This window comes from Somniosus microcephalus, unplaced genomic scaffold (assembly GCF_052327205.1).
Source record: "Somniosus microcephalus isolate GS21.2 unplaced genomic scaffold, FLI_Smic_1.0 unresolved_chr1, whole genome shotgun sequence".
Lineage (NCBI taxonomy): Eukaryota > Metazoa > Chordata > Chondrichthyes > Squaliformes > Somniosidae > Somniosus > Somniosus microcephalus.
This window is the reverse complement of record NW_028225179.1, coordinates 17272148-17560505: the sequence shown is the minus strand read 5'-3', so window position 1 is coordinate 17560505 and position 288358 is coordinate 17272148. Positions and strand designations below refer to the sequence as shown.

The 288358-nt window shown below is 47.2% G+C and overlaps 2 protein-coding genes, 1 long non-coding RNA gene and 10 other non-coding genes across 15 annotated transcripts; 6 read left to right on the top strand and 7 right to left on the bottom strand.

The window, feature by feature from the left end:
• Positions 1-37975: 37975 nt before the first annotated feature.
• On the top strand, positions 37976-38071 carry trnai-uau (transfer RNA isoleucine (anticodon UAU)). The gene is made up of 2 exons: positions 37976-38013; positions 38036-38071. It is a non-coding gene; the product is annotated as a tRNA-Ile (tRNA).
• Positions 38072-50665: 12594 nt separating this feature from the next.
• On the bottom strand, positions 50666-50748 carry trnas-uga (transfer RNA serine (anticodon UGA)). Its single transcript has one exon. It is a non-coding gene; the product is annotated as a tRNA-Ser (tRNA).
• A 41679-nt stretch (positions 50749-92427) lies between these two features.
• On the top strand, positions 92428-92509 carry trnan-auu (transfer RNA asparagine (anticodon AUU)). Its single transcript has one exon. It is a non-coding gene; the product is annotated as a tRNA-Asn (tRNA).
• A 949-nt stretch (positions 92510-93458) lies between these two features.
• trnap-ugg (transfer RNA proline (anticodon UGG)) lies at positions 93459-93546 on the bottom strand. Its single transcript is given in 2 exon segments — positions 93459-93494; positions 93511-93546. It is a non-coding gene; the product is annotated as a tRNA-Pro (tRNA).
• Positions 93547-95068: 1522 nt separating this feature from the next.
• On the bottom strand, positions 95069-95156 carry trnap-ugg (transfer RNA proline (anticodon UGG)). Its single transcript is given in 2 exon segments — positions 95069-95104; positions 95121-95156. It is a non-coding gene; the product is annotated as a tRNA-Pro (tRNA).
• A 1526-nt stretch (positions 95157-96682) lies between these two features.
• trnap-ugg (transfer RNA proline (anticodon UGG)) lies at positions 96683-96770 on the bottom strand. Its single transcript is given in 2 exon segments — positions 96683-96718; positions 96735-96770. It is a non-coding gene; the product is annotated as a tRNA-Pro (tRNA).
• A 509-nt stretch (positions 96771-97279) lies between these two features.
• On the top strand, positions 97280-97361 carry trnas-gcu (transfer RNA serine (anticodon GCU)). The gene has a single exon. It is a non-coding gene; the product is annotated as a tRNA-Ser (tRNA).
• Positions 97362-98449: 1088 nt separating this feature from the next.
• Positions 98450-98540, top strand: trnar-ucg (transfer RNA arginine (anticodon UCG)). The gene is given in 2 exon segments: positions 98450-98486; positions 98505-98540. It is a non-coding gene; the product is annotated as a tRNA-Arg (tRNA).
• A 1526-nt stretch (positions 98541-100066) lies between these two features.
• Positions 100067-100157, top strand: trnar-ucg (transfer RNA arginine (anticodon UCG)). The gene is given in 2 exon segments: positions 100067-100103; positions 100122-100157. It is a non-coding gene; the product is annotated as a tRNA-Arg (tRNA).
• A 26458-nt stretch (positions 100158-126615) lies between these two features.
• On the bottom strand, positions 126616-126699 carry trnal-uaa (transfer RNA leucine (anticodon UAA)). The gene has a single exon. It is a non-coding gene; the product is annotated as a tRNA-Leu (tRNA).
• An 11406-nt stretch (positions 126700-138105) lies between these two features.
• On the top strand, positions 138106-145276 carry LOC147093713 (putative G protein-coupled receptor 139). The gene is made up of 2 exons (XM_085973913.1): positions 138106-138223; positions 144145-145276. Exons 1-2 carry the CDS (start codon positions 138124-138126, stop codon positions 145074-145076), a joined length of 1032 nt encoding a protein of 343 aa, XP_085830039.1. The 5' UTR covers positions 138106-138123; the 3' UTR covers positions 145077-145276.
• Positions 145277-150052: 4776 nt separating this feature from the next.
• Positions 150053-258534, bottom strand: LOC147093712 (uncharacterized). Of its 3 annotated transcripts, none has more exons than XR_015074724.1 (6): positions 258371-258534; positions 257780-257962; positions 253972-254300; positions 223031-223175; positions 188189-188328; positions 150053-152177 (listed from the first exon to the last, which is right to left on the bottom strand). It is a non-coding gene; the product is annotated as an uncharacterized LOC147093712 (long non-coding RNA). The 3 variants fall into 3 exon arrangements; XR_015074726.1 differs by lacking the exon at positions 150053-152177 and adding an exon at positions 185803-185891; XR_015074725.1 differs by lacking the exons at positions 150053-152177; positions 188189-188328 and adding an exon at positions 218252-218913 and having other exon boundaries at positions 258371-258532.
• Positions 258535-284094: 25560 nt separating this feature from the next.
• Positions 284095-287304, bottom strand: LOC147093711 (uncharacterized). Its single transcript, XM_085974352.1, has one exon. It carries the CDS (start codon positions 287005-287007, stop codon positions 286117-286119), a length of 891 nt encoding a protein of 296 aa, XP_085830478.1. The 5' UTR covers positions 287008-287304; the 3' UTR covers positions 284095-286116.
• Positions 287305-288358: the final 1054 nt, after the last annotated feature.

Below are 288358 nucleotides of genomic sequence, written 5' to 3'. Positions count from 1 at the left end.
CTCTCTAATTTTATTTGTCCTAGCCAAATTCGCTCGTGGCTCAGGTAATAATCCATTATTACCCTTGAGGTTCTGTTTTTTAATTTGACCCCTAGCTGCTCATACTCCTTTAACAGAACCGGCTTCCTAGTCCTATCTACGTCATTTGTACCAACATGGACCACGACAACTGGATCCACCCCCTCCCACTGCAAGTTTCTTTCCAGCCCAGAGGAGATGTCCTTAACCCTGGCACCGGGTAGGCAACACAGCCTTCGGGACTCTCGCTCTCGGCTGCAGAGAAATCTATCTATCCCCCTAATAATACTATCCCCTACCACTTCAGCATTTCTATTTACTCCCCCCTCTTGAATGGACCCCGTTCCACGGTGCTGTGGCCAGGTTGCTCATCCTCCCTGCAGTCCCTGCTCCTGTCCCCACAGGGAGTAAGAACCTCGAACCTGTTGGACAAGAGCAAGGGCTGCTGCTCCTCCAGCTCTACCTCCTGGATCCCCGTACCTGCCTCACTCATAGTCACACCGTCCTGTCCCTGACCATGGGCTACTTCTGAATTAATTAACTTCATAGGTGTGACCACCTCCTGATACACAGTGTCCAGGTACTTCTCCCCCTCCCTGATGTGTCGCTGTGTCTGAAGCTCAGACTCCAGCTCATCAACACGGAGCTGGAGTTCCTTTAGCAGCAGACACTTGATAGCGCCTGTACTCCTGACCGGTACCCGATCCCGCATATTCAGGATTTCTCGGCCCATTTGGTGGGAAAATCCATCTTTTCAAATGTCGACCTCGTCCGTGGGTATCACCAGGTTCCCGTGCACCCGCAAGACATCCCGAAAACCGCAGTCATCACCCTGTTCGGCCTTTTTGAGTTCCTGCGGATGCCGTTTTGCTTGAAGAATGCAGCACAGGCTTTCCAGCGCTTGATGGACTCCGTGCTCCGAGACCTAAACTCCATCTTTGTCTACCTCGACGACATCCTCATCGACAGGGCTAGCAAGGAAGAGCACATCTGCCATTTGCGTACCAATTTTACATGCCTCAGTCAGCACGGTTTGGTCATCAATGTGGCCAAGTGCCAGTTTGGCCTGCAGCGGATCGATTTCTTGGGACACTGCATCACATCAGACAGCGCCATCCGCTTCCGACAAAGGTGGAGGCTGTTACCTCTTTCCCGCACCCACCAACCATCAAGGCCCTGCAAGAGTTCTTCGGGATGGTCAATTTCTATCACCGATTCGTCCCTAAGGTGGCTCTGCTTATGCAGCCTTTGTACGAGGCCCTCAAGGGCAAGTCCGGTAAGGATCCAATCAGCTGGAAGGCCGAGGTGGACCAGGCGTTCGTCAACACCAAGAGTGCCTTGGCCAACACAACCATGCTGGCGCACCCGCTTCCGGGTGCCACCATTGCCCTTACCACTGACGCATCAGACTACGCCATCGGTGCACTGCAGGAGCAGTGGGTGAACGGCACGTGGCAACCGCTGGCATTTTTCAGCCATCAACTACGGAGAAATGAAAGAAAGTACAGCACTTTCGATCGGGAGTTGCTGGCCCTTTTTCTAGCCATCCGCCATTTCCTGTTCTTATTAGAAGGACGTCCCTTCACGGCTTTTGTCGACCACAAGCCACTAACGTTCGCCATGGCCAAGACTGCCGAACCGTGTTCAGCAGGTCAACAACGTCACATGACGTTTATTTCTGAATTCACCACGGGCATTCAACATGTGTCTCGTAAAGACAACCTGGTAGCGGATTGCCTCTCCCACACGATGGTCCATGCGGTTCACCTTGGGATTGACTACGCCCTCATGGCTGTGGACCAGGCCTCGGACCCAGAGGTCCAATCATACAGAACCGTCCCCTCTAATTTCCAAGCGGCTGACGTCAGTTTCCAGACCGCAGGCACCACGCTCCTTTGCGATGTCTCCATGGGCGTTCCCCAACCTATCGTGCCAGCCGCATGACGCCGGAAAGTGTTTGATGCCATACATGGGTTGTTGCACCTTGGTATGAAGGCTTCACAATGGCAAATGTCGGCGAAATTCGTCTGGAAGGGTATGCACCTGGATATCTGTGACTGGGCCAACACCTGTGTGGTCTGCCAGAAGGCCAAGGTCCAGCGTCATGTAAAAGCTCCAGTGGCTACGTTCGCTGTTCCGGAGCGTCATTTCGACCACATGCATGTGGACCTTGTGCGGCCACTTCCGCCTTCCCATGGTTATACGCATCTGCTCACCATTGTGGACCGCACCACTAGGTGGCCAGAGGCAATTCCATTGGTTTCCACCACTTCGTCGGACGTCACTAGAGCTTTCATCTCCTGTTGGGTTGCTCGTTTCGGGGTACTGGCGGACATCTCTTCCGATCGTGGGCCACAATTTTCCTCGGAGCTCTGGGATGCTGTAGTTCAGGGGCTCGGCACCATAATTCATCGCACCACTGCCTATCATCCACAGGCAAACGGCCTGTGTGAGCAATTCCACAGTTCACTTAAAGCCGCCCTACGGGCCAGTCTTCAAGGTGCGGGATGGGTGGACAGACTCCCATGGGTCCTTTTGGGTCTTCATACGGCGCCCAAAGAAGACCTGCAATCGTCATCGGCGGAACTCGTTTATGGCCAGCCCCTCCAAGTACCAGGGGATTTCCTCCCTTCTCCCACAGAGCCATGGTCCGCCTCCCAGCAACTCATCCTCCACCAGAAAGCGGCCAGATGCTTTGCTCTGGTGCCTACCTTGTATCAGTGCCTACAGAGCTCCCACGTGCTGGCTGAGCTTAAGAGCGCCGAGTAAGTATTTAACCACCACGACGCTCACCAGGGTCCACTCAAGCCCCCTTACGCTGGTCCTTTCCGCGTCATCGAATCAGGAGACAAATCCTTTTTGGTCAACATCGGAGGAAAGCTGGATCACATTTCGGTGGACCGGTTGAAGCCGGCTCATTGGACCTGGACCACCCAGTCGTCATCGCTCAACCGCCGAAACATGGCCGACCACCCGCAGCCACCATGCCAGATCAACCACAGCCACCCGCCAGCTCGGCCACACCCACCGCACCAGCTCAACCACAGCCGCCCGCCAGCTCGACCACCGTTCATCAGCTTCCTCTGCAGGGTTAGCGAAGTCGCTCGGGCAGACTTGTCAGTCCTATGCGACACCTCACTTTTGCTATTAAAGACAATTCTGGGGGGGCGCATGTGGCGGAGCCACCAAAGGACTCAGATCGTTTGTATATAATTCCTTAACAACATGCTCGCTACAGCCTGAGTCTGTTTCTTCATTTATGCTGTTGAACTGTACAGAGCGTGGTTACTTTAACAGGGTGGTTAAAATGTGGTGACAACACGCCATTCATCACGTGATCCCTCACTGGCGGGAAAACGTGATGACGTCATGACGTCAGCCACAGGACGCCCGAGCAGTCCTCATGGAGCCTCCGAAGAGAGCAGGCCTACATTCAATGTTAACCTGCAGTTTCTTGTTAAAATCTGTTTGTTTCATTAAAGTTCGTTTTGTTTGATCGCCTGAGTAGAACTCTGTCTTTTAGTTAGGAACACACGTTCCTACAAAGGTATGATTAAGAAGTTTGCTGATGATACTCAAATCAGCTGTGTGGTTGATACTGAAGAAGGAAGCTGTAGACTGCAGGATGGTATCAATACATTGGTCAGGTGGGCAGGACAGTGGCAAATGGAATTCAATCTGGAGAAGTGTGAGTTAATGCATTTGGGGAGGGCTAACAAGCAAAGGGAATGCACATTAAATGGTAGGACACTGAGTAGCATAGAGGAACAAAGGGACCTTGGAGTGCATGTCCACAGATCCCTGAAGGTAGCAGGCCAGGTGGATAAGGTGGTTAAGAAAACATAGGGAATGCATGCCTTTATTAGCCGTGGCATGGAATACAAGAGCAGGGGGGCTTATGATTCAACGGTATAAAATACTAGTTAGGCCTCACAGATGTGAACGGATTGGGCCGCCTTATGGGCCCGTCGAATGATTTTCCTTCCGACTCCCGTGTCCGATTATGGTCGGGGATGGCGCGTTGGAAAGCCCCGGCGCCGGTGCACAGTATATTGCTGCAGGCGTTCCACTGGACAAGCGAAGCTGAGGAAAAAAATGTCCGAAATCGGCCGAAAAAAAAATGTTCTGGATGCCGGCTGAGCTGGCGTTCGTCTGGGCAGGCGAAGCCGAGTCTAACGCTGTGGAAACCGCTTCGCTCCGACACGTGAGTGCGGAGATATGTGCTTTCAAAATTGTGCTGGTAGTCCGACCTCAGTGGGCCAGGAGAAATTAGGTCTGAAATCGGCTGAAAAAAGGAATTTTTTTGGACGGGGGCCGAGGTGGCGTTCGACTGGGCAAGCCAAGCCGAGTCTAACACTGTAAAAACTGTTTCGCTCTGACGCATGAGTGCGGAGATATGGGCTTTCATCATGCGAGCTCAGCGGGCCGGGGAAAAAAATATCCGAAATCGGCTGAAATAAAAAAAACTTTTGTATGCCGGCGGAGGTGGCGGTCGACTGGGCTAGTGAAGCTGACTCTTACGGTGTGTAAACCGCTTCGCTCCGACATGTGACTGCGGAGATATGGGCATTCAAATTTGTGCCGGAAGTCCTATGGGAACGGATTCGGCTGCCTTACCCGGCCGTCGAACGCGTTTTGTTCTGGACTCCTATCTCTGATTATGGTCGGGGGTGGCTTGTTGGAAAGCCCAGGCGCTGGCGCACACAATAGGTTGAGAAAGTGGGAGAATTTTACCAAACAGGAAGAGAAAATATTGGCACAGAAATTGGTGTCGGGGGCTTCCCGCGGGTGCAAGCCTCCGATCTACACTTACATAGCGCGCCGACAGTTGAAGCCTGGCCCTGTGTGGATTTCCTGTCAGTGGCCCGGTTCAGCTCCCGACGCGCTGTGTTTGCGTGTCCAGCGGCGTAGTTAGTGCGATGAGCCGGCTGGGATCACGTGAGCACTGGGCAACCAATCGGAGGTTGCAAAAGTTCATTCATGAGTTTGATAGGAAGAACTGTCAAACTCATGAAAACTCCGGGTGCCCCAAACAGGACTTAAACTTCAAATAAAAGTTTTTAAAAATCCCACTAATTAAATGAACTATTAATAACTGTAAAAAATTAATTTAAACAATTCTTCAAATTTTTGAAAAAAATAAGTTTTTAACAAATCGGGCCTAAAAATACACTTACCTTACTGTAAAGTCTTAAAAATTAATAAACCTGTGGAAAAAAAATTCTAACTGTCATTGATAGACCACTTACCTTTTAAAACTAAGTACTTACGTTTGCTTTTTTCTCACGTAAAAACTGGAGGCCTTATCGCACGGGCAACCCTGTAAAAAAAAAAGGAATTTCAGCGCGCACGCGCAGACTCCTGCGTGCACGTGTTCTACCTCTGAACCCCTTGGTTCAGAAGAAAGAAAATGCCGGTTTTCCACACATGCGCTGTGATTGCTGAAAACAGGCACTTCCATCGGGCCCACGCGTGAGTACACGGTGCTTACTCACGCGTTGGGACCCGAATTACTGGGCCATTGTCTAACTTGGGGACTGTAACATTTTCAGGCTACATATCTTCCAACTGGATTAACAGTCCTGAGACTTTAACCACTCGCTAACCTCGATCTAACATTATTATCCAATGGAGTCATCCAAAATTCCCTTTTATTTCAGTATTTTTGTTTCCAAACCGTAGAAACAACCTGTAATAAAGTCCCTTTACCACATGCCAAGCCCGTGCTCCCAGATTGACAATGAGGAAAATGTGGAGCAGGCTTCTGGAAGCAAATGGGTTTACATATTGACCTCACAGCTTCGGCACTTCTGGGACTGAATTCCTGCTTAAAAGAATAAAATTTCCGGCAGTTATTATTTGAAGACTTGTGGAATGTCTCCAGACTGAGGGAACTGGTTCTATTAAAATGTTAGAGCGCGTCGGGGATTTGAACCCGGTACCTCTTGCATGATAATTGATGCGAATTCCCAAAAAATGAATCACAACCCTCGAGCAAAGATACGCTAACATTACAGACAGTGTTTAATCTTGGTAATGATAATTTCACAGGCATAAAGCAGATATTTTAGATCAGAGGTAGCGTTAAATCTCATATATTGCTCAAATGCATCTATGTGTGAATATGACATTAAATGTGTTTCAATACAGTGGCGGATTTAAAGCAGATTCGTGGCCAGTGAGTCCCAAGGTTGTCTTACCTGTGGTTGTCTTGCCTCTCTCTCCCATTCCTCCCACACGCTGCCGGTTTATAAAACTTGTTTTAAATCTGCTGCTCTGCTGGGCCAGTGCATTCCACAGTCTCACAACCCTTTCTACAAATACCAGTTCACTGCTTGACTTCTCTGTTTATTAATTATTAGCTGGAGTGCCCCGCGGTGCCGAGGCTTTTTCGGGGCATGTTGTTGTTGGAAGAGAGAAAGCGACTGGGGGGGAAGAGGGAGAGTGAATTGGGGGGAAGAGAGAGAGCGACTGGGGGGGAAGAGAGAGAGTGACTGGGGGGAAGAGAGGGAGTGACTGCGGGGGAAGAGAGAGAGTGACTGGGGGGGAAGACAGAGAGCGACTGGGGGGAAGAGAGAGAGCGACTGGGGGGGAAGAGAGAGAGCGACAAGGGGAAGAGAGAGACCGACTGGGGGGGAAGAGAGAGAGCGACTGGAGGGGAAGAGAGAGAGTGACTGGGGGGGAAGAGAGAGAGCGAATGGGGGGGAAGAGAGAGAGCGATGGGGGGAAGAGAGAGAATGACTGGGGGGGAAGAGAGAGAGCGACGGGGGAAAAAGAGAGAGAGAGCGCGTGACTGGGGGGAAGAGAGAGAGAGTGACTGGGGGGAGAGAGAGAGCAAGCGACTGGGGGGAGAGAGAGAGAGCGAGCGACTGGGGGGAAGAGAGAGAGCGAAGGGGGGAAGAGAGAGAGCAACTGGGGGGAAGAGTGTCAGCGACTGGGGGAAGATAGAGAGCGACTGGGGGTAGGGGGGAGAGAGGGGGGAGAGGGGAGGGAAGAGGGGGGAAGGGGAGGGGGGAAGAGGGGGGGAAGGGGAGGGGGGAAGGGGAGGGGGAAGAGGGGGGAAGGGGAGGGGAGGAGGCGAGGGGAGGGGGGAGTGGCGGCGCGGGGAGGGGGGAGGGGTGGGGGGGAGGATGGGTGGAGTGGGGGGGGAGGGGAGGGGGCGAGGGGGGATGAGGGGGTGGAGGGGGAGAGGGGGGAGGGATGTGTCTCCGAGCCCCGCCCTCCCGAGGCCCGATCTCATGAGGCCAGATTTCCCGAGCCCCGCGCCCCACCCCCCGATCTCCCGAGCGCCGATCTCCCAAGTGCCGATCTCCCGAGCCCCGCCCCCCCGATCTCCCAAGGCTCGCCCCCCCTCCCGATCTCCGGAGGCCCGATCTCCCGAGCCCCGCCCGAGCCGGCTTCAAGAGCAGAGAGAGAGACGCCGCCGCGTAACCTACCGCGTGAGGACCGGCCGGACTCAAGTTGCGCGCACTGACTCCTGCCCCACCCGCCTTTACTAACATGGCGGCCGTGGCGACGCTCGGCTCAGGCCCGCCCCCTCCAGCCTTCACAAAAATGGCGGAGATTGTGAGCCGCTTGTTCAGTGTGACGGGAGGTGCCTAGCTCAGGTGTGGCTGGGCAACAGAGGCCCAGGCTGAGAGGCCTGGAAATACGGTTAAAGGTAGGAAAATTCTAGATGTAACAGGAAAGATTTACAAATTAATTAACATTTTTTAAAAACAACTTTTTTTTTGATGGAAATGTAAATTTGAAAAGAAACACGCAGAAAGTGGGAAAAAGGAATGAAAAGTTTGGAATCAAGATGGCGGTGACTCACCTCGGTTCAGAACGATAAGGCCCGCCCACACACGCACCGATTGGTCGACCGTCAGGTCACCGAAGCGTAGAATTGGTCAATCGTCCCGTCACTCGAATCTAGGAGGGCTTGCCCGCAAGTGCCAGGAACCCGCCCCCACCACACATCGATTGGTCGACCATCGGGTCACTTAACCATACGATTGGTCGACCTCAACGTCTCTCAATGCTAATGAGCGGAATGTTGAACGTTTTTTGGATACCACCGGCGCAACTTTTGTCTGGCCGAAACGTAAATACGCTTATGACGGTTCTGGAATTCTAAGCTTTCTTTCGATGTAACAAACGTGAAGGTACGCTCTATAACTTTCGATTTTATTCAATACAGACAGACAGACGGAATGACAGACAGACAGAAGAACCGCTTTATATATATAGACTAGCTGGAGTGCCCGGCGGTGCCGAGGCTTTTTCGAAGGCATGTTGTTATTGGAAGAGAGAGAGAGAGCGACTGGGGGAAGAGAGAGCACGACTGGGGGGAAGAGAGAGCAACTGGGGGAAGAGAGAGAGCGACTGGGGGGAAGAGAGAGAGCGACTGGGGGGAAGAGAGAGAGCGACTGGGGGAAGAGAGAGAGTGACTGGGGGGAGGGGGGGAAGGAGGGGTGAAAGGGGGGGAGGGGGGAGGGGAGGAGGGGGACGGGAGAGGGGGGGAGGTGGCGGAGAGGGGGAGGGGAGGGGAGGGGGAGGGGGTGGGAGGAGGTGGGGGAGGATGGGGAGGGGGGAGGAGGCGGGGAAGGGAGGGGAGGGAGTGGAGGGGGGAGGGGAGGGGGGGAGAGGTGAGGGGGAGGGGGGGTGAGGGGGCGGAGGGGAGGGGGAGGGAGGGTGGGGAAGGGGGCGGGATGGGGGAGGTGGGAGGAGGGGGAGAGTGGGGGAGGGGGTAGTCCCCGAGCCCCTCCCCCCGATGTCCCGAGCCCCGCCCTCCCGAGGCCCGATCTCACGAGGCCCAATCTCCCGAGCCCGGCCACCAGATCTCCCGAGCGCCGATCTCCCGAGGCCCGATCTCCCGAGCCCCGCCCCCTCCCCCGATCTCCAAAGGCTGACCCCCCCCCGATCTCTGGAGGCCCGATCTCACGAGCCCCGCCCCCTGCCAGAGCTGGCTTCAAGAGCAGAGAGAGAGACGCCGCCGCGCAACCTACCGCGTGAGGCCCGGCTGGACTCAAGTCACGCGCGCTGACTCCTGCCCCACCCGGCTTTACTAACATGGCAGCGGTGGCAACGCTTGGCTCAGGCCCACCCCCTCCAGCCTTCACAAAGCTGGAGGAGGTCGTGAGCCGCTTGTTCAGCACAACGGGAGGTGCCAAGCTCGGGCGTGGCTGGGCAACAGAGGCCATGGCTTAGAGGCCTGGAAAAACGGTTAAAGGTAGGAAAATTGTAGATGTTACAGAAAAGATTTACAAATTAATTAACTTTCTTTTGAAACAATTTGTGTTTTAAAAGTATCTTTTTTTTTGCTGGAAATATATAGATTTGAAAAGAAACATGCAGAAAGCGGGAAAAAGAAATGAAAAGTTTGGAACAAGATGGCAGCGACTCACCTCGGTTCAGAACGATAAGGCCCGCCCACACACGCACCGATTGGTCGAACGTCAGGTCACCGAAGCGTAGAATTGGTCACTCGTCCCGTCACTCGACTCTAGGAGGGCTCGCCCGCAAGCGCCAGGAACCCGCCCCCGCCACGCAGTGATTGGTCGACCGTCGGGTCGCTCGACCGTATGATTGGTCGACCTCGACGTCACTCGATGCTAATGAACGGATAATGAGCAGAATGTTGAAAGTTTTTTGGATACCGCTGGCGCAATTTTTGTCTGGCCGAAACGTAAATACGCTTATGGCGGTTCTGGAATCTTAAGCTTTCTTTCGATGTAGGAATGCTCTATAACTTTCATGTTTATTCAATACAGACAGACAGGTGGAATGACAGACAGACAGAACAACCGCTATATATAGACTAGCGGGAGTGTCCGGCGGTGCCGAGGCTTTTTCGAGGGCATGTTGTTATTGGAAGAGAGAGAGAGAGCGACTGGGAGGAAGAGAGAGCACGCCTGGGGGGAAGAGAGAGAGCGACTGGAGGGACGAGAGAGAGCGACTGGGGGGAAGAGAGAGAGCGACTGGGGGGAAGTGAGAGAGCGACTGGGGGGAAGAGAGAGAGCGACTTGGGGGGAGAGGGGGGAAGGGGGAGAGGGGGGGAGATAGGGGGAAGGGAGGAGGGGAGTGGTGGAAGGGGAGGGGAGGAGGGGAGGGGGAGGGGAGGAGGAGAGGGGGGCGGGGAGTGGAGGGGGAGGGGAGGGGGAGGGAGGGGATGGGCAGGGGATGGGGGTAGGGGAGGGGGGAGGGGAGGGGGGAGGGGAGGAGGGGGGAGAGGGGAGGGGGGAGGGGGTGGGGGGAGGAGTGGGAGGGGGAGGGAGGGGAGGGGAAGGGGGCGGGAGTGGGAGGGGGAGGGGGGAAGTGGGGGGGGGAGGGGGTGAGGGAGGGGAGGGGGGAACGAGGGGAGGGGAAGAGGGCAGGAGCTGGGAGGCGGCGGGGGGTGAGGGGGGTGGAGGGGGAGGGGGAGGAGGGGGGAGGGGGTGAGGGGTGAGGGGAAGGGGGCGGGAGGTGGGGGAGGGGGAGGGGGAGGAGGAGGGGGAGTAGGGGGGGAGGAGGGGGGAGGGGGAGGAGGAGGGGAGCAGGGAGGGGGAGGGGGAAGGGGGAAGGGGGAGGGGAAGGGGGAGGAGGGGGGAAGGATGAGGGGAGGGGGAGGGGGGGAAGGGGGAGAGGGGAGGGGGAGTGGAGGGAGAGGGTGGTAGGGGTGGGGAGGGGAGAGGGGGGAGGAGGGGGAGAGGTGGGAGGGGAGGGGATGAGGAGGGGGAGGGGAGGGGGGGAGGGGTGGAATGGGGAGGGGAGGGGGGAGTGGAGGGGGAGGGGGGTAGGGGAGGGGGAGGGGGAGGGAGGGGGGAGGGTAGGGGAGAGGGGGGAGGGGGGGAGTCCCCGAGCCCCGCCCCCCGATGTCCCGAGCCGCGCCCTCCGATGTCCCGAGCCCCGCCCTCCCGAGGCCCGATCTCACGAGGCCCGATCTTCCGAGCGCCGTGCCCCGCCCCCCAATCCCCTGAGCGCTGATCTCCCGAGTGCCGATCTCCCGAGGCCCGATCTCCCGAGCCCCGCCCCCCCCCCGATCACCCAAGGCTCGCTCCCCCCGATCTCCAGAGGCCCGATCTATCGAGCCCCGCCCCCCGTCCGAGCCAGCTTCAAGAGCAGAGAGTGAGACGCCGCCGCGCATCCTACCACGTGAGGCCTGGCCAGACTCAAGTCGCGCGTGCTGACTCGTGCCCCACCCGCATTTACTAACATGGCGGCGGTGGTGACGCTCGGCTCAGGTCCGCCCCCTCCAGCCTTCACAAAGATGGCGGCGATCGTGAGCCGCTTGTTCAGCGTGATGGGAGGTGCCTAGCTCGGGCGTGCCTGGGCAACAGAGGCCAGGAAAAATGGTTAAAGGTCAGAAAGTTCTAGGTGTTACAGGAAAGATTTACAAATTAATTAACTTTTTTTTAAAACAATTTGTGTTTTAAATTCAACTTTTTTTTTGCTGGAAATGTAGATTTGAAAAGAAACACGCAGAAAGCGGGAAAAAGAAATGAAAAGTTTGGAATCAAGATGGCGGCGACTCACCTCGGTTCAGAACGATAAGGCCCGCCCACACATGCACCGATTGGTCGACTGTCTGGTCACCGAAGCGTAGGATTGGTCAATCGTCCCGTCACTCGACTCTAGGAGGGCTCGCCCGCAAGCACCAGGAACCCGCCCCCACCACGCAGTGATTGGTTGACCGTCGGGTCGCTCAACCGTACGATTGGCCAACCTCGACGTCACTTGATGCTAATGAACGGATAATGAGCGGAATGCTGAACATTTTTTGGATACCGCGGGCACAATTTTTGTCTCGCCGAAACGTAAATGTGCTTATGACGGTTCTGGAATCGTAAGCTTTCTTTTGATGTAACACACATGTACGTACGCTCTATAACTTTCGAGTTTATTCAATACAGACAGACAGACAGACGGAATGACAGACAGACCGATCGACCGCTTTATATATATAGATGAATCACCTTGAGGTGCAATGGTGCCTTTGTGACGTCAATTTAAAAGGCGGCCTATTGGAAACACGTTGCGATCACAGTTTCTTTTTGCACAGAATTGACCCTAAATCATTCAATATGGAATTATATTTGCTGCATCACAATAAACAATATCTTGTTATAACTGTTGGCTTATTCGTTCCCCAGTGCCAGAGGAAGAATTGTCTGATCCCCTCCTTTATTTCATATAAGACACAAACACAGGATAATCATTCAGAATCACCTCACAGATTGGCACTGAGATAAATTAAGCGGGAGGTACAGACAGCAATGGTGGAATAGACAAGAGAGCTGGAGAAATACAAAACGGCCTGAGATCCAGAAAACAGTGACCGGTAGCTGATAGACATCAGTGAGTGGAGGCAAGAAATTGTGTCGGGATTCGGCCCCGTGGTTTAGCTGGTCGATGCATCTGTTTAGTAAACAAGATATTCTGGATTCGACTCCCAGTGGGGACTTTTGTTAATGAATCTCTAGGGGTGAGTTTCTTCTCGTGTGAAAAGGCTGAAATTATTTTAAATGTAACTGCGGCTGCACTAGTTCCCATTCTGGATGAAGGTTCCAGTCGCTGCGGGGCCTGGGTCGAATTTCACCGCTTCTGAATTTCTGGCGGTGCTGATTTTGGACTCTTCACCAAAAGTCCATCTTACCTAAGCAGTGCCGTGTGTTACTTTGTTGTGGTCAGAGCAGAGCTCCAGTTGTTGATGTGTGGTGCCATGCTCGTATAGTTCTCAGTACTCTGCGTTCTGGCCGCAACAACTTCGGTTTGAATCCGAGACTCTGCACAGATTTTTCTTCCTTCCACAATCAATAGCCCTCCTTTACTTTCCCCCTTCAATTCCATGGTAACTTTCCTGAGGTATTACCTTAATCTAACATTCACTTTCAGCCACTTAAACCGCTAAGTGGGCTCTGCTACCACTGCTGTTCCTGGGGCACATGTTCCAATCGCCCCAATCTGAGTTGGTGCTTTGAAACCAGTCGATACATTTAGACCAGCGGGACCACTCGACAGACAAGCTCTGCGAAAGCAGGGCCGGCATTTGGAACCAAAGTAGCCCGATTGTACAAGAAAATTCCTTGGCAAATGAAGCTTTAAACTTTTGAAACAAATCGTTTTATTAACATTATAAAACAAGTTTCACAGAGAGAGACATGTACAACCTCAGTGGTACAACTCAAAACTCAGAATGGTATGCCAATCTGGACAAAAAAGATCCACTGACAGAAAACAAAAAATCAATAAAGAAAAGTACAGGAAGGTACAAATGATGACGGACAATAGCTCCGAAGACCAGAATAGCGATAGCGACTCCGGAAACAAGAGACTAAGCTGTCTCAAATTACATAATGTACTTCCCAAAGAGGATTACCAAACCATTTGGGTTACCCTCACAATAGCAGGGTCCCCAGTTAAAATGGAGCTAGATACAGGATCAGCTCTAACCGTAATAAATCGATGAGATTACGAGAGGCTATTTTTGCATATACCTCTAAAAGACACATCCATTATCTTAAAAACATATATGGGGCAGAAAGTCTACCCCAAAGGAAAAATTAGGGTGCCTGTGGTATACAACGGCAAAGAAATACAAAAGTTGTATTTATACATTCTACAAGATGGTGGTCCACCGTTGTTGGGACGTGAATGGATAAGGAAGCTACGTTTAGACTGGCACTCCATTCAGGCACTGACGGTGACCAGTAAGGAAAAAAACAATGATGACATCATACCTGAACGATTAAAAGACATCTTGGCCAACGCCAAAGAAGTGTTTCAAGAGAAACTAGGAACCTTGAAAGGCATCACCGCCTCAATAAAAGTGGAAGATACAGCAATTCCAAAATTTTATAAGGCAAGACCGGTGCCATATGCAATACGTCCGGCAGTCGAGGCAGAGCTGAAGAATTTGGAAAAGGCAGGCGTATTATCCAAAATAGATTGGAGCGAATGGGCAACACCCATCGTTCCAGTCATGAGAAAAACATTGAAAAATAACTCTGAGGAACAGAAAAAAATTCGCATCTGTGGGGACTTTAAGGTGACTGTAAACCCGGTCCTTCACACCGTACAGTATCCTCTTCCGAGGATCGAAGATATTTTCGCCTCACTATCCGGAGGGAAACGTTTCACAAAAATTGACTTGGCACAGGCATATCTACAGATGGAGGTTGAGGAGACCTCTAAAAAATATCTCACAATAAACACACACAAAGGCCTGTACCAGTACAATCGACTGGTTTTTGGAATAGCATCAGCTCCAGCTATCTGGCAAAGAGCTATGGAGCAAGTCCTGCAAGGGATTCCGGGGACTCAATGCTACCTAGACGACATCCTTATAACAGGAGAAAACGACAACGAGCACCTTGCCAATTTGGAGCAGGTGCTCACTAGGCTGAAAGAACGGGGCCTACGAGCAAATCGCCCCAAGTGCGAATTTTTCCAAAATCAGATATCATATTGTGGCCACATAATTAATAAGGAAGGGTTGCATAAGTCACCTGAAAAAATTGAAGCAGTTATAAAAGCCCCAGCACCTGAAAATGTTTCACAATTAAGGTCATTCCTGGGATTAATAAATTACTATCATAAATTTTTACCGAGCTTATCAACTATTCTATACCCTCTTAATGATCTTCTACAGACAGGAGTGATTTGGAAATGGAACGAAGACTGTAAACGTGCCTTCCATAAATGTAAAGACTTAATCACATTCGAGAAAATTTTGGCTCATTACAACACATCACTACCAATCAGACTGGCGTGCGATGCATCCCCTTACGGCACAGGAGCGGTATTGTCCCATCGATTCCCTGATGGCTCGGAACGGCCGATAGCTTTTGCGTCACGCTCATTGAACTCAGCTGAGCGTAACTATGCCCAGATAGACAGGGAAGCACTCAGCCTGGTATGGGGAGTGAAGAAATTCAACCATTACCTACACGGACAAAAATTTACCTTGCTGACTGACCATCAACCCCTCATCTCCATATTCAACCCTAAAAAAGGTGTCCCCATTATGACGGCACAAAGACTAAAGAGGTGGTCCCTTTTCTAGGGGCACACCAATACAACATTGAATACAAAGGGTCAAAACAGCATGGGAATGCTGACGGTTTATCACGCCTACCGTTGCCAACGATAGAAGAGGCACCTACAGTAGACCCAGTAGAGATATTCCACTCTACCATCGTGGAATGTCTACCGGTGACAAATTCTGCCATTGAAAGGGAGACAAGAAATGACCCTACTCTCTCACGGGTCTACGATTTATCAGTGAAGGGATGGCCAGCACATGGCGAACCACTGTTGCCAGCATTCTCGCAAAGAAGAGAACAGCTGTCAGTGTGCCGAGGAACCTTGATGTGTGGATCCAGAGTGGTGATTCCACCCAAACTCCAGGATAAAGCGCTAAACGAGCTTCACGAGGGGCATCTGGGTGGAGACAAAATGAAGAACCTATCTAGGGCGTTTGTATGGTGGCCAGGTATCGATGGAGACATCGAAGACATGGCCAAGAGCTGCCTAGGATGCCAGAAGGTCCAAAATGCTCTGCCACAGGCCCCTCTACATCCATGGGAGTGGCCCTCATCTCCCTGGCAAAGGGTGCACATCGACTTTGCTGGTCCATTTATGGACTCAATGTTCTTAATCGCAGTTGATGCACACTCCAAGTGGCCGGAGGTAATAAAGATGTCCTCCACCACCACGGAAAAAACCATCACAGTATTAAGGACCATATTTGCCAGGAATGGGCTGCCGGAGCAGATTTGTTCTGATAATGGACCGCAATTTGTGTCCGAAGAATTCAGAAAGTCTTAAAGAACAATGGGGTAAAGCACTACACGTCCGCCCCATACCATCCCGCCACCAATGGATTGGCTGAAAGGTTTGTCCAGACCTTCAACAAGGCCATCAAGGCCATGGGTAATGAAGACATAAAACTTCAGCACAAGGTGGATAACTTCTTATTTGCATATAGGAATGCAACGCATATGGTTACTAACCAAACTCCCGCCATGATGTTCCACAATAGAAACCTAAGATGCCGGCTGGATTTGGTCAAGCCCAACATCCGAAGGGACGTGGAGAACCGGCAGTTTCAGGGCATGAATGAAAGGCCAACTAGGGCCTTCCAGATAGGCTAACCGGTTTTGGCCCGGGACAACCGTACCGAGAAATGGCAGCCTGGAACTATCTGCACACGATTAGGACCACTGATGTATACCGTGGACATCGGAGGCAGCATAATAAGGCGCCATGCTGACCAAATCATCAACTCATCCGAAAAGGGACAACCTACACCACCACTCTATACATCTAACGATGAAGTAGAGATACCCATATCTACCTCCGATCAGGTGATACTGGAGCCCGATACTGGCCTTCAAGCCGAATCAGCCTTGCCAGAAGAACCTACGACACCACCAGAAACTACTACACCCCCGAGGCATTATCCGGACCGAGTCAGGAAGCCTCCTGAGAGACTAACTTATAATTAATTAATACAGCAATGTATATTATTTTGCATATAACATGTAATTAATAATTACTTAAAATATGATGTGCTAGTTAGCTAGAAGGGGAGGAATTGTGGTGTATGTGCCTTTAAGAGCAATTATGGTGTATGTGCTTCTAAGAGCCCCAGCTGTGCCTAATGCCAGTAATTGCCACTTGGGCTATATAAGCCTGTGTATTGTGTATATCCTTTAGCACCCCTCCCCCCCAAGACTTGCTTAGTAAGTACCTATGTACCAACTCCTGTCTTCTGTGTCTTTATCTACACACGGACACTGCAGCCCCGGAGCATTCCGTTTTTTTTGAAGAAGAGCGATTTCAGTTTTCATGACCAAGGTGTTGAGTTTAACTAAATGCGGCGGGGCTCGTCTGAGGATTTGAACCCGGGACCTCTCGCATTTTAAACCACAGAAATTTTCTAAGCGAGAATCATACCCCTAGACCAACGAGCCGCCAATGCTTTGCTACAAGTTGCATTGCGATTCCCTGCGCTGGTACAAACCCAGCTCACAGAAGTCCTGTTCATTCAGTTAAAATGTTTATCTTTTCCTCAATCCGCTTCTTTTTGCGAGCAGTTTCCTTGAATCTGCTCACAATTCTCCCCATAAAAAAAGGCTCAACAGTATCGGCGGCCGCGTGGCCTAATGGATAAGGCGTCTGGCTTCGGTTGCGAGTTTTTCAGTTATCAGAAGATTGCAGGTTCGACTTCTGCCGCGGTCGTTTAATTAACTGGGCGGCACTTTTTCTGTTCCGAATCCAGCTTCAATCCGACCGTTTTTGACAGTCCCTCAACTGAAGCAGCGGAAGGCCTTTTGCTTACATTAAGCTGATTGTACATTTTCAACATTGTAGATCTGTGTGCACGGGCAGGATAAGCGGTGAAGTGGACTTTCTTTCAGGGTATTTCTGCTTCGATGCAAAAAGCAGGAAATGGCATGGCTGAGAGCAGTGTATGGTGGAGACGAGGTGGCCGACAGGCTAAGGCGATGGACTGTTTGCCCATTTGCCGATCTGTACGTGAGGGTTCGGATCCCATCCTCGTCGTTATTACGTTTGATGCTGGTACACTTTCCGAGCTTTTAACTGAAACTTGCCTCAATTAAGCTTTCAAATGCAATTTCGTCAGAATCGCCCTGGTGCTCCTGGGCTGTGCCCCATGCATTACTCATATCTTGTTAAAATTAAAAGAGACCACTGCAATTCTTCAAATTCTTGAATGAAGGTGGAGCAGTGATCGCGATTCAGAGATTGTCGAACTCCTCCTTTCTTCTGTTGAGATTGTCACAGAATGAAAGAGTAGCGGGACCAGAGGCAAATGATTAGGGAGCAGAAACATAAATTTCTCCTTTAGGAGGCAATGTATTTTCAAAAATATTGAGCAACCCTAATGAAGAGATTTTCTGTTTTAGTGTCTTTGGTTGAGAGATAAATAATGGGCGAGACATCCTCGTTCTTTTCGGCATACTCTCATGGGATCGCAGGGCCCGGTTTAACGTCTTATTAGAAAGACGGAGGCACCAACAGTGCAGCACTACCTCAGTAGCGCACTGGAGTGTCAGCCTGGATTATGTGCTCAAGTCTCGGGAGTGGTGCTTGACTTTGCTGCCGCTGAGCCACGGCTGACACCTGCACTCAGTTCATTTGGCTGGAGAGAAATGACGGAGATAAAGGGAAAAATTATAATGGAGTAAACCTTCAATTTGTCGTCCAACAGAAAAGCGGGCATTGTAATCGGCCGCCTGTTATAGAAACAGTCCGATTTATGTTGCCATCAATTACATAAGCATTGAAAATCAGGCCTGTCTAGAATGGAATGGGTCGTGGTCAGTTGTTAATCACTCTGGGTCTGTTTAAACCGGGAGTGCTCACAGTCCCGGATCATTCTGTGTCTGTTTAAAATGGCAGAGCTCACAGGCCCGGATCATTCAGTTTTTTTAAAAGTAGAGCGATTTCAGCTTTCATGACCAATGTGTTGAGTTTAACTGAATGCGGCGGGGCTCGTCCGGGATTTGAACCCGGCACCTCTTTCATTTTAAGCCACAAAATTACCCTAAGCGAAAATCATACCCCTACACCAACAAGCCGCCAATGTTCTGTTTCATGTTGCATTGCGATTCCCTGCGCTGGTGCAAACCCAGCTCGCAGAAGTCCTGTTCATTCAGTTAAAATGTTTATCTTCTCCTCAATCCGCTTCTTTTTCAGAACAGTTTCCTTGAATCTGCTCACAATTCTCCCCATAAAAAGAGGCTCAGCAATACCAGTGGCCGCGTGGCCTAATGGATAAGGCGTCTGACTTCGTGTTGCGAGTTTTTCAGTTATCAGAAGATTGTAGGTCCGAGTCTTGCCGCGGTCGTTTAATTAACTGGGCGGCAATTTTTATGTTTTGAATCTAGCTTCAATCCGACCGTTTTGGACAGTCCCTCAACTGAAGCAGCGGAAGGCCTTTTGCTTTCCAAGCATTAACACTGAATCTTCCGTGAAATGCAATTTCGTGAAAACTGCACTGGTGTTGCTGGTCTGTGCCCCTGCATTGCTCATATCTAGTTAAAATTGAAACATTCCACTAGAATTCCTCAACTACCTTGAACGAAGGTGGAGCAGAGACCGCGAATCGGAGAATGAGAACCCTCCCTTCCTTCTTCTGAGATTGGCACCGAATGAAAGACTAGCGGCAACAGAGGCAAATGATTAGGGAGCAGAAACATAAATATCTCCTTTGGGGGCAATTTAATTTCAAAAATATTTATCAAACTTAATGACGAGATTTTCTGTTTTACTCTCTTTGGTTGAGATATAAATAATGCGAGAGAAATCCTCATTCTTTTCAGCATTCTCTCATGGGATCTGAAGCCCCAGTTTAACGTCTTCCTAGAAAGACGACACTGCAGCACTACCTCAGTACTGCACTGGAGTGTCAGCCTGGATTATGTGCTCAAGTCTCTGGAGTGAGGCTTGAGTATGCTACCGCTGAGCCACGGCTGACACCTAAACTCAGTTCATTTGGCTTGAGTAAAATGACGGAGATAAAGGGAAAAATGATAATGGAGTAAACTTTCAACTTGGCGTCCAAGAATAAACCTGACATTGCTTTAGAAACAGCGAGATTAATGTTGACATCGATTTCATAAGCATTGCAAATCAGGCCTGTCAAAAATGAGCGGGGTCGTTAACAGTTGCGAATCATTCTAGGTCTGTTTAAACCGGGAGTGCTCACAGTCCCGGATCATTCTGTGTCTGTTTGAAATGGCAGAGCTCACAATCTCGGATCATGCCTTTTTTTTAAGAAGTAGAGCGATTTCAGCTTTGATGACCGAGTTGTTGAGTTTAACTAAATGCGCCAGGGCTCGTTCGGGATTTGAACCCAGAACCACTCGCATTTCAAATCGTCAAATGCCCAAAGCGAGAATCATACACCTAGACCAACGAGCCACCGATGGATATTTCTACTTAGATGCAAAAAGCAGGAAATTGATGTCTGAGAACAATGCGTCGGCGAGACGAGGTGGCCGAGAGGTTAAGGCGATGGACTGCTAATCCGTTGCGTGCTACACGTGTGGGTTTGAATCCCATCATCGTCATTACTGTGTTACATGTTTGTTGCTGATGCACTTTGCTGATGCACTTTGCTGATGCAGTGCATCTTGCAGATGGTACACACTGCAGCCACAGTGCACCGGTGGTGGAGGGATTGAATGTTGAAGGTGGTGGATGGAGTGCCAATCAAGCGGGCTGCTTTATCCTGCATGGTGTCGAGCTTCTTGAGTGTTGTAGGAGCTGCACTCATCCAGGCAACTGGAGAGTATTCCATCACACTCCTGACTTGTGCCTTGTAGATGGTGGAAAGGCTTTGGGGAGTCAGGAGGTGAGACACTCGCCACAGAATTCCCAGCCTCTGGCCTGCTCTTGTAGCCACAGTATTTATATGGCTGGTCCAGTTCAGTTTCTGATCAATGGTAACCCCCAGGATGTTCATAGTAGGGGATTCAGCGATGGTAATGCCATTGAATGTCAAGGGGAGATGGTTAGAGTCTCGCTTGTTGGAGATGGTCATTGCCTGGCACTTGTGTTGTGCGAATGTTACTTGCCACTTGTCAGCCCAAGTCTGAATGTTGTCCAGGTCTTGCTGCATATGGACACGGACTGCGTCAGTATCTGACGAGTCTCGAATGGTGCTGAACAGTGTGCAATCATCAGCGAACATCCCCACTTCTGACCTTATGATGGAGGGAAGGTCAATGATGAAGCAGCTGAAGATGGTTAGGCCTAGGACACTGCCCTGAGGAACTCCTGCAGTGATGTCATGTGATTGAGATGAATGACCTCCAACAACCACAGCCAACTTCCTTTGTGCTAGGTATGATTCAAACCAATGGGGAGTTTTCCCCTTGATTCCCATTGACTACAGTTTTGCTAGGGCTCCTTGATGCCACTCTCGATCAAATGCTGCCTTGATGTCAAGGACAGTCACTCTCACCTCACCTCTTGAGTTTAGCTCTTTTGTCCATGTTTGGACCAAGGCTGTAATGAGGTCAGGAGCCGAGTGGCCCTGGTGGAACCCAAACTGGGCGTCAGTCAGCAGGGTATTGCTGAGTAAGTGCCGCTTGATAGCACTGTCGACGACACCTTCCATCACTTTGCTGATGATTGAGAGTAGACTGATGGGACGGTAATTGGCCGGGTCAGATTTGTCCTGCTTTTTGCAGACAGGACATACTTGGACAATTTTCCACATTGCCGGGTAGATACCAGTGTTGTAGCTGTACTGGAACAGCTTGGCTCGGGGTGCAGCTAATTCTGGAGCACAAGTCTTCCGTACTATTGCCGGAATGTTGTCAGGGCCCATAGCCTTTGCAGTATCCAGTATCTTCAGCCGTTTCTTGACATCACGTGGAGTGAATTGAATGGGCTGAAGACTGGCATCTGTGATGCTGAGGCCCTCAGGAGGAGGCCGAGATGGATCATCCACTCGGCACTTCTGGCTGAAGTTAGTTGCAAATGCTACAGCCTTGACTTTTGCACTCACGTGCTGGGCTCCACCATCATTGAGGATGGGGATATTTTTGCAGCCTCCTCCTCCTGTTAACTGTTTGATGCTGATGCACTTTCCAAGCATTTCACTGAATCTTACTTAAAATGCAATTTTGTGAAAGCTGCACTGGTGTTGCTGGTCTGTGCCCCTGCATTGCTCATGTCTTGTTAAGATTAAAACATTCCACTGGAATTCCTCAACCACCTTGAATGAAGGTGGAGCAGAGATTGCAAATCGGAGATTGAGAACCCTCTCTTCCTTCTTCTGAGATTGGCATCGAATGAAAGACTAGCGGCAACAGAGGCAAATGATTAGGGAGCAGAAAAATAAATTTCTCCTTTGGGGGCAATTCAATTTCAAAAATATTTATCAAACTTAATGACGCGATTTTCTGTTTTACTGTCTTTGGTTGAGAGATAAATAATGCGCGAGAAATCCTCGTTCTTTTCAGCATTCTCTCATGGGATCTGAAGCCCCAGTTTAATGTCTTAATAGAAAGACGGCACTGCTGACAGTGCAGCACTCCCTCGGTACTGCACTGGAGTGTCAGCCTGGATTATGTGCTCAAGTTCTGGAGTGGGGCTTGAGTTTGCTGCCGCTGAGCCACGGCTGTCAACTAAACTCAGTTAATTTGGCTGCAGTAAAATGACGGAGATAAAGGGAAAAATGATAATGGAGTAAACTTTCAACTTGGCATCCAAGAATAAACCGGGTATCGTTATAGAAACAGCACGATTTATGGTGCCATCAATTTCATAAGCATTGCAAATCAGGCCTGTCTATAATGGGCGGGGTCGCGATCAGTTGCGAATCATTCTGGGTATGTTTAAACCGGGAGTGCTCACAGTCCCGGATCATGCCGTTTTTTTTTAGAAGTAGAGCGATTTCAGCTTTGATGACCGAGTTTTTGAGTTTAACAAAATGTGTCAGGGCTCGTTCAGAATTTGAACCCGGGACCTCTCGCATTTTAAATCGTCAAAAGCCCAAAGCGACAATCATACCCCTAGACCAATGAGCCGCCGATGTCATCCTCTCATTTGCATTGAGTTTCACTGCGCTGGTACGAATCCAGTTCGCAGAGGACCTGTTTATTCAGTTGAAATATTATTATCTTTTCCTCAATCCACTTATTTTTTCGAGCAGTTGCCTTGAACCTGCTCACAATTCACCCCATATAAAGAGATTCAGCAGCATCAGCGGCCGCATAGACTAATCGATAATGCTTCTGACTTCGGTTGCGAATATTTCAGTTATCAGAAAAGTGCAGGTTCGCGTCCTGCCACGGTTGTTTAATTATCTGGGCGACACTTTTTCTGTTCTGAATCTGGCTTCAAACTGACCATTATTGACAGTCCATCACCTGAAGCAACGGAAGGCCTTTTGCTTACATTAAGCTAATTGTACATTTTCAGCATTGCAGATCTGTGTGCACGGGCAGGATAAGCGGTGAAGTTGACTTTCTTTCAGGGTATCCTACTTAGATGCAAAAAGCAGGAAATGGAATGTCTGAGAGCAGTGCATCGGTGAGACGAGGTGGCCGAGAGGCTAAGGCGACGGACTGCTAATCCATTGCGTGCTGCACGCGTGGGTTGGGATGCCATCCTTCTCGTTACTGTGTTAAATGTTTAAAAAAAAAAAATTAAATCATTGATGGGATGTGGACGTCGGTGGCTGGCTAGGCCTGCATTTAGAGCCCATCCCTAATTGCCCTTGAGGAGATGGTGGTGACCGTCTTCTTGAACCGCTGCAGTTCATGTGGTGTAGGTACACCCACAATGCTGTTAGGAAGGGAGTTTCAGGATTTTGGCCCAGCGACAGTGAAGGAACGGCGATACAGTTCCAAGTCGGTATGGTGTGTGGCTTGGAGGGGAACTTGTAGGTGGTGATGTTCCCATGCGTCTGCTGCCCTTGTCCTTCTAAGTGGTAGAGGTCGCGGGTTTGGAAGGAGCTGTTGAAGGAGCTTTGGCGAGTTGCTGCAGTGCACCTTGTAGATGGTACACACTGCAGCCACAGTGCGCCAGTGGTGGAGGGAGTGAATGTTGAAGGTGGTGGATGGAGTGCCAATCAAGCAGGCTGCTTTATCCTGAATGGTGTTCAGCTTCTTGAGTGTTGTTGGAGCTGCACTCATCCAGGCAAGTGGAGAGTATTCCATCACACTCCTGACTTGTGCCTTGTAGATGGTGGAAAGGCTTTGCGGAGTCAGGAGGTGACACACTCGCCACAGAATTGCCAGCCTCTGGCCTGCTCTTGTAGCCACAGTATTTATATGGCTGGTCCAATTCAGTTTCTGATCAATGGTAACCTCCAGGATGTTGATAGTGGGGGATTAAGCGATGGTAATGCCATTGAATGTCAAGGGGAGATGGTTAGAGTCTCGCTTGTTGGAGATGGTCATTGTCTGGCACTTGTGTGGTGCGAATGTTACTTGCCACTTGTCAGCCCAAGTCTGAATGTTGTCCAGGTCTTGCTGCATATGGACACAGACTGCATCAGCATCTGACGAGTCTCGAATGGTGCTGAACAGTGTGCAGTCATCCCCACTTCTGACCTTATGATGGAGGGAAGGTCATTGATGAAACCGCTGAAGATATTTTGGCCTAGGACACTGCCCTGAGGAACTCCTGCAGTGATGTCATGTGATTGAGATGAATGACCTCCAACAACCACAGTCAACTTCCTTTGTGCTAGGTATGATCCCAACCAATGGAGTGTTTTCCCCTTGGTTCCCATTGACTTCAGTTTTGCAGGTTTCTCTAGTTGTGTTTATCTTTCCTTCTTCATCTATGAGCTGTTTCTAAATCCGTGAGTTTGTGCTGCTTTGTGGGTGCGTGGCAGACATGTAGATATGTGCTGTTCGCTCTCCCAGATTGAGAATGTGGAAAATGTGGAGCAGTCTTCTGTAAACAAGCGGATTTACATATTTACCTCACAGTTTCCACACATCTGGAACTGAATTCCCGCTTTTAATTATAAAATCGCGGAATTTTTGACAGTTATTGTTTTAAATCTTCTGCAATGTCGCCAAACTGAGGGAATTGGGGATTTTAGATTAAAGAGCGGGGGCTCATCCGGGATTTGGGTCCTCGCCTCTCGCTTTTAAATCAATGGATTTTTCTGTGCGAGAATCATACCGCTAGACGCTATCTTTCAATGTCTCACGTCTCTGTGTCTTGTCTCTCTGTGTTTTCCACTGATGGACGTCTCAGGCTTCCTTCAACTGCCAAGTCTGATCTAACCTGCCGCACCAGCAGGAAAGGGTAAAGAAAGAAACAATGACTGAGACGGCAGGGGATGCCTTTAAAAAGTGAAATTCGAATTTTCAGACCGAAACCGGTGAAGTAAGGAAGATATTGTTGACTTGAAATATTTCGGGTACCACTTGATATTGCTGTACATTATATAGGAACTCGAGATTGGAAGGACAGAAGCAGTCTGAAAGAAATCATACACCTTCGTTTACCAGCGGCTTGTTTGTCTCGGAGTTTGAACCTCGTTCGAGGGGTTTCATTGGTTTCTATGGGAGAGGTTCCCAGGTTCAAATGATGTCTTTGTGCAGTTGCAGAATGTGCGCAGATTGAAGCTGACATGATAATTGTTTACAACTCAACTGACCTCATTGGCGATTCTCAGTCCTTGAAAGACATCAATGTGGTTTTGCTTTAAAAGTTCATCACCAAAACCTGACTGAACAGCGACTCTGGCGGGACTCAAACCCTCAAATTTTAAATGACCTTTCACAACCATTACACTAGAAGTCAAATGCGCTACCCATTGTGCAACAGAGCCGTTTACAGCTAGTGATTCTGAATCGGTGAGATTGAGCTTCTTTGTGGGCGACCAGGAGACTTGAAGATATGTTCAGATGATTTCCCTGTTAATAATTTCCAGCTCCGTCTTTTCCCAAAGTTTATACAAACGAATTAATGAGAGGATCAGATGCATCGCTCGGGGAAAATCGTCCACTAAACATTGAAAGCTGACAGTATTTATTGTGAGCGGTTTAGATTTATACTGGTATAAAAGTTGCCGCGATCTGGGCGTGATTCGAGCAGGCAGTCTTATGATCTGGAGTCAGCCGGGTTACCGAAATTCGGATTTCCAGCATCTGCAGTATTTTGCAATCGTCCCGAAATCCTGTTGCGTCTCAAATGTACACTCTCGGGAGCCGCAAGCCTACATTTCGTTGTACTGCACTTGTGCACTAACAATGACAATAAAAGTTGATTTGATTTTGATTTGATTTGATTGATATAGGGTGGTATTTTAAGATACAACGTCATCAATTCTAATTGTGTGACACATGAAGGCTTTCAAACCCCCGCCAGCTCCCGCGGGTTGTGAGACAGCCTTGAGAAGCAGCATTCCCTATCAGCACCCGTATCCCACTTGCTTCTGCCGCCTGCTGCCAGGAATCTGCAACAAATCCAATTGCAGAGACAGGGCGCAAAGAATCATCAGGGAAATAGGCATGAACTCCAAATCCAAATTGGCGGGACACGATCAGAGGGACAGTTAATGTTCTGGGGTGTGAACTTCGGTCAGAGCTGCAAACAAATAGGTGTAAGAGAGAGCGAATCTATTTCCTCTGTTGGGAGGGTCCAGCACAATGGGGCATAACCGTAAAATTAGAGCAACCCCGTTCTGTGATGATGTAAGGAAGCGCTTCTTCACACAGAGGGCAGTGGGAATCTGGAACTCTATTCCCGAAACAGCTGTTCAGGCTGGGGGTCAATTGATAATTTCAAAATGAAATCGGTAGGTTTGTGTTCGGCGAGGATGTGAAGGTTTATGGAATCATCGCAGGTAGATGGAGTTCAGATACTGATCTACCATGATCTGATTCAATAGCGGAGCATGCTCGAGGGCCTGAATGGCCTCCTGCTGATTCTATGTTCCTATAACAGTAACAGGACAAAAACATCAACAGCTGCAAACATACGGCGCATTTCATTCATATTTAACAGCAAAAATATCCGTGTCGTGCGCAACTATGCTGTGGTCAGAAAAAATACGTGAAGCCGACGTGTGGCGCTGTGATGGTATCATGGTTAGTGCCCTGCATTCTGGCCGCAGTAACCTCGGTTCAAACTTAAATCACGTCACAGCTCGCTTTGCATCTTCTGTCCTCTGCGGCACCTGCTAATGGAACAGACTGCAAAATCAATCTTTATGACATGAAAAATGATGTTTTGTTGGCGGTGAAAACCTATTTACTCCTTTTAAACCCGCGCTCTCACATGCCTGACCTTGATGCTCCATAATTGAAACCCGCCTCTTCTCCCAGCTTTTCCTTCTTCAACAATCAGTAGCCGTTCTTTATTTGCTTCCTTACATTTCATTGTCACTTGCCTGTGGTATTACCTGAATCTAATATTCACTTTCATGTGGTTACGTGGTTAAGTTCTCTCTGCTACCACCGCGGTTCATGGGGGCACATGTCCCATTTGCACCAGTGTACAACCAGTCGATACACTTAGATCTGTGTGACCACTTGACAGATAAGTGCTGCGAAAGTAGGACTGGACTTTAGAAGGACAGCGGCCGGACTGTTCACGAAATTTCCTTAGAGAATCTTGTGATATCTTGTTCACTGAAGAAGTGGGTTTTGTTTTGATGCTGGCTGGCGCTTTTCCCAAAACTTTTGCAGTGCGTGAGCGACAGGCAGCGCTACCTAGCTGCCAACGGGGGTTTAAGTATAAGCTATTGGCCTGCTGTTATGTTGCAGTTAGATCGGAAGTGTTCCGTCTTAATCTTAACAAGTCTTTTGAAGTGTGTAATTGAAATAAATAGAGGATAAATGGAAAGATCGCTAGAGGGTGAAAGCAGCGATTACAGGAGGTTGGCCATAATTGAAATGTTTTTGAATGCCCGTGGCACGGGACCCTGTGTTCTTTATGAAGAGTGGGAGTAGGGATAAAGATTAACAGAAATAAAATGTACTGACTTGTTGCGAATCAGAAAACTGCACTGGTCTGTTATCGGTAAATGTTTGAAATTAAATTCATTTCCAAAGGATAAAGTTAACCCTTTCTTCCAGCTCCCTCATCATTTGCTTTTTCCGTTAATCTTTCAAGGGGTGTAAGAACATAAGAAGGTAAGAAATAGGAACAGGAGTAGGCCATTCGGCCCTTCGAGCCTGCCCTGCCATTCATTGAGATCTTGGCTGATTTCTGCCTCAAATCCATTCACCGGCCCTATCGGCATATCGCTTAATGCCCTTACTAGTCAGAAAACTATCGAATTCTATTTTGAATATACCCAATGAAAGAGCCTCCACATCCAACTGGGCTAGAGAATTCCAAATATCCACCACCCTCTGTGTGAAGAAATGTCTTCTCATCTCATTCCTAAATGGCCTACCCGTTATCCTGAGACTGTGGCCCCTGGTTCTAGACTCCCCAGCCTTGGGAAATATTCTCCCAGCATCCACCCTATAATAATATTGCATGCTCCAATGAGATCCCCTCTCATTGTTCTGAATTCAAGAGAATATAGGCCTAGTTTACTCAATCTCTTCTCATAGGATGGTCCTGCCATCTGAGGAATCAATTTCATGAATCTTCGATGCAGCCCCTCGATGGCAAGTATATGCTTCCATAGGAAAGGAGATCAAAATTGTAAACAGTACTCCAGGTGTGGCCTCATCAATGCCCTATATATTTGGAGTAAGACTTCTTCACTCCTGTACCCAAACCGTCTTGTAATGAAGGCCCGCATATCAATTGCCTTCCTAATGACTTGCTGCACCTGCACATTCACTTTCAGTGACTGATATACAAGGACACCCACGTCCCTTTGATCATCTGCATTCCCCAATTGTTCACCTTTCTGTTTTTTCGAACAAAGTGGATACCCTCACATTTATCCACATTATCTTCCATCTGCCATGTTCTAGCCCACTCACTGAGCCTGTATAGATCCCCTTGAAGCCTCCTCACTTCCTTTTCACAATCGACCCTGTCACCTAGCTTTGTATCACCAGCAAATTTGGAAATGTTACATATAGTCCCCTCATCCAAATCATTGATATAGATGGTGAATAGCTGGGGCCGAAGCACCGATCCTTGTGGTACCCGACTAGTCAATGCCTGCCATCCTCAAAACGACCCGTTTATCCCTGGTCTTTGATTTATGTCTGTTAACCAGTGTAAAGCCCGTGTAGATTGGAGTTCGCTCTCAGATTTTCCCATCAACGTGAAAATGAAAAACGAGGAGGCGAGGATTGCCCCGAACAGCAGAGCTGGGCACTGACTCTATTTCGATTGGTGCAGGAGTTGTTCTGTTCCTCTAATATTTCCTTCACCTTGAAAAAGCCTGTTATAACTCACAGGCATTAATGGGCGGTTTTATTAAATGTTGGAGAGTTTCCATCAAATAGACTGGAATAAATCTGCAAAAAGACGAGGTTAGGACTGGAACTGATAAGATGTCGATCACAGAGTTAAAATCAAATTCAGCCTCATTGTCCAATGAGGCAGGAAGCCACGAACAAGGAGGAAGGGAATGAAGCAAGGAGGGAAGGAAGGGAGGAAGGAGGAAGGCGCTCTCGATTCCATCTTCTTTCCATTAGAGCTGGGTGAAATATTAGGTTGAGAAATTGGGAGAATTTTAGCAAAGGGAGAGAAAATATTGTTTAACTTGGGGACTGTAACATTTTCAGGCCACGTATCTTCCAACTGGATTAACAGTCCTGAGACTTTAACCTCTCACCAACCTCGAACTAACATTATTATCCAAAAGGAGTCATCCAAAAGTCCCTTTTATTTCAGTATTTCTGTTTCCAAACGGTAGAAACAACCGTTAATAAAGGCCCTGTACAGCACGCATGCCCTGCCCGTCCTCCCAGATTGACAATGTGGAAAATGTGGAGCAGGCTTCTGGAAACAAATGGATTTACATATTTACCTCACAGTTTCGGTACTTCTGGGACTGAATTCCTGCTTTAAATAATAAAATTGCCGTTTTCTTGTGACGTACTGAACACACGCTGATTTTCAGGCAGTTATTATTTGAAGACTTGTTGAAAATCTCCTGGCCGAGGAAAGTGCTTCTATTAAAGTATTGGGGCGCGTCCGGGATTCGAACCCAGTACCACTTGCACTTTAATTGATGTGAAGTCCCAAAACGTAAAACACACTTCCAAAGCAAAGAGCCACTAATCCTGCACAGAATGGTTAATCTCAGCAATGATAATTTCACAAACATAAAGCAGATATTGTAGATCAGAGACAGCGTTAAGGGAAATTAGAGAAGCGTGCAATAAGGGCACAGCAGTCATCATGGGTGACTTTAATCTACATATAGATTGGGCTAACCAAATTAGTAACAATGCTGTGGAGGAGGAATTCCTGGAGTGTTTACGGGATGGTTTCCTGCACCAATATGTCGAGGAACCAACCAGAGATCAGGCCATCTTAGACTGGGTATTATGTAACGAGAAAGGATTAATTAGCAATCTTGTTGTACGAGGCCCCTTGGGTCGGAGCGATCATAATATGATAGTCTGAGGTGCGAGTTGGGTAGGATTGATTGGAGAATGTCACTCAAATGTTGACGGTGGATATGCAATGGCAAACATTCATAGATGAACTACAGAATTTGTTCGTCCCAGTTTGGCATAAAAATAAAACAGAAAGGTGACTCAACTATGGCTAACAAGGGAAGTTAGGGATAGCATAAGATCCAAGGAGAGGACATATTTATTTGGCCAGAAAAAGCAGTAAACCTGTGGATTGGGAGCAGTTTAGGATTCAACAAAGGGGGACAAAGGGATTAATTAAGAAGGGGAAAATAGAATATGAGAGTAAGCTTTCAGGGAACATAAAAACTGACCGTAAAAGCTTTTATAGATATGTGAAGAGAAAAAGATTGGTGAAGTCAAGCGTAGGTCCCTTGCAGTCAGAATCAGGGGAATTTATAATGGGGAACAAAGAAACGGCTGACCAATTAAATACATATTTTGATTCTTTCTTCACAAAGGAGGAAACAATAACATCCCAGAGATGTCGGGGAACAGAGGGTCTGACGAAAGGGAGGAACTGAAAGAAAGCAGCATTTGTAGGGAAATGGTGTTAGGGAAATTGATGAGATTGAAGGCCGATAATTCCCCAGGACCTGATAATCTACATCCTAGGGTACTTAATGAACTCGCCCGAGAAATAGTAGATGCATTGCTGATCATCTTCCAACATTTGATGGAATCTGGAACAGTACCCATGGATTGGATGGTAGCTAATGTTACCCCACTATTCAAAAAAGGTGGTAGAGAGAAAACGGGGAAGCCTGAAATCGGTAGTGGGGAAAACGCTAGAGTCCATTATAAAAGATGTAATAGCATGGCACTTGGAAAACAGTGGCAGGATCGGACAAAGTCAACATGGATTTACAAAAGGTAAATCCTGCTTGACTAATCTACTGGAATTTTTTGAGGATGTAACTGGTAAAATTGATCAGGGAGAACCAGCGGATGTGGTGTATTTGGACTTTCAGAAGGCTTTCAATAAGGTCCCGCATAAGAGATTAGCGTGTAAAGTTAATGCGCATGGGATTGGGGGCAAGGTATTGACTTGGATAGAGAACTGGTTGGCAGACAGAAAGCAAATAGTTGGAATAAACGGGTCTTTTTCCGAGTGGCAGGCAGTGTCTAGTGGGGTACCGAAGGGATCAGTCCTTGGACCCCAGCTATTCACAATATATATCACTGAGCTAGAAAAGGGAATTTGATGTAATATCTCCAAATTTGCAGATGACACAAAGCTGGGTGTGCGTGTGTGCTGTGAGGAGGATGCCGAGTAACTCTAGGATGATTTGGACAGGTCGGGTGATTGGCCAGAAGCATGGCAGATGCATTATATCGTGGATAAATGCGAGGTTATCCACTTTGGTGGCAAAAACAGGAAGGCAGATTGTTATCTGAATGACAATAGATTGGGAGAAGGGGAAGTGCAACGAAACCTGGGTGTCCTCGTGCATCAGTCGCTGAAGGTACGCATGCAGGTGCAGCAGGCAGTTAAGAAGGCAAATTGTATGTTGGCCTTCGTAGCGAGAGGGTGTGGCTACAGGAACAAGGATGTCTTGCTCTAGTTGTACAGGGCCTTGGTGAGGCCACATCTTGAGTATTGTGTGCAGTTTTTGTCACCTTGTCTGAGAAAGGATGTTCTTGCCATGGAAGGAGTTCAGCGAAGATTCACCAGGCTGATACCTGGGATGGCAGGAATGACGTATGAGGAGAGATTGGGTCGATTGGGCTTATACTCGCTGGAGTTTAGAAGAATGAGAGGGGATCTCATTGAAACTTATAAAATTCTGACAGGACTGGACAGACTAAAGGCAGGAAGGATGTCCCCGGTGATCGGGGAGTGCCGAACCAGGGGTCACAGTCTAAGGATAAGGGGTGAGCCATTTAGGACAGAAATGAGGAGGAATTTCATCACCCAGAGATTGGTGAGCCTATGGAATTCTCTACCACAGAAGGCAGTAGAGGCCAATTCAATAAATATATTCAAGAAGGAGTTGGATATATTTCTTAAGGCAAAAAGGATCAAGGGGTATGGGCAGAAAGCAGGGACCGGGTACTGAATTTGGATGATCAGCCATGATTGCATTGAATGGTGGAGCAGGCTCGAGGGGCGGAATGGCCTACTCCTGCTCCTATCTTCTATGTTTCTATGTTAAATCTCAAATATTGCTCAAATGCTTCAAAATGTGAATATGACATTAAATGTGTTTAAATACAGTGGGGGATTTAAATCAGATTCGGTGCCATTGGATTCCAAGGTGATCTTCCCTGTACGATAACAACTTCTCTTTTGACTCCACTCATTTCCTCCAAATCAAAGGTGTTGCTATGGGTACCCGCATGTGACCTAGCTATGCCTGCCTTTTCGTGGGATATGTGGAACACTCCTTGTTCCAGTCCTACTCGAATCTCCTCCCTCACCACTTTTTCCGGTACATTGATGACTGTATTGGTGCTGTTTCTTGCTCTCGCCCAGAACTAGACATTTTCATTCATTTTGCCTCCAATTTCCATCCTTCCCTCACCTTCACATGGTCCATCTCCGAATCTTCCCTTCCCTTCCTCGACTTCTCGGTCTCCATCTCTGGGGATAGGTTGTTGACCAAAATTCACGACAAGACCATTGACTGCCACAGCTACCTGGACTACAATTCCTCCTCACCATTCCTCCTGTAAGGACTCTATTCCATTCTCCCAGTTTCTACCATCTCCGCCGCATCTGCTCCGATGATGCCACCTTCCACCCCAGTACTTCCGACATGTCTTCCTTTTTCCAAAACCGAGAAATCCCCTCTACCGTGGTTGACACGGCCCTCGACCGTGTCCATTCTATCTCCCACGCTTCTGCCCTCACCCCTGCCCCTCCATCCCGGAACCATGATAGGGTTCCCCTTGTCCTCACCTTTCACCCCACCAGCCTCCACATTCAATGGATCATCCTCCACCACTTCCGCCATCTCCAACGTGATCCCACCACCAAACACATCTTCCAGTCACCTCCCCTTTCAGCATTCCCTAGGGACCACTCCCTCCGTGATACCCTAGTCCAGTCCTCCTTCACCCCCAACAACCCTTCCCCTTCACCCGGCACCTTCCCGTGCAAGCGCAGGAGATTCAATACCTGCCCTTATACCTCCCTCCTTCCCACTGTCCAGGGCTCCAAACACCCCTTCCAGGTTAACAGCGATTTACTTGTACTTCTTGCAATCTAGTATACTGTATTCGCTGCTCACGATGTGGCCTCCTCTACATTGGGGAGACCAGATGCAGATTGGGTGACTGCTGTGCGGAACACCTCTGTTCCATCCATAAGGATGACCCCGAACTTCCAGTCGCCTGTCATTATAATTCACCGCTCCATTCCCACTCAGACCTCACCATCCTCGGCCTCTTGCATTGTTCCATGGAAGCTTAGCATAAGATCGAGGAACAGCACTTCATCTTCCGATTAGGCACTTTACAGCCTTCCAGACTCAACATAGAGTTAAAACATTTCAGATTATAACCTCGGCCCCATTAGATTTTTACTTATATTTTTTATCCACACCTTTATTTTTGCCCTCCCCCCTTTTTTTCTCTTCCACATGGCAGCTGTCTCCCATTCTGCCAGCGCATTTCACACCTAATCTAGAGCCATCTTTTGTCTCCACTACTCCTATCACCATCTCGTCTCGATTTTTATATCTCCTAATGTCTCTTCACTTCTCCTTTGTTCTCTCCCAACCTGGCATTTTAATCTGTTTCATTTCCTGTGCTTTTCAGTCTTGGCAAAGTGTTTCGACCTGAAACGTTGACAATAATTCTCTCTCCACGGATGTTGCCTGGCCTGCTGAGTTTTTCCAGCATTTTCTGTTGAGATCTTCTGTGGTTGTCTTGCCTCCCTCTCCCCTTCCTCCCACACGCAGCTGGTTTTTAAACCTTGTTTTAAATCTGCTGCTCTGCTGGGCCAGTGCATTCCACAGTCTCACAACCCTTTCTACAAATACACTTTCACTGCATGACTTCTCTGTTTCTTAGATATTAATCACCTTGAGGTGCAATGGTGACGTTTGTGACGTCAAATTAAAAGGCGGCCAATTGCAAGCACGTTGGGGGTCAAAGTTTCTTTTGCACAGAATTGAACCTGAATCCTTCAAATGGAATATTGTATTTGCTGCATCACAAATAATAATATCTTGTTATAAATTTTGGCTCATTAGTTCACCAGTGTTAGAGGAAGAATTTTCTGATCCCCTCATTTATTTCATATAAGACACAAACATAGGGTAATCATTCAGAATCACCTCACAGATTGACACTGAGTTAAATTAAGTGGGAGATACAGACAGCATCGGGACCAGTGGAGGAATAGACAAGAGAGCGGGAGAAATAAAAAACGGCCTGAGAGTCCAGAAGATAGTGACTGGTAACTGGTAGATATCAATGAGTAGAGATGAGAAATTGTTTTGGGATTCGGCCCCGTGGCTTAGCTGGCCAAAGACGATCTTGGGTTCGACTCCCAGCGGGGCCATTTTTTTAATGAATTTCTAGGGGAGAGCTTCTCGTCTGAAAAGGCTAAAATTCTTTTAAATGTAACTGCGGCTGCACTAGTTGCCATTCTGGATGAAGGCTCCAGTCGCTGCGGGGCCTGGGTCGAATTTCACCACTTCCTAATTTCTGGCGGTGCTGATTTGTAACTCTTCACCTATCCTCCATCTTTTCTAAGCAGTGCCGTGTGTTACTTTGTGATGGTCAGAGCAGAGCTCCAGTAGTTGATGTGTGGCGCCGTGATCGTATACCGGTTAGTACTCTGCGCTGTGGCCGCAGCAACCTCGGTCCGAATCCGAGTCATGGCACAGATTTCTCTTCCTTGCACAATCCATGGCCCTCCTTTACTTTCCTCCTTCAATTTCATCGTAACTTTCCTGCTAACATTCACTGTCACCTACTTAAACCGCTAAATGTGCTTTGCTCCCACCGCTGTTCCTGGGGCACATGTCCCATTCGCCCCAACCTGAGTTGGTGCATTGAAACCAGTCGATAGATTTAGACCTGCGGGACCGCTCGACAGACAAGCTCTGCGAAAGCAGGGCCGGCCTTTGGAACCAAAGCAGCCCAATTGTAAAAGAACATTCCTTGGGAAATGAAGTGCACTGGGGAGGCTAACTGAAGAATTGGGTTTGTTCACCTGGTAGTTGATGCTTTTCCCTAAACAGTTGATGAGCGTGAGCGACGGGAAGTGCTACATAGCTGCGGGTGAGGGGTAAAATATGCAATTTTGGCAAACTGGTTATCAAAAAGGAAAATGGATGCTCAGGATTTATCAAGGAGAGTAAGGGACGCTCTGGACGTAATAGACAGGGGAAGGGACGGTCCGGATATACCAAACTGTTTAAGGGACGCTCCGGATTTAGCAGACAGTGAAATGGACGCTTCTGTTTTACTAGACAGGGTTAGGGACACTCCGGATGTAACAGACAGTGTAAGGGACGCTCCGGATGTACCAGACAGTTTCAGGGACGCTCCGAATTTGCCATACATGGTAAGGGACGCTCCTGTTTTACCATACAGGGTAATTGACGCTCCGAATATACCAGACAGTTTAAGGCACGGTCTAGCTGTACCAAACAGGGTAAGGGACGCTCCGGATATATCTCACAGGGTAAGGGACGCTCCGGATGTATCAGACAGGGTAAGGGACGCTCCGGATGCATCAGATAGGGTAAAAGACGCTCCGCATGTACCAGACTGGATAATGTACGCTCCCGATGTACCAGACAGTGTAAGGGACACTCTGGATGTTTCAGATAGGGTGAGCGACGCTCCCGATGTACCAGACAGGGTAAAGGACCCTCCGGATGTGCTAGACAGGGTAAGGGATACTCAAGACGTTCTGGAGCAGGTAAGGGACGGTCAGGGACTATCAGACGGAGTACGGGACGCTCAGGGGGTATCAGAGAGGCTGATGGATGCAGGGTTATTACTTTCTAAATCTCACATTTTCTGAGTATAAATAAAAGCAAACGTTGAATCCGAATGTAACAGATGGTCTGCCGTGTCCCACGTGGGGGCAATGAGAAGGTAGAATGGGGCCGGACTGGACATTTGAAGCGCTCAGAAATACATGTATAACTGACACAGATTCCCCCACCGAATAGAAAAATAAATAATGCAGAAACATCTAAATATATTTGTAACGAACAGAAGTGCAAATGCATTTACATCTAACACAACAGCAACTCACAAATACGTTCGTATCTAATATGGACACACACAAATATACTTACAACCATCACCTGTGATTGTTTGATAAAACAATACTTTAATTGTTTGTCTTTAAAGCCATGATATTTGCATGACATTTGCATTGACCTTCCTCCTAAGCCGCTGGAGATTAATGGAGAATGATTTGTGTCCTGAACGATAATTTCTTAGGTGGATTAGAACAAGTTTTGAGTGCAAGTCCAATATTAGAAGTCGACGTTAAAAAGAAGCTCACGTGGGACCTTTCGCAAATTTCAATCTACAATCCACAAAGCGAGATTCATAACCCTAGACTTAAGAGTCACTCTGTCTAGAATACAGGCCCAATCAACTGGTTATCAAACGTAAAATCAAATAGATTTGTCATGTATTGTCCATTGCATTTTGACTGAGACGTGTGCCCGCTGTTCCATTCCGGTTCCAAGCCCTCTTTTTAATGTCGATGACTTGCCTGGAATGTGCTTGGAGAAGTATTAGATTCGCAGTACAGCCCTTCCCACTGTCGCTTCCTCTAAATCTCCATCCAGGATTCTCACCAGTGCAAGGTTCATCAACCTGAGCTACTGTTTAATTTGTTCTCGGCATTAACTGTGCTGATCCTTTAACTTGTCCCACTACACAGCAGCTCCAAATTTGTCGATTGCACCTCGAGGGCACTTTTCATACGTAAAGCTGCAACATCTGCTGGAGAGAGATTCAATTTCAGCGGTTCCAACAACAACGAGTCGATCGAAATCAAACTTTACATCCTCACCTGCACGCTGCAGATGCAAATCTATGCGCTCCTCTGCTTCAGTGATTTCTTGTTTCACAGCAATGGGCAGTTTTTGCTCTCTGAGGCTGCAATCGCTGCTTTCCACCGGCAGCGGGCGCTTGGTGAAAGCGGGACCGGACACACGGCCTGAACTTCGCTGCTGTCGAGGCCACACTCACTCATGGTTTTGTTGCCGCTTCTGAAATGCGGCTCCGAACTGTTGCTATTAACAAAGGCAGCGCTGCAGGGTCCTGTAATGATCTCTCACACAATCGGTATATCTGTAGATTTTGAGTATGTACAGAACTGTATAGAGAAAAGGAGAATTCTGCGTGGCCCTTAATGTATTTTATTAATCTCTACCTGCAAAACATGATTGAACCAGGGACCTGTTGTACTTTAGACGGAAGTGATAACCTTCGGAAACTGCTGCTCATTAAATAATTAGAGAAACAGCTCAGAACAACAATTGTAATCTATAAATACTCTTACCCTGCGATACCGATTCCATTCCATGTCGAGGAGTTAACTTTAAGAAAACTGTTTATTTATTATATACATCTCATTAGACTGTGTGAGAAGTTTGTTGTTATCGTCATTAATCAACCAGTAACCCACATGGTTAACGAATCATGGGCAAAATTTTAAAACGTTTTTTTTTTTGCTTGTGATGAATTTTCATCGGTTCTCATTTTGCAGACTGTATTTTAGGAGTTGGGTAAAAATGTTCAGTGTTTATGACACCAGGATCTGCTGCAGCCTTTGGTAAATTGACCAGCTCGCTAACACATGAGAGTAACTCCTGCTTCACAATTTCATATAAACCCAGCCAATGCACCTCAATTAAACAACATTGCACCCCCGCACGATTAGACAACCTTAAATGTGCAAGTAAATGAGCACGGATAACTAACCCATATAAAACACAGCTCTAGTGGCGCAATCGGTTAGCGCGCAGTACTTATATAACAGTATCAGGCTTGGCGAAATGCTGCGGTTGTGAGTTCGAGCCTCACCTAGAGCAGCTAATATTTTTGTGGTGTGATACTTCGACCGGAGCAGAAGGTACAATGGTATTTCCGCAAACCATCTACTTATTAGCTGTTCCACGTGGGCACTTAGGTTCCTCAGGCCCACCGTGTTCCAATAAGGGATTTGAGTATTAAAGGAGCCCTTCAGTATTACTTATTGACAGGAGGGAAGGTGGGGCCAGTTTTAACTGTTAAACCAGCAACTATCAGGCGAAGAATAATGTGCAGGAAATAGATTCGATTTCAAAGCAGTGACTAAGTCTTTGGCACAAGCGAGAAGATGTGTAAACTCAGGAGTTATCTGCACATGTTTCCGACATCATGTTGAACACAAACAACGATTCACCTGAACATGATGTTGAGAATTACTAGGACAGAAGTTACGTACAGACAATCGCCCAAACACCATATCCACAATTAGGTTGTCACCGACCTTCTTGTTATGGGGAGAATAGTGAGCAGATTGAGGAAAACTGCTCATATAAAGAAGTCGATTTAGGAAAAGATAAACATATTTCAAATTAATGAACTCGACCTCTGCGAACTGGGTTAGAAGAGAACTATTAGAGAAACCTAATGCAACTTCAGACAAAATCGACGGCAACTTGGTCTTGGGGCATGATTTTCGCTTAGGGATATTTTGCAAATTAAAATGCGAGAGCTTTTGGGTTCACATCCCAGATGAGCCCCGCCGCATTTAGATAAAACTCCCCAACTCGGTCATCGCAACTGGAATCGCTTTTCTTTAAAATAGACGAACGCACTAACTGATCCGGGATTGTGAGCGCACCTGGTTTAAACAGACACAGAGTGATCTTTGACTGACGACGACCCCGCCCATTAGAGACAGGCCTGATTATCATTGCTTATGAAATCGATGGAAACATAACTCCGGCGGTTTTTATAAAGGGCGGCCGATTACGATGCGCGATTTTTCTAGGGCGCCAAGTTGAAGTTTGACTCCATTATCATTTTTCCCTTTATCTCCATCATTTCACTCCAGCCGAATGAACTGAGTTTAGGTGTCAGCCGTGGCTCAGCGGCAGCAAACTCAAGCCCCACTCCAGAGACTTGAGCACATAATACAGGCTGACACTCCAGTGCAGTACTGAGGTAGTGCTGCACTGTCGGTGGTGCCGTCTTTCCAGGAAGACGTTCAACCGAGGCCTCAGATCCCATGAGAGTATGCCGAACAGAATGCGGATTTCTCCCCATTGCCCTGCCCATTATTTATCTCTCAACCAACGACACTAAAACAGAAAATCTCCTCATTAAGTTTGATAAATATTTTTGAAATTACATTTTCTCCTAAACGATAAAGTTATGTTTATGCTCCCTAATCATTCGGCTTTGTTCCCACTAGTTTTTCATTTGGTGCCAATCACAGAGGAAGGAAGAGAGGTAGAGATGGTTCTCAATCTCCGATTCCCGGTCTACCTTCATTCGAGAACTCCAGTGGTCTGTTTTAATTTGAACAAGATATGAAGAGTGCAGGGGCACAGACCAGAATCACCAGTGTGACTTTGACGAGATTGCGATTACAAAGCCTATTTTATGCAAAATTCAGTAAAATGCTCGGGATGTTTATCAGCAGCAAACGTATAATGGAATAACGACGAGAACAGGATTCAAACCCACGTGTGCAGATCACAATGGATTACACTGCGCTCAACACTTGGCAGGGACATGGGGAGAAAGCAAGGACATGGTACTGAAATTGGATGATCAGCCATGATCTCATTAAATGGCAGAACAGGCTCGAGAGGCCGAATGGCCTACTCCTGCTGCTATCTCCTAATTTCTATTTCCTGCTATTTGCTTCGAAGCAGGAATACTCTGAAAGAAAGTCCCCTTCACCGCTTGTCCTGCCCGTGCACACAGACCTACAATGTTGAAAATGTACAAGCAGCTCATATAAGCAAATGGCCTTCCGTTATCTTCAGGTGAGGGGCTGTCAGAAATGGTCGGTCTGAAGGCAGATTCAGTAAGAGGGAAGAAAAGGTTTCACCCAGTTACTTAAACGACCGGGAGAGGACTCGATTCTGCAATAATCTGGCTAACTGGAAGATTCGCACCAAAGTCAAACCCCAGAGGTCTGATTCTCTCTCAGAGAATTTCGCTGATTAAATAAATGCGAGAGATCCCGGGTTCAAATCCCGGGTTCAAGTCACGGCCTGAACCCCGCCAACCTTAACAACAGAGTTGTAGTGTCCGTGTGTAGATAAAGACACTGAAGACAGGAGTTGGTTCATAGGTATTTACTAAGCAAGTCAGGGGGGGTTTCTAAAGGATATACACAATACACCGGCTTATATAGCCCAAGTGGCAATTACCGGCATTACGCACACCTGGGGCTCTTAAAGGCACATACACCACAATTACTCTTAAAGGCACATACACCACAATTCCTCCCATTCTAGCTAACTAGTACATCATATTTTAAGTAATTATTAATTACATGTTATATGCAAAATAATATACATTGCTGTATTAATTAATTATAAGTTAGTCTCTCTGGAGGCTTCCTGACTCGGTCCGGATAACGCCTCGGGGGTGTAGTAGTTTCTGGTGGTGTAGTAGGTTCTTCTGGCAAGGCTGATTTGGCTTGAATGCCAGTGTCGGGTTCATCGGGTTCCAGTCTCACCGGATCGGAGGTAGATATGGGTATCTCTACTTCATCGTTAGATGTATAGAGTGGTGGTGTAGGTTGTCCCTTTTCGGATGACTTGATGATTTGGTCAGCATGGCGCCTTATTATGCTGTCTCCGATGTCCACGGTATACATCAGTGATCCTAGTCATGTGCAGATAGTTCCAGGCTGCCATTTCTCGGTATGGTAGTCCCGGGCCAAAACCGGTTGGCCTATCTGGAAGGCCCTATTTGGCCTTTCATTCATACCATGAAACTGTCGGTTCTCCACGTCCCTTCGGATGTTGGGCTTGACCAAATCCAGCCGGCATCTTAGGTTTCTATTGTAGAACATCATGGCGGGAGTTTGGTTGGTAACCATATGTGTTGCATTCCTATATGCAAATAAGAAGTTATCCACCTTGTGCTGAAGTTTTATGTCTTCATTACCCATGGCCTTTATGGCCTTCTTGAAGGTCTGGACAAACCTTTCAGCCAATCCATTGGTGGCGGGATGGTATGGGGCGGACGTGTAGTGCTTTACCCCATTGTTCTTTAAGAACTTTCTGAATTCTTCGGACACAAATTGCGGTCCATTATCAGAACATATCTGTTCCGGCAGCCCATTCCTGGCAAATATGGTCCTTAATACTGTGATGGTTTTTTCCGTGGTGGTGGAGGACATCTTTATTACCTCCAGCCACTTGGAGTGTGCATCAACTGCGATTAAGAACATTGAGTCCATAAATGGACCAACAAAGTCGATGTGCACCCTTTGCCAGGGAGATGAGGGCCACTCCCATGGATGTAGAGGGGCCTGTGGCGGAGCATTTTGGACCTTCTGGCATCCTAGGCAGCTCTTGGTCATGTCTTCGATGTCTCCATCGATACCTGGCCACCATACAAACGCCCTAGCTAGGTTCTCCATTTTCACTCCACCCAGATGCCCCTCGTGAAGCTCTTTTAGCACTTTATCCTGGAGTTTGGGTGGAATCACCACTCTGGATCCACACATCAAGGTTCCTCGGCACACTGACAGCTGTTCTCTTCTTTGCGAGAATGCTGGCAACAGTGGTTCGCCATGTGCTGGCCATCCCTTCACTGTTAAATCGTAGACCCGTGAGAGAGTAGGGTCATTTCTTGTCTCCCTTTCAATGGCAGAATTTGTCACCGGTAGACATTCCACTATGGTAGAGTGGAATATCTCTACTGGGTCCACTGTAGGTGCCTCTTCCATCGTTGGCAACGGTAGGCACGATAAACCGTCAGCATTCCCATGCTGTTTTGATCCTTTGTATTCAATGTTGTATTGGTGTGCCCCTAGAAAAAGGGACCACCTCTGTAGTCTTTGTGCCGTCATAATGGGGACACCTTTTTTAGGGTTGAATATGGAGATGAGGGGTTGATGGTCAGTCAGCAAGGTAAATTTTTGTCCATGTAGGTAATGGTTGAATTTTTTCACTCCTCATACCAGGCTGAGTGCTTCCCTGTCTATTTGGGCATAGTTACGCTCAGCTGAGTTTAATGAGCGTGACGCAAATGCTATCGGCCGTTCTGAGCCATCAGGGAATTTATGGGATACTACTGCTCCTATGCCGTAAGGGGATGCATCGCACGCCAGTCTGATTGGTAGTGATGGGTTGTAATGAGCCAAAACTTTCTCGGATGTGATTAAGTCTTTACATTTATGGAAGGCACGTTTACAGTCTTCGTTCCATTTCCAAATCACTCCTGTCTGTAGAAGATCATTAAGAGGGTGTAGAATAGTTGATAAGCTCGTAAAAATTCATGATAGTAATTTATTAATCCCAGGAATTACCTTAATTGTGAAACATTTCAGGTGCTGGGGCTTTTATAACTGCTTCAATTTTTTCAGGTGACTTATGCAACCCTTCCTTATTAATTATGTGACCACAATATGATATCTGATTTTGGAAAAATTCGCACTTGGGGCGATTTGCTCGTAGGCCCCGTTCTTTCAGCCTAGTGAGCACCTGCTCCAAATTGGCAAGGTGCTCGTTGTCGTTTTCTCCTGTTATAAGGATGTCGTCTAGGTAGCATTGAGTCCCCGGAATCCCTTGCAGGACTTGCTCCATAGCTCTTTGCCAGATAGCTGGAGCTGATGCTACTCCAAAAATCAGTCGATTGTACTGGTACAGGCCTTTGTGTGTGTTTATTGTGAGATACTTTTTAGAGGTCTCCGCAACCTCCATCTGTAGATATGCCTGTGCCAAGTCAATTTTTGTGAAACGTTTCCCTCCGGATAGTGAGGCGAAAATATCTTCTATCCTCGGAAGAGGATACTGTACCGTGTGAAGGACCGGGTTTACAGTCACCTTAAAGTCCCCACAGATGCGAATTTTTCTCTGTTCCTCAGAGTTATTTTTCAATGCTTTTTTCATGACTGGAACGATGGGTGTTGCCCATTCGCTCCAATCTATTTTGGATAATACGCCTGCCTTTTCCAAATTCTCCAGCTCTGCCTCGACTGCCGGACGTATTGTGTATGGCACCGGTCTTGCCTTAAAAAATTTGGGAATTGCTGCATCGTCCACTTTTATTGAGGCGGTGATGCCTTTCAAGGTTCCTAGTTTCTCTTGAAACACTTCTTTGGCGTTGGCCAAGATGTCTTTTAATCGTTCAGGTATGATGTCATCATTGTTTTTTTCCTTACTGGTCACCGTCAGTGCCTGAATGGAGTGCCAGTCTAAACGTTTCTTCCTTACCCATTCACGTCCCAACAACGGTGGACCACCATCTTGTAGAATGTATAAATACAACTTTTGTATTTCTTTGCCGCTGTATACCACAGGCACACTTATTTTTCCTTTGGGGTAGACTTTCTGCCCCATATATGTTTTTAAGATAATGGATGTGTCTTTTAGAGGTATATGCGAAAATAGCCTCTCGTAATCTCGTCGATTTATTACGGTTAGAGCTGATCCTGTATCTAGCTCCATTTTAACTGGGGAGCCTGCTATTGTGAGGGTAACCCAAATGGTTTGGTAATCCTCTTTGGCAAGTACATTATCTAATTTGAGACAGCTTAGTCTCTTGTTTCCGGAGTCGATATCACTATTCTGGTCTTCGGGGCTATTGTCCGTCATCATTTGTACCTTCCTATACTTTTCTTTATTGATTCTTTGTTTTCTGTCAGTGGATTTATTTTGTCCAGATTGGCATACCCGTGCAATGTGTCCAATCTTACCGCGTTGCCTGCATGCTTTGCCCTTGAACCAGCAGTCCCTCTGGTTATGGGTGGATCTGCCGCAGCGATAACATCTTCCGAACTCCTGTGTCATTTCATGGGTGCCGAAGTATTGTGTCTCTCGTTGTATCTCTGCAGCTCCTTTTGCTGCTGCTTCGTATGATACAGCCATACTGAAAGCTTTGTCCAATGTTAAATCTTTTTCAGAAAGCAGTCTTTTTTGTGTTCCTTCACTTAAGAGACCGCAAACAAATTTGTCTCGAAGATAATCCGATAGTCCTGCTCCGAATTGGCAGTACTTTGATAGCTTTCTTAATTCGGTTAGGTAATCAGCGTTACTTTCATTCTTGTGTTGATTTCTCTTGAAGAACTTGAATCGTTCCGCTATCAGCAGCGGTGTTGGGTTTTAATGCTCCTGCAGGGTATCAACAATTTCTTTAATATTCTTGTCCTTTGGTATGGCTGGAGTGATTAAGTTTCGTAACAGCCCGTATGTCTTCGCGCCCATTAAGTTCAGAAGTTCTGAAGCTTTTTTTTCATCTGCTATTCCATTTGCAGTGCAATAAACCTCTACTCTTTCCACGTATGTGGTCCAATCTTCTATTTCGCCATCAAAAGCCTCAATATTACCAGATTTAGGCATTTCAAAAAAAAGATATGGTGCTTCCCGCGCTTTTTTTTTCTCTGTAGCAACGATATGGCGCTTCCCGCGCTTTCCCGCCGCTGCTACCGATAACAACGCTGTTTTACTGTGGTTTCCGTTTATTCACTGTTGGAGACTCGTTCCCGATGGAGGTCTAAATGCTGACCTGCTTGCCGCGCCGGCCGTCTCCCGAGTGCACCCTCCCAGTCGGTTATTGCTTGCCTCCGATTTCGCTGCCTGTCTCAGCTGTAGAGCCCGCCGCTGGAGCTCCAGCCTGATGCCCAGGAAGGATTAGCACAGTACCTGCCACCAGCTTGGCCAGCTGGTGAAACCACAGTTTCTTTTACTTCCTTGAGTCTTCTGGATGCTGGAGGAATCGATGTCCTTGAGGTGCTGCCGAATTGCAGGTAAGTCCGTTTCCACTTCATCGCCACTGTAGTGTCCGTGTGTAGATAAAGACACTGAAGACAGGAGTTGGTTCATAGGTATTTACTAAGCAAGTCTGGGGGGGGTTCTAAAGGATATACACAATACACAGGCTTATATAGCCGAAGTGGCAATTACCGGTATTACGCACACCTGGGACTCTTATAGGCACATACACCACAATTACTCTTAAAGGCACATACACCACAAGAGTCATCACAGCTAAATTCGCATTCCTGTTAAAAAGACTTATACAATTGATGATCCGTGACTGTGCACTCACCCGATTTAATCATAGGGTCATAATCGCACAGACGGAGGTAATTCGGCCCATCGAGCCAGTGCCGGTTCTCTGTAGTGCAATCAAGTCAGTACCATTCCCTCGCACTATCGCCATATTTCTGCAAGTTTATTTCCCTCAAATGCCTATCCAGTCTCCCCTTGAAAATATTCAGTGTCTCTGATTCCACCACTTCCAACGGCAGTGAATTGCAGGTGATCACCAGTGCGTAATTTTGCTTCTTCACACTCCCTTGTATCTCTTGCCTATACTCTTAAGTCCCCTAGTCCTTGTACCATTAACTAGAGGGAAAAGACGTTCCCGGTCTCGCCTATCGAAACCCGTCATTATCTTGTACACCTCTATCAAATCACTCGTCAACCTCCTTTGCTCTAATGAAAACAAATCCAGCTTCTCCAACCTGTCCTTGTAGCTAAGATTCCCCCATCCCCGGAACCATTCTGGTAAATCTCCTTCGCACCCTCTCAAGGGCCTTCACATCCTTCTTAAAGTGTGGTGACCAGATGAGACGCAATACTCCAGTTGTGGCCTAGCCAGCGCTCCATAAAGACTCAGCATAACTTCTCTACTTTTGTACTCAATACCTCTATATATGAAGCCCAAGATCACAAATGCTTTGTTAACCACTCTCTCAATATGCCCTGCCACCTTCAGGGACCTATGCACATTAACTCCCAGGTCCCTCTGTCCCTGCACACTATTTAAAACTGTGCCTTTAAGTGTATATTCCCTCTCCCTGTTCGTTCTGCCAAATAATAATAATAATAATTCAACTTTATTGCCATTGTACAATGCACAAGTACATGAACAACGAAATGTGATCTTGCAAGCTCCCATGAGTCCAGTACAAATAACATTAACATTAAACATAAATAGCACCATCCTGGGAGAAGCAAAGCCACTGCGTCTGTGCGCGCCGCCATTCCATTTCCACTATTCCTCCTGTCCGACAATCTTCAGCCCAACGCCTGGACCTGCTCACCAGCTGCCTCTCCCGGGGCTCCTTCCATGACCTTCTCACCAACCGCCCCTCCTTGGGGCTCCTTCCGTGACCTTCTGCACCTGGTTTTCCCTGACGGTCACTCTTCCAGGTACTTCAACCAGGCCTGGCTCTGCTTAGCTTCCAAAACCTTGCCAGTGACCCTGTCCCCATTCCCATCTGCAACTTGTCTGTCCGTTCTGTTAGCCTTTTTATGTCCTGTTGTAGTCGATTGGCATCATCATCACTGTTTGCCACACCCCCAAGTTTGGTGTCATCTGCGAATTTAGAAAGTCGACTCTGTATTCCAATATACAGGTCATTTATATATATAAAAAAAGGCAGTGGCCCCAGCACTGACCCTTGGGGAACACCACTGTCTACCATCCTCCAATCTGAAATACAGCCAATTGACACAACTCTCTGTTTTCTGTCCTTAAGCCAATTCATTATCCAAGCTGCCACTGACCCACCTATTCCATGAGCCTCAATTTTGTTAACCAGCCTTTTATGTGGTACTTTGTCAAACGCCTTCCGAAAACCCATGTAGACAACATCCATTGCATTCCCTTCATCAATCCTCTCTGTTACTTCATCAAAACATTCAATTAGATTAGTCAAGCATGTTCTGCATTTTACACATCTGTGTTGGCGCTACTTAATCAGCTTAAACTTCTCCAAGTGCCCGTCAAGTTTTTTCCTTGATTATTGTTTCTAAATCTTTACCCACCGCTGATGTTAAACTGACCGGCTAGTAGTTATTGGATCATCCTTAAACCCTTTCTTGAAAAATGGTGTCCCAATTGCCACTTTCAAGTCCTCAAGCACCTCCCCCGCATCTATGGAAGATTGGAAAATTATGGCAAGCCTTCCTTGTCTCTAATAGGCCGCACCCCACCTCTTACTACCCGCTTACTGTTTACATGCCAGTAGTAGATTTTTGGGTTCCATTTTATGTTTCACGCCATTCTACTCTCATACTCCCTTTGCCATTCTTATTTGTATCTTCACATCCCCTCTCAACTTAGTATATTTGGTATGATTTTGCCTTGAATAATTCGCCTGATATGCACCATACTACATCTTTTCTTGTTTAAACAGAAAGGAGGTTGTATGATGCATTTAAAGTAAACATCCCCTTTAAACAGATAAAGAATGATATAGGAATGCCAGCACATCCCTTTTAAACAGACACAGAATGATCCTGGCCTGACAGAACATCACTTTTAAGCAGAGACAGAATGATCCTGGCCTGACAGCACATCACTTTTAAACAGACACAGAATAACCCGGGACTGGCAGCACATCCCTTTTAAACAGATACAGAATGATCCGGTACTGACAGCTCATCCCATTTAAACAGGTACAGAATGATCCGGGACTGACAGCGCACCCTTCTAAACAGACACAGAATGATCCGGTACTGACAGCACATCCCTTTTAAACAGACACAGAATGATGCGGGACTGGCAGCACATCCCTTTTAAACAGACACAGAATGATGCGGGAATGGCAGCACATCCCTTTTAAACAGACACAGAACAACCCGGGACTGGCAGCACATCCCTTTTAAACAGATACAGAATGATCCGGTACTGACAGCACATCCCTTTTAAACAGACACAGAATGATCCGGGACTGACAGCACATCCCTTCTAAACAGACACAGAATGATCCGGTACTGACAGCCCATCCCTTTTAAACAGACACAGAATGATGCGGGACTGGCAGCACATCCCTTTAAAACAGACACAGAATGATCCGGGACTCACAGCACATCGCTTTTAAACAGAAACAGAATGATCTGAGAGTGACAGCACATCCCTTTTAAACAGAGACAGTATGATCAAGGACTGACTGCACAACTCTTTTAAACGGACTCTGAGTGATCCGGGACTGACAGCACATCCCTTTTAAACAGACAAAGAATGATCCGGGAATGACAGCACATCCCTTTCAAAAAGACACAGAATGATCCGGGACTGGCAGCACATCCCTTTTAAACAGACACAGAATGATCCGGGACTGACAGCACATCCCTTTTAAACAGATACAGAATGATCCGGGGATGACAGCACATCCCTTTTAAACAGACAGAGAATGATCCGGGACTGACAGCCCATCCCTTTTAAACAGACACAGAATGATCCGGGACTGACAGCCCATCCCTTTTAAACAGACATAGAATGATCCGGGTCTGATAGCACATCCCTTTTAAACAGCCACAGAATGATCCGGGACTGACAGCACATCACTTTTAAACAGACACAGAATGATCCGGGACTGACAGCCCATCCCTTTTAAACAGACATAGAATGATCCGGGTCTGATAGCACATCCCTTTTAAACAGCCACAGAATGATCCGGGACTGACAGCACATCCCTTTTAAACAGACACAGAATGATCTGGGACTGACAGCACATTCCTTTTAAACAGACACAGAATGATCCGGTACTGACAGCACATCCCTTTAAAACAGACACAGAATGATCCGGGACTGACAGCACATCCGTTTTAAACAGATACAAAATGATCCGGGACTGACAGCGCAACTCTTTTAAACAGACACAGAATGATCCGGGACTGACAGCACATCCCTTTTAAACAGACACAGAATGATCCGGTACTGACAGCACATCCCTTTTAAACAGACACAGAATGATCTGGGACTGACAACACGTCCCTTTTAAACAGACACAGAATGATCCGGTACTGACAGCACGTCCCTTTTAAACAGACACAGAATGATCCCGGACTGACAGCACAACCCTTTTAAACAGGCACAGAATGATCCGGTACTGACAGCACAACCCTTTAAAACAGACACAGAATGATCCGGGACTGACAGCACATCCCTTTTAAACAGACACAGAATGATCCGGGACTGACAGCACATCCCTTTTAAACAGGTACACAATGATGCGGTTTATTCTTGGGCCCCAAGTTGAAGATTTAATCCACTGCCATTTTTTTGTCTTCGCCATTTCACTCGAGCCGAATGAACTGAGTTTAGGCGTCAGCCGTGGATCAGCGGCAGCAACTCAAGCCCCACTCCAGAGACTTGAGCACATAATCCAGGCTGACACTCCAGTGCAGTACTGTGGGAGTGCTGCACTGTCAACCGTACCGTCTTTCTTAAAAGACGTAACACCGAGGCCTCAGATACCAGGGCACTATTTCGAAAAGAATGAGGATTTCTCCCCAGTGCACTGCCCATTATTTATCTCTCAACGCAAGAAAAAAAAAACCCAGATAATCTGGTCATTAATGTTGATAAATTCTTTTGAAATTGCATTTGTTCCTAAACGTTAAAATTATGTTTCTGCTCTCTAATCATTTGTTTTCCTGCTAGTCTTTCATTTGGTTTCAATCTCAGAGGAAGGAAGAGAGAGGAAAAGGTGTATCTGTGATTCGCGATTTCTGTTCTATGTTTATGCAATGAGTCCGTGTTTATTTTAGTATTCGCATGAACAGCGCAGAGGCACAGATTGAAAAGGCCAGTGTGGCCAGCAATGATGAGAATGGGATTCGTCCCCACGAGTCCAGAGCACAATGGATTAGTCCGAATGGCCATCGGTTTCAATGGTCGGCTTTAAGCTGGATTCAGAGCAGAGAAGAACAAGTTCCGCCCAGTTAGTTAACAGATCGCGCCCCACTCCGCTGCTCTGCCCCATAGTCCGACAAGATATTCCATTCCGCCTATATATTAGTAATTTAAGCCTTGTGATGAGCAAAATGTAGCATGCTTGGGAGGAAAATGTGCATCTGGACAGCAGGATCTGTAGGGTTTTTATTTTAGCTCTCTTCACTCTTTAGGGAAATCAACCAAAGGTTTAAACTTTTCATACAAATCGTTTTATGAACATAATAATACAAGTTTTACAGAGAGAGATTTCTACAACCTTTAACTCAGTGGTGCAACTCAAAACTCAGAATGGTCAATTCTTCTGCTTCGGGAGAGGGAGAGATGAATTATGTGTTGGTGTCCTCCTTGTTGTTTTTCTGGTCAGTCTTCCAGATCTCCACTCCGTTTGTCTGTCTCCTGCTTTTCACTTTAGAATGGCTGCTCTTGTACCATTGCTGCTGATAGAAACAAGCCTTCCAATGACTTTCCATTCTCTCTCTCCCATGGTTACACAGACTGATGCTACCAGGACAGCACCGAGTGTATGCGAAGGTTCCTCAGAGATTATCGAGGCCTCCTTATCTGGAGCTTCCAGACAATCTGCAGCACACTTTTGGAATTCGGTCAGCAAAGCTTCTGGAAGTAAGTGATCCAGGTCTCTCGGCAATCCTTTAGTTTCCTTAAAACCGGCATTGCAAATTCCAAAATCCTCCCAGAGGGAGCAGATTGAAGGAAATAAATTTTTTGAAGTAATTAATTACAATGATGAGAGAACCCGCTGACGAGCAGGGCTCGAACCTGCGCACGGAAACCCCATTGGATTTCAAGTCCAACGCCTTAACCACTCAGCCATCGCAGCTGCAAAAATGCCACTTCCAACAATTTAAATTCTCAAATCGCGGACCCTCTTTATTATTGGTGATGACGGTTTCGTGATATTTAATTTGCTGCAAGTTCAGCAAGACCAGAAAAATCGCAGTTATCATTACAATAAAACAAAACTTCCGATATTTAACGGTAATGTAAGATGTTGAGAACAGTATGGAATATTCTGCAGGATAATGACAATAAACAGCTGGAACATTGTGTTCTGCTTCCACAAGACACAGATCAGCCTCAGCCTCTGCTCCCTGCCCGCCGGCTGCAGGAACCTTGTCTCCAGATTATAAACTGATTCTACGTTGCAGATAAATATTCAGGATAGAGACTAAACACAGCGGGTGGGATCAAATATATAAAGCAGTTATTTTACACCAGAGACAGCGATAGATGTCCTATATTGCTCAAATGAATCAATATGTGAATATGACATTAAATGTGTTTAAATACAGTGGGGGACTTAAAGTAGATTCGGGGTCAGTAATTTCCAAGGTGATCTTTCCTGTGTCTCTCTTGCCTCTCTCCCTCCTTCCTCCGTTGGGATCACAGGTGTTTTTGCACAGAATTGAACCTAAATCATTCATGTTCGAATATTGTAATTGTTGCATCACAATAATCAAAATCTTGTTAGAAATGTTGGCTCATTAGTTCCCCAGTGTCAGAGCAAGAATAGTCTGACCCCTCATTTATTTCATGTAAGACACAAACACAGGTATTCATTCAGAATCAAGCCACAGATTGAAACTGAGACAAACACAGTGAGATACAGACAACATCGGGATACATGGCGGAATAGACAGGAGAGGTGAATCAATAAAAAACGGCCTCAGCCTCAAACAGACAGTGACAGGTAGGTGATAGATATCAGTGAGAGGAGGCGATAGAATGGAGGTGGGATTTGGCTTCGTGGCTTAGCTGGTTAAAATGCCTCTTTAATAAATAGGTAGATCCTGGGTTCGACTCCCACCCAGGCCTTTTTCTTTGTCCGAATGACTCTCCAGGGGTGAGTTTCTTCTCGTGTGAAAGGGATACAATCCTTTTAACTGTAGCTGCGGCTGCACTAGTTCCCATTATGGATTAAGGCTCCATTCGCTGCGGGTCGTGGGTCGAATTTCACTGGTGTCAAAATTTCTGGCAGTGCTGATTTTGGGGTCTTCACCAAAAATCGATCTTTTCTAAGCAGTGCCGTGCGTGAGTTGGCTGTGGTTAGAGCAGAGCTGGCGCAGCTGATGTGTGATGCCAGGATCGTTTAATGCTCAGTGCTCTGCGTTGTGGCCACAGCAACCTTACTTCGAATCTAAATCAATGTATAGCTCGCTTTATATCCTCTGTTCGCTGCGGCACCTGCTGAAAGAAGACAGCAAGGAATCAATCTTCTCTACATCAAACAGCATTTTTTTTATTGATGGTGAAAACTTATTTACTCCTTCAAACCGTGCGCTCTCACATGCCTGAGCTTGATGCTCCATAATTCAAACCCGCCTCTTCTCCGAGCTTTTTCTTCCGTCCACAATCTATAACCCTCCTTTACTTTCCTCCTTCCGTTTCTTTGTCACTTTCCTGCGGCATTACCTTAATCTAACATTCACTTTCACTACTTAAACCGTTAAGTTTGCTCTGCTACCACCGCTGTTCCTGGCGGCACATGTCCCATTCACAGCAATCTGAATTGATGCTTTGAAACCAGTCGATACATTTAGAACTGCGGGACCGCATGTCAGACATGCATTTAGAAAGCAGGGCTGGCTTTTGGAAGCAAAACAACCGGATTGCACAAGAAATGTTCTTGGCCTAATGGAAAAAGCATCTGACGGTAATTGCTAACTGTAATTGGGATTGCTGTCAGTAGCGGATCATTCTATGTCTGTTCAAAACGGGTTTGCTCACATTCTTGCTTTGGTGTTTCATAGCTGCGAGAAGTCCCGGGTTGAAATCCCGGAACAGCCCCGCTCGCTTTTAGTCAAAACTCAGCTTCTTACAGCTGATCGACATTTCAGAAAACATAAATACTTTCCATTAAAAACATGAGATTTCGTGTCATTTTTCCCATATATTTCGAAATCACAGAGCTTCATTTAAGCAACTGAAAACCAACCAACTGAGAAAAGTTAAAGGCTCCCAGGTGTATTCTGCTCGGTGTCTCGTTGGAGTTATTGCATCCGTGTTCGATTCCGGCCAATGTAGGACCTTTACATTTTGCTTTCTGCACCCATGAGCTCGACTGAATTGGGATAAACTTACATTCAGCGTCAATCTACTTGAAACACCCTCTGCCCTGAATATTAGTCAGTCCTGCTTCCTCTAGCGCTGAAAGGGTGTGAGAAGCTTGCTTGTGAATTGGTCCTATGGGTGCCAAATTCAAACCGTACAGGGTTCTGTACTGGCCGGGAATCAAACCATGTGTCCAGCCTGCCTGGCCTGATTAAAAGTGGTGTGCACCTCATCTTTCGATCAGGCACATTACTGCCTTCCTGAATTAATGGAATGCCTTTTGCTTACAGAAGCTGATTCTACATTTTCAGCCTTGTCGATCTGGGTGCATGGGCAGGACAAGCGGTAAAGGGGACTTTCTTGCGGAATATTTCTGTTTGGATGCAAAAAGCAGGAAATGGAATGGCTGTGTTGTCGTAGACGGGAGACGAGAGGTTAAGAGGATGGAATGTTAATCCATTGGGCTTATTTATTGTGTTGAATGTTTGATGCTGATAAACCTTCCCAGCATTTGACGGAATCTTACATAAAATTAGCTTTAAATTCTAATCGCGTCCAAACCACTGGTCTTGGCCGCTTCATTGTTCATACCTTGTTTAAATTAACACGGAGCATTGGAATTCTTCACCTTCTCCAATGAAGGTGAAACAGAGATCGCGAATCGGAGATCTTTATTCCTTCTTCCTTCAGTTCGTTCGGCTGGAGTGAAATGACGGAGGTAAAAAAAGATGACATCCAAACAGAAACAATTTGCACGAAAGTCCTCTTCACTGCAAGTCCTGCCCGGATCCACAGCATTGAAAATGTACAGTCAGCTTCTCTGAACAAATGGAATTTAGACATTTCCGTTACATGAGGTCAGTGATTGTTAGAAATGGTCCGGTGTAAAACAGGTCCGATCCAGGTTGGAACCCGGTGTACAAACCGACCGTGGCAGACTGGAAACTACAATTTTCTGATAACTTTATAATACACATCAAACTTAAACACCTTATCCATTATGTGATGCGGTTTTTATTTTCTGATTTCTTATTTTTCTTGAAATTCCACTGAATTAACTGAGGGCGGAATAGCGTTCACTCCACGTGATTGGCTCGGCTCATCCTTGGGCCGAGAGGCGAGTGGTGAAAACAAATTCTGCAACTGAATCATTAATATTCTTCAAGGAAGGGAAACTGCCCCCTACAAGTCCGGTCACACAAGTGGCCGCAGTCCCATTCCACTTTCATGATGCTTAATCCCCTCTGAGCTGGACCGACGAACCATTGTCAAGAAGGAGGCTCATCGTCTGCTCAGCAGAAAAGTCAATCTGCTGGAGGTCCAGCTCTGCCGGACTGCATGTTCTTTCAGACAGCTTTCCAACTGGACACAGGCATCCAACTGCCGTGCGGGCATTGCTGACTAGTTCAAGTCAACAATATCAGACTCTCTTTACAAGACTAGTTTTGAATCTACTACCTGTATTATCAAATAAGATATTGCAAAATGAATAGCTCATCTTTGTCGTCTGTCTCCGCATCCTCTTATAATACACTCTAGAATAGTCAACTGTACTGAAAATATTGCGTTATTTTACTGTGACAGCGAAAAATCATTTGAGTGAAGACATTGGCCACGAGGTTTCACCATTTCTTGTCCTATATACGTGGCTGGAGAGATGGTGCAGGAGGGAGGGCTTTAGATTCCTGAAGCATTGGGACCATTTCTGGGGAAGGTGGGACCTGTACAAGCTGAACGGGTTACACCTCAAGAGAGCCAGAACCAACATTCTCGTGGGGAGGTTTGCTAGTGCTGTTGGGCAGTGTTTAATCCAGCTTGGCAGGGGGATGTGCACCAGAATATAGGAGCAGAAAAGAGGAATAAGGTGCATAAAAGAGTGAGTGTGTTGGATAGTACTAGAGAAGAAAGTAGTACCAGAGTCGGAAGTAGTACAATATTAGATAGGAGCAGTCTAAGAAAGACTACAAAAAATAAAAAAATGGGTTTAGAATGCATGTACATAAACGCACAAAGTGTGGTGAATAAGGTTGCTGAGCTACAAGCACAATTTCCTTGACCAGTATGTTCTTGGCCCAAGTAGGAAGGAGGCTTTGTTGGATCTGATGCTGGAGAATAACGTGTGCCCGGTCGACCAAGTGCCTGTGGGAGAACGCTTGCGTACGAGTGATCATTGTATCATAAGATTTAGATTAGCAATGGAGAGGAGCAAGGAACAATCTAGAGTGGAACTTCTAAACTGGAATAGGGCTAACTTCAATGGGAAGCGAAAGGATCCAGCCAGATTAAAATGGAACCAAAGGATGATAGGAAAAACTGTAAAGGAGCAATGGGTGATTTTTAAGGAGGAGATGTTCCAAGTACAGGCTAGATACATGCAAACAAGAGGGAAGGGTAAGGGAACTAAGGGCAAGGGTTCCTTGGATGACGAGGGAGATAGAGAAGATGATGAAACCAAACAAGAGGCTGTATGATGAATGTCAGGTGCATTCCTCAACGGTGAATCATGGATTTATGGAAGACGATTGACAAAGTACCACATAGAAGGCTAGTTGATAAAATTGAGACTCATGAAGTAGGTAGTTCAGTGGCAGCTTGGATAAGAAATTGGCTTAAGGACAGAAAAGATCTGCAGTTCTCTTCCATTTTTCTTTTTTCCCTCCATATAACTTGATTCCCTTACCAAACAACACCGTGTAGGGCTCAGTTTGGAATCTACAATTGACCTCCAGCATCCAAAACCTTTTCAGATAGAGAGTTCTGGATTTCTACAAACCTTTGGGAGAAAAGTTGCTTTCGAATTTAATTTCTAAATGGCCCGGCTCTAATTTTGAGGTTATGACCGTTGTCTTTGATTCCCCAACCAGTGGAACTAGTTGAACTTTATCTACACTAATAATCCATTTATCATGTTCAACCGATCACCCCTCAATCTTTTAAACTCAAGTGAACAGAAAGCAACTTTATACAATCAATCCTCATAATTGAACGCTGTAAGTCTTGGTGTTAATCTGGTAAATCTGCACTGCACAACTCCAAGGCCAATATGCCCTTCCTGCGTGCCGTGCCCAGAACAGAACACAATACTCCAGATTTGGCCCAACTAGAACTTTGTAAACTGGAGAATATCTTCCTCCTCTTTAGTATTTCAGCCCTCTTGAGGTAAAGGCCAACCTGCTTTGGAAAGGGTGCAGAGGAGAACCACAAGACTAATTCCCAGTATAAAACAGCTTAGTTGTCAAGATCGGCTGAACGAGTTGCGTATCGACACTTTACAGAAGCTTCGACTGAGGGTTGATATGATCGAAGTTTATAAGATGATGAAGAGTAGGTTTTGTTCCAGATCACAATTTGTTCCAATTAAATATTTGAGAGAGGAGCAGGGGTGACTCTTTTAAGTTGTATAAGGCCAGATTTTGATCAGATGTCTGGAGGTAGTTCTTCTCCCAGAGAATAGTGGAACTCTGGAACAATCTCCAGGCTCGAGCAGTGGACACCGATTCGCTGAATTTCTTCATGTGAGAGCTGGACCTGTTTCTGGCTGGGGCAGATTCGCCTCGTACAACAGCTCTGTACCGCGAGGAATACAGGGCCAGAGTGATTTCCTCGACTAATTCCGCTCACCTAGATGCATCAGAGGAATTTCCCCGAATAGAAACTGAGATGGAATGGACACAAGCTGTCTGAAATGGTGGCAGATAAATTCTACACAGGCTGAATGGCTACTTTGCCAGCGGCTCGTTGTTTTGGTGGTGTGGTTCTCGCTAAAGGGTTTCACTGATTGATATGTGAGAGGTCTCATGTACAAATCCCGGAAAAGAGCAATATTTTCCCAATTTGTAGTGCAACACCATCAGTTTATGGCGCAGCGCAACCCATCTCGCCTCGTGCTTGCTGCAACATTTACATATTAAAAATGATGCACGCCTTTAATGCATCATTATTATGATTCGCGTTCCCAGTAATGTTAGGCTCCATAATGATAATTGATCATACGCTGCCATTCAGCGATTCTGGTTTGTCTAAAGTTAGACAGAAAATGAAAAAGTCCTCGTTGGCTCCGGGTTTCAATAGCCTGCCACGTGCCTATAATATCAGAGTCGCCCAGTTATTCACACAGAAATTGTTGCCCTGCCAATCCAGGTCAGTAAGCACAGGGTTAATGGCTGGACGGGACTAGTGCGAGTAAGGACTCGGGCAGGCAGGATTACCTCAGTTCTCTGAAGGATAGAACGTAGGAGGTCGGCCAGGCGTGCATTGGAACAGTCAAGTCTGTTGTGTTCTGTTCTAAGCAATGCACGCAGGAAGGATATATTGCCCTTGGAGTGGTGCAGTGCAGATTTACCAGGTTAATACCGAGGTTTACAGGGTTATGTTTAAAGGATTAATTGTATAAACTTGGCTTCTGTTGTCTTTAATTTAGTAGATTGATTGGTGAGCTGATCATGGTGTTTAAAGTGTTAAAAGGTGTAATAGTGTAAATAGATTTAAACTAGTTCCTCCGACTAGGGAATCAAGTACAAGGGGGAAAAAATTTAAACTACAGCCGCTCCATTCAAAAGTCAAATCAGAAAGCATCTTTACACATAAAGGTTTGTAGGAATCTGAAACTCTCTTCCCGATAAGTCCATGGGGGTCAATTGTTGCTTCCAAGACTGAGATTGACACGTTGTTGTTAGGTAAGGGGATCAAGTTATATGGAGCAACGGCAGAAAAATGTAGTTGAGTTGAAGACCAGCCTTGGTCTAATGTAATGTCGGAGCAGGTACAAGGTTGAAAAGACTACTCACGCTCTAGGTTTGTGAATTCTGTTCTCTTCCTTCTCAGATAACTTTACCCTACATTAGCTGTCAGCAGACTGGATCAAGAAATCGTCTTTTCACTCCTTCTACTCTTTAAGGTCGCATCCCCACCCTTCGTTCTCCTCTTCCAGTTCTGGCAGAGCTCGAAGCAGAGGAGGTCGAAGTTGCACTAGGTTCAACCGTACACAGCAGTACTGCGCAGCAGCCAGCAGAGGGAGCAGGTACTGCAATACTGAACAGCGGCCAGTGGAGGGAGCAGCAGTATCATGTGGTGTAATACTGCACAGCGGCCATAGGAGGGAGCAGCAGTACCAGGTGGTGCAATACTGCACAGCAGCCAGAGGAGGGAGCAGCAGTACCAGGTGGTGCAGTACTGCACAGCGGCCAGAGGAGGGAGCAGCGGTACCAAACACACCTCGATCCTTTAGAACAAACATACACGGGGGGAGGGATTTTACCCCTACCCGCTGGATCGAAATTTTTAGCCTAGAACGGAGGCATGTGCGACATGGTAATGCAGAGATCTACAAGAAAGTAACTCGTGTGGAATACCAGATTTGATTGTGGGAGAAATAACAAGAAGAAACAGCCTCAAAAGTAAAACTAAGCTCATTAGGACAATGATCAACACGTAGAATGGACTCCAGGAAGAGCGGTGGCGGTGAAAACCCCGGAATGATTTAGGAAAAAACTGGATTAAACAATGAGGTGAAGACTACGAATGCTCTGGAGGGCTGTATTAGAATGGGCTGAATGGCCTTTCTCACGGGTAAGGATCTTGTGATCATTGTGGGTAGGTGTGAAAACTGTGTCCTTCCCAGTGTCAATCATTGTTTATCTTAATGACTGTCTGTATACTGAATAAAGCTGGGACATCAATCATTCTGGCCAATTTTTATACCTCAGTCAACATAACAAAAAATACCAGATGATCTGGTCATTATCACATTGCTGTTTGTGGGAGCTTGCTGTGCACAAATAGGCTGCCGCATTTTCTACATTACAACAGCGATGTACAACAGTACTTCATTGGCTGTAAAGTTCTTTGCGACGTCCGGATGTGGTAAAAGGCGCCCAATAAATGCAAGTCTTTCGTTCATTTATCTACTTCAGTGAGATGAAAATCCAGAACTCGTTGAGTATCGCATTCAACTTCCAGAAAAAACTCGTTGATAGAAAGTGTAGACCGTAGAGATTGCCTTTGATCTGAAATATTTGCCCTGACCTCTTCCCAAAACACTTGCGATTCACGTGGATTGATTTAGGAAACTTCTCTTTTATCTTTCACAAATGTTACAAAGGGAATTCAAGTTCAAAAGTCGCAAGCAAAGTGAGGCCTCGTCCCGGATTTGAACGCGGGCCCTCCCGCAAACTTTATACTCAGTCACAGCTAAAGCAAGAATCATACCACAAGACCAATGAGCTGCTGGTACGCGTATGCATACTTAAAGCCTTTCCATAATCAAGCCATGTGTTGGCCGTTCTTGATAAGCAGAGCACTTGAGACCGAGACAGCTCTGACATTGCCTTCTCTACCTGTCTTCTAAAGTGCCACACTGCTCCACTCAGTCAGTTAATGAGCTGTTAGGACGGTAATGTATCCAGGCAGCAGCTGCCCATCACGAGAGCAGCAGCATGTTTCTGCATTAGTTTGGCGCGAGGCCTCAGATTTGGGCAATGTTTCAGCAAAGGCAGTGAGAAGACATGCAGGCAGCGAGTGACGATACAATCGCCCCGGAAGTGACCATTCGTTTCTGTGACTGTGGCAAGTTTTGTTTGGGCAGGGGGTTCAGTTCATAGCCCCACCCATCTCCTCCCCCACCCATCGTGATTTCTGCCACATTTGCACATTCAGGACCGGGCCCGGGCAGATTCATCCATGTCTCACCCCGGGGCGCTGAGGCTCCTACCGCCCCTGATTATCAATTAACCCATCTGTAAATTAAAACCTAAAAAACTGCTTTACAAAGCACAGGTGCGGACGGAGACGCTGTGATCTTCTGACAAAATCTCAGCCCCATCAGACAGATTTTTTTGTCTATAAAGATCAAAGCAGTTCCTATGTGTCCCAGACAGCTTCGATTCAGACCAATAAGCTTACTCAGACCTAGACTGTACCTACCCTGACATAGGGAGCATCATCACAGGCGCATACTTTCCTAGACGGGACCAGGCAGCTCCTACCCTGACACAGGGAGCACCATCACAGGCAGAGATTTTCCTAGACGGACCCAGGCAGCTCCTACCCTGATACAGGGAGCACCATCACAAGCACAGACATTCATACACAGTCCCAGGGAGCTCCTTCCTTGACTAAGGGGGCACCATCACAGGCACAGACTTTCCTACACAGACCCACGGAGCTCCTACCCTGACACAGGGAGTACCACTACAGACACAGACTGTCCTACACAGACCCACTCAGCACCTACCCTGATCCAGGGAGCACCACCACAGGCATAGACTTTCATACACAGACCCAGTCAGCACCTACCCTGATCCAGGAAGCACCATCACAGGAACCGACTTAACTACACTGACCCAGGGAGTTCCTACACTGACACAGGGAGCACCGACACAGGCATAGACTTCCCCACACAGAACCAGATAGCTCCTACCCTGATCCGGGGAGCACCTGTACAGACCAAATAACTCCTGCACTGACCCATTCGCTCCTACATAGAAAAAACAATTCCTACAATGACACAGCCAGCACCAATACATGAGTCCCTACAATGATATGGACACTTCCTGCACGGGCACGGTCAGTTCCAAGAAAGGCACAGAATGTTCCTACACGGACCCAGACATTCATATGCAGACCCAGACTGCTCCTACACAGACCCAGACATTCCTACGCAGACCCAGACAGCTCCTACACAGACCCAGGCATTCCTACACAGACCCAGACAGCTCCTACACAGACCCACACATTCATACACAAATCCAGACAGCTCCTGCACAGACCCAGACAGTCCTACACAGACCCAGATATTCATACACAAATCCAGACAGCTCCTGCACAGAACCAGGCATTCCTACACAGACCCAGACATCTTCTTAATAGAAACCAAAGCAAAATGCTGCTGTTGCTGGAACTCTGAAATATAAGCAGGAAATGCTGGATATACTGAGCAGGTCTGTCAGCATCTGTGGAGAGAGAAACAGTAGATATTGCTGGTTGATTGCCTTTCGTCAGCTTCTTCATATACCCTGGTTACTCCTACAAAAACCTAGAAAGAACCTACACTGACTCAGATATAACATACAGAGCCAAACCATTCCTACCCTGACACAGACAACTCGTACACAGATTCAGATATAACATACAGACTCAGACAGCTCCTATCCTGACACAGACAGCCCTTACATAGACCCATATATAATATACAGACCAGACAGCTCGTACACTGACACAGGCAGCTCTTACACAGACCCAGATATACATACAGAACCAGGCAGCTCCTACCCTGACACAGCCAGATCTTACACAGACACAGATATAACATACAGACCCAGACAGCTCCTACCCTGACACAGACCGCTCTTACACAGACCCAGATATAACATACGGAACCAGATAGCTCCTACGCTGACTCAGACAGCTTTTACACTGACCCAGATATAACATACAGAGCCAGATAGCTCCTTCCCTGACACAGACAGTTCGTACACTGACCCAGATATAACATACAGGCTCAGACAGCTCCTACCCTGACACATACAGCACTTACACAGACCCAGTAGCTCCAACACAGACCCAATAAGTTCTTACACAGACCCAGGAAGCTTCTACAAAGACCTGAACAACTCCTGCGCAGACCATGACCTACTACTCGGACAGTTGCTACAAGGACCCAGATATGCCGAACAAAGGCCCAGACAGCAGGTGAGATCAGAGAATTCAGCTTAGCCCAGAGATGAAGCCTGGACCTTTCCTGTTCTTTAGGCTCAGTAACTCGCCAAATAAGATCAGCGAACACACCACAAGCCGCGGAATGATCCTGGGCCCAACCTGCTCTGTATGGGGCTCAGTACCACACCGGGTGATATCTGCTAACTCAATACAAACCGGGGATGAATACAGAGAGTTTACTGATTGTATGGCTCAGTAGCACACATCTTGCGATGATCTAACACACCACAGGCCGGTGATGAAGCCTGGGCCCATCGTGCTTTGTGCAGCTCAGTATCATGCCGGGTGAGATCAGCTGATGAAGCACAGGCCAGTGTAGGAACCTCGGCCCTTCCTACTTTCTGTGGAGCCCGGCAGCACACTGGGTGAGATAATCGATCTCAGTGCAGGCAGAAATGAAGCCTGGGACTTTCCATCGCGCCTGTGCTGCCTCTTTGTTAATACTCTCCATTAGTTCCAATACCCTGATGTTTTTCTATTGCCATGTAAAGATTTCCCTTCCAGTATTAATCCAATTCCCTTTTGAAAGTTATTATTGAATCTGCTCCCACCATCATTTCAGGCAGTGCATTCCAGATCACAACAACTCCCCGTATGAAACAATGGTCCCTTCTGTCGCCTCTGGTTCTATTGCCAATCAGATTCAATTAGTGGTTTCTGGTTACCTGCCCTTCTGCCGCTGGAAAGAGTTTCTCCTTATTTACGATGTCAAAACCGTTCATGATTTTGAACACCTCAGTCAAATCTCCTCTTAGCCGTCTCTGCTGTAAACAACCCCATCTTCTCCAGTCTCTCCACTTAACTGAAGGCCCTCATCCCTGGTACCATTCCAGTACATCTCCTCTGTTCATGTCTTCCCTCTCATAAATAATCACAATGAAATGTTTACAAAGAAAAGCACGAACATAATAAAAAGGAAAGCGAAATAAATACTGAGCAAAATGGATGTGAAAGTTCAGAAGGTGAAAAGAGCAGAACATCTGAGTTTTACTATCGATCAGTGAGAGGAATCCATCGCTCTCTTGTGCTTGTGTGTGTCGGTTTACTGACAAAGCCTGTGATTGAGAAGAAGAAGAAGTTTGGTTTGCAGAACAAGACGGGCCCCTGGGGTGGAGCCAACAGCTGTTGCTCTGCAATAACAGACAGAGAGTGCGCGGTGCGGTAGGTCCCGTTAGCTCAGTCGGTAGATCATAAAACTCTTAATTTCAGCGTCGTAGGTTCGAGCCCCACCTTAAGCAGTTGTATTATTTTATTTTAAGTCTTATTTCACAGGCGGTCCCCAGCTCTGAATTCCTGCAGTGCTTCAGTGAGTGTTTGATATAAATGTAATTCAACAGCGGTTTCAGGAAATCTCTCCCTGATTCGGGACTCTTATCTCTCCAGCATCTCGCTGCTGAACATTGAACTTCTTATAATTTCCCCTGCAGCTCGGGGTTAGTGTGCTCTGTAAATGTTACAACAAAAACCTTCAGTATATTTCGCTCCGTGTCCAAACCAATGAGGTCTCCCCTGGTGGGTCAGCTTTCTGTGTTTATAAACACTTCAACAGATCATTAACATAACCTGAGCTCCGAGATCTGGTCGGGTCCCATTCCCACGGAGTGAGGAATGAGCGGAGTCCACCCGGGGTTAGATTTTCTTCCAAAAGAGAGACACGAAGCATCATTAACGGGAGGCCAGAATAGCTCAGTTGGGAGAGCGCTCGACTGAAGATCGGAAGGTCCCTGGTTTCGGCCGTTTTAAGTTATTTTGTGTCTCTTTCTTTGGTCCGATTCTCGAACAGAACGATGTACACTGAAGTTATTTATCCGTCACTGAATTATTGGGTTGGAATCGAGAGAAATCAAGGATAGGAAATATTTATATTTTCTGTATTTAGATTTGTTTCCCTATCTCCTTCTACACTTTTCTCTGTTTTTCCTTTCTGTCTCTCGGGTGAACATTTGATTTGATGCATTTGTCCTAAACTGATGCTATAGAGCTATAAAGTGGTGATATTGGGGGGATTTAATTACCCAAATATCGATTGGGATAATGCTAGTGCAAAGGGAAACGAGGGGGAGGAATTTCTGAAATGTGATCAGGAGGATTTTCATGACCAATATGTTCTTGGCTCAACTAGGAAGGAAGTGTTTCTGAATCTGGTGCTGGGGAATGAGTTGGGGCAGTTCGACCAGGTGTCTGTGGGAGATCACTTGGGTATGAGTGATCATCGTATCATAAGATTTAGATTAGCAATGGAGAGGAGCAAGGAACAATCTAGAGTGGAGCATCTAAAGTGGAATGGGGCTAAATTCAAGGGGATACGAAAGGATCCAGCCAGGATATAATGGTGCCAAACACATACAGGAGAAACAGTAACAGAACAATGGGTGATCTTTAAGGAGGAGATGTTGCAAGTACAGGCTAGATACATTCTAGCAAGTGGGAAAATTAATGGAACCAAAGCAAGGGCTCCAGGGATGATGAGGCAGATAGAGAAGATGATGAAACAAAAAGGTTAATGATGAATGACAGGTGAATACTTCAAGGGAGAACCAGAACAAATACAATAAGTTGAGAGGGGAAGTGAAGATGAAAATAAGATTGGCACAGAGAATATAAGAGTAGAATTGTGGTTAACATAAAAGGGAACTCAAAAATCTTCCACCAGCATGTAAACAGTAAGCGGGTTGTAAGTGGCGGGGTGGGGCCTGTTAGGGGAAAATAAGGTGATATATGCTTCGAGGTGCAGGGCAAGGCTAGAATACTCAGTGAGCACTTTGTATCGGTGTTTACTAAGGAGGTGGATACTGACAACATGTTGGTAGAAGCGGAAAACTTTTATACACAGCGAGTGGTGATGGCCTGGAATTCACTTCCGATGCAAGTGGTGGAAGCGGAGACACTCAATGTTTTCAAGGTGAGACTGGATAGGCACTTGAAGGGAAATAAACTTGCAGGGCTACGTAGATAGAGAGGGGGAATGGGACAGACTGGATTGCTCTACACAGAGAGCCGGCATCAACTCGATGGGCCGAATGGCCTCCTGCTGTGCCGTTGTCCTAGGGGAAGTGTTTGCTCGTGCTGTTGGGGATGGTTTAAATTAAAAATGTAGAGGGTTGGAACCTGTGCAGGGAGGCAGAGGAAAGGGAAGCAAGGATAGAAGCAAAAGACAGGAAGGAGAAAAGCAAAAGTGGCAGGCAGAGAAATCAAGGGTTTAAATCAATCATGGCACAGTAAGCAATAATTCTAAAATGTCTAAGAGTGTTAAAAAAATAAGCCTGAAAGCTTTGTGTCTTAATGCGAGGAGCATTCGCAGTAAGCTGAATGATTAAGCTGTGCAAATAGATGCAAACGGATATGATATAATTGGGATTACGGAGATATGGCTCCAGGGTGACCAAGCCTAGGAATTCAACATCCAGGGGCATTCAATATTCAGGAAAGACAGGCAAAAAGGAAATGGAGGTGGGGTAGCATTGCTGGTTAAAGTGGAGATGAACGCAATAGTAAGGAAGGATATTAGCTCTGATGATGTGGAATCTGTATGGGTAGAGCTGAGAAATGCCAAGGGGCAGAAACCATGAGTGGGAGTTGTATACAGACCTTCAAATCAGTAATGGTGACATTGGGGATGGCATTAAACGGGAAATTAGAGTTGCGTGCAATAAGGGCACAGCAGGAATCATGGGTGACTATAATCTACATATATATTGGGCTAATCAAATTAGTAACAATACTGTGGAGGAGGAATTCCTGGAGTGTATACGGGATGGTTTACTGGACCAGTAAGTCGAGGAACCAACTAGAGATCAGGCAATTTTAGACTGGGTATTGTTAAGGAGAATTTCAGTATTAAGGACTTTGCAAAGACTGTCGGGATACTTGACATTAAAACTGGCTAACAAGGGGCCCCCGAGCTTGCACGTAGGCAGGGGTGAGGTAATTGTCAGCTGCAGTTTTATTACTGAACATTTGTGGTCACCTTGCAACGATGAACAGTCTGGAACCATTGTTTACTTCTGCTTGTCTCGTCTGTGGCCAGAGGTCCCAAAAGGTTTTAACCTATGGCCATCGCTTGCTTAAGAATAGATAACCGTTTGCTCAAGAATAGATAACCGTTTTAGATGTCACGGCGGATCGCTGTGATTATGTAATCAACCGTCTAAGTTGTTTTGACTCCTGTATAAAGGTAGGAGCCTTGTGTGTGTAAAACGAGAGACTTGGTGATCACACAAGGCGTGTGTAACGGTTTCTCCCAGAGCTCTGCAATAAAGCATTCTTTTACTTTGCTATCCAACTCGTAGTCGGAGTTTTATTGACTCTAAAAAGCTTCTGTTGGGTATCGCGTCGACCTCGAATATCACCTGGCCCGCTGAGCCCCAAATTAGCTACAACAAATTGGCGCTGCGAGCAGGGTCACCGCGTGACTGGCCGCCCTAATCAAGCGGACACACGCTCGAGTGATTCAAAAAGAACAAGAGAGAGGTGAGATGGCATATGTAAAATTGTGCTAGGATACTAACAACTGTGAGACTGCATTAATTTATGTGATTCCAGGGAACCTAGGTATAGCCTAGGAGGAGAACTGGAGGAGAAGTAAAGGAGCCGGACCAACCTTTACATTACACGTGACGGGACCCCGAGAGAAAGGTATTTGTGTTCTCAGATTTACGGGGACCGGAGATAGTGACCAAGGGACATAATGTCGAGTAAGGATCTGAAGCGGGGGCCCCCGAGCTCCCTTATCGATACTTATGTGACAGATAGATGTTCCCTAATTGAGAAAATGCAGAAAGACGGGTGGGATGTATCAAAAAGTTTGGACCAACAGCGGTCATGGTGGGGCACACAGAAAAAGGAAAGGACTAAGAAAGCAGGTGTACTGTTGGTTCATCAATTGGCAGGATTGAGAGAACAGGCAGAAAAGGTGGCGGTAAGCCTTAAGGGAAAACAATTCCAGATAGATAACCTCCGGACGGAGTGTGAGGGATGTAAGTGGGAAAACCCAAGGGGGACGAATATATGTGTCTGCACTAATAGGGGGCCGACAGTGTGAGATGTTAGTGGACACTGGAGCAGCAATATCTATAACCGACCTCCCCCTTCCCACCACAAAGAAAAGTACAGTAATAATAGGGGTAGGCGGTGAAAACTTCACCGCCTTACATAGTATTCCACAAATTGTAGAAATAAATGGACGATATATTCCCATGAGATTTTATGTATGTAAGAACAATGAAGGTCAGCCCCAAAAAGGCACAGATAGGAAAAACCCAGGTCTTATATTTATTTAGGGCACCTTATCTCACAAGGGGTAAAAGAGATGCCCGCAGATAGAAAAGGGGCAATACAAACTATGCCAAGACCTGTAACAGTAAGAGGAGTACGGAAAGTACTGGGGCTTTTTAATTACAGCCAAAACTTCATCCCGGGGTTCGCTAAAACAGCGGAACCCATACAGCGATTGGTAAAAGGGGTAAGCCCGCCCTGCAACACATCGGATGGGGTCCTGAGCAGGAACACGCTTATACCCAACTTAAATGAGATCTGATTTCAGCCCCAGGACTAGGACACCCGGATATGAATAAACCCTTCCACATACACTGTGATAATGAGGAAGGATTTTATTCAGCCGTAGTCACCCAGGAGCATGGAGATAAATGTAGACCCAAAGCATACTATTCCACTGCAGAAGGGCCAGTAGTATCGGGACTCTCACGCTGCATAGCCGCTCTAGATTGTGCAGCTTGGGCCGTAAAAATTAGCGAGCCCGTTGTAATGACAGGAGATATCGTTCTCCACACAAAGCATACTCTAGTAGAAATGGTAAACACTAGAAAATTGCGATCAGTCTCACACTTGAGACGAGCGAAATGGAAGGCTGTTCTCCTCCCTCCCAGTAAAGCAGTAACAATAGTCAGAGACGCAGGGGAAAACCCAGCTGAAGGAGTACTGGGCTCGGGAGTGTCCCATGATTGTGGAGATGTAGATGCTGGCTTAGAGGGAGACAAAATAAAAGACACTCCGTTACCAGGGGCTGAAGAGACACTGTACATGGTTGGGTCCCGAAAATATATAGACGGACAGCCTCGTATGGGCTGGGCTGTGGGAAATTATCAGATGAGGACTGTACGATCAGGGAGGCTTGAAGGAGGCTTGTCAGCCCAAGTGGCAGAACTAGTGGCACTGACAGTAGCACTAGAAGAGTCCGAGAATAAAATGGTAAATATATATACGGACAGCCGATATGCGTTCGGAGTAGTCCATGACTACATGACTGCATGGGGCAGATGGGGATTTGTAACTACTGGGGGAACCCCCATAAGACATCAGGAAAGAATCGAAGCCCTCCTGGAAGCTAGTAATAAGCCTAAACAGGTCGCAGTAATAAAGATTAAAGAGCACCAAAAAGAACCAGCCAGAGACAGCCCGGAATGGAAGGGTTATATGGGCAACCAGGCAGCTGACAGGGCAGCTCAGGCAGCCCTGGTCTTGGAACGGAAAGAAGCAAACCTGGAACGGAAGGAGGGAAAGCAGATAGCGAAACAATCCGCGGAGTTAGCCTTAGAATGGGAACCCGAGGAACCTGTAGCCAGTGTAGTTAGCCTTAGAATGGGAACCCGAGGAACCTGTAGCCAGTGTAGATAGGCCAGGAAATGAAATTAGTATTGCCGAGCTACATGAGGATATATTACCTAGTGAAAGGCAGAGATGGAAAGCACAAGGAGCCAGACCAAAAGCTGACGGAGTATGGCGAGTAAATAATAAGGTAATGGCCCCCGAGTGTATACAGAATACCCTACTCGAATTACACCATGGATTAAGCCACTCTGGAAAGGAGGCGATGCAACAGACTTTAGGTAAGGAGTGGTGGTGGAAGGGTATAGGACGGGATATTGCTAAGCATTGTCAACGATGCATCGTGTGCGCTCAGCATAATCCAGGAAGACCAGTTAAAATTAGACTAGGGCACCAATCCAGGCCTCGAGGGCCATTGGAGCACTTGCAAATTGATTTTACGGGGCCCCTACCCATGTCAAAGGGTAAGACGTATTGCTTGGTAATTATTGACCAGTTTGCAAGATGGGTGGAGGCATTTCCCACCAGTAATTGTACTGCTACTACTGTCGCTAGAATCTTGGCAGAAGAGGTATTCCCCCGTTTGGGAATGCCACTTCAGATAGATTCCGATCAAGGGACCCACTTTACAGGAGGTGTGGGCAAACATATGTGCCAGTTAATGGGAATTAAGCAAAAGTTTCATATACCCTACCATCCCCAGAGCTCGGGAATGGTAGAAAGAATGAACCGAACATTAAAAAATGCGTTGGCTAAGGCCATGCAGGAATCGGGAAAAACATGGGTGGAAGTGTTACCTATCATTCTGATGAAATTACGAGCCACCTGTAATCGCACTACAGGCCTTGCCCCTATGAACTTATGACAGGACGAGCAATGCAATTGCCAGAAGGCATAATTACGGGAGGGGTGGATGTAGGCCCCTTAAAGGACAAGCTACGGTGATATGTCCAAGAAATGAGTAAACAATTAAAAGAAATGCGGAAGCAAGTAAGGTACCACCAGAAGGAACAGGACGAGAAGGAACTCCCCTTCCCGTTACAAGAAGTCCCTACAGCGGGAACTAGGGTAATGCTAAAGGTATTACCAATCAAATCAGGCTTTGCTCCCAGATGGACCGGGCCTTATGAAGTTATTATTAGTGGAGATACTTGCGCCTGTCTAGACATACGGGGAAAGGGAGTGAGGAAACATTGGACACAGCTAAAGATATATGAGCCCAAGTCATCCCTGGAGCCCCCTGAGAAGGAGACTACCGGGGAGAGTGTAACCACGAAAGAAAAGACTGACTAAATGAATGTAACCAGCATAAAATTAAGATTAAAGTTGTTAAGTTATTGTGTTAAGGACTCAATCTGTAGGGGCGTAAAACGCAGATTGAGAATTGATAATGTTTAGTTAAAGCATAAGGATTACGTCTCGAGGTCACAGAACTCGTGCTCGGCCTTGGAAAGGTGACTGCAGTTTTACGAGGTCTGGTATGGTGTTTGGATTGTTCTGGCCTGCTGAAATCCTACACCCATTGTACTCTCAGCCTGTGCTGGCCTTGAGTCTGCTAAATTTTTAAGTTTTAAGTTTAATCTAGTGTGAGGAAAAACAAACAAATAAACCTCAAAAAGGGTGTGCATAGAAGTTACTAATGATACACCCCTTGTATTATTTTCCAGGTCAACATCAGCTGATTAATGCCTGATACTTTGATCTGTTTGCCTGTGGGCATTTGTTTTGTGGCTTATTGCATCGGTTGTGCTTATATGCTTTTATCTTAAGGCGTTAGTACAAGAGTGGTATCGGAAGGGCCAGAGAAAGAATAAGCCAGCTTCAGACAGGCAGTACCTACTTAAAATTGAAGATGAAGACCGTAATATGTTTAGTTGCAATAATATGCATTGTTACGGTAACCCGGGGCAGGCCGCGATGTAAGCGTGATTTACACGTAAATACCTTTGTTTACAGAGTATGCTAAGTAAAGGGGGCAGTCCAGCTGTTGGGTCTGTAGCCACATCCCGATACATAGTAGGGGTGGAATACCTATTCGTCCGGTGGCCTTTAATGTGACTCAAATGCTAACATGGATTCACCACCAGAACCAGACTAACGTATCGTGTGAGGAGGCAGTTGGGAACAGTACTGCCACCAGGGGTGCGATCCGTCAGAACCCTTTTGCTGGAATGAATTGTTCCGCCCTCAGGACGGCGGGTTATGAAATGACCGAGTTTGAGGGATGGTACTTTCCATCCTATAATAACAGTGTAAACCCCCCTTATCTGGTACTAACCAATACCAGTGGAATGGGAAACTCAAAGACGGGAATATGTATTATGCATAACATAAAGAAAGGTGGTGTCCCGGTAGGAAACAGTAGCTGCTATAAGATCATTAACTGTAGCGCCGGGCCCAATGGGACGAACCAAGCGAACAGGATTCTGATTCCCCCCCCCCGACCAGGGTACCAGGAATCCGTTATCGTAACGGGACCAGGCACATACAATTGGGAGCAGGATCCTGGTAACCCAAACCCTGGGTTAGATAATTTAAAGGCATACAACGGCACATACTTTGTATGTGGCCACAAAGCCTACCCGTGGCTGCCCCGGTCTTGGACCGGGTCTTGCTATTTGGGGTACGCGTGCTCACATATGTCTACCATCTGTCCTCCCTAAATGGACCACCATCAATACCGAGCCAAGCATGACATTACAGAGACCGAGAGGTATTTCGCCATTTTATTCCCTGGTTATGGGGTAGGCAGAGTCATAAAGGAAATCCAGCTTGTGGCGTCATTATTAGAGTCAGTAACAAATGACACCGAGGAGGCATTCACATTTATAAGTGATGAGATGACAGCCATACGAACCGTTGCCTTACAGAACCGAATGGCAGTGGATTACTTGCTAGCAGAGAGGGGTGGTACATGTGCCCTGATAGGGCAGGAGTGTTGTACTTACATCCCAGATAGTTCAGAGAATATCACAAACATGGTAAACCATATGAGGGAGGAAGTGAAGAAACTCAATACTGATCCTGGAATAGGATGGTTGGAATGGCTAGGACTAACAGGATGGGGTCCATGGATAATGCATACAATGGTAATTATAGTCGTGATATGCGTTGCTATATGCTGCCTGTTAACCATTGTAAACGACGCTTGTTGCAAAATGGCAATGACTGAACTATCGCTTATGGAAGAGGACAAGGCAGATGAACCTGAGCCGCCTGACATCCCCGGGATGAGGCAGTGGTTGTAAGAACAACACTGTGAAGAAAGAAGATTGATGGTCAGCTGGAACAAGAAGATCGTGATCCAGGAACAAAAGGAGGGATTGTTAAGGAGAATTTCAGTATTAAGGACTTTGCAAAGACTGTCGGGATACTTGACATTAAAACTGGCTAACAAGGGGCCCCCGAGCTCGCACGTGGGCAGGGGTGAGGTAATTGTCAGCTGCAGTTTTATTACTGAACATTTGTGGTCACCTTGCAACGATGAACAGTCTGGGACCATTGTTTACTTCTGCTTATCTCGCCTGCGGCCAGAGGTCCCAAAAGGTTTTAACCTATGGCCATCGCTTGCTTAAGAATAGATAACCGTTTGCTCAAGAATAGATAACCGTTTTAGATGTCACGGGGGATCGCTGTGATTATGTAATCAACCGTCTAAGTTGTTTTGACTCCTGTATAAAGGTAGGAACCTTGTGTGTGTAAAACGAGAGACTTGGTGATCACAAAGGCGTGTGTAACGGTTTCTCCCAGAGCTCTGCAATAAAGCATTCTTTTACTTTGCCATCCAACTCGTAGTCGGAGTTTTATTGACTCTAAAAAGCTTCTGTTGGGTATCGCGTCGACCTCGAATATCACCTGGCCCGCTTAGCCCCAAATTAGCTACAACAGTATTATGTAATGAGAAAGGATTAATTAGCAATCTTGTTGTGCGAGGTCCCTTGGGGCGGAGTGATCATAATATGATAGATTTCTTCAGTAAGATGGAGAGTGAAGTATTTGACTCAGAGACTAGGGTTCTGAATTTAAATAAATGAAACTACGATGGTATGAAGTGCGAGTTGGCTAGGATGGATTGGGGAATGTTACTTAAAGGGTCGACGGTGGATAGGCAATGGCAAACATTTAAACATCGCATGGATGAACTACAGAATTTGTTAATCATGTTTGGCAAACAAATAAAACAAAAAAGGTGACTCAACCATGGCTAACTAGGGAAATTAGGGATAGCATAATATCCAAGCAGGGGACATATAAACTGGCCAGAAAAGGCAGCAAACCTGAGGATTGGGATCTCTTTAGGATTCAGCAAAGGAGGACAAAGGGGTTAATTAAGAGGGGGGAAATAGAGTATGAGAGTAAGCTTCAGGGAACATTATAACTGACTTTAAAAGCTTCTATAGATATGTGAAGAGAATAAGATTGCTGAAGTCAAGCGTAGGTTCCTTGCAGTCAGAATCAGCGGAATTTAAAATGGGGAGCAAAGAAATTGCAGACCATTTAAATACATACTTTGATTCTGTCTTCACAAAGGAGGCCACAGATAACCTCCCAGAGATGTCGGGGAACATAGGCTCTAATGAGAGGGAGGAACTGAATGAAATCAGTATTTGTAGGGAGATGGTGTTAGGAAAAATGACGTGATTGAAGGCCGATAAATCCCCAAGGCCTGATAATCTACATCCGAGGGTACTTAAGGGAGTGGCCCTAGAAATAGTAGATGCATTGCTGATCACCTTGCAAAATTATTTATAGACGCTGGAACAATTTCCATGGATTGGAGTGTATCTAATATAAACCCACTATTTAAAAACGGTGCTAGAGAGAAAACGGCGAACTTTAGACCAATGAGCCTGACATCGGTAATGGGGAAAATGCTGGAGTCCATTATAAAAGATGTAATAGCAGAGCACGTGGAAAACAGTGACAGGATCGGACAAACTCATCATGGATTTACAAAAGGTAAATCGTGCATGACTAATCCACTGGAATATTTTGAGGATGCAACTGGTAGAATACATAAGGGAGAAACAGTGGGTGTGGTGTATTTGGCCCTTCAGAAGGCTTTCGATAAGGTCCCGCATAAGAGATTATTGTGTAAAGTTAAAGCACATGGGATTGGGGGTAAGGTACTGAATTGGATAGATAACAGGTTGACAGACAGGAAGCAAAGTGTTGGATTAAACGTGTCTTTTTCTGTGTGGCAGGCAGTGACAAGTGGGCTACCGCAGGGATCAGTCCTAGGACCCCAGCCAATCACAATATATATTAATGATCTAGACAAGGGAACTTGATGTAGTATCTCCAAGTTTGCAGACGACACAAAGCTGGGTGGGCGGGTGTGCTGTGAGGAGGATGCAGAGCAACTCCAGGTTGATTTGGACAGGTTGGGTGATTGGTCAGTAGCATGGCAGATGCACATTAACGTGGATAAATGCGAGGTTATCCACTTTGGTGTCAAAAACAGGAAGGCAGATTATTATCTGAATGGCAATAGACTGGGAGAAGGGGAAGTGCAGCGAGACCTGGGTTTCAGTGTGCACCAGTCGCTGAAGGTATGCAAGCAGGTGCAGCAGGTGGTTAAGAAGGCAAATGGTATGTTGGCCTTCGTAGCGAGAGGGTTTGAGTAGAGGAACAAGAATTTGTTGCTGCAGTTGTACAGGGCCTTGGTGAGACCTCATCTTGTGTATTGTGTGCAGTTTTGGTCGCCTTATCTGAGGAAGGATGTCATTGCCATGGAGGGAGTTCAGCGAAGATTCAACAGGCTGATACCTGGGATGGCAGGAATGACGTAAGAGGAGAGATTGGGTCGATTGGGCTTATACTCGCTGGAGTTTAGAAGAATTAGAGGGGATCTCATTGAAACTTATAAAATTCTGACAGGACTGGACAGACTAGATGCAGGAAGGATGTTCCCGATGGTCGGGGAGTCCATAACCAGGGGTCACAGTCTAAGGATAAGGGGTAAGCCATTTAGGACAGAAATGCAGAGGAATTTCTTCACCCAGAGAGTGGTGAACCTTTGAAATTCTCTTCCACAGAAGGCAGTGGATGCCAATTAATTAAATATATTCAAGAAGGAGTTGGATATATTTCTTAAGCCTAAAGGCATCAAGTAATATGGTGAGAAAGCAGTGATAGGGTACTGAATTTGGATGATCAGCCATGATCGCATTGAATGGCGGAGCAGACTCGACGGGCCGAATGGCCTATTCCTATCTTCTATGTTTCGATGTAAAGATCTGTTCCATTTCCTGCTTTTTTCCAGTTCTCACAAAAGATCAGTGACCTGAAATTTTAACTCTGTTTCTCTGTTCACAGATGCTGCCTGACCTGTTGAGTATTTCCAGCATTTTCTGTTTTTATTCCTGCAACATTATCCAGTGATTTCCTCACTGAGGCAAGTAAAACGTTTCATTTCATTCGGTCCTCGCCAACTGTTGCTGGAAGGACGAGTGACCTGGATTCAATCTCCACGGATTTTACTGTCGCTGTGCTCGGTGTATGAGGAGGCTTCGCCGGGCCATATTGTATCTTGCTTCCTAAGGATGGAGAGTAATGCGCTGCATTCACTGCACTGGGGTCCCCCAGGTGTGGGTATTGTCACCATCGCTTGTCATCATTTTATATAACTGACCTGGACTTGGGGATTGGGATTAAATTCCAAAGTGTGCTGATGGTTTGGCAACGTCGTAAATATTGAGCAGGACAGTATTCAGCTTCGGGATCTTTGATTTTATTAATAGGGAAATAGAGTACACAAGCAAGGGATCTACGCTCAAACTTCATAAAACACCATTTAGGCACAAGCTGGTGTATTTAAAACAGAAATACACAGTTTCCTAGAAGTAAAGGGAATTAGGGGTTATGGGGAGCGGGCAGTGAATTGGACATGAGTCTAGGTTCAGATCGGTCATGGCATTGTGGGTAGTGGAGCGGGCCCAGGGGCCGTGTAGCCTGGTCCTGCTCCTACTTCTTGTGTTCTAATTCTGTGTTAGATTTCAGGAGTTGGTTCTATTCACAGGGATTAGTGGAGACCTCGGGAACAGGCTGCCAGCTAGGAGTCCTTCAAGAGTAAATTGGGCCTTATCCTGGCTGGAGTGGAGATCACCTTTTACAGAAGGTAAGTACTAAGAACATAAGAACATAAGAAATAGGAGCAGGAGTAGGCCAATCGGCCCCTCGAGCCTGCTCCGCCATTCAATAAGATCATGGCTGATCTGATCCTAACCGCCAATCCACTATCACAGAACCATCTCCTGAATCTAACAGAATTAGACACACGAAATAGGAGCAGGATCAGGCTACACGGCCCTGGGCCCGCTCCGCTACCCACAGGGCCATGACCGATCCGAACCTAGACTCATGTCCAAATTCCTGCCCGCTCCCCGTAACCCTTAATTCCCTTTACTTCTAGGAAACTGTCTATTTCTGTTTTAAATTTATGTAATGATGTAGCTTCTACAGCTTTTTGGGGCAGCATATTCCATGGACCTACCACCATCTGAGTGAAGAAGTTCCTCCTCATCTCAGTTTTGAAAGAGCAGTCCCTTATTCTAAGACTATGCCCCCTAGTTCGAGTTGCACCCAGCATCGGGAACATCTTCCCCACATCCACCCGATCCAACCCCTTCACAATTTTATATGTTTCAATATGATCGCCTCTCATTCTTCTGAACTCCAATGAGTAGAGTCCCAATCTACTCAACCTCTCCTCATATGTCCATCCCCTCATCCCCGGGATTAGCCGAGTGAACCTTCTTTGTACTGACTCGAGAGCAAGTATGTCCTTTCTTAAGTATGGACACCAAAACTGTACGCAATATTCCAGGTGCGGTCTCCCCAATACCTTGTACAACTGAAGCAATACCTCCCTATTTTTATATTCTATCCCCCTAGCAATGAAATCCAACATTCCATTGGCCTTCTTAATCACTTGCTGCACCTGCATACTAACCTTTTGAGTTTCGTGCACCAGGACCCCCAGATCCCTTTGTACTTCAGTACTTTAAAGTTTCTTGCAATTAAGATAAAAACTTACTCTGCGATTTTTCCTGCCAAAGTGCATAACCTGACACTTTCCAGTATTGTATTCCATCTGCCAAATCTCTGCCCACTTACTTAGCCTGTCGATGTCCCCTTGCAAGTTTTTTATGTCCTCCTCACTCACTACATTCCCTCCCATCTTAGTATCATCTGCAAACTTTGATATGTTACACTCGGCCCCCTCGCCCAAATCGTTAATATAGATTGTAAAGAGTTGGGGACCCAGCACTGACCCCTGTGGAACACCACTAGTTACTGTTTGCCAGTCTGAGAATGAACCATTTATCCCAACTCTCTGCCTTCTGTTAGATAGCCAATCCTCTATCCATGCCTGAATATTACCCCCAATCCGGTGATATTTTATCTTAAGCAATAATCTTTTGTGTGGCCCCTTGTCAAATGCCTTTTGGAAGTCTAAATATACTACGTCCACTGGTTCCCCTTTATCCACCCTATACGTTACTTCCTCAAAAAACTCCAGCAAATCTGTCAAACATGACATCCCCTTCATAAAACCATGCTGACTTTGTCCTATTAAATTATGATTATCCAAATGTCCTGTTACTGTCTCCTTAATAATGGACTCCAAACTTTTACCTACCACAGATGTTAGGCTAACCGGTCTATAGTTTCTAGCCTTCTGTCTACTGCCCTTTTTAAATAAGGGTGTTACATTAGCAGTTTTCCAGTCTGCCGGGATCTTTGCTGAGTCCAGGGAGTTTTGGAGAATTATTACCAATGCATCCACAATCCCTACCGCCACTTCCCTCAAGACCCTAGGATGTAAGCCATCAGGTCCAGGTGATTTATCCACCTTGATTCCCATTATTTTACCGAGTACCACTTCCTTAGTGATTTTGATCGTGTTAGCTCCTCCCCCCCTTTAGCCCCCTGTTTGTCCAGTGTTGGGATATTCTTAGTGTCTTTTACTGTAAAGACTGATGTAAAGTATTCATTCAGTGTTTTTGCCATCTCCATATTTCCCACCATTAATTTCCCGGTCTCATCCTCTAAGGGACGAAAATTTACTTTAGCCACCCTTTATCTTTTTATATAACTATAAAAACTCTTACTATCTGTTTTTATATTTTTTGCTAATTTACTTTCATAATCCATCTTCCCTTTCTTAATCAATCTTTTTGTTATTTTTTGCTGCCTTTTAAAGTTTTCCCAATCCTCTATCCTCCCACTAGATTTGGCTACCTTATATGCCCTTGTTTTTAGTCGAATAATATCCTTAATTTCTTTACTTAGCCACGGATGGCTGTCTTTTCTTTTACACCCTTTTCTTCTCAGTGGAATATATATTTTTTGGAAGTTGTAAAATAACTCCTTAAATGTACACCACTGATCATGTATCGTCTTACCCTTTAATCTATTTTCCCAACCCACTCTACTCAATTCCGCTCTCATACCTTCATAGTCTCCTTTATTCAAACTTAGCACGCTTGTTTGAGATCCAACCTTCTCACCCTCTAATTGAATATGGAATTCAACCATGTTATGGTCACTCATTCCAAGGGGATCCTTTACTAGGACATTTTTAATTAATCCCATCTCGTTGCACAGGACCAGATCTGAGGTTGCTTTCCCCCTGGTCGGTTCAGTTACATACTGCTCAAGAAACCCATCCCTAATAAACTCAATGAACTCATCCTCAAGGCTGCCCTGCCCAATTTGATTTGTCCAATTAATATGATAGTTAAAATCCCCCATAATTATAGATGTTCCCTTATTACAAGCCTCAACTAATTCCTGATTGATACTCCGTCCAACAGAGTTGCCACTGTTCGGAGGCCTATAGACTACGCCCACTAGTGTTTTTTTCGCCTTATTATTCCTTACCTCCACCCAAACTGTTTCATTATACTGATCTTTTGACCCAATATCATTTCTCTGTATTACAGTGATTCCTTCCTTTATTAACATAGCCACCCCACCTCCCCTTCCATCCTGCCTGTCCTTCCTGATCGTTAAATAACCTGGTATGTTTAATTCCCAGGCATTGTCACCCTGCAGCCATGTTTCTGTAATGGCCACAAGATCATACCCATATGTAGTTATTTGTGCCATTAACTCATCTATTTTGTTACGAATGCTACGTGCATTCAGATAGAGAACTTTCAAATATGTTTTGTGACACTTAGTTCCTGCTTTTGCCCTTTTGATTACTTTACCTTTTACTCCATACCTTCTGCCCCTTCCTGACACGCTCTGGTTTTTAATTTCCCCACTGCTACCTATGTCTATGACCTTCTCTGTTGTCATTTTTATTATTTGCCCTCCAGGAACCTCCCCCCCTCCACTAGTTAGTTTAAAGCCCTCTCTACAGCCCTAGTTATATGATCCGCCAGGACTCTAGTCCCAGCACTGGCCGAGTGTAGCCCGTCCCAACGGAACAGCTCCCTCCTGCCCCAGTACTGGTGCCATTGTCCCAGGAAGCAAAACCCATTACTCCCACACCAGTCTTTGAGCCATGCATTTAACTCACTAATTTTATTTGTCCTAGCCAAATTCGCTCGTGGCTCAGGTAATAATCCAGAGATTATTACCCTTGTGGTTCTGCTTTTTAATTTGGCCCCTAGCTGCTCAAACTCCCGCAGCAGAACCTCCTTCCTTGTCCTATCAATGTCGTTGGTACCAACATGGACCACGACAACTGGATCCTCCCCCTGCCACTCCAAGTTTCTCTCCAGTCCAGAGGAGATGTCCTTAACCCTGGCACCGGGCATGCAACACAGCCTTCGGGACTCTTGCTCTCGGCTGCAAAGTATTCTATCTATCCCCCTAATGATACTATCCCCTACCACTACAACATTTCTTTTAACTACCCCAACTTGAATGGCCCCCTGCTCCACGGTACTGTGGCCAGGTTACTCATCCTCCCTGCAGTCCCTGCTCCTGTCCCCACAGGGAGTAAGAGCCTCGAACCTGTTGGACAAGTGTAAGGGCTGCGGCTCCTCCAACACTACCTCCTGGATCCCCGTACCTGCCTCAATTCTAGTCACACCATCCTGACCCTGGCCACGGACTACATCTGAATTAATTAATCTAATTGGTGTGACTACCTCGTGATACATAGAGTCCAGGTAACTCTCCCACTCGATCTGTTCAGTACTTTATTTAAACAGATACTCGGAGCTCTGCTTCACAGGGTGCCGACTGTTTAAGTCATTCTCAGTCCCACTACTCCTATTAATAACACTTTTGCTGTTAACTGCTGCTTGATACAAACTGACCCGGAAATAGGGAATTTCTCCTCGGTGCTGGGGATCCGACTTGGATTCGGCTGTACCCGATAAATCCACAAAGTTATTGTCACTGCCGCTGCACTGGATTAAAGGAAGGGACCGGACCAGAAATGATTTTAAATTATTACTGACAAATCAGGGTAAAAAGGGAAAGGATACAACCTGCTTCTCTGTGGGGTTGACTCACAGCCAGCTCCAGTCTCTGTCTCTCACTTTGTCTCCCGCTTTATCCGTCTGATTGAGAGTCTGTCTTATTCCCCAGCCCTTCACTTGCTGAGTGCAGACCTTCCGACCCGCCTGACTGACTAACTACTGTGAATCAGGGTCAGCCTATTTATGGGCCTGAATGGCCACATTTGTGAGTTGCTGCCATCGCTCTGTGTCACGGGGCTGTCGCTGTCTCTCAGGATGTCAATACACCCACACCCTCGACACACCGCCTTTGATGGTCGGACGCAGGTTTGGTCAGTTTGTACTCGCAACTCCCTCGGCAGTTTAATGAGGACTTTTTCCCTGTGTGACTTGTGTAGTTTTGATCAGTGAAATGTTTGTGAAAGGGGTCGGAGGAGAAGGATTGAGATTTTCAGTGTGGGACACAAGTGATGGTGTTTAATGGAGAAGTAACACAATCTCTGTCAGTGCAGAGAGAGGCGACTCAGCGATTCACCTTTTCCCTGAACACGTCCTCTGACTTGCGGTTATTAAACCGGGCAGGGCTTTCCGTGGTGTAGTGGTTATCACGTTCACCACACACCAGAAATGTCCCTCGTTCAATCCCGGGCGTGAAACATTATCTGGGACTTGCTCTCGATGAATTTCCAGCAGCGAAGAATGAAGCATTTGATTTCATCCCCACCACGAACTCTGTTCCTTAACACTAATTCCATCCCTCTCCCTAACATTTTTTGAGGCTGAACCACACTTTTCGCAACCTTTGTGTCATACTTGACCCTGAAATGAGCTGCCGACCACATATCCGCTGCATAACAGCGACTGCCTACTTCCACCTCCGTAACATTGCCCGTCTCCACCCTTGCCTCGGCTCATCTACTGCATGAAACCCTCATCCATGACTTTGTTACCTCTGGACATGTCTATGTCAATGCACTCCTGGCTGGCCTCCCACATTCCACCCTATGACACTTGAGGACATCCAAAACTAGGCTGTCCGTGTTCTAATTCGCACCAAGTCCCGTTCGCCCATCAACCCTTTGCTCGCTGACCTACATTGGCTCCCGGTTAAACAGCGCCTCGATTTCAAAAGTCTCATCCTCGTTTTCAAATCCCACCATGACATCGCCTCTTCCTATCTCTGTAATCACCTCCAGCCCCATAAATCCCCGCAATATCTGCGTTCCTCTAATTCTGCCCTCTTGAGTATCCCTGATCATAATCGCTCTGCCTTTAGTGGCCGTGCCTTCTGTTGCCTAGGCCCTAAGTGATGGAATTCCCTGTCTGACCCTGTTCACCTCGGTACCTCTCTTTCCCACTTGAAGACGGTCCTTAAAACCTATCGCTTTGTGCATTCTTTGGGGCATGTGAACTAATTTACCCTTATGTGGATCGGTGTCAAATGTTTTGACTTAAAATACTCCTGTGCAGCGCCTTGGGACATTTAACTACGTCAAAGGCGCTGTATAAATACAAGTTGTTGTTGTTATTGTTGTTGAGAGCCACCGGGACCCGGATGTACTCTCCAGATAACGAAGCCCCTCGGTCCTGCTCCGAAATTTAGCTGATATTTTGTTGGAAGTTTGACGACAAGAATATGTGTGATACTGTCCATCAGGGCAATAGTAATTGAACATCCTTTATGGAAGATCTCACTCCTGCAGTGTTGAAGTTCGGCGGTTATATTATTCTATATCTTTGTGTGCTCGGTCAGGATTTGGTCAGTGTGCCAATTTCTGTGCGATCAGTAAGGTTTTGGTCAATGGATCAGTTTCGTTGTGTTCGGTCAGGTTGTGGTCAGTGGGTCAGTTTCAGCGTGTTCAGTCAGTTTGTGGTCAGTGGACCTGTTTCTATAATTGTGGATATGATTGTCTGTACGTAATTCCCAACAACGTGTTCAGGTGCTTCCTTGTTTGTGTTCAATAATGTAGGAAGCATGTGAGATTACACATCTTCTCGTTTGTGCCAAAGGCTTAGTCACTGCCTTGAAATCGAATCTATTTCCTGCACATTATTCTTTGCCTGATAGTTGCTGGTTTAACAGTTAAAACTGGACCCAACATCCCTCCCCTCAATAAGTAATACTGTAAAGGCTCTTTTAAAACTCTCACCTGTTCTTGCAACACGATGGCCCTGAGTGCCCACAGGTAACAGCTATTTAGAAGAAAACACCAATTATACCTTCTGCTTCGGTCGAAATATCACACTGCAAAGGCATTGGCTGTTTTAGGGGAGGTTGGAACTCACAACCTCGGCATTTCTCAAGCCTGCACTGTCATATAAGTACCTCATACTGACCGATTGCGCCACTGGAGTCGCACAAGTGCTCATTTACTTGCACATCTCCAGTTGTTTAATAGTGCGGGGGGCAGGAGCCCTGGTTAATGTTATTTATTGGAGGAGCATTGGCTGGGGTTATATGATAGCGTGCAGCAGAAGTTACTCGCATGCATTCGCGAGCTTGTGAACTTACCAAAGGCTGCACCAGATTTCTGGCGCCATAAGCACAGAACATTTTTACCCAACTTCTGAAATACAGTCGGTAAAATGAGAACCGATGAAAATTTATCACATGCAAAACACAAAAAGCTTTTTAAAGATTTGCCTGTGACTCGGAATATTTCGGTCAGTCCGAAACAGAAAGTTATCTCTTCATTAATGGCGATTACAACAAACTATTGCACGGTTTAATGAGCTTTGCGTATTTAATAGAATAAACAGTGTTCTAAAAGTTAATGGAACCAATGTCGCACGAATAAGAACATTTATAGATGACAGTTCTCTTCTGAGCTGTTTCTCTCCTTATTTAGAGAGCAACGGTTTCCGAAGTGAAGCGGTTATCACTTCCGTCTAAAGTACATCAGGTCCCCGGTTCAATCATTTCTTGCAGGCAGAGATCAATAAAATATATTAACAGCCGCGCGGTATTCTCCTTTTCTCTATACAGTTCTGTCCACACTCAAACCTTACAGAGACACCGAGAGTGTGAGAGATCATTGCAGGATCCTGCAGCGCTACCTCTGTTAATAGCAACAGTTTGGAGCCTCATTTCAGACGCGGCCACAATCCCATGATTTTGTTTGCTGTTCCCCAACTGCCGGAGTGACTGAGGCCGCGACAGCAGCGAAGTTCAGGCCGCCTGTCCGGCCCCGCTCTCACCCAGCGCCCGCTGCCAGCGAAAAGCAGCGATTGCAGCCTCAGAGAGCATAAACTGCCCATCGCTGCGAAACAAGATATCACTGAAGCAGAGGAGAGCAGAGATTTGCATCTGTAGCGTGTCGGTGAGGATGGTCGAGGTTGATATCGATCGACTCATTGGCCCAGAAATTCGGGTCAGGGGCTTCCCGCGGGTGTAAGCCCCCGACCTGCACTTACCTTGCACGCCGGCCGTGAAGCTGTGGGCCCCCGTGGAATTCCGATCCGGGGCCTGCTCCAGCTTCCGGCGCGCAGTGCTTGTGTATCCCATGGGCGCAGTTAGTTCGAAGCATCCCCTGGGATCACGTGGGCCATGGGGAGCAAATGGGAGCAGGGAATGCTCCATTCATAAGATTGACAGGAAGACCTGTCAAAAGTTATAAATACTACGGCCCCAAAACAGCACTAAATCGTCAAATAAATTTGAAAAATCTTCACATTTTTTAAATAAACTATAATTTACATGAAATAACTATTTTATACACTAATTTAAATTTTTGAAAAAAATAATTTCATTTTCTAACGGGGCTAAAAATAAACTTACCTTGCTTTAAAGTATTTAAAAAATAATAAACCTGTGGAAAATATGTTTCAATTTTAATTAGTTCACCACTTACCTTGTAAAAAGCAGGCCTTGTGACTGCTTTTTAAATATCTAACTTCTGCAGGCTTCCCCTCCCGGGAAAACCTGCAAAAAAACGTAACTTCGCTGCGCACGCGCAGCCGCTCCTGCGCACGCGTTCGACCACTGAACCTCTTCGTTCAGGGGAACGGAAGTGCCGGTTTCCCGGGCATGCAGGAAACCGGCACTTCCATTGGGCTTACAGGTGAGTGCCCCGTGCATACTCACCCGTGGAGACCCGAATTTCTGGGCCACTGTTGTTGGAACCGATGAAATTGAATCTCTTTCTCCGGCAGTTGTTGCAGGTTTACGTATGCAAAGTGCCCTCGAGGTGCAATCGACAAATTTGAAGGTGCCGTGTAGGGCAACAAGTTGAAGCATCAGCACAGTAAATGCCGAGAACAAATTAAACAGTAGCTCAAGCTGATGAGCCTTCCACTGACGGAAATCCTGGACGGAGATTTAGAGGAAGCGACAGTATGAAGGGCTGTACTGCGATTCTAACACTTCTCCAAACACATTCCGGCAAGTCATCGACAGTCAAAAGAGGGCTTGGAACGGGAATGGAACTGCGGCCACACGTGACAGAGCATTGGGAATGTAAAACTGCTGTCTCCAATCGTCTGTTTACCTGAATCAGACAAAATGTAATGGACAATACATGACAAATCCATTTGAATTTATGTTTGATAACCAGTTGATTGGATCTGTATTCTAGACAGAGTGACACTTAAGTCTACGGGTATGAATCTCGCTTTGGGGATTGTAGATGGAAATTTGCGCAAGGTCCCGCGTGAGCCCCTTTTTAACGTCGCCTTCTAATATTTGACTTGTGCCCAAAACTTGTTCTAATCCGCCTAAGAAATAATCGGTCAGGACACAAATCATTCTCCAACAATCTCCAGCGTCTTTGGTGGAAGTACAATGCAAGCTGCCATGGAAATATCATGGCTTTAAAGACAATCAATTAAAGTATTTTTTAGCAAACAATCACCTGTGATGGTTGTAGGTATATTGGTGTGTAATGATATTAGATACCAATGTATTTGTGAGTTTATATTGTGTTAGATGTAAATGGTTTTGCACCTCTGTTCGTTATAAATATATTTAGATGTATCTGTATTATTTATTAATGTATTGGGTGGGGGAATCTGTGTCAGTTATGAATTTATTTTTGAGCGCTGCAAATGTCCCGTCCGGCCCCATTCTACCTTCTCATTGCCCCAAGTGGGACACGGCAGAACATCTGTTAGATTCGGATTAAACTTTTCATTTTATTGATACTTAGAAAATTTGAGGTTTTGAAAGTAATAACTCTGCATCCATCAGCCTCTCGGATACCTCTGGAGCGTCCTTTATTCTGTCTGACAGGCCCTGAGTATCCCTAAACCGCTCTAGAAACTCCTAAGCATCCCTTACACTGTCTGTTACTTCCGGAGTGTCCCTTACCCTGCCTGGTACTTCCGGAGCGTCCCTTCACCTATCTGATATATCCGGAACGTCCATTAAACTCTCTGGTACTACTGGAGCGTACCTTACCCTGTCTGGTACATCCGGAGTGTTGCTTAGATATCTGATACATCCGGAGCCTCCCTTACCCTGTCTGGTACAACAGGAGAGTCCGTTACCCTCTCTGGTAAATCCGGAGTGTCCCTTAAACTGTCTGGTACATCCGGAGCGTCGCTTAGATATCTGATACACCCGGAGCGTCCCTTAGCCTGTCTGGTACAACTGCAGCGTCCCTTACCCTGTCTGGTGATTCCGGAGCGTCCCTTAAACTGTCTGTTATATTCAGAGTCCCCCTTACCCTGTCTGTTACATCCGGAGCGTCCCTTACTCTCCTTCATAACTCCTGAGTTTCCATTATCCTTTTTGATAACTAGTTTGAAAACATTGCATATTTCACCCTTCATCCGCAGCTATGTAATGCTTCCCGTCGCTCATGCTCCTCAACTGTTTAGGGAAAAGCGCCGACTACCAGGTAAACAACCCGAGTTCTTCAGATAGCCTCCCCAGTGCACTTCATTTCCTTAGGAATTTTCTTGTATAATCGGGCTGCGTTGAATCCAAAGGCAGGCCCTGCTTTCGCAGAGCTTGACTGTCGAGCGGTCCCGCGGGTCTAAATGTATCGACTGGCTTCAAGGCACCAACTCAGGTTGGGGCGAATGGAACATGTGCCCCCTGGAACAGCGGTGGCAGCAGAGCACACTTGGCAGTGTAAGTTGGTGAAAGTGAATGTTAGATGCAGGTAATACCGCAGGAAACTTTCAATGAAATTGAAGGAGGAAAGTAAAGGAGAGGCTATTGATTGAGGAAGGAAGAAAAATCTGTGCCGTGTCTAGCAATCGAGCTGAAGTTGCTGCGGCCACAACGCAGAGTACTAACCCACTAAACGATCATGGCGCCACACATCAACTACTGCAACTCTGACCACAACAATGTAATGCACGGCACTGCTGAAAAAAGATGGATTGTTGGTGAAGGCCAAAATCAGCACCACCAGAAATTAGGACAGCGGTGAAATTCGACCCAGGCCCCGCAGCGACTGGAGCCTTCATCCAGATGGGAACTAGTGCAGACGCAGTGGCATTTAAAAGGATTTTAGCTTTTTCACACGAGCGTCTTAAATAAAACAAAGGCCCCGTTGGGAGTCGAACCCAGGATTTCCTGTTTATTAGACAGACGCTATGACCAGCTAAGCCACGTGACCGAATCCCGAGACCATGTCTCGCCTCCACTCACTGATGTTAATCAGCTACCGGTCACTGTCTTCTGGAGTCTCAGGCCGTTTTTGTATTTCACCAGCTCTCTTGTCTATTTGCCATGTCTCCCGATGCTGTCTGTATCTCCCGCTTTGTTTATCTCAGTGTCAATCTGTGAATTGATTCTGAATGAATACCTATAAATGAGGGCATCAGTCAATTCCTCCTCTTACACTGGGGAACTAATGAGCCAACATTTATAACATGATATTGCTTATTGTGATGCAGCAAATAGAATATTCCAACGTGAAAGATTCAGGTTCAATTCTGTGCAAAAAGAAACTTTGACCCCAACGTGTTTGCAAAAGGCCGCCTTTTAATTTGACGTCACAAACGCCACCATTGCACCTCAAGGTGATTCATAACTAATAAACAGAGAAGTCAAGCAGTGAAACGGTATTTGTAAACAGGGTTGTGAGACTGTGGAAAGCACTGGCTCAGAGCAGCAGTTTTAAAACAAGGTTTAAAAACCGGCAGCGTGTGGGCGGAAGGGGAGAGAGAGGCAAGAGAGCCACAAGTGTGATCACCTTGGAAACCATTGGCCCCGAATCTGCTTTAAATCCCCCCTCTGGATTTAAACACATTTAATGTCATATTCACAAATTGATGCATTTGAACAATATATGAGATTTAACACTGTCTCTGATGTAAAATAACTGCTTTATGCATGTGAAACTATCATTGCCGAGATTAAACACTCAGTGCAGGGTTAGCGGCTCTTTGTTCTGGGGTGAGATTCTTGTTTTGGGAATTTACAAAAATTTTAAATGCAGAAGATCCCGGGTTCCAATCCCGGGCAGCGCCCTAACATTTTAATAGAACCAGTTCCCCCGGCCTGGAAACATTCCACAAGTCTTCAAATAATACCGGCCAGAAAATCAGCCTGTGTTCAGTACATCACAAGAAAACGGCAATATTATTCTTTAAAGCAGGAATTCAGTCCCAGAAGTGCCGAAACTGTGAGGTAAATATGTAAATCCGTTTATTTACAGAAGCCTAATCCGCATTTTCCACATTGTCAATCTGGGAGCTCGGCAGGACGTGCGGTAAAGGGGATTTTATTCAAGATTGGTTCTGCCGTTTGCAAACAGAAATACTGAAATAAAAGGGATTTTTGGATGACTCCTTTTGGATAATAATGTTAGATCGAGGTTGGTGAGTGGTTATATTCGCAGAACTGTTAATCTGTTTGGAAGATACGTGGCCTGAAAATATTACTTTCCCCAAATAAAAATCTTTTCTCTCCCTGTTTGTTAAAATTCCCCCACTTTCTCAAACTAATATATCACCCAGCTCTAATGGAACAAAGATCGAATCGAGTGCTAATTCCTCCTTCCTCCCTTCCTTCCCTCTGTCCTTCATTCCCTTCCTCCTTGTTCGCGGTTTCCTGCCTCATTGGAAAATGAGCCTGACTTTGATGTTAACTCTGTGATCTATATCTTATCATGGTGTGGAGATGCTGGAGTTGGACTGGGGTGGACAAACGTAAGAAGTCACACAACACCAGGTTATAGTCCAACAGCTTTATTTGAAGTCACAAGCTTTCAGAGCGCTGCTCCTTCGTCAGGTGAAGTGGAGAGATGCATAAAGACACAGCTTATATAGTCAGAGAATAATGTCAGATGTTTACAGGTAATCTTTCTAACTGCCATTTATCACAAGGTGATCACCAGCAGCAGCAACCAAGCCACCCCCGGTACCACGGTTGAAACCACAGGGAAGTCCATCGTCAACCTATCCGACCTCACCCTTCAACCAGACGAAATTGAAGCTCTCAGCCGAGGGCTCAATTTCTGCCCCACCACCAAAATGGACTCTCACTTCCTCCTTCTAAGATTGGAACCGAATGCGGGAACAGGGGCAAATGATTAGGGAGCAGAAACATAAATTTCTCCTTTAGGAGACAATGCAATTTCAAAAATATTTATCAACCTTAATGACGAGATTTTCTCTTTTAGTTTCTTTGGTTGAGAGGTAAATTATGGGCAAGAAGTCCTCGTTCTTTTCGGCATACTCTCATGGGATCTGAGAACCCGGTTTAACATCTTACTAGAAAGACGGCACTACCTCAGTACTGCACTGGAGTGTCAGCCTGGATTATGTGCTCAATTCTCTGGAGAGGGGCTTGAGTTTGCTACCGCTGAGCGAGGGCTGACACCTACACTCAGTTCATTTGGCTGGAGTGAAATGTCGGAGATAAAGGGAATAACTATAATGGAGTAAACCTTCAACTTGGCGTCCAGGAAAAACCGGGCATCGTAATCGGCCGCTCGGTAAAGAAACAGCCCGACTTATGTTGCCATCGATTTCATAAGCATTGAAAATCAGGCCTGTCTATAATGGGCGGGGTCGTGGTCAGTTGCGAATCATTCTGGGTCTGTTCGAACCGGGAGTACTCACAGTCCCGGATCATTCTGTGTCTGTTAAAAACGGCAGAGCTCCCAGCCCCGGATCATTCCGGTTTTTTTTAAAGAAGAGCGATTTCAGCTTTGATGACCGAGTTGTTGAGTTTAACAAAATGTGCGAATCCAGCTCACAGAGGACCTGTTTATTCAGTTGAAATATTTTTATCTTTTACTCAACCCACTTCTTTTTTCGAGCAGTTTCCTTGAACCTGCTCACAATTCGCCCCGTAAAAAGAGTTACACCGGCATCAGCGGACGCACAGATTAATGGATAAGACGTTTGACTTCCGTTCCAAATGCTTTAGTTGTCAGAAGATTGAAGGTTCGAGTCCTACCACGGTCGTTTAGTTATCTGGGTGACACTTTTTATATTCTGAATCTGGCGTTAAACCGACCATTTTTGACAGTCCCTCACCTGAAGTTGAATTTCTTTCAGGGTAGTTCTACTTAGATGCAAAAAGCAAGAAATGGAATGTCTGAGAGCAGTGTATCGGTGAGAAAAGGTGGCCGAGAGGTTAAGGCGAAGGACTGCTGATCCATTGTGCTTTACAAGCGTGGGTTAGAATCCAATCCTCGTCGCTGTTATATTACACGTTTGATGCTGATGCACTTTCTAAACATTTTACTGAATCTTACTTGAAATACAATTTCCTGAAAATTGCACTGGTGTTGCTGGTCTGTGCCTTTGCATTGCTCATATCTTGTTAAAATTAAAATATTCCAAAAAATTTCTCAACCCACCATGAATGAAAGTGGAGATGAGATCGCGAATCGGAGACTGAGAACCCTCTCTTCCTTCTTCCGTCCTCTGCGATTGGCACCGAAGGAAAGACTAGCGGCAACACAGGCAAATGATTAGGGAGCAGAAACATAAATTTCTCCTTTGCGGGCAATTTAATTTCAAAAATATTTATCAAACTTAATGACGAGATTTTCTGTTTTTGGGACTTTGGTTGAGAGATAAATAATGCGCGAGAAATCCTCGTTCTTTTCAGCGTTCTCTCATGGGATCTGAAGCCCCAGTTTAACATCTTACGAGAAAGACGGCACTCATCGACAGTGCAGCACTACCTCAGCACTGCCCTGGAGTGGCAGCCTGGATTATGTGCTCAAGTCTCTGGAGTGCGGCTTGAGTTTGCAACCGCTGAGCCACGGCTGACACCTAAACTCAGTTCATTTGGCTGGAGTAAAATGACGGAGCTAAGTGGAAAAATGATAATGGAGTAAACTTTCAACTTGGCGTCCAAGATTAAACCGGGCATCGTTTTAGAAACAGCCCGATTTATGTTGCCATAGATTTCATAAGCTTTGAAAATCAGGCCTGTCTATAATGGGCGTGGTCGCGGTCAGTTGCGAATCATTCTGGGTCTGTTTAAACCGGGAAAGCTCACAGTCCCGGATCATTCTGTGTCTGTTTGAAATGACAGAGCTCACAATCTCGGATCAATCCGTTTTTTTAGAAGCAGAGCGATTTCAGCTTTGATGACCGAGTTGTTGAGTTTAACAACATGTGTCAGGGCTTAGTCTGGGATTGGAACCCGGGATCGCTCGCATTTAAATCGTGAAATGCCCAAAGCGAGAATCATACCCCTAGACCAACGAGCCGCCGATGTCATTTCCCATTTGCATTGAGTTTCACTGCGCTGGTGGGAATCCAGCTCACAGAAGACCTGTTAATTCAGTTGAAATATTTTTATCTTTTCCTCAAACCACTTCTTTTTTCGAGCAGTTTCCTTGAACCTGCTCACAATTCGCCCCATAAAAAGAGATTTAGCGGCATCAGCGGCCGCATAGACTAATGGATTAGGCATCTTACTTCTGTTGCAAATTCTTCAGTTATCAGAAGATTGAAGGTTCAAGTCTTACAAAGGTCCTTTAATTATCTGGGCGACACTTTTTATATTCTGAATCTGGCGTGAAACCGGCCATTTTTGACAGTCCCTCATCTGAAGTAACGGAAGGCCTGTTGCTTACATTAAGCTGATTGTACATTATCAACATTGTAGATCTTTGTGCACGGGCAGGATAAGCGGTGAACTTGAATTTCTTTCAGGGTAGTTCTTATTAGATGCAAAGAGCAAGAAATGGAATGTCTGAGAACATTGCATCGGTGAGACGAGGTGGCTGAGAGGTTAAGGCGATGGACTGCTAATCCATTGTGCTCTGCACGCGTGGGTTTGCATCCCATCCTCGTCGTTACTGTATTACACGTTTGATGCTGATGCACTTTCCAAGCATTTCACTGAACCTTACTTGAAATACATTTTCGTGGAAATTGCACTGGTGTTGCTGGTCTGTGCCCCTGCGTTGCTCATATCTTGTTAAAATTAAAATATTCCAAGAAATTTCTCAACCCACCTTGAATGAAAGTGGAGATGAGATCGCGAATCGGAGACAGCGAACCCTCTCTTCCTTCTTCCTTCCTCTGAGATTGGCACCGAATGAAAGACTAGCGGCAACAGAGGCAAATGATAAGGGAGCAGGAACATTAATTTCTCCTTTGGAATTTCAAAAATATTTATCAAACTTAAAGACGAGATTTTCTGTTTTTGGGTCTTTGGTTGAGAGATAAATAATGCGCGAGAAATCCTCGTTCTTTTCAGCATTCTTTCATGGGATCTGAAGGCCCAGTTTAACATCTTACTAGAAAGACGGCACTGCCGACAGCGCAGCACTACCTCAGTACTGCCCTGGAGTGTCAGCCTGGATTATGCACTCAATTCTCTGGAGTGAGGCTTACGTATGCTACCGCTGAGCCACGGCTGACACCTAAACTCAGTTCATTTGGCTGGAGTAAAATGACGGAGATAAAAGGAAAAATGATAATGGAGTAAACTTTCAACTTGGCGTCCAAGATTAAACCGGGCATCGTTTTAGAAACAGCCCGATTTATGTTGCCATAGATTTCATAAGCTTTGAAAATCAGGCCTGTCTATAATGGGCGTGGTCGTGGTCAGTTGCGAATCAATCTGGGTCTGTTTGAACCAGGAGTGCTCACAGCCCCGGATCATTCTGTGTCTGTTTGAAATGGCAGAGCTCACAATCTCGGATCATGCCGTTTTTTTAGAAGCAGAGCGATTTCAGCTTTGATGACCGAGTTGTTGAGTTTAAAAAAATGAGTCAGGGCTCGTCCGAGATTTGAACCCGGGACTTCTCGCATTTTAATCGTGATATGCCCAAAGCGAGAATCATACTCCTAGACCAACGAGCCGCCGATGTCGTTTCCCATTTGCATTGAGTTTCACTGCGCTGGTGCGAATCCAGCTCACAGAGGACCTGTTAATTCAGTTGAAATATTTTTATCTTTTCCTCAATCCACTTCTTTTTTCGAGCAGTTTCCTTGAACCTGCTCACAATTCGCCCCATAAAAAGAGATTCAGCGGCATCAGCGGCCGCATAGACTAATGGATTAAGCATCTGACTTCTGTTGCACATTCTTCAGTTATCAGAAGATTGAAGGTTCAAGTCCTACAAAGGTCTTTTAATTGTCTGGGCGACGCTTTTTACATTCTGAATCTGGCGTGAAACCGGCCATTTTTGACAGTCCCTCATCTGAAGTAACGGAAGGCCTGTTGCTTTCATTAAGCTGATTGTACATTTTCAACATTGTAGATCTGTGTGCACGGGCAGGATAAGCGGTGAAGTTGAATTTCTTTCAGGGTAGTTCTAATTAGATGTAAAAAGCAAGAAATTGAATGTCTGAAAGCAGTATATTGGTGAGACGAGGTGGCCGAGTGGTTAAGGCGATGGACTATTAATCCGTTGTGCTCTGCACGCGTGGGTTCGAGTCCCATCCTCGTCGTTACTGTTTTACACGTTTGATGCTGATGCACTTTCCAAGCATTTCACTGAATCTTACTTGAAATACAATTTCGTGAAAATTGCACTGGTGTTGCTGGTCTGTGCCCCTGCATTGCTGGTCTGTGCCCCTGCATTGCACATATCTTGTTAAAATTAAAATATTCCAAGAAATTTCTCAACCCACCTTGAATGAAAGTGGAGATGAGATCGTGAATCGGAGATTGAGAACCCTCTCTTCCTTCTTCCTTCCTTTGAGATTGGCACCGAATGAAAAGACTAGCGGCAACAGAGGCAAATGATTAGGGAACAGGAACATAAATTTCTCCTTTGGAATTTCAAAAATATTTATCAAACTTAAAGATGAGATTTTCTCTTTTTGGCTCATTGGTTGAGAAATAAATAATGCGCGAGAAATCCTCGTTCTTTTCAGCATTCTCTCATGGGATCTGAAGCCCCAGTTTAACATCTTACTAGAAAGACGGCACTGCCGACAGTGCAGCACTACCTCAGTACTGCCCTGGAGTGTCAGCCTGGATTATGCACTCAAGTCTCTGGAGTGAGGCTTCAGTGTGCTACCGCTGAGCCACGGCTGACACCTAAACTCAGTTCATTTGGCTGGAGTAAAATGACGGAGATAATGGGAAAAATGATAATGGAGTAAACTTTCAACTTGGCGTCCAAGATTAAACCGGGCATCGATTTAGAAACAGCCCGATTGATGTTGCCATGGATTTCATAAGCTTTGAAAAACAGGCCTGTCTATAATGGGCGTGGTCGTGGTCAGTTGCGAATCAATCTGGGTCTGTTTGAACCAGGAGTGCTCACAGTCCCGGATCATTCTGTGTCTGCTTGAAATGGCAGAGCTCACAATCTCGGATCATGCCGTTTTTTTAGAAGCAGAGCGATTTCAGCTTTGATGACCAAGTTGTTGAGTTTAAGAAAATGTGTCAGGGCTCGTCCGGGATTTGAACCCGGGACCTCTCGCATTTTAATCGTGAAATACCCAAAGCGAGAATCATACCCCTAGACCAACGAGCCGCCGATGTCATTTCCCATTTGCATTGAGTTTCACTGCGCTGCTGCGAATCCAGCTCACAGAGGACCTGTTAATACAGTTGCTATATTTTTATCTTTTCCTCAATCCACTTCTTTTTTCGAGCAGTTTCCTTGAACCTGCTCACAATTCGCCCCATAAAAAGAAATTCAGCGGCATCAGCGGCCGCATAGCCTGATGGATTAGGCATCTGACTTCTGTTGCAAATTCTTCAGTTATCAGAAGATTGAAGGTTCAAGTCCTACAAAGGTCTTTTAATTATCTGGGCGACACTTTTTATATTCTGAATCTGGCGTGAAACCGGCCATTTTTGACAGTCCCTCATCTGAAGTAACGGAAGGCCTGTTGCTTACATTAAGCTGATTGTACATTTTCAACATTGTAGATCTGTGTGCACGGGCAGGATAAGCGGTGAAGTTGAATTTCTTTCAGGGTAGTTCTAATTAGATGTAAAAAGCAAGAAATGGAATATCTGAAAGCAGTATATTGGTGAGACGAGGTGGCCGAGAGGTTAAGGCGATGGACTGCTAATCCATTGTGCTTTGCACGCGTGGGTTCGAATTCCATCTTCGTCGTTACTGTATTACACGTTTGATGCTGATGCACTTTCCAAGCATTTCACTGAATCTTACTTGAAATACAATTTCGTGAAAATTGTACTGGTGTTGCTGGTCTCTGCCCCTGCATTGCTCATATCTTGTTAAAATTAAAATATTCCAAGAAATTTCTCAACCCACCTTGAATGAAAGTGGAGAATGAGATCGCGAATCGGAGACTGAGAACCCTCTCTTCCTTTCTTCCTTCCTTTGAGATTGGCACCGAATGAAAAGACTAGCGGCAAGAGAGGCAAATGATTAGAGAACTGGAACATAAATTTCTCCTTTGGAATTTCAAAAATATTTATCAAACTTAAAGACGAGATTTTCTGTTTTTGGGTCTTTGGTTGAGAGATAAATAATGCGCGAGTAATCCTCGTTCTTTTCAGCATTCTCTCATTGGATCTGAAGCCCCAGTTTAACATCTTACTAGAAAGACGGCACTGCCGACAGTGCAGCACTACCTCAGTACTGCCCTGGAGTGTCAGACCTGGATTATGCACTCAAGCCTCTGAAGTGAGGCTTGAGTATGCTACCGCTGAGCCTCGGCTGACACCTAAACTCAGTTCATTTGGCTGGAGTAAAATGACGGAGATAATGGGAAAAATGATAATGGAGTAAACTTTCAACTTGGCGTCCAAGATTAAACCGGGCATCGATTTAGAAACAGCCCGATTGATGTTGCCATGGATTTCATAAGCTTTGAAAAACAGGCCTGTCTATAATGGGCGTGGTCGTGGTCAGTTGCGAATCAATCTGGGTCTGTTTGAACCAGGAGTGCTCACAGTCCCGGATCATTCTGTGTCTGTTTGAAATGGCAGAGCTCACAATCTCGGATCATGCCGTTTTTTTAGAAGCAGAGCGATTTCAGCTTTGATGACCAAGTTGTTGAGTTTAAGAAAATGTGTGAGGGCTCGTCCGGGATTTGAACCCGGGACCTCTCGCATTTTAATCGTGAAATGCCCAAAGCGAGAATCATACCCCTAGACCAACGAGCCGCCGATGTCATTTCCCATTTGCATTGAGTTTCACTGCGCTGGTGCCAATCCAGCTCACAGAGGACCTGTTAATACAGTTGAAATATTTTTATCTTTTCCTCAATCCACTTCTTTTTTCGAGCAGTTTCCTTGAACCTGCTCACAATTCGCCCCATAAAAAGAGATCCAGCGGCATCAGCGGCCGCATAGCCTGATGGATTAGGCATCTGACTTCTGTTGCAAATTCTTCAGTTATCAGAAGATTGAAGGTTTGAAGGTTCAAGTCCTACAAAGGTCTTTTAATTATCTGGGCGACACTTTTTATATTCTGAATCTGGCGTGAAACCGGCCATTTTTGACAGTCCCTCATCTGAAGTAACGGAAGGCCTGTTGCTTACATTAGCTGATTGTACATTTTCAACATTGTAGATCTGTGTGCACGGGCAGGATAAGCGGTGAAGTTGAATTTCTTTCAGGGTAGTTCTAATTAGATGTAAAAAGCAAGAAATGGAATATCTGAAAGCAGTATATTGGTGAGACGAGGTGGCCGAGAGGTTAAGGCGATGGACTGCTAATCCATTGTGCTTTGCACGCGTGGGTTCGAATTCCATCTTCGTCGTTACTGTATTACACGTTTGATGCTGATGCACTTTCCAAGCATTTCACTGAATCTTACTTGAAATACAATTTCGTGAAAATTGTACTGGTGTTGCTGGTCTCTACCCCTGCATTGCTCATATCTTGTTAAAATTAAAATATTCCAAGAAATTTCTCAACCCACCTTGAATGAAAGTGGAGATGAGATCGCGAATCGGAGACTGAGAACCCTCTCTTCCTTCTTCCTTCCTTTGAGATTGGCACCGAATGAAAAGACTAGCGGCAAGCGAGGCAAATGATTAGGGAACAGGAACATAAATTTCTCCTTTGGAATTTCAATAATATTTATCAAACTTAAAGACGAGATTTTCTGTTTTGGGGTCTTTGGTTGAGAGATAAATAATGCGCGAGTAATCCTCGTTCTTTTCAGCATTCTCTCATTGGATCTGAAGCCCCAGTTTAACATCTTACTAGAAAGACGGCACTGCCGACAGTGCAGCACTACCTCAGTACTGCCCTGGAGTGTCAGCCTGGATTATGCACTCAAGTCTCTGGAGTGAGGCTTGAGTGTGCTACCGCTGAGCCTCGGCTGACACCTAAACTCAGTTCATTTGGCTGGAGTAAAATGACGGAGATAATGGGAAAAATGATAATGGAGTAAACTTTCAACTTGGCGTCCAAGATTAAACCGGGCATCGATTTAGAAACAGCCCGATTGATGTTGCCATGGATTTCATAAGCTTTGAAAAACAGGCCTGTCTATAATGGGCGTGGTCGTGGTCAGTTGCGAATCAATCTGGGTCTGTTTGAACCAGGAGTGCTAACAGTCCCGGATCATTCTGTGTCTGTTTGAAATGGCAGAGCTCACAATCTCGGATCATGCCGTTTTTGTAGAAGCAGAGCGATTTCAGCTTTGATGACCAAGTTGTTGAGTTTAAGAAAATGTGTCAGGGCTCGTCCGGGATTTGAACCCGGGACCTCTCGCATTTTAATCGTGAAATACCCAAAGCGAGAATCATACCCCTAGACCAACGAGCCGCCGATGTCATTTCCCATTTGCATTGAGTTTCACTGCGCTGCTGCGAATCCAGCTCACAGAGGACCTGTTAATACAGTTGCTATATTTTTATCTTTTCCTCAATCCACTTCTTTTTTCGAGCAGTTTCCTTGAACCTGCTCACAATTCGCCCCATAAAAAGAAATTCAGCGGCATCAGCGGCCGCATAGCCTGATGGATTAGGCATCTGACTTCTGTTGCAAATTCTTCAGTTATCAGAAGATTGAAGGTTCAAGTCCTACAAAGGTCTTTTAATTATCTGGGCGACACTTTTTATATTCTGAATCTGGCGTGAAACCGGCCATTTTTGACAGTCCCTCATCTGAAGTAACGGAAGGCCTGTTGCTTACATTAAGCTGATTGTACATTTTCAACATTGTAGATCTGTGTGCACGGGCAGGATAAGCGGTGAAGTTGAATTTCTTTCAGGGTAGTTCTAATTAGATGTAAAAAGCAAGAAATGCGATGTCTGAAAGCAATGTATTGGTGAGACGAGGTGGCCGAGAGGTTAAGGCGATGGACTGCTAATCCATTGTGCTCTGCACGCGTGGGTTCGAATCCCATCCTCGTCATTACTGTTTTACACGTTTGATGCTGATGCACTTTCCAAGCATTTCTGCTTAGATGCAAAAACCAGGAAATGGAATGGCTGAGAGCAGTGCATGGTTGAGACGAGGTGGCCGAGAGGTTAAGGCGATGGACTGTTAATCGAGAAGGCGGATCCCATCCTCGTCGTTATTACGTTTGATACTGGTCCCCTTTCAAAAATATTTATCAACCTTAATGAAGAGATTTTCTGTTTTAGTGTCTTTGGTTGAGAGCTAAATAATGGGCGAGAAATCCTCGTTCTTTTCGGCATACTCTCATGGGATCGGAGGGCCCGGTTTAACGTCTTACCAGCAAGACGGGGGCACCAACAGTGCAGCACTACCTCAGTACTGCACGGGAGTGTCAGCCTGGATTATGTGCTCAAGTCTCTGGAGTGCTGCTTGACTTTGCCCCCGCTGAGCCACGGCTGACAGCTACACTCAATTCATTTGGCTGGAGAGAAATGACGGAGATAAATGTAAAAATTATAATGGAGTAAACCTTCAATTTGTCGTCCAGCAGAAGAGCGGGCATTGTAATCGGCCGCCTATTATAGAAACAGTCCGATTTATGTTGCCATCGATTTCATAAGCATTGAAAATCAGGCCTGACTTTAATGGAATGGGTCGTGGTCAGTTGTTAATCACTCTGGGTCTGTTTACACCGGGAGTGCTCACAGTCCCGGATCATTCTGTGTCTGTTTAAAATGGCAGAGCTCACAGTCCCGGATCATTCCGTTTATTTTAACGTAGAGCGATTTCAGCTTTCATCACTGAGGTGTTGAGTTTAACTAAATGTGTCGGGGCTCTGTCCGGGATTTGAACTCGGGACCTCTTGCATTTTAAGCCACAGAAATTCCCTAAGCGAGAACATACCCCTAGACCAACGAGCCGCCGATGTTATGTTTCAAGTTGCATTGCGATTCCCTGCGCTGGTGCAAACCCAGCTCGCAGCAGTCCTGTTCATTCAGTTAAAATATGTTTATCTTTTCCTCAATCCGCTTCTTTTTGCGAGCATTTTAATTGAATCTGCTCACAATTCTCCCCATAAAAAGAAGTACAGCTGCATCAGTGGCCGCGTGGCCTAATGGATAAGGCGTCTGACTTCGGTTGCGAGGTTTTTCAGTTATCAGACGATTGCAGGTTCGAGTCCTGCCGCGGTCGTTCAATTTAACTCGGCGACACTTTTTCTGTTCTGAATCTGGCTTCAAACCGACCATTTTTGACAGTCCCTCAACTGAAGCAGCGGAAGGCCTTTTGCTTACATTAAGCTGATTGTACATTTTCAACATTGTAGATCTGTGTGCATGGGCAGGATAAGAGGTGAAGTGGACTTTCTCTCAGGGTTTTTCTGCTTAGATGCAAAACCCAGGAAATGGAATGGCTGAGAGCAGTGCATGGTTGAGACGAGGTGGCCGAGAGGTTGAGGCGATGGACTGTTAATCGAGAAGGCGGATCCCATCCTCGTCGTTATTACGTTTGATACTGGTCCCCTTCCCGAGCTTTTAACTGAAACTTGCCTAAAATAAACTTTCAAATGCAATTTCGTCAGAATCGCCCTGGTGCCCCTGGTCTGTGCCCCATGCATTACTCATATCTTGTTAAAAATAAAAGAGACCACTGCAATTCTTCAACATCTTGAATGAATGTGGAGCAGTGATCGTGATTCGGAGATTGTCGAACTCCTCCTTTCTTCTGCTGAGATTATCACCGAATGAAAGAGTAGCGGGACCAGAGGCAAATGTTTAGGGAGCAGAAACATACATTTCTCCTTTAGGAGGCAATGTAATTTCAAAAATATTTATCAACCTTAATGAAGAGATTTCTGTTTTAGTGTCTTTGGTTGAGAGCTAAATAATGGGCGAGAAATCCTCGCTCTTTTCGGCATACTCTCATGGGATCGGAGGGCCCGGTTTAACGTCTCACCAGCAAGACGGGGGCACCAACAGTGCAGCACTACCTCAGTACTGCACTGGAGTGTCAGCCTGGATTATGTGCTCAAGTCTCTGGAGTGCTGCTTGACTTTGCTGCCGCTGAGCCACGGCTGACACCTACACTCAGTTCATTTGGCTGCAGAGAAATGACGGAGATAAATGGAAAAATTATAATGGAGTAAACCTTCAATTTGTCGTCCAGCAGAAGAGCGGGCATTGTAATCGGCCGCCTATTATAGAAACAGTCCGATTTATGTTGCCATCGATTTCATAAGCATTGAAAATCAGGCCTGTCTTTAATGGAATAGGTCGTGGTCAGTTGTTAATCACTCTGGGTCTGTTTACAGCGGGAGTGCTCACAGTCCCGGATCATTCCGTGTCTGTTTAAAATGGCAGAGCTCACAGTCCCGGATCATTCCGTTTTTTTTAACGTCGAGCGATTTCAGCTTTCATCACTGAGGTGTTGAGTTTAACTAAATGTGTCGGGGCTCGTCCGGGATTTGAACCCGGGACCTCTCGCATTTTAAGCCACAGAAATTCCCTAAGCGTGAATCATACCCCTAGACCAACGAACCGCCGATGTTATGTTTCAAGTTGCATTGCGATTCCCTGCGCTGGTGCAAACCCAGCTCGCAGAAGTCCTGTTCATTCAGTTAAAATATGTTTATCTTTTCCTCAATCCGTTTCTTTTTGGCGAGCATTTTAATTGAATCTGCTCACAATTCTCCACATAAAAAGAAGTACAGCCGCATCAGTGGCCGCGTGGCCTAATGGATAAGGCGTCTGACTTCGGTTGCTAGGGTTTTCAGTTATCAGACGATTGCAGGTTCGAGTCCTGCCGCGGTCGTTCAATTAACTCGGCGACACTTTTTCTGTTCTGAATCTGGCTTCAGACCGACCATTTTTGACAGTCCCTCAACTGAAGCAGCGGAAGGCCTTTTGCTTACATTAAGCTGATTGTACATTTTCAACATTGTAGATCTGTGTGCATGGGCAGGATAAGAGGTGAAGTGGACTTTCTTACAGGGTATTTCTGCTTAGATGCAAAAACCAGGAAATGGAATGGCTGAGAGCAATGTATGGTGGGGACAAGGTGGCCGAGAGATTAAGGCGATGGACTGTTAATCTATTGGGCTCCATACGCGAGGGTTCCGATCCCATCCTCGTCGTTATTTCGTTTGATATTGGTACACTTTCCGAGCATTTAACTGAATCTTGCCTAAAATAAGCTTTCAACTTCAATTTCGTCAGAACCGCCCTGGTGCTCCTGGTCTGTGCCCCATGCATTACTCATATCCTGTTAAAATTAAAAGAGACCACTGCAATTCTTCAACTGCTTGAATGAATGTGGAGCAGTGATCGCGATTCGGAGATTGTCGAACTCCTCCTTTCTTCTGCTGAGGTTGTCAACGAATGAAAGAGTAGCGGGAACAGAGGCAAATGATTAGGGAGCAGAAACATAAATTTCTCCTTTAGGATGCAACGTAACTTCAAAAATACTTTTCAACCTTAATGACGAGATTTTCTGTTTTAGTGTCTTTGGTTGAGAGCTAAATAATGGGCGAGAAATCCTCGTTCTTTTCGGCATACTCTCATGGGATCGGAGGGCCCGGTTTAACGTCTTACTAGCAAGACGGGGGCACCAACAGTGCAGCACTACCTCAGTACTGCACTGGAGTGTCAGCCTGGATTATGTGCTCAAGTCTCTGGAGTGCTGCTTGACTTTGCTGCCGCTGAGTCACGGCTGACACCTACACTCAGTTCATTTGGCTGGAGAGAAATGACGGAGATAAATGGAAAATTATAATGGAGTAAACCTTCAATTTGTCGCCCAACAGTAGAGCGGGCATTGTAATCGGCCGCCTATTTTCGAAACAGTCCGATTTATGTTGCCATCGATTTCATAAGCATTGGAAATCAGGACTATCTTTCATGGAATGGGTCGTGGTCAGTTGTTAATCACACTGGGTCTGTTTAAACCGGGAGTGCTCACAGTCCCGGATCATTCTGTGTCTGTTTAAAATGCCAGAGTTCACAGTCCCGGATCATTCCGTTTTTTTTAAAGTAGAGCGATTTCAGCTTTCATGACTGAGGTGTTGAGTTTAACTAAATGTGACTGGGCTCGCCCGGGATTTGAACCCGGAGACCTCTCGCATGCATCAGCCACAGAAATTCCCGAAGCGAGAATCATACCCCTAGACCAACGAGCCGCCGATGTTATGTTTCAAGTTGCATAGCGATTCCCTGCGCTGGTGCAAACCCAGCTCGCAGAAGTCCTGTTCATTCAGTTAAAATGTGTTTATCTTTTCCTCAATCCGCTTGTTTTTGCGAGCAGTTTCCTTGAATCTGCTCACAATTCTCCCCATAAAAAGAGGCTCAGCAGCTTCAGCGGCCGCGTGGCCTAATGGATGAGGCGTCTGACTTCGGTTGCGAGTTTTTCAGTTATCGAAAGATTGCAGGTTGGAGTCCTGCCGCGGTCGTTTAATTAACTGGGAGACGCTTTTTCTTTTCTGAATCTGGCTGCAAACCGACCATTTTTGACAGTCCCTCAACTGAAGCAGCGGAAGGCCTTTTGCTTACATTAAGCTGATTGTACATTTTCAACAATGTAGATCTGTGTGCACGGGCAGAATAAGCGGTGAAGTGAACTTTCTTTCAGGGTATTTCTGCTTAAATGCAAAAAGCAGGAAATGGAATGGCTGAGAGCAGTGTATGGTGGAGACGAGGTGGCCGAGAGATTAAGGCGATGGACTGTTAATCTATTGGGCTCTGTACGCGTGGGTTCTGGATCCCATCCTCGTCGTTATTACGTTTGATAGGGATTGCCAGCGAGGCCCACGTTCCAGGAAGGAATAAAAAGAACAGTTTTTTCGCGCATGATGTTGCTTAATGAAGGGATTGTTGATGAAGTGCCTGTCTCACTAGATGCTACTTGACCTGATCAACGTTCGCTCCATCATATATTTTTTATTTTTAACTTTGCAGCGAGCATTTCTTCGGGCAAAAACAAAATCAATACAATTTTATGACAGGAGTGGGTTTCGAATCCACGCCCCCGAAAAAATGGAGTTTTAATCCAGTGCCTTCGACTGCTCGGCCACGCTACCACACCCGTGTGATTTTATTTCTGATACTGGTGACTGATAATTGAAAGCCGGCATTGAGTCAAGGGCTTTGCATTGAGAAAGAAGGAAACAAAGAGCTTTCTGAGCTCTGTTTATGGAGCGAGGTGGTTGAGGGGTTAAGGCGGTGGGTCGCTAATCATCTGTGCTCTGCACGCATTGTTTGAATTCTACCGTTATTGTATTTAAGACTAGATCTTTTTCAACGCATCCAAGACTCCTGAGTCCTTTCCTTGCCCAATCCGCAGTGGGAAGTTTTGTTTTGCTGCCTCACTCTATTTGCACAAATCAGCAAAGTCCTCGTTTCAGCCCAAACTGTTTCTTGCACGGAGGTGTTGAAATTGTAAGCTATAAGTTACGTGAAGTGTAATTGAAAGTGGACAGTGACGTCTGGTAAAAGGAAAATTTCTCTTCAGATGCTGCCTGATCTATTGAATATTTCCAATATGTTCTGTTTTAATTTTGTGCTTTCACTGTAGCAGTTTACCCGACAACACAAAACTTGCCTCAAGGGCGCAGTTTCAGGCAAAACGTTTCTGCGCTCTTCTCACATACAAGATCTACTTACCTTTCCCCACACACGATGTAAAGGCAGCTGTTTCTGCCCACTTTCTCCTGCACCGCAACATTCCAAACACACGTTGCTCCTGGCATCAGGGAGTCTCAGAGTTTCTCAGAGGGGATTGCCAGAGCAATGGGGAGCTCAGAAGCTGTGAGGGAATTGAAGGGTTTCTGAGATAGTATCACGTGGGTATGAGGGCTCTAAATGGATACCAGAGAGAGTAACGGACACTCAGAAGGTATTATAGAGGGAAAGGGAACTCAGGAGGTATCAGAGAGGTTTAATGAGCGCTCGGGAGGTATGAGAGTGTGTAAGGGGCGCTCAGAATGTATCGAAGAGGGTACGGGACGCTGAGGAGCTATCAGTGAGAGTAAGCAATACTCTGGAGATATCAGAGTGAGAAATGAACACTCAGGTTTTATCAGAAAGATTGAGGAACGCTTAGGTGGTAGCAGTGAGTCTGGTGGAACATGAGTTTTTATCGTGTAAACTTCACATTGTCTAAATATCAACATGGTTAATGAAAGCAAAGTTGAATCCGAATGTAACAGCTGGTCTGCCGTGTCCTAAGTGGGGACTGTAACGATCAATAACATGTCATTCTATAGTGGACACTAGGTGGAGCCGTAGAGCTGTGTAGAGCTGTATATAAGACTGCACTACCCAGCTGTATATATATTAAGACTACATTACCCATGAGGCACTAGGCTACCCACAAGGAAGCAGTCAAGATGGAAGCCTCTACAGATACTTTACCAGTCCACATGTGCTCAACAACGTAACTAACAAAAGCTAGCTGTGTTCATAATAAGAATGTCTATTTATTAATGAACATAACATGGTACCAGGATGGTGAAGATCTGCTGAAAATTGTGAAAAGCGACATGGAGAATTTGAAGCCACCAGAGCGTTTGAATCTCACAGAAAAAATCGACTACAATTGGTAGACTTTTAAACAGTAATTCGAACTCTACATTGCAGCCATCGGATTCGGTACGAAGCCAGACGCAAGGAAGATAGAGTTGCTCCTTACGGTTGCAGGCCCACAGGTGATAGAGGTATTTAATACATTTGTATTTAATCCAGTGGAGAACAGAGAAAAATTAGGAGATGTGCTAAATAAATTTGATGCACTTTGCGCTCCCAAAAAGAATGAGATGTATGAAAGATACATCTTCCATTCTCGGACACAGCAACAAAATGAGACTTTTGCTAGGTTTATAACTGATCTGAAACTGAAAGCACAGACATGTAATTTCTCTGAGCTCAAAGCATCCATGATTCGTGACCAGATTGTGTTTGGTATTCATGATAAAAAAGTCAGGGAACGCCTCGGGCGACTGTCTGTGTGGAGTTTGCACATTCTCCCCGTGTTTGCGTGGGTTTACTCCGGGTGCTCCGGTTTCCTCCCACAGTCCAAAGATGTGCAGGTTAGGTTGATTGGCTATGATAAATTGACCCTTAGTGTTAGGGGGATTAAATACGTGGGGTTACGGGGATAGGGTGGGATATGTGTTGGTGTAGGGGTTACGGGGACCGGGTGGGATATGTGTTGGTGCAGGCTCGATGGGCCGAAATGACTTCTATCTGCACTGTGGGGTTTCTGTGATTCTGTGATTCTGTGAAACCAAACTAAATTTGGAACATGCGGTGAAAATATGCCAAGCCAGCGAGCTAGCTCGAAAGCACACGAAGACTTTCAGTGAAATCAATAATGATGCGATTGCAATGAGTGATAATGCTGCTGTCGGTGCTGTGTACTATAAGGGGAAGAAACGTGGGCAGAACAGAGATGAAAAGCAATCGGAGGATGAAATTTTTAATTGTAAACGCTGTGGTTACAAACACCAGTTAAGACAATGCCCAGCGTTTGGAAAAATGTGCACAAAGTGTAATGGAAAGAATCACTTTGCCAAGCAATGCTTTTCAAAAGTAAAAACAACGAAAGGGCAACAAGTTAATGTGACTGAGGACATTGATGCTCAAAGTGATCACATTTGCAGTAAGTGTTGGCTGCTCGAGGAACTCCGGCTCCGTGTTGAAGAGCTGGTGTCCGAGCTTCAAACACTGAGACACATCAGGGAGGGGGAGAGTTACCTGGACTCTGTGTATCACGAGGTAGTCACACCAATTAGATTAATTAATTCAGATGTAGTCCGTGGCCAGGGTCAGGATGGTGTGACTAGAAGTGAGGCAGGTGCGGGGACCAAGGAGGTAGTGTTGGAGGAGCCGCAGCCCTTGCACTTGTCCAACAGGTTCGGGGCTCTTACTCCCTGTGGGGACAGGAGCAGGAACTGCAGGGAGGATGAGCAACCTGGCCACAGCACCGTGGACAGGGGGCCATTCAATTGTGGGGAGTTAAAATAAATGTTGTAGTGGTAGGGGATAGTATCGTTCGGGGGATAGATAGAGTTCTTTGCAGCCGAGAGCGAGAGTCCCGAAGGCTGTGTTGCCTGCCCGGTGCCAGGGTTAAGGACATCGCCTCTGGACTGGAGAGAAACTTGGAGTGGGAGGGGGAGGATCCAGTTGTCGTGGTCCATGTTGGTACCAACGACATAGATAGGACAAGGAAGGAGGTACTGCTGAGGGAGTTTGAGCAGCTAGGGGTCAAATTAAAAAGCAGAACCACATGTGTAATAATCTCTGGATTATTACCTGAGCCACGAGCGAATTTGGCTAGGACAAATAAAATTAGAGAGTTAAATGCGTGGCTCAAAGACTGGTGTGGGAGAAATGGGTTTTGCTTCCTGGGGCACTGGCACCAGTACTGGGGCAGGAGGGAGCTGTTCCATTGGGATGGGCTTCACTTGGCCAGTGCTGGGACTAGAGTCCTGGCGGATCATATAACTAGGGTTGTAGAGAGGGCTTTAAACTAACTAGTGGGGGGGAGATTCCTAGAGAGCAAATAATAAAAATGACAACAGAGAAGGTCATAGACTTAGGTTGCAAGTGGGGAAATTAAAAATCAGAGCGTGTCAGGAAGGGGCAGAAGGTATGCAGTAAAAGGTAAAGTACTAAAAAGTGGAAAAGCAGGAACTAAGTGTTACAAAACATCTTTGAAAGTTCTCTATCTGAATGCACGTAGCATTTGTAACAAAATAGACGAGTTAATGGCACAAATAACTACATATGGGTATGATCTTGTGGCCATTACAGAAACATGGCTGCAGGGTGACAATGCCTGGGAATTAAACATACCAGGTTATTTAACGATCAGGAAGGACAGGCAGGAAGGAAGGGGAGGTGGGGTGGCTATGATAATAAAGGAAGGAATCACTGTAATAGAGAGAAATGATATTGGGTCAAAAGATCAGGATAATGAAACAGTTTGGGTGGAGGTAAGGAATAATAAGGGGAGAAAAACACTAGTGGGCGTAGTCTATAGGCCTCCAAACAGTGGCAACTCTGTTGGGCGGAGTATCAATCAGGAAATAGTTGAGGCTTACAATAAGGGAACATCTATAATTATGGGGGATTTTAACTATCATATTAATTGGACAAATCAAATTGGGCAGGGCTGCCTTGAGGATGAGTTCATTGAGTGTATTAGGGATGGGTTTCTTGAGCAGTATGTAACTGAACCGACCAGGGGGCAAGCAACCTTAGATTTGGTCCTGTGTAACGAGATGGGATTAATTAAAAATGTCTTAGTAAAGGATCCCCTTGGCATGAGTGACCATAACATGGTTGAATTCCATATTCAATTAAAGGGTGAGAAGGTTGGATCTCAAACAAGCGTGCTACGCTTGAATAAAGGAGACTATGAAGGTATGAGAGCGGATTGAGTAGAGTGGATTGGGACAATAGATTAAAGGGTAAGACGATACATGATCAGTGGTGTACATTTAAGGAGTTTTTTTACAAGTTCCAAAAAGTATATATTCCACTTAGAAGAAAAGAGTGTAAAAGAAAAGACAGCCATCCGTGGCTAAGTAAAGAAATTAAGGAAAGTATTCAACTAAAAACAAGGGCATATAAGGTAGCCAAATCTATTGGGAGGATAGAGGATTGGGAAAACTTTAAAAGACAGCAAAAAATAACAAAAAGATTGATTAAGAAAGGGAAGAGAGATTATGAAAGTAAATTAGCATAAAATATAAAAACAGATAGTAATAGTTTTTATAGTTATATAAAAAGAAAAAGGGTGGCTAAAGTAAATGTTGGTCCCTTAGAGGATGAGACCGGGAAATTAATGGTGGGAAATATGGAGATGGCAAAAACACTGAATGAATATTTTACATCAGTCTTTACAGTAGAAGACACAAAGAATATCCCAACACTGGAAAAACAGGGGGCTAAAGGGGGGGATGAGCTGAACACGATCAAAATCACTAAGGAAGTGGTACTCAGTAAAATAATGGGACTCAAGGCGGATAAATCATCTGGACCTGATGGCTTACATCCTAGGGTCTTGAAGGAAGTGGCGGTAGGGATTGTGGATGCATTGGTAATAATTTTCCAGAACTCCCTGGACTCGGCAAAGGTCCCGGCAGACTGGAAAACTGCTAATGTAACACCCTTATTTATAATGGGCAGTAGACAGAAGGCTGGAAACTATAGACCGGTTAGCCTAACATCTGTGGTAGGTAAAATTTTGCAGTCCATTATTAAGGAGACAGTAACAGGACATTTAGAATATCATAATTTAATAGGACAAAGTCAGCATGGTTATATGAAGGGGAAGTCATGTTTGACAAATTGGCTGGAGTTCTTTGAGGAAGTAACATATAGGGTGGATAAAGGGGAACCAGTGGACGTAGTGTATTTAGACTTCCAAAAGGCATTTGACAAGGTGCCACACAAAAGATTATTGCTTAAGATAAAAAATCAAGGGATTGAGGGTAATATTCTGGCATGGATAGAGGATTGGCTATCGAACAGAAGGCAGAGAGTTGGGATAAATGGTTCATTCTCAGACTGGCAATCAGTATCTAGTGGTGTTCCGCAGGGGTCAGTGCTGGGGCCCCAGCTCTTTACAATCTATATTAACGATTTGGAGGAGGGGACCGAGTGTAACATATCAAAGTTTGCAGATGATACTAAGATGGGAGGGAAAGTAGTGAGTGAGGAGGACATAAATAACCTGCAAGGGGACATCGACAGGCTAAGTAAGTGGGCAGAGATTTGGCAGATGGAATAAAATACTGGAAATTGTGAGGTTATGCACTTTGGCAGGAAAAATCGTAGAGCAAGTTATTATCTTAATGGCAAGAAACTGGAAAGTACTGAAGTACAAAGGGATCTGGGGGTCCTGATGCACGAAACTCAAAAGGTTAGTATGCAGGTGCAGCAAGGGATTAAGAAGGCCAATGGAGTGTTGGCTTTCATTGCTAGGGAAATAGAATATAAAAATAGGGATGTATTTCTTCAGTTGTACAAGGTATTGGTGAGACCGCACCTGGAATACTGCGTACAGTTTTGGTGTCCATACTTAAGAAAGGACATACTTGCTCTCGAGTCAGTACAAAGAAAGTTCACTCGGTTAATCCCAGGGATGAGCGGATGGACATATGAGGAGAGGTTGAGTAGATTGGGACTCTACTCATTGGAGTTCAGAAGAATGAGAGGCGATCTTATTGAAACATATAAGATTGTGAAGGGGTTGGATCGGGTGGATGCGGGGAAGATGTTGCCGATGATGGGTGAAACTAGAACTAGGGGGCATAGTCTTAGAATAAGGGGCTGCTCTTTCAAAACTGAGATGAGGAGTAACTACTTCACTCAGACGGTGGTAGGTCCATGGAATATGCTGCCCCAAAAAGCTGTAGAAGCTACATCATTACATAAATTTAAAACAGAAATAGACAGTTTCCTAGAAGTAAAGGGAATTAAGGGTTACGGGGAGCGGGCAGAAATTTGGACATGAGTCTAGGTTCGGATCGGTCATGGCCCTGTGGGTAGCGGAGCGGGCCCAGGGGCCGTGTAGCCTGATACTGCTCCTATTTCGTGTGTCTAATTCTGTTAGATTCAGTAGATGGTTCTGTGATAGTGGATTGGCGGTTAGGATCAGATCAGCCATTACTTATTGAATGGCGGAGCAGGCTCGAGGGGCCGATTGGCCTACTCCTGCTCCTATTTCTTATGTTCTTATGTTCTTATGATTTAAGTGAGACATTTTTTGTAGGAATGGTGTCATGTGACGATATCAAAAAAAGTACAGAAAATGTGCAGCCCTCAGAAATGGACAATGCTGAACATAAAGTCAATGCAGTAAAAGTGGACAAATGGATGATCCCACTGCAGATAAATGGAGCATTAGTTACATTGATACTGGACACTGGGGCAAAAGCAAACTTAATCAGTATGAGTGACATAAAAAATATTAAAGAAAAGCCGAAAATACAGAAAAAGTCAGTACTACTGAAGAGCTATAATGGACAGAACATAGATAGCTTAGGTGTATGCAGACTTAAAGTGACAGTCAAAGACAAAGTGCATCATCTCTTGTTTTCTGTTGTGGCTGAACGACTTGATTCGATACTAGGTGACAAACCTTGTGAAGACTTAGAACTGGTCAAGAGGGTCTACCGTATAAACTGTACCATAAGCAGACCAGATGACTCAGGTGATGAAGCAGAGAGCCCATCAAGGATGAAAAGGCGAAAGGTATCCATGTCTTCAAAAAGCCTAGTTTCTCCAAGAAGAAGGAAAAATACTTTAAGGTCAAAGAGAAGCCAAAGGAAGAAAAGCACAAAGAGGAAAACACAAGGAGAAAAAGTCCAAAGATATAACCGCAGCAGATGTTGTTAAGCAGTGGAAAGAGAAAAAGAAAAAGAAGAAGCCTGCACCAGAGCAGGAAGCAGTTCCGGAGGATACTCATTCTTCCCTCAGGCCAATCATTGGTGTTCCATTAGCCGAGGCTGCTGAGAGGACTATGCTGTATGATGGGATCCAGCTGCCAGCAGTTTTTCGAGAGTGCATTGACTACATTGAGAGTTATGGCATGAAGAGTGAACGAAACACTGAAACCCTCTCCAAGCAAAGATTGCAAGGAGACCTCGATCTATTCAAGACCAGATTGATGAGAATGCCGCAACTGCATCTTGTCATTCACCTCCAGAACAATCTCATGAAGACACATCAGACTTACCCGTGTTGAGAAGATCCACACGTGAAGTAAAAGAGCCTGATAGACTTAATCTTTGAGTACAATGTAAAGCTTTGAATAGGGCTGACTGTTTTGAAAATGTTTATGTTTATAGAGCACTAACAAAAGTGTTACTGATATTATCTTTATTGTTTTCTTGAAACTTGATTGATATTGATTTTGTTAAACCTCAAAGAAAGGGGGATGTAACGATCAATAACATGTCATTCTATAGTGGACACTAGGTGGAGCCGTAGAGCTGTGTAGAGCTGTATATAAGACTACACTACTCAGCTGTATATATATTAAGACTACATTACCCATGAGGCACTAGGCTACCCACAAGGCAGCAGTCAAGATGGAAGCCTCTACAGATACTGTACCAGTCCACATGAGCTCAATAAAGTAACTAGCAAAAGCTAGCTGTGTTCATAATAAGAATGTCTATTTATTAATGAACATAACAGGGACAATGGGAAGATAGAATGGTGTCGGACTGGACATTTGCAGCGCTCAGATATACATTTATTACATTTATTACTGACACAGATCCCCCACCCAATACAAAAATAATAATACAGACACATCTAACTATATTAGTAAATAACAGAGGCGCAAAATCCTTTACATTCAACACATTAGCAACTCGGAAATACACGTGTATCTAACATGGGCACACCTAAATATATTTAAAAGGATCACAGGTTATTGATTGCTAACAAAAGACTTTAATTGAGTGTCTTTAAGTCCTGAAGTAAATATGCTAGTTTACATTAGCCTTCTTCCAAAGCCACTGGAGATTGCTGTGGAATGATATGGGCCCTATCTGATAATTGATGATGTGGAACTGCAAGTTTGAAGCACAATGGATTGATTCCACTGGCCCTGTTCTGCTTGACTGCCAACACAATACATACTTACAACCAATGAAACAAACCTGCCTTGGATGGAAGTGGGCTTCGTTTTCTGGAAGGAATAAATCAACTGGGCCGAAAAATTACCTCCAAAAAATCTAGATAAAATCGTTCTGTATAAGTAAAGGACAAATTGTCCGAAGTGGAATTCGAACACTCGCCTCTAGAGGAAATTACAACCTAAACAAAGCGCCTTAGACCATTCGGTCATTCTGACCTCCTGATTCAAAACCTAATGACCCTGCAGTTACACACTGAGGTAAACAAAACGCGAACTGTTGCTGGAAGGCCCTGGGATTTCACTGTCAATGTGTTCTGTGTATGAGGAGGCCTCGCTGGGCCATGTGGTATCTTGCTTCACTGGCAGTAATGCGCTGCTTTCGCTGCAGTGGGTCACCCAGCGATGGGTATTAAGATTATTTCTTTTCTTGTTATATATAAATGACCTGGAGTTGGGTATAGCGAGTCAAATTTCAAAGTTTGTGGATGTGTTGGCAACGTAATAAGTGGTGAGTATGCTATTGGCAGATTTCAGGAGGACATAGACAGACCGGCGAAATGGTCATGGCAGATGAAATTTGACAAATTAATTAAGTTTGGTAGGAAGTATAAGGAGAGTCAAAATAAACCACGTGTTTCATTTAAAGTGGGTGCAGGAACAGAGCGATCTCGGGGTGTACGTTCACATGTATTTGCAGGTGGTGGGACAAGTTGAGAAGGCTGTAAGGAGGGCATTCGCGGTCCATGACTTTATAAATCGAGGAATTGAGGAAAAAGCAAGGAATTTATGTTCAAACTTCATAAAAATACTAATTCGGCACAAGCTGGAGTATTGTGGCCAATTCTGGGCTCCACAGTGAGGAATCATGTCAAGCCCTCAGAGAGTGTGCAGTGGAGATTTACTGGAATGGTACAAGAGATGAAAGACTTCAGCTAGGTGCAGAGCTGATTCAATACTAACATTTAAAAGGTAATTAGATAAACACTTGGAAATAAAAAAAATATGCTGGACTATGGGGAACCCGCAGGGGAGTGGGATTAATTGGTTCACTCTTACAAAGGCTCGATGGGCCGAATGCCCCCTACTGTGCTGTAATATTCTATGATTCTATGTTATCGATCTCCATGGTGTCACCTATAGGCGAGAGATGCAAAGCTCTGCAGAACTCTGCTTCAGTGGTATCTTGTTCCCCAGAAATGGGCTGTAATGCGCTGTCTGAGGCCACATTCGCTGCTATTTGCCAGCAGCGGGTTATTGAAGAGAGCTGCTTTCGCGGCCTCACTCATTCCAGGCTCTAGAAAACAGCAACAAAACGATAGATTTGTTGCCGTGTCTGAAATGTAGCTTAAAACAGTTGTTATTAACCGAGGCAGCCCTGCAGGATCTTATAATGATCTCTCACAAATCAACTGAAGCCAGTGAGGATGAGAATATCATTTTGCTTTTCTAAAATAAACGGTGTGACTTTCATTGTGGAAACAGGGAGAGAGTCTGGTGTGGCTCACTGCGGAAATATCCATGTCACAGTGAACCAGCTCTCCTGCAACCAGTGCAGCCTCCCATCCGTCCTTTCGGGGCCTAGTCTGCTAAGATGAATTCTGATTTCCGTGAAGCCAGTCTCAGGCTTTTATATATTTTTGATGTGCTTGCTATCCGACCGCAGGGTAAATGTTGGGAATATCAGCCGGGCCCAGCTGGCAATGTTTGCAGCACATTTGTGTTCATTCGTTGAAACCTGAAACAGTGAGACAATAAGGTAAAGATTACTCGATCGTTAATGGAACCATCAATTATTTGAGCTGACAGCTGACCTTGTCAACCGATTGTGTCACAGAGACCCAACCCTTTCCAAACTGAAACACCGAGCTACAACCTCAGATTACAGCGACCAGTATGGATCGATGATGTATTACAAATTACTTTCAGTCTGATGCAGATAAGTGGAGCATTGGAGACTGCATTTTATACATTCCGAATTCCAATGCCCTGTCAGCTCAGCCCGCTGATCTATTCCCATTCCCAGCCCTTTTTCAAATTTCGATGACGTCCATCCTATAACCAAGTTTGCTGATGGCATTAAGTTAGGCGGCAAAGTAAGTAGTGTAGGTGGGAGCAGAAAGTTCCAAAGAAACATTGATAGATTAAATGAGTGGGCACAACTGTGGCCGATGGAGTTCAAAGTGGAGAACCGTGAGATCATCCACTTTAGACCTGAGAAATATAGATCAGAGTATATTCAAAAAGGTGAGAAGTTAGGAACTCTGGAGGAGCAGAAAGTGTTAAAAGTCTACGTACATTAATTACTTCAAACTGCTGGACAGGTACAAAAGAAGATGAAAGGTTCATGGAATTGTAGCCTTCATCTCAAGTTGGCAGTAATACAGAGTGGTGGAAGGTCTGCTGGACGTCTACAGGAAAGATAGGGAAATGGTACAGGGGGAGTAGTAGTCTTCGTGACTAAGCGTGAAATCACTTCAATCATAAGAGAGACTATAATGAGAGACAAGCAGGCAATGGAGACTTTATGGTTAGAATTAAGAGCTAGGAAAAATTTAAGACTGCAGTGGGAGTTGAGTAGAGGCCCTCTGATCGCAGCTGTGAAGTGCTAGATTTTATAAAGAACATAAGAACATAAGAAATAGGAGCAGGAGTAGGCCAATCGGCCCCTCGAGCCTGCTCCACCATTCAATAAGATCATGGCTGATCTGATCCTAACCTCAAATCTTCTATCACTCTGCATCCACCCGAACCCATGTGAGGCGAAAAACCAGATAAAGACCCAATGGCCAATTTGGGAGAAAAAAATCTGGGAAATTCCTCTCCGACCCATCTAGGCGATCGAAATTCTTCCAGGAGATCACTCTGTCCCTATATTTTCTACAGTACTTACCTTCTGTAAAGGTGATCTCCACCCCAGCCAGGAACAGGAATAAAACCATCTCCTGAAATTTAACACAGAATTAGAACACAGTTGGTGCAGAACAAGGCTACACGGCCCCTGGGCCCACTCCACTACCCACAGGGCCATGACCATTCCGAACCAAAACTCATGTCCAATTTCATGCCCGCTCCCCGTAACCCTTAATTCCCTTTACTTCTAGGAAACTATCTATTTCTGTTTTAAATTTATTTAATGATGTAGCTTCCACAGCTTTCTGGGGCAGCAAATTCCACAAACCTACCACCCTCTGAGTGAAGAAGTTTCTCCTCATCTCAGATTTGAATGAGCAGCCCATTATTTTAAGATTATGCCCCCTAGTTCTAGTAAAAGCAGAAATTAGACAAGCCTGTAGGAAAAGCAGAGTGGTTTTAATGGAGGATGTAAATTTTCATATAGATAGGGATAAGCAGACTAGAACCTATCAGAAAGTTAATTTATTGAGTGCATCCGGAATAGTTTTCGACAACAATATGCCTTAGAAACAACACAAGGGCAGGCCATATTTGATTTAGGAATGAGTAATGAGTCAGATTTATTCAACAGACTAAAGGTGCATGAACATTTATTTAATAGTGATCATAACATGATCGAGTTCAACGTAGTGTTTGAAAGGGAGAAACGCGACACAACTGCTAAGATTCTAGATTTGAGTGGGGCCGACTTCAACGGGATGAGGCAGAGACTGTCCACATTAAACTGGGCAAATCTGTTAATAGGTAAAATGACAGAAGATCAGTGGGAGGTGTTCAAAATAAATTTAACATGGTACGGAATCAGTTTATACCCCTGAGGGGCAAGAACTCTACTGGACAAAAAAACAGGCATGGACGACTAAAGAGGTAAGAGACAGACAGCGTTAAAATAAAATAAAAAGCACACAAAAATGCTAAACATAGCACAGATCCTGGCGAATGGGAAAGATACAAAGAACAGAGAGTAAGAGCAGATAGTAATAGCTACAAAGAGGGAGTATGAACAGAAAGAGACTGGTGAAATGGGCAGACACATGGCAGATGAAAGTTAACGCAGAGAAGTGCAAAGTGATATATTTTGGTCGGAAGAATGAGGAGAGGCAATGTAAACTAAATGGTACTAATTTAATGGGGTCGATTATTTCCTTTTATCGGCTCCCTCTGGAGATCACTGGCCCCGAAACTGCTCACAATGCTCTCCACTGCAATTTATTAACCAGCTCTAAATGGTTCAATTTTAAAGAGGGTGCAGGAACAGGGAGACATTGGGTGTGTGCACACAAACCTTTGAAGGTGGGAGGACAAGGTGAGAAGGATGTTAAAAATGATTAGGGTTCCTTTCTTTTATTAATAGACGAATAGAGCATAAAAGCAAGGAAATTATGCTAAACATTTATAAAGCACTAGTGTATTGCGTTCAATTCTGGGCACCACATATTAGGAAAGTAGTCAATGCCTTGGAGAGAGTGCAGACTAGAGTTACTGGAATGGTACCAGGGATGGGGGACCTCATTTATGGGAAGAGACTGGAGAAGCTGGGATTTTTCTTCTTAGAGCAGTGAATGTCAAGAGGAGAGTTGATAGAAATATTCAAAATTATGAATGGTTTTGATAGAGATAAAAAAGGAGAAACCTTAAAAATGTAAAAGAAAATATGATAAAATCCACCCAGGCGCAGTTGGGGGTTGAACCCATGATATTCGGCTTATGTGACAGATGGCCTTACCACCTGGCCACCACGCCGTACATCAGCCTTTGCTGTGAGGTTGAGGGAAGGCAGAACAGACACTTGTATACAGGAATAAAATGAGATGGTGGAGCCAGCAAATAACCGCCTCATTTAGATGAATCTTTTCATAAAGCCTTTCAGAGAATCACAGAATCCTACATCACAGAAGGAGGCCATTTGCCCCGTCGTGCTCTTGGAAGAGCAATCCAATTATTCCCAGTTCGTTCCCCATACCCCTGCAAAATTTTCCAATTCAAGTATTTATCCAATTCCCTTTTGAAAGTTACTATTGAATCTGCTTCCTCCACCATTTCAGGCAGAGCATTAAGATGATAATAACTTGTAATGTAAAAAAGAAAATCTCCTCATCTCCCCTCTGGATCTTTTCCAATTCGATGTCGTCTGTTGTCGTCTGGGTGTTGCCAGGAGTGGAGGATTTTGATTCTGAGGAAAGATTGGAGAGGCTGGAGTTGCTTTCTTTGGAACAGAGGAGGCGGAGGGGAGGCTTAATTGAAGTGTATAAAATTATGAGCGGCCGAACTATAGTGGATAGGAAGCATCCATTTTAGTTAGCAGAGAGGCCAATAACAAGGAGGAATAGATTTAAAGTAATTGGTAGAAGAATTAGAAGGAAGTTGAGGAGAACTTTTATCACCCAAAGGGTGGTGGGGTCTGTAACTCACTACCTGAAATGGTGGTAGAGGCAGAAACCCTCATCATATTTGAGAAGTACTTGGATATGTACTTGATGTGCCGTAAACTGCAAGGCTATGGACCAATAGCTTGAAAGTGGGATTAGGCTGGATAGCTCTTTCGACCAGAGCCGATGACCCTCCTTCTGTGCTGCAAATTTCAAAGATTCTTTGATTCTAACAGGTACTGATTTTCCTAGGTGTCCTGGGCATAGCTGTGTCCGACAGCCAACATCAATTTAATTTCAATTATATTCGTCACGTAACCAAATACAAGTGAAATCCAGTAAGTGAAATGCTTTTTCCTTAACAAACCGAGCGCACCATGCAGCAAGGACACTTTGCTACCTGGTACACACGGAGCCCGCAAGGACGGCAGCCATCTTCATCGGCGCCATAAAGCAGCGCCCAAACAGGGACAGGAACAACATCACAGTGGGACCTTTCTGTGCAGAAATCGGCCGCCGTGTTTTCTTATATTATAAGCAGTGACTACGCTTCAAAAAGTACTTCCTTTTTTGTAAAGCAACTTAAACAAAAATCACCATTCATGGGATGTGGATGTCGCTAACAATATCAGCATGTATTGCACAATCCCACTTGCCCTTGAGAGGGTGGTGATGAGCCCCTTTTTGAACCACTGCAGTCCGTGAGGTGAAGGGACCCAGAGTGCTGTTAGGGAAGGATGTCCCGGATTTTGACCCAGCGACAATGAAGGAATGACGATATATTTACAAGTCAGGATCGTGCATGCCTTGGAGGGGAACTTACAGGTGGTGGTGTTCCCATGCGTAAACTGCTCTTGACCTTCTAGGAGGTAAAGGTCGCGGTTTTGGGAGGTGCTGTGGAAGAAGCTTTGGCACTTGTGTAGCGCGATTTTTACTTTCCACATATCAGCCCAAGCCGGAATGTTGTGCAGGTCTTTCTGCATGCAGGCCAGGATTGCTTCATTATCTGATGAGAGGAGAATGGAACTGAACACTTTGCGATCATCGCTGAACATCCCCATGTCTGACCTTATGATAGAGGGAAGGTCATTGATGCAGCAGGTGAAGATTAACTCCTGCAGTGATGTCCTGGTGCTGACATGATTGACCTCCAACAACCACAAGCATCTTCCTTTATGCTAGGTATGTCTCTAACAGTGGACTTTCCCCCGTGTCCACCCACAGGTTCCATTGACTTCAATTTTACTCGGGCTCCTTGATGCAACACTTGGTCTAATGCTGTTTTGCTGCTAAGAACAATCACTCTCACCTCGCCTTTAGAATCCAGCTCCTTTGTCCATGTTAGGATCAAGGCTGTAATGAGGTCTGGAAACTAGTGGTCCTGTCGGGACTCAAACTGAGCATTGGTGAGCATTAGGACGTCCCAAGGTCGTGAAAGTTGCTATAGGAGTGCAAGTTCTCTTTTTTACTGTTTAAAAACGACTAACATATGCATGATGTTTATTTGTAGGAACAGATGGTCATCGAGCTGAAACCTTAACCCTACCTTCCTCTCCCCACAGATCGTGCCAGGGTGTCCCAGCATGGCTCATTTATAAATGTTGATATTAAATAAGTGGTTCCTTCTGCAGTGGGGGAAGAGTTAAACTGACACCGCTGGCAGTTTTACTGAATGGTGTAATAAAGAAAAAATCTAATAGGTATTTGCAGTAGTAAGCTTTTTCTAAAGTGCTGAACTGGCAGTTGAGACAACCTAAGCAGTAGTGTTAGAAATGCATACTGTGTCAATTAGAGACAATTGGAAATAGTCGGATGTGGAAACCATAAGAGGCCTAGAGGATGTAAGTTCTGTTCTGGCAGGAAAGTAAAATAATGAGTTGGAAGTAAAGAGACCTACAGAGGCAGGAATGGAGGACAATGAGTCAGAAGTACAATGTTGATGAGACCCTATCTGGCATAAACAAAGGTCATAGGTGCAACAATAGCTTGGGGGATAACGGACATATAGGTTTGCGATAATAAAAGTGGTACATTAATGTAACGCAGCATAGGCAACCAATCAGTGAAGATGCATACGGGCCAAGATCCAATCAGGTGGCAGGAATGAATTCTGACCGAGCTGGACATATATGTTTTAATGTATAAAAATGTACTGTTTGCTGCACCAATTTGGTGAAGTCTGGCTATGACAGAGCAGATTGTCTCCCCACCAGTGTAATAAAGGTGATTGATTATCGATCCGAAAACCTTGTGTCGAGTGTTGGTTTAAAATACTCCACAGCAATTGGCATCACGAACAGGATCCCACATGGATGGGTGGCATGGACGAGTGAAGCTGAGCAAAGCTGTGAGTTATTTTGAAAAACCACGTACAGTTAGGGCAAGGCAACACCGTCTCGTGTCCACCGGCCCCTTTGGAATCAAAGAACTAAAAGATTTGAATCAATAAGTCAAGCGGTCTTGGAGTTCAGGTGAAATACGCAGAACTATAGGCGTGGTATGTGTTGCAAGTAGTGCGTTAACTTTGGAGTAAAAGTCTAAAGCGTACCTCTGACAGCTCGAGTTACAAGCAATGCAGAAAGTTTAAGCATACCTCTGACAACTCCAGTTGCAAGTAGTGCTAAGCATACATCTGACAACAAATTACCCGAACAAAATTGTTGCAAGTATGGACTCACTCTGTGAGAGTAAATAAGGGAGCTACCTCTGACAACTGCGGTTGCAAGTACCGTCTCACACTGTGAGAGTAAAGCAAGGATGGTACCTCTGACAACTGCGGTTGCGAGAGTAAAGGATGGGACATACCGCTGACAACAATTAACCATGGAAAGTGAAAAACTCGAGGGGGCTTGGTGGGGTCGCTGATACACTGTTTAATGGACAAAAATAAAAGATGCAATGACAAAATTGTTAATAACGATTGGCAACCGAACGACCCACCGGCCAAACAAAGAGAATGGTGGGCTAAAGAAACAAAATTAAAGGAAGAAAGGGCCATCATTTTAGTGGCTCATGCATATTATGAGTTGAGCAGCTGTGCTCGAGTTTGGACCAAAAACGGGTGCCAAAATTGTACCCAAGTACCCATAATGGCAACAGCTCCTGTAGCGCCATCTGAGGTGAAAAGAGTAGAGGAGGACAGGATAGACTGGGATGCGCTGAGCCGAAAAGTTGCTGAACATGACCCCGACTATAATGATGGGAAAATCTCGCCCCCATATGACGACATAAAAGTGGCACCTATTAAGGTGGAATTTATTCCGGTCACCCCGGCGGTGCCTATACTTGTAGGGGCACCCCCAGGCACCGTAGCGATCCCAGCAGTACCAGTTCAGGTATAAATCACTTATGTATCTTTCTCCACAGGAGATAAATTAAAGTTGCTTCAAATTCTGCCGGAACTAAAGCTCCGACAGAGTATTGCCATATTCTGGCAGAAACTAAGAGAAATGAGAATATGTCACAACTTCCACAACCGGGATGTTGATGGACTAGGGAGGGCAAAAATGAGCGAAGATATGTTGGGTCAATTACCTCAACAATATAGGGAGGGGACATGGTGTCAAGATGTAGCCCCTCTAAACCAGCAATGAGATGTGGATTATACAGCTTTTAGGACCGCTGTTACACAAGTTTTAGGATTAGTACCAGTAAACTGGGGACTAGTCATGGGAATTAGTCAGGGGAAAGGGGTGTCAACCCATGATTATGGAGAACGGAAGTGGACTAGTTTTGTAGCCCACTCCAGTATAATAGCACCACAACGAGACAATTTGGCATTTTTGAAAATGTACAAGGACTGAGTCGTGCCCATCAGGCCATAGTACAAATTGGATTGGTCACCATACAGACGTTTGATGAATTGATCAGAAGGGCGACTGAGGTAGACAACCAGCAGAATGTTAAGGTGGCTGCCTTGGAGGAACAGATAGCTGCAGTAAAGGAGATGGAAGTCTGTATAAAATGCAATAGGCTTGGGCACAAGAGTTATCATTGCACATTAACTAGGAAAGACACAGGAAGGAGATGTAAAAACTGTAATAAACCTGGACACGAACAGCGAGACTCTTGGTCCAAGGGAGGGGGGAAGGAAGGTCAAGGCTCAAGACAACAAGAGGCAGCGTGTAGCGAGCAGATAACGGGCGAGGCCAATATGAATAAGATTCAATTGATCGAACTAATCAAAACCCTGTCACAGTCCCGCTAGGTGTCATCGGCCCTCGGTACAGGCACCGATCCCCGTCTGGAGCTAACAGCACTGTTATGGGGCCAGCAGTGCTATATGTTAGTTGACACAGGGGCATCGGTGTCTATAACCAATTTGGACCTCCCGCACACACAAACCTCAAAACCTTTATAAAGATACAAGGAGTGGGCGGGAAGAGCAATCGCGCTTACAAAAACGGGACACAATTATTGGAACTAGGAGGAATTTTTCTCCCATTCCAGTTATGGTCATGTGATAACCCAGAGGGAACAATCTTAGGAGTGGATAAAACAAGTGAACTGGACCATGTGACAGATGTATGAAATAAGACTGTATTATGAAAGCGCGTAAGTGATGATAAATTTGAAGCCAGGATTATGGCCAGTTATATGATAAAGATCGGTAGTAAAGGGATTGGGAACAATATGGAATATGGGGAGTCCTATGCCAGGCGGTGGAAGGAGTATGGGTCACCTCTAAACAGGACTGTGGACTAACTACAATTAACCCTATCATGATACCCAGACCGGAGCACAAGGCGCACAGACAATACCCGATAAAACCAGCAGCCAAAGAGGCCGTATTCAGGATAATAATCGAGTTACTGAAACAGGGAGTGTTAAAAGAAACCACAGCAACCACAAACTCACCAATTTGGCCGGTATGTAAACCAGACAGATCAGAACTAGTGACTCTCACGGAAGCATTGAAATTGGCAAAAGGAAAACGAGTAAATATATACACAGACAGTAGATATGCATTTGGGGTAGTGAATGATTATATGATAGCATGGAATAGGAGAGGATATGTAACCTCTGGAGGCGGACAAATACAGCATGAGGAAGTAGTGAGAGACCTAGTAGAAGCGGTAAAAGGAGCAGAAGAGGGAGCAGTGATTAAAATAAAGGCACACCGCAAGGTAGTGAGTGAGCAACAAAAAGGAAATATGCTAGCTGATCAGGCAGCAAGAACAGCAGCGGACACAGAGAGCCCTACACCAATAGCTGCAGATAGAATAACAGCAGAGGAAGTGAACCTTAAAAGTATCCAAGAGGAGACCGAAATGGAGGAGCAGGAGCAGTGGATCAAGAGAGGCGCAGCCAAAGGTAGAGATGGAATATGGAAAAAGGATCACAGGGGAACTTGTTGAAAATGTACCATGAGCCAGACCATGGGGGGTGGAATGGCATGATAGGTAGGCTAAGTACAGATTGGTGGTGGAGTGGAATGGGAAAAGATGTGGCAAGATACTGCAGACGCTGCATCATCTGTGGACAACACAACCCAGGTAGGCCCATAAAGGTTGGAATAGCCCACCAGCCACGACACAAAGGCCCCTGGGAATACCTCCAATTAAACTTTACTGGAACCCTACCTCACAGTAGAGGGAAGAAATACTGATTAGTGATCATAGACCAGTTTACAAGTTGGGTGGAAGCATTCCCTACTGTAGTGCTCAGACTGTGGCCCGAATATTTGCATACGACGTGATACCGAGATGGGGGTCCCATTGCAAATAGGTTCAGATCAAGGTACCCACTTTACGGGAAAGGTAATGAAAGAAACTTGTAAGTTACTGGGGGTAAGACAGAAGTTCCAAATCCCCTACCATCCGCAAAGCTCAGGCATGGTAGAGCGAATGGACAGAACCCTGAAAACAGCCTTAAGCAAGGCCATAGCCGAAACTGGACAGGGGTGGGTGGATGTCCTTCCATGTATCCTGATGAGGCTGCGAGCCAACTCAAACAGGATGACCGGACTGACACCATATGAACGCATGAGTGGACAAGCAATGTGTCTGCCGGATGTATTAGCATCTGGTAGCGAGGGGCTAGGACCATTAAACAATAAAAATATGAAGTACGTACAAACATTGGATAATCAATTGAAAGTGCTCTAACAAGAAGTTAAAGAACAACAAGACATCAGAGATAAAAATACACAAAAGTAGCGGTCCTCGGAGCACCTACCCAAGGTAGGCGAGCAGGTAGTTATTAAAATATTGCCAGAGAGATCGGGATTCTCACCTAGCTGGACCAGAACATTTGAGGTTATCATGACCAGCGATATGTGCGCATGTATACATATGAGGGGAAAGGATAGATGGAAACATTGGACACAGCTAAACCGGTACAACAATAACCCATCTGATCTTAAGTCCCACAGAAACAATGGAATAAACACGAGAGATGAGCTACCTCTGGTGACAACCAGACCTCTGTTTAAATTACAGATAAACATGGATCCCGTAAGATGGATTGTCATAACTACCCTGATGACAGCATTTATAAGTACAAGTAACGGGCTGGAAGAAATGGACTGCAGGTTGAGATCCCATAATGGCGACTTCATGGAGGCTTCATCATATCACACAGTTAGGGGTGTGAAAAACAAGGAAAATGATGTTACAGGTGTAACGGTACCTGGGTGAACTTGGATCAACAACCATGCGGACCCTGTAGAATGAAAAAATGCCAGCAATATGGTAGAATGTAATAGACACTGGCAGATGTTGGCTCAAGTAGGGAGAGGATATGTCCTGAGCTGCGCGGAAAATAATATAAGATGGACTATTGTACACGGCATTACAACACCTCAACCAACAACAACAAGGACCACACCGCAAGGGTTAACCCTAGAAACAGCAACACCCCCAATCACAACAATACCTGAAGAATGGAGGTGTCCGAAATGGACGCCTGGGCCTGAAAATGGACTGGTGATATTCACTGAGGGAGAACAATTGTATGATAGCGTGAGACACGAAATTGTACCGGTACTAATGAACTTAACCATGTTACAATGGGCAGGATATTCTGACAGGTTTACTAAAATTAGAAAATTCTATGCATATATGATAAAGAATGTAATTAACCAAGCTGCTGATGTGACAGGGGCTACTGACGTTAGGGGACATGCTGCATTTCACCAAAGGATTAAGAGGAGCTTAGTAACCGATATACCCATGGGAATAAACACGGGGACATAATTCATTAATGCCCTAGATATACAAGCTGTCCAAAGTAGTGTGGAACGACTACAAAGGGTAATACAACAGATTTTAGAGAAGGAAACTGGTTTGGTTCGACAAGGATCAGAGTTGGGAGGACATACGATAAGGAAGTTACTCAAGGGAATCAAGGTTATAGAGGACCATGCTAGCATTATCAACAAAACAAACCATAGAGATGAGGAACAGGCAAAAGACAGGGTAGGAAGAGGCTTGTGTTAAGCCTATGGCCAATGGATCACCGGACAGTTAAACACAATCTGGCACAGATACAGCGAGGCGAGGTACCAGACTGGATTAACAGCACACAGCTCTGTGGCCTGAGCCGGAATCCAGGCCCTCTGACTGCTTGTACCCTCAAAGGGATGACCAGAGTATATCCAGTGATACAAAAATGTAAAGTAGAAGTGACAGCAATGATAGGTATGGTACTCCTGATGCCAGTGGTGGGACTAGACATGGCTCCATACCCACAGTACCAGGTAACAAACATAGGCATAGTGAGGGGTGAGACATACCTCCAATACTATTCAATTGATACCTATGCCATCAGGAAGAATGATACTATGAGAGGCGTCTCCCTAAACGGATGCCACAGAAAGGCACGCTTATGGTGTGCCCACATCCAGTAGGAGAAGGCCCTATAGATGAGTGCGCCTATAATAAGACAGAGTGTGTGTGTTGGACTGATCACAAGTTGATCACCATCACACCCGCTCAGGGTATAAAGGCGAAGTGGAGTATTGTACAGCCACCACAGAGGCTGAGTACCAATAGAGTAACCTTGTATGTGCAATCACAATGCCTAACTTTTGCTTTACGCCAAAGATCCCTGTCACAATTGGACACACCAGATTGGTGTATGTACATTCAAGGGAGGAGCTAAACCTAAATGTGCCAGATAGTCTAAAGAAAGAGTTGGTCAATTATGAAGGAGCAGTAGGGACCGCAATGCCCCACCTGCAAGAGGATCTGCAAGAATTGAAAGAGGATTTAAGTAAGATGGTGAAACAATACATAGTGCTGCAAAGGGACCTTGGGGAATTAGAAAGGGTCATAGAGATAGAGCTACAGGAGTTCCCGTGGTATGAGAAGCTGTGGGATTGGGGAATGAATGTTAACATACAACCATGGATCCGCATCATTTCCCATATATATTAGTGATAGTACAGTTAGTCATGGCTATATGATGGGGAATAGCAGCATGCACCACTTGTAACAAGAAACGGACCAACAAAGAGCTAAAGTGAAGCGGAAAGAGCTGGAATAAACAAGTTTGCTCTACACATGATGGGTATGCAGGGCCTCCTGAGCCAGCGCCTGATCACCACATGGGGCAGGAGGCACAGCAATGCTTATACATGTTGTTCAACTTGGGCAGTGGCCAAGTACCAAAAGGGGGGATTGCAGTGGGGAATGAGTTAAACTGACATCGCTGGCAGCTTCACTGAATGGTGTAATAAAGAGAATAATCTAATATTTGCAGTGGTAAGCTTTTTCTAAATTGCTGAACTGGCAGTAGAGATAACCTAAGCAGTAGTTGTAGAACTGCTTACTGTGTTACTGAGAGACAGTTGCAAATAGTCGGAGGAGGAAACCATAAGAGGCCTAGAGGATGTAAGCTCTGTTCTGGCAGGAAAGTAAAATAATGAGTTGGAAGTAAAGAGGCCTAGAGAGGCATGAAAGGAGGACAATGAGTCAGAAGTACAATGTTGATGAGACCCCATCTGGCATAAACAAAGTTCATAGGTGCAACAACAGCTTGGGGGATAATGGACATGTACTTTTCCGATAATAAAGGTGGTACTTTAATATAACGCAGCATAGGCAACCAATCAGTGAATATGTATACGGGCCAAGGACCAATCAGGTGGTAGGAATGAATTTTGAATGAGCTGGACATATATGTTGTAATGTATAAAAATGTAGGGCTTGCTAATCCAATTTGGAGAAGTCTGGCTAAGACAGAGCAGATTGTCTCCCCACTGGTGTAACAAAGACAACTTGATTATCGATCCGAAAACCTTGTGTCAGGTGTTGGTTTAAAATACTCCACAATACTTCTATAGTTATTAATGACTTAGAAAATTCCTATATCCACGTTTGCTGATGATGCAAAGGCTGGTGGTATGGTAAGTCGTGTAGACAGCAGCATATAATTACAAAGATATATTGATAGATTAAGTGAATGGACGAAACAGTGGCTGATGGATTACAACGCAGGTAAGTATATCGTCATTCATTTTAGACCTAAAAAGTAGATCCGAGTATTAATTACATGGTGCAGAGTTCGGAACAGTGGAGTTCCAAAGGGGTTTCGGGTCCATGTACACAGACCACTGAAATGTAGCAGTAAGGTACAAAAATAATCAAAAAAATAGAATATAAAGGAGAGGAAGTTATTCTGCAGCTATACAGCGACCTGGTTAGACCACATCTGGAGTTCTGTGTACCGTTCTGGGCACCGCCTGTTAGAAAGGATAGATTGACCTTAGAGGAAGTGCAGTGCACATTCACCAGAACGTTACCAGCGCTCCAATGGTTAAAATATGAACAGAGATTACATAAACTGGGCTTGTATTTCCTGGAATATAGAAGGTTGTGGGGATTTGATTGAGGTTTTAAGATTTTGAAACGAATTGATAAGTTAGATAGAGAGAAACCTTTTTTGGCCGTTGGTGGGGGAGCCGAGGACAAGGGGGCATAATCGTAAAATCGGAGGCAGGCCATTCGCGAAAGAAGTTAGGATACATTTCTTCACATGAAGGTTGGTAGCAGTGTGGAACTCTCTCACACAAAATAGCAGTATATGCCAGCTCAACTAATAATGTAAATCTGAGATCGGTACGTTTTTGCTACACATGCGTTGAATTGATGTGTTGCCAAAGCAGCTGGATGGAGTTAAGGCAAAGCTCAGACAGGAATTCAGTGAAGGGCGAACAGGCTCAAGGGGCTGAATGGCCTCCTCCGGTTCCTATGTTCAGTACACCAATTGTAAATGAAGAAACGCTGTCTTGAAGGGTGAATTATAAATATGGCACCATCCCTTGCAGAGATCATAAGCGTTTTCATACCAAAAATAGCTTTAGGTTTTACTTTCAACCTCGTTGCCTTAGCATCTACCAAGGAGTGGGGTTCAAACCCACGCAGACACACGCTCATTGAATCTTAAGTCCAACGCCTTAACCACTCGGCCACCCTAGTGGCAGAAGCCCACCCGCGCAGTGCTTGAAAATTCGACAAATCCCTTGCTGACTAAGTTTAGTTTTCAGCGTAGAGCAAACTACGCGTCAGCATAATCTGAAAATGTGAGAGGATAAAGACATTTTCTAAAACTACAGACGGTGAAAAGCTGAACTGCAAAAGCACAGCAGCTGGGCAAGTAACGCATTGCGCTGACCGTTCGTAACTGGACAAGAAACCCCTCGGCTTTTAGCCCACAGAACATGTAACCCTCCCGTCAACACTGAAAACCTTTGAAGGAAGAATGTTAAAATGCAGGTCAAACACCCAGGATCAGCAAGCTCTAAACTGAGCCAGCGCTTAAAGGGTTATATTATAATGTGCAGAGTAAAACGATGTGGGGGAGCGATGGGGAGAGTGACCGAGAAAGTAATAGTTGGACGGATAAACAGAGACCCAATGAGAAAAGCTTACAGAAAGTGACTGAGACTGAGTGAGACATACAGAGAGACTGACAGATGGTAAGAACGACAGAAACAGAGAGAAATAGAGCGAATCATAGAGCGAGAAAAAGAGAAACATCACATTAAAGGTGAGAAAGTCGCTGCCTGCTCGGACGAGAATTAAAGCCGTGACCTGAGGTTTACCGGTGAAAACACAAGCTCACTGAGGGAGAGCATTGTCGCATCATAGAACCATAGAATGAAGCACTTTCCCCACAGCCCTGCACATTGTTCGCCATCAAGTATTTATCCAATTCCCTTCTGAAAGTGACTATTGGATCAGCGATCGGATCTGCTTCCACCAACAGTTCAGACAGCGAATTCCAGATCATAACTACGCTCTGAGTAATAAAACAATCTCATCGTCTGAGTAATAAAACAATCTCATCTCACCTCGCGTTCTTTTGCCAATGTAATTAATAATTTAAAGCTCAGGTCGATAGTTTTCTGTTAGACAAGATAGGGATTGATTAGAAGTCAAAGCAGGTGGGTGAAGTTAAGATCCAGGTCAGACATGATCTCACTGAATGCCGGAACAGGCTCGAAGGGTTAAATGGCCTACTCCTGTTTCTATTTTCAGTCAATCGGCGGAGAGCCTGCTGTAAATGTAGGAACGCTGCCTGGAAATGTGAGAGATAAATATTAAAACTTCCTTTCCAATGGTTACAATTCTCGGACGAGTTATCGCATCCACCAGCAGCAGTGCTCGAAGCCACACGAACTGAAGTACACTCGATCTTTAACACGAATCCTTCAACCGCCCTGCTGATTTAAACAGCGACGCGCAGTTGTACACAATTCAACAAATTCTTTTCACATCAACATACCAATCCATTGATAATGCCAGTGATTTGAAAGCTGCTGTGGAAAAAAACAACAGTTACTTTCCAGTTTCCTGGTCCTCATCGTCTCCCTTTCACTGTGGGCGTCCAATCCCTCTACATTCCATCAGCCACCAGGACGGCAGGAGGGCCCTCCGCTTCTTCCTTGAACGGAGGCCAACACAGTCACCATCCACCAGCCCCTCCTCCGCCTGGCTGCCCTTGTATTGAAAATACATTGAACTAATTCTCCTTTGAATCCATTCACTTCAACCAAATAAGCCCAGCTGCTCCCATAGCTAACTTGACGACACTTCCTCCCACCTTGATTCCTGTAAGGACTCTATTCCTTTTTCTCCGTTTCTCCATCTCCATCGCATCTCTTCTGATGATGCCACCTTCCGATATGTTTTACTTTTCCCTCAACCAAGGACTCCCCTCCACCATGGTGGACAGGACTCTCGACTGTTCCATTTCCCGCACTTCTGCTCTCACCCATTCCTCTTCCTCTCAGAAGCACGATAGGATTTCCCTTGTCCTCACCTTTCACCCCACCAGCCTCCACATTCAACGGATCATCCTCCGCCATTTCCACCACCTCCAGCGTGATCCCATCACCAAACACATCTTCCCCTGCCGTCCCCTTTCAGCAGTCAGCAGAGACCGCTCCCTCTGCGACAATCTGGTCCACTCATCTATCACCCGCCCACACCTTCCCCTTCCCACGACGCCTTCCCGTGCAAGCGCAGGAGATGCAACACCGGCCCTTTTACCTCTTCCCTTCTCACTGTCCAGGGACCCAAACACAACTTCCAGGTGCAACAACGATTTACTTTTCTTCTTGCAATTTAGTAAACTGTACTTGCTGCAGACTCCGCTACATTGGGGAGACCACACAGAGATTGGGTGATTGCTTTGCGGAACACCTCAATTCACTTTTGAAAGTTACTATTAATATGCTTGGATCTCCCTTGTTGATATAATAATGCAAATCTAAGTGAAAGGACGCTGGGATAGTTGGACCAGTGAATCATCTTAAAGCATTCTGACATAAATCATCTTAAATCATGCTAACATTTCCCCCCTTTAGACCCAGAATTTGAGCAATCACTCTGAGCCAATTAACTTTCTTTCTGTCTTTACTGTTGATTTGCTTGGAGTATACAGTCGATTACTGTTACATTGATGTCAGCACACCAAACATGTCCGCATGGCTCCAACGGTTCCTTTGGCCTTATTTCATTGGTTGATCATTATTCCTGAGTTTCCCCGCACTCCAGGCTTGGGAGAGCTCTCTGCTGACCCGGCTCCTTGTTTTTCCTCTTCAATTGTGTAAGGGCTTGTTGAAGCAATGCATACACAATGATCACCAGGAACAGTAGACGGCATTGGAAAATAATTAACAGTTGTGAAATAATTCTGAACAACAGGCGTATCAAGATGTTATTGACTTGCTCCCACCGTGATTTCCTTCCCACTCCCTCTAGCTCTGTTAGCAGGTTTTCATTTTCCTGGTGTAGTTGGTGCAGGTGTTTTACTGTGATCACGGTTCGTTCTCTAATCTATTTTAGTTTTAGTGACGTGCGTGGTGTGGCGGAGGGGCGTCCAGTGGATATCCAAATCCAATCAATATTGTGTCATTGTCTAAGAGCATATCACCGTGCACTGTGATGTTAGTAACATTATGCTTGATCACTGGTATCAGGATCTCATGATCTATCTTGGTGACCTGGGTTGGTTCAAAGCAGAAAGAGGAGTGGGTGACAGGGCAGGTGAGGGGTCTGTATTCACAGAGGCTGCGGCCGTAGTGACACAATAGCGCCCCTGTGTGACACAACTAGTATTAGTTTATCTCTGGTGCCAGCATATTACAGACATGGTGCAATTTGGAGTTTCTTAATTCCAAACAAGACCACCATAGTGTTTCATTAACTTCCCTCAGGTGATATGAACACATCCTTTGATTAAAGAACATTTTGCCATGTCTGGCACTGTCTTTCCTTCATTTACTTGAACCATGTACGGTGGGAATGGCTGATATTCATAATGCAATTTCTCTTCCAATATCAGAACTGATTCTACTGACCATACTTTTATGGATATTGGGTCGCTTGTATTGTCAGGGCAGGAATGCTCCCTCCCAGACCCTTCAGTTTAGCATGGCACGGGTGAGTCGTAGCCCAGACTCTGCCCAACCTCCTGAGTTCACAAATGGAAAGCGTGACGTCGACACCTTCCATTCTGCCAGCTGTTTATTTGTCACAAAGTTGGGGATTAGGTTGTTCTTGATATCACCCCATCCCCGGTGTATTGGGGGAAAGAAGGAATACCCCATACATGCTACAAGCAACTCCCTTTGAGGCGTCAATTGAAGCCTGAGCATCCTCTTGGATGGTGCACTAATTTTGACCTGCAGTTTATGTTCATTGGACACTCGGTCCGTCACTGAGAACAACACCTGTCTAATCTCCCCTCCCTGGTCCTTGAACATCTGGTTCTCCTTTAACAACATTCCTTCAAGCTGCCATTGCATCTTTTCCTCACTTCCAGCCAAGGAATCAAAGTCCATCATATTGCACCTGGCAGTGCCCCCCAGCTCAATACCCAACCACTGCTCCCACCACAGCTGCAATACACAACAATTGTCCCCCCAGCTCCAATACTCAACCATTGCTCCCACCACAGCTGCAATACCCAACCATTGCCCCTCAGCTCCAATACCCAACCACTGCTCCCAGCACAGCTCCAATACCCAATCACTGCTCCCACCACAGCTACAATGCACAAACATTGCCCCCACCACAGCTACAATACCCAACCAATGCCCCCAAGCTCCAATACCCAACCACTGCTTCCACCACAGCTACAGAACCCAACCATTGCCACCAGGCTCCAATACCCAACCATTGCCCCCGCCTCCAATACCTAACCACTGCTCCCACCACTGCTACAATACCCAACCATTGCCCCCCGGTTCCAATACCCAACCATTGATCCCACCACAGCTGCAATACCCAACCATTGCCCATTAGCTCCAGTACCCAACCACTGCTCCCACCACAGCTACAATACCCAACCATTACCCACCGGCTCCAATACCGAACCACTGCTCCCACCACAGCTACAATACCCAACCAGTGCATCCCCCCGCCCCGCAGCTCCAATACCCAACCATTGCCCCCGGCTCCAATACATACACACTGCTCCCACCACAGCTGCCATACTCAACCACTGCCCTCCGGAGCCAATACACAAACACAGCTCCACCAACAGCTACAAAACCCAACCATTGTCCCCGGCTCCAATGCCCAACCATTGCCCCCCGGATCCAATACACAAACACAGCTCCCCCACAGCAACAATTCCAAACCATTGCACCCAGCTCCAATGCCCAACCATTGCCCCCAGCTCCAATACCCAACCATTGCCCATCGTCTCCAATACTCCACCATGCCCCACTGCAACACGCCCGGCCCTCGGCTCCAATACTCAAATATTCACCCATTGCACCACCCTTGCACCCCCAGCTCCAGTACCCAAGCATTCAACCACTGCCCCCCGGTGCCAATACCCAACCATTCACCCACTGCTCCCCGGCTCCAGTACACAACCATTCACCCACTGCCCCCCGGCTCCAGTACCCAAACATTCACCCACTGCCCCCTCAGCTCCAGTACCCAGCCATTCACCCACTGCCCCCTGGCTCCAGTACCCAACCATTCGCCCACTGCCCCCGCAGCTCCAGTACCCAGACATACACCCATTGCCCCCTCGGCTCCAATATGCAATCATGACCCCCGGCACCAATACCCAACCATTCACCCACTGCCCCCCGGCTCCAATACCCAAACATTCACCCATGGACTGCCAGCTCCAATACCCAAACATTCACCCACTGCCCCCCGGCACCAATACCCAACCATTCACCCATGGACTGCCGGCTCCAATACCCAAACATTCACCCACTGCCCCCCGGCTCCAATACCCAACCATTCACCCACTGCCCCCCGTCTCCAATACCCAACCATTCACCCACTGCCCCCCGTCTCCAATACCCAACCATTCACCCACGGACCCGCGACCACAATACCCAACCATTCACCCACTGCCCCCTCGTCTCCAAAACCCAACCATTCACCCAGGGACCCCCGGCTCCAATACACAACCATTCACCCACTGCCCCCTCGTCTCCAAAACCCAACCATTCACCCACTGCCCCCCGGCTCCAATATCCAACCATTCACCCACTGCCCCCCGGCTCCAATACCCAACCATTCACCCACTGCCCCCCGGCTCCAATATCCAACCATTCACCCACTGCCCCCCGGCTCCAATGCCCAATCATTCACCCACTGCCCCCCGGCTCCAATATCCAACCATTCACCCACTGCCCCCCCCGGCTCCAATACCCAACCATTCACCCACGCACCCCCAACTCCAATTCCCACCCATTCACCCACTGCCCCACGGCTCCAATACACAACCATTCACCCACTGCCCCACGGCTCCAATATCCAATCATTCACCCACTGCCCCCCGGCTCCAATATCCAACCATTCACCCACTGCCCCCTCGTCTCCAAAACCCAACCATTCACACAGGGACCCCCGGCTCCAATACCCAACCATTCACCCACTGCCCCCCCCCGGCTCCAAAACCCAACCATTCACCCACGCACCCCCAACTCCAATTCCCACCCATTCACCCACTGCCCCCCGGCTCCAATACCCAACCAGGTGTTGTATGCATGTGGGTTTGCTTTTAATCACCTGAGCTTAAAGTAAATGATTTTTGATACTTGCTTGTGATAAGTACATGAATTGAGTACTGTTTGTATTCTGCTAATTTTACTTGTAACCTCTTGTGAATTTTTAATTAAAAGAAATTTCACAGATTCATTGGGTTTTGTGTTGTCTGTTCCACGAGTCTGAACTCTATAAACTATCAGACAATCAGACTGTCTTACAACTCCCATCTGCACCAGTTCTCCAGCCACACGTCAACATGTCTTATCTTACTTCTCCTATATGCTCCAGGACGTGACACTGGGAGTAATCCAGGGATAACTGCCATTTTTGGTCCTGCAATTTAACTTGCTCTGGAAAATGTGCCTGTAGGAACACAGCCCGTTTCCTATCTCTGTCATTGGTTCCAACAATGATCATGGCTGCTGGCTGTTCATCTGCCCTTCGCAAAATGTTATGCACCCTATCAATGATGTCCATCACCCTGGCATCAGGGAGGCAACATACTCTGCGAGAATCACGACGACTGATGCTGTAACGCCTGTCTCTCCCCGCTGAATATCAAATCCCCAAGCACTACTGAATGTGCTCGCATTGCTGCGCCCCCTGTGCAGCCATTTGCCCCACGAAGCCGTTTAGCAGATTCACCCATCTCTCCCTTCACCAAGCTCTTTGCTCTAGGATGCACTCCCCCAGGGTGTCATCACCGTCACTGGTATCAGCACGGAAAACCGGGTTGAGAGGGCCAGATTCGCGGGGGATTCCTGCAGGGCCTGCCTCTTCCTCACCTGCCGGCTGGCCACCCACTTACTCCCCACCTGAACTCTCTGTAGCTGCGGGGTTACCACCTCCTGCAACTTTTTCTACGGGGAATTGCCATCACCCGAATGCCCAGCAGTGACTCCCGCCGCTCCTCAGTCTCAGAAACCCTGAGCTCGAGAAATTGGGGGCTCATCCTGCACACGTGGTTGTCCAGGAAACAGGAAACTTTCTGCAGCTGCTAAATGCCACAAGAATTGCAGGCATCGGGTCTCACCTGCCCCTTGATCTTGATTAAAATTGGACCTGTATTTGTAGGGAACTGATTTCCAGGATTAAGAGTAAAACGCTGGGGTCTGGCTTCAAATTTTACCGCTCTTTCAAAGAACAGGCACTGGCACGATGGGCCGAATGGCCCCTTCGGTGCTGTAAACTTCTATGATTCTATTCTATTATTCTATATATATTAATTTAGCACTCCTTACTCCTACTTATTATTTAATTAATGACGTACATCCGATTTTTATTTAATGCAGTTCAGATTCCTTTAATGTTGCTATCCTGAACTTAGTTAATTTTTATTTTATCCCTAGTTCTAATTAGTTAGGCTCTTTTTGTGCATTTACTGTTGTTCCTTGATTTAAATTACTGAGCAGCTCCCTCCCCCTCTGCACCGAAGTCCCACTCTCACCAACTTCCCATCACCACTCAGTTTAGCAGATTCACCCAACGCTATCTTCACCAAGCTCTCTGCTCACGGCAGGTGGAAAACACTTCTCCATTGAAAGCACATGATGTTCATATTATTGTATCATTATTCTATCAGCCCCGAGGTTTAATGTTTAAATATATCTGGAGATCCAAGCTGGTTCTGTTAAAGCAGAATGACAATGAGTGCAGTGGGAAATGTGAAGAAACAGCAGCAATTCCTTCTGCTCACTGTACACACTGAGGGCAATTATTGTTGAGCAGCAGCCGCAGTGGAAACCACAGTTCGCCTGCCCCTCTTCATCTTAACTGTGCGCCCCATTTTATAAATAGTGTGAGGTAACTTTAAACACAATACATGACAATACATTCAGCTGCAATGTAGATTCACGCTGCCATCTTCTGACTATTGTCTGATTTAAAGTCAAAGTTTCCGTGAAATTAATGTAAGGTGGAAATACCGGCCAGGACACCGGGAGAATTACTTGGGATGGTTTTACGATGTTGAAGAATTAGCGAACAGGTCCCCGTAGAGTTCCTTCTTTCCTATATTTGTTTGAATCCGTCATTCCCGGATTGGGTGTCTGGCAGGTCACTAATTCACCACTTCCTTTAATTTCCCCGATTGGCTTCCCGCTCTTCTCAGAGAGATTCTTTCGCTCAACAGGACACCTGCAACCTGTCGGTTCCAACAATCCGGGAAGCTCCAGCTCCGTTTCGATACAATGAAGTGGTCCTTCAGGGAGGCCGTGTGTCAGCCCTGGCTCAGTTGGTGACACCCTGAATCAGAAAGATATTGGTTCAGAGACCTGGGCACTGCAGTGCAACACTGAGGGAGTGCTGCACTGTTGGAGTTGCCGTGTTTTAGCTGAGACGTTAAAACCAAGCCCCGTCTGCCCTCTCAGGTGGGCGTAAAAGATCACATACGGCACTACTTCGATAAAGAGCAGGGAAATTACCCGGTGTCCTGGTCAATATTTATCCCTCAATCAACTCAAAACAACAGATTATCTGGTCATTGTCACATTGCCGTTTGTGGGAGCTTGCTGTGCACAAATTGGCTGCTGCGTTTCATAATAACATTAGAAAAAGGAGCAGGAGTAGGCCATAGAAACCCTCGAGGCTGCTCCACCAATCAGTAAGATCATGGCTGAACTTCCACCACAAATTCAGTTTCCCGCCCGATCTTCATATCCCTTGATTCAGTTGGTGCGCAGATATCTGTCGATCTCAGTCATGAAGATAGTCATCGACTGAGCATCCACAGCCCTATGGAGATTCCCCTCTCTCTGACCACATTTACCTGCTGCTGACCCTCTTCCCCCTCTCTCTGACCCCATTTACCTGCTGCTGATCCTCTTCCCCCTCTCTCTGACCCCATTTATCTGCTGCTGACCCTCTTCCCCCTCACACTGACCACATTTACCTGCTGCTGACCCTCTTCCCCTCACACTGACCCCATTTACCTGCTGCTGATCCTCTTCCCACTCTCTCTGACCCCATTTACCTGCTGCTGACCCTCTGCCCCATCTCTCTGACCCCATTTACCTGCTGCTGACCCTCTTCCCCATCTCTCTGACCCCATTTACCTGCTGACCCTCTTCCTCCTGTCTCTGACCACATTTACCTGCTGCTGACCCTCTTCCCCCTCCCTCTGACCCCATTTACCCGCTGCTGACCCTCTTCCCCCTCCCTCTGGCCGCATTTACCTGCTGCTGACCCTCTTCCCCATCTCTCTGACCACTTTTACCTGCTGCTGACCCTCTTCCCCCTCTCTCTGACCCACTTACCTGCTCCTGACCCTCTTCCCCCTCTGTTTGACCCCATTTCCCTGCTGCTGACCCTCTTCCCCACTCTCTTTGACCCCATTTACCTGCTACTGACCCTCTTCCCCCCTCTCTCTGACCCCATTTACCTGCTGCTGACCCTCTTCCCTCCTCTCTCTGGCCCGATTTACCGGCTGCTGACCCTCTTTCCCCCTCTCTTTGAACCCATTTACCTGCTGCTGACCATCTTCCCGCACTCCCTGGCCCGATTTATCTGCTGCTGATTCACTTCCCCCGTCTCTAGGATCCCATGTACCTGCTGTTGACCCTCTTGCCCCCTCTCCCTAACCCCATTCCTCTGTCATGACCCTCATTCCCCCTCTGGATGACCCCATTATCCTCTCTCTGACCTCCCATTCTCTAGTCTCCCCATCCTCCGACCCCCATTGCCCCTCTCTTTCCACGAGGCCCCAATCTGTCCCTCCAATCCATTTTCCAGTCTTCCTTCCTTCTCTCACCTCCCGAGTCCCTCACTGATTATATATAGGCCTTGGAGTTGATAAAGCACAGAATCACCTGAAATTTACCTGAGCTAAAAGGGTTAAATTACGAGGACATGTTGCAAAATATTGCTTCCATTTCCTTGAGAAAAGGAGATTGAGGGCTGACCTGTAAGAGGTGCTTAAAATGTCTAACGATTCAATAGGGTAGATACCGGGAAACAATTCTGTCTGGTGCAAGAATCATGAACAAGGGGACGTATTGTCGAACTCGCTACCACAATCATTAGTTGAATCGAATTGCACAGATGTATTTAAGGGGAAGCTAGATAAATACATGAGGGTGAAATGACTAGAAGGCCATGGTGATGGGGTGAGAGGAGACTGGTAGAGCAGAAACAGCAGCTTGGACCAGTTGGGCCGAATGGCCTGTTCCTCTGCTGTATATTATATGTAATTCTATACAATAAGCTTAACATTAGATTTATGTCATTCAGGAGCGAAATCAAGATGCACTTTGTCACACGATGGCTGGTGGGAATTTGAAACTCTAACCCACAAAAAGCTGCAGATGCTCGGGATTATTTGGAGCTTTCATGGCTGTGATCGATACATTGTTGTTAGCTGAGGATATGAAGGGATAAGTAGCAAAGCCGGGGAAACGGAGCTGAGCTGCAGATCAGCAGTGATCAAATTGAATGGCGGAGCAGGCCCGAGACACTGAATGACTGACTCCTGGTCTGAATGAACCTGTGTTCCACGGCCTGACCTTCGATAATATCACTGGAAAGATCAAAGTGAAACTACCGGGAATGGATAATAATAGAAAATAATGAACTGAGCAGAAACTCTAAACCCCACCGCAGCCCACAGAATCCTGGGGGATGGTGATTTCCACAGCGATTCTGCTCTAAATGTAAACCCAACCTATTTCAATATTGTATAGTACCCCATACCTAGGTTATCCCTCTAAAGGAACAGGGCTCTGCCTTAACCTGTAACCTTTATAGAATGTGGATTTCAGTGAAACCGAGGATTTTTCGAGCCCCTGTCCATGGTTACATTTTCTACCTGAGATTTTACATTTATTTTATTCCAGTTGGTGTTGGTACAAAGCCCAACCTCTACCCGTCCTAAAGACATAAATCCCTCATTCAATTGCCAGCCTAAACTCCCACATTGAAAGGGCTGAGTTTGGAGCACCGGGGGCGGTGTAAACACTGAAAGATGTTTGAGAATTGGGGGAATTCAGTTGCTGCATCGACAGGACTGAGCCGTGTGACGTCACAGAGGGGGCCCTGAAGCTGCTTCTGTTGAAGGTGTTGCAGCGATGCGGTCAGAGCCCGGCTTTCAGTACATTGACAGAGAGAAATGTGAGCAAAGTATTATTCCAATCTTTGGGCGGTTTCATTTCAAAACACTTGTAATATCAATTTGTATCTAATTAGTGCAGCACAAACATGACAGTGTAGGGAGTTGACGCGCTGCCCAAATGACTGGAAGTAATGTCCATACTCCTGATGCTTCCTGATCCCACGGGAAGTGTCCCTCAATTATAAATGGTTTTATCTTAATCTCTCATCTCACAGACTCAGTTGAGCCCTGTGTCCAGTGCCAACAGTCACCATCACTTCTCCGACAGAATGAGAGTTCCGTTCACCACGTTTCCATTTACCATCTTACCGCCAGTTACACAGGCAGTAATGATTTACTATCCGATTATAGCAGCCATTGGAATCCCCGGTAAGTGATTATCTTCCATTACTAAAGTTGTGAATCAGGGTTGACTCTGTTTCTGCTCCTATCTCGGTAAGTGTCCTTTTCTCACTGTTTTTCACAAGTCAATTGAAAGGCAGAAATTCAGTGACTGTATTTCCCGCTGTACCTCGTTCATTGACTGATAATTTTTTGCATTTTTAAGTTTCTTTAAACCCCATAGAAACTGCAGATTATTTTCTGCATTTAATGTCTTTCCAATGATTCCGTTTTAACTGAGAACTCGTGCAATGTGTGATTCCATGGAATATTTTCATTCCATTGTTTCCATGCCCGACCAGATTTTCTCTCCTCCCCTTCTTTCCAGTAACACTCGGTAATACCTGACAAGGACTATATTTTACTGAACATTCACTGTGTTATAAAATGCTGCAGTTTTTCCCCCTCTGACTCCCGCTGGGGATCGGTCGACTGACGGCCGCTCCTGGATATATACCTGGGAATCCGAACAGTCAGGACTGGGATTTGTTCAGTCTCATTAATCAGAATCTTCCCGCTCTTCTCGGTCTGTTTCCAGCAAAGTGCTGGATATTGTTCCTGCTGATCACAATCCATGCCGAGGGTGGGTTTGTGCTCCATGCAGAGACACAGACTCTCCCCCTGGTCTTCTCTCCTGACCGGTCACCAGCCTGTTCTCAGACTCCTCTTCACCCACCGGGCGGGCACAGTGCTGCCTGTCACATCCCTTCCAGCAGCTCAGACCGGGAATCCAATGCAGTGAGAGAGTAATTGAAACAAAGCAGCGGCGCTCTGTGAAACTATCCTGGCTTTGTCCCCATTTTGAAAAATCCGTTTCAGCTTCCATCACCCGCATTTTACCCAGAGCACCGATCAGAATCCGGGTTCTGATCCCTTTATACAAACCGGACACTTTTATTGTTCAGATCATACACTTGCATGTTGATATAACACCGGCTGAACTCTCAGCCAGCCTGTCCACCCGGTCCAACCGCTGCTCGCTACCAAGTTATATTTAGTTCCCTTCTGATCCTTACAGTTAGAAGATATTTGTAAAGACAGTTAACCAGCCTGTCTCGATATCCCTTCATCACCTCTTCCTCCATCAACCTATCCACTCTACTCTGAAACTGAGCATAGCTTCTGCCTCAACCACTAACCCTGGAACTGAACTCCACCGCCTCCCAACTCTCTTTGTAAAGATGTTTCTCCCGCTCCCTTTTCCAATGTTCCGAATGTCTTCTGTTCAATCTTGTATCTATGACACCTCGTTCTTGACCCCATCATTTGCTGGAATCAATCTGCTTCTATCTACCTTCTCCCATCCTTGCAACATTTTAAACACTTTGATCATATCGCCCTGTAATCTGTGTCTGTGTTACATTCCTCTAGCTCAGATTCATAGTTTAGTGTGACTGAGCCCTGGGTATGAAACCGGTGTATTTTAACTCCTACATTACAAGGAATTAAATTCTCCACTTCAGCTGGGAAACTGAAATCTCACATTCAGTGGAATGAGTTCCCAACACCCGCTGCTACTAAAAGTTCCAGGTTGTTTTTTGAACAAATGTGATCGGCATCAAACTCCAATATTTCTACTATTGGTTTTAAAACTCTGCCAGGTCTGTTTAAAGATGTTACTCAGTAAGGACATAGTGAAGTGAGTTGTCTCACTGTCCCACTGACTCTCACAAATCTCAGGGACAATGCAGCCTAATGTTCTCATTGGAAGCTTCGCTCCTGTATTAATAAGTCTTTCTCTGAATATTACAGCTCACAGGGTCCATTGTGGCTCGGTGTCCTGCACCAAGAGTCCCCATCATTTCTCAGAGATAAATAAAGTGGAATGTATTGTATATCTGTTTGCCATGTTCCCGTTCTACAAGCGGTATTTGGTGTTCCGCTAACTGAATCTGAACTTACTGACTTTGTGAATCAGGGTTTATGTGTGTCACTGGTCTTTGTACATGCCCGATATTTTTTCTGTTCCTTCTGAAGAATTTGTTTTGCTTTTTCCAAATCAATGTCAGAATTTAATTGAATATCACATCCTCCCTGTCCGCCATCTTCCTTGAGTGATATGTTCATTGAGATCATAATGCACATATAATATCCAGCAAAAGCTCCAATTGTTATCTTCATTCAATGTCCTGTCAGCGGGGGTAATTTTAACTGTAAAAACCGTCAGCACACGATGCAATGGAATGTTGGTCCCCATATTCACAAGTTGTAATACAGTGTCAGTTATTTCCCTGCTTCAGATAAAGTTTCACACAGAAATGATTAACAAAGGTGAGATTGCACAGTATTGGAGGTAAACTTGTGAGACGGGTTGGTAGTTGCTTGCGAGGAAGGAGACAAAAAGCAGGGATAAATGTTGATGGGATTTTGTTTTTTTTCACAAGGGTGTTTAAATTCGAAAGTGAGCAAGTGATGCTTCAGTTAAATCGAACCTTGGTCAGACCCCATCTGGAGCACGAGTTCAGTCTTGGGCACCGCATCGCCGGAAACATGTATTCGTCTTGGAGGGAGTTCAGCGCAGGTTCGCCTGAATTACACCGGGGCTTAAAGGGTTAAATTGTGAGGACAGATTGCATAAACTTAGTTTGTATTCCTTGTGTTTAGAATGTTGAGGGGTGTTATATACGAGTTATTTAAAATGATAAAGAGATTCGATAATGTACATGCAGAGAAACTGTTTCCTTGGTGGAGATTGGAGAACGAGGGGACATGGTCTTAAAATGAGAGTTATGCCATTTAGGAGGTAAATCAGGGAACACTTTCTCACACAAAGGGCAGTGGAAATCTGGAACTCGTTTTCCCAAAAGCCCGTCAATGCTCGGTCAATTGAAATTTTGAAGACTGTGATGGATATAACTTTTTATGTTATGAGTATCATGGGATATGGAACCAAGACAGGTAAATGGAGTTAAGATGCAGATCAGCCAGGGTCTAATGTGATGTTGGAAAAGGCTTGTGGGGCTGAATAACCTCCTCCTGTGTCCCTGTGTAACTGTGCATCAAGCTCCCAAGTCATCAGCATTTCTGCAATGGGAGTTCCATTAATCGCGTGTCCATTTCCAGTGTAACTGGTATAAGTGATTTCTGAAGTTATACTTGTCGCCCGTGGAGTTCCCGGTGAGCCATTGTAACCGGTTATTGATTGTATAAGTCCGTGTCTCTTTGTATTACTGCTCTCCTTGCGGGTCTGCTCAGTTGCTGTGTTTGTCCGGAGGTGATTATTCTACAGATTACGGGTCAGTTTCAGAAATTCTGGGAATATCACGCCCTAACTGTCCTCCCTCTTCCTTTTGCGATATGCTTATTGATATTATAATGTTCTGTGCTTTAATGGTTATATTCGGGACATTGCACGGAGAGTGAGCCCGGAGACTGAAGGAACGGAGAGCTGGGGAAATAGAAACATTACGGCACAGCAGTAAAGATATTTTTATTTTTAACTGACGACATTGGTGGTTGGATTCTCAGAGTGGTGGATATTCTTTTCTTCATATTCCGTCATTGCACTTGGAAATAGAAACAAGTGTAATTGACGGCAATCGTTGTGTAACTAGATCGTTTGTTATTTTAGTGTCACCACTGTTTAAAGTGTGACTCTAAGTAAGGCGGGGCTATAATTAATAAACCATTGAAACACTGATCCAATTGTTGAATCAATTAATGGTTTAGTGCATGATAAATGTGGCGAATAATTTTAGCAATTTTGTATAATGCTGCATATTTTAGATAAATAAATTACTGAAATGGTTTGACTCATTACAAAATATTGGTAACATTGGGAAAAAATTATCCCATCACATTTGGTGCATAGTAACTGTGTCCAAACCTTAGAAGTGCCGCCCGAACAGCCCTGTGGGAGCAACTTCACCACATGGACTGCAGCTGTTCAAGCAGAAGGTCCACCTCAACCTGCTCAGGGTCACTGGACAGCCCCTCACATCTCTTATCTCTGATTCGGGGGCAGTACCTTTACAATATATTTCTGTATCCATGGAGATCCCCCCAGCTGCTTAACTATTTAAAAATTATACACGCCTAAAATCATGTCATATCATTTCCACCTAAGTGTCTCTTGTCTAAAGTCGGTTCTGCAGGAAGACAGTGAATTATTTCTACTTCACCTACTTTATCTTGCAAAGGCTTTTCCTTCTGCACAGAGTTGTCTCTGATATATATAGTTCTCGTTTTTCTCTCTCTCTGTCTCTGTCTCTCAATCTCAATTTTTCTTTCTCCCTCTCTCTCCCCTCTCCCTTTCACTGACTCTCTCTTTTAGTCTCTCCCTATCTCGTTCTATCCGTCTCTCATTCTCTCTCTCTCCCACACACTCTTTCTCTCTCTTATTCTGTACCAATTAACCCATGACGCTTCTTTCCATGTCAAGCTGACAACCTGCCATACGACACATTATCCTGAGTGAAACTCTGATATTGTTGATTGTTTATTCCGAATGCTCAGTTGTATATATTTCCCATATCTGCTAGGATGTAATTTTGGAAAATCTTACAGACCAGGGTGACAGATTCTCAATATTGCTCGTGTGTCGGATTAATTTTACAGATGGATTCGTCCAATTCAGAGGTACAACCTTCCCACTAAAGCTTTCTGAAGCTGAATCTCGGCAGGTACTTCGTTGTCATGGGTTGGACAGCAGCCGCTATTGTCACTTGCACTGGTCTTTGCTGTAAGCCTCGGATCGCCACCATCACCTCCCTCTGAAGTTTCATCCATTATCAGAGGTGACAAAAGCGAGGTCGGGAGTGTGCTCCGTCTTACTACGTGTACTTTGGAAGGTTCAATTGTTCCTGGGATCACAGAACAAGGTCAGCTTGTTTGTTGCTGCTCACATCTGACCTTCTCCCCCTTGCGGTGATTGTTGGAGTTTGCCCACATGATGTTGAACTGTTCAAGGCACCGATGTCAGGACCTGGGGTTTCCAGCGAGGGGAAGTCGGTTGATCAGGTGAACTGTCCATCTGACTTTTTCCTGTTCTAGCGAAGGGTCATCGACCTGAGACGTTAAATGTGTTTCTCTCTCTGCAGATGCTGCCTGACCTGCTGAGTATTTCCAGCATTTTCTGTTTTAATTTCAGATTTCCAGCATCCGCAGTATTTTGCTTTTGTTGAAATGTCCATCCGGTGGTTTGTAAACAGAAACTGGTCGAGTTGACCCACAACAAGTCGCTTTGTAACATGGTGTTTGACATTTGTCTTTTCAACAGTTTTTAGTCATTCCCCCCAGTCTGAGAATCCAACCTGACAAATACGAGCCTGTTCTGACCCCCGCCTGGTATCTGCTCCCCTCTCCTGCCCACGGATCCAAACCCGGCGATGATCTCACCATCGGTGCTCCCCGTTTAGCATTTACCACATTTCGGGCCGGCTTCATTCTCACTGCTCCTCACCCATCATTTATCTCCCAATTTATAACTGGCCATTCAGTACTTATTTTCAATCACTTTAATTTCGTTTTGTTTTCATTCGTTCTTCTGTCACTGAACTGCTACTTGTTGCTATTAATTATAACTCATTAACTGGCTGTCCATTTGCTCGTACAATTAAAGGGCTGGTAATTTACTCGGGACTCGTCGGGATTCCTTGCACTTCTGATGAAGCTGTGATGGTGGAAGAGGAGCAGCTCTGAGGAAATTCCCAGAGAATCCATTTTGTTCATGTTTTAATCTTTGCTGGAGGCGTTTATTTTCACTTATTTACTCCAGACTCTCTTATACTGAACATTGCAATTTTATGTTAAAATCGTTATCAACTGCACAATCCTAGCAGCGGTAATGAGTTCAGTTCCCATTCCCAGATCCTGCAGTAAAGTACATTTCACATCAAATACTGTGAAACCGACTCCCTTGCTGTAACCTGAAGGCTGATTCCCTGTTTCTGTCTGTTTCCCATTTACAGCGAACGTGATGACGATTGTGATCCTATCCCGGGGAAAGTGCGGTCTCTCCAGGTGTATCACCCGCTACCTGGTGGCCATGGCGGCGGCGGATCTACTGGTCATTATCACTGATGTGATACTGGTTCGGATTAATGATTATTATTTCCCAACTACCTTCCTGTTCCTCACACCTGTGTGTTCTTTCAACTTCGCCCTGGCTCATGCAGTCACAGATATTTCTGTCTGGTTAACAGTCGCTTTTACTTTTGATCGTTTTGTTACCATTTGTTGCCAGAGGCTGAGGACTAAATATTGCACCGAGAAAACTGCAGCCGTGGTTATAGGAACCGTGTGTCTGCTGTTCTGTTTGAAAAACATTCCCTGGAACTTTGCATTTGGACCCTACTTTACAATCGACAACGTACCCTGGGGCTGTACAACAAAACTAGAGTATTACACTGTAACTGCGTGGGTAGCATTTAGCTGGATCCACCGCTGTTTCACCCCACTGCTCCCAATATTCCTGATGCTGCTGCTCAATGCTCTGACCGTAGGACACATTTTGGCGGCCAGTAGAGTCCGCAGGAGGCTGAGGAGCAGCAAGAGTGATGCGAATCACAATGATCCGGAGATGGAGAACCGAAGGAAATCCATTATCTTACTCTTCACCATATCCGGCAACTTCATACTGCTCTGGACGACGTACGTGATAGTTTTCTTATTAATGCGAATTACAAACCATTATTATTCAACAGGTTTCAATGACCCGATGCTTATCGCAGATATTACCAGCTTTATGCTCCTGCTATTGAGCTGCTGCACAAACACGTGTATTTATGCAGTAACACAGACTAAATTCAGAGAGGAGCTGAAGATTGGGATGAAATATCCACTGAGAATAATATTTAAATTAGTTAAGCAACGAAAAGTTCGGAGCAATTCCCAGCATTAGACCTGCATTGCATCTCATATCCCATCCTGAGTTCTTTCCATCTTTTAGCGGAACCCCAACAGGCTCCATCTCTGCCCCAGGCTTCTCCAGATATAACGCTGGCCTCTATCTGACAAGGCCCGCGTGTTCCCATGTAAGAGTCAGTGAGCAAGGTAGAAGAGCTAGCATTATGTGGATGGTAAGGTTATAAAAGCGGTAGGGGTTTAATTGGATTAAATCAAACTCTGGACACAAAGAAATACAAGACCCAGCATTGAGGTTTAGGCTGATGTGAGAATGGGATGTTGATTGCTGGATGAGCGTCAGAACACGTGGGTTACACCAGTTGAGTGTGAAAGGAGAATAAGCCCGTCTGTAATTAATATTTAAATAATATAAGGACATGAACAATAACTGTGGCGGCTTATGTGTGTGGATTGCCTGGAGAACAATAAACAGATCATTAAAACAATCAGCCTGTGCTGTCTTTGGACTTTTGCTTTCTCTAGCTCGTGAACAGCTGCTCCATCACCCACGGGACTGTGGGATTTATTGGAACTAAAGCAATGTTGTTTCCTATAGTGAGACTCCTGGACTTGTGCCGATGAACAGTGGTGAACTCCGTTCCCAGCCACTGACTCCATCCCTCTCCCTAACATCTGTCTGAGGCTGACCCACGCTGTTCACAACCTTGGAGTCATATTTGACCCTGGAATGAGCTTCCGAGTATCCGCAGCATAATGAAGACCGCCTATTTCCACCTCAGTAACATCGCCCGTCTCCACACTTGCCTCAGCTCATCCACTGCTGAAACTCTCACCCATGCCTTTGTTACCTCTGGACTTCACTATTCCATCGCACACCTAGCTGGCCTCCCACATTCCACACTATGTAAACTTGAGGTTATCCAAAATTCAGCTGCCTGTGTCCTTACTCGCACCAAGTCCCGTTCACCAATCACCCCTGTGCTCGTTGAGCTACTTTGGCTCCGGCTTAAAGCCTCGATTTCAAAATTCCCATCATAATATTCAAATCCCACCATGGCATCGCCTCTTCCTATCTCTGTAAACTCCTCCAGCCCCACAACCCCCCCGAGTTATCTGCGCTCCTCTAATTCTGCCCTCTTGAGCATCCCTGATTATAATCATTCAACCATTGGTGGCCGTGCCTTCTGTTGCCTCGGCCCTAAGCTCTGGAATTCCCTCCCTAACCCTCTCCGCCTCTCTACCTCTCTTTCCTCCATTAAGACACTCCTTAAAACCTACCTCTATGGCCAAGTGTTTGTTCACCTGCCCGAATTTCTCCTTATGCATCTCTGTGTTGTTTTTTGTCTTTTTATGGACCTGCGCAGTGCCTTGTGACGATTTACTACTTTAAAGGAGCTATGTAAATAAAAGTTGTTGTTATTGTTGTTGCTTCCAGCATCGAGTTCCCCTGCACTTGTGTCTATGAACAAGGATGCTTCCAATAGTGAGACCCATGTCCCTGTGTCTATGAATAGTGGTGTTTCCAATAGTGAGTCCCCTGTCCCGGTGTCTATAAACAGTGCTGTTTCCAATAGTGAGACCCATGTCCCTGTGTCTATGAACAGTGGTGTTTCCAGTAGTGAGTCCCCTGTCCCGGTGTCTATAAACAGTGCTGTTTCCAGTAGTGAGTCCCCTGTCCCTGTGGCTATGGACAGTGGTGTTTCCAGTAGTGAGTCCCCTGTCCCGGTGTCTATGAACAGTGGTGTTTCCAGTAGTGAGTCCCCTGTCCCGGTGTCTATGAACAGTGGTGTTTCCAGTAGTGAGTCCCCTGTCCCTGTGTCTATGAACAGTGGTGTTTCCAGTAGTGAGTCCCCTGTCCCTGTGGCTATGGACAGTGGTGTTTCCAGTAGTGAGTCCCCTGTCCCGGTGTCTATGAACAGTGGTGTTTCCAGTAGTGAGTCCCCTGTCCCTGTGGCTATGGACAGTGGTGTTTCCAGTAGTGAGTCCCCTGTCCCGGTGTCTATGAACAGTGGTGTTTCCAGTAGTGAGTCCCCTGTCCCGGTGTCTATGAACAGTGGTGTTTCCAGTAGTGAGTCCCCTGTCCCTGTGGCTATGGACAGTGGTGTTTCCAGTAGTGAGTCCCCTGTCCCGGTGTCTATGAACAGTGGTGTTTCCAGTAGTGAGTCCCCTGTCCCGGTGTCTATGAACAGTGGTGTTTCCTGTAGTGAGTCCCCTGTCCCGGTGTCTGTGAACAGTGGTGTTTCCAGTAGTGAGGCCCCTGTCCCGGTGTCTATAAACAGTGGTGTTTCCTGTAGTGAGTCCCCTGTCCCGGTGTCTATGAACAGTGGTGTTTCCAGTAGTGAGTCCCCTGTCCCGGTGTCTATGAACAGTGGTGTTTCCAGTAGTGAGGCCCCTGTCCCGGTGTCTATGAACAGTGGTGTTTCCAGTAGTGAGTCCCCTGTCCCGGTGTCTATGGACAGCGGTGTTTCCAGTAATGAGCCCCCTGTCCCGGTGTCTATGGACAGTGGTGTTTCCAGTAATGAGCCCCCTGTCCCGGTGTCTATGGACAGTGGTGTTTCCAGTAGTGAGTCCCCTGTCCCGGTGTCTATGGACAGTGGTGTTTCCAGTAGTGAGTCCCCTGTCCCGGTGTCTATGAACAGTGGTGTTTCCAGTAGTGAGTCCCCTGTCCCGGTGTCTATGAACAGTTGTGTTTCCAGTATTGAGTCCCCTATCCCGGTGTCTATGAACAGTGGTGTTTCCAGCAGTGAGTCCCCTGTCCCGGTGTCTATGGACAGTGGTGTTTCCAGTAGTGAGTCCCCTGTCCCGGTGTCTATGGACAGTGGTGTTTCCAGTAATGAGCCCCCTGTCCCGGTGTCTATGAACAGTGGTGTTTCCAGTATTGAGTCCCCTGTCCCGGTGTCTATGGACAGTGGTGTTTCCAGTAATGAGCCCCCTGTCCCGGTGTCTATGAACAGTGGTGTTTCCAGTATTGAGTCCCCTGTCCCGGTGTCTATGGACAGTGGTGTTTCCAGTAGTGAGTCCCCTGTCCTGGTGTCTATGAACAGTGGTGTTTCCAGTAGTGAGTCCCCTGTCCCGGTGTCTATGGACAGTGGTGTTTCCAGTAGTGAGTCCCCTGTCCTGGTGTCTATGAACAGTGGTGTTTCAAGTAGAGTCCCCCGTCCCGGTGTCTATGAACAGTGGTGTTTCCAGTAGTGAGTCCCCCCCCGCCGAATTCCCCCCCCCCCGCCGAATTATCCCCCTCGCCGAATTTCCCTCCCGCCGAATTCCCTCCCACTGAATTTCCCCCACGCTACTCAATTCCCCCGTCTAATACCCCTGTGATACGCTCTTCTCCCCCGTTTAATACCCGTGATACGCTCTTCTCCCCTCTGAGCTACTCACTTCCCCCTGTCTAATACCCCCGTGATACTCTTCTCCTCCCCAGCTCATCTAATACCCGTGATAGATACTCTCTTCTCCCCCGTCTAATACCCGTGATACTCTCTTCCCCAGCTTGTCTAATACCCCTGTGATACTCTCTTCTTCATCCCCCGTCTAATACCCCTGTGATACTCTTTCCCCCCAATACCCGTGATACTCTCTTCTCCCCCGTCTAATACCCGTGATACTCTCTTCCCCAGCTTGTCTAATACCCCTGTGATACTCTTTCCCCCCAATACCCGTGATACTCTCTTCTCTCCCTTGCCTAATGCCCGTGATACTCTCTTCTCCCCCCCGTCTAATACCCCCGTGATGCTCTCTTCTTCCCCCCATCTAATACCCCCGTGATACTCTCTTCTTCCCCATCTAATACCCCCGTGATACTCTCTTCTCCCCCCGTGTAATACCCCCGTGATACTCTCTTCTTCCCCCCATCTAATACCCCCGTGATACTCTCTTCCCCCCTAATACCCCTGTGATACTCTCTTCTCTCCCTTGTCTAATACCCGTGTGATAGTCTCTTCCCCCCAGCTCGTCTAATACCCGTGATTCACTCTTCTTCCCCCCGTCTAATACCCCTGTGATACTCACTTCCCCCCATACCCCCGTGATACTCTCTTACCCCCAATACCCGTGATACTCTCTTCCCCCCCAATACCCCTGTGATACTCTCTTCTCTCCCTTGTCTAATACCCCTGTGATACTCTTCCCCCCAGCTCGTCTAATACCCCCGTGACACTCTCTTCCCCCCCAATACCCGTGATACTCTCTTCTCCCCCAGTACCCGTGATACTCTCTTCTCTCCCTTGTCTAATACCCGTGATACTCTCTTCTCCCCCGTCTAATACCCCTGTGACTATAGCTCCGTGACATCCCCCCTATAATACAACCCATTAAAATCCCCCATAATACCCCTGCGTACTACACCCTCGTGAAGTTACCCCACCGTGAAACTCTCCACCTATAATTTCCCCCCCGTTTAATCCCCCTCTGAATTCCCCCCACTTGTAGAATTCCCCTCGCTTATCTCCTGCGCCCCCCCTGCTGTACTGTCCACCCGTGTGCCACTCCTGTAAAATAACTCCCCCTGTATAATTCACCCCATCTCCCTGTACACTCCGCCCCCTGTACCTCTCTCCCTCTGTGAAACTCCTTCCCTCCTCCCCCTTGGTGAAACTCCACAGCCCCCCCTATATAAGACCCCCATATATCTCCATCCATGTATAATCACCCCGCCCTGTCAATCTCCCTCCCCACCGCTGGTGAAACTCCACAGCCCCCCCTGTATAAGACCCCCATATATCTCCATCCATGTATAATCGCCCCACCCTGTCAATCTCCCTCCCCACCGCTGGTGAAACTCCACAGCCCCCCACTGTATAAGACCCCCATATATCTCCATCCATGTATAATCCTGCCCGCCCTGTCAATCTCCCTCCCCACCGCTGGTGAAACTCCACAGCCCCCCCTGTATAAGAGCCCCATATCTCCATCCATGTATAATCCTGCCCGCCCTGTCAATCTCCCTTCCCACCGCTGGTGAAACTTTATTTTGCCCCGTGTGTGAATCACTCACTTACCTGGTGTGGCTCCAAATCACAACTCTCTTTAATTTGCTTTAATTCACGTCCAAACAAACAGACAATGTAAAACACTCCCCCCGCACCGAGCACAAAATGGCTGCCCACCCGCACCGAGCACAAAATGGATGCCTCCCCCCGCACCAAGCACAAAATGGCTGCCTCCCCCAGCACCAAGCACAAAATGGCTGACCCCTCGCACCGAGCACAAAATGGCTGCCTCCCCCCGCACCGAGCACAAAATGGCTTCCCCCTGCACCAAGCACAAAATGGCTGCCTCCCCCCCCGCACCAAGCAAAAAATGGCTGTGGCCGCTCACTCAGTCGGTGGCTGTAAAATGAGTGTCTGGAACATATTTGGAGAGAGATTGAGAAGCCTGGGAATAAAGGAGGGTGAGAGTGTGAGATGGGGGGCATGAGAGATCAGAGAGGGGTGCAGACGTGGAGCAAGAGATGACGGACATTCCCAACCTTCATGCACAGTACCATCCCAGCTCCAGGTATGTTCCTCACTGCAGGAAGGTGTTTCCCCCCCCCAACCCCCATCAGTGTAGTGGGAAACAAAACCTGAGCTGGGTGTCCCTGAACAGAGAAAAGACACACAGAGATTTGGGTGACATAGGAGGCCATTCAGCCCTTCGAGCCTGTCCCACCAATGTTAGATTGTGGCTGATCTGCACCTCGACTCCATTTACCCACAGGAGAGAGGCAGAGACGTAGAGGGAAAGAAACTGTTTGACTTGGCGTTATACAACAAACCGGGTGATGGTGAATCAGCCTCCCGTTTCACATCTCGCCCTATTGTAACATTGATGGAAATCAACCTCGGGAGAGATGTGACGCAGGATTCTGGTTTATTGTCACTGGGTTCACACTGTGGCACCGGGTCAACATCTGGCCCAGTGAGAGGGACTGAGGAGCAGAAAGCAGAGATACGGAAAGTGAGAAGGACAAAGAGGCAGAACGGAGTGAGAGGGAGCAAGATTGGGACTAAGAGAGAGAGAGGGAGCCAGAACCAGTGAGAGGAGCAGAGATCAGAAGGCAGAGAAACTGAGATTCAAATTATAAAGAGAGGCAGATGGACAAAGAGAGAGGGAGAGAGTGGCTGGCAGAGAGAAAGAGAGAGAGAGTTAGGGAGAGAGGCAGAAATAGAGAGTTGGAGATCGAGAAAGACAGAGAGTGCTGCAGAGAAAGAGTTAGCGAGGCAGAGATATCAAGAAAGACGTAGATACAAAGAAGATTCGAGAGGGAGATGAAGGGATGCAAAGATTAACGTTGCAGGAAGAGATAAAGAACAATGGAGAGAGAGAGATTGACGTAGAGATACAGATATAACGAAAGATGTGCCGATACAGAGATGTGACTCGAGAGGGAGGGAGGTGGAAAGTGGAATATACAGCTTACAGTGGGCGATCGGGAGAACTAACTCCAGTGGAAATTCAAGCCCCCCGATGTGTCTTCGGGGACAGGTGTCTCTGACTGACTGTACAGCCTGGCCTGCGTGTGTCTCTGTCACTGGTCCCAGGCTGTAAGGGACAGACAGAGAGATGGGGAAATAGGGAGAGAGAGAGAGGGAATGGGACAAGTTTAGAGCAAAGAAGGAGGCCATTCGGCCCCTCATGTCTGCGCCGGACGATTTATAAAGCTATCCAGCCTAATCCCACTCTCCTGCTCTGGGTCCGTCGCCTTATCGGTTACGGCACTTCTAGTGCATATATGGCTCCTGGTTATTGACCTCTCTGCTGGGGGAAAGCAGTCCTTCCCATCCACTCTATCTAGGCCCCTCATCATTTTATACACCTCCATTTAATCTCCCTCAGTCTCTGTTCCAAAGAAAACCAACCCAGCCTATCCAGTCTTTCCTCATAGCTAATAAAGGAAAGTATCTAGTCTGCCATCTTCAGTGCCTTTTCTACAGAGGTAGAGAGAGAGAGGGTGGTGCAGAAAGATGTACAAGTTACATTGGGGGGAGCAAGCGATGGCAATGAATCGCAGGGTGATAAACAGACACATTGGCGGCCAGGCAGGCAGCCTGTGCTGAGGGGGCCTCGGTCACTCTCCTCCCTCTGAAGGAAGCACTTCTCCAGGATTCCACCTCCCAAAAGACTCTCTCTCTGCATCGTCACGTTGCAGCTTCTGGAGAGAGAGAAATGAAAATTGATTAAAAGAAAGCACGCAATGAATTAAAAAACTACATGCACAGCTCTGACCAAGGAAATGGAGTTTATTTTGCTGATTTGTCATCATTTACTGGTTTCTAAAAATGTCCCAATCCTCTGGCCTAACACTAATCTTGGCAACATTGTCTGCCTTTTCTTTCAATGTGATCCCATCTTTAACTCCCTTAGTTAGCCACGGATGGTGCGTCCTCCTCGTAGAGCCTTTCTTTCTCACTGGAATACACCTTTGCTGAGATTGATGAAATATCTCCTTAAATGTCTGCCACTGCTGAGCTAGCGTCTTACCCTTTCATCTATTTTCCCAGTCCGCTTTAGCCAACTCTGTCCTCGTACCCTTGTAATTGCCTTTATTTCAGTTTAGGACACTAGTTTCAGACCCAAGTTTCTCACCCTCAAAATAAATTTGAAATTCTACCAATCACTCTTTCTTCGGGGATCCTTTACTATGAGATCATTAATTAATCCTGTCTCATTACACATTACCAGATCTAAAATAGCATCTCCCACTTCTGGCATTTAACAGTCACCTCCATCTGCGTCCCCCCCTCTCTCTCTCCCCATCGCTTGTTCTCTTTCCCCCTCTCTCTGTTCCTATCTAGCTCCCCATCTCTGTCGCTCTTTTTCATTCACTCATCTGCTCTCTCTCTCTGATTCTTTCCCTCTATCTCAGCTTTAATCTTGATTAAAATGTATTCTGAAATGTTTCTGTCTCAACATTTAAAATAACGACAAATCCAATTGCATTTTTTAAGTTAAGGGGGAAAAATTCGGTTGCAATGCAAAAAGAGAGAGAGAGCAAGCGAGAGAAAGCTCGAGAGAAATAACAACAACAATTAGATTTGTATAGTGCCTTTAATGTAGTTAAACCTCCCAGGGAGCTGCACAGGAGTGTTATAAAACAAAATTTCACATCGAGCCACACAAGAGAAAGATTGCGAGAGAGAGAGAGAGAGAAAGCTGGTGAGAGAGAGAGAGAGACAGAGAAAGCTGGAGAGAGAGAGAGAGAGAGAGAGAGACAGAGAAAGATGGCGAGAGAGAGACAGAGAAAGCTGGAGAGAGAGACAGAGAAAGCTGGAGAGAGAGACAGAGAAAGCTGGAGAGAGAGACAGAGAAAGCTGGAGAGAGAGACAGAGAAAGCTGGAGAGAGAGACAGAGAAAGCTGGAGAGAGAGACAGAGAAAGCTGGCGAGAGAGAGACAGAGAAAGCTGGAGAGAGAGACAGAGAAAGCTGGAGAGAGAGACAGACAGAGAAAGCTGGCGAGAGAGAGAGAGAGAAAGCTGGAGAGAGACAGAGAAAGCTGGAGAGAGAGAGAGGAAGCTGGAGAGAGAGAGAGGAAGCTGGTGAGAGAGAGAGAGAAACCTGGAGAGACAGAGAAAGCTGGCAAGAGAGAGAGAGAGAGAAAGCTGGCGAGAGAGAGACAGAGAAAGATGGCGAGAGAGAGAGAGACAAAGATGGCGAGAGAGAGAGAGAGAAAGCAGGCGAGAGAGAGAGAAAGCTGGCGAGAGAGAGAGAGACAAAGATGGCGAGTGAGAGAGAGAGAAAGCAGGCGAGAGAGAGAAAGCTGGCGAGAGAGAGAAAGCTGGACAGAGAGACAGAGAAAGCTGGAGAGAGAGAGAAGACTGTTTAAAATTAATATTGTTTAAAAGTAATATTGTATGTACCCAACAAATGTCAAATCGATTGACACCTACAGAATGTTGGAAAACTGTACCTTTTTGCTATGTAAGCTTTGGCAATATGGTTCTCTGTAAACTTTCATGCCAATAAAGCATTTTAATTGGAATTGGAATTGGAATTGGACAGAGAAAGCTGGAGAGAGAGAGAGACAGAGAAAGCTGGAGAGAGAGAGACAGAGAAAGCTGGAGAGAGAGAGACAGAGAAAGCTGGAGAAAGAGACAGATAAAGCTGGCGAGAGAGACAGAGAAAACTGGAGAGAGAGAGACAGAGAAAGCTGGAGAGAGAGACAGACAGAGAAAGCTGGCGAGAGAGAGAGAGAGAAAGCTGGAGAGAGACAGAGAAAGCTGGAGAGAGGGAGAGGAAGCTGGTGAGAGAGAGAGAGAAACCTGGAGAGACAGAGAAAGCTGGCAAGAGAGAGAGAGAGAGAAAGCTGGCGAGAGAGAGACAGAGAAAGATGGCGAGAGAGAGAGAGACAAAGATGGCGAGAGAGAGAGAGAGAAAGCAGGCGAGAGAGAGAAAGCTGGCGAGAGAGAGAAAGCTGGAGAGAGAGAGACAGAGAAAGCTGGAGAGAGAGAGACAGAGAAAGCTGGAGAGAGAGACAGAGAGGAAGCTGGAGAGAGAGAGACAGAGAAAGCTGGAGAGAGAGAGACAGAGAAAGCTGGAGAGAGAGAGAGGAGAGAGAGAGACGGAGCGTGAGAGAGAGACCGAGCGACCCGGCACCAGGACACCGAGAGCCCGGAGACACCCGGGACACAGCCCGGCTCACCGAGACCGAGAGACCAGCCCAGAGACACAGTAAGGCCCGGGGACAGAGAGAGAGAGAGCGAGGTCGCGGGAACAGAGAGAGAGAGAACCCGGGAACAGAGAGAGAGATCCCGGCAACAGAGAGGACATCGGAGCGGGAGGGAGCGAGAGAGCGTGAGAGAGAGGAGAGGAAACACCAGCTGGAGAGAAAAAGCTGGAGAGAGAGAGAAACAGAGGCCTGAACCGCGAGACCAGAGACCGGGAGGAGCAGCCCGAACCAGGACAATAAATAAGAGGCCTGGGGAGGGTGAACCCGAGAACGCGAGGCCCAGAGACCGCAGGATCGGAGACCGGGAGGAGCGGCCCGAACCGGGAAAACAAGTAAGAGGCCTGGGGAGGGTGAACCCGAGACCGCGAGGCCCAGAGACCGCGGGAACGGAGACCGGGAGACCAGGGCAGAAAACAGCCTGGTCAGTCAAAAAACCCGGGGGCCTGAGACCGACACGACGACACGAGGAGATCCGCCCAGAGCGCGGAAAGTGAATGAGTCCGGGGCACGGAGAGTGGACGAGTTTGGAACACGGAGAGAGAGAGCGAGTCCGAGACCCGGAGAGCGAGTGAGAGAGTCGGAAGAGAAAAAAAAACAAACCGGAGAAATAAGTTTTACCTAATTCTACCTAAGTTTCATTTTAGTTAAAGTTAGTTCGGAAAAAGTTTAATTTAATTTAAATTTAGTTCGAAAAAACCTGAAAGAAGAACAACAAACCCGCGAGGAAAAGGAATAGAAACCCGAGAGAAACGATAAACTACCCGAACCAAGATCCGGTGAGAGAAAGAGAAAGATAAACCTTTAAGAACAGCTATATCAAAGATGAACCCCTGAAAAACTCCCAATTTTGGACCTAAAAGTGGGCTAAGGTGGAACACGACACAAAAAAGAGGAAAAAAAGATATCTATCTGAGACAAAAAAACAAACGACTACAATGAGCAGGGAAATGATATATCCTGAGCAATGCAAAAAAAATAAAGAAAAGGAAAAATACAAGTACACAACACTAAAAAATAACCCAGAGATCCTCTACGTTGACTATACCACACACAAAGGGACTAAGCTGAAGAACAACCTCATATTCTACACCGAATACGTCACCTCCTGGAAGGAGACTTTACAAAAACACTACACATACGTCTCCAGTGAAGGTATTGGCAGTGGAGGCAGACTGAAAATATGTAAAGATGGAAACCTAGATAAAGATGACCCCCTGCTAACCATAAGCTACTACAACAAAAATAGAAAGATCATGATACAGGGGAATGTGGATAATCTGGACTCCTTCGAAAAGGAATTCCCCCAGTTGAAAACTAAGGCAGACACAAAGAAGACCAATGGACAGGAAGCAAAAGAGAGTCGAACAGAGGATGATGAGAACCAAGTGGAGGAAGAAGAAGAGAGACCAGCAGAGGAAAACACCTCCCTGTCCATCTCCACCCCCCCCACACCTCTCAACGAAAACAAAATGATGAGAGAGAAACTGGCCAAACTAGAACTTGATTTCAACGAATACAGAGAAACACTGGCCAAGAATCTGAAGGAGGAATTCAAACAGCTAAAAACGGAACACGAGTCCACCATCCACAAGATGGCAAAGACCATAGAGGAGCAAAGAAATGAGATCAAAGAACTCCGTACTCAACTAAACAAAACGAAGGAAACCGTAGAAAGGCTCAGCAGGCAACACAAACCTCTTAAGGTCCAAAAACCTGAGGACACAAAAACAACACACACAAGGACACAGAACCCGCCAGATGCCACCCCACACGACGACACACCGAAAGCCACAAACCCCGCTCCAACCAGCCCTCAGTCGAATCATGCCCAGACTACTGCTACCCAGTCCTCACACACAGGAACACAAAAACCGACAGATACCCCCCCAAACGAGGACACACCGAAAGCCCCAAACCCCGCTCCTGCCACACAACATATCCCAGAAACCCAGCCAACAACCAGCCATCAGTCGAGTCCTGCCCAGACTACTGCTACCCAGTCTGAAAAACCAGCCCCTCAGGCGGTCCTGCTGACCGACTCCAACGGAAAGTTTCTGGACCCCCAGAGGCTGTTCCCAGGTCATCAAGTCCTGAAAAAATGGTGCAGCAACACAGAACATGCAATGAAGATCCTGAACAAAGAATCCCTTGGAAGCCCCAAATGGCTTGTGATCCACACAGGCACAAACGACCTACGCACCCTACGGGAAGGCACTGCTAGGGCGGTGAGCAGGATGGCGGAAAAGGCCAGCAAGGAATTCCCCGAGGCGCGGATCGTGATCTCCACACTACTGCCCAGAAAGGACACCCCAGCCTATATAATCCACAACACCAACAGGGAGATCGACACGAGATGTTCTGTCTTCCCCAACGTCTACCTGGCCCATCATCCAAACATCAACACAAGGGACCTCTATGACGAAATACATCTACTCAAACAGCGGATGTGGGTCTTTGCAAAAAACCTCATAAACACTGCCAAAAGACGCAGCCCTCCCACCCCCTCTACCATTGGGAGCCGTAACCCAAACAGGACCACCAATGTCCCCCACCCCCCTTTACAAAACCAACAACAGAACCGTGCTTTTATACCTGACCCAAGACCCCCCTCTAGACCACAGACTGTAGACCAAGAACTGAGAAAGATCATGACGATGCTGAACAGCCTGATAGAAAGCCGGAGAAATTATTAATATTGTTATTTATCATTATCATTATTGTTATCTTATCAGTATTATTACTACTATTAGATAGATATATGTGCATGCCTCATGAAATTTATACTAAATCATCATTTAGCATTATAGAAAATAGTGTTTCCACACTCATCCCACAAAATAGGTCCATTTTATTTCGTTTTATTGAACTATATAAATGCGTTCTTTCCACATAAGCTGCTGGAATATCCAGGGCCTCCGCTCCTCAACTTTTGGGATGAAGAGTACAGACCCTGAATTCCTAAAAGCTATAAAAGACATTGATATAATTGTGTTAACAGAAACATGGTGCCAAAAGGACATGCCGACCCACTGTCCCCCAATGTACCATGAAATTATTGTGCCTTCAGTAAAGAACATTAAGACACGCAAGGGCAGAACCTCCGGGGGAATCCTGGTGTGGTATAAAGGAGAACTGAACAAACACATCTCACCGATAAAACAGGGAAAATCACACGTATGGCTAAAATTAGATAAAAATATAGGAATAGCAAAAAACGATGTTTACTTATGTGCGATCTACATACCTCCAATAGAATCGCCATATTTTGAAGAGGAGATATTTGACACTCTCCACATGGAAATCAGCCATTTCCAGGCCCAAGGAAAGGTGCTACTATGTGGGGACCTAAATGCAAGGACAGGATGTGAACCTGACTTCATAGACCCACAGGGCAACAACCATGTGTTTGGCCAGACCCCTCTATATGTCACACCAGCCATCGCAAACCGAAACAACCTCGATTGTGAAATAAATAAAAGCGGTAGGGAGGTAGTGCAACTCTGCCGAGCCTTAGGCCTGTACATAGTTAACGGTAGGTTCAGAGGGGACTCCTTAGGGAGACTCACATATTCCTCAACTCTTGGGTCTAGTGTGGTGGATTATACAATCACTGACCTGGACCCCTGCGATATCAACGCATTCACTGTCAGGCAGCAATCCCCCCTCTCAGACCATAACCAAATAAATGTGTACCTTAAACTTTCTGCCCAAACTACAGACACAAAAAAGGAACCCAGTAAGCTACATAAAATAAACCAGACATACAGATGGGCCCCAGACAGTGGAGATAAATTCATCACAGCACTAAATTCACCTGATCTCACAAGTAAAATTTCAAAATTTAAAGAAAATCTATATGAGATCACCAGAGATGGGGTAAACATGGCCATAGAGGATATAAATATGATCTTTCATGAGGCAGCTGTAAAAGCCGACCTCGTGAAACAGAAGAGGAAGAGTCACAAAAGACAAAATAAAAATAAGAAATGGTTTGACCACGAATGCAAAAATGCCAGAAAAGACCTGAGAAAAATATCAAACCAAAAGCATCGCCAACCAAACAATCCGGACCTACGTACTAGATACAATGAAACCCTCAAAAGATATAAACACACCATTAGGAACAAAACACAAAACTATACCCACAAAATACTAGAAGAAATTGAAAACTCCACCAATCCAAAACAATTCTGGGAAATGTGGAATAACCTGAGTACAACACAATTGCAAGCATTACCAATCCAAGATGGCGACATCTGGAGAACACATTTTGAAAACCTCTACAAAGACATCCCAATAAACGAAACAAACCCAAGTCAACATCAGGTCACAGAAAAACTCCACACATTAGAAGCAACAATCAAAGACAACCAAAACCCTCTAGACTCCCCAATCACATGGAAAGAACTGGCCACAAAAACAAAATCTCTCCACCTAAAGAAAGCCTGTGGCCCAGACAACATCAAAAATGAAATGCTCAAGTTCAGCAATATGGAGATGCAGGGTGCGGTACTCAAATTATTCAACATCATATTACGTTCAGGCTGTTTTCCCGATATCTGGTGCCAAGGACTAATCTCCCCCATATATAAAAGCGGAAACAAATCAGACCCAAATAACTACCGCGGCATCTGTGTCAACAGTTGTCTAGGGAAGTTATTCTGCAGTATTCTAAATAGTAGATTACTTGATTTTCTTAACAAACATAATATCCTCAGAAAAAACCAAATAGGCTTTCTTCCAAAACACCGCACCGCCGACCATATCTATACCCTTCACACCCTCATTGAAAAACATTTACACCAAACAAAAAATGGGAAAATATTCGCCTGTTTCATCGACTTCAAGAAAGCCTTTGACTCTATATGGCACGAAGGGCTCTATTATAAACTTCTTCAATGTGGAATAGGGGGCAAAGTCTATGACCTTATTAAATCAATGTATCTGAAAAACAAATGCGGGGTCAAAATTGGAGACAAACGCACCGATTTCTTCACCCAGAGAAGAGGCGTCCGGCAGGGCTGCAATTTGAGCCCGACCCTGTTCAACATATACATAAATGAATTAGCAGACATGCTGGAGCAAAGCGAGTCACCAGGTCTCCGTCTCCTGGATGGAGAAGTGAAATCCCTGTTCTATGCGGACGACCTAGTTCTGCTGTCTCCCACAGAACAGGGACTACAGCAACAACTAGACCTACTCGACAAATACTGCCAAAATTGGGCTCTAACAGTAAATCTAAAGAAAACCAACATCATGATTTTCCAAAAAAGGCCCAGACGTCAGGAAAACAAATACCAGTTTACCCTCAGTGATATCACTATAGGACACACTATGAGCTACACCTACCTTGGTCTAACTATTACAGCATCAGGGAGCTTCAGCATAGCAGTGAATGCACTAAAAGAAAAAGCCCGAAGAGCCCTATATGCAATAAAAAGAAAATTCTACAACATCCAAATCCCAATCAAAATCTGGCTCAAAATATTTGACAGCATAATCCTGCCCATTGCACTGTACGGTAGTGAAGTATGGGGCCCGCTAAATCACCAAAGCTACACTAAATGGGAAAAACATACAATAGAAGCCCTACATGCAGAATTCTGCTGAAGCATCCTTCGCACCCAAAGAAAAACGCCAACAAATGCATGCAGAGCCGAACTAGGCAGATACCCACTGATAATAAACATCCAAAAACGAGCACTAAACTTCCTAAATCACCTCAAATCTAGCTCCCCAGACACCCTTCATTTCAAAGCCTTTCAGACCCAAGAGCTAAACCCAGAAAAGAGTCCCCTGAGTCAGCTGCTACTGAAACTAAGTACTCAGCCAGACCCTGACCAGCCCCAGACCAACACAGCCGTCCAAACACCAATCCGAGTGAACCAAATCATTAAAAAATGCAAAGAAACCTACCTGGAACATTGGAACAAAATAACCGAAAGCCAAAGCAGATTAGAATGTTACCGGGCCCTAAAAAGAGAATATAAACTGGCAGACTACCTCACGACCATCAGAGACACAAAACAGAGACAGACCCTCACCAGGTACAGACTAAGCGACCACCAACTGGAAATTGAAAAAGGCAGATACAAGAAATCCTGGAAGCCTAGAGAGAATAGAATATGCGATCAATGTCTGGCCGGCGAGGTTGAAACAGAGATGCATTTCCTCCTAAAATGCGAAAAATTCAACACATCAAGAAACATATTATTCAACAAGCTAAGCCAAACAACCCCAGATTTCAAGGAATTGGATGACCTGTCAAAATTGAGATTAGTCCTAGGAGAAGGAGACAGACCATACCTTGGGGCCAAATATGTAACAACATGTCACAACCTGAGGACTGTTTAAAATTAAGACTGCTTAAAATTATTATTGAACGTACCAAATGAAGTACAAAGACTGTTTAAAATTAATATTGTTTAAAAGTAATATTGTATGTACCCAACAAATGTCAAATCCATTGACACCTACAGAATGTTGGAAAACTGTACCTTTTTGCTATGTAAGCTTTGGCAATATGGTTCTCTGTAAACTTTCATGCCAATAAAGCATTTGAATTGGAATTGGAATTGGACAGAAAGCTGGAGAGAGAGGCAGAGAAAGCTGGAGAGAGAGAGACAGAGAAAGCTGGAGAGAGAGAGACAGAGAAAGCTGGCGAGAGAGAGATAAAGCTGGAGAGAGAGAGACAGAGAAAGCTGGAGAGAGAGAGAAAGCTGGAGAGAGAGAGAGAGAGAAAGCTGGAGAGAGAGAGAAAGCTGGAGAGAGAGAGACAGAGAAAGCTGGAGAGAGACAGAAAGCTGGAGAGAGAGAGAAAGCTGGAGAGAGACAGAAAGCTGGAGAGAGACAGAAAGCTGGAGAGAGAACAGGGATTACAGCAACAACTAGACCTACTCGACAAATACTGCCAAAATTGGGCTCTAACAGTAAATCTAAAGAAAACCAACATCATGATTTTTCAAAAAAGACCCAGATGTCAGGAAAACAAATACCAGTTTACCCTCAGTGATACCACTATAGGACACACTATGAGCTACACCTACCTTGGTCTAACTATTACAGCATCAGGGAGCTTCAGCATAGCAGTGAATGCACTAAAAGAAAAAGCCCGAAGAGCCCTATATGCAATAAAAAGAAAATTCTACAACATCCAAATCCCAATCAAAATCTGGCTCAAAATATTTGACAGCATAATCCTGCCCATTGCACTGTACGGTAGTGAAGTATGGGGCCCGCTAAATCACCAAAGCTACACTAAATGGGAAAAACACACAATAGAAGCCCTACATGCAGAATTCTGCCGAAGCATCCTTCGCACCCAAAGAAAAACGCCAACAAATGCATGCAGAGCCGAACTAGGCAGATACCCACTGATAATAAACATCCAAAAACGAGCACTAAACTTCCTAAATCACCTCAAATCTAGCTCCCCAGACACCCTTCATTTCAAAGCCTTTCAGACCCAAGAGCTAAACCCAGAAAAGAATCCCCTGAGTCAGCTGCTACTGAAACTAAGTACTCAGCCGGACCCTGACCAGCCCCAGACCAACACAGCCGTCCAAACACCAATCCGAGTGAACCAAATCATTAAAAAATGCAAAGAAACCTACCTGGAACATTGGAACAAAATAACCGAAAGCCAAAGCAGATTAGAATGTTACCAGGCCCTAAAAAGAGAACATAAACTGGCAGACTACCTCACGACCATCAGAGACACAAAACAGAGACAGACCCTCACCAGGTACAGACTAAGCGACCACCAACTGGAAATTGAAAAAGGCAGATACAAGAAATCCTGGAAGCCTAGAGAGAATAGAATATGCGATCAATGTCTGGCCGGCGAGGTTGAAACAGAGATGCATTTCCTCCTAAAATGCGAAAAATTCAACACATCAAGAAACATATTATTCAACAAGCTAAGCCAAACAACCCCAGATTTCAAGGAATTGGATGACCTGTCAAAATTGAGATTAGTCCTAGGAGAAGGAGACAGACCATACCTTGGGGCCAAATATGTAACAACATGTCACAACCTGAGGACTGTTTAAAATTAAGACTGCTTAAAATTATTATTGAACGTACCAAATGAAGTACAAAGACTGTTTAAAATTAATATTGTTTAAAAGTAATATTGTATGTACCCAACAAATGTCAAATCCATTGACACCTACAGAATGTTGGAAAACTGTACCTTTTTGCTATGTAAGCTTTGGCAATATGGTTCTCTGTAAACTTTCATGCCAATAAAGCATTTGAATTGGAATTGGAATTGGACAGAAAGCTGGAGAGAGAGGCAGAGAAAGCTGGAGAGAGAGAGACAGAGAAAGCTGGAGAGAGAGAGACAGAGAAAGCTGGCGAGAGAGAGATAAAGCTGGAGAGAGAGAGACAGAGAAAGCTGGAGAGATACAGAGAAAGCTGGAGAGAGAGAAAGAGAGAAAGCTGGCGAGAGAGAGACAGAGAAAGCTGGTGAGAGAGAGAGAGAAAGCTGGAGAGAGAGAGAGGGAGAAAGCTGGAGAGACAGAGAAAGCTGGAGAGAGAGAGAGAGAGAAAGCTGGAGAGAGAGAGAAAGCTGGAGAGAGAGAGACAGAGAAAGCTGGAGAGAGACAGAAAGCTGGAGAGAGAGAGAAAGCTGGAGAGAGACAGAAAGCTGGAGAGAGACAGAAAGCTGGAGAGAGAACAGGGATTACAGCAACAACTAGACCTACTCGACAAATACTGCCAAAATTGGGCTCTAACAGTAAATCTAAAGAAAACCAACATCATGATTTTTCAAAAAAGACCCAGATGTCAGGAAAACAAATACCAGTTTACCCTCAGTGATACCACTATAGGACACACTATGAGCTACACCTACCTTGGTCTAACTATTACAGCATCAGGGAGCTTCAGCATAGCAGTGAATGCACTAAAAGAAAAAGCCCAAAGAGCCCTATATGCAATAAAAAGAAAATTCTACAACATCCAAATCCCAATCAAAATCTGGCTCAAAATATTTGACAGCATAATCCTGCCCATTGCACTGTACGGTAGTGAAGTATAGGGCCCGCTAAATCACCAAAGCTACACTAAATGGGAAAAACACACAATAGAAGCCCTACATGCAGAATTCTGCCGAAGCATCCTTCGCTCCCGAAGAAAAACGCCAACAAATGCATGCAGAGCCGAACTAGGCAGATACCCACTGATAATAAACATCCAAAAACGAGCACTAAACTTCCTAAATCACCTCAAATCTAGCTCCCCAGACACCCTTCATTTCAAAGCCTTTCAGACCCAAGAGCTAAACCCAGAAAAGAGTCCCCTGAGTCAGCTGCTACTGAAACTAAGTACTCAGCCGGACCCTGACCAGCCCCAGACCAACACAGCCGTCCAAACACCAATCCGAGTGAACCAAATCATTAAAAAATGCAAAGAAACCTACCTGGAACATTGGAACAAAATAACCAAAAGCCAAAGCAGATTAGAATGTTACCGGGCCCTAAAAAGAGAATATAAACTGGCAGACTACCTCACGACCATCAGAGACACAAAACAGAGACAGACCCTCACCAGGTACAGACTAAGCGACCACCAACTGGAAATTGAAAAAGGCAGATACAAGAAATCTTGGCAGCCTAGAGAGAATAGAATATGCGATCAATGTCTGGCTGGCGAGGTTGAAACAGAAATGCATTTCCTCCTAAAATGCGAAAAATTCAACACATCAAGAAACATATTATTCAACAAGCTAAGCCAAACAACCCCAGATTTCAAGGAATTGGATGATCTGTCAAAACTGAGATTAGTCCTAGGAGAAGGAGACAGACCATACCTTGGGGCCAAATATGTAACAACATGTCACAACCTGAGGACTGTCTAAAATTAAGACTGTTTAAAATTAATATTGAACGTACCAAATGAAGTACAAAGACTGTTTAAAATTAATATTGTTTAAAAGTAATATTGTATGTACCCAACAAATGTGAAAACTGTACCTTTTTGCTATGTAAGCTTTGGCAATATGGTTCTCTGTAAACTTTCATGCCAATAAAGCATTTGAATTGGAATTGGAATTGGACAGAAAGCTGGAGAGAGAGACAGAGAAAGCTGGAGAGAGAGAGATAAAGCTGGAGAGAGAGAGACAGACAAAGCTGGAGAGAGACAGAGAAAGCTGGAGAGAGAGAGAGAGAGAGAGAGAGAGAGAGAGAACGCTCACGAGACAGAGACAGAGAAAGCTGGCGAGAGAGAGAGAGAAAGCTGGAGAGAGAGAGACAGAGAAAGCTGGAGAGACAGAGAGAGAGAAAGCTGGCGAGAGAGACAGAGAAAGCTGGCGAGAGAGAGGCAGAGAAAGCTAGCGAGAGAGTGACAGAAAGCTGGAGAGAGAGAGACAAAGCTGGCGAGAGAGACAGAGAAAGCTGGAGAGAGAGACAGAAAGCTGGAGAGAGAGACAGAGAAAGCTGGAGAGAGAGACAGAGAAAGCTGGCGAGGGAGACAGAGAAAGCTGGCGAGAGAGACAGAGAAAGCTGGTGAGAGAGACAGAGAAAGCTGGAGAGAGAGGCAGAGAAAGCTGGCGAGAGAGACAGAGAAAGCTGGAGAGAGAGAGAGAGAGAAAGCTGGAGAGAGAGACAGAGAAAGCTGGAGAGAGAGACAGAGAAAGCTGGAGAGAGACAGAGAAAGCTGGAGAGAGAGAGACAGAGAAAGCTGGAGAGAGAGACAGAGAAAGCTGGAGAGAGAGACAGAGAAAGCTGGAGAGAGAGAGAGAGAAAGCTGGAGAGAGAGAGACGGAGAAAGCTGGAGAGAGAGACAGAGACAGCTGGAGAGAGAGACAGAGAAAGCTGGAGAGAGAGACAGAGAAAGCTGGAGAGAGAGATAGAGAAAGCTGGAGAGAGAGACAGAGAAAGCTGGAGAGAGAGATAGAGAAAGCTGGAGAGAGAGATAGAGAAAGCTGGAGAGAGACAGAGAAAGCTGGAGAGAGAGACAGAGAAAGCTGGAGAGAGAGATAGAGAAAGCTGGAGAGAGAGATAGAGAAAGCTGGAGAGAGAGACAGAGAAAGCTGGAGAGAGAGACAGAGAAAGCTGGAGAGAGAGATAGAGAAAGCTGGAGAGAGACAGAGAAAGCTGGAGAGAGAGAGAGAGAAAGCTGGAGAGAGAGACAGAGAAAGCTGGAGAGAGAGATAGAGAAAGCTGGAGAGAGACAGAGAAAGCTGGAGAGAGACAGAGAAAGCTGGCGAGAGAGACAGAGAAAGCTGGAGAGAGAGATAGAGAAAGCTGGAGAGAGACAGAGAAAGCTGGAGAGAGACAGAGAAAGCTGGAGAGAGCAATAGAGAAAGCTGGAGAGAGATAGAGAAAGCTGGAGAGAGAGACAGAGAAAGCTGGGGAGAGAGAGAGAGAAAGCTGGAGAGAGAGACAGAAAGCTGGAGAGAGAGACTGAGAAAGCTGGAGAGAGACAGAGAAAGCTGGAGAGAGAGAGACAGAAAGCTGGAGAGAGAGACAGAGAAAGCTGGAGAGAGCAATAGAGAAAGCTGGAGAGAGATAGAGAAAGCTGGAGAGAGAGACAGAGAAAGCTGGGGAGAGAGAGAGAGAAAGCTGGAGAGAGAGACAGAAAGCTGGAGAGAGAGACTGAGAAAGCTGGAGAGAGACAGAGAAAGCTGGAGAGAGAGAGACAGAAAGCTGGAGAGAGAGACAGAGAAAGCTGGAGAGAGCTCCTCTTGCTCCATGTGGGAAGTCAGGGACGCTGCCAGTGTCCCTGACGACCATGTGTGCGGGAAATGCATCCAGCTGCAGCTACTTGTAGACCGCATTGCGGCGCTCGAGCTGCGGGTGGATGGGTTGTGGAGCATGCGCGATGCTGAGAGGCTCGTGGATACCACATTTAGCGAGTTGTGCACGCCTCAGGGTAGGGCAGCACAGGGAGTGACCATCAGGCGGAGCAACAAAGGCAGGCAGGTAGTGCAGGGAACCCCTGCGGACATCCCCCTTTCAAACAGGTATACCGCTTTGGATACTGTTGAGGGGGATGACTCACCAGGGGAAGGCAGCAGTAGCCAACTTCCTGGCACTGGGGGTGCTCCTGCTGCCCAGGAGGGGGGGGAAAGAGTGGGAGAGCAATAGTGGTAGGGGATTCTATAGTAAGGGGAACAGATAGGCGTTTCTGTGGCCGCAAACGTGAATCCAGGATGGTTTGTTGCCTCCCTGGTGCCAGGGTCAAGGATGTCACTGAGCGGCTGCAGGGCATTCTGGAGGGGGAGGGTGAACAGCCAGTGGTCGTGGTCCACATTGGTACCAACGACATAGGTAAAAAGAGGGATGAGGTCCTGCATCAAGAATTTAGGGAGCTAGGTAACAGATTAAAGGGCAGGACCTCAAAGGGTGTAATCTCTGGATTACTCCCAGTGCCACGTGCTAGTAAGTATAGGAATGGGAGGATAGAGCAGATGAATGCGTGGCTAAAGAGTTGGTGTAGGGGGGAGGGTTTTACTTTCCTGGATCACTGGGCCTGCTTCTGGGAAAGGTGGGACTTGTACAAGTCGGACGGGTTGCACCTGAACCAGAGCGGGACAAATATCCTTGCGGGGAGGTTTGCTAGCACTGTCGGGGGGGGTTTAAACTAACTTGGCAGGGGGATGGGATACAGAGGGGAGCTGAAATAGGGGGGGATGTGCTGCCAATTATGGAGGAAAAAACAAGTCAGCTTGGTAGACAGGGCAAATATATAAGGGCAAGGCTGGATGGCATCTATTTTAATGCAAGGAGTCTTGCAAATAAGGTGGATGAACTGAAGGTGTTGATAAACACATGGGAGTATGATATTGTTGCTATCACGGAGACATGGTTGAGGGAGGGGCAAGACTGGCAGCTCAATATTCCGGGGTACAGAATCTTCAGGCGAGACAGAGGGGGAGGTATAAGAGGAGGGGGTGTCGCAATATTAATTAAGGAGTCAATTACTGCAGTAAGGAGGGATGATATATTAGCAGGGTCCTCTAATGAGGCCATATGGGTGGAGCTTAAAAACAAAAAGGGGGCAAGCACTTTGCTGGGAGTGTACTATAGGCCTCCAAACAGTCAGGGGGAGATAGAGGAACAGATATGTAGGCAAATCTCAGAGAAATGTGCAAATAATAGGGTAATAATAATGGGGGATTTCAACTTCCCCAATATTAACTGGGATAGTCAAAGTGTGAAAGGCTCAGAGGGTGTAGAATTCTTAAAGTGCATCCAGGAGAGCTTTTTGAGCCAGCATGTAGAAAGTCCTACAAGAGAGGGGGCGGTACTGGACCTAATTCTAGGGAATGTGGCCGGCCAAGTGGAAAAAGTGCTAGTAGGTGAGCACTTTGGTGATAGTGACCATAATATGGTAAGATTTAAGGTGGTCATGGAAAAGGACAGGGATGGGCCGGAAATAAAGGTTCTAAATTGGGGGAAGGCCGATTTTAATAGGATAAGGCAGGATCTGGCCAAAATGGACTGGGATCAGCTACTTGTAGGAAAATCCGCATCGGAGCAATGGGAGGCTTTCAGAAGGGAGATTGAAATCATACAAGGGCAACATGTTCCCATAAAGGTCAAGAGTGGTTCCAAAAGCCACAGGGAACCGTGGATGTCAGGGGATATACGGGAATGGATTAGGAAAAAAAGGAGGGCTTTTGGTAGATACAAAAGGCTAAAGACGGAGGAAGCCCTAGAGGAGTACAAAAAGTGCAGGGGGATACTTAAAAAAGAAATTAGGAGATCAAGGAGGGGCCATGAAATAACACTGGCGAGCAAAATAAAGGAAAATCCGAAGATGTTTTATAAGTATATTAAGGGTAAAAGGATAACTAGGGAAAAAATAGGGCCCATTAGGGACAAAAGTGGCAATCTGTGTGTGGAGCCGGAAGATGTAGGAGGGGTTCTAAATGAATTTTTTGCATCTGTTTTCACTATGGAGAAGGACGATGTAGACATAGAAATAGGGCGGGGGGACTGTGATATGCTCGAACATATTAACATCGAGAGGGAGGAGGTATTGGCGGTTTTAGCTGGCCTAAAAATGGATAAATCCCCAGGCCCGGATGAAATGTACCCCAGGCTGCTGTGTGAGGCAAAGGAGGAGATTGCGGGGGCCCTAACACATATATTCAGGACCTCTCTGGCCACAGGGGATGTGCCAGAGGACTGGAGAACCGCTAATGTAGTACCATTATTCAAGAAGGGTAGTAGGGAAAAACCGGGGAACTACAGGCCAGTGAGCCTAACATCAGTGATAGGAAAATTACTGGAAAAAATCCTGAGGGACAAAATTTGTCTCCACTTGGAGAGGCAAGGATTAATCAGGGATAGTCAACATGGCTTTGTCAAGGGACGATTATGTCTGACTAATTTGATTGAATTTTTTGAGGGGGTGACTAGGTGTGTGGATGAGGGTAACGCAGTGGATGTGGTATACATAGATTTCAGTAAGGCCTTCGATAAAGTCCCGCACAGGAGACTGGTCAAGAAGGTAAGAGCCCATGGAATCCAGGGTGCCTTGGCACATTGGATACAAAACTGGCTTAGTGGCAGAAGGCAGAGGGTGATGGTCGAAGGTTGTTTTTGTGACTGGAAACCTGTGGCCAGTGGGGTACCACAGGGATCGGTGCTGGGTCCCTTGCTGTTTGTGGTCTACATTAATGACTTGGATATGAATGTAAAGGGTATGATCAGTAAATTCGCGGATGATACTAAAATTGGTAGGGTCGTAAATAGCGAGGAGGGTAGCCTCAGTCTGCAGAACGATATAGATGGGTTGGTCAGATGGGCGGAACAGTGGCAAATGGAATTTAACCCAGAAAAGTGCGAGGTGATGCACTTTGGGGGGTCTAACAAGGCAAGGGAATACACAATGAAGGGAAAGACCCTAGGCAAGACGGAGGGTCAGAGGGATCTGGGTGTGCAGGTACACAGATCCCTGAAGGCGGCGGAACAGGTGGATAAGGTGGTAAAAAAGGCATATGGGATACTGGCGAGCAAAATAAAGGAAAATCCGAAGATGTTTTATAAGTATATTAAGGGTAAAAGGATAACTAGGGAAAAAATAGGGCCCATTAGGGACAAAAGTGGCAATCTGTGTGTGGAGCCGGAAGATGTAGGAGGGGTTCTAAATGAATTTTTTGCATCTGTTTTCACTATGGAGAAGGACGACGTAGACATAGAAATAGGGCGGGGGGACTGTGATATGCTCGAACATATTAACATCGAGAGGGAGGAGGTATTGGCGGTTTTAGCTGGCCTAAAAATGGATAAATCCCCAGGCCCCGATGAAATGTACCCCAGGCTGCTGTGTGAGGCAAAGGAGGAGATTGCGGGGGCTCTAACACATATATTCAGGACCTCTCTGGCCACAGGGGATGTGCCAGAGGACTGGAGAACCGCTAATGTAGTACCATTATTCAAGAAGGGTAGTAGGGAAAAACCGGGGAACTACAGGCCAGTGAGCCTAACATCAGTGGTAGGAAAATTACTGGAAAAAATCCTGAGGGACAAAATTTGTCTCCACTTGGAGAGGCAAGGATTAATCAGGGATAGTCAACATGGCTTTGTCAAGGGAAGATCATGTCTGACTAATTTGATTGAATTTTTTGAGGGGGTGACTAGGTGTGTGGATGAGGGTAACGCAGTGGATGTGGTATACATGGATTTCAGTAAGGCCTTCGATAAAGTCCCGCACAGGAGACTGGTCAAGAAGGTAAGAGCCCATGGAATCCAGGGTGCCTTGGCACATTGGATACAAAACTGGCTTAGTGGCAGAAGGCAGAGGGTGATGGTCGAAGGTTGTTTTTGTGACTGGAAACCTGTGGCCAGTGGGGTACCACAGGGATCGGTGCTGGGTCCCTTGCTGTTTGTGGTCTACATTAATGACTTGGATATGAATGTAAAGGGTATGATCAGTAAATTCGCGGATGATACTAAAATTGGTAGGGTGGTAAATAGCGAGGAGGGTAGCCTCAGTCTGCAGAACGATATAGATGGGTTGGTCAGATGGGCGGAACAGTGGCAAATGGAATTTAACCCGGAAAAGTGCGAGGTGATGCACTTTGGGGGGTCTAACAAGGCAAGGGAATACACAATGAATGGTAAGACCCTAGGCAAGACGGAGGGTCAGAGGGATCTGGGTGTGCAGGTACACAGATCCCTGAAGGCGGCGGAACAGGTGGATAAGGTGGTAAAAAAGGCATATGGGATACTTGCCTTCATTAGCCGAGGCATAGAATATAAGAGCAAGGAGGTTATGATGGAGCTGTATAAAACACTGGTTAGGCCACAGCTGGAATACTGTGTGCAGTTCTGGTCGCCACACTACAGGAAAGATGTGATCGCGTTAGAGAGGGTGCAGAGGAGGTTCACCAGGATGTTACCAGGGCTGGAGCGCTTCAGCTATGAAGAGAGACTGGGCAGATTGGGTTTGTTTTCCTTGGAGCAGAGGAGGCTGAGGGGGGACATGATTGAGGTGTACAAAATTGTGAGGGGCATAGATAGGATGGATGCTGAGGAGCTTTTCCCCTTAGTAGAGGGGTCAATAACTAGGGGGCATAGATTCAAGGTAAAGGGAGGGAGGTTTAGAGGGGATTTGAGAAAGAACTTTTTCACCCAGAGGGTGGTTGGAGTCTGGAACTCACTGCCTGAAAGGGTTGTGGAGGCAGAAACCCTCACAACATTTAAGAAGCATTTGGATGAGCATTTGAAATGCCATAGCATACAAGGCTACGGGCCAAATGCTGGAATATGGGATTAGATTAGACAGGGCTTGATGGCCGGCATGGACACGATGGGCCGAAGGGCCTCTATCTGTGCTGTATTACTCTATGACTCTATGACTCTATGACTTGCCTTCATTAGCCGAGGCATAGAATATAAGAGCAAGGAGGTTATGATGGAGCTGTATAAAACACTGGTTAGGCCACAGCTGGAATACTGTGTGCAGTTCTGGTCGCCACACTACAGGAAAGATGTGATCGCATTAGAGAGGGTGCAGAGGAGGTTCACCAGGATGTTACCAGGGCTGGAGCGCTTCAGCTATGAAGAGAGACTGGGCAGATTGGGTTTGTTTTCCTTGGAGCAGAGGAGGCTGAGGGGGGACATGATTGAGGTGTACAAAATTGTGAGGGGCATAGATAGGATGGATGCTGAGGAGCTTTTCCCCTTAGTAGAGGGGTCAATAACTAGGGGGCATAGATTCAAGGTAAAGGGCGGGAGGTTTAGAGGGGATTTGAGAAAGAACTTTTTCACCCAGAGGGTGGTTGGAGTCTGGAACTCACTGCCTGAAAGGGTTGTGGAGGCAGAAACCCTCACAACATTTAAGAAGCATTTGGATGAGCATTTGAAATGCCATAGCATACAAGGCTACGGGCCAAATGCTGGAATATGGGATTAGATTAGACAGGGCTTGATGGCCGGCATGGACACGATGGGCCGAAGGGCCTCTATCCGTGCTGTATTACTCTATGACTCTATGACTCTATGAGAGACAAAGAAAGCTGGAGAGAGAGGCAGAGAAAGCTGGAGAGAGACAGAGAAAGCTGGAGAGAGAGAGACAGAAAGCTGGAGAGAGAGACAGAGAAAGCTGGAGAGAGACAGAGAAAGCTGGAGAGAGAGACAGAGAAAGCTGGAGAGAGAGAGACAGAAAGCTGGAGAGAGAGACAGAAAGCTGGAGAGAGAGACAGAAAGCTGGAGAGAGAGACAGAAAGCTGGAGAGAGAGAGACAGTCACATACTCCTCAAATCTTGGGTCTAGTGTGGTGGACTATACAATCACTGACCTGGACCCCTGTGATATCAACTCATTCACTGTCAGGCAGCAATCCCCCCTCTCAGACCATAACCAAATAAATATGTACCTTAAACTTTCTGCCCAAACTACAGACACAAAAAAGGAACCCAGTAAGCTCCATAAAATAAACCAGACATACAGATGGGCCCCAGACAGTGGAGAAAAATTCATCACAGCACTAAAGTCACCTGATCTCACAAGTAAAATATCAAAGTTTAAAGAAAACCCATACGAGATCACCAGAGATGGTGTAAACATGGCCATAGAGGATATAAATATGATCTTCCATGAGGCAGCTGTAAAAGCCGACCTTGTGAAACAGAAGAGGAAGTGTCACAAAAGACAAAATAAAAATAAGAAATGGTTTGACCACGAATGCAAAAATGCCAGAAAAGACCTGAGAAAAATATCAAACCAAAAGCATCGCCAACCAAACATTCCGGACCTACGTACTAGATACAATGAAACCCTCAAAAGATATAAACACACCATTAGTAACAAAACACAAAACTATACCCACAAAATACTCGAAGAAATTGAAAACTCCACCAATCCAAAACAATTCTGGGAAATGTGGAATAACCTGAGTACAACACAATTGCAAGCATTACCAATCCAAGATGGCGACATCTGGAGAACACATTTTGAAAACCTCTACAAAGACATCCCAATAAACGAAACAAACCCAAGTCAACATCAGGTCACAGAAAAACTCCACACATTAGAAGCAACAATTAAAGACAACCAAAACCCTCTAGACTCCCCAATCACATGGAAAGAACTGGCCACAAAAACAAAATCTCTCCACCTAAAGAAAGCCTGTGGCCCAGACAACATCAAAAATGAAATGCTCAAGTTCAGCAATATGGAGATGCAGGGTGCGGTACTCAAATTATTCAACATCATATTACGTTCAGGCTGTTTTCCCGATATCTGGTGCCAAGGACTAATCTCCCCCATATATAAAAGCGGAAACAAATCAGACCCAAATAACTACCGCGGCATCTGTGTCAACAGTTGTCTAGGGAAGTTATTCTGCAGTATTCTAAATAGTAGATTACTTGATTTTCTTAACAAACATAATATCCTCAGAAAAAACCAAATAGGCTTTCTTCCAAAACACCGCACCGCCGACCATATCTATACCCTTCACACCCTCATTGAAAAACATATACACCAAACAAAAAATGGGAAAATATTCGCCTGTTTCATCGACTTCAAGAAAGCCTTTGACTCTATATGGCACGAAGGGCTCTGTTATAAACTTCTTCAGTGTGGAATAGGGGGCAAAGTCTATGACCTTATTAAATCAATGTATCTGAAAAACAAATGCGGGGTCAAAATTGGAGACAAACGCACCGATTTCTTCACCCAGAGAAGAGGCGTCCGGCAGGGCTGCAATTTGAGCCCGACCCTGTTCAACATATACATAAATGAATTAGCAGACATGCTGGAGCAAAGCGAGTCACCAGGTCTCCGTCTCCTGGATGGAGAAGTGAAATCCCTGTTCTATGCGGACGACCCGGTTCTGCTGTCTCCCACAGAACAGGGATTACAGCAACAACTAGACCTACTCGACAAATACTGCCAAAATTGGGCTCTAACAGTAAATCTAAAGAAAACCAACATCATGATTTTTCAAAAAAGGCCCAGATGTCAGGAAAACAAATACCAGTTTACCCTCAGTGATACCACTATAGGACACACGATGAGCTACACCTACCTTGGTCTAACTATTACAGCATCAGGGAGCTTCAGCATAGCAGTGAATGCACTAAAAGAAAAAGCCCGAAGAGCCCTATATGCAATAAAAAGAAAATTCTACAACATCCAAATCCCAATCAAAATCTGGCTCAAGATCTTTGACAGCATAATCCTGCCCATTGCACTGTACGGTAGTGAAGTATGGGGCCCGCTAAATCACCAAAGCTACACTAAATGGGAAAAACACACAATAGAAGCCCTACATGCAGAATTCTGCCGAAGCATCCTTCGCACCCAAAGAAAAACGCCAACAAATGCATGCAGAGCCGAACTAGGCAGATACCCACTGATAATAAACATCCAAAAACGAGCACTAAACTTCCTAAATCACCTCAAATCTAGCTCCCCAGACACCCTTCATTTCAAAGCCTTTCAGACCCAAGAGCTAAACCCAGAAAAGAGTCCCCTGAGTCAGCTGCTACTGAAACTAAGTACTCAGCCGGACCCTGACCAGCCCCAGACCAACACAGCCGTCCAAACGCCAATCCGAGTGAACCAAATCATTAAAAAATGCAAAGAAACCTACCTGGAACATTGGAACAAAATAACCGAAAGCCAAAGCAGATTAGAATGTTACCGGGCCCTAAAAAGAGAATATAAACTGGCAGACTACCTCACGACCATCAGAGACACAAAACAGAGACAGACCCTCACCAGGTACAGACTAAGCGACCACCAACTGGAAATTGAAAAAGGCAGATACAAGAAATCCTGGAAGCCTAGAGAGAATAGAATATGCGATCAATGTCTGGCCGGCGAGGTTGAAACAGAGATGCATTTCCTCCTAAAATGCGAAAAATTCAACACATCAAGAAACATATTATTCAACAAGCTAAGCCAAACAACCCCAGATTTCAAGGAATTGGATGACCTGTCAAAATTGAGATTAGTCCTAGGAGAAGGAGACAGACCATACCTTGGGGCCAAATATGTAACAACATGTCACAACCTGAGGACTGTTTAAAATTAAGACTGCTTAAAATTATTATTGAACGTACCAAATGAAGTACAAAGACTGTTTAAAATTAATATTGTTTAAAAGTAATATTGTATGTACCCAACAAATGTCAAATCCATTGACACCTACAGAATGTTGGAAAACTGTACCTTTTTGCTATGTAAGCTTTGGCAATATGGTTCTCTGTAAACTTTCATGCCAATAAAGCATTTGAATTGGAATTGGAATTGGACAGAAAGCTGGAGAGAGAGGCAGAGAAAGCTGGAGAGAGAGAGACAGAGAAAGCTGGAGAGAGAGAGACAGAGAAAGCTGGCGAGAGAGAGACAGAGAAAGCTGGAGAGATACAGAGAAAGCTGGAGAGAGAGAAAGAGAGAAAGCTGGCGAGAGAGAGACAGAGAAAGCTGGTGAGAGAGAGAGAGAAAGCTGGAGAGAGAGAGAGGGAGAAAGCTGGAGAGACAGAGAAAGCTGGAGAGAGAGAGAGAGAGAGAAAGCTGGAGAGAGAGAGAAAGCTGGAGAGAGAGAGACAGAGAAAGCTGGAGAGAGACAGAAAGCTGGAGAGAGAGAGAAAGCTGGAGAGAGACAGAAAGCTGGAGAGAGACAGAAAGCTGGAGAGAGACAGAAAGCTGGAGAGAGACAGAAAGCTGGAGAGAGAACAGGGATTACAGCAACAACTAGACCTACTCGACAAATACTGCCAAAATTGGGCTCTAACAGTAAATCTAAAGAAAACCAACATCATGATTTTTCAAAAAAGACCCAGATGTCAGGAAAACAAATACCAGTTTACCCTCAGTGATACCACTATAGGACACACTATGAGCTACACCTACCTTGGTCTAACTATTACAGCATCAGGGAGCTTCAGCATAGCAGTGAATGCACTAAAAGAAAAAGCCCGAAGAGCCCTATATGCAATAAAAAGAAAATTCTACAACATCCAAATCCCAATCAAAATCTGGCTCAAAATATTTGACAGCATAATCCTGCCCATTGCACTGTACGGTAGTGAAGTATAGGGCCCGCTAAATCACCAAAGCTACACTAAATGGGAAAAACACACAATAGAAGCCCTACATGCAGAATTCTGCCGAAGCATCCTTCGCACCCAAAGAAAAACGCCAACAAATGCATGCAGAGCCGAACTAGGCAGATACCCACTGATAATAAACATCCAAAAACGAGCACTAAACTTCCTAAATCACCTCAAATCTAGCTCCCCAGACACCCTTCATTTCAAAGCCTTTCAGACCCAAGAGCTAAACCCAGAAAAGAGTCCCCTGAGTCAGCTGCTACTGAAACTAAGTACTCAGCCGGACCCTGACCAGCCCCAGACCAACACAGCCGTCCAAACACCAATCCGAGTGAACCAAATCATTAAAAAATGCAAAGAAACCTACCTGGAACATTGGAACAAAATAACCGAAAGCCAAAGCAGATTAGAATGTTACCGGGCCCTAAAAAGAGAATATAAACTGGCAGACTACCTCACGACCATCAGAGACACAAAACAGAGACAGACCCTCACCAGGTACAGACTAAGCGACCACCAACTGGAAATTGAAAAAGGCAGATACAAGAAATCTTGGCAGCCTAGAGAGAATAGAATATGCGATCAATGTCTGGCTGGTGAGGTTGAAACAGAAATGCATTTCCTCCTAAAATGCGAAAAATTCAACACATCAAGAAACATATTATTCAACAAGCTAAGCCAAACAACCCCAGATTTCAAGGAATTGGATGATCTGTCAAAACTGAGATTAGTCCTAGGAGAAGGAGACAGACCATACCTTGGGGCCAAATATGTAACAACATGTCACAACCTGAGGACTGTCTAAAATTAAGACTGTTTAAAATTAATATTGAACGTACCAAATGAAGTACAAAGACTGTTTAAAATTAATATTGTTTAAAAGTAATATTGTATGTACCCAACAAATGTGAAAACTGTACCTTTTTGCTATGTAAGCTTTGGCAATATGGTTCTCTGTAAACTTTCATGCCAATAAAGCATTTGAATTGGAATTGGAATTGGACAGAAAGCTGGAGAGAGAGAGAGAGAAAGCTGGAGAGAGAGAGAGAGAGAGAGAGAGAGAGAGAGAACGCTCACGAGACAGAGACAGAGAAAGCTGGCGAGAGAGAGAGAGAAAGCTGGAGAGACAGAGAGAGAGAAAGCTGGCGAGAGAGACAGAGAAAGCTGGCGAGAGAGAGGCAGAGAAAGCTGGCGAGAGAGAGTGACAGAAAGCTGGAGAGAGAGAGACAAAGCTGGCGAGAGAGACAGAGAAAGCTGGAGAGAGAGACAGAAAGCTGGAGAGAGAGACAGAGAAAGCTGGAGAGAGAGACAGAGAAAGCTGGCGAGGGAGACAGAGAAAGCTGGCGAGAGAGACAGAGAAAGCTGGCGAGAGAGACAGAGAAAGCTGGAGAGAGAGGCAGAGAAAGCTGGAGAGAGAGGCAGAGAAAGCTGGCGAGAGAGACAGAGAAAGCTGGAGAGAGAGAGAGAGAAAGCTGGAGAGAGAGACAGAGAAAGCTGGAGAGAGAGACAGAGAAAGCTGGCGAGAGAGACAGAGAAAGCTGGAGAGAGAGACAGAGAAAGCTGGAGAGAGAGACAGAGAAAGCTGGAGAGAGAGACAGAGAAAGCTGGAGAGAGAGACAGAGAAAGCTGGAGAGAGAGACAGAGAAAGCTGGAGAGAGAGACAGAGAAAGCTGGAGAGAGAGACAGAGAAAGCTGGAGAGAGAGTGAGAGAAAGCTGGAGAGAGAGACAGAGAAAGCTGGAGAGAGAGACAGAGAAAGCTGGAGAGAGAGTGAGAGAAAGCTGGAGAGAGACAGAGAAAGCTGGAGAGAGAGACAGAGAAAGCTGGAGAGAGAGACAGAGACAGCTGGAGAGAGAGACAGAGAAAGCTGGAGAGAGACAGAGAAAGCTGGAGAGAGAGATAGAGAAAGCTGCAGAGAGAGATAGAGAAAGCTGGAGAGAGACAGAGAAAGCTGGCGAGAGAGACAGAGAAAGCTGGAGAGAGAGACAGAGAAAGCTGGAGAGAGCAATAGAGAAAGCTGGAGAGAGAGACAGAGAAAGCTGGAGAGAGAGAGAGAAAGCTGGAGAGAGAGACAGAAAGCTGGAGAGAGAGACTGAGAAAGCTGGAGAGAGACAGAGAAAGCTGGAGAGAGAGAGACAGAAAGCTGGAGAGAGAGACAGAGAAAGCTGGAGAGAGAGACAGAGAAAGCTGGAGAGAGAGAGAGAAAGCTGGAGAGAGAGACAGAAAGCTGGAGAGAGAGACTGAGAAAGCTGGAGAGAGACAGAGAAAGCTGGAGAGAGACAGAGAAAGCTGGAGAGAGAGAGACAGAAAGCTGGAGAGAGAGACATATACATATACATAAATGAATTAGCAGACATGCTGGAGCAAAGCGAGTCACCAGGTCTCCGTCTCCTAGATGGAGAAGTGAAATCCCTGTTCTATGCGGACGACCTGGTTCTGCTGTCTCCCACAGAACAGGGATTACAGCAACAACTAGACCTACTCGACAAATACTGCCAAAATTGGGCTCTAACAGTAAATCTAAAGAAAACCAACATCATGATTTTTCAAAAAAGGCCCAGATGTCAGGAAAACAAATACCAGTTTACCCTCAGTGATACCACTATAGGACACACTATGAGCTACACCTACCTTGGTCTAACTATTACAGCATCAGGGAGCTTCAGCATAGCAGTGAATGCACTAAAAGAAAAAGCCCGAAGAGCCCTATATGCAATAAAAAGAAAATTCTACAACATCCAAATCCCAATCAAAATCTGGCTCAAAATATTTGACAGCATAATCCTGCCCATTGCACTGTACGGTAGTGAAGTATGGGGCCCGCTAAATCACCAAAGCTACACTAAATGGGAAAAACATACAATAGAAGCCCTACATGCAGAATTCTGCCGAAGCATCCTTCGCACCCAAAGGAAAACGCCAACAAATGCATGCAGAGCCGAACTAGGCAGATACCCACTGATAATAAACATCCAAAAACGAGCACTAAACTTCCTAAATCACCTCAAATCTAGCTCCCCAGACACCCTTCATTTCAAAGCCTTTCAGACCCAAGAGCTAAACCCAGAAAAGAGTCCCCTGAGTCAGCTGCTACGGAAACTAAGTACTCAGCCGGACCCTGACCAGCCCCAGACCAACACAGCCGCCCAAACACCAATCCGAGTGAACCAAATCATTAAAAAATGCAAAGAAACCTACCTGGAACATTGGAACAAAATAACCGAAAGCCAAAGCAGATTAGAATGTTACCGGGCCCTAAAAAGAGAATATAAACTGGCAGACTACCTCACGACCATCAGAGACACAAAACAGAGACAGACCCTCACCAGGTACAGACTAAGCGACCACCAACTGGAAATTGAAAAAGGCAGATACAAGAAATCCTGGCAGCCTAGAGAGAATAGAATATGCGATCAATGTCTGGCTGGCGAGGTTGAAACAGAAATGCATTTCCTCCTAAAATGCGAAAAATTCAACACATCAAGAAACATATTGTTCAACAAGCTAAGCCAAACAACCCCAGATTTCAAGGAATTGGATGATCTGTCAAAATTGAGATTAGTCCTAGGAGAAGGAGACAGACCATACCTTGGGGCCAAATATGTAACAACATGTCACAACCTGAGGACTGTTTAAAATTAAGACTGTTTAAAATTAATATTGAACGTACCAAATGAAGTACAAAGACTGTTTAAAATTAATATTGTTTAAAAGTAATATTGTATGTACCCAACAAATGTCAAATCGATTGACACCTACAGAATGTTGGAAAACTGTACCTTTTTGCTATGTAAGCTTTGGCAATATGGTTCTCTGTAAACTTTCATGCCAATAAAGCATTTTAATTGGAATTGGAATTGGAATTGGAAAGCTGGAGAGAGACACAGAAAGCTGGAGAGAGAGGCAGAGAAAGCTGGAGAGAGAGACAGAGAAAGCTGGAGAGAGAGACAGAGAAAGCTGGAGAGAGAGACAGAAAGCTGGAGAGAGAGACAGAAAGCTGGAGAGAGAGAGACAGTCACATACTCCTCAAATCTTGGGTCTAGTGTGGTGGACTATACAATCACTGACCTGGACCCCTGTGATATCAACTCATTCACTGTCAGGCAGCAATCCCCCCTCTCAGACCATAACCAAATAAATATGTACCTTAAACTTCCTGCCCAAACTACAGACACGAAAAAGGAACCCAGTAAGCTCCATAAAATAATCCAGACATACAGATGGGCCCCAGACAGTGGAGAAAAATTCATCACAGCACTAAAGTCACCTGATCTCACAAGTAAAATATCAAAATTTAAAGAAAACCCATACGAGATCACCAGAGATGGTGTAAACATGGCCATAGAGGATATAAATATGATCTTCCATGAGGCAGCTGTAAAAGCCGACCTTGTGAAACAGAAGAGGAAGCGTCACAAAAGACAAAATAAAAATAAGAAATGGTTTGACCACGAATGCAAAAATGCCAGAAAAGACCTGAGAAAAATATCAAACCAAAAGCATCGCCAACCAAACAATCCGGACCTACGTACTAGATACAATGAAACCCTCAAAAGATATAAACACACCATTAGGAACAAAACACAAAACTATACCCACAAAATACTCGAAGAAATTGAAAACTCCACCAATCCAAAACAATTCTGGGAAATGTGGAATAACCTGAGTACAACACAATTGCAAGCATTACCAATCCAAGATGGCGACATCTGGAGAACACATTTTGAAAACCTCTACAAAGACATCCCAATAAACGAAACAAACCCAAGTCAACATCAGGTCACAGAAAAACTCCACACATTAGAAGCAACAATTAAAGACAACCAAAACCCTCTAGACTCCCCAATCACATGGAAAGAACTGGCCACAAAAACAAAATCTCTCCACCTAAAGAAAGCCTGTGGCCCAGACAACATCAAAAATGAAATGCTCAAGTTCAGCAATATGGAGATGCAGGTTGCGGTACTCAAATTATTCAACATCATATTACGTTCAGGCTGTTTTCCCGATATCTGGTGCCAAGGACTAATCTCCCCCATATATAAAAGTGGAAACAAATCAGACCCAAATAACTACCGCGGCATCTGTGTCAACAGTTGTCTAGGGAAGTTATTCTGCAGTATTCAAAATAGTAGATTACTTGATTTTCTTAACAAACATAATATCCTCAGAAAAAACCAAATAGGCTTTCTTCCAAAACACCGCACCGCCGACCATATCTATACCCTTCACACCCTCATTGGAAAACATATACACCAAACAAAAAATGGGAAAATATTCGCCTGTTTCATCGACTTCAAGAAAGCCTTTGACTCTATATGGCACGAAGGGCTCTATTATAAACTTCTTCAGTGTGGAATAGGGGGCAAAGTCTATGACCTTATTAAATCAATGTATCTGAAAAACAAATGCGGGGTCAAAATTGGAGACAAACGCACCGATTTCTTCACCCAGAGAAGAGGCGTCCGGCAGGGCTGCAATTTGAGCCCGACCCTGTTTAACATATACATAAATGAATTAGCAGACATGCTGGAGCAAAGCGAGTCACCAGGTCTCCGTCTCCTGGATGGAGAAGTGAAATCCCTGTTCTATGCGGACGACCTGGTTCTGCTGTCTCCCACAGAACAGGGATTACAGCAACAACTAGACCTACTCGACAAACACTGCCAAAATTGGGCTCTAACAGTAAATCTAAAGAAAACCAACATCATGATTTTTCAAAAAAGGCCCAGATGTCAGGAAAACAAATACCAGTTTACCCTCAGTGATACCACTATAGGACACACGATGAGCTACACCTACCTTGGTCTAACTATTACAGCATCAGGGAGCTTCAGCATAGCAGTGAATGCACTAAAAGAAAAAGCCCGAAGAGCCCTATATGCAATAAAAAGAAAATTCTACAACATCCAAATCCCAATCAAAATCTGGCTCAAAATATTTGACAGCATAATCCTGCCCATTGCACTGTACGGTAGTGAAGTATGGGGCCCGCTAAATCACCAAAGCTACACTAAATGGGAAAAACACACAATAGAAGCCCTACATGCAGAATTCTGCCGAAGCATCCTTCGCACCCAAAGAAAAACGCCAACAAATGCATGCAGAGCCGAACTAGGCAGATACCCACTGATAATAAACATCCAAAAACGAGCACTAAACTTCCTAAATCACCTCAAATCTAGCTCCCCAGACACCCTTCATTTCAAAGCCTTTCAGACCCAAGAGCTAAACCCAGAAAAGAGTCCCCTGAGTCAGCTGCTACTGAAACTAAGTACTCAGCCGGACCCTGACCAGCCCCAGACCAACACAGCCGTCCAAACACCAATCCGAGTGAACCAAATCATTAAAAAATGCAAAGAAACCTACCTGGAACATTGGAACAAAATAACCGAAAGCCAAAGCAGATTAGAATGTTACCGGGCCCTAAAAAGAGAATATAAACTGGCAGACTATCTCACGACCATCAGAGACACAAAACAGAGACAGACCCTCACCAGGTACAGACTAAGCGACCACCAACTGGAAATTGAAAAAGGCAGATACAAGAAATCCTGGAAGCCTAGAGAGAATAGAATATGCGATCAATGTCTGGCCGGCGAGGTTGAAACAGAGATGCATTTCCTCCTAAAATGCGAAAAATTCAACACATCAAGAAACATATTATTCAACAAGCTAAGCCAAACAACCCCAGATTTCAAGGAATTGGATGACCTGTCAAAATTGAGATTAGTCCTAGGAGAAGGAGACAGACCATACCTTGGGGCCAAATATGTAACAACATGTCACAACCTGAGGACTGTTTAAAATTAAGACTGCTTAAAATTATTATTGAACGTACCAAATGAAGTACAAAGACTGTTTAAAATTAATATTGTTTAAAAGTAATATTGTATGTACCCAACAAATGTCAAATCGATTGACACCTACAGAATGTTGGAAAACTGTACCTTTTTGCTATGTAAGCTTTGGCAATGTGGTTCTCTGTAAACTTTCATGCCAATAAAGCATTTGAATTGGAATTGGAATTGGAAAGCTGGAGAGAGAGACAGAAAGCTGGAGAGAGACAGAGAAAGCTGGAGAGAGAGACAGAGAAAGCTGGAGAGAGAGACAAGGAAAGCTGGCGAGAGAGACAGAGAAAGCTGGAGACTCTTGGGTCTAGTGTGGTGGACTATACAATCACTGACCTGGACCCCTGCGATATCAACTCATTCACTGTCAGGCAGCAATCCCCCCTCTCAGACCATAACCAAATAAATATGTACCTTAAACTATCTGCCCAAACTACAGACACAAAAAAGGAACCCAGTAAGCTCCATAAAATAAACCAGACATACAGATGGGCCCCAGACAGTGGAGAAAAATTCATCACAGCACTAAAGTCACCTGATCTCACAAGTAAAATATCAAAGTTTAAAGAAAACCCATACGAGATCACCAGAGATGGTGTAAACATGGCCATAGAGGATATAAATATGATCTTCCATGAGGCAGCTGTAAAAGCCGACCTTGTGAAACAGAAGAGGAAGTGTCACAAAAGACAAAATAAAAATAAGAAATGGTTTGACCACGAATGCAAAAATGCCAGAAAAGACCTGAGAAAAATATCAAACCAAAAGCATCGCCAACCAAACAATCCGGACCTACGTACTAGATACAATGAAACCCTCAAAAGATATAAACACACCATTAGTAACAAAACACAAAACTATACCCACAAAATACTCGAAGAAATTGAAAACTCCACCAATCCAAAACAATTCTGGGAAATGTGGAATAACCTGAGTACAACACAATTGCAAGCATTACCAATCCAAGATGGCGACATCTGGAGAACACATTTTGAAAACCTCTACAAAGACATCCCAATAAACGAAACAAACCCAAGTCAACATCAGGTCACAGAAAAACTCCACACATTAGAAGCAACAATTAAAGACAACCAAAACCCTCTAGACTCCCCAATCACATGGAAAGAACTGGCCACAAAAACAAAATCTCTCCACCTAAAGAAAGCCTGTGGCCCAGACAACATCAAAAATGAAATGCTCAAGTTCAGCAATATGGAGATGCAGGGTGCGGTACTCAAATTATTCAACATCATATTACGTTCAGGCTGTTTTCCCGATATCTGGTGCCAAGGACTAATCTCCCCCATATATAAAAGTGGAAACAAATCAGACCCAAATAACTACCGCGGCATCTGTGTCAACAGTTGTCTAGGGAAGTTATTCTGCAGTATTCTAAATAGTAGATTACTTGATTTTCTTAACAAACATAATATCCTCAGAAAAAACCAAATAGGCTTTCTTCCAAAACACCGCACCGCCGACCATATCTATACCCTTCACACCCTCATTGGAAAACATATACACCAAACAAAAAATGGGAAAATATTCGCCTGTTTCATCGACTTCAAGAAAGCCTTTGACTCTATATGGCACGAAGGGCTCTGTTATAAACTTCTTCAGTGTGGAATAGGGGGCAAAGTCTATGACCTTATTAAATCAATGTATCTGAAAAACAAATGCGGGGTCAAAATTGGAGACAAACGCACCGATTTCTTCACCCAGAGAAGAGGCGTCCGGCAGGGCTGCAATTTGAGCCCGACCCTGTTCAACATATACATAAATGAATTAGCAGACATGCTGGAGCAAAGCGAGTCACCAGGTCTCCGTCTCCTGGATGGAGAAGTGAAATCCCTGTTCTATGCGGACGACCCGGTTCTGCTGTCTCCCACAGAACAGGGATTACAGCAACAACTAGACCTACTCGACAAATACTGCCAAAATTGGGCTCTAACAGTAAATCTAAAGAAAACCAACATCATGATTTTTCAAAAAAGGCCCAGATGTCAGGAAAACAAATACCAGTTTACCCTCAGTGATACCACTATAGGACACACTATGAGCTACACCTACCTTGGTCTAACTATTACAGCATCAGGGAGCTTCAGCATAGCAGTGAATGCACTAAAAGAAAAAGCCCGAAGAGCCCTATATGCAATAAAAAGAAAATTCTACAACATCCAAATCCCAATCAAAATCTGGCTCAAGATCTTTGACAGCATAATCCTGCCCATTGCACTGTACGGTAGTGAAGTATGGGGCCCGCTAAATCACCAAAGCTACACTAAATGGGAAAAACACACAATAGAAGCCCTACATGCAGAATTCTGCCGAAGCATCCTTCGCACCCAAAGAAAAACGCCAACAAATGCATGCAGAGCCGAACTAGGCAGATACCCACTGATAATAAACATCCAAAAACGAGCACTAAACTTCCTAAATCACCTCAAATCTAGCTCCCCAGACACCCTTCATTTCAAAGCCTTTCAGACCCAAGAGCTAAACCCAGAAAAGAGTCCCCTGAGTCAGCTGCTACTGAAACTAAGTACTCAGCCGGACCCTGACCAGCCCCAGACCAACACAGCCGTCCAAACACCAATCCGAGTGAACCAAATCATTAAAAAATGCAAAGAAACCTACCTGGAACATTGGAACAAAATAACCGAAAGCCAAAGCAGATTAGAATGTTACCGGGCCCTAAAAAGAGAATATAAACTGGCAGACTACCTCACGACCATCAGAGACACAAAACAGAGACAGACCCTCACCAGGTACAGACTAAGCGACCACCAACTGGAAATTGAAAAAGGCAGATACAAGAAATCCTGGAAGCCTAGAGAGAATAGAATATGCGATCAATGTCTGACCGGCGAGGTTGAAACAGAAATGCATTTCCTCCTAAAATGCGATAAATTCAACACATCAAGAAACATATTATTCAACAAGCTAAGCCAAACAACCCCAGATTTCAAGGAATTGGATGACCTGTCAAAATTGAGATTAGTCCTGGGAGAAGGAGACAGACCATACCTTGGGGCCAAATATGTAACAACATGTCACAACCTGAGGACTGTTTAAAATTAAGACTGTTGAAAATTAATATTGAACGTACCAAATGAAGTACAAAGACTGTTTTAAATTAATATTGTTTAAAAGTAATATTGTATGTACCCAACAAATGTCAAATCGATTGACACCTACAGAATGTTGGAAAACTGTACCTTTTTGCTATGTAAGCTTTGGCAATATGGTTCTCTGTAAACTTTCATGCCAATAAAGCATTTGAATTGGAATTGGAATTGGATAGCTAGAGAGAGAGACAGAGAAAGCTGGCGAGAGAGACAGAGAAAGCTGGCGAGAGAGACAGAGAAAGCTGGAGAGAGAGAGACAGAAAGCTGGCGAGAGAGAGACAGAGAAAGCTGGCGAGAGAGAGACAGAGAAAGCTGGCGAGAGAGAGACAGAGAAAGCTGGAGAGTGAGGCAGAGATAGCTGGAGAGAGAGACAGAGAAAGCTGGCGAGAGAGAGACAGAGAAAGCTGGCAAGAGAGAGAGAAAGTTGGAGAGAGAGAGAGAAAGCTGGCAAGAGATAGAGAGAGAAAGCTGGCGAGAGAGAGACAGAAAGCTGGAGAGAGAGACAGAGAAAGCTGGAGAGAGAGAGACAGAAAGCTGGAGAGAGAGACAGAGAAAGCTGGCGAGAGAGAGACAGAGAAAGCTGGCGAGAGAGACAGAGAAAGCTGGAGAGAGAGACAGAGAAAGCTGGAGAGAGAGACAGAGAAAGCTGGAGAGAGAGACAGAGAAAGCTGGAGAGAGAGACAGAGAAAGCTGGAGAGAGAGACAGAGAAAGCTGGAGAGAGAGACAGAGAAAGCTGGAGAGAGAGACAGAGAAAGCTGGAGAGAGAGACAGAGAAAGCTGGCGAGAGAGACAGAGAAAGCTGGCGAGAGAGACAGAAAGCTGGCGAGAGAGACAGAGAAAGCTGGCGAGAGAGATACAGAGAAAGCTGGCGAGAGAGAGACAGAGAAAGCTGGCGAGAGAGACAGAGAAAGCTGGGGAGAGAGATACAGAGAAAGCTGGCGAGAGAGAGCGAGACAGAGAAAGCTGGCGAGAGAGACAGAGGAAGCTGGCGAGAGGGAGACAGAGAAAGCTGGCGAGAGAGAGACAGAAAGCTGGTGAGAGAGAGACAGAGAAAGCTGGCGAGAGAGACAGAGAAAGCTGGCGAGAGAGATACAGAGAAAGCTGGCGAGGGAGAGACAGAGAAAGCTGGCGAGAGAGAGACAGAGAAAGCTGGCGAGAGAGAGACAGAGAAAGCTGGCGAGAGAGACAGAGAAAGCTGGCGAGAGAGACAGAGAAAGCTGGCGAGAGAGACAGAGAAAGCTGGCGAGAGAGACAGAGAAAGCTGGCGAGAGAGAGACAGAGAAAGCTGGCGAGAGAGAGACAGAAAGCTGGCGAGAGAGAGACGGAGAAAGCTGGCGAGAGAGAGACAGAGAAAGCTGGCGAGAGAGAGACGGAGAAAGCTGGCGAGAGAGATACAGAGAAAGCTGGCGAGAGAGAGACAGAGAAAGCTGGCGAGAGAGAGACAGAGAAAGCTGGCGAGAGAGACAGAGAAAGCTGGCGAGAGAGATACAGAGAAAGCTGGCGAGAGAGCGAGAGAGAGAGAGAGAGAGAAAGCTGGCGAGAGACAGAAAGCTGGTGAGAGAGAGACAGAGAAAGCTGGCGAGAGAGACAGAGAAAGCTGGCGAGAGAGAGACGGAGAAAGCTGGCGAGAGAGAGACGGAAAGCTGGAGTGAAATAGACACTAATAAATCCACAATCGGAACCACAGTAACATGCATTAAAATGTCTACCGCACATCTCATTGAAGCCTCAAATTAATGGCACTGCCCAAACCACCAGCATTATTGTGGAATTATAACACGGGTTGACGCTGAGGACTTTGATTTCCTCTTGGGGGGCCTCTTTGTCCCGCACCAGGGGTTAACGTGTTTGTGCCACATTGCAAGGCCAGGGCTGCTTTAAACCTGTTGAAAACTCCAGGCCCACAATCCAACAGGAACAAGTTAACCCCAGGCCCCAGAATCCCAGGCTCCCCGAGAGGAAATGAAAGGCCGGGGTATTAAACAGACACAAACTCACGTGGGCCCATTGGGTGCAGCCTCTGGCGAAGGCTTCGGATTGTCCACTGCGGAGGAAGCTATTGTCCCAGGTATTCCTCGTCCCAAAGCGCTCTCGCTCTCTCTGCATCTTGGTACAGCTTTGCAAATATAATAAATGTCCTTGGGAGAAAAGAGAGAAATGAGATTGATTAATAAACAAAGCAATGATAAAAAAAAGCACAGCAAGAGCCCAGGGCTCCGTCTCTCAGTTACACAGACAATCTCCCAACAACATCCCATTACAAACAATTACATTACATTAGAAACCAGGGGATCTAAAGAGTTAAAGATGGAGACAGAGAATTTGCACACAGCATACACACACACAGCAGATTGAGAGAAATGGCCCTTCTGGAGGAAGGAGGGATTAGGACTGGGACCCTCCCCCCCACCCCTGGACTGGGACCCTCCCACCCCCAGGACTGGGACCCTCCCCCCCACCCCTGGACTGGGACCCTCCACCCACCCCCAGGTCAGCAGATTGCAGAGTCCACCCCTTGAGCCATTGACATGTTGGCTTTGCTCCCTAGGGAGTCTGTCTATTGACATGCTAATCCATGGATAGCCCAGGGCAGCACTCTGGCAAGGGAAATAACTACAGGAAATGCTGGAAAAACTCAGCAGGCCAGGCAACGACTGCAGAGAAATTAGAGTCAACGTTTCGGGTCAAAACCCTTTGTCATTACCTTTACATTGCAAATGACTAGAATAATGATCAGTGATATTCCATTGCAATATTCCATTACATTGCTAATGACTAGAATATTGATCAGTGATATTCCATTGCAATATTCCATTACATTGCAAATGACTAGAATATTGATCAGTGATATTCCATTGCAATATTCCATTACATTGCAAATGACTAGAATATTGATCAGTGATATTCCATTGCAATATTCCATTACATTGCAAATGACTAGAATATTGATCAGTGATATTCCCTTGCAATATTCCATTACATTGCAAATGATTAGAATATTGATCAGTGATATTACATTGCAAATTACTTGAATATTGATCAGTGATATTACATTGCAATATTCCATTACATTGCAAATGCCTAGAATATTGATCAGTGATATTACATTGCAATATTCCATTACATTGCAAATAACTTGATTATTGATCAGTGATATTACATTGCAAATGACTAGAATATTGATCAGTGATATTACATTGCAAATGACTAGAATATTGATCAGTGATATTACATTGCAAATGACTATAATATTGTTCAGTGATATTACATTGCAATATTCCATTACATTGCAAATGACTTGAATAGTGATCAGTGATATTACATTGCAAATGACTAGAATATTGATCAGTGATATTCCATTGCGAATTACTTGAATATTGATCAGTGATATTCCATTGCAAATGACTAGAATATTGATCAGTGATATTACATTGCAATATTCCATTACATTGCAAATGCCTAGAATATTGATCAGTGATATTACATTGCAATATTCCATTACATTGCAAATAACTTGATTATTGATCAGTGATATTACATTGCAAATGACTAGAATATTGATCAGTGATATTACATTGCAAATGACTAGAATATTGATCAGTGATATTACATTGCAAATGACTATAATATTGTTCAGTGATATTACATTGCAATATTCCATTACATTGCAAATGACTTGAATAGTGATCAGTGATATTACATTGCAAATGACTAGAATATTGATCAGTGATATTACATTGCAAATTACTTGAATATTGATCAGTGATATTCCATTGCAAATGACTAGAATATTGATCAGTGATATTACATTGCAAATGACTAGAATATTGATCAGTGATATTACATTGCAATATTCCATTACATTGCAAATGACTTGAATATTGATCAGTGATATTACATTGCAAATGACTAGAATATTGATCAGTGATATTACATTGCAATATTCCATTACATTGCAAATGACTAGAATATTGATCAGTGATATCCCATTGCAAATGACTAGAATATTGATCAGTGATATTACATTGCAAATGACAAGAATATTGATCAGTGATATTACATTGCAAATGACTAGAATATTGATCAGTGATATTCCATCGCAAATGACTAGAATATTGATCAGTGATATTCAATTGCAATGTTCCATTACATTGCAAATGACTAGAATTTTGATCATGTGATATTCCATTGCAACTGACTAGAATATTGATCTGTGATATTCCATAACAATGTTCCATTCCAGTGCAAATGACTAGAATATTGCTCAGTGTGTGTGTCTCTCCCTCTGTGCAACTCTCTCTCGCTGTCTCTATCTCTGTCTCTCGCTCTCTCACTCGCTCTCTTGCTCTATGTCTCCCTGGGTCTCTATCGCTCTTTCTGTCTCTCGCTGTCTCTGTCTCTCTCTCGCTCTCTATGTCTCTCTCGCTCTCTATGTCTCTCTCTCGCTCTCGATGTCTCTCTCTCGCTCTCTGTCCCTCTCTCGCTCTGTCCCTTTCTCTCTCTGTCTCCCTCTCTCTCTCTGTCCCTCTCCCTCTCTCTCTCTCTCTCTGTCCCTCTCCCTCTCTGTCCCTCTCTCTGTCCCTCTCTCTCTCTGTCCCTCTCTCTCTCTCTCTCTCCCTCTCTCTCTGTCCCTCTCTCTCTCTCTGTCCCTCTCTCTCTCTCTCTGTCCCTCTCTCTCTCTGTCCCTCTCTCTCTGTCTCTCTCTCTCTCTGTCCCTCTCTCTCTCTGTCCCTTTCTCTCTCTGTCTCCCTCTCTCTCTCTCTGTCCCTCTCTCTCTCTCTCTGTGTCCCTCTCCCTCTCTGTCCCTCTCTCTCTCTGTCCCTCTCTCTCTCTGTCCCTCTCTCTCTCTGTCCCTCTCTCTCTCTCTGTCCCTCACTCTCTCTGTCCCCCTCTCTCTCTCTATCCCTCTCTCTCTCTCTGTCCCTCTCTCTCTCTGTCCCTCACTCTCTCTGTCCCTCTCTCTCTCTCTTTCCCTCTCTCTCTCTCTGTCCCTCTCTCTCTCTCTCTCTGTCCCTCTCTCTCTCTGTCCCTCTCTCTCTCTGTCCCTCTCTCTCTCTGTCCCTGGCTCTCTCTCTGTCCCTGGCTCTCTCTCTGTCCCTGGCTCTCTCTCTGTCCATCTCTCTCTCTGTCCCTCTCTCTCTCTGTCTCTCTCCCTCTGTCCCTCTCTCTCTGTCTGTCTCTCTCTCTCTCTGTCCCTCTCTCTCTGTCCCTCTCTCTCTGACCCTCTCTCTCTCTCTGCCTCTCTCTCCCTGTCCCTCTCTGTCTCTGTCCCTCTCTCTCTCTGTCCCTCTTGCTCTGTCCCTCTCTCTCTCTGTCCCTCTCTCTCTCTCTCTCTCTCTGTCCCTCTCTCTCTCTGTCCCTCTCTCTCTCTCTCTCTCTCTGTCCCTCTCTCTCTCTGTCCCTCTCTCTCTCTGTCCCCCCTCTCTCTCTGTCACTCTCTCTCTCTCTCTCTCTCTGTCCCTCTCTCTCTCTGTCCCTCTCTCTCTCTCTCTCTCTGTCCCTCTCTCTCTCTGTCGCTCTCTCTCTCTGTCCCTCTCTCTCTGTCCCTCTCTCTCTCTGTCCCCCTCTCTCTCTGTCCCCCTCTCTCTCTGTCCCTCTCTCTCTCTGTCCCTCTCTCTCTCCCTCCCTCTCTCTGTGCCTCTCTCGCTCTGTCCCTCTCTCTCTGTCTCTCTCTCTCTCTGTCCCTTTCTCTCTGTGTCTCCCTCTCTCTCTCTGCCCCTCTCCCTCTCTCTCTCTCTCTCTCTGTCCCTCTCCCTCTCTGTCCCTCTCCCTCTCTGTCCCTCTCTCTGTCCCTCTCTCTCTCTCTCTGTCCCTCTCTCTCTCTGTCCCTCTCTCTCTCTCTCTGTCCCTCTCTCTCTCTCTGTCCCTCTCTCTCTGTCTCTCTCTCTTCCTGTCCCTCTCCCTCTGTCCCTCTCTCTCTCCGTCCCTCTCTCTCTCTGTCCCTCTCTCTCTCTCTGTCCCTCTCTCTCTGTCCCTCTCTCTCTCTGTCCCTCTCTCTCTCTCTGTCCCTCTCTCTCTCTCTGTCCCTCTCTCTCTCTCTGTCCCTCTCCCTCTCTGTCCCTCTCTCTCTCTCTGTCCCTCTCTCTCTGTCCCTCTCTCTCTCTGTCCCTCTCTCTCTCTGTCCCTCTCTCTCTCTCTGTCCCTCTCTCTCTCTGTCCCTCACTCTCTCTGTCCCCCCTCTCTCTCTGTCCCCCTCTCTCTCTCTGTCCCTCTCTCTCTCTGTCCCTCATTCTCTCTGTCCCTCTCTCTGTCCCTCTCTCTCTCTGTCCCTCTCTCTCTCTGTCCCTCTCTCTCTCTGTCCCTCTCTCTCTCTGTCCCTCTCTCTCTCTGTCCCTCTCTCTCTCTCTGTCCCTCTCTCTCTCTCTGTCCCTCTCTCTCTCTCTGTCCCTCTCTCTCTCTCTGTCCCTCTCTCTCTCTCTGTCCCTCTCTCTCTCTGTCCCTCTCTCTCTCTGTCCCTCTCCCTCTGTCCCTCTCTCTCTGTCTGTCTCTCTCTCTCTCTGTCCCTCTCTCTCTGTCCCTCTCTCTCTGACCCTCTCTCTCTCTCTCTCCCTGTCCCTATCTCTGTCCCTCTCTCTCTCTGTCCCTCTTGCTCTGTCCCTCTCTCTCTCTGTCCCTCTCTCTCTATGTCCCTCTCTCTCTCTGTCCCCCCTCTCTCTCTGTCACTCTCTCTCTCTGTCCCTCTCTCTCTCTCTCTCTCTGTCCCTCTCTCTCTCTGTCCCTCTCTCTCTCTGTCCCTCTCTCTCTCTGTCCCTCTCTCTCTGTCCCTCTCTCTCTCTGTCCCTCTCTCTCTCTGTCCCTCTCTCTCTCTGTCCCTCTCTCTCTCTGTCCCTCTCTCTCTCTGTCCCTCTCGGTCTGTCCCTCTCTCTCTCCCTCCCTCTCTCTGTGCCTCTCTCGCTCTGTCCCTCTCTCTCTGTCTCTCTCTCTCTCTGTCCCTCTCTCTGTCCCTTTCTCTCTCTGCCCCTCTCCCTCTCTCTCTCTCTCTCTGACCCTCTCCCTCTCTGTCCCTCTCTCTCTCTGTCCCTCTCTCTCTCTCTCTCTCCCTCTCTCTCTGTCCCTCTCTCTCTCTCTCTGTCCCTCTCTCTCTCTGTCCCTCTCTCTCTGTCTCTCTCTCTCTCTGTCCCTCTCTCTCTCTGTCCCTTTCTCTCTCTGTCTCCCTCTCTCTCTCTCTGTCCCTCTCTCCCTCTCTCTCTCTCTGTCCCTCTCCCTCTCTGTCCCTCTCTCTCTCCGTCCCTCTCTCTCTCTGTCCCTCTCTCTCTCCCTGTCCCTCTCTCTGTCCCTCTCTCTCTCTCTCTGTCCCTCTCTCTCTCTCTCTGTCCCTCTCCCTCTCTGTCCCTCTCTCTCTCTGTCCCTCTCTCTCTCTCTCTCCCTCTCTCTCTGTCCCTCTCTCTCTCTGTCCCTCTCTCTCTCTCTCCCTCTCTCTCTCTGTCCCTCTCTCTCTCTGTCCCTCTCTCTCACTCTCTGTCCCTCTCTCTCTCTGTCCCTCTCTCTCTCTGTCCCTCTCTCTCTCTGTCCCTCACTCTCTCTGTCCCTCTCTCTGTCCCTCTCTCTCTCTGTCCCTCACTCTCTCTGTCCCTCACTCTCTCTGTCCCTCTCTCTCTCTCTGTCCCTCTCTCTCTCTCTTTCCCTCTCTCTCTCTCTGTCCCTCTCTCTCTCTGTCCCTCTCTCTCTCTCTCTCTGTCCCTCTCTCTCTCTCTCTCTGTCCCTCTCTCTCTCTCTCTCTGTCCCTCTCTCTCTCTCTCTCTGTCCCTCTCTCTCTCTGTCCCTCTCTCTCTCTGTCCCTCTCTCTCTCTGTCCCTCTCTCTCTCTCTCTGTCCCTCTCTCTCTCTCTCTGTCCCTCTCTCTCTCTGTCCCTGGCTCTCTCTCTGTCCCTCTCTCTCTCTGTCCCTCTCTCTCTGTCCCCCTCTCTCTCTGTCCCCCTCTCTCTCTGTCGCTCTCTCTCTCTGTACCTCTCTCTCTCTGTCCCTCTCTCTGTCCCTCTCTCTCTCTGTCCATCTCTCTGTCCCTCTCTCTGTCCCTCTCTCTCTCTGTCCTCTCTCTCTCTCTCTCTCTGTCCCTCTCTCTCTCTGTCCCCCTCTCTCCCCATATTCCTGTATCAATCCTAAACTAATCACACTGCCCCGCTCTCTCCTGATAACCCTGTATCAATCCCCAAAGTAATCCCACTGCCCAGCTCTCTCCCGATAGCCCTGTATCAATCCCAAACTAATCCAACTGCCCCGCTCTCCCCCCATAGCCCTGCATCAATGACAAACTAATCACACTGCCCCGATCACTCCCGATAGCACTGTATCAATCCCAAACTAATCCCACTGCCCCGCTCTCCCCCCATAGCCCCGCATCAATGCCAAACTAATCCCACTGCCCCGCTCTCTCCCCATAGTCCTGCATCAATGCCAAACTTATCCCACTGCCCCGCTCTCTCCCCATAGTCCTGCATCAATGCCAAACTTATCCCACTGCCCCGCTCTCACCCCAAAGCCCTGCTTCAATCCCCAAACTAATCACACACGTAAACTCGAGGAACAGCACCTCATCTTCCGATTAGGCACTCTGCAGCCTTCCGGACTCAATATCGAGTTCAACAATTTCAGATCATAACCTCGGCCCCTATTTAATTTTTTCTTGTAATTTTTCCACTCCTTTCCCCCGCCCCCCCCCTTTCCTTTTGTTTCGCTCTCACTCCTGGCAGCTAACCCTTGCCCTGCCAGTACACTTTACACCCAATCTCAGCCTATTACCATCTCGTCTAGCTTCTAACACCTTTCATTGTCTCTTTTTTACTTCTTTTGTTTCTTTTATTCTATTGTCCGATCGCAGCCCTGCCTCCGATCCGTCTTTTCTTTCCAGTTTTGAAGAAAGGTTCGACCGGAAACGTCAACTCAAATTTCTGTCCACGGATGTTGCCTGAACTGCTGAGATTTTCCAGCATTTTCTGTTGTTAATCACACTGCCCCACTCACTCCCCATATCCCTGTATCAATCCCAAACTAATCCCCCTGCCCTGCTCTCTCCCCATAGCCCTGTAACAATCCCAATCTAATCCCACTGCCCCGCTCTCTCCCCATAGCCCTGTATCAATGCCCAAACTAATCCCACTGCCCCGCTCATTCCCCTTAGCCCTGTATTAATCCCACTGCCCTGCTCACTCCCGATAGCCCTGTATCAATCCCAAACTAATCTCACTGCCCTGCTCACTCCCCATAGCCCTGTATCAATCCCCAAACTAATCCCACTGCCCCGCTCACTCCCCATAGCTCAAAATCAATCCCAAAGTAATCCCACTGTCCCACTCTCTCCCGATAGCCCTGTATCAATCCCAAAATAATCTCAAAGGCCCGCTTTCTCCCGATAGCCCTGTATCAATCCCAAACTAATCACACTGCCCGCTCTCACCCCATAGCCCTGTATCAATCCCCAAACTAATCCCACTGCCCCGCTCTCTCCCCATAGCCCTGTATCAATCCCAAACTAATCTCACTGCCCTGCTCTCCAGATAGCCCTGCATCAATCCCAAACTAATCCCACGGCCCCGCGCACTCCCCATAGCCCTGTATCAATCCCAAACTAATCACACTGCCCCCATCTCTCCCAAGAGCCCTGTATCAATCCCAAACTATTGACAATACCTCGCTCTTTCCTGATAGCCCTGTATCAATCTCAAACTAATCCCACTACCCCGATCTCTCCTGATAACCCTGCATCAATCCCAAACTAATCCCACTGACCCGCGCACTCCCCATATCCCTGTATCAATCCCAAACTAATCCCACTGTCCCGCTCTCTCCCCATAGCCGTGTATCAATCCCAAACTAATCCCACTGCCCCGCTCTCTCCCCATAGCCATGTATCAATCCCAAACTAATCACATTGCCCCGATCACTCCCCATAGCCCTGTATCAATCCTAAACTAATCACACTGCCCCGCTTTCACCACATAGCCCTGTATCAATCCCCAAACTAATCCCACTGCCCAGCTCTATCCCCATAGCTCTGTATCAATCCCAAACTAATCCCACTGCCCCGCTCTCTCCCCATAGTCCTGTATCAATCGCAATCTAATCCCAATGCCCCGCTCTCTCCCCAAAGCCCTGTATCAATCCCAAAGAAAACGCACTGCCCCGATCTCTCCCGATAGCCCTGTATCAATCCCAAACTATTCCCAATGCCTCGCTCTCTCCCAATAGCCCTGCATCAATCTCAAACTAATCCCACTGCCCTGATCTCTCCCGATAGCCCTGTATCAATCCCAAACTAATCCCACTGCCCCGCTCTCTCCCCATAGCCCTGTATCAATCCCAAACTAATCACACTGCCCCGATCTCTCCCGATAGTCCTGCATCAATCCCAAACTAATCACACCGCCCAGCTCTCACCACATAGCCCGGTATCAATCCCCAAAGTAATCCCACTGCCCAGCTCTCTCCCGATAGCCCTGTATCAATCCCAAACTAATCAAACTGCCTCGCTCTCCCCCCATAGACCTGAATCAATCCCAAACTTATCCAGTGCCCCGCTTTCTCACCGTAGTCCTGCACCAGTCCCAAACTAATCCCACTGCCCCGCTCTCACCCCAAAGCCCTGTATCAATCCCCAAACTAATCACACTGCCCCGCTCACTCCCCATATCCCTGTATCAATCCCAAACTAATCCCCCTGCCCCGCTCTCTCCCCATAGCCCTGTTTCAATCCCAATCTAATCCCACTGCCCCGCTCTCACCCCATAGTCCTGTATCAATCCCAAACTAATCCCACTGCCCCGCGCTCTCCCCATATCCCTGTATCAATCCGCAAACTAATCCCACTGCCCCACTCTCTCCCCACAGCCCTGTATCAATCCTGAAACTAATCCCACTGCCCCGCTCTCACCCCATAGTCCTGTATCAATCCCAAACTAATCCCACTGCCCCACTCTCTCCCCACAGCCCTGTATCAATCCTGAAACTAATCCCACTGCCACGCTCTCTCCCCATAGCTCAAAATCGATCCCAAAGTAATCCCACTGTCCCACTCTCTCCCGATAGCCCTGTATCAATCCCAAAATAATCTCAAAGGCCCGCTTTCTCCCGATAGCCCTGTATCAATCCCAAACTAATCACACTGCCCGCTCTCACCCCATAGCCCTGTATCAATCCCCAAACTAATCCCACTGCCCCACTCTCTCCCCATAGCCCTGTATCAATCCCAGTCTAATCCCACTGCCCCACTCTCTCCCCATAGACCTGTATCAATCCCAAACTAATCACACTGCCCCGCACTCTCCCCATAGCCGTCTATCAATCCTAAACTAATCCCACTGCCCTGCTCTCAGCCCAGAGCCCTGTATCAATCCCCAAAATAATCTCACTGCCCAGCTCTCTCCCCATAGCTCTGTATCAATCCCAAACTAATCCCACTGCCCAGCTCTCTCCCCATAGCTCTGTATCAATCACAATCTCATCCCACTGCCCCGCTCTCTCCCCATAGCCCTGTATCAATCCCAAACTAATCCCACTGCCCCGCTCTCTCCCCATAGACCTGCATCAATGCCAAACTTATCCCACTGCCCCGCTCTCTCCCCATAGTCCTGCATCAATCCCAAACTAATCTCACTGCCCCGCTCTCACCCCAAAGCCCTGTGTCAATCCCCAAACTAATCGCACACGTAAACTCGAGGAACAGCACCTCATCTTCCGATTAGGCACTCTGCAGCCTTCCAGACTCAATATCGAGTTCAACAATTTCAGATTATAACCTCGGCCCCTATTTCATTTTTTCCTGTAATTTTTCCACTCCTTTCCCCCGCCCACCCCCCCCCTTTCCTTTTGTTTCGCTCTCACACCTGGCAGCTAACCCTTGCCCTGCCAGTACACTTTACACCCAATCTCAGCCTATTACCATCTCGTCTAGCTTCTAACACCTATCATTGTCTCTTTTTTACTTCTTTTGTTTCTTGTATTCTTTTGTCCGATCGCAGCCCTGCCTCCGATCCGTCTTTTCTTTCCAGTTTTGATGAAAGGTTCGACCAGAAACGTCAACTCTAATTTCTGTCCACGGATGTTGCCTGAACTGCTGAGTTTTTCCAGCATTTTCTGTTGTTAATCCCACTGCCCCGCTCACTCCCCATAGCCCTGTATCAATCCCAAACTAATCCCACTGCCCTGCTCTCTCCCCATAGCCCTGTATCAATCCCAATCCAATCCCACTGCCCCGCTCTCTCCCCGTAGTCCTGTATCAATCCCAAACTAATCCCACTGCCCCGCTCACTCCCCATAGCCCTGTATCAATCCCCAAACTAATCCCACTGCCCCGCTCACTCCCCATAGCCCTGTAATAATCCCAAACTAATCTAACTGCCCTGCTCTCTCCCGATAGCCCTGCATCAATCCCAAACTAATCTCACTGCCCCGCGCACTCCCCATAGCCCTGTATCAATCCCAAACTAATCACACTGCCCCGCTATCTCCCGATAGTCCTGCATCAATCCCAAACTAATCCCATTGCCCCGCGCTCTCCGCACAGCCGTGTATCAATCCCAAACTAATCACACTGCCCAGCTCTCTCGCCATAGCCCTGTATCAATCCTAAACTAATTTCACCGCCCCGCTCTCCCCGCACAGCCCTGCATCAATCCCAAACTAATCCCACTCCTCTGCTCTCACCCCATAGCCCTGCATCATTCCCTAACGTTTCCCAATGCCTCGCTCTCTCCCGATAGCCCTGTATGAAGCTCAGACTAAATCCACTGCGCCGCTCTCTCCCCAAAGCCCTGTAGCAATCCCAAACTAATCACACTGCCCCGCTCTCACCCCAAAGCCCTCTACCAATCCCAAACTAATCCCACTGCCCCGCTCACTCCCCATAGCCCTGTATCAATCCACAAACCAATCCCACTGCCCCGGTCTCTCCCCATAGCCCAGTATCAATCCCAAAATTAATCCCACTGCCCCGCTCACTCCCCATAGTCCTGTATTAATCCCAAACTAATCTCACTGCCCTTCTCTCTCCCGATAGCCCTGCATCAATCCCTAACTAATCCCACTGCCCCGCACACTCCCCATAGCCCTGTATCAATCCCAAACTAATCCCACTGCCCCGCTCTCTCCCCATAGCCCTGTATCAATCCCAAACTAATCACACTGCCCCGATATCTCCCGATAGTCCTGCATCAATCCCAATCTAATCCCATTGCCCTGCGCTCTCCGCACAGCCGCGTATCAATCCCAAACTAATCACACTGCCCAGCTCTCTCCCCATAGCCCTGTATCAATCCTAAACTAATTACACCGCCCCGCTCTCCCCGCATAGCCCTGCATCAATCCCAAACTAATCCCACTCCTCTGCTCTCACCCCATAGCCCTGCATCAATCCCGAACGTTTCCCAATGCCTCGCTCTCTCCCGATAGCCCTGTATGAATCTCAGACTAAATCCACTGCGCCGCTCTCTCCCCAAAGCCCTGTAGCAATCCCAAACTAATCACACTGCCCCGCTCTCACCCCATCGCCCTCTACCAATCCCAAATTAATCCCACTGCCCCGCTCACTCCCCATAACCCTGTATCAATCCACAAACTAATCCCACTGCCCCGCTCTCTCCCCATAGCCCAGTATCAATCCCAAAACTAATCCCATTGCCCCGCTCTCCCCCCATAGCCCTGTATCAATCCCCAAACTAATCACACTGCCCCGCTCACTCCCGAGAGCCCTGTATCAATCCCAAACTAATCCCACTGCCCCGCTCACTCCCCATAGCCCTGTATCAATCCCAATCTAATCCCACTGCCCCGCTCACTCCCCATAGTCCTGTATTAATCCCAAACTAATCTCACTGCCCTGCTCTCTCCCGATAGCCCTGCATCAATCCCAAACTAATCCCACTGCCCCGCACACTCCCCATAGCCCTGTATCAATCCCAAACTAATCCCACTGCCCCGCTCTCTCCCCATAGCCCTGTATCAATCCCAAACTAATCACACTGCCCCGATATCTCCCGATAGTCCTGCATCAATCCCACACTAATCCCATTGCCCTGCGCTCTCCGCACAGCCGCGTATCAATCCCAAACTAATCACACTGCCCAGCTCTCTCCCCATAGCCCTGTATCAACCCTAAACTAATTACACCGCCCCGCTCTCCACGCATAGCCCTGCATCAATCCCAAACTAATCCCACTCCTCTGCTCTCACCCCATAGCCCTGCATCAATCCCTAATGTTTCCCAAAGCCTCGCTCTCTCCCGATAGCCCTGTATGAATCTCAGACTAAATCCACTGCGCCGCTCTCTCCCCAAAGCCCTGTAGCAATCCCAAACTAATCACACTGCCCCGCTCTCACCCCATCGCCCTCTACCAATCCCAAACTAATCCCACTGCCCCGCTCACTCCCCATAACCCTGTATCAATCCACAAACTAATCCCACTGCCCCGCTCTCTCCCCATAGCCCAGTATCAATCCCAAAACTAATCCCATTGCCCCGCTCTCCCCCCATAGCCCTGTATCAATCCCCAAACTAATCACACTGCCCCGCTCACTCCCCATAGCTCTGTATCAATCGCAAACTAATCCCACTGCCCCGCTCACTCCCGAGAGCCCTGTATCAATCCCAAACTAATCCCACTGCCTCGATCTTTCCAGATAGCCCTGTATCAATCCCAAACTAATCACACTGCCTCGCTCTCTCCCGGTAGCCCTGTATCAATCCCAAACTAATCCCGCTGCCCCGCTCTCCCCCCATAGCCCTGCATCAATCCCAAACTAATCCTACTGCCCCGCTCTCTCCCCGTACTCCTGCATCAGTCCCAAACTAATCCCACTGCCCCGATCTCTCCCCAAAGCCCTCTATCAATCCCCAAACCAATCGCACTGCCCCACTCACTCCCGATAGCCCTGTATGAATCTCAAACTAAATCCACTGCCCCGCTCTCTTCCCAAAGCCCTGTATCAATCCCAAACTAATCCCCCTGCCCTGCTCTCTCCCCATAGCCCTGCATCAATCCCAATCTAATCCCACTGCCCCGCTCTCTCCCCATAGTCCTGTATCAATCCCAAACTAATCCCACTGCCCCGCTCACTCCCCATAGCCCTGTATCAATCCCCAAACTAATCCCACTGCCCCGCTCACTCCCCATAGCCCTGAATCAATCCCAATCTAATCCCACTGCCCCGCTCTCTCCCCATAGACCTGTATCAATCCAAAACTAATCACACTGCCCCGCACTCTCCCCATAGCCGTCTATCAATCCTAAACTAATCCCACTGCCCGGCTCTCAGCCCACAGCCCTGTATCAATCCCCAAAGTAATCTCACTGCCTTGCTCTCCCCCCATAGGTCTGTCTTAATCCCAAACTAATCCCACTGCCCTGCTCCGTCCCCATAGTCATGCATCAATCCCAAACTAATCCCACTGCCCCGCTCTCCCCCCATAGCCCTGCATCAATCCCAAATTAATCCCACTGCCCCGCTCTCTCCCCATAGCCCTGTATCAATCCCAAACTAATTCCACTGCCCCGCTCTCTCCCCATAGCCCTGTATCAATCCCAAACTAATCACACTTCCCCGATCTCTCCCGATAGCCCTGTATCAATCCCAAACTAATCCCACTGCCTCGATCTTTCCAGATAGCCCTGTATCAATCCCAAACTAATCACACTGCCTCGCTCTCTCCCGGTAGCCCTGTATCAATCCCAAACTAATCCCGCTGCCCCGCTCTCCCCCCATAGCCCTGCATCAATCCCAAACTAATCCTACTGCCCCGCTCTCTCCCCGTACTCCTGCATCAGTCCCAAACTAATCCCACTGCCCCGATCTCTCCCCAAAGCCCTCTATCAATCCCCAAACCAATCGCACTGCCCCACTCACTCCCGATAGCCCTGTATGAATCTCAAACTAAATCCACTGCCCCGCTCTCTTCCCAAAGCCCTGTATCAATCCCAAACTAATCCCCCTGCCCTGCTCTCTCCCCATAGCCCTGCATCAATCCCAATCTAATCCCACTGCCCCGCTCTCTCCCCATAGTCCTGTATCAATCCCAAACTAATCCCACTGCCCCGCTCACTCCCCATAGCCCTGTATCAATCCCCAAACTAATCCCACTGCCCCGCTCACTCCCCATAGCCCTGAATCAATCCCAATCTAATCCCACTGCCCCGCTCTCTCCCCATAGACCTGTATCAATCCAAAACTAATCACACTGCCCCGCACTCTCCCCATAGCCGTCTATCAATCCTAAACTAATCCCACTGCCCGGCTCTCAGCCCACAGCCCTGTATCAATCCCCAAAGTAATCTCACTGCCTTGCTCTCCCCCCATAGGTCTGTCTTAATCCCAAACTAATCCCACTGCCCTGCTCCGTCCCCATAGTCATGCATCAATCCCAAACTAATCCCACTGCCCCGCTCTCCCCCCATAGCCCTGCATCAATCCCAAATTAATCCCACTGCCCCGCTCTCTCCCCATAGCCCTGTATCAATCCCAAACTAATTCCACTGCCCCGCTCTCTCCCCATAGTCCTGTATCAATCCCCAAACTAATCATACTGCCCCGCTCTCTCCCCATAGCCCTGTATCAATCCCAAACTAATCACACTTCCCCGATCTCTCCCGATAGCCCTGTATCAATCACAAACTATTCCCAATGCCTCGCTCTCACCCGATAGCCCTGTATCAATCTCAATCTAATCCCACTGCCCGATCTCTCCTGATAGCCCTGTATCAATCCCAAACTAATCACACTGCCCCGCTCGCTCCCCAAAGCCTTGCATCAATCTCAAACTAATCCCACGGCCCCGCTCTCCCCACATAGCCCTGCATCAATCCCAAACTAATCCCACTCCTCTGCTCTCACCCCATAGCCCTGCATCAATCCCTAACTTTTCCCAATGCCTCGCTCTCTCCCGATAGCCCTGTATGAGTCTCAGACTAAATCCATTGCGCCGCTCTCTCCCCAAAGCCCTGTAGCAATCCCAAACTAATCACACTGCCCCGCTCTCTCCCCATAGCCCTCTATCAATCCCAAACTAATCCCACTGCCCCGCTCACTCCCCATAGCCCTGTATCAATCCCCAAACTAATCCCACTGCCCCGCTCTCTCCCCATAGACCAGTATCAATCCCGAAACTAATCACACTGCCCCGCTCACTCCCGAGAGCCCTGTATCAATCCCAAACTAATCCCACTGCCTCGATTTTTCCAGATAGCCCTGTATCAATGCCAAACTAATCACATTGCCTCACTCTCTCCCGGGAGCCCTGTATCAATCCCAAACTAATCCCACTGCCCCGCTCTCCCCCCATAGCCCTGCATCAATCCCAAACTAATCCCACTGCCCCGATCTCTCCCCAAAGCCCTCTATCAATCCCCAAACTAATCGCACTGCCCCACTCACTCCCGAAAGCCCTGTATGAATCTCAAACTAAATCCACTGCCCCGCTCTCTTCCCAAAGCCCTGTATCAATCCCAAACTAATCCCCCTGCCCTGCTCTCTCCCCATAGCCCTGTATCAATCCCAATCTAATCCCACTGCCCCGCTCTCTCCCCATAGTCCTGTATCAATCCCAAACTAATCCCACTGCCCCGCGCTCTCCCCATAGCCCTGTATCAATCCGCAAACTAATCCCACTGCCCCACTCTCTCCCCACAGCCCTTTATCAATCCTGAAACTAATCCCACTGCCACGCTCTCTCCCCATAGCCCAAAATCAATCCCAAAGTAATCCCACTGTCCCACTCTCTCCCGATAGCCCTGTATCAATCCCAAACTAATCTCAAAGGCCCGCTTTCTCCCGATAGCCCTGTATCAATCCCAAACTAACCACACTGCCCCGCTCTCTCCCCATAGTCCTGTATCAATCCCAAACTAATCCGAATGCCCGCTCTCACCCCATAGCCCTGTATCAATCCCCAAACTAATCCCACTGCCCCGCTCTCTCCCCATAGCCCTGTATCAATCCCAGTCTAATCCCACTGCCCCACTCTCTCCCCATAGACCTGTATCAATCCTAAACTAATCCCACTGCCCTGCTCTCAGCCCAGAGCCCTGTAGCAATCCCCAAAGTAATCCCACTGCCCAGCTCTCTCCCCATAGCTCTGTATCAATCCCAAACTAATCCCACTGCCCAGCTCTCTCCCCATAGCTCTGTATCAATCCCAATCTAATCCCACTGCCCCGCTCTCTCCCTGTAGCCCTGTATCAATCCCAAACTAATCCCACTGCCCCGCTCTCTCCCCATAGTCCTGCATCAATGCCAAACTTATCCCACTGCCCCGCTCTCTCCCCATAGTCCTGCATCAATCCCAAACTAATCCCAGTGCCCCGCTCTCACCCCAAAGCCCTGTATCAATCCCCAAACTAATCGCACACGTAAACTCGAGGAACAGCACCTCATCTTCCGATTAGGCACTCTGCAGCCTTCCAGACTCAATATCGAGTTCAACAATTTCAGATTATAACCTTGGCCCCTATTTCATTTTTTCTTGTAATTTTTCCACTCCGTTCCCCCGCACACCCCCCCTTTCCTTTTGTTTCGCTCTCACACCTGGCAGCTAACCCTTGCCCTGCCAGTACACTTTACACCCAATCTCAGCCTGTTACCATCTCGTCTAGCTTCTATCACCTTTCATTGTCTCTTTTTTACTTCTTTTGTTTCTTTTATTCTTTTGTCCAATCGCAGCCCTTCCTCCGATCCATCTTTTCTTTCCAGTTTTGATGAAAGGTTCGACCCGAAACGTCAACTCAAATTTCTGTCCACGGATGTTGCCTGAACTGCTGAGTTTTTCCAGCATTTTCTGTTGTTAATCCCACTGCCCCGCTCACTCCACATAGCCCTGTATCAATCCCAAACTAATCCCCCTGCCCTGCTCTCTCCCCATAGCCCTGTATCAATCCCAATCTAATCCCACTGCCCCGCTCTCTCCCCATAGTCCTGTATCAATCCCAAACTAATCCCACTGCCCCGCTCACTCCCCATAGCCCTGTATTAATCCCAAACTAGTCTCACTGCCCTGCTCTCTCCCGATAGCCCTGCATCAATCCCAAACTAATCCCACTGCCCCGCACACTCCCCATAGCCCTGTATCAATCCCAAACAGTCACACTGCCCCGATCTCTCCCGATAGTCCTGCATCAATCCCAAACTAATCCCATTGCCCCGCGCTCTCCCCACAGCCGTGTATCAATCCCAAACTAATCACACTGCCCCGCTCTCTCCCCATAGCCCTGTATCAATCCCTAACGTTTCCCAATGCCTCGCTCTCTCCCGATAGCCCTGTATGAATCTCAGACTAAATCCACTGCGCCGCTCTCTCCCCAAAGCCCTGTAGCAATCCCAAACTAATCACACTGCCCCGCTCTCTCCCCATAGCCCAGTATCAATCCCGAAACTAATCCCATTGCCCCGCTCTCCCCCCATAGCCCTGTATCAATCCCCAAACTAATCACACTGCCCCGCTCACTCCCCATAGCTCTGTGTCAATCCCAAACTAATCCCACTGCCCCGCTCACTCCCGAGTGCCCTGTATCAATCCCAAAATAATCCCACTGCCTCGATCTTTCCAGATAGCCCTGTATCAATCCCAAATTAATCACACTGCCTCGCTCTCTCCCGGTAGCCCTGTATCAATCCTGAACTAATCCCACTGCCCCGCTCTCCCCCCATAGCACTGCATCAATCCCAAACTAATCCCATTGCCCCGCTCTCTCCCTGTAGTCCTGCATCAGTCCCAAACTAATCCCACTGCCCCGATCTCTCCCCAAAGCCCTCTATCAATCACCAAACTAATCGCACTGCCCCGCTCACTCCCCATAGCCCTGTATGAATCTCAAACTAATCCCACTGCCCGCTCACTCCCCATAGCCCTGTATCAATCCGCAAACTAATCCCACTGCCCCGCTCACTCCACATAGCACTGTATCAACCCCAATCTTATCCCACTGCCCCGCTCTCTCCCCATAGACTTGTATCAATCCAAAACTAATCACACTGCCCCGCATTCTCCCCATAGCCGTCTATCAATCCTAAACTAATCCCCCTGCCCGGCTCTCAACCCAGATCCCTGTATCAATCCCCAAAGTAATCTCACTGCCTTGCTCTCCCCCCATAGGTCTGTCTTAATCCCAAACTAATCCCACTGCCCTGCTCCCTCCCCATAGTCCAGCATCAATCCCAAACTAATCCCACTGCCCCGCTCTCCCCCCATAGCCCTGCATCAATCCCAAACTAATCCCACTGCCCCGCTCTCTCCCCATAGCCCTGTATCAATCCCAAACTAATTCCACTGCCCCGCTCTCTCCCCATAGTCCTGTATCAATCCCCAAACTAATCACACTGCCCCGCTCTCTCCCCATAGCCCTGCATCAATCCCAAACTAACCACACTGCCCCGCACACTCCCGATAGTCCTGTATCAATCCCCAAACTAATCACACTGCCCCGCTCTCTCCCCATAGCCCTGCATCAATCCCAAACTAATCACACTTCCCCGATCTCTCCCGATAGCCCTGTATCAATCACAAACTATTCCCAATGCCTCGCTCTCACCCGATAGCCCTGTATCAATCTCAATCTAATCCCACTGCCCGATCTCTCCTGATAGCCCTGTATCAATCCCAAACTAATCTTACGGCCCCGCTCGCTCCGCAAAGCCTTGCATCAATCTCAAACTAATCCCACTGCCCCGCTCTCCCCGCATAGCCCTGCATCAATCCCAAACTAATCCCACTCCTCTGCTCTCACCCCATAGCCCTGCATCAATCCCTAACTTTTCCCAATGCCTCGCTCTCTCCCGATAGCCCTGTATGAATCTCAGACTAAATCCACAGCGCCGCTCTCTCCCCAAAGCCCTGTGTCAATCCCAAACTAATCCCACTGCCCCGCTCACTCCCCATAGCCCTGTATCAATCCCCAAACTAATCCCACTGCCCCGCTCTCTCCCCGTAGCCCAGTATCAATCCCGAAACTAATCCCATTGCCCCGCTCTCCCACCATAGCCCTGTATCAATCCCCAAACTAAACACACTGCCCCGCTCACACCCCATAGCTCTGTATCAATCCCAAACTAATCCCACTGCCCCGCTCACTCCCAAGAGCCCTGTATCAATCCCAAACTAATCCCACTGCCTCGATCTTTCCAGATAGCCCTGTATCAATCCCAAACTAATCCCACTGCCCCGCTCTCCCCCCATAGCCCTGCATCAATCCCAAACTAATCCCACTGCCCCGCTCTCTCCCCGTAGTCCTGCACCAGTCCAAAACTAATCCCACTGCCACGATCTCTCCCCAAAGCCCTCTATCAATCCCCAAACTAATCTCACTGCCCCGCTCACTCCCGATAGCCCTGTATGAATCTCAAACTAAATCCACTGCCATGCTCTCTTCCCAAAGCCCTGTATCAATCCCAAACTAATCCCCCTGCCCTGCTCTCTCCCCATAGCCCTGTATCAATCCCAATCTAATCCCACTGCCCCGCTCTCTTCCCATAGTCCTGTATCAATCCCAAACTAATCCCACTGCCCCGCTCACTCCCCATAGCCCTGTATCAATCCCCAAACTAATCCCACTGCCCCGCTGACTCCCCATAGCCCTGTATTAATCCCACTGCCCCGCTCACTCCCAATAGCCCTGCATCAATCCCAAACTAATCTCACTGCCCAGCGCACTCCCCATAGCCCTGTATCAATCCCAAACTACTCACACTGCCCCCATCTCTCCCAACAGCCCTGTATCAATCCCAAACTATAGCCAATGCCTCGCTCTCTCCTCATAGCCCTGTATCAATCTCAAACTAATCCCACTACCCCGATCTCTCCTGATAGCCCTGCATCAATCCCAAACTAATCCCACTGACCCGCGCACTCCCCATAGCCCTGTATCAATCCCCAAATTAATCCCACTGTCCCGCTCTCTCCCCATAGCCGTGTATCAATCCCAAACTAATCCCACTGCCCCGCTCTCTCCCCATAGCCGTGTATCAATCCAAAACTAATCCCACTGCCCAGCTCTATCCCCATAGCTCTGTATCAATCCCAAACTAATCCCACTGCCCCGCTCTCTCCCCATAGTCCTGTATCAATCGCAATCTAATCCCAATGCCCCACTCTCTCCCCAAAGCCCTGTATCAATCCCAAACTAATCACACTGCCCTGATCTCTCCCGATAGCCCTGTATCAATCCCAAACTATTCCCAATGCCTCGCTCTCTCCCAATAGCCCTGCATCAATCTCAAACTAATCCCACTGCCCTGATCTCTCCCGATAGTCCTGTATCAATCCCAAACTAATCCCACTGCCCCGCTCTCTCCCCATAGCCCTGTATCAATCCCAAACTAATCACACTGCCTCGATCTCTCCCGATAGTCCTGCATCAATCCCAAACTAATCCCACTGCCCCACGCTCGCCCCACAGCCGTGTATCAATCCCAAACTAATCACACTGCCCCGCTCTCTCCCCATAGCCCTGTATCAATCCTAAACTAATCACACCGCCCCGCTCTCACCCCATAGCCCTGTATCAATCCCCAAAGTAATCCCACTGCACAGCTCTCTCCCGATAGCCCTGCATCAATCCCAAACTAATCACACTGCCTCGCTCTCCCCCATAGACCTGAATCAATCCCAAACCTATCCCAGTGCCCCGCTCTCTCCCCGTAGTCCTGCATCAGTCCCAAACTAATCCCACTGCCCCGCTCTCACCCCAAAGCCCTGTATCAATCCCCAAATTAATCACACTGCCCCGCTCACTCCCCATATCCCTGTATCAATCCCAAACTAATCCCCCTGCCCCGCTCTCTCCCCATAGCCCTGTATCAATCCCAATCTAATCCCATTGCCCCGCTCTCTCCCCATAGTCCTGTATCAATCCCAAACTAATCCCACGGCCCCGCGCTCTCGCCATAGCCCTGTATCAATCCGCAAACTAATCCCACTGCGCCACTCTCTCCCCACAGCCCTGTATCAATTCTGAAACTAATCCCACTGCCACGCTCTCTCCCCATAGCCCAAAATCAATCCCAAAGTAATCCCACTGTCCCACTCTCTCCCGATAGCCCTGTATCAATCCCAAACTAATCTCAAAGGCCCGCTTTCTCCCGATAGCCCTGTATCAATCCCAAACTAATCACACTGCCCCGCTCTCTCCCCATAGTCCTGTAACAATCCCAAACTAATCCGGCTACCCGCTCTCACCCAATAGCCCTGTATCAATCCCCAAACTAATCCCACTGCCCCGCTCTCTCCCCATAGCCCTGTATCAATCCCAATCTAATCCCACTGCCCCACTCTCTCCCCATAGACCTGCATCAATCCCAAACTAATCACACTGCCCCGCACTCTCCCCATAGCCGTCTATCAATCCTAAACTAATCCCACTGCTCTGCTCTCAGCCCAGAGCCCTGTATCAATCCCCAAAGTAATCTCACTGCCCAGCTCTCTCCCCATAGCTCTGTATCAATCCCAAACAAATCCCACTGCCCAGCTCTCTCCCCATAGCCCTGTATCAATCCCAAACTAATCCCACTGCCCCGCTCTCTCCCCATAGTCCTGCATCAATGCCAAACTTATCCCACTGCCCTGCTCTCTCCCCATAGTCCTGCATCAATCCCAAACTAATCCCACTGCCCCGCTCTCACCCCAAAGCCCTGTATCAATCCCCAAACTAATCACACACGTAAACTCGAGGAACAGCACCTCATCTTCCGATTAGGCACTCTGCAGCCTTCCAGACTCAATATCGAGTTCAACAATTTCAGATTATAACCTCGGCCCCTATTTCATTTTTTCTTGTAATTTTTCCACTCCTTTCCCCCGCACACCCCCCCCTTTCCTTTTGTTTCGCTCTCACACCTGGCAGCTAACCCTTGCCCTGCCAGTACACTTTACACCCAATCTCAGCCTATTACCATCTCGTCTAGCTTCTAACACCTTTCATTGTCTCTTTTTCACTTCTTTTGTTTCTTTTATTCTTTTATCCGATCGCAGCCCTGCCTCCGATCCATCTTTTCTTTCCAGTTTTGATGAAAGGTTCGACCAGAAACGTCAACTCTAATTTCTGTCCACGGATGTTGCCTGAACTGCTGAGTTTTTCCAGCATTTTCTGTTGTTAATCCCACTGCCCCGTTCACTCCCCATAGCCCTGTATCAATCCCAAACTAAACCCCCTGCCCTGCTCTCTCCCCATAGCCCTGTATCAAGCCCAATCTAATCACACTGCCCCGATCTCTCCCGATAGTCCTGCATCAATCCCAAACCAGTCCCATTGCCCCGCGCTCTCCCCACAACCGTGTATCAATCCCAAACTAATCACACTGCCCCGCTCTCTCCCCATAGCCCTGTATCAATCCCCAAAGTAATCCCACTGCCCAGCTCTCTCCCAATAGCCCTGTATCAATCCCAAACAAATCACACTGCCTCGCTCTCCCCCCATTAGACCTGAATAAATCCCAAACTAATCCCACTGCCCACTCACTCCCCATAGCCCTGTATCAATCCACAAACTAATCCCACTGCCCCGCTCACTTCCCATAGCTCTGTATCAATCCCAATCTAATCACACTGCCCCGCACTCTCCCCATAGCCGTCTATCAATCCTAAACTAATCCCACTGCCCGGCTCTCAGCCCACAGCCCTGTATCAATCCCCAAAGTAATCTCACTGCCTTGCTCTCCCCCCATAGGTCTGTCTTAATCCCAAACTAATGCCACTGCCCTGCTCCCTCCCCATAGTCCTGCATCAATCCCAAACTAATCCCACTGCCCTGCTCTCCCCCCATAGCCCTGCATCAATCCCAAACTAATTCCACTGCCCCGCTCAATCCCGATAGTCCTGTATCAACCCCCAAACTAATCACACTGCCCCGCTCACTCCCGATAGTCCTGTATCAATCCCCAAACTAATCACACTGCCCCGCTCTCTCCCCATAGCCCTGTATCAATCCCAAATTAATCACACTTCCCCGATCTCTCCCGATAGCCCTGTATCAATCACAAACTATTCCCAATGCCTCGCTCTCACCCGATAGCCCTATATCAATCTCAATCTAATCCCAATGCCCGATCTCTCCTGATAGCCCTGTATCAATCCCAAACTAATCTTACTGCCCCGCTCGCTCCCCAAAGCCTTGCATCAATCTGAAACTAATCCCACTCCTCTGCTCTCACCACATAGCCCTGCATCAATCCCAACCTTTTCCCAATGCCTCGCTCTCTCCCGATAGCCCTGTATGAATCTCAGACTAAATCCACTGCGCCGCTCTCTCCCCAAAGCCCTGTAGCAATCCCAAACTAATCACACTGCCCCGCTCTCTCCCCATAGCCCTCTATCAATCCCCAAACTAATCCCACTGCCCCGCTCACTCCCCATAGCCCTGTATCAATCCCCAAACTAATCCCACTGCCCCGCTCTCTCCCCATAGCCCAGTATCAATCCCGAAACTAATCCCATTGATCCGCTCTCCCCCCATAGCCCTGTATCAATACCCAAACTAATCACACTGCCCCGCTCACTCCCCATAGCTCTGTATCAATCCCAGACTAATCCCACTGCCCCGCTCACTCCCGAGAGCCCTGTATCAATCCCAAACTAATCCCACTGCCTCGATCTTTCCAGATAGCCCTGTATCAATCCCAAACTAATCACACTGCCTCGCTCTCTCCCGGTAGCCCTGTATCAATCCCAAACTAATCCCACTGCCCCGCTCTCCCCCCATAGCCCTGCATCAATCCCAAGCTAATCCCATTGCCCCGCTCTCTCCCCGTAGTCCTGCATCAGTCCCAAACTAATCCCACTGGTCCGATCTCTCCCCAAAGCCCTCTATTAATCCCCAAACTAATCTCACTGCCCCGCTCACTCCCGATAGCCCTGTATGAATCTCAAACTAAATCCACTGCCCCGCTCTCTTCCCAAAGCCCTGTATCAATCCCAAACTAATCCCCCTGCCCTGCTCTCTCCCCATAGCCCTGTATCAATCCCCAAACTAATCCCACTGCCCCGCTCACTCCCCATAGCCCTGCATTAATCCCACTGCCCCGATCACTCCCGATAGACCTGCATCAATCCCAAACTAATCTCACTGCCCCGCGCACTCCCCATAGCCCTGTATCAATCCCAAACTAATCACACTGCCCCGCTCACTCCCCATAGCCCTGTATCAATCCCCAAACTAATCCCACTGCCCCGCTCACTCCCCATAGCCCTGCATTAATCCCACTGCCCCGATCACTCCCGATAGACCTGCATCAATCCCAAACTAATCTCACTGCCCCGCGCACTCCCCATAGCCCTGTATCAATCCCAAACTAATCACACTGCCCCCATCTCTCCCAACAACCCTGTATCAATCCCAAATTATAGCCAATGCCTCGCTCTCTCCTGATAGCCCTGTATCAATCTCAAACTAATCCCACTACCCCGATCTCTCCTGATAGCCCTGCATCAATCCCAAACTAATCCCACTGAACCACGCACTCCCCATAGCCCTGTATCAATCCCCAAATTAATCCCACTGTCCCGCTCTCCCCATAGCCGTGTATCAATCCCAAACTAATCCCACTGCCCCGCTCTCTCTCCATAGCCGTGTATCAATCCCAAACTAACCACACTGCCCCGATCTCTCCCCATAGACCTGCATCAATCCCCAACATAAGCCCACTGCCCTGCTTTCTCCCCATTGCCCTGTGTTATATCCAAACAAATCCCACTGCCCCGCTCTCCTCATAGCCCTGTATCAATCCCCAAACTAATCCCACAGCCCCGCTCTCTCCCCATAGCACTGTATCAATCCCCAAACTAATCCCACTGCCCCGCTCTCTCCCCATAGCCCTGTATCAATCCCCAAACTAATCCCACTGCCCCGCTCTCTCCCCATAGTCCTGTATCAATCCCAAAGTAAGCACACTGCCACGCTCTCTCCCCGTAGCCCTGTATCAATCCCAAACTTTTCCCAATGCCTCGCTCTCTCCCGATAGCCCTGTATCAATCCCAAACTAATGCCACTGCCCCACTCTCTCCCGATAGCCCTGTATCAATCCCAAACTAATCACAATGCCCCGCTCTCTCCCCATAGACCTGTATCAATCCCAAACTTTTCCCAATGCCTTGCTCTCTCCCGATAACCCTGTATCAATCCCAAACTAATCCCACTGCCCCGATCTCTCCCGATAGCCCTGTATCAATCCCAAACTAATCCCATTGCCCCGCTCTAGCCCATAGCACTGTAACAATCCCAAACTAATCCCAATGCCCCGCTGTTTCCCCATAGACCTGTATCAATCCCAAACTAATCACACTGCCCTGCTCTCTCCCCATAGCCCTGTATCAATTCCAAACTAATCACACTGCCCCACTCTCACCCAATAGCCCTGTATCAATCCCAAAACTCATCCCCCTGCCCGCTCTCTCCCCATAGCCCTGTATCAATCCCCAAACTAATCCCACTGCCCCGCTCTCTCCCCATAGCCCTATTTAAATCCCAAACTAATCACACTGCCCTGCTCTCTCCCCATAGCCCTGTATCAATCCCAAACTAATCACACTGCCCCGCTTTCACCCCATAGCCCTGTATCAATCGAAAACCAATCCCAATGCCCCGCTCTGTCTCCATAGCCCTGTATCAAAGCCAAACTAATCACGCTTCCCCGATTTCTCCTGATAGCCTTGTATCAATCCCAAACTATTCCCAATGCCTCACTCTCTCCCGATTGCCCTGTATCAATCCCAAACTAATCACACTGCCCCACTCTCTCCCCATAGCTCTGTATCAATCCCAAACTAATCCCACTGCCCTGCTCTCTCCCCAAAGCCCTGTATCAATCCCAAACAAATCACCCTGCCCCGCTCTCTCCCCATCGCCCTGTATCAATCACAAACTAATCCCACTGCCCCGCTCTCTACCCATAGTCCTGCCTCAATCGCAAACTACTCCCACTGCCCTGTTCTCGCCCCATAGACCTGTATCAATCCCAAACTAATCACACTGCCCCGATCTCACCCGATAGTCCTGTATCAATCCCAAACTATTCCCAATGCCCCACTCTCTCCCGATAGCCCTGTATCAATCTCAAACTAATCCCACTGCCCCGGTCTCTCCTCATAGCCCTGTATCAATCCCAAACTAATCCCAATGCCCCGCTCTCTCCCCACAGCCCTGTTTCAGTCCCCAAACTAATCCCACTGCCCCGCTCTCTCCCCATAGCCCTGTATCAATCCCAAATTAATCCCACTGCCCTGCTCTCTCCTGTTAGCCCTTTATCAATCCCCAACCTAATCCCACTGCCCCGCTCTCTCCCCATAGCCCTGTATCAGTCCCCAACCTAATCCCACTGCCGCTCTCTCTCCCCATAGCCCTGTATCAATCACCACACTAATCCCACTGCCCCGCTTTCTCCCCATAGCCCTGTATCAATCACAAACTATTTCCACTGCCATGCTCTCTACCCATAGCCCTGCATCAATCCCCAACATAAGCCCACTGCCCGCTCTCTCCCCATAGCCCTGTGTTATATCCAAACAAATCCCACTGCCCGCTTTCTCCCCATAGCCCTGTGTTATATCCAAACTAATCACACTACCCCGCTCTCTCCCCATAGCCCTGTATCAATCCCCAACGTAAGCCCACTGCCCTGCTTTCTCCCCATAGCCCTGTGTTATATCCAAACAAATCCCACTGCCCCGCTCTCTCCCCATAGCCCTGTATCAATCCCCAACGTAAGACCACTGCCTCGCTTTCTCCCCATAGCCCTGTGTTATATCCAAACAAATCCCACTGCCCCACTCTCTCCCCATAGCCCTGTATCAATCCTGCATGTAAGCCCACTGCCGCGCTAACTCCCCATAGCCCTGTGTTATATCCAAACCAATCCCACTGCACCACCATTTCCCCATAGCCCTGTATCAATCCCAAACTAATCCCAATGCCCCGCTCTCTCCTCTAGCCCTGTATCAATCACAAACTAATCCCACTGCTATGCTCACTCCCCATAGCCCCGGATCAATCCCAAGCTTATCCCGCTCCTGATCACTATCCAGTGACCTCTGTGTCAGAGAGAGGGGAAATCAGCCAGGATTCCTGCTCCTGATCACTGCCCAGTGAACCCTGGGTTAGAGAGAGATGGGAAATCAGCCAGGGTTCCTGCTCCTGATCACTGCCCAGTGACCCCTCGGTTAGAGAGAGGGGAAATCAGCCAGGGTTCCTGCTCCTGATCACTGCCCAGTGACCCCTAGTTTAGAGAGAGGGGGAAATCAGCCGGGGTAGCTGCTCCTGATCTCTGCCCAGTGACCCCTCGGTTAGAGAGAGGGGAAATCAGCCAGGGTTCCTGCTCCTGATCACTGCCCAGTGACCCCTGGGTTAGAGAGAGGGGAAATCAGCCAGGGTTCCTGCTCCTGATCACTGCCCAGTGACCCCTAGTTTAGAGAGAGGGGGAAATCAGCCGGGGTAGCTGCTCCTGATCTCTGCCCAGTGACTCCTGGGTTAGAGAGAGAGGGAAATCAGCCAGGGTTCCTGCTCCTGATTAACCCAGGGGTCACTGGTCAGTAGAGAGAGGGGAAATCAGCCAGAGTTCCTGCTCCTGATCACTGTCCAGTGACCCCTGGGTTAGAGAGAGGGGATATCAGCCAGGGTTCCTGCTCCTGATCACTGTCCAGTGACCCCTGAGTTAGAGAGAGGGCAAATCAGCCAGGGTTCGTGCTCCTGATCACAGTCCAGTGACCCCTGGGTTAGAGAGAGAGGGAAATCAGCCTGGGTTCCTGCTCCTGATCACTGCCCAGTGACCCCTGGGTTAGTGGGAGGGGAAATCAGCTGGGGTTCCTGCTCCTGATCACTGCCCAGTGACCCCTGGGTTAGACAGAGAAGGAAATCAGCTAGGGTTCCTGCTCCTGATAACTGCCCAGTGACCCCTGGTTACAGAGAGAGGGAAATCAGCTAGGGTTCCTGCTCCTGATCACAGTCCAGTGACCGCTGGGTTAGAGAGAGAGGTGAAATCAGCCAGGGTTCCTGCTCCTGATCACAGTCCAGAGACCCCTGGGTTAGAGAGAGAGGGGAAATCAGCCCGGGTTCCTGCTCCTGATCACTGCCCAATGACCCCTCGGTTAGAGAGTGAGGGAAATCAGCCAGGGTTCCTGCTACTGATCACAGTCCAGTGACCCCTGGTTTAGAGAGAGGGGGAATCAGCCTGGGTTCCTGCTCCTGATCACTGCCCAGTGACCCCTGGGTTAGAGAGAGAGGGAAATCAGCCTGGGTTCCTGCTCCTGATCAATGCCCAGTGACCCCTGGGTTAGAGAGAGAGGGGAAATCAGCCTGGGTTCCTGCTCCTGATCATTGCCCAGTGTCCCCTGGGTTAGAGAGAGGGGAAATCAGCCAGGGTTCCTACTCCTGATCACTGTCCAGTGATAACTGGGTTAGACAGTGGGGAAATCAGAGAGGGTTCCAGCTCCTGATCACTGTCCAGTGAGCCCTGAGTTAGAGAGAGGGGAAACCAGCCAGGGTTCCTGCTCCTGTTCACTATCCAGTGTCCACTGGGATAGAGGGAGAGGGGAAATCAGCCAGGGTTCCTGCTCCTGATCACTGTCCAGTGACCCCTGGGTTAGAGAGAGGGGAAATCAGCCCGGGTTCCAGCTCCTGATCGCTATCCAGTGTCCCCTGAGTTAGAGAGAGGGGGAACCAGCCAGGGTTCCTGCTCCTGATCATTGTCCAGTGACCCCTGCTTTAGAGAGAGGGGAGATCAGACAGGGTTCGTGCTCCTGATCACTGTCCAGTGACCCCTGGGTTAGAGAGGTGAAATCAGCCAGGGTTCCTGCTCCTGATCACAGTCCAGTGAACCCTGGGTTAGAGAGAGAGGGGAAATCAGCTAGGGTTCATGCTCCTGATCACTATCCAGTGACCCCTGGGATAGAGAGAGGGGAAATCAGCCAGGGTTCCTGCTCCTGATCACAGTCCAGTGACCCGTGGGTTAGAGAGAGATGGTAAATCAGCCAGGGTTCATGCTCCTGATCACTATCCAGTGACCCCTGGGTTAGAGAGAGGGAAATCAGCCTGGGTTCCTGCTCCTGATCACTGCCCAGTGACCACTGGGTTAGAAAGAGAGGGACATCAGCCAGGATTCATGCTCCATGCTCCTGATCACTGCCCAGTGACCCCTGGGTTAGAGAGAGGGGAAATCAGCCAGGGTTCCTGCTCCTGATCACTGCCCAGTGACCCCTGGGTTAGAGAGAGAGGGGAAATCAGCCAGGGTTCATGCTCCTGATCTCTGCCCTGTGACCCCTGCGTTAGAGAGAGAGGGAAATAAGCCAGGGTTATTTAAATCATGTTGCGAGAAAGGGAAATAGTTTGTGCCCCCGTTTGTACCTCAGGGTCTGAGAGACGGAGGGAACGGCAACAGAAAAAGAGGAAACAACATCTCCAAAAACTGATCCCAACTCATCGCCAAGGCTGGGGATAGATAACCTCGCCGCCTTCTTAGGAAGTTTAACCACTTTATTCACTTTCTGATTGGAGCTCTGTTTGGAATTAGACTTTATTTTGTCGGATGTTTAACGACAGCATTGAAGGTGGAAGAAGAAACTTGGAGCAACTTCTTCTGTCAAAGCTGCAGTGAGACTTGAAAGAATTTAAAGATTTTTAATGAACTTTTCACCAAAAATGAGTGTAAAAAACACTTTTCCCCGCTGAGTTTCGAACATGATTTTGGAAGAGACTGAAGCAAATGCCAATTTTCCCCTCACCTAAACAAGTTTCAACCAGGTCTTGAAGTCCAAACGCTTTTAAAGAGCTCTGAAATGGTTATAATGTTTTCAAATTGAAATATCTCAAGATTTGATTTTGAGTGATTGACTGAAGTGAGTAGCTTTACACAAACATGCAACCATGGTGTTGAGGAGGGGGAAGGTAGGGGAGGATTTGTAGGAGTTACATGTTACTTTTTAATGACTTTTAAAAAATATACCATTAAGACATTTAGGAAGAGAACCAAGAAAGGGGAAAAACACAAACCATTTTATAATGTCTGTCGTTCGATCGTCATAACAAGTCGCAGGAATAGCGTAAATATAGATATCCTCTTATACATTTAGTGGAGTGTTAATTGAAGCAAGAGTTATGTAATGATGTATAAAAATTGCAGGAAGCTACTTTAGAAGAAACCACTCTTTGTTTATTGAGAGAGACACAGAAAATACTTTGATTAAAGTGATAACGTACAATTCGATTTGGTTTGAATGTTTGAAATAGGAGATTAAAATTTGTGAGTATAATGAAGTTTGTTTCCTGCTTTTAATTGCGAAGTACCTAAAATAATTCAACATTCCTTGTGACAAGAGCAGGGATTAATATTGTGGAGAATGTTTGAGAGAAAAACATTAGAAGCGAAATTGGTAAATTACAAATCTTTACGTCAACATATCAGTAAACATTTGCAAGTCAGTCTGACTGATTTTGCTGTCCAGGAAGAAAATCAAGTGTTTATTTCTGTTAAGTCATAGCTTTGCCTGCTTTTTGTTTATAATTCAGTGACACAAATAGTGTGCATATTTGTAAATTGTAAAATAACAGCAATAAATCACATTTCTGTGACATTCTTTATGTCTTAAATGATTCAATTTGTGGCTCGGAATCTAGAAGCTTATTTAGCTGAAAGGTTTGAATGGTTAAAGTTGATCTCAGCTTATGGGATCAAAAGCTGTTTGATACATTCCTGCATTGTGGAACAGTATGATGTCTTTGCAGAGACAGGAAATCGCATTGTTGAATGGAGGTTTTTCTGATCTGTTGCATCCTGTGTAGATCAGAAACAGGTAAAGGTGTTCATAATAAACAGCCCAAGACAATGAAATGCTTAAACAATGTCTAGCCAATGTCAGAGATTTCAAGCACAGGACATGTGGAATATACAAAACCCCATAGCCCTGTATCAATCCCAAACTAATCGCAATGCCCCGCTTACTCCCCTAGCCCTGTATCAATCCCAAACTTTTCCCAATGCCTCGCTCTCTCCCGATAGCCCTGTATGAATCCCAAACTAATCCCACTGCCCCGATCTCTCCCGGTAGCCCTGTGTCAATCCCAAACTAATCCCACTGGCCTGCTTTCTCCCCATAGCCCTGTCTCAATCCCCAACATAAGCCCACTGCCCTGCTTTCTCCCCATTGCCCTGTATCAATCCCCAAACTAATCCCACATCCCTGCTCTCTCCCCAAAGCACTGCATCAATCCCCAAACTAATCCCACTGCCCCGCTCTCTCCCCATAGCCCTGTATCAATCCCCAAACTAATCCCACTGCCCCACTCTCTCCCGATAGCACTGCATCAATCCCAAACATTTCCCAATGCCTCGCTCTCTCCCGATAGCCCTGTATCAATCCCAAACTAATGCCACTGCCCCACTCTCTCCCGATAGCCCTGTGTCAATCCCAAACTAATCACACTGCCCCGATCTCTCCCCATAGACCTGTATCAATCCCAAACTTTTCCCAATGCCTCGCTCTCTCCCGATAACCGTTTCAATCCCAAACTAAACCCACTGCCCCGCTCTCTACCCATAGCCCTGTATCAATCCCCAACCTAAGCCCACTGCCCTGCTTTCTCCCCATAGCCCTGTTATATCCAAACAAATCCCACTGCCCCGCTCTCTCCCCATAGCCCTGTATCAAACCCCAACGTAAGTCCACTGCCCTGCTTTCTCGCCATAGCCCTGTGTTATATCCAAACAAATCCCACTGCCCCGCTATCTCCCCATAGCCCTGTATCAATCCCCCATGGAAGCCCACTGCCCCGCTTTCTCCCCATAGCCCTGTGTTATATCCAAACTAATCCCACTGCACCACTATCTCCCAATAGCCCTGTATCAATCCCAAACTAATCACAATGCCCCGCTCTCTCCTCTAGCCCTGTATCAATCACAAACTAATCCCACTGCCATGCTTACTCCCCATAGCCCCGGAGCAATCCCAAGCTTATCCCGCTCCTGATCTCTATCCAGTGACCTCTGTGTTAGAGAGAGGGGAAATCAGCCAGGATTCCTGCTCCTGATCACTGCCCAGTGACCCCTAGTTTAGAGAGAGGGGGAAATCAGTCGGGGTAGCTGCTCCTGATCTCTGCCCAGTGACCCCTGGGTTAGAGAGAGGGGAAATCAGCCAGAGTTCCTGCTCCTGATCACTGTCCAGTGACCCCTGAGTTAGAGAGGGGAAATCAGCCAGGGTTCCTGCTCCTGATAACTGCCCAGTGACCCCTGGTTACAGAGAGAGGGAAATCAGCTAGGGTTCATGCTCCTGATCACAGTCCAGTGACACCTAGGTTAGAGAGACAGGTGAAATCAGCCGAGGTTCCTGCTCCTGATCACAGTCCAGTGACCCCTGGGTTAGAGAGAGAGGGGAAATCAGCCTGGGTTCCTGCTCCTGATCACTGCCCAGTGACCCCTGGCTTAGAGAGAGAGGGAAATCAGCCTGGGTTCCTGCTCCTGATCAATGCCCAGCAACCCCTGGCTTACAAAGAGAGGGGAAATCAGCCTGTGTTCCTGCTCCTGATCACTGTCCAGTGACCCCTGGGTTAGAGAGAGAGGGGAAATCAGCCAGGGTTCCTGCTCCTGATCATTGCCCAGTGTCCCCTGGGTTAGAGAGAGGGGAAATCAGCCAGGGTTCCAGCTCCTGATCACTGTCCAGTGAGCCGTGAGTGAGAGAGAGGGGAAACCAGCCAGGGTTCCTGCTCCTGATCACTATCCAGTGTCCACTGGGTTAGAGAGAGAGGGGAAATCAGCCAAGTTTCCTGCTCCTGATCATTGTCCAGTGACCCCTGGGTTAGAGAGAGAGGTGAAATCAGCCAGGGTTCCTGCTCCTGATGACAGTCCAGTGACCCCTGGGTTAGAGAGAGAGGGGGGAAATCAGCCAGGGTTCATGCTCCTGATCACTGTCCAGTGACCCCTGGGTTAGAGAGAGGGGGGCATCAAACCCCAACGTAGGCCCACTGCCCGCTTTCTCCCCATAGCCCTGTGTTATATCCAAACAAATTACACTGCCTGCTTTCTCCCCATAGCCCTGTTATATCCAAACTAATCCCATTGCACCACTATCTCCCCATAGCCCTGTATCAATCCCAAACTAATCCCAATGCCCCGCTCTCTCCTCTAGCCCTGTATCAATCACAAACTAATCCCACTGCCATGCTCGCTCCTCATAGCCCCGGATCAATCCCAAGATTATCCCGCTCCGGTCACTATCCAGTGACCCCTGTGTTAGAGAGAGGGGAAATCAGCCAGGATTCCTGCTCCTGATCATTGTCCTGTGACCCCTAGTTTAGAGAGAGGGGGAAATCAGCCGGGGTAGCTGCTCCTGATCTCTGCCCAGTGAATCCTGGGTTAGAGAGAGAGGGAAATCAGGCAGGGTTCCTGCTCCTGATCACTGCCCAGTGACCCCTGGGTTAGTGAGAGGGGAAATCAGCCAGGGTTCCTGCTCCTGATCACTGCCCAGTGACCCCTGGGTTAGAGAGAGGGAAATCAGCCTGGGTTCCTGCTCCTGATCACAGTCCAGTGACCCCTGGGTTAGAGAGAGAGGGAAATCAGCCAGGGTTATTTAAATCATGTTGCGAGAAAGGGAAATAGTTTGTGCCTCCGTTTGTACTTCAGGGTCTGAGACACGGAGGGAACGGCAACAGAAAAAGCAGAAACAACCTCTCCAAAAACTGATCCCAACTCATCGCCAAGGCTGGGGATAGATAACCTCGCCACCTTCTTCGGAAGTTTAACCACTTTATTCACTTTCTGATTGGAGCTCCGTTTGGAATTAGACTTTATTTTGTCGGTTGTTTAACGACAGCATTGAAGGGGGAAGGAGAAACATGGAGCAACTTCTTCTGTCAAAGCTGCAGTGAGACTTGAAAGAATTTAAAGATTTTTAATGAACTTTTCACCAAAAATGAGTGTAAAAAACACTTTGCCCCGCTGAGTTTCGAACATGATTTTGGAAGAGACTGAAGCAAAAGCCAATTTTCCCCTCACCTAAACAAGTTTCAAGCAGGTCTTGAAGTCCAAACGCTTTTAAAGAGCTCGGAAATGGTTAAAATGTTTTCAAATTGAAATATCTCAAGATTTGATTTTGAGTGATTGACTGAAGTGAGTAGCTTTACACAAACAAGCAATCATGGTGTTGAGGAGGGGGAAGGTAGGGGAGGATTTGTCGGAATTACATATTACTTTTTAATGACTTTAAAAAAATATACCATTAAGACATTTAGGAAGAGAACCAAGAAAGGGGAAAAACACAAACCATTTTATAATGTCTGTCCTTCGATTGTCCTAACAAGTCGCAGGAATAACGTAAATATAGATATCCTCTTATACATTTAGTGGAGTGTTAATTGAAGCAAGAGTTATGTAATGATGTATAAAAATTGCAGGAAGCTACTTTAGAAGAAACCACTCTTTGTTTATTGAGAGAGACACAGAAAATACTTTGATTAAAGTGATAACGTACAATTCGATTTGGTTTGAATGTTTGAAATAGGAGATTAAAATTTGTGAGTATAATGAAGTTTGTTTCCTGCTTTTAATTGCGAAGTACCTAAAATAATTCAACACTCCCTGTGACAAGAGCAGGGATTAATATTGTGGAGAATGTTTGAGAGAAAAACATTAGAAGCGAAATTGGTAAATTATAAATCTTTACGTCAACATATCAGTAAACATTTGCAAGTCAGTCTGACTGATTTTGCTGTCCAGGAAAAAAGACAAGTGTTTATTTCTGTTAAGTCATAGCTTTGCCTGCTTTTTGTTTATAATTCAGTGACACTAATTGTGTGTATATTTGTAAATTGTAAAATAACAGCAATAAATCACATTCCTTTGACATTCATTATGTCTTAAATGATTCAATTTGTGGCTCGGAATCTAGAAGCTTCTTTACCTGAAAGGTTTGAATGGGTAAAGTTGATCTCAGCTTATGGGATCAAAAGCTGTTTGCGACATTCCTGCATTGTGGAACAGTATGATGTCTTTGAAGAGGCAGGAAATCGCATTGTTGAATGGAGGTTTTTCTGATCTGTTGCATCCTGTGTAGATCAGAAACAGGTAAAGTTGTTCATAGTAAACAGCCCAAGACAATGAAATGCTGAAACAATGTCTGGCCAATGTCAGAGATTTCAAGCACAGGAAATGTGGAATATACAAAACCCCATAGCCCTGTATCAATCCCAAACTAATCGCAATGCCCCGATCTCTCCCGATAGCCCTGCAACAATCCCAAACTAAATCACACTGCCCCGCTCTCTCCCCATAGCCCTGTATAAATCCCAAACTAATCCCACTGCCTCGCTCACTCCACATAGCCCTGTATCAATCCCAACCTAATCCCACTGCCCCGCCCACTCCCGAGAGCCGTGTATCAATCGCAAACCTATCGCAGTGCCCCGCTCTCTCCCCATAACCCTGTATCAATGCCAAACTATTCCCAATGCCTCGCTCTCTCCTGATTGCCCTGTATCAATCCCCAAACTAATCCAACTGCCCCGCTCTCTCGGGAGGGACGGGGGGGGGGGGGGGAAAGAGGAGGGACAGGGACGGGGGGGGGGAGGGACAGAGAGAGAGCGAGAGCGCGAGAGAGAGCGCGAGCGAGAGAGAGCGCGCGAGAGAGAGCGCGCGAGAGAGAGCGCGCGAGAGAGAGCGCGCGAGAGAGAGCGCGCGAGAGAGAGCGAGAGAGAGAGCGAGAGACAGCGAGAGACAGAGAGAGACAGAGAGAGAGCGAGAGAGACAGAGAGAGAGCGAGAGAGACAGAGAGAGAGCGAGAGAGACAGAGAGAGAGCGAGAGAGACAGAGAGAGAGCGAGAGAGAGCGCGCGAGAGAGAGCGAGAGAGAGAGCGAGAGACAGCGAGAGACAGAGAGAGACAGAGAGAGAGCGAGAGAGACAGAGAGAGAGCGAGAGAGACAGAGAGAGAGCGAGCGCGAGCGAGAGAGAGCGCGCGAGAGAGAGCGCGCGAGAGAGAGCGCGCGAGAGAGAGCGCGCGAGAGAGAGCGCGCGAGAGAGAGCGAGAGAGAGAGCGAGAGACAGCGAGAGACAGAGAGAGACAGAGAGAGAGCGAGAGAGACAGAGAGAGAGCGAGAGAGACAGAGAGAGAGCGAGAGAGACAGAGAGAGAGCGAGAGAGACAGAGAGAGAGCGAGAGAGAGAGAGAGACAGAGACAGAGAGACAGAGAGAGAGCAAAGTCTGCAGAGGAAACCCCGCCTCCAACTCCACCACCGCCGCGTGCACACCGTGGGAGCGGCCATCTTGGAAGCCATCTTGTCCACCCTCATGGAGTCCACCATCTTGCCCCGACTACACGGACCTCCAGGACCCACTGGTGGCCTCGATCACAGTGGATCAGTCCAGGCCGCATCCGTTGTCTAAATCGATGATGGACAGAGGTAAACGGGAACAAGGTTAAATGCTTGATTGACTGTGGGAGCACCGAAAGCTTTATTCATCCTAGCCTGGTAAAACGACTTTCACTAACGATAGTCCCCACACAGGGCAAAATCGCCATGGCCGATAAGACTCATACCTCAAAAATTACACGTTTCTGCGCGGTTATGTTGTCGGTAAAAGGCAATGATTACAGAGATTTTAAACTATTGATAATGCCAGATCTCTGAGCGTGATCTTGGGTCTGGACTTCCAGTGTGTGGTAAACCACTGTTTGTATTCCACTGTGCACATGCCTGGGCTGACTCCTCCAACGAATCCAGGTATAAAGGTGACTGCTCCACAGCCCCTTTGTATTCTGGACTGGTCGACCACTCGAGGCACACCTTCATTCTCTTGTTAATAAAAGCCTGTTAATTACTCGCTTAATCTCAGTCTTTTGAGTTATTGGTAGCGCATCAATTTTATTAACAAGATTTTTATAATGGAGAAGATCCTCACACCAGCATGCCTAGACTTAGACCATCGGGAGGCGGATACATCCACCAAGTTTACTCACTGGCTGAGGTGCTTTGAAAAATTCCTGATCGCCTCCGCTGAAACAGTCAAATCGGACGAGGACAAACTGGATGTCCTGACCTCCAAAGTGAACCACCGAGTGTACTCGGTCATCCAAGACGCGACCTCGTACGCAGATGCTAGCAAGCTCAAGGACCAGTACACGCGCCCAGTGTACGAAGTGTACGCCAGGCACCTTCTGGGGAGTCGTAAACAACAACCTGGGGAATCGACCGAGGAATACCTTCAGGCACTGTCTGTGCTTGGCCGGGCCTGTGGTTGTAAGGATGTAAAGGCCGCCGTGTACACAGAGAAACTTATCCGGGACGCTTTTGTAGCGGGCCACAGGTCCAATTACACCCGACAGCGACTGTTGGAGCAGAGTGACCTCGACCTCACCAAGGCCTCTGAACTCGCACTATCATTGGACGCAGCCTACCGGGGCATGGATGCCTACTCCTCTGCACCGTGGACGCCGCAGGGAATGACAGCCTGGGACACGGTAGGACCGTCTCATAGCGCTGTGCCACCCCAGCAACGGCCCAACTACCGCAGCAGTGTCCCAAGGCCAGACAGCAGTGCCCCAAGGCCAGAAATGCTACTTCTGTGGCCAGGCCAAACACCCCAGAGCGCGCTGCCCGGCGAAAAATGCGATCTGCTCGGGCTGCGGGAAGAAGGGACACTACGCCAGCGTCTGCAGGGCCAATGCCACCCCGAACCCCAGCAGTGCCACGTGTGGGCCGTGCGGGCCAACATCTTGGGCCTCCCCAGCCATGTGCGAACCACCGGAACAGCAGCCATTTTGGATGCCTCCAGCCACATGGGGATCATGGACGCTGCCATCTTGGACGACAGCCGGGACGCAGCAGGCCCCCAACACCGCCTCATCTGATACCCGCAGTGACACACCGACTCCTATGCTGGCCTCCGTTACACTGGACCAAGCGAGACCGCACCAGCTGGCCAGTTCCACAATGGACATAAAGGTCAATGGTCACGAAACAATCTGCCTTTTTGACTCTGGGAGCACGGAGAGCTTCATCCACCCCGACACGGTGCGGCGTTGCTCTCTCCCAGTCCTGCCTGCGCACCAGCAGATTTCTATGGCCTCCGAGTCCCAGTCGGCGGACATTGGCGGCTACTGCATGGTGACACTCGTAGTAGACGGGACTGTGTACAATAATTTTAAACTTCTGGTCCTGCCCGACCTCTGCACTGCCGTTCTACTGGGGTTAGATTTTCAGTGCCACTTTAAAAGTGTTACGATGGCGTACGGTGGACCCCTCCCCCCACGCTCAGTCCGCAGCCAGCAGCTTCCAAATTGCCCGCCGCGCACCAGGTGCAACCTCTCCACACTCAGAGTCACCCCCCCACCACTGTTTGCTAACCTCACCCCAGACTGTAAGCCCATCGCCACAAAGAGCAGGCGATACAGTGCCGGGGACAGGGTTTTCATTAAAACCAAAGTGCAGCGGCTCCTGAAGGAAGGGATTATTGAGGGCAGCACCAGCCCCTGGCGAGCCCAGGTTGTGGTCGTTAAGACCGGCGAGAAGCAGCGCCTGGTCATCGACTACAGCCAGACAATAAATCGCTACACCCTGCTGGACACTTACCCACTCCCCCGCATTGCTGATATGGTCAAGCAGATCGCGCAGTACCGCGTCTTCTCAACCATTGACTTGAAATCAGCATACCACCAGCTCCCTATCCGCCCTGAGGACCGCCAGTATACTGCCTTTGAGGCAAACGGCCGCCTCTATCACTTCCTTAGGGTTCCCTTTGGCGTCACCAACGGGGTCTCCGTCTTCCAAAGGGAGATGGACCGGATGGTCGATCAAAATGCGTTGCAGGCCACTTTCCCATATCTGGACAATGTGACCATCTGCCGCCATGACTTGCAGGACCATGACGCAAACCTCGAAAAATTCCTCTGCACCGCCAAACTCCTAAACCTGACATATAACAAGGAGAAGTGCATATTCCGCACAAACCGCCTCGCCACCCTTGGCTGTGTTGTGGAACACGGAGTCATCGGCCCCGACCCCGACCGGATGCGTCCCCTTATGGAACTCCCACTGCCCCACTGCCTCAAGGCCCTGAAGAGGTGCCTAGGGTTTTTCCTCGTATTACGCCCAGTGGGTCCCCTACTATGCGGACAAGGCCCATTCGCTGATCAAGTCCACCTCTTTTCCTGTGACGGCAGAGGCCCGCTTAGCCTTCCTCCGTATCAAGGAAGACATTGCCAAAGCCACCATGCACGCAGTGGACGAATCCATCCCCTTCCAGGTGGAAAGCGATGCGTCAGACTTTGCCCTGGCCGCTACCCTCAATCAGGCGGGGAGACCCGTGGCCTTCTTTTCACGAACCCTCCAGGGCCCGGAGACCAGACACTCCGCTGTTGAGAAGTAGGCCCAGGCTATTGTGGAGGCTGTGCGTCATTGGAGGCACTACCTGGCCGGAAAACGATTTACCCTGCTCACTGACCAGCGTTCAGTTGCTTTCATGTTTAACAACAAGCAGAGGGGCAAAATCAAAAACGACAAGATCTTGAGGTGGAGAATCTAACTTTCCACCTACAATTATGAGATCTTGTACCGGCCCGGGAAGCTCAATGAACCCCCGGATGCTCTATCACGTGGCACCTGCACCATCGTGCAGATCGATAGACTGCGGGCCCTCCACAATGACCTCTGCCACCCGGGGGTCACCAGGTTCTTCCACTTCATCAAGGCCCGCAACCTGCCTTACTCCATTGAGGAGGTCAGGACCATGACCAGGAACTGCCAAGTCTGCGCTGAGTGCAAACCGCACTTTTATAGACCAGACAGGGCTCACCTGATAAAAGCCACTCGCCCCTTCGAGCGCCTGAGCGTTGATTTTAAAGGGCCTCTCCCCTCCTCTGACCGCAATGTGTACTTCCTCAATATTATTGATGAGTACTCCCATTTCCCGTTCGCCATCCCCTGCCCGGACATGACCAGTGCCACGGTCATTAAATGTCTGAACGACCTCTTCATCCTGTTCGGTTTCCCCAGCTATATCCATAGCAACCGGGGCTCATCATTTATGAGCGACGAACTCCGTCAGTACCTGCTAGCTAGGGGTATTGCCACAAGCAGGACCACCAGTTACAACCCCCGGGGGAACCGACAGGTGGAAAGAGAGAATGCGACAGTTTGGAAGGCCGCCCTGCTAGCCTTAAAGTCTAGGGGCCTTCCGACCTCCTGCTGGCAGGATGTGCTACCCGATGCACTCCACTCTATTCGGTCACTGCTCTGCACTGCCACTAACGCCACCCCTCATGAGAAAATGTTTGTCTTCCCAAGGAAGTCCACATCGGGGACACCGCTACCGCCATGGCTGACGTCCCCAGGGCCGGTCCTACTGAGAAGACACGCGAGGACCCATAAAACGGACCCCCTGGTCGAGAGGGTCGACCTCCTCCGTGCCAACCCCCAGTATGCTTACATTGCGTACCCGGACGGGCAGGAGGACACAGTCTCCATAAGAGACCTCGCACCCTCGGGGGCCGCAGTAACCCACTACCCACTACCAACCCCCCCACGATCCGATATCCAGCCCCAGCAGACGGCAGGCCTGGGCCCCGTGACCCTGATAGCGCATCACAATGCCACCACCAAAGTATCACGCTTACCTACGGTGGGTCCCAGCCACCCCACAGTGTCCGGTCTGGCTACCCTGAAGGTCAAGCCGCCCTCTCTGTTCGCCAACCTCGCACCCAACTGTCGACCCATAGCGACAAAGAGTAGGCGGTACAGCTGGGAGGACAGACGGTTCATTGCGTCGGAAGTAGAAAGACTCAAGTGGGAAGGTATCACGAATGCAGTACCAGCCCGTGGCGTGCCCAGTTAGTAGTAGTTAAGGGTAGTGAAAAGAAGCGGATGGTGATAGATTATAGCCAGACGGTTAATCTATACACCCAGCTAGATGCCTACCCTCTGCCCCGCATAGCGGATATGGTTAACCAAATCGCGCAATATCGGGTGTTTTCCACCATCGAACTAAAATCGGCATACCACCAGCTCCCCATTAGGCTGGAGGACCATCCATACACCGCCTTCGAGGTGAACGGACGTCTCTACCAGTTCCTCAGAGTCCCCTTTGGGGTAACGAGCGGGGTCTCGGTCTTCCAGCGGGAGATGGACCGCATGGTCGATGAGAACCAGTTAACAGCCACCTACCCATACCTAGGCAACGTCACCATCTGTGGCCACGACCAGCAAGACCACGACTCGAACCTCGCAAGATTTCTGAAAACCGCCCTCAGACTCAATCTCACCTACAACGAGGATAAGTGTGTCTTTAGCACCACGCGCCTCTGTATCCTGGGCTGCGTGGTGGAAAATGGGGAAATCGGTCCGGATCCCGACCGATTGCGCCCCCTATGGGAGCTACCCCTACCAAACACCCCCAAGGCCCTGAAAAGGTGCCTGGGGTTCTTCTCCTATTACGCCCAATGGGTCCCCAATTATTCCGACAAGGCCCGTCCCCTCCTGAAATCAACGTCCTTCCCGCTCACGGCCGAGGCCCACGCCACCTTCAACAGCATTAAACACAACATTGAGAAGGCCGTGCTGCGGGCAGTGGATGAAAACATCCCTTTCCAGGTCGAAAGCGATGCGTCCGACTTCGCTTTAGCAGCCAACCTCAACCAGGATGGGCGGCCCATAGCCTTTATCTCAAGAACCCTCCAAGGGCCAGAGATCGGTAGAGAAGGAGGCCCAGGCCATAGTGGAGGCAGTGCGGCACTGGAGGCACTACCTAGCCGGCAAACGCTTCACCCTGCTTACTGACCAGCGGTCGGTAGCCTTCATGTTTAACAACAAACAGAGGGGCAAGATCAAGAACGACAAAATTCTCAGGTGGTGGATCGAACTCTCCACGTTGGAGTACGACATAATATATAGGCCGGGGGCCCTCAACGAATCCCCCGACGCCCTATCACGAGGGATGTGTGCCAGCATCCAGGGGGACAGGCTACAGGGCCTCCACAATGGCCTCTGCCACCCGGGGGTCACCCGGCTACTCCACTTTATAAAATCCCGTAACCTGCCCTATTCCATTGAGGAGGTCCGGTCTATGACCAGGGACTGCCGCACTTGTGCGGAATGCAAGCCCCGTTTTTTCAGGCCCGACCGAGCCCACCTGATCAAAGCTACATGGCCATTCGAGCGCCTGAGCTTAGATTTCATGGGACCACTCCCCTCCACCGACCGCAATGTGTACTTCCTCAACATTGTGGACGAGTACTCCCGCTTCCCATTTGCCTACCCCTGCCCAGATATGACCAGTGCCACGGTCATCAAGTGCCTCGGCAACCTGTTTTGCACGTTCGGCATGCCCAACTACATCCACACTGACGGGGGGGGGCGTCGTTCATGAGCAATGAACTGCGCCAATACCTGCTGTCAAAGGGGATAGCCACGAGTCGGACCACTAGTTATAACCCCCGGGGTAATGGGCAAGTGGAGAGGGAGAACGCGACAGTGTGGAAGGCGGTCACCTTAGCACTAAGGTCTAAAGGCCTCCCCATCTCCCGCTGGCAGGAGGTCCTCCCAGATGTACTCCACTCGATAAGGTCGCTACTGTGTACTGCTACTAACGCCACTCCTCACGAGAAGATGTTTGTTTTTCCCCGCAAATCAACCTCAGGAGTATCCCTACCCTTGTGGCTCTCCGCCCCAGGGACAGTCCTGTTACGGAAGCATGTGCGGGGCCACAAAACGGATCCCCTCGTGGAGGAGCGGGGGAGGGGAAGATACAAGCACGCTGAAGATGGGTTGCTGAAGTTTTAGTGTTTTTAGTGTTTAAAGTGGGGGAAAAAGTTTCATTTCAAGTTTTAATAAAGTTTAAAAGTTAAATCTATTTTTAGTTAAGTTAGTTTAGTTTAGTTTAGTTGAAGTTGAAGTTTAAGTTTAGGTAAGTCTAGATTAAGTAAGGAAGGAAAAGACCGCCAAAGAGAACACCAAAGCCGACAGAAAAAAAAAAAAAAAAAAATCTGTGGATAACAGCAGAAAGAAACAAAGCAAAGGGACAGAAGGAGGAAAGGAATAAACCCGGGGAAAAACCAGGAGAACGAGGCACCGAGCGGCAAACGCAATCCAGGGCCCGAGCGGCGGCTGGGATACAGCCCGAGTGACGGCCGCAATCCAGGGCCCGAGCGGCGGCTGGGAGACAGCCCGAGCGGCGGCTGGGATACAGCCCGAGCGGTGAATGAGACACGGCACGAGCGGCGGACGCAATCCAGGGCCCGAGCGGTGAATGAGACACGGCACGAGCGGCGGCTGCGATACAGCCCGAGCGGCGGCTGGGATACAGCCCGAGCGGCGGCTGGGATACAGCCCGAGCGGTGAATGAGACACGGCACGAGCGGCGGACGCAATCCAGCACCCGAGCGGTGAATGAGACACGGCCCGAGCGGCGGACGCAATCCAGAGCCCGAGCGGTGAATGAGACACGGCACGAGCGGCGGACGCAATCCAGCACCCGAGCGGTGAATGAGACACGGCCCGAGCGGCGGACGCAATCCAGAGCCCAAGCGGTGAATGAGACACGGCCCGAGCGGCGGCCGCAATCCAGCAGCCGAGTGGCGGCTGGGATACAGCCCGAGCGGCGGCTGGGATACAGCCCGAGCGGCGGCTGGGATACAGCCCGAGCGGCGGCTGGGATACAGCCCGAGCGGCGGCTGGGATACAGCCCGAGCGGCGGCCGCAATCCAGCACCCGAGTGGCGAACGAGACACGGCCCGAGCGGCGGCCGCAATCCAGCACCCGAGTGGCGAACGAGACACGGCCCGAGCGGCGGCCGCAATCCAGAGCCCGAGTGGCGAACGAGGCACAGCCCAAGCGGCGGCTGGGATAGAAAGCCCGGGAAAGGCCCGAGGAGCCAGGCCCAGGGACCTCTGAGGAGGGCGGCAGCAGCCCGAAGGCACCGGGCAAACCAATACAGTGAGTACAGGGCCCAGGGAGGGAGCCTGAAGCCAGGGAAAGGCCCGAGGAGCCAGGCCGAGACAGAGGCCCAGAGACCTCTGAGGGGGAGGGGAACAGCCCAGAGGCACCGGGAATCAGCGACTCACAGACTCAGACTAGGACAGTGAGTACGGGGCCTGGGAACGGTGAACCCGGGAGCCGAGGCCCAGGGACCACGGGGTCGGAGAGGGGGAGCAGCCCGGAGGCAATGCGAAACAACCTGGAGAGCGAGCGAGTCCGGGGCCCAGGAAAGTCCATGAGCCGAGAGAGGGAAACACCAAACCCGGGGCCCCAGAAAAGTTTACTCGAAGGTCAGCAAGAATCTTTACTATTTCTGCTAAAAATGAACGAGTCAGAGGAGCCGCAGCAGCTCCCATGGCGCACTGAGAGCAGCTCCTTCCAGCTTCCACCCAACGTCAAAAAAAAAAAAAAAACTCAAGCATAAGCAGCTGAGAACGAAACCAGAAACTCTCTTTGCTGACTGGTATACCACTGGGAACATGAGTAATCTCATTTTTTACTCAGAGCAGCCAGCAGCTTGGATCAAAGCAATAAACATACACTATCCCAAGGTCAAGCAGGAAAAAACCATGAATGGGTCCAAACCGAAAATAAAGAAATCAGGGGACCCTGGTAGCGAAACCACGACAGTCAACATGTACAGAAACGGTACAATAATGGTGCAAGGCAACCTCAAAGACTTTGAAACGGCCTTCCAGAAACTGAGAGAAATAATTGAGAAAGGAAAGACCAACCCCAGGGTAACTACCAGGGAAAAAGCCATTCCCCCCACCACTTACAACAACTCACCTGGAGTAATTCAACCTGGCCAGGAAGTGAATGAGCCCTCCAGCTCTGACCCAACACACACCCCGGGGCCCTACAACCTCATGGTACATTTGACCAGCCCCAGCGGAAATATCAGAGAGGAAGCCACACACTCTCCCCCTACCACCTCCAGCTCACCAAGAGAAAAGCAGCCTAGCCAGGAAGGGAGTGAGCCCTCCAGCTCCGACCAGACACACACCCTGAGACCCCACAGCCTGGTACAGCTAAAGGAGAAATTTAACCAGCTGGAGATACAGCTGGTTAAACTTACAAAGGAGATCCTTAAAATGAAAACCGACCAAGAAAACATCATTTCAGCAATAAAACAGGAACAAGAACAAGAGAGGGAGAGACACAGGAGGGATCTGAACTTACTTCAGAAGCAGGTGAAAGAGCTGCAGAAAGACAAAGAGAGACACAGGGAAGAGAGAGCGGCATTAGCCCAGCAGCCAGAGGCTAGAGATAAGACAGTACAGAGCCCGACTGGGCAGCTACACTCTCACAATGAACAACAGCAGCAGACCCACAATACAGGGGGAGCCACACAGACCGACCAGCACACTGAAACCCAGTCTGCCCCCACCACTTTGGAACCACAGCCGAGCCGCTCACAAGAGGAACGCTCACACAAGACACGACCACCCTGGTCCAACACACAACCGGGGAGTCCAGATGAAAGCCAAAAACCAGTAAACACCAACAAGGCTGACATCGTAATCCTCAGACTCAAATGGGAAATACCTATGGGAGAAAAGGCTCTTCCCTAGACGTAAAGAAGAAAAGCTCTGGTGCCCAACAACAGACAGAGCCCTAGAATGGCTGACCAAAACCCAATTAGGCTCCCCCCAACACATAATACACACCGGCACAAATAACCTAAGGGCCCAGCAGGAAAGGGTAGAAACATCGCTCGGATCAGTGATCAAGAAGGCAAGTGACACCTTCCCAAACACTAGAATCACGGTTTCCACACTATTGCCGAGAAGAAACTTCAATAACAAAATAATCCACGAGATAAATGCAAGCATAGCAAGAGACTGTGAATTAAAACATAACGTGCACCTGGCCCAAAACCCCACCCTCGATGTGGAATGTCTTTACGACCAAGTCCATATCCACAGGAACCGAATGTCGGTCTTTGCAAAGGACCTGAAGGACGCCGCTTTTAACCGGGTCCACACCCAAATCCCAAAAAGACTCCCCCCGATCACCAAAGACCAACGGGATACAAACCAGGACTACTACAGAGACCATCACCACACCAACCAGGACCAGAGAGGATCCCCACGCACAACAACAATGTCGGACCTGCACCTCTCATGTACTACAGGGGAATAGGACCACCCCCAGCCAGGCAGAGGGAGAGGTGCTCAGAGCATACGCAATACCACAGGCAGAGACAATCCACTAAGAGACATAATGCAGGCGATCAGCAGCATCCACTCCCGCCTTATGGGTCAGAAAAAAGTAAGGACTAGTTGTTAGAAAAAGTTGTAACCAATTATCCTCAGCATTTATAGACAATTGAAATGTTCTTTTTTCCCCCCCATTTAGACACGACAAACACATATTACTATTTATCATATTCTAACCCATCACAGTAAAAGATCAATTTTAGCATGAAATCCTTATATATCTCAACCTGGAATATCCAAGGTCTACGCTCTTCTATGCTTGGCATGAAGAGTGGGACCCCAGAGTTCCGAGATGAGATTAAAGGTCTAGATATTATCTTTTTACAGGAAACCTGGTGTAGAGGAGAAGGGCACACTGGCTGTCCCATTGGGTACACAGAGCTGGTGGTCCCCTCCAATAAATTGCCAGGAGTAACCCAGGGCAGAGAATCTGGAGGCATACTGATTTGGATCAAAGCAGAACTTAGGAGTTGCATTGAATTTGTGGAAAAGGGCGAAAACCACTTATGGCTCAAAGTTAACAGGGGCATCATCTCCAGCATGAAAGATGTTTTCATTTGCACACTATATCCCCCCCGACAGAATCCCCGTACTTCAAAGAGGACACCTTCTCCAACATAGAGAGGGAGATTATCCAATTCCAGGCCCAGGGAAATGTGTTGATATGTGGGGACCTCAACTCAAGAATGGGCGAAGAACCAGACTTCACCAATAATCACGGGAATAATTACATATTTGGGAATAACCACTTTGATCTCCCTTCCCATCCACACAGGCATAACTGCGACAAACAGACAAATGCTAATGGAAAACAGCTCCTGCAGCTCTGTCGAAGCCTGGGTCTGTACATTGTCAATGGTAGGTTATTGGGAGACTTCCTAGGAAGATCCAACTATTGCTCACCTCTTGGCTTCAGCACCGTAGACTATATGATTACAGATCTAGACCCATCCTCTTTCAGAACATTCACAGTCAAACCACAAACAACACTGTCAGACCATAGTCAAATTACTGCATATCTTGAAAGGACAGAAACAACCAACACAGAAACACAACCCAGTAAACTGTACAACATTAAAAAATCTTACAGATGGGCCAAAAACAGCACGGAAAAATACCAGAAAGCAATTAGCAACCAAACAACTCAAGCTCTCTTGGACACCTTTCTGGAAAATACATAAACACACAATAAAGAAGGCGTAAACCGGGCAGTGAATAACCTAAATAATATTTTTGATAATTTGGCATCAATGTCAAACTTGAAAGTTCGCAAGAACAAACCCAAAACAAAAAACTACGAAAAATGGTTTGACTCCGATTGCCAGAACATGAGGAAAAAACTCAGAAAAATATCAAACCAAAAACACAGACAACCAGAAAATGAGGAATTACGCCTTACTTATTGTCAGGCACTAACACAATACAAAAACACACTCAGAACCAAGAAAGAGCAGTATATTAAGAATACACTCATCTCCATTGAGGAATCCATTGATTCCAATTGTTTCTGGGACAACTGGAATACATTACACAAAAAACAACACGACAAATTGGCCATTCAAAACGGAGACACATGGGAAAACCATTTTGAAAAATTATACCAGAAAAACACACTAAGCCCAGAGCAATACCAAATATGCGAAAAACTGGCAAAGCTAGAATTTGCCATAAAAGATAACCAAAACCCGATAGACCCCATAATATCTGAAAAAGAGCTAATTGAAAAACTCAAGGACCTGCGACCAGGAAAAGCTTGTGGTGCAGACGGCATCCTAAGCGAGATGATTAAACACACGGACGATAAAATGAAATTGGCTATACTGAAACTCTTCAACTTGGTTCTGAGTGTCGGTTACTTTCCTGATATCTGGAACAAAGGACTCATAACGCCCATATACAAAAGTGGGGATAAAGTTGACCCAAATAACTATCGAGGCATCTGTGTAAACAGTAACCTGGGGAAGGTTTTCTGTAGTATCATAAACAAAAGACTTAAACTTCCTTGAGGAGCACAGTGTCTTGAGTAAAAGCCAAATTGGATTCCTGCCAAACTATAGAACATCAGATCATATCTTCACCCTACAGGCCCTAATTGACAAACACGTTCATCAAAACAAAAGCAAAATCTACGCATGCTTTATAGATTTCCAGAAGGCTTTCGATTCCATCTGGCATGACGGTCTATTCCTGAAACTTATCGAAAGCGGGGTAGGGGGAAAAACATATGATGTAATTAAATCAATGTATACAAACAACAAATGTGCAGTTAAAATTGGAGACAAACAAACAAAATACTTCCCACAGGGGCGGGGGGTGACGCAGGGCTCGCCAATCTCACCGACACTCTTTAATATTTACATCAATGAACTGGCAAAACTACTTGAACAATCTACAGCACCCAGCCTCACCCTATATGAATCCAAGGTTAAATTCCTCCTCTATGCAGATGCCCTGGATCTGCTGTCACCAACTAAGGAGGGTCTACAGCAGAAACTGGATCTGCTGGAGTCGTTCTGTCAGACCTGGGCCCTGACAATAAGCCCCCAAAAAACCAAAGTCCTCGTGTTCCAGCAAAGATCCAGACATCAGGGACCCAAAATAAATCTCACACTAGGAACAACTAAAATCGAACAAACCACTAACTACACATACTTGTGCATAAAAATCAGCTCTATGGGAAATTTCAAACTGGCTGTGAATGAACTGAAAGAGAAAGCAAGAAGGGCTTTCTATGCCATTGAAAGATCAATCCAAATAGAAATCCCAATTAGCATTTGGCTCAAAATTTTCAAATCAGTAATTGAACCAATTGCACTCTATGGCAGTGAGGTGTGGGGACCGCTAACACAATAAGAATTTGCAAAATGGGACAAACACCCAATTGAGATCCTACATGCAGAATTCTGCATAAGTATCCTCCGAACTCAAAGGAAAACCGTTAACAATGCATGCAGGGCAGAACTAGGCCAATATCCACTAATAATTACTATCCAAAAAAGAGCCACCAAATTTTGGAAACACCTAAAAATGAGCAACCCCCATTGCGATCATTACGAAGCCTTGAAATGCCAAGAGAGGACCATAAAGAAGAACACCCTCAGTCAACTAGTCCTGGGACTGAGTGAAGCAACCACTAACACTACTAACAATAACCAGCCCCAGGACAGTGACATCATTGCACAGAGAATTCGACCCAACAGAATTGTCACTAAGCAAAAGGAAAAATACCTGTCATATTGGGCAGAAACTACAAAAACCCAAAGCAAACTCAATTGCTACTTGGCCCTAAACAGACAATACAACATGGCTGATTACCTGACCATGGTAAAGGATAGCAAACTGAGAAAAACCTTGACAAGGTACAGACTTAGTGAACATAGCCTGGCGATCGAAAAAGGCAGACCCAGGCAGACCAGGCTGCCAAGAGAGGACAGGATATGCTCTCACTGCAGTCAGGGAGTGGTGGAGACAAAGATGCACTTCCTCACAGCTTGTGGAAAATATCAGGGCATCAGGGAGAATTTCTACCAAACATTCTCACAAATATGCCCTGAATTCAGAAATTTGAATGACGACCAAAAACTCCCATACCTACTAGGGGAAGAGAGAAACTGTGTAACACTAGCGGCACACTATGTTACAGCTTGCCATAATCAGAGGGACAACCAGTAAACCTAAGAAAAAAGAGTATATACAAATTATACGAATGTATATTTATACACTCAGGGATATATCTGTTTATACACTGTACGAATAGATCTGCGTTTATGTGTTCAACCATAAATGTATTTCGATGCTTTGGCAACATAAGATGTACCTTATCATGCCAATAAAGCGATTTGAATTGAATTGAATTGAATTGAATTGAATTGAGAGAGAGAGAGAGAGAGAGAGAGAGAGAGAGAGAGAGAGAGAGAGAGAGAGAGAGAGGGACAGAGAGAGAGAGGGACAGAGAGAGAGAGGGACAGAGAGAGAGAGAGACAGAGAGAGAGCGGGACAGAGAGAGAGCGGGACAGAGAGAGCGGGACAGAGAGAGCGGGACAGAGAGAGCGGGACAGAGAGAGCGGGACAGAGAGAGCGGGACAGAGAGAGCGGGACAGAGAGAGCGGGACAGAGAGAGCGGGACAGAGAGAGCGGGACAGAGAGAGCGGGACAGAGAGAGCGGGACAGAGAGAGCGGGACAGAGAGAGCGGGACAGAGAGAGCGGGACAGAGAGAGCGGGACAGAGAGAGCGGGACAGAGAGAGCGGGACAGAGAGAGCGGGACAGAGAGAGCGGGACAGAGAGAGCGGGACAGAGAGAGCGGGACAGAGAGAGCGGGACAGAGAGAGCGGGACAGAGAGAGCGGGACAGAGAGAGCGGGACAGAGAGAGCGGGACAGAGAGAGCGGGACAGAGAGAGCGGGACAGAGAGAGCGGGACAGAGAGAGCGGGACAGAGAGAGCGGGACAGAGAGAGCGGGACAGAGAGAGCGGGACAGAGAGAGCGGGACAGAGAGAGCGGGACAGAGAGAGCGGGACAGAGAGAGCGGGACAGAGAGAGCGGGACAGAGAGAGCGGGACAGAGAGAGCGGGACAGAGAGAGCGGGACAGAGAGAGCGGGACAGAGAGAGCGGGACAGAGAGAGCGGGACAGAGAGAGCGGGACAGAGAGAGCGGGACAGAGAGAGCGGGACAGAGAGAGCGGGACAGAGAGAGCGGGACAGAGAGAGCGGGACAGAGAGAGCGGGACAGAGAGAGCGGGACAGAGAGAGCGGGACAGAGAGAGCGGGACAGAGAGAGCGGGACAGAGAGAGCGGGACAGAGAGAGAGGGACAGAGAGAGAGGGACAGAGAGAGAGGGACAGAGAGAGAGGGACAGAGAGAGAGGGACAGAGAGAGAGGGACAGAGAGAGAGGGAGAGAGGGACAGAGAGAGAGGGACAGAGGGACAGAGAGATGATGAAATGATGAAAGAGAATCTGGCCAAACTAGAACTTGATTTCAACGAATACAGAGAAACACTGGCCAAGAATCTGAAGGGGGAATTCAAACAGCTAAAAACGGAACACGAGTCCACCATCCACAAGATGACAAAGACCACAGAGGAGCAAAGAAATGAGATCAAAGAACTCCGTACTCAACTAAACAAAACGAAGGAGACCGTAGAAAGGCTCAGCAGCCAACACAAACCTCTTAAGGTCCAAAAACCTGAGGACACAAAAACAACACACACAAGGACACAGAACCCGCCGGATGCCACCCGACACGACGACACACCGAAAGCCACAAACCCCGCTCCAACCAGCCCTCAGTCGAATCATGCCCAGACTACTGCTACCCAGTCCTCACACACAGGAACACAAAAACCGACAGATACCCCCCCAAACGAGGACACACCGAAAGCCCCAAACCCCGCTCCTGCCACACAACATATCCCAGAAACCCAGCCAACAACCAGCCACCAGGCGAGTCCTACCCAGACTACTGTTACCCAGTCTGAAAAACCAGCCCCTCAGGCGGTCCTGCTGACCGACTCCAACGGAAAGTTCCTGGACCCCCAGAGGCTGTTCCCAGACCATCAAGTCCTGAAAAAATGGTGCAGCAACACAGACCAAGCAATGAAGATCCTGAACAAAGAATCCCTTGGAAGCCCCAAATGGATTGTGATCCACACAGGCACGAACGACCTACGCACCCTACAGGAAGGCACTGCTAGGGCGGTGAGCAGGATGGCGGAAAAGGCCAGCAGGGAATTCCCCGAGGCGCGGATCGTGATCTCCACACTACTGCCCAGAAAGGACACCCCAGCCTATATAATCCACAACACCAACAGGGAGATCGACACGAGATGTTCTGTCCTCCCCAACGTCTCCCTGGCCCATCATCCAAACATCAACACAAGGGACCTCTATGACGAAATACATCTACTCAAACAGCGGATGTGGGTCTTCGCAAGAAACCTCATAAACACTGCCAAAAGACGCAGCCCTCCCACCCCCTCTACCATTGGGAGCCCAAACAGGACCACCAATGTCCCCCACCCCCCATTACAAAACCAACAACAGAACCGTGCTTTTATACCTGACCCAAGACCCCCCTCTAGACCACAGACTGTAGACCAAGAACTGAGAAAGATCATGACGATGCTGAACAGCCTGATAGAAAGCCGGAGAAATTATTAATATTGTTATTTATCATTATCATTATTGTTATCTTATCAGTATTATTACTATTATTAGATAGATATATGTGCATGCCTCATGAAATTTATACTAAATCATCATTTAGCATTATAGAAAATAGTGTTTCCACACTCATCCCACAAAATAGGTCCATTTTATTTCGTTTTATTGAACTATATAAATGCGTTCTTTCCACATAAGCTGCTGGAATATCCAGGGCCTCCGCTCCTCAACTTTTGGGATGAAGAGTACAGACCCTGAATTCCTAAAAGCTATAAAAGACATTGATATAATTGTGTTAACAGAAACATGGTGCCAAAAGGACGTGCCGACCCACTGTCCCCCAATGTACCATGAAATCATTGTGCCCTCAGTAAAGAACACTAAAACACGCAAGGGCAGAACCTCCGGGGGAATATTGGTGTGGTATAAGGGAGAACTGGACAAACACATCTCACCGGTAAAACAGGGAAAATCACACGTATGGCTAAAACTAGATAAAAATATAGGAATAGCAAAAAAAGATGTTTACTTATGTGCGATCTACATACCTCCAATAGAATCGCCATATTTCGAAGAGGAGTTATTTGATACTCTCCACATGGAAATCAGCCATTTCCAGGCCCAAGGAAAGGTGATAATATGTGGGGACCTAAATGCAAGGACCGGTTGTGAACCTGACTTCATAGACCCACAGGGAAACAACCATGTGTTTGGCCAGACCCCTTTAGATGTCACACCAGCCATCGCAAATCGGAACAACCTTGATCGTGAAATAAATAAAAGCGGTAGGGAGGCAGTGCAACTCTGCCGAGCCTTAGGCCTGTACATAGTTAACGGTAGGTTCAGAGGGGACTCCCTAGGGAGACTCACATACTCCTCAAACCTTGGGTCTAGTGTGGTGGACTATACAATCACGGACCTGGACCCCTGCGATATCAACTCATTCACTGTCAGGCAGCAATCCCCCCTCTCAGACCATAACCAAATAAATATGTACCTTAAACTTTCTGCCCAAACTACAGACACGAAAAAGGAACCCAGTAAGCTCCATAAAATAAACCAGACATACAGATGGGCCCCAGACAGTGGAGAAAAATTCATCACAGCACTAAAGTCACCTGATATCACAAGTAAAATATCAAAATTTAAAGAAAACCCATACGAGATCACCAGAGATGGTGTAAACATGGCCATAGAGGATATAAATATGATCTTCCATGAGGCAGCTGTAAAAGCCGACCTTGTGAAACAGAAGAGGAAGCGTCACAAAAGACAAAATAAAAATAAGAAATGGTTTGACCACGAATGCAAAAATGCCAGAAAAGACCTGAGAAAAATATCAAACCAAAAGCATCGCCAACCAAACAATCCGGACCTACGTACTAGATACAATGAAACCCTCAAAAGATATAAACACACCATTAGGAACAAAGCACAAAACTATACCCACAAAATACTCGAAGAAATTGAAAACTCCACCAATCCAAAACAATTCTGGGAAATGTGGAATAACCTGAGTACAACACAATTGCAAGCATTACCAATCCAAGATGGCGACATCTGGAGAACACATTTTGAAAACCTCTACAAAGACATCCCAATAAACGAAACAAACCCAAGTCAACATCAGGTCACAGAAAAACTCCACACATTAGAAGCAACAATTAAAGACAACCAAAACCCTCTAGACTCCCCAATCACATGGAAAGAACTGGCTACAAAAACAAAATCTCTCCACCTAAAGAAAGCCTGTGGCCCAGACAACATCAAAAATGAAATGCTCAAGTTCAGCAATATGGAGATGCAGGTTGCGGTACTCAAATTATTCAACATCATATTACGTTCAGGCTGTTTTCCCGATATCTGGTGCCAAGGACTAATCTCCCCCATATATAAAAGTGGAAACAAATCAGACCCAAATAACTACCGCGGCATCTGTGTCAACAGTTGTCTAGGGAAGTTATTCTGCAGTATTCTAAATAGTAGACTACTTGATTTTCTTAACAAACATAATATCCTCAGAAAAAACCAAATAGGCTTTCTTCCAAAACACCGCACCGCCGACCATATCTATACCCTTCACACCCTCATTGGAAAACATATACACCAAACAAAAAATGGGAAAATATTCGCCTGTTTCATCGACTTCAAGAAAGCCTTTGACTCTATATGGCACGAAGGGCTCTATTATAAACTTCTTCAGTGTGGAATAGGGGGCAAAGTCTATGACCTTATTAAATCAATGTATCTGAAAAACAAATGCGGGGTCAAAATTGGAGACAAACGCACCGATTTCTTCACCCAGAGAAGAGGCGTCCGGCAGGGCTGCAATTTGAGCCCGACCCTGTTTAACATATACATAAATGAATTAGCAGACATGCTGGAGCAAAGCGAGTCACCAGGTCTCCGTCTCCTGGACGGAGAAGTGAAATCCCTGTTCTATGCGGACGACCTGGTTCTGCTGTCTCCCACAGAACAGGGATTACAGCAACAACTAGACCTACTCGATAAATACTGCCAAAATTGGGCTCTAACAGTAAATCTAAAGAAAACCAACATCATGATTTTTCAAAAAAGGCCCAGATGTCAGGAAAACAAATACCAGTTTACCCTCAGTGATACCACTATAGGACACACTATGAGCTACACCTACCTTGGTCTAACTATTACAGCATCAGGGAGCTTCAGCATAGCAGTGAATGCACTAAAAGAAAAAGCCCGAAGAGCCCTATATGCAATAAAAAGAAAATTCTACAACATCCAAATCCCAATCAAAATCTGGCTCAAAATATTTGACAGCATAATCCTGCCCATTGCACTGTACGGTAGTGAAGTATGGGGCCCGCTAAATCACCAAAGCTACACTAAGTGGGAAAAACACACAATAGAAGCCCTACATGCAGAATTCTGCCGAAGCATCCTTCGCACCCAAAGAAAAACGCCAACAAATGCATGCAGAGCCGAACTGGATACCCACTGATAATAAACATCCAAAAACGAGCACTAAACTTCCTAAATCACCTCAAATCTAGCTCCCCAGACACCCTTCATTTCAAAGCCTTTCAGACCCAAGAGCTAAACCCAGAAAAGAGTCCCCTGAGTCAGCTGCTACTGAAACTAAGTACTCAGCCGGACCCTGACCAGCCCCAGACCAACACAGCCGTCCAAACACCAATCCAAGTGAACCAAATCATTAAAAAATGCAAAGAAACCTACCTGGAACATTGGAACAAAATAACCGAAAGCCAAAGCAGATTAGAATGTTACCGGGCCCTAAAAAGAGAATATAAACTGGCAGACTACCTCACGACCATCAGAGACACAAAACAGAGACAGACCCTCACCAAGTACAGACTAAGCGACCACCAACTGGAAATTGAAAAAGGCAGATACAAGAAATCCTGGAAGCCTAGAGAGAATAGAATATGCGATCAATGTCTGGCCGGCGAGGTTGAAACAGAGATGCATTTCCTCCTAAAATGCGAAAAATTCAACACATCAAGAAACATATTATTCAACAAGCTAAGCCAAACAACCCCAGATTTCAAGGAATTGGATGACCTGTCAAAATTGAGATTAGTCCTAGGAGAAGGAGACAGACCATACCTTGGGGCCAAATACGTAACAACATGTCACAACCTGAGGACTGTTTAAAATTAAGACTGTTTAAAATTATTATTGAACGTACCAAATGAAGTACAAAGACTGTTTAAAATTAATATTGTTTAAAAGTAATATTGTATGTACCCAACAAATGTCAGAATGTTGGGAAACTGTACCTTTTTGCTATGTAAGCTTTGGCAATATGGTTCTCTGTAAACTTTCATGCCAATAAAGCATTTGAATTGGAATTGGAATTGGAGAGAGAGAGCGACAGAGAGAGAGAGAGCGACAGAGAGAGAGAGAGAGCGACAGAGAGAGAGAGAGAGCGACAGAGAGAGAGAGAGAGCGACAGAGAGAGAGAGAGAGAGAGAGCGACAGAGAGAGAGAGCGACAGAGAGAGAGAGAGAGCGACAGAGAGAGAGAGCGACAGAGAGAGAGAGAGCGACAGAGAGAGAGAGAGAGAGAGCGACAGAGAGAGAGAGAGAGCGACAGAGAGAGAGAGAGCGACAGAGAGAGAGAGAGCGACAGAGAGAGAGAGAGCGACAGAGAGAGAGAGAGAGCGACAGAGAGAGAGAGAGAGCGACAGAGAGCGACAGAGAGAGCGACAGAGAGAGAGAGAGCGACAGAGAGAGAGAGAGCGACAGAGAGAGAGAGAGCGACAGAGAGAGAGAGCGACAGAGAGAGCGACAGAGAGAGAGAGCGACAGAGAGAGAGAGCGACAGAGAGAGAGAGCGACAGAGAGAGAGAGCGACAGAGAGAGAGAGCGACAGAGAGAGAGAGCGACAGAGAGAGAGAGCGACAGAGAGAGAGAGCGACAGAGAGAGAGAGAGCGACAGAGAGAGAGAGAGAGCGACAGAGAGAGAGAGAGAGCGACAGAGAGAGAGAGAGAGAGAGCGACAGAGAGAGAGAGAGAGAGAGCGACAGAGAGAGAGAGAGAGCGACAGAGAGAGAGAGAGAGCGACAGAGAGAGAGAGAGAGAGCGACAGAGAGAGAGAGAGAGCGACAGAGAGAGAGAGCAACAGAGAGAGAGAGAGCGACAGAGAGAGAGAGAGCGACAGAGAGAGAGAGAGCGACAGAGAGAGAGCGACAGAGAGAGAGCGACAGAGAGAGAGAGCGACAGAGAGAGAGAGAGCGACAGAGAGAGAGAGAGCGACAGAGAGAGAGAGCGACAGAGAGAGAGAGAGCGACAGAGAGAGAGAGCGACAGAGAGAGAGAGAGCGACAGAGAGAGAGAGAGAGCGACAGAGAGAGAGAGAGCGACAGAGAGAGAGCGACAGAGAGAGAGCGACAGAGAGCGACAGAGAGAGAGAGCGACAGAGAGAGAGAGCGACAGAGAGAGAGAGCGACAGAGAGAGAGAGCGACAGAGAGAGAGAGCGACAGAGAGAGAGAGCGACAGAGAGAGAGAGCGACAGAGAGAGAGAGCGACAGAGAGAGAGAGCGACAGAGAGAGAGAGAGCGACAGAGAGAGAGAGAGAGCGACAGAGAGAGAGAGAGAGCGACAGAGAGAGAGAGAGAGAGAGCGACAGAGAGAGAGAGAGAGAGAGCGACAGAGAGAGAGAGAGAGCGACAGAGAGAGAGAGAGAGCGACAGAGAGAGAGAGAGAGCGACAGAGAGAGAGAGAGAGAGCGACAGAGAGAGAGAGAGAGCGACAGAGAGAGAGAGAGAGCAACAGAGAGAGAGAGAGCGACAGAGAGAGAGAGAGCGACAGAGAGAGAGAGAGCGACAGAGAGAGAGCGACAGAGAGAGAGAGCGACAGAGAGAGAGAGAGCGACAGAGAGAGAGAGAGCGACAGAGAGAGAGAGAGCGACAGAGAGAGAGAGCGACAGAGAGAGAGAGAGCGACAGAGAGAGAGAGAGAGCGACAGAGAGAGAGAGAGCGACAGAGAGAGAGCGACAGAGAGAGAGCGACAGAGAGAGAGCGACAGAGAGAGAGCGACAGAGAGAGAGCGACAGAGAGAGCGACAGAGAGAGAGCGACAGAGAGAGAGCGACAGAGAGAGAGAGAGAGCGACAGAGAGAGAGAGAGAGCGACAGAGAGAGAGAGAGAGCGACAGAGAGAGAGAGAGAGCGACAGAGAGAGAGAGAGAGCGACAGAGAGAGAGAGAGAGCGACAGAGAGAGAGAGAGAGCGACAGAGAGAGAGAGAGAGCGACAGAGAGAGAGAGAGAGCGACAGAGAGAGAGAGAGAGCGACAGAGAGAGAGAGAGAGAGAGAGAGAGAGCGACAGAGAGAGAGAGAGCGACAGAGAGAGAGAGAGCGACAGAGAGAGAGAGAGAGCGACAGAGAGAGAGAGAGAGCGACAGAGAGAGAGAGAGCGACAGAGAGAGAGAGAGCGACAGAGAGAGAGAGAGCGACAGAGAGAGAGAGAGCGACAGAGAGAGAGAGAGCGACAGAGAGAGAGAGAGAGCGACAGAGAGAGAGAGAGAGAGAGAGAGAGAGCGACAGAGAGAGAGAGAGAGACAGAGAGCAATGTATTGATTTCTTTGTGGGTTCAATGACGAGACATTTATGAAAGAGAATGAGTTTTAATCTAAAGTCTGTTCAACTCTTGTACAGCTTTTACAGGAGACACGAAGCTTGTGATGCATCTAGAACGAAACTGAAACTAAACTAAACTGCCTTGCTTGCCTTGGTCACATGACCTCTGCTGGTCAGGCATAAGTAATCAATACCTGCAAACATGCTGATAAGGCATCATAATCAAACAGGCAAATAACATCACTATTTGCTGATATCATTACATCTCCTTTTCTTAAAACAAAAGTATTTTACTTTTAACTAACAACATGTTTTCTTTGTATTAATCTGCATTTTAACTGTAACACTTAATGAACTTACATTATCATTATCATGATCAAGGTTTTTTAACCTTGCTTTGTGTGTTCACATGAAATATGTCAATTCACTAGAACTTGAAGAATGAATAAGATATCATTACTTCCCTCTATAACAATAGTCCTTAAATTTGCTCAATGAGTCTCTCAGGGGGCTTCACGTGTCTTGAGGATTTTCTGATTGATTGTCCTTGAATCTGAGTTGTTGCCTCAGATGATGTGTTCTCAGCTGTGTGATCAGGTTGTTCAACAGTATCAGTCTCTTGACCTGCTGTGGCTGGTCCCATGAGAAGATCTCGACGATTTCTTCTCAGAACAGCACCCTCATCTGTCTGAATGGTGTATGATCTTGGTTGAACTTCACTCAGGACAGTTCCCTTCTGAGTCCATGTGTTTGTTTTGTCTTTGAACCTTACTTGGTCACCAGTGTGTCACATATTTGATTTCTCCATGATAAGAGAAGACAAATTGATGTTCTGTTCCAGACTGTTTAATTTTCGGGCCTTTTCTTACTCTAGATTATTTCCGTTCTCATCTCGTTCGCCTTTTACCACATCAAACCCCAAGCCTGCTCCGTTTACATAGAAACATGGAAGATAGGAGCAGGAGGCGGCCATTCGGCCCCTCGAGCCTGCTCCGCCATTCAATGAGATCATGGCTGATCATCCAAATTCAGTACCCGGTCCCTGCCTTCTCCCCATATCCCTTGATACCTTTAGCATTAAGAAATATATCTAACTCCTTCTTGAATATATTTAAAGACTTGGCCTCAACCGCCTTCTGTGGTAGAGAATTCCACAGGTTCACCACTCTCTGGGTGAAGAAATTCTTCCTCATCTCTGTCCTAAATGGCTTACCCCTTATCCTTAGACTATGACCCCTGGTTCTGGACTCTCCAACCAGCAGGAACATTCTACCTGCATCTAATTTGTCCAGACCCGTCAGAATTTTATAAGTTTCGATGAGATCCCCACTCATTCTTCTAAACTCCAGCGAGTATAAGCCCAATCGACCCAATCTCTCCTCATACGTCATTTCTGCCATCCCAGGGATCAGCCTTGTGAATCTTCGCTGAACTCCTTCCATGGTAAGAACATCCTTCCTCAGATAAGGCGACCACAACTGCACACAATACTCAAGGTGTGGTCTCACCAAGGCCCTGTCCAACTGCAGCAGGACATCCTTGCTCCTGTACTCAAACCCTTTTGCTATGAAGGCCAACATACCATTTGCCTTCTTCACCGCCTGCTACACCTGCATGCTTACCTTCAGCGACTGGTGCACAAGGACACCCAGGTCTCGTTGCACTTCCCCTTCTCCCAATCTATTGCCATTCAGATAACAGTCTGCCTTTCTGTTTTTGACACCAAAGTGGATAACCTCGCATTTATCCACGTTATATTGCATCTGCCACGCTTCTGCCCAATCACCCAACCTCTGGGATCTCAGAAAACACCATGAATATACAACTGGTGGATTTGACTGCTGTTTTACAATCATAATTCTCCATTTGTGTGTGTGCCCGTGTGTTATAACTATCAATCAGCAGCCTTTCCTTTCCCCACTGTGGAAATGTAAAAGCGATTGTTAATTCAGTACCAGTTTGAGTCTTAGTGAAACAGCAAAGTACTGAATTTTACAAACGCTGCCACTAGTGTAATAAACACACAAAAGCAACAGAGGGGCAAGGAGAATGTGTGAGAAATGATTAGTGGTAACATAATAGGGAACACTAATGCCTTTTATAAACATATAAAGCGTGAAAGAATAGCCCAAGGAAAGGTGGGCCTGATTACTGACCAAAAAGGCAATCATCTTGTAGAAGCAGAGGACATGGCTGAGGTACTAAATTAACACTTTGCCTGCGTATTCACTAAAGGAGGATGCTGCCAATCGTACAGTAAAGGAGGTGTTAGAGAAATTGGACAGGATATAAATCGATTAGGACGATGTACTAAATTGGTTGGCAGGGCTCAAAGTAGAAATGTCACCCGCTCTGCCACAATCTTCCAATCCTTAGATATGGGAAAGGTGCCAGAGGACGGGAGGGTTGCAAACGTTACTTCACTGTTCAAAAAAGGAGAGCGCGATGAACCAAATAACTACAGGCGACTCAGCTTAACATCGGTGTTATTTCCGAAACACAATTAACCGTCACTTGGAAGAACATGGGTTTATTAGCGACAGACAAAATGGATTTTATTTAAAGGCAAATCTAACCTGGCTGACTTGAATGAGCCAATGGATGAAATAGGAGAGGGTTGATGAAGGTGGTGCAGTTGATGTTCTGTTTCTGGACTTTCAGAAGGCCTTTGATAAAGTACCTCATAATAGACTGGTGAACAAAATTGGAGCCAATGATATTAAAGGAGCAGTGGCAGCGTGGATACTAAACTGGCGAAGGGACAGAAAACAGACAGTAGTTGTGAACCGATATTGTTCACACTGGAGGGAAGTTTACTGTGTCCCCTCAAATGTATATGTGGATACGGTGTCAAGATGTAATGAGAGTGGGAGGAGGCTCCCGTGGAGTATAAACACAGCATAGACCATTAGAGCCGAATGGACTGTTTCTCTGCTGCAGTTTCGATGTAAATCTAATCTGCCCCGAACTGTCACAAACTCCAATCTCTGTGACTGTGACCATGGTGTGTAACCCTTCCTTGTCCATCATTCACCTTCCCACAGCATTCGATATAGTCTCATCTGGCATTCTTTTCCATGTCATGGCCTCCACTGTCCATCCCATAAAACTGATCCTCATGTGCTTCCTGTCCTAGCTCCCTGATCGCAGATCGCAAACCTCCAGCAATGGGTTAACTTTTGTCTTTCTATCAACACCTATATTGTTGGCCAATATTGAACCGATGATGCTGCTTCTGGTGCACAGTAACTGATTACTGTAGCGCCGGAGGCAGATGGGATTGTTTCAATACCTGCTTCTTGGGATTTGCTGGTGCATTGAAATCTCTGTGCCGAGATCGCCTCATCAGGCACCTCCATTGACTAGGCGAGGCTGCATCATAGACCCATAATACGATACAGCACAGAAGGTCATTCAGCCCATCACACCGGTGCTGGCTCTTTGGAAGAGCTATCCCATTATTACCACTGTCCCTCTCTTTCCCCATAGCCCTGTAAATGTTTTCCCTTCAAGTATTTATCCAATTCCCTTTTCAATGTTACCACAGAATCTGCTTCCTCCACCCTTTCGGACAATGCATTCCAGATCACACTAACTCGCTGTGTAACACAATGTTACCTCACCACCCTTTCGGACAATGCATTCCAGATCTCACTAACTCGCTGTGTAACACAATGTTACCTCACCACCCTTTCGGACAATGCATTCCAGATCTCACTAACTCGCTGTGTAACACAATGTTACCTCACCGCCCTTTCGGGCAATGCATTCCAGATCACACTAACTCGCTGTGTAACACAATGTTACCTCACCACCCTCTCAGACAATGCATTCCAGATCTCACTAACTCACTGTGTAACAATGTTACCTCACCACCCTGTTGGGCAATGCATTCCAGATCTCACTAACTCGCTGTGTAACACAATGTTACCTCACCGCCCTTTCGGACAATGCATTCCAGATCACACTAACTCGCTGTGTAACACAATGTTACCTCACCACCTTCTCGGGCAATGCATTCCAGATCTCACTAACTCGCTGTGTAACACAATGTTACCTCACCACCCTTTCGGGCAATGCATTCCAGATCACACTAACTCGCTGTGTAACACAATGTTACCTCACCGCCCTTTCGGACAATGCATTCCAGATCTCACTAACTCGCTGTGTAACACAATGTTACCTCACCGCCCTTTCGGACAATGCATTCCAGATCTCACTAACTCGCTGTGTAACACAATGTTACCTCACCACCCTTTCGGACAATGCATTCCAGATCACACTAACTCGCTGTGTAACACAATGTTACCTCACCGCCCTTTCGGACAATGCATTCCAGATCACACTAACTCGCTGTGTAACACAATGTTACCTCACCACCCTTTCGGACAATGCATTCCAGATCTCACTAACTCGCTGTGTAACACAATGTTACCTCACCACCCTTTCGGGCATTGCATTCCAGATCTCACTAACTCGCTGTGTAACACAATGTTACCTCACCACCCTCTCGGACAATGCATTCCAGATCTCACTAACTCACTGTGTAACACAATGTTACCTCACCACCCTGTTGGGCAATGCATTCCAGATCTCACTAACTCGCTGTGTAACACAATGTTACCTCACCTCGCCTGTGGCTCTTTTTCCACTCACTTTAAATCTGCGTCGTCTGGTTACTGACCCCTTCTGCCAATGGAAACAGTTCCTCCTTATTTACTCATCAAAACCAATCATGAGTTTCAACAGCTCTATAAAATCTTCGTTTAACCAACTCTGCTCTAAAAAGAGAACCAGTCTCTCCCCAGAACTGAAGTCCCTGATCCTTAGTACAATTCTCTCAAATCTCTTCTGCACCATCTCCAAGGCCTTGATATCCTCCCTAAAGTGCGGTGCCCAGAATTGAAAACCATACTTCAGCTGAGGCCTAACCAGTCTGTTCTAACAGTTGAACATCACTTCCTTGCTGTTATTCGCTATTCCTCCTGTAATAAAGCCGAGGACATGGCTCATGGTGTCAGCACTTGACTAATGAGCACTGTCGGAGGCGAGGACATTCACCACTGCTCCACTAATATTAACAGTGGGGTCACTTTAAGCAGATTGGTGACGCAATATCTTTAGGGGTCTTACAATATCTGGAAACCTCTTAAATACATAACTGGTTTGATCTGACTGCTGTTTTACAATTATAATTCTCCACGTGTGCGCGTGTCCCGCTGTGTGTCTAACAAACTCTCAGTCAGCGTCCTTCCCTTTCCCCACTGGGGAAATGTGAAAGCGATTCAGTCCTGGATCAGTAATTTCTCCAAACTTAAGTTGATGTTATTCGCCAGCATTAAGTTATAACCCAATTTGAGACCTTGTAAGATGGAGTTTTCTGCTGTTTGACACACGCAGACTCTGGTATAATAAACACACGACAACAACAGCAGCACCGTAGGGAATCAAGCTGAATACAGAAAGTACAGAGGAGAAATCAAAAACAAACTAAGAGGGGCACGGAAAAACTGAGGAACGATTAGTGGGAATAGAATAGGGAACATTAAAATCTTTCTTAAACATGTAAAGCCTAAAAGGAGAGTCAATGGAAAGGTGCGGTGATTAAGGACCAAAAGGGCAATCTTCTGGTGGATGCAGTGGGCATGGCTGAGGTACTGAATGAGTACTTTGCATCTGCCTTCACTAAAGAAGAGGATGCTGCCAATGTTACAGTAAAGGAGAGGGTGGTAGTGAAATTGGACAGGATATCAATAGACCAAGAGGATGTAGTGAAACAGTTGACAGTGCTCAAAGTGGAAGTGTCATGGTCTGGATGGGATGCATCCTGGGTTACTGAGAGAAGGAAGGCTCTGGCCACAATCTTTGAATCCTCCTTGGATAGGGGAGTGGTGCCACAGGACTGGGGGTTTGCAAATGTTACCCCCTCGTTTAAAAATGGAGCGTGTAGTAAACCAATGAACGACAGGCAAATCAGTCTAGTTCAGGAACCTTCTGGAGATAAATCAATGAGAACCTGCTAAGATATCATCCCTCCTTACAGCAGTAATTGACTCCTTGATTAATATTGCAACACCCCCTCCTCTTTTACACCCCTGTCTTGCCTGAAGATTCTATACCCTGGAATACTGAGCTGCCAGTCCAGCCCCTCCCTCAACCATGTCTCTGTGATAACAACAATATCATACTCCCATGTGTTCATCAACACCTTCAATTCATCTGCCTTACTCGCAAGACTCCTTGCATTAAAATAAATACCATCCAGCCTTGCCATACTCCCTTGTGCCGTTACATATTTGCTCTGCCTTGCAGGCTGACCTGTTTTTTCCTCTATATTTGGCTGTGCATCACCCCCTACTATAGCTCCACTCTGTATCCCATCCCCCTGCCAAGTTAGTTTAAACTCCCAACAGTACTAACAAACCTCCCTGCAAGGATGTTGGTCCCATTCTGGTTCAGGTGCAAACCGTCCGACTTGTACAGGTCCCACCTTCCCCAGAAACAGAGCCAGTGATCAAAGAAACTAAAGCCCTCCCTCCTGCACCAACTCTTTAGCCACGCATTCATCTGCTCTATCCTCCTATTCCTATACTCACTAGCACATGGCACCGGGAGTAATCCAGAGATTACAACCTTGGAGGTCCTGCTTTTTAATCTGCTACCTAGCTCCCTAAATTCTTGTTGCAGGACCTCATCCCGCTTTCTATCTATGTCCTTGGTACCAATGTGAACCACGACCTCTAACTGTTCGCCCTCCCCCTTCAGAATGCCCTGCAGCCGTTCAGTGACATCCCTGACCCTGGCACCAGGGAGGCAACATACCATCCTGGAGTCACATCTGCAGCCACAGAAACGTCTATCTGTTCCCCTTACGATAGAATCCCCCCTCACTATTGCACTCCCACTCTTTTTCCTCCCCTCCTGTGCAGCTGAGCCACTCGTAGTGCCACGGACTTGGCTCTTGCTGCATTCCCAAGAAAGCATCTCCCCCAGCAGTATCCAAAATGGAAAATCTGTTGGCGAGGGAGATGGACCCTGCACTACCTTCCTAGTTCTTTTACTCTGTCTGGCGGTCACCCATTCCGTCTGACCACCTCATTAGACGAGCTATGAAGATCTCAGCTTCGCGGATGCTCCACAGTGACTCCAGCCGCAGCTCCAGCTCAGAAACGTGGATTTCGAGTAGCTGCAGCTGGAGACACTTCCTGCACACGTTTGCCCTGGACACCGAAAGTGTCCCCGACTTCTCATAGCACAGGAGGAGCACTCCACACTGCCGAGCTGCCCTGCCATGTCCTACCCTTAATTTACTCCCTTTAAAGAATATTAAATACACTAGGGACCTTACTTCCCTTTAAACACTACTTACGCTAGAGACCTTACTTTTACTTTAACGACTGGACTGTAGAAATACTCACCAGGTCCTACTTCCCAATCAGCTCCTTCCCTGGTTGCGACGTCACTTTAGCGGTTTTGCAGTTGTAGTTTGACTGCTCCCGCTCTCGGACTCTTTCCTGCAGTCCTGTGACGCGTCTCCTCGATTTTGCTGCACTTTTGGAATTCGCCGGACTTGTATCTGCCTCCTCACTGCTGCCAACTCCTCGCAGGTCCGCGCTGTCCTCGGCCTCACGCTGTATTTATGCCTCCTCGCTGCTGCTGCCGACTCCTCGCAGGTCCGCGCTATCCTCGGCCTCCCGCTGTATTTATGCCTCCTCGCTGCTGCTGCCGCCAACTCCTCGCAGGTTCTCTTTAGAGCAGAAAAATGTTAATTGGGAGATTTAACAGAGGTGTTCAAAATCATGAAGGTGTTTCCATAGAGTAAATAAGGAGCAACTGTACCCACTGACAGAAGGGTCGGTAAACAGAGGAGACGGATTTAATGTAATTGACAAAATGCCAGAGGGGAGGTAAGATAAGATTGTTTTTAGGCATCGTGTTATGATCTGGAATGCAATGTCTGAATGAGTGATGGGAGCAGAGACAATAGTAACTTTTAAACCTGAATTAGTGAAACACACGAAGGGGAGAACATTAGCAGTGCTCTGGGCACAGAGCAGGGGAGTGGGACACATTGGTCTGCTCTTTCAAAGAGCCGGTACAGGCCCGCTGGGCCCAATGGCCTCATTCTGTGCTGTCTGGTCCCAAGTTTCTATAGTATCAACCTCGAACTCTTTGTTCCTGAGCGAGTAATAAACGATAAATGTACCTGAATGTTATTTACAGAAGCAGACCTTTAGCGTGTGAAATTGCATTGGGAAGTTTAATTCTGTTAACCAGCAAACGATGACCAAAAATTGATTAAAAAAAGGGAGAAAAATCGACTGAGTATACTAGCAAGAAACATTTAAAAATTGTAGGAGCTTCTGAAAGTAAGTAAACATGAAGAGTAGCAAAAAGTAAACATTGGTCCCTTAGAGGCTGAGACAGGAGGAATTATAATGGGAAATAAGGAAATGGCAGATTTTAAACAAATATTTTGTATCTGTCTTCACAGTAGAAAACACAAATAACGCACCAAAAATAGCAGGGAACCAAGGGACTAATGAAAGGACTGACATCAACTCCTTTAGTTCCTTCGAGAAAAAAAGTACTTGAGAAACTAATGGGACTAAAAACCGACAAATCCCCAGGACCTGACGGCCTACATCCTAGGGTTCGACAAGAGGTGGCTGAAGAGAGAGTGGATGCATTGGTTGTGATCTTCCAAAATCCCCTAGATTCTGGAGCAGTCCCAGCGGATTAGAAGGTAGAAAAAGTAACCCCGCTATTCTAGAAAGGGGGAAGAGAGAAAGCAGGGAACTACAGGCCAGTGAGCCTGGCGTCAGGAAAATGCTGGAATCCATTATTAAGGGAGGGGTAAGAGGGCACTTAGAAAATCACAATATGATCAGGCTGAGCCAACATGGTTTTAGGAAAGAGAAATCACGCTATTAGTGTTTCTTGAGGATGCAACTAGCCGGATAGATAATGGGGAACTGGTGGATGTAAAATATTTGGATTGCCAAAAGGCATTTGATAAGGTGCCACATAAAAGGCTGCTGTGCAAGATAAGGACTCATGGGGTGAGGGTAATATATTAGCTACAAGGACAGGTTGGAGAAGCTGGATTTGTTTTCATTAGAGCAAAGGAGGTTGAGGGGTGATTTGATAGAGGTGAACAAGATTATGACGGGTTTGGATAGGCTAGACGGGGAAAGGCTGTTCCCACTAATGGATGGTACGAGGACTAGGGGACACAGATTTAAGGTTTTGGGCAAGAGGTACAGGGGGGAGGATGTGAGTGAAAACTTTTTACGCAGCGAGTGGTGAGGACCTGGAACTCGCTGCCGATGGAAGTGGTGGAAGCGGAGACACTCGATGTTTTCAAGGGGAGACTGGATAGGCACTTGATGGAAATAAACTTGCAGGGCTACGGGGATAGAGCGGGGGAGTGGGACTGACTGGATTGCTCTACAGAGAGCCGGCATGGACTCGATGGGCCGAATGGCCTCCTTCTGTGCTGTTATGACTATTAGCATTGATAGAGGATTGGTTAACTGACAGAAAACAGAGAGTAGGGATAAACAGGACATTTTCAGCTTGGCAGGCTAGTGGGGTGCCACAAGGATCAGTGCTGGGGCCTCTGCTATTTACAATCTATATTACTGACTTAGATGAAGGGACCGAGTGCAATGGATCCAAGTTTGCTGCTGATACAAAGCTAGGTGGGAAAGTAAGCTATGGGGGACACACAGAGCCTGCAAAGGGATATGGGCAGTCCAAGTGTGTGGGCAATAAGGTGACAGATGGAACATAATGTGGGGAAATGTGTGCGTATTCACTTTATTAGGAAGAACAGAAAAACAGAACCTTTTTTAAATGGTGAAAAATTATTAAATGTTGGTGTTCAGAGAGGTTTAGGTGTTCTTGTACAGGAGACAAAGTTAGCATGCAGGTACAGCGAGCAATTGGGCAGGCGGATGGCATGTTGGCCTTTATTACAAGGGGTTGGAATACAACACTAAGGAAGTCTTGCTACAATTGGACAGGGCTTTGGTGAGACAACACCGGAGTACCGGGCACAGTTTGGTCTCACATCGATAAAGGATGGGATAAAGACAGGAGGGAGAAATGATCTTAGCTCCAAAAATAAAGTAAATAAATCAGTTTGGGTGGAGCCAAGAAACAGCAAGGGGCAGAAAACATTGGTTGGAGGTGTTTATAGGCCCCCAAACTGTAGTTGTAATGTAGGGCGGCGTCTAATTCAGGGAACTAGAGGTACATGTAGCAAGGGTAATATATTAATCATGGGGGATTTTAAGCTATGTATAGATTGGGGAAACCAAATCTGCAGTAAGTGTGGGGACATCATCTGAGTCAATGGGACTCTCTGACCTTTCTCCCCAGTCCATCTCCAGGACCAGTGTGTATCTGAGTCAATGGGACTCTCTGACCTTTCTCCCCAGTCCATCTCCAGGACCAGTGTGTATCTGAGTCACTGGGACTCTCTCTGACCTTTCTCCCCAGTCCATCTCCAGGACCAGTGTGTATCTGAGGCAATGGGACTCTCTCTGACCTTTCTCCCCAGTCCATCTCCAGGACCAGTGTGTATCTGAGTCAATGGGACTCTCTCTGACCTTTCTCCCCAGTCCATCTCCAGGACCAGTGTGTATCTGAGTCAATGGGACTCTCTCTGACCTTTCTCCCCAGTCCATCTCCAGGACCAGTGTGTATCTGGGTCAATGGGACTCTCTCTGACCTTTCTCCCCAGTCCATCTCCAGGACCAGTGTGTATCTGAGTCAATGGGACTCTCTCTGACCTTTCTCCCCAGTCCATTTCCAGGACCAGTGTGTATCTGAGTCAATGGGACTCTCTCTGACCTTTCTCCCCAGTCTATCTCCAGGACCAGTGTGTATCTGAGTCAATGGGACTCTCTCTGACCTTTCTCCCCAGTCCATCTCCAGGACCAGTGTGTATCTGAGTCAATGGGACTCTCTCTGACCTTTCTCCCCAGTCCATCTCCAGGACCAGTGTGTATCTGAGTCAATGGGACTCTCTCTGACCTTTCTCCCCAGTCTATCTCCAGGACCAGTGTGTATCTGAGTCAATGGGACTCTCTCTGACCTTTCTCCCCAGTCCATTTCCAGGACCAGTGTGTATCTGAGTCAATGGGACTCTCTCTGACCTTTCTCCCCAGTCCATCTCCAGGACCAGTGTGTATCCGAGTCAATGGGACTCCCTCTTACCTTTTTTCCCCGGTCGATCTCTGGAAGCTCTTTGAATCGGAAGGGTTCTCTCCAGTTGGTGCTCTCACAATCCTGTGTTGGCTCACTTGCTGTCGCTCCTCAGTCTACAATCCCTGTTTACTCTCAGCTGTGAACCTTTCTCAATCACTCAGTCTTTCACCGGGAGATCTAATTATGGCAGGACTGAAAATAACAACATGAATAGTGTGAAGTAATGTAATGTAGACTTTTCTTCTGCTTAATAAAAATAACAGTTTGGGTCCGAGCGCTTCTGTCTGATTTTTGTCCCTTTTCTCAATCCACGCCATGCCCGCCAGGGCTTCCAGCAAATCACACTGCCTGATCTCACTGGGCCCATCCTCCCCGGGTTACACACTGTCTGATCTCACTGGGCCCATCCTCCCCGGGTTACACACTGTCTGATCTCACTGGGCCCATCCTCCCCGGGTTACACACTGTCTGATCTCACTGGGCCCATCCTCCCCGGGTTACACACTGTCTGATCTCACTGGGCCCCACACTCCGACCCAAGATTGCCTGAGAGAGGCCGGCGCTGCTGTAAATGCCGGAGATTCTCCGATCCACACTCACCGCACCATCCGCCGCTCCTCGGTCCCGCCGCCATTTTATCTCCTTCCTCAAACTGGAGCCTCATCCGGGGACTGCGAGCAGCACCGAGCATGCGCACTGCGGCCACGCAGCCCGCGCTTAAAGTTCCTCACTGAGTCCGTCTCTTCTATTGGCTGCGACTCGTAGATTGACAGCTGCGCTCACCAATCGCAGCCCGCAACGCCTCGGGGCCCCGCCCACTGTGTTAAAAGGCCGCCGCCAGCTCCGGGATCACGTGACTCCTGATCGGCCGTTCAACCGCCTCAGCGCGCGGGTGAGGTCATAGCCCCGCCCACCCGCGAGCCCTTGTTGCCCAAGGTGCCGGCCGACTGCTGTCCCTTCTCCCCGGGCGGGCGGCGGCGGCTGTCCTTCCCCCAGGGGGCGGACTCCTCTCTAACTCTGTTCTCCAACTGCTCCTCCCCGCTCCGGGCTGCGGCTTTTATAGCAGCCGCCGGCCCCGCCCAGCCCAGCCTAGCCGCGCCTTCTGATTGGCTGGAAACCCGGCAAATCTCCGCCTCTGATTGGCGCGTTTTTCAATCCGCACCAACCTCGGACACCAACGAAAAAGGCGGCTTATAGAATAAGAGGTCGTCTGTGAATCACACTCGTTATTCACAGAATCACAGAATCACAGAAACCCCACAGTGCAGATAGAGGCCATTTCGGCCCATCGAGCCTGCACCAACACATATCCCACCCAATCCCCGTAACCCCTACACCAACACATATCCCACCCTATCCCTGTAACCCCACGTATTTAATCCCCCTAACACTAAGGGTCAATTTATCATAGCCAATCAACCTAACCCGCACATTTTTGGAGTGTGGGAGGAAACCGGAGCACCCGGAGAAAACCCACGCAAACACGGGGAGAATGTGCAAACTCCACACAGACAGTCGCCCGAGGCCGGATTCGAACCCGGGTCCCTGGCGCTGTGAGGCAACAGTGTTAACCACTATGCCACCTTCTCCGCGAAAGTTGCTAAGCACGGGGTAGAACACTTCATCCCCACCACAGGCACACCGGTGTATGCCCACGCCCGCAGGCTGGACCCGGCCAAGCTGGAGATCGCGCGGGCCGAGTTCGCCACAATGGAACAGCTCGGCATCATCCGCCGCTCCAACAGCCCCTGGGCCTCCCCACTCCACATCGTCACCAAACCCGACGGGGGATGGCGCCCCTGCGGGGACTACTGGCGCCTAAATGACGCCACCACGCCGGATCGGTACCCCATACCGCACAGTCAAGACTTCTTGGCTAGACTGGCCGGCCGCTCAGTCTTCTCCAAAGTCGGCCTGGTGCGCGGTTACCATCAGGTGCAAGTCCACCCCACGGACGTTCCCAAAACAGCCATAATCACCCCTTTTGGGCTATTAGAGTTCCTCCGAATGCCCTTCAGCCTCAGAAACGCGGCCCAGGCCTTCCAGCGGCTCATGGACTCGGTGCTCCGGGACCTGAAGTTCCTCTTTGTCTACCTGGATGACATCCTGGTAGCTAGTTCCTCCAAGCAGGAACACATCGAGCACCTCCGCACCCTGTTCCAGCGGTCAGTGAGCACGGGCTCATCATCAGCCCAGCCAAGTGCCAATTCGGCCTCAGCAGGATCGAATTCCTCGGCCACCACATCACGCAGGACAGAGCCATTCCCCTGCCCGCCAAGGTGCAAGCCGTCCAGCAGTTCCCCTGGCCCACCACCATCAAAGGCCTCCAGGAGTTCTTGGGGATGATCAACTTTTACAACCGCTTCATTCCCGGAGCGGCCTCCCTCATGCGGCCCCTATACGAAGCCCTCCAGGGTAAGAAAGACAGAATGGCGATCGAGTGGTCGGCGGACATGTTGACCACTTTCGACTCGACCAAAAAGGCGCTCGTCGACGCCATCATGCTCGCTCACCCACAGCCCAACACCAGGGTGGCCCTCACCATGGACGCCTCCGACCACGCGGTCGGAGCTGTGGACTGATGAAAGGCAGTCGGACTTGGTGTAGTCTCTGACGCCATTTTTGTGTTCAACATGCAGTCTCAACAATTAAACCTTTTCTGTTGAACCTCTCCGAGTTCAGTATTTTTTGCTAGGAGTACGTAGACTCCTACAGCGTAATCTTTCAGGATCCAGCCCAATTACCTCATTCTCCACAACGCAACCAAGAATACACAAACGTGTAGTATTGAAGGTACACTTGTTTTCGTTGTAGGTCAGGTTTAACCTCTTTGCAGTCTCTAGGAGCTTTGTGAGATTTTGATCATGCTCCCATTGGTCGCTCCCACAGATAGTAACATTGTCCAGGTACGGGAATGTTGCTTCCAATGCGTATTCATCCACCATACGATCCATCTCCCGTTGGAAGACGGATACCCCATTCGTCACTCCAAAGGGCACCCTAAGGAATTGGTACAGGCGCCCATTAGCTTCGAAGGCCGTATAAGGTCAGTCTTCTATTTTAATGGGGAGTTGATGGTAGGCAGACTTTAAATCAATGGTGGAGAACACGCGGTACTGAGCTATCTGGTTCACCATCTCAGAAATACGAGGCAAAGGATAGGCGTCTAATTGGGTATACAAGTTTATAGTCTGGCTATAATCGACCACAAGTCTTTTCTTCTCATTAGTTTTAACCACCACCACCTGGGCACACCACGGGCTATTACTGTGTTTGATGATTCCCTCCCGTTGAAGCCTTTCCACTTCCACTTTTATAAATTTTTTATCTTCTGAACTATACCGTCGACTCTTAGTCGCTATAGGTCTACAATTAGGAGCAAGGTTCATGAACAAAGAAGGCGGACTTATTTTTAAAGTAGAAAGGCCGCAGACTGTGAGCGGAGGCTGGGATCCACCATACTTAAGGGTGACGCTCTCATGCTGACACTGGAAGTCCAAGCCTAAAATTAAGTTCACACACAACTGAGGTAATATGAGGAGTTTAAAGTCCTTATACTCCGTATCCTTAACGGTCAATGTGACTTTACAATATCCAGTTACCTCCGAAGTAAGGGACTTAGACGCCATCACGATTTCACTTCGAGTAGGATACACCTTCAATGAACAGGAGTTAACAAGGTTGGGCTGTATAAAACTTTCAGTACTGCCACAGTCTATCAAACACCCAGTAGGACGACCATTAATCTTGATGTCCATCATAGATTTCAACAAGGAACTCGGTATGGGCTGGTCAACCGTAACCGAGGCAACAGCAGAGAAAACATCGGGTACAGGATTACCCTTACACACTTTACTAAAATGTCCCCGTTTCTTACATTTAAAACAGGTAGCCTCTCTGGCTGGACATCTTTGCCTGGGATGTTTAGATTGGCCACAAAAATAACACTTAGACCCATGGGGTACAGCCGCAACAATAGGATTAAGTGGAGGCTCCTTTGGTGTTATGGATGCCTGCATACTCGGAGCACACGAGGCTGAAAGAGACGCATGGGCTGATGCATACACTTCTAAATTCTTCTGGGCTACCTCTAATGATCGAGCAGTAGCGACGACCGTTTTTAAAACTAACGAGTCATTCTCGAGAAGTCTCTGTCTAATATAATTAGATCGGAGACCAGATATGAAAGAATCACGGATGGCTTCTTCCTGATACACTATGGCAGAGACAGCCTTGTAGTTGCAATCCTTAGCCAAAGCCTTAAGGTCCTGCAGGAAATCGTCCAGAGATTCCTCGGGTAATTGCCTGCGAGTAGACAAAAGATACCTGGCGTATACTTCGTTGACCGACTTAAGGTACTGGGCTTTAAGGGCTGCCAGGGCCTCTTCATAAGTAGTGATATCTTCAATTATGAAGTAAGTTTGATGACTTACCAAGTTGGTTAAAAGACCCAACTTGTTAACCGTCGGATCAGTGAATGATGCGATGACGTGTTCAAAACATCGAAGCCAATGCGTAAATTTCTTCGACGCATCTGCCGAATGGGGATCGATATCCAAACGCTCTGGTTTCAATAATCGATCCATCTTCCAAAAGTCGTTACTTAATAAAATTGAAGTGCCGAACAATGGTCTGAATCCAAGAGGTTAAGGCTTAAAACTCAAGACTTTTATTAAGTAAGAACAGAACATAATATTAACACAGGGCAACCATCATTCATCACCGACCCAGCCCTTATGAGTAAAATCCAGCTCTTATAAGTAAGACTCCCACCAATCCAAAGAATCCAAAGGGGCACTCTTTTGGTTGAACCAAACATAAACAAATAGACTGTAACTAATAAAACTTTAAATAAACCTTAACAAATCAAATTAAAATTTGGTTGTCCAAATCAATTATGCACTCCAGTCCCCGCGGCGCCCACCGGTCGCGGAAATACTCGAGCGTGCCGGCGGACACCGCGTGCTCCATCTCCAGGGCCACCCGGGCGCGAACATGGCCGCGGAAGAGAGGCAGGCAATCCGGCTGGACGACCCCCTCGACCGCCTGCTGCCAGGACCAATTGATGGCTTTTTTAGCCTGGCTCAGGAGCAGACCCACGAGGAGGTCCTCCAACCTGCCCGCTCCCCTCCGCACCGGGTGACCGTAGATCAAGAGCGTGGGACTGAAGTGGAACCAAAAATCGAGGAGCAGCCCCTTCAAGTAATGGAAGAGGGGCTGCAACCTCTCACACTCCGTATATATATGAAAAACGGACTCCTCCAGGCCGCAGAAAAAACAGGCGGCCTGGGAGTCCGTGAACCTATTAAAAAATATATTGCACGGGACTTCTCCGTGCAACACCCTCCAGGCCAAGTCCCCAATAGAACAAGGGAGGACTCCCGCATAGAGAGCCCTCCATTGGGGACCTCCGCCTCCGCTGGAAGGCAAGACGGCACGCCAAGGCGTGTCCGGACGGCAGGCGAAGATGGCAAAGTGGAGAGTGTGCAGGAGCAGCCGTACAGGAAACACCTCCGTGTGGAATGAAAAGGCACGGAGGGTATTTCCTCGAGACGGCTCAAGTTGTGAGGCGCCGGTTCCCAAGGGGAGTTTCGGGGCCGGGTGCTGATGAGGAATTCCGTCCGAACGGGGGAAAGCTCGGACGGGATTGCCTCACGTGCTTGAGCCGCCTCGATACACCTTGTGGCGCCGGGGCGCAGTGTCGCTTTCATCGACTCGATGGCTTTGACCGCGAGCTGGACGTTGGCCAAAGACATGCGCCGCGCCAACTCCTCTGGCGCCATCCAGCCCGCTCCTCCACCATCGAGCAGGTCCCCAACTATGGTCACCTTGCCAGGCACAGCCCTGCCCTCCGCCAGCCGCCTGAACCCGCGGTCGTGGAGGTGCGGATTCCTGAGCAGCGGCTCCCGAAGGACAGCCGCCATTCCTGACGGGGGAGAGCTCCGCCTGGAAGCAACGTAGTTCCAAACCCATAGCAGTTCCTGGTAAAAGACAGGCAGCTCCTGCAGGCTGGCACGCGTGCCGCCCACTTTCACAAACAGGAGCTGCATGTCGTAATTGAGGCCGTGCAGCTGGCGGAAAAAATACGTCGCCAGCGCACACCATCTCGGAGGATTCTCGATGTACAGGTATCTCTGCAGCGTCTGAAGAAGGAAAGTCGCAGCCTGGGTGCGAAGGCACACCAGCGCCTGACCGCCCTCCCTAAGCAGGAGACTCAGAACCGCGGCAGAGACCCAGTGCTTCCTTTTGTCCCAGAAGAATTTGATGAGCTTCTTCTGCATCTTGGCGACAAACGCAGGGGGAGGGATCAAAGTGACCAACCGGTACCACAACATGGCGGCCACCAGCTGGTTTATGACCAGCGCTCGACCCCTGTAGGACAACACTCGGAGCAGTCCTGTCCCGCGTCCTAAGCGAGTGGTGACTTTGGCCTCCAACTCTTGCCAGTTCGCCGGCCAGGCTTCCTCGGCAGGGCTAAGGTTCAGATCAGCCATGATCCTATTGAATGGCGGAGCAGGCCCGAGGGGCCGTATGCTCTACTTCTGCTCCTACTTCTTATGTTCTTATGTTCTTTTTCTCTTCACATATCTATAAAAGCTTTTACAGTCAGTTTTTATGTTCCCTGCAAGCTTACTCTCATATTCTATTTTCCCCTTCTTAATTAATCCCTTTGTACTCCTTTGTTGAATCCTAAATTGCTCCCAATCCTCAGGTTTACTGCTTTTTCTGGCCAATTTATATGTCCTCTCCTTGGATCTTATGCTATCCCTAATTTCCCTTGTTAGCCACGGTTGAGTCACCTTTTTTGTTTTATTTTTATGCCAAACTGGGATGAACATATTCTGTAGTTCATCCATGCGGTCTTTGAATGTTTGCCATTGCCTATCCACCGTCAACCCTTTGAGTGACATTCCCCAATCAATGCTACCCAACTCGTTCCTCAGACCATCGTAGTTTCCTTTATTTAAATTTAGGACCCTAGTCTCTGAGTCAACAATTTCATTCTCCATCTTAATTAAGAATTCGATCATATTATGATCACTCCGACCCAAGGGGCCTCGTACAACAAGATTGCTAATTAATCCTTTCTCGTTACATAATACCCAGTCTAAGATGGCCTGATCTCTGGTTGGTTCTTTGACATATTGGTCCAGGAAACCATCCCGTAAACATAAGAACATAAGAACATAGGAAATAGGAGCAGGAGTAGGACATACGGACCCTCGGGCCTGCTCCGCCATTCAATAGGATCATGGCTGATCTGAATCTAGACTCACGTCCACTTCCCCGCCCTCTCCCCGTAACCCCTAATTCCCTTATCTGCTAGGAAAATGTCTATCTCCATTTTAAATTTATTTAATGTTGCAGCTTCCACAGCTCTCTGGGGTAGCAAATTCCATAGATTTACTACCCTCTGAGTGAAGAAGTTTCTCCTCATCTCAGTTTTGAAAGGGCAGCCCCTTATTCTAAGATTAGGCCCCCTAGTTCTAGTCTCACCCATCAGTGGAAACATCCTCACCGTATCCACCCGATCAAGCCCTCTCACAATCTTATATGTTTCGATAAGATCGCCTCTCATTCTTCTGAACTCCAATGAGTAGAGTCCCAACCTACTCAATCTTTCCTCATACGTCAACCCCCTCATCTCTGGAATCAACCGAGTGAACCTTCTCTGAACCGTCTCGAGAGCAACTTTATCTTTTCTTAAATATGGAAACCAAAACTGCACGCAGTATTCCAGGTGTGGCCTCACCAATACCCTGTATAACTGCAGCAAGACTTCCCTGTTTTTATACTCCATCCCCCTTGCAATAAAAGCCAAGATTCCATTGGCCTTCCTGATCACCTGCTGTACCTGCATACTAACCTTCTGTGTTTCATGCACCAGGACCCCCAGATCCCTTTGTACTGTAGCACTTTGCAGTTTCTCTCCATTTAGATAATAACTTGCTCTTTGATTTTTCCTGCCAAAGTGCATAACCTCACACTTTCCAACATTATATTCCATCTGCCAAATCTCTGCCCACTCACTTAGCCTGTCTATGTCCTTTTGCAGGTTTTTTATGTCCTCCTCACTCACTGCTTTCCCTCCCATCTTTGTATCATCGGCAAACTTAGATATGTTGCACTCGGTCCCTTCCTCCAAATCGTTAATATAGATTGTAAAGAGTTGGGGTCCCAGCACTGACCCCTGCGGAACACCACTAGTTACTGATTGCCAGCCCGAGAACGAACCATTTATCCCAACTCTGTTTTCTGTTAGATAGCCAATCTTCCACCCATGCCAGCATATTACCCCCAATCCTGTAATTTTTTATCTTGATCAGTAATCTTTTGTGTGGCAACTTGTCAAATGCCTTTTGGAAGTCCAAATGCACTACATCCACTGGTTCCCCTTTATCCACCCTGTATGTTACATCCTCAAAGAATTCGAGCAAATTTGTCAAACATGACTTCCCCTTCGTAAAACCATGCTGACTCTGTCCTATTAAATTATGTTTATCCAAATGCTCTGTTACTGTTTCCTTAATAATGGACTCCAACATTTTGCCAACTGTGGTGTATGTGCCTTTAAAAGCAATTGTGGTGTATGTGCCTTTAAGAGCCCCAGGTGTGCGCAATGCCGGTAATTGCCGCTTGGGCTATATAAGCCTGTGTATTGTGTATATCCTTTAGAACCCCCCCCAGACTTGCTTAGTAAATACCTATGAACCAACTCCTGTCTTCAGTGTCTTTATCTACACACGGACACTACAGTGGCGACGAAGTGGAAACGGACTTACCTGCAATTCGGCAGCACCTCAAGGACATCGATTCCTCCAGCGTCCAGAAGACTCAAGGAAGTAATAGAAACTGTGGTTTCACCAGCTGGCCAAGCTGGTGGCAGGTACTGCGCTAATCCTTCCTGGGCGTCAGGCTGGGGCTCCAGCGGCGGGCTCTACAGCTGAGACAGGCAGCGAAATCGGAGGCAAGCAATAACGGACTGGGAGGGTGCACTCGGGAGACGGCCGGCGCGGCAAGCAGGTCAGCGTTTAGACCTCCGTCGGGAACGAGTCTCCAACAGTGAATAAACGGAAACCACAGTAAAACAGCATTGTTATCGGTAGCAGCGGCGGGAAAGCGCAGGAAGCGTCATATCGTTGCTACAGAGAGAAAAAAAAAGCGCGGGAAGCGCCATATCTTTTTTTGAAATGCCTAAGTCTGGCAATATTGATGCTTTTGATAACGAAACAGAGCCTAACTTTGGCAATATTGATGTTTTTGATAACAAGATAGAGGATTGGACCACATATGTAGAAAGAGTGGAGGTGTTTTGCACCGCAAATGGAATAGAAGATGAAAAAAAAGCTTCAGTGCTTCTGGATCTAATGGGCGCAGAAACATACAAGCTGTTACGCAACTTAATCACTCCAGCCGAACCGATGGACAAGAATTTTGAGGAGATTGTTGATACCCTACACTGCCAATTCGAGGCAGGACTGGCAGATTCTCTGCAAGACAATTTCATCTGCGATCCCCTAAGTGTAGAAACACAAAAAAAGGTATCTTCTGGAAAAGATTTAACACTGGACAAGGCTTTCAGTGCAATAGGAGGGGCAAAGATACAGCAAAGGCCACAGGACTTCGGCACCCATGAAATGACACGGGGTTTCGAAAGATGTTATCGCTGCGGCAGATCCAACCATGACCAGAGGGATTGCTGGTTCAAAGAAAAAGCATGCAGGCGATGTGGAAAGATGGGACACATTCCACGTGTATGCCGATCTGAAAATAAAAAATCCACTAATGGGAAAAGAATCAATAAGGAAAAGCACAGAAAGGTACAAATGATGACGGACAGTAGCTCCAAAGACCAGAAGAGCGATAGCGACTCCGGGAACAAGAGACTAAGCTCTCTCAAATTACATAATGTAATTGCCAATGAAGATTACCAGACCATTTGGGTTACCCTCAAAATAGCAGGGTCCCCAGTTAAAATGGAGCTAGATACAGGATCAGCTCTAACCGTAATAAATCGACGAGATTACGAGAGGCTATTTTCGCATATACCTCTAAAAGACACATCCATTATCTTAAAAACACATACGGGGCAGAAAGTATACCCCAAAGGAAAAATAAAGGTGCCTGTGGTATACAACGGCAAAGAAATACAAAAGTTGTATTTATACATTCTACAAGATGGTGGTCCACCGTTGTTGGGACGTGAATGGCTAAGGAAGATACGTTTAGACTGGCACTCCATTCAGGCACTGACGGTGACCAGTAAGGAAAAAAACAATGATGACATCATACCTGAACGATTAAAAGACATCTTGGCCAACGCCAAAGAAGTGTTTCAAGAGAAACTAGGAACCTTGAAAGGCATCACCGCCTCAATAAAAGTGGAAGATGCAGCAATTCCAAAAAATTTTAAGGCAAGACCGGTGCCATACCCAATACGTCCGGCAGTCGAGGCAGAGCTGGAGAATTTGGAAAAGGCAGGCGTATTATCCAAAATAGATTGGAGCGAATGGGCAACACCCATCGTTCCAGTCATGAAAAAAGCATTGAAAAATAACTCTGAGGAACAGAGAAAAATTCGCATCTGTGGGGACTTTAAGGTGACTGTAAACCCGGTCCTTCACACGGTACAGTATCCTCTTCCGAGGATAGAAGATATTTTCGCCTCACTATCCGGAGGAAAACGTTTCACAAAAATTGACTTGGCACAGGCATATCTACAGATGGAGGTTGAGGAGACCTCTAAAAAGTATCTCACAATAAACACACACAAAGGCCTGTACCAGTACAATCGACTGGTTTTTGGAGTAGCATCAGCTCCAGCTATCTGGCAAAGAGCTATGGAGCAAGTCCTGCAAGGGATTCCGGGGACTCAGTGTTACCTAGACGACATCCTTATAACAGGAGAAAATGACAACGAGCACCTTGCCAATTTGGAGCAGGTGCTCACTAGGCTGAAAGAACGGGGCCTACGAGCAAATCGCCCCAAGTGCGAATTTTTCCAAAATCAGATATCATATTGTGGCCACATAATTAATAAGGAAGGGTTGCATAAGTCACCTGAAAAAATTGAAGCAGTTATAAAAGCCCCAGCACCTGAAAATGTTTCACAATTGAGGTCATTCCTGGGATTAATAAATTACTATCATAAATTTTTACCGAACTTATCAACTATTCTACACCCTCTTAATGATCTTCTACACACAGGAGTGATTTGGAAATGGAACGAAGACTGTAAACGTGCCTTCCATAAATGTAAAGACTTAATCACATCCGAGAAAGTTTTGGCTCATTACAACCCATCACTACCAATCAGACTGGCGTGCGATGCATCCCCTTACGGCATAGGAGCGGTATTGTCCCATAGATTCCCTGATGGCTCGGAACGGCCGATAGCTTTTGTGTCACGCTCATTGAACTCAGCTGAGCGTAACTATTCACAGATAGACAGGGAAGCACTCAGCCTGGTATGGGGAGTGAAGAAATTCAACCATTACCTACACGGACAAAAATTTACCTTGCTGACTGACCATCAACCCCTCATCTCCATATTCAACCCTAAGAAAGGTGTCCCCATTATGACGGCACAAAGACTACAGAGGTGGTCCCTTTTTCTAGGGGCACACCAATACAACATTGAATACAAAGGGTCAAAACAGCATGGGAATGCTGACGGTTTATCGCGCCTGCCGTTGCCAACGATAGAAGAGGCACCTACAGTAGACCCAGTAGAGATATTCCACTCTACCATAGTGGAATGTCTACCGGTGACAAATTCTGCCATTGAAAGGGAGACCAAAAATGACCCTACTCTCTCACGGGTCTACGATTTAACAATGAAGGGATGGCCAGCACATGGCGAACCACTGTTGCCAGCATTTTCGCAAAGAAGAGAACAGCTGTCAGTGTGCCGAGGAACCTTGATGTGTGGATCCAGAGTGGTGATTCCACCCAAACTCCAGGATAAAGTGCTAAAGGAGCTTCACGAGGGGCATCTGGGTGGAGTGAAAATGAAGAACCTAGCTAGGGCGTTTGTATGGTGGCCAGGTATCGATGGAGACATCGAAGACATGACCAAGAGCTGCCTAGGATGCCAGAAGGTCCAAAATGCTCCGCCACAGGCCCCTCTACATCCATGGGAGTGGCCCTCATCTCCCTGGCAAAGGGTGCACATCGACTTTGCTGGTCCATTTATGGACTCAATGTTCTTAATCGCAGTTGATGCACACTCCAAGTGGCCGGAGGTAATAAAGATGTCCTCCACCACCACGGAAAAAACCATCACAGTATTAAGGACCATATTTGCCAGGAATGGGCTGCCGGAACAGATATGTTCTGATAATGGACCGCAATTTGTGTCCGAAGAATTCAGAAAGTTCTTAAAGAACAATGGGGTAAAGCACTACACGTCCGCCCCATACCATCCCGCCACCAATGGATTGGCTGAAAGGTTTGTCCAGACCTTTAAGAAGGCCATAAAGGCCATGGGTAATGAAGACATAAAACTTCAGCACAAGGTGGATAACTTCTTATTTGCATATAGGAATGCAACACATATGGTTACAAACCAAACTCCCGCCATGATGTTCTACAATAGAAACCTAAGATGCCGGCTGGATTTGGTCAAGCCCAACATCCGAAGGGACGTGGAGAACCGGCAGTTTCAGGGCATGAATGAAAGGCCAACTAGGGCCTTCCAGATAGGCCAACCGGTTTTGGCCCGGGACTACCGTACCGAGAAATGGCAGCCTGGAACTATCTGCACACGACTAGGACCACTGATGTATACCGTGGACATCGGAGAAAGCATAATAAGGCGCCATGCTGACCAAATCATCAAGTCATCCGAAAAGGGACAACCTACACCACCACGCTATACATCTAACGATGAAGTCGAGAAACCCATATCTACCTCCGATCCGGTGATACTGGAACCCGATTAACCCGACACTGGCCTTCAAGCCGAATCAGCCTTACCAGAAGAACCTACTACACCACCAGAAACTACTACACCCCCAAGGCGTTATCCGGACCGAGTCAGGAAGCCTCCTGAGAGACTAACTTATAATTAATTAATACAGCAATGTATATTATTTTGCAAATAACATGTAATTAATAATTACTTAAAATATGATGTACTAGTTAGCTAGAAGGGGAGGAATTGTGGTGTATGTGCCTTTAAAAGCAATTGTGGTGTATGTGCCTTTAAGAGCCCCAGGTGTGCGCAATGCCGGTAATTGCCACTTGGGCTATATAAGCCTGTGTATTGTGTATATCCTTTAGAACCCCCCCCAGACTTGCTTAGTAAATACCTATGAACCAACTCCTGTCTTCAGTGTCTTTATCTACACACGGACACTACGCCAACCACAGATGTTAGGCTAACTGGTCTATAGTTTCCAGCTTTTTGTCTACTTCCCTTCTTAAATAAGGGTGTTACATTAGCAGTTTTCCAATCTGCCGGGACCTTTCCTGAGTCCAGGGAGTTCTGGAAAATGATCACCAATGCATCCACAATCCCTACCGCCACTTATCTCAAGACCCTAGGATGTAGGCCATCAGGTCCGGGGGATTTATCCGCCTTAAGTCCCATTATTTTACTGAGTACCATCTCCTTAGTGATTTTAATCGTGTTTAGCTCCTCCGCACCGCCCCCCCCCCCCGCCCCCATTGCCCCCTGTTTGTCCAGTGTTGGGATATTTTTAGTGTCCTCTACTGTAAAGACTGATACAAAATATTTGTTCAGCATCTTTGCCATCTCCATGTTCCCCACCACTAGTTTCCTGGTCCCATCCTCTAAGGGACCAACGTTCACTTTAGCCACCCTTTTTCTTTTTATATAGCTGTAGAAACTCTTGCTATCTGTTTTTATATTTTTTGCTAGTTTACTTTCATAATCTATCTTCCCTTTCTTAATTAATCTTTTAGTTATTGTTTGCTGGCTTTTAAATGCTTCCCAATCTTCTATCCTCCCACTAGATTTGGCTACTTTATATGCCCTTGTTTTCAGTCGGATACTATCCTTTATTACTTTACTAAGCCACGGATGGCTGTCTTTTCTTTTACTCCCCTTTTTCCTCAGTGGAATATATTTATCTTGAAAGATGTGAAATGTCTCCTTGAATGTAGACCACTGCTCTTGTACCGTCTTACACTTTAATCTGTTTTCCCAGTCCACTTTAGTGAATTCTACTCTCATACCTTCATAGTCTCCTTTATTTAAGCTTAGTACGCTGGTTTGAGATCCAACTCTCTCACCCTCAAACTGAATTTGGAATTCAACCATATTATGGTCACTCATTCCAAGGGGATCCTTTACTAGGACATTTTTTATTAATCCTGTCTCATTACACAGGACCACATCTAAGATTGCCTGCCCCCTGGTTGGTTCAGTTACATACTGCTCAGGGAACCTGTCCCTAATACACTCTATGAACTCTTCCTCAATGCTGCCCTGCCCAATTTGATTAGTCCAGTCAATATGAAAGTTAAAATCCCCCATGATTATAGCTGTTCCCTTATTACAAGCCCCAACTATTTCCTGATTTATCCTCCGACCAACAGTGTTGCAACTGTTAGGAGGCCTATAGACTACGCCCACTAGTGACTTTTTCCCCTTATTATTCCTTATCTCCAGCCAAACTGTTTCACTATCCTGATCCTTTGACCCAATATCATTTCTGGCTATTGCAGTGATTCCATCCTTGATTAACATAGCAACCCCACCTCCCTTTCCTTCCTGTCTGTCCTTCCTAATTGTCAAATACCCTTGTATGTTTAGTTCCCAGTCATGATTATCTTGCAGCCATGTTTCCGTAATGGCCACCAGATCATACCCATGTGTAGTTATTTGCACCGTCAACTCGTCAATTTTGTTACGAATACTGCGTGCATTCAGATAAAGAACTTTCAAATATGTTTTCTGACAATTTATTCCTGCTTTTACCCCATTTACTACTTTACCTTTATCATTATACATTCTGTCCCTTCCTGACACGCTCTGGTTTTTAATTCCCCCACTGCTGCCTTGCTCTATTGCCTTCTGCACTGTCATTTTTATTTTTCGCTCTCTTAAAACCTCCCCCCCACTAATTAGTTTAAAGCCCTCTCTACAGCCCTAGTTATTCGATTCGCCAGGATTCTAGTCCCAGCACTGGCCAAGTGAAGTCCGTCCCAACGGAACAGCTCTCTCCTGTCCCAGTACTGATGCCAGTGTCCCAGGAAGCAAAACCCATTTCTCCCACACCAGTCTTTGAGCCACGCATTTAACTCTCTAATTTTATTTACCCCAGCCAAATTTGCACGTGGCTCAGGTAGTAATCCAGAGATTATTACCCTTGTGGTTCTGCTTTTTAATTTGGCCCCAAGCTGCTCAAACTCCCTCAGCAGAACCTCCTTCCTTGTCCTATCTATGTCGTTGGTACCAACATGGACCACGACAACTGGATCCTCCCCCTCCCACTCCAAGTTTCTCTCCAGCCCAGAGGAGGTGTCCTTAACCCTGGCACTGGGCAGGCAACACAGCCTTTGGGACTCTCGCTCTCGGCTGCAAAGAACTCTATCTATCCCCCTAGCGATACTATCCCCGACCACTACAACATTTCTTTTAACTCCCCCCACTTGAATGGCCCCCTGCTCCACGGTGCTGTGGCCAGGTTGCTCATCCTCCCCGCAGTCCCTGTTCCCATCCCCACAGGGAGTAAGAGCCTCAAACCTGTTGGACAAGAGCAAGGGCTGCGGCTCCTCCAACACTACCTCCTGGATCCCCGTACCTGCCTCACTTCTAGTCACACCATCCTGACCCTGGCCACGGACTACATCTGAATTAATTAATCTAATTGGTGTGACTACCTGCTGATACACAGAGTCCAGGTAACTCTCCCCCTCCCTGATGTGTCTCAGTGTTTGAATCTTGGACTCCAGCTCTTCAACACGGAGCCGGAATTCCTCGAGCAGCCAACACTTACTGCAAATGTGATCACCGTGAGCATCAATGGTGTCCACCAGCTCCCACATATTGCAGCAGCAACACATCGCCTGATCTCCCATTCTATGTAATTAATTACATTTATTAATATTATTTTTAAATACCCTCTGCCCCGATTCTAGATGATGAATATCGCACCTTAGAAACTATAAACCACAGAGTTTAAGCTTAAAAAAGAGAGAAATACTTACCAACCAATCACTTACCCGCTTTCTGGTGACGTCACACTTGGATTACTTTTTACCTCTCTCCTTCTCTCCGAGTTCTGAGTTCGGAGACTGGTCTCTGGGGCCTTTTATAGCCCCGCTCTGCCGCTCGAGATTCCCGCCGACGCTGGTAGGCCTTACCTGGTCTCTGGGGCCTTTTATAGTCCCGCTCTGCCGCTCGAGATTCCCGCCGACGCTGGTAGGCCTTACCTGGTCTCTGGGGCCTTTTATAGTCCCGCTCTGCCGCTCGAGATTCCCGCCGACGCTGGTAGGCCTTACCTGGGTCTCTGGGTCCTTTTATAGCCCCGCTCTGCCGCTCGAGATTCCCGCCGACGCTGTGAGGCCTTACCTGGGTCTCTGGGGCCTTTTATAGCCCCACTCTGCCGCTCGAGATTCCCGCCGACACTGTGAGGCCTTACCTGGGTCTCTGGGGCCTTTTATAGCCCCGCTCTGCCACTCGAGATTCCCGCCGATGCTGTGAGGCCTCACCTGGTCTCTGGGGCCTTTTATAGCCCCGCTCTGCCGCTCGAGATTCCCGCCAATGCTGTGAGGCCTTACCTGGTCTCTGGGGCCTTTTATAGCCCCGCTCTGCCGCTCGAGATTCCCGCCGACACTGTGAGGCCTTACCTGGGTCTCTGGGGCCTTTTATAGCCCCGCTCTGCCGCTCGAGATTCCCGCCGATGCTGTGAGGCCTTACCTGGTCTCTGGGGCCTTTTATAGCCCCGCTCTGCCGCTCGAGATTCCCGCCGATGCTGTGAGGCCTTACCTGGTCTCTGGGGCCTTTTATAGCCCCGCTCTGCCGCTCGAGATTCCCGCTGATGCTGTGAGGCCTTACCTGGGTCTCTGGGGCCTTTTATACCCCGCTCTGCCACTCGAGATTCCCGCCGACGCTGGTAGGCCTTACCTGGGTCTCTGGAGCCTTTTATAGCCCCGCTCTGCCGCTCGAGATTCCCGCCGATGCTGTGAGGCCTTACCTGGTCTCTGGAGACTTTTATAGCCCCGCTTTGCCGCTCGAGATTCCCGCCGACACTGTGAGGCCTTACCTGGTCTCTGGGGCCTTTTATAGCCCCGCTCTGCCGCTCGAGTTTCCCACCGACGCTCTGAGGCCTTACCTGGTCTCTGGAGCCTTTTATAGCCTCGCTCTGCCGCTCGAGTTTCCCGCCGACGCTCTGATGCCGTACCTGGTCTCTGGGGCCTTTTATAGCCCCGCTCTACCGCTCGAGATTCCCGCCGATGCTGTGAGGCCTTACCTGCTCTCTGGGGCCTTTTATAGCCCCGCTCTGCCGCTCGAGATTCCCGCCGATGCTGTGAGGCCTTACCTGCTCTCTGGGGCCTTTTATAGCCCCACTCTGCCGCTCCAGGAATTCCTCCTCCACAGTAGAGGACATGAGAGGGGGGGAGGGAGTCCCTTTAAATGTGGAGGGGGTGGGTGTCCCTTTAAATGTGGAGGGAGTGGGTGTCCCTTTAAATGTGGAGGAGGTGGGTGTCCCTTTAAATGTGGAGGGGGTGGGTGTCCCTTTAAATGTGGAGAGGCGGGGCCGCGCATGCTCATTCGGCCCCACCACAACACGAGGCTGCCAGTGCGCCTGCGCGAGGCCTCCGGGGAGCTGACGGAAGGCCGGGCCCGGGGAAGAGGCGGAATCAGCGGCCGGGGTAAAGTAAAGTGTTGGGGAATCGATTTAAATCGAGGTGAGGGGGGAGCGGAGAGCGAGATTATAAAGTAAAAGACGAGAAAAACCAAACCTGAGGGTCGGGCGGGCGGGACCTCCGCGGACACCGAACGGAGCGGATTGAGCCGCGCGGGGGGGGCGGAGTGAGCCGGCGCAATGTGATTCTGACTGACGAGAGCGCGGACCAATAGGACGAGGGCTGGGAGGACTGAACTGGGCGGCCTGGTCCTCCAACCAATGGCGGCGCGGCTAGGGGGCGGGACCTTCCTCCCCGGCGCTGGGGCTGGGGCCCGATTGTGACGTTAGCAGAGGAAGCGGCCCAATCAGGTGGATGGAGGCCCGACCCCGCCTGTGACTGACGGGAGCTCTGACCAATAGGACGAGGGCTGAGGTGGGAGGACAGAACTGGGCGGCCTGGTCCTCCAACCAATGGCGGCGCGGCTAGGGGGCGGGGCCTCCTCTCCAGCTCAGGTGCGCTGGGGCCGATTGTGACGCGCTGTCCCCAGGTGAGAGCAGCTCAGTCAGCACAGAGCTGGGGCTGGAATCTGGGAGAGGGGCCGCAGGCAGCACAGAGCTGGGGCTGGAATCTGGGAGAGGGGCCGCAGTCAGCACAGAGCTGGGGCTGGAATCTGGGAGAGGGGCCGCAGGCAGCACAGAGCTGGGGCTGGAATCTGGGAGAGGGGCCGCAGTCAGCACAGAGCTGGGGCTGGAATCTGGGAGAGGGGCCGCAGGCAGCACAGAGCTGGGGCTGGAATATGGGAGAGGGGCCGCAGGCAGCACAGAGCTGGGGCTGGAATCTGGGAGAGGGGCTGCAGGCAGCGGGCCTGGCAATGGGGCACAAGCTTCACAATACAAGCTTCTTTCAAATGCAAAATTGTTTCCTACAGACAGCCTTGGTCACTCTGCAAAAAAAACTGTTTAACAATTCATCATAACTCCCCTGCTTTAGGAGAGGCGTAGAGTGCAAAAGCAAGGAAGTTATGATGAAACTGTGTAAAAGACTGGAGTCAGCTGTGGCTCAGTGGATAGCAGAGTCAGTAGGTTCTGGGTTCAAGTCCCACTCCAGGGACTTGAGCATATAAAGCGAGGCAGACACTCCAGTGCGGTGCTGAGGGAGCGCCGCACTGTCAGAGGGGCGGTACGGAGGGAGCGCCGCACTGTCGGAGGGGCAGTACTGAGGGAGCGCCGCACTGTCAGTGCAGCGCTCCCTCAGTACTGCCGCTCCGACAGTGCGGCGCTCCCTCAGTACTGCCGCTCCGTCGGAGGGGCAGTACTGAGGGAGCGCCGCACTGTCGGAGGGGCAGTACTGAGGGAGCAGTGCACTGTCGGAGGGGCAGTACTGAGGGAGCGCCGCACTGTCGGAGGGGCAGTACTGAGGGAGCGCCGCACTGTCGGAGGGGCAGTACTGAGGGAGCGCTGCACTGTCGGAGGGGCAGTACTGAGGGAGCGCCGCACTGTCGGAGGGGCAGTACTGAGGGAGCGCTGCACTGTCGGAGGGGCAGTACTGAGGGAGCGCCGCACTGCCAGAGGGGCAGTGCTCAGGGAGCACTGCTCCATTGGAGGGGCAGTACTGCGGGAGCGCCGCACTGTCAGGGAAGCAATGCTGTGAGAGTGCCGCAATGTCGGAGGGGCAGTAATGAAGGAGCGCTGCAGTGTCAGAGGTGCTGTCTTACTGATGAGATGTTAACCCGAGGCCCCCGTCTGCCCCCTCAGGTGGACGTAAACGATCCCGTGGTACTACTTCGAATAAGTTATCCCCGGTGTTTTGAGCCCAATATTTATCCCTCAATCAACATGACGAAAAAGCAGATTATCTGCTCATTATCTCATTGCTGTTTGTGGGAGCTTGCTGTGCGCAAATTGGCTGCCGCGTTTCCCACATTACAACAGTGACTACACTTCAAAAAGTACTTCATTGGCTGTAAAGCGCTTTGGGACGTCCGGTGGTCATGAAAGGCGGTTAAGAAGGCAAATGGTATGCTGGCCTTCATTACAAAATGATTCGAGTACAGGAGTAAAGAAGTCTTACTCCAGTTATGTCTTCTTAGGCAGTCCCTCGGAACCGCGGATGACTTGCTTACACATTAAAAATGAGTTCTCAGGTGGCTGATGAGTCCAATGCGGGACCTACAGTCTCTGTCACAGGTGGGGCAGACGGTGGTTGAAGGGGCGGGAGGGTAGGGTGCTTGGGTTGAAGTGTGCTCCTTCCGCTGTTTGCGCTTGGCTTCCACTTGCTCCCGGCGAAGGGACTCGAGGTGTTCGGCGCCTTCCCGGAAGCTTCTCCTCCACTTTGTGAGGTCTTGGACCAGGAATTCCCAGCTATCAGTGGGGATGTTGCCCTTTTTCAAGGAGGCTTTGAGGGTGTCCTTGAAGCATTTCCTCTGTCCACCTGGGGCTCTTTTGCCGTGTCGGAGCTCCGAGTAGTGGGCTTGTTTTGGGTGTCTTGTGTTGGGCATGCGGACAGTGTGACCCATCCACCGGAGCTGATCAAGCGTGGTCAAAGCTTCGATGCTGGGGATGTTGGCCTGAGGGAGAACACTGGCGTTGGTGCGTCTATCCTGCCAGTGAATTTGCAGGATCTTGCGGAGGCAGCGTTGGTGGTATCTCTCCAGTGCACCTCAAATCACTGGAGAGGTACCACCAATGCTTCCTCCAATTATATAGGGCCTTGGTGAGACCACACCTGGAGTACTGTGTACAATTTTGGTCTCCTTACCTAAGGAAGGATATACTTGCCATAGAGGGAGTGCAACGAAGGCTCAAGAGATTGATTCCTGGGATGGTGGGACTGTCGTATGAGAAGAGATTGAGTAAACTAAGCCTGTATTCTCTTGAATTCAGAAGAATGAGAGGGGATCTCATTGAAGCAGACACAATTATTACAGGGCTTGACAGGGTGGATGCTGGGAGAATGTTTCCCTTGGCTGGGGAGTCTGGAGCCAGGGGCCACAGCCTCAGGATAAAGGGTAGGCCATTCAGGACTGAGATGAGAAGAAATTTCTTCACACAGAGAGCGGTGAATCTTTGGAATTCTCTACCTCAGAGGGCTGTGGAGGCTCAGTCATTGAGTATATTCAAAACAGAGGTCGATAGATTTCTGACTAGTAAGGGCATCAAGGGATAGGGCGATAGGGCCGGTGAATGGAGTTGAGGCAGAAGATCAGCCATGATCTCATTGAATGGCGGAGCAGGCTCGAAGGGCCGACTCCTGCTCCTATTTCTTATGTTCTTATAAATACAAGTCTTTCTTTCTTATTGTGTCCAATTCTGGGCACCGCACTTTAGGAAGGATGTGAAGGCCTTAGCGAGGCCTTAGAGAGGAATGGTTCCAGGAATGAGGGACTTCAGTTATGTGGAGAGACTGGAGAAGCTGGGGTTGTTCTCCTTAGAGCAGAGAAGGTTGAGAGGAGATTTGATGGAGGTGTTCAAAATCGTGAGGGGGTCTGGACAGAGTAGAGAGAGAGAACCAGAGGACACAGATTTAAGGTGTTTGGCAGAAGGTCCAAAGGCTCCTCACAGCTTACTGTCCCACCTAGCTTTGTATCATCAGCAAACTTGGATACATTACACTCGGTCCCTTCATCCAGGTCGTTAGTATAGATTGTAAATAGCTGAGGCCCCAACACTGATCCACGCGGCACCCCCACTAGATACAGCCTGCCAACCTGAAAAAGATCTGTTTATCCCTGCTCTCTGTTTTCAGTCCGTTAACCAATCCTCTGTCCATGCTACTATATTACCCCCAACCCCATGAGCCCTAATCTTGTGTAATAACCTTTTATGTGGCACCTTATCGAATGCCTTTTGGAAATCCAAATATACTACATCCACTGGTTCCCCTCTATCTACCCTGCTAGTTACATCCTCAAAAAACTCTAATAAATTTGTCAAACACGATTTCCCTTTCATAAAACCATGTTGACTCTGCCTAATCATGTTATGATTTTCTAAGTGACTTGATACCACTTCCTTAACAATGGATTCCAGCATTTTCCCGATGACTGATGTAGCTTTCAAAAGCTCTTATAATAATGTGTCCGTGACTACACAAACCACTCTGGGTCCAGGTATATTGTGTATCAGTAAAACAGTCCGTGACTACACAAACCACTCTGGGTACAGGTATAGTGTGTATCAGTAAAACAGTCTGTGACTACACAAACCACTCTGGGTACAGGTATAGTGTGTATCAGTAAAACAGTCCGTGACCACACAAACCACTCTGGGTACAGGTATATTGTGTATCAGTAAAACAGTCCATGACTACACAAACCACTCTGGGTACAGGTATATTGTGTATCAGTAAAACAGTCCGTGACTACACAAACCACTCTGGGTCCAGGTATATTGTGTATCAGTAAAACAGTCCGTGACTACACAAACCACTCTGGGTCCAGGTATATTGTGTATCAGTAAAACAGTCCGTGACTACACAAACCACTCTGGGTCCAGGTATATTGTGTATCAGTAAAACAGTCCGTGACTACACAAACCACTCTGGGTCCAGGTATATTGTGTATCAGTAAAACAGTCCGTGACTACACAAACCACTCTGGGTACAGGTATATTGTGTATCAGTAAAACAGTCCGTGACTACACAAACCACTCTGGGTACAGGTATATTGTGTATCAGTAAAACAGTCCGTGACTACACAAACCACTCTGGGTCCAGGTATATTGTGTATCAGTAAAACAGTCCGTGACTACAGAAACCACTCTGGGTACAGGTATATTGTGTATCAGTAAAACAGTCCGTGACTACACAAACCACTCTGGGTACAGGTATATTGTGTATCAGTAAAACAGTCCGTGACTACACAAACCACTCTGGGTACAGGTATGTTGTGTATCAGTAAAACAGTCTGTGACTACACAAACCACTCTGGGTCCAGGTATATTGTGTATCAGTAAAACAGTCCATGACCACACAAACCACTCTGGGTACAGGTATGTTGTGTATCAGTAAAACAGTCTGTGACTACACAAACCACTCTGGGTACAGGTATATTGTGTATCAGTAAAACAGGTTTATTAAGCATTAAAAATCCAGTACAAATAAGTAATACTTAACAAGAAGATAGTCACAGTCTGTTCGTTCAAACCCCGGCGTTCCTTCCGAGTGAGCGCGGTGCAAGTCTCCTGATGTATCTTGCTGTGTTCCGTCGACCGATGCGCGCTTACTTGGGATCTTGCTGTGTTCTGTTGACCGAAGCTCCTAACAATCTCTGGTTACACGGTGCGCTGCTTTCGATGTTCAAAAACTGTATCTTTATACCCTTTTCCCTCTCGTTTTGCCTACGTGGCAGTAATTAACCCTCTAACACCTGGTGAAAAGTCTTGCTTCCCTCGTTACCCATCTTATGACCTTTTTGATCCTTCTGACTTTTTCTCTCTACATTACAAAGTACCCTTATCTCAGATCTTGACTTTTCACACTACACTTCCTAGAATGTTGACAAAACAGTCGGTCCATCCGATAGCTGGACCAATGAAGGACGTCTCCAACTCTTATCTATCTCTCTAGTTTTTATCTCTTTAAGCATAATATTGCTGAATTCCTCGTCTCCATAAACTTAGCACAACATTCCATTACATCAGTAATTTTAAACAGAGCTTTTTAGTCAGGTTGGCATAATCCCATCCTGCTTTGCTCTCAGTCATTCTCCATTTTATACAGGCTTTTTGGATCTTAACATACAATTTCACATATTATAGTTATATAAAAATGGTTATAGAATCTTAATAATGTTTACTAAATCCTACAGGTACACCCTATCCTACATATCCCGACCTTGAGGGCGAGGCATTTGCTGACCGCTCAAAACTAAAATCTTACATATGGATTATTTTTCTTCCGTTTATGTAACTCTAACATGTTCTGGGCTGTGATCATATTTAAATGTGATTGGGCATTGGAATTTAGGTGTTTCAGGTAGCAGCTGTAGTAAGCACATCATTACTACAAGTTGGGCTATGACCAGTACATGGGAAATTATCCTAATCCAATGAGGAATTTCCATGTTTATCCCTATGTTGTCTTATTAGTCCTAACAATTTTTGACTCCCTACCTTGTGACATTTGTGTTAGAACATAAGAAATAGGAGCAGGAGTAGGCCAATCGGCCCCTCGAGCCTGCTCCGCCATTCCATAAGATCATGGCTGATCTGATCCTGACCGCCAATCCACTATCACAGAACCATCTCCCGAATCTAGCAGAATTAGACACACGAAATAGGAGCAGGATCAGGCTACACGGCCCCTGGGCCCGCTCCGCTACCCACAGGGCCATGACCGATCCGAACCTAGACTCATGTCCAAATTCCTGCCCGCTCCCCGTAACCCTTAATTCCCTTTACTTCTAGGAAACTGTCTATTTCTGTTTTAAATTTATGTAATGATGTAGCTTCTACAGCTTTTTGGGGCAGCATATTCCATGGACCGACCACCCTCTGAGTGAAGTAGTTCCTCCTCATCTCAGTTTTGAAAGAGCAGCCCCTTATTCTAAGACTATGCCCCCTAGTTCTAGTTTCACCCATCATCGGGAACATCTTCCCCGCATCCACCCGATCCAACCCCTTCACAACCTTATATGTTTCAATAAGATCGCCTCTCATTCTTCTGAACTCCAATGAGTAGAGTCCCAATCTACTCGACCTCTCCTCATATGTCCATCCCCTCATCCCCGGGATTAACAGAGTGAAACTTCTCTGTACTGACTCAAGAGCAAGTATGTCCTTTCTTAAGTATGGACACCAAAACTGTACGCAGTATTCCAGGTGCGGGCTCACCAATACCTTGTACAACTGAAGCAATACCTCCCTATTTTTATATTCTATCCCCCTAGCAATGAAAGCCAACATTCCATTGGCCTTCTTAATCACTGGCTGCACCTGCATACTAACCTTTTGAGTTTCGTGCACCAGGACCCCCAGATCCCTTTGTACTTCAGTACTTTCCAGTTTCTTGCCATTAAGATAATAACTTGCTCTACGATTTTTCCTGCCAAAGTGCATAACCTCACACTTTCCAGTATTGTATTCCATCTGATAAATCTCTGCCCACTTACTTAGCCTGTCTATGTCCCCTTGCAGGTTTTTTATGTCCTCCTCACTCACTACTTTCCCTCCCATCTTAGTATCATCTGCAAACTTTGATATGTTACACTCGGTCCCCTCCTCCAAATCATTAATATAGATTGTAAAGAGTTGGGGACCCAGCACTGACCCCTGCGGAACACCACTAGTTACTGATTGCCAGTCTGAGAATGAACCATTTATCCCAACTCTCTGCCTTCTGTTAGATAGCCAATCCTCTATCCATGCCAGAATATTACCCCCAATCCCGTGATTTTTTATCTTAAGCAATAATCTTTTGTGTGGCACCTTGTCAAATGCCTTTTGAAAGTATAAATACACTACGTCCACTGGTTCCCCTTTATCCACCCTATACGTTACTTCCTCAAAGAACTCCAGCAAATTTGTCAAACATGACTTCCCCTTCATAAAACCATGCTGACTTTGTCCTATTAATTATGATTATCTAAATGTCCTGTTACTTTCTCCTTAATAATGGACTCCAAAATTTTACCTACCACAGATGTTAGGCTAACCGGTCTATAGTTTCCAGCCTTGCCTTTTTAAATAAGGGTGTTACATTAGCAGTTTTCCAGTCTGCCGGGACCTTTGCCGAGTCCAGGGAGTTTTGGAAAATTATTACCAATGCATCCACAATCCCTACCGCCACTTCCCTCAAGACCCTAGGATGTAAGCCATCAGGTCCAGGTGATTTATCCGCCTTGAGTCCCATTATTTTACCGAGTACCACTTCCTCAGTGATTTTGATCGTGTTTAGCTCCTCCCCCCTTCAGCCCCCTGTTTGTCCAGTGTTGGGATATTCTTAGTGTCTTCTACTGTAAAGACTGATGTAAAATATTCATTCAGTGTTTTTGCCATCTCCATATTTCCCACCATTAATTTCCCGGTCTCATCCTCTAAGGGACCAACATTTACTTTAGCCACCCTTTTTCTTTTTATATAACTATAAAAACTCTTACTATCTGTTTTTATATTTTTTGCTAATTTACTTTCATAATCTATCTTCCCTTTCTTAATCAATCTTTTTGTTATTTTTTGCTGTCTTTTAAAGTTTTCCCAATCCTCTATCCTCCCAATAGATTTGGCTACCTTATATGCCCTTGTTTTTAGTCGAATACTATCCTTAATTTCTTTACTTAGCCACGGATGGCTGTCTTTTCTTTTACACCCTTTTCTTCTCAGTGTAATATATATTTTTTGGAAGTTGTAAAATAACTCCTTAAATGTACACCACTGATCATGTATCGTCTTACCCTTTAATCTATTTTCCCAATCCACTCTACTCAATTCCGCTCTCATACCTTCATAGTCTCCTTTATTCAAGCTTAGCACGCTTGTTTGAGATCCAACCTTCTCACCCTCTAATTGAATATGGAATTCAACCATGTTATGGTCACTCATTCCAAGGGGATCCTTTACTAGGACATTTTTAATTAATCCCGTCTCGTTACACAGGACCAGATCTAAGGTTGCTTGCCCCCTGGTCGGTTCAGTTACATACTGCTCAAGAAACCCATCCCTAATACACTCAATGACCTCATCCTCAAGGCTGCCCTGCCCAATTTGATTTGTCCAATTAATATGATAGTTAAAATCCCCCATAATTATAGATGTTCCCTTATTACAAGCCTCAACTATTTCCTGATTGATACTCCATCCAACAGAGTTGCCACTGTTCGGAGGCCTATAGACTACGCCCACTAGTGTTTTTTTCCCCTTATTATTCCTTACCTCCACCCAAACTGTTTCATTATCCTGATCTTTTGACCCACTATCATTTCGCTGTTTAACTGGGTAGATCTGAAACAAACTTCTGATCTTACATAGTTCAAAGTTTTACTACATGGGTTACATATCTCAAATACAAAATCATTTCAAGTTGGAGAACAACCAGAGCGTGTGAAATAATACGAGCCTAAGGGCATGCTGATGTATTAAGCCCAATATCCCACCAGTGTGTGTTGTCCCTTATGCTTCCAATTTCAATATCTATTCTCCAGTTGTCTTGCTCCAAAACACAAAAAATGCTTTAGGGAGGAGTTCAGTCGTATCATGAGCTCACGGAAACCCTCAACCAATAGGGGAATGTTGGGTCTGATTTGTGCCACATAACTGTGCAGCTCGTACTTAAAAACGTGTTGGTTGATGCGACAGGTCCTGTTAGACCCGTAAAGCATGGTAGTTGTGGTGGTAGTGACACAGGAGGCACCACCAAAATCACCTCATACTGGATTCGGACTGGTTTTTCCCACGCTCTGTTACCTACAAAATAAAATTATTACAGTCACAGTTAAATTCAGTCTTACAATCATTTCAAGTGACATTACAGTTTCACATCTACTTCCTGATCTTCCAAGTCGAGATCCTTTCTCCCTTCCGTTTTTCAAAATAGCGGCCACGGGATCTTTTACACCCACCTGAGAGGGCAGACGGGGCAGCAGTTTAACATCGCATCCGAAAGATGGCACCTCTGACAGAGCAGCTCACCCTCAGTACTGCCCTGGAGTGTCAGCCTAGATTACGTGCTCAAGTCTCCAGAGTGGGACTCAAACCCACGACCTTCTGACTCTAGAGGTGAGAGGGTCGTCCACTGAGCCGAGGCTGACCCCTCTTAAACTCCAGCCTAGTTACTGAGATTATCAGCATCTTCAAACCGCCCCCCAGCCCCCTAATTGCCATTAGTAACACAGAATAGTCCTTCATGTGATTAACAGCAGAATGGGACCAGTGCGCTCAGGTGTGAACTCGCTGGTGTCTCAGCAGGTGAGTTGAACTGGTGAATCCCTTTTCACACACTGAGCAGGGGAACGGCATCTTCCCAGTGTGAGTGCGCTGGTGTTTCCAAAGACTGGATGAGTGGGTAAACCTCTTCCTGCAGCGAGAGCAGCTGAACTGCCTCTCCCCGGTGTGGATGCGTCGATGCATCTCCAGGCCCTTGGAGCATTTGAAACTTTTGTCGCAGTCGGAACATTTAAACGGCCTCTCATCAGTGTGAACCAGCTGGTGTTCCCGCAGAGAGTCAGAACGTGTGAATCCTTTCCCACACTCGGAGCAGGTGAACGGCCTCTCGTCAGTGTGAACTCGCTGGTGTGTCTGCAGATGGAATGAACGACGGAATCCTTTCCCGCACTCGGAGCAGGAGAACGGCCTCTCATCAGTGTGAACTCGCTGGTGTATCAGCAGAGCGGAGGGACGAGTGAAACCTTTCCCGCACTCGGAGCAGGTGAACGGCCTCTCTTCAGTGTGAACGCGCAGGTGTTCCCGCAGGGAGTCTGAACATTTGAATCCTTTCCCGCACTCGGAGCAGGTGAACGGCCTCTTGTCAGTGTGAACTCGCTGGTGTGTCTGCAGATGGAATGAACGACGGAATCCTTTCCCGCACTCGGATCAGGAGAATGGCCTCTCGTTAGTGTGAACTCGCTGGTGTATCAGCAGAGCGGAGGGACGAGTGAAACCTTTCCCGCACCCGGAGCAGGTGAACGGCCACTCGTCAGTGTGAACTCGCTGGTGTTCCCGCAGAGTGGAGGGACGAGTGAATCCTTTCCTGCACTCGGAGCAGGAGAATGGCCTCTCGTCAGTGTGAACCAGCTGGTGTTCCCGCAGAGAGGAGGGACGAGTGAATCTTTTTCCGCACTCGGAGCAGGAGAACGGCCACTTCCCGGTGTGAACTTGCTGGTGTGTCAGCAGGGTGGAGGAGAGAGTGAACCCTTTCCCGCACTCGGAGCAGGTGAACGGCCTCTCCCCGGTGTGAACTCGCTGGTGTGTCAGCAGGGTGGAGGAGAGAGTGAATCCCTTCCCACACACGGAGCAGGTGAACGGCCTCTTCCTGGTGTGAACTCGCTGGTGGTGCTGTATCAGTTCGCTGGATCTTCTGAAGCCCTTCTTGCAGTCGAAGCACTGAAAAGGTCTCTCATCGGTGTGAACACGCTCGTGTATCAACAGGTTGCAAGACTGGTTAAACCTCTTCTCACAGTGAGAGCAGGCGAACGGCTTCTCCCCAGTGTGAACTCGCCGGTGTCTCCGCAGGGAGCCTGAATGAGTGAATCCCTTCCCACACACGGAGCAGGTGAACGGCCATTTCACGGAGTGACTGCGTTGATGAGTCTCCAGCTCGGAGAGGCAACTGAATCCTTTCCCGCATTCCCGACATTTGCATAGACTCTCCTTGCTTTGGTTACACTTGTGCCTCCCCAGGCTGCTCGTTCGGTTGAATCCATGTCCATACACAAGACACGTGTGCAGTTTGCTCGCACTCTGATTGCTGCTTTCCGCTTCCATATGTCGATGATATTCAGGTCCTGATGAATCGAGTGACTCTGTCAGATCTTCGTGTGAAGTTTGCGTTAAGCTGCCCGTCTGTAATTCCTCCCCTTGCAAGAGACAGTAAAAGAGGTTTATATAAGTAATTAATGTAAATACAGGAGAGAAAATAAAGAGAGACTGGCCTTTATACAGCGCCTTTCACGATCAATGGTTTTACAGCCAATGAATTACTTTATGAAGTGTAGTCGCTGTTGTAATGTGGGAAACACTGCAGCCAATTTACATCATAAATAATGGGCAGGACACCGGGGATAACTCTCCTGCCCTTCTTCGAAATAATGGGATCTTTTATGTCCACCTGAACGTCTCTTCCGAAAGACGGCCCTCCGACAGTGCGGCGCTTCCTCAGTACTGCCCCTCCGACAGTGCGGCGCTCCCTCAGTACTGCCTCTCTGACAGTGCAGCGCTCCCTCAGCACTGCCCCTCCGACAGTGCAGCGCTCCCTCAGTACTGCTCCTCCGACAGTGCAATGATCCCTCAGTACTGCCCCTCCGACAGTGCGGCGCTCCCTCAGTACTGCCCCTCTGACAGCACGGCGCTCCCTCAGTACTGCCCCGCCGACAGCGCGGCCCTCCTTCGGCACTGCCCCAGAGCGTCAGCCTAGGTTTATGTGCTCGAGTCCCTGGAGTGGGGACTTTGAACCCACAACTTTCTGACTGAGAGACGAGGGTGCTCCCAACGGAGCCACTGGCTGGCTCTCAATGTCTTTCACATCCTTGCTAAAGTGCGGTGGCTGGGGGAATTGTCACAGTCCCTTTAATCAGAAAAACACACGAGGGGGGGGAGGGAGTCCCTTTAAATGTGGAGGGGGCGGGTGTCCCTTTAAATGTGGAGGGGGCGGGTGTCCCTTTAAATGTGGAGGGGGCGGGTGTCCCTTTAAATGTGGAGGGGGCGGGGCCGTGCATGCTCATTCGGCCCCCTCACCCCAACACCAGTCTGCCAGTGCGCCTGCACGTGGCTTCCCGGGAGCAGACGGAAGGCCGGGCCCAGGGAAGAGGCGGAATCAGCGGCCGGGGTAAAGTCAAGTGTTTGGGGAATCGATTTAAATCGAGGTGAGGGGGGAGCGGAGAGCGAGTTTATAAAGTAAAATACGAGAAAAACCAAACCTGAGAGTCGGGCGAGCGGGCGGGACCTCCGCGGACGCCGAACGGAGCGGATTGAGCCGCAGCAATGTGATTCTGACTGACGGGAGCACTGACCAATAGGAAGAGGGCTGAGCTGGGAGGACTGAACTGGGCGGCCTGGTCCTCCAACCAATGACGGCGCGCCTAGGGGGCGGGGTCTCCTCTCCAGCTCAGGTGCGCTG

Bases quoted from the DNA above. Each gene is read 5' to 3' on its own strand.
- LOC147093713 (XM_085973913.1), top strand. From the start codon at position 138,124: ATGAGAGTTCCGTTCACCACGTTTCCATTTACCATCTTACCGCCAGTT. The intron at 138,224-144,144 runs GTAAGTGATTAT...TCCCATTTACAG, and splicing joins AGCAGCCATTGGAATCCCCG to CGAACGTGATGACGATTGTG.
- LOC147093711 (XM_085974352.1), bottom strand. From the start codon at position 287,007: ATGGAAGCGGAAAGCAGCAATCAGAGTGCGAGCAAACTGCACACGTGT.